General features: G+C 42.7%; 1 protein-coding gene across 2 annotated transcripts; it reads left to right on the top strand.

Annotated features, from left to right (window-relative positions):
• The first annotated feature begins 42,431 nt into the window (after positions 1-42,431).
• On the top strand, positions 42,432-253,043 carry MAML3 (mastermind like transcriptional coactivator 3). 2 transcript variants are annotated; one of them, XM_056490527.1, is made up of 5 exons: positions 42,432-43,821; positions 176,025-177,482; positions 242,765-243,004; positions 245,660-245,744; positions 249,084-253,043. In XM_056490527.1, exons 1-5 carry the CDS (start codon positions 43,402-43,404, stop codon positions 250,055-250,057), a joined length of 3,177 nt encoding a protein of 1,058 aa, XP_056346502.1. In that variant the 5' UTR covers positions 42,432-43,401; the 3' UTR covers positions 250,058-253,043. The 2 variants fall into 2 exon arrangements, with proteins under 2 accessions (XP_056346502.1, XP_056346501.1); XM_056490526.1 differs by having other exon boundaries at positions 245,657-245,744.
• The last annotated feature ends 7,678 nt before the right edge of the window (positions 253,044-260,721 follow it).

The following is a 260,721-nucleotide window of genomic DNA, read 5'->3' as shown; positions in this document are numbered from 1 at the left end:
GGATGTGAGTGATTTTATTTATATTAAATGGCAGCATCAACACCAATTGGGTAATTTGAAAAGGTGAAGGTATATAAGTGAGTGTCTGACATTCTGTGGTAGAAGACAGGAGGAAGGAAATCAAGTTCAAAGAAAACCCCACTTTGGTCAACTTGTTTTGCTTCTTAAAGAATGCTGAACATTGATTCAATAGTTTGAACATACAAATTAAAAATTCCTTTAAGAATATCTTTAAGAATATATTTTGTTTGTACATCTGGAATACAATGTTTTCTTGCAATTAATTTGAAGATATAAAATGGCCTTGATTGGAAGCAGAATAGTGAATAGTGGAATCAGGTTTTCAAGGTGTTGCATGTTCAGAATCGACCTATCCTTTATTTTTTAAATTTTGAATTCAGATAAAGACTGTAAATTAAGGGTGTTGATAAATATTTCTTTTCCTTAAATGTAATTCAGAACCTCTCTAAAGTCTCACTAAAAAATCAAATCCTAGTTTTGTGAAGCACTGACCAACTATTGAATCGTAATTCTTTGAATTTACAGTTTGCCTTTCACACTTTTGGCTGTTATCTTGGACTTCTGAGACAGCTTCTATCTGCAAAGAAAATGCATATAACTTTGCAGGACAGAGGATATAAGATGCAGAGGTTCCTGCCCTCCAGCATGTCAACATTCCCACCTAATTTGCTGTCATATCCAAGCTTACTGATTGTGCACTTGGACCCCTCATCTGGATCAATAAGGATATTAAACTGGGCTGGGCCCCACAGTGAGTCCTGGGGACACCACTGCTAGACTATCAAATGGATGTGGTACCATCCACCCCTCAAATGACACCAGGCCTTGGAATTGGTGCAGCTGGCAGAAATTATAAATGTTATGCTACTTGTTAGTAGCATAACACTTGTTATGTTACTTGTTAGTTTCTTTTTTCTGATCTTTCAATTGCTTTTTTTTTATTTAGGCTTTTCTGTTGGTGTCAGTGAAGTTATTGAGAGCTGCTTTCAGATATCTTTGAAAACCAAGCACATCTTGCATTTTCATTTTTTGTTTCATACAGATCAGAACCAGCTCCAAATTTACCTTATTGGTCTTGGGGTTCTCCTGCCCAAAGCTAGGGATTGGACTGGATGACCTTGATAGGTCCCTTTCAACTCAGCATATTCTATGATTCTTGATACTCTGTAAAAGACTTACTGGGTTCATTCCAGATTCTTGAGTATCAGAGGGGTTCTGGATCAGTTTTTCTTTCTTTCATTCCAGGATGCAGCAGCATGCTTCAAAGCTCTCATGATGATAAAGCTGGAAAACATTCTCATCTTTTGTCTTCATTGTGTCTTTTATTGTTGCCAGACATGTTGTGTACAGTAGAAAATTAGTTTGGAAGGTCAGTTTCTAAAACCTTATGCAATTATATTAATCTGTTACCTCTGTGAGGGACAGAAAGGGTTAGGTGGCTGGGTAAGGGACAGGTTGTACTTAGGTGGTCATGCAGAAGGAAGAAGGAAACTTGCAGAGAGAAGAAAGGAAAGAGCCAGTTCTGTGTGGAGCTGCCTGAGAGAAATCATGAGAAGTTTTTAAGATAATAAGGGACTGATGATGGTGTCAGTTGTGTCTGTCTCAACCGTGACAGTTATCCATAATCAAAACCATTAACAGAAGTGTTGCAGAGCAAAGGCTGTATTTTAATAAGAGTCAAACAATCTTCATATTTAAACATGCACATGTTTTCTAACTTTAAAGATGCTGTAGAATTATCTGTAGCTTGGTAGTTTCTATGAGTGCTATGGTAAGAAACATTTTCTTTAGTGATATCCTGATTTTTTTACTACTGAAAAAAACATCTTTGGACAGGAGATACCAAGTTAAAGTACAAATATCCATTTCTTTCAGTCACCATGTTCCTCCTTTTAAAAGGAACAGCAGCCGACAGGAAGAAAAAAGCTTAAAAGAAATCTATGTAATGGAATTAACTGTCAGAGCACAAGGAGTTTAGTTATTTCCACAAGTGAATTATTTTCACTGGAGAAATGGACATTAATGTAAAAGTTAATTTGGTTATAAAATAACAGTTCATCTTTCTGAGGGCTTCATTACCAAGTTGAGCAGAGGTTGTGGAATGCTGAGCAGCTGTCTGGCTGCCTTTAAAGTAGGTGTCAGGAGTTTGTGGGGGAAGTATGGGGACAGCATCTTCTACAGCTGTCCCTGAGCCTTTTATTTGACTTTATAGCAGTAACATCAGTTCATGTAGCCAAGTGCTGGCCTGGTTTTGATGAGTGTTGATAACAAGCCCATCAGCAGATCACTGTCTGGTTATGATGGCTATGGAAGCAGTAGATAAATGCCCAAGAGCGTCTTCAGGCTTGGTACTGAAGAGAAGCGCCAGGAGTTTGTAGTTGGCCTGTGTCAAGGGCACAATTGCAGAAGGGTGTGGATCCTTGGATTTAAAACACTGTAGCTAAACCTCCCTGGTAGTAGGTTTACATTTTTATTACTCAAAGTATTGTGTAACTGTTTTCTAATTAAAGGGATTTAATAGTGACCTGAAAAGGAAGTTGGCTCTGAGTTGAGTATGGATTTATGGAGTCTTTTAGTGAAACCACAGCATGTGCTATGACTCCTATTTATACCAACAGTGTAACAGTGCTTATAGCAGCATGATTGAGGCAGACTTCAATACCACTCCTTTATTTAGGGTTCAGCCTTGCACTCACAAACTGAGCTGCAACATCAAAACATTCAACAGCCCTCTTCACCTGCTTCATTTGTTTCCTATTACACTGCTAATTTCTTATTTCCAGTCCACAGCTGCAGTGCTTTTTGGAAACAATTTTCAGTAACTATTTCAAAGAGAGAAGAGTTTAGTCAGTTGAGAGACATTTTTGCTGCCTTCAACACTTGGCAAACCCTCACTGATCCTTGTCCCAGAGGTGTAACCCTCTAGATGTGCCTGCTGTTGCTCTGGTACGTTCTGTATCAATAACAGAAAAGTTTGGGGATTTTTTTAAAGTCAGAAAAACACTCAAGTAAAAGAAAGTTCCTGTTGCTTTCAAAGAACACTGGGCAGAGCACTGTTGGTGGGTAAGATCCTTGCTGCAATGCACTTGTAGTGGCTGATCTTCCATCAGGTTGCACTGTGCAGCCCTAATGTGTTCTGCTTTTGTTATACAGTGGTTTGATCAAGAGTCTGACTTGAACACAAGTTTTGCAAATGTGGATGTGGATGATGTAAGGAATGCAGTGTATTAACTGAAGGATTCTGAACTGTAGGGGTAGAAGAAGAGATTACAGGTGACCTTGCCCCTGATAAGTCACAGCTGTACTAATGACCAAGGAGGAGGAACAGCCTTGCCCTATTAGCTGTGACTAATAAAGATAAGTGTGATAAAAGGGGTGGGTTGGCTGGTTAGGACCTTGGAGGTAGAGGACCTGGAGGAGGTGGAGTAGCCCTGAGGAAGAAGGAAGGCTCCAGAGAGACACACAGAAGAATGAAACAAGGGAGGGAGTTGCTGCTGTAAAAGATCTGCTGCGAGGTCAGTCTGGGTCTGATGGAGTCAGAGCCTGCAGTCGTAGCTGAGCTGGGTGTCAGCTGTGTTCAGAGTCTGCAAACCAATACTTGCAGTCAGTCCAGCAGGGAATAGCCAGCAGTCAGACTCTGCAGCTGGGCCCTACAGTAGGAGCTTGCTGTAGTCAGAGTCTGGATGGCTGAGCTGTAAAGAATAAAAAAACCAGGACCCTTTTCACATTGTTGAATGAGGGCCTATGTCTTGGCTCAGTTCTACCTCTGAGAGGCCTGCTGCAACACTGAACTAAGAAAACTATGTTTTGGATTCTTAGGAAATGCATTCTTCTGCTTTTAGTCGATGCGTTTAAAAACAAACTCAAAATTACTCCTTTTGATCTTTATTTTTTCCCAAGTAAGACAAAAAGCTCTGTGTAAAGAGAGGTATTTGGAATTATTTTTCTTACATAAAACTTTCTAAAATGCATCCACCATATCAATTTCCCACTTGATATAAACCACAGCATTTTAAAACTATGTGCCTTGTTAGTCCATTTCTCTTTCAATGAACTTTGGCAGAAGGAGCTGTGGCATGTGTTTAGTGCAGGCTAATAAAGCATTAATCACACCAGTGAGTTCACAGGATGTTCAGTGCTGGGCTGGCACTGTGGAACAGTAACCTACTTGCAGAACAGCAGTTTCCTAAGGTGGTAACAGAAGTGTACTAAATGTGTTATTCACAGATTGCATCTGTAAGCTGAGGTATGTTTATGCTTGTTAGTAAGCGTCATAAGTGTTTATTTTCTTCCTCTGCTTCCTTTCTTACTCACCCTTTGCTAGTTTAATGTATTTACAAGCTGTGGTGTGGCTGAGATTTTCCAAATTTTGAGATCGATTTCAAGATGCTCATGCTGTGCAGATGCCCATCATTATTTGCAAATGCTGCATCTAAAATTCCCACCTAAGAGCCATCCATAACTGCCCACTTGTACTCAAATCCTGATTTACTACATGTGATTTTTATGAATGCATACATATTGTTCTTTTTTGCATGAGTAATTTTTTTAAAGTTTGGATCTGCTCTCTCAAAATGAGTGACTTGTTCATAACATCTGGTAGGTATGTCTTAAAATAGACCCACTTTGCCTCACACTTGTACTTTCTACCCTCTCAGATTTCCTGTTGTGTGTCTTTCTAGATTTGGAGAACATCTGTCTTCTAAGTTAAAAAAATAAAAAGAGAATAAAAAAAAAATCTACTGCTTCAGACAGCTTCACATACTTCCTAAAGTTTAATTCTGTTATGATTCCTGTGTAAACCAGACAGTGACTGGGCAACGGGTGAGCCTATCTATATTTCACTAGTGTGTGCTCTTCCATTTCCCATTCCTTTCTCTTTCATCTGATACATCATCATTCTAACTAGGTGCTTCAGCATATGTGCAGCAGAACAGGACTCTTCCCAGGACTTTGGAATGATGTATCTGCTCTTCTCTTTGAATGAAAGCCCTTTCTGCTTCAGTCCATTGATCTATGATTCTAGAGATGGCAGTAATTCAGGAACAGGCTTCAAGTAATTCCTGCATCTCTGATAATATTTCACAGTGCTCATTAAAGGCACTAGGAAACTGTTGGTTGGCTCACCAGAGAGTATCAGTGTAGAAAATTATGAGAGACTTTCCTTTCATTACTCTAAACTTGTACTAAACATTTCCTGCATATATCTGATGTGTAGCATTGGGAAGTATTCCCCCCATCCCAGAGTGTGTGTCCTTCTGCTTTTAGCAATGTATTTGACCACTAGCATCCTTCTGAAGTGAGTATGACCCAGCACACAGGAACTTTTCCTTCTTGGGCATCCCTAGGCCCCTCCAGGTCTGTAACCAGCTGACCTGTTTGCTGCTTCTGTTCCATAGTGCAGATAAATGGAAAACATTTCAGATTTTGAAAGTGTAGCCATTAAAATTGTCATTGTCAAATGGATGAGGGAGGCTTAATCCAAAGAGAGCCTGTTGGTTAACCAACAATTAAATGCATATAATACTAATAGATTTTACTTTGCAAGAGGATTGCAGAAATGGGTGGATCTCAATGCAGATATACAAACTTTCTGCACAGCAGTTTAAGTGCTGAGATCTCCAGTCTGAGTACTTCAGCAATGTGGTTTAAGTACAGATTTCAGTGCTGGCCTCAGAATTAGGGCTGGTTCAGGAGTATAGTAAGTGCCTTGTGCTGCAGCAGCAAGGCAGGCATTGGTACACAGCCCAACAGGGTGTCTTCTGCATCTCTTCTCAGAACCTTACCAGGAGGAAAAATAGGGGAGACACATAAAGCATTTTTGCTATTTCAAATCTCTTTAACAAAATCAGATGTGCTCTCTTCATGGTCTGAATCCTGCCTGCTCTGGGCTTGATGAACTTCACTGGATATTCTTACTGGGCTGCCTGCTGTTGCTGCAGGCTTTGAAGGAGAGGGTCATGTGGGAGCTGCATTGTGTTTCTGGGTCCTCTGTGTGTACCAAGAGAGGATTTTGGCTTTTTCATAGCCCTGTAATGTGCAACTGATGAAGAGGATTTGGTACCAGGCAGAATTCCAAGCCTGGAATAATTGATGATTTATTTACTGAAACAGATATGGCATTTGTCATTTTCTCTACTGAACAGTGACCAAAGCACATGAACAAGCTGCTGCTCTTCACTTGGAGCATTCTGCAGAATAAGGTGTGTCAAAGACTGATGAAGTCTGTGCACATACCTGGTTTTTTAAAGCCCTATACTTTAATAAATATTATTGTTGCTTGCATTCAGATACTGCATTTGAAGATCTCAAGTTTCCTGTTGTCACACATCTGGTTTCTAGAGGAATCTGCAGTGGAATGCAGTCACGTAACACATTTGCTCAGTCATTTGTTTTTTGCTTATTTTTGGATGTTGTCTATTTGAGCTGCAGCTATGCTGGCTTTTCTTTAGTACAAGTCTCCTGGAGGGTTATTGCTGATGGCATCTGTGGCTAAAGCTGGTCTGGAGAGATGAATTATTTAATGGGACTAATGCATTTAATGGACTTGGTGATCAATAGTACTTATAACAATACAATAGCAGGGAAGTCTCAGCTGAGAGCGAGAGATGCTTCCATATGTGATAAAAACAATTTCTGGAGAAAGAAGTGGTCTTTGGACATATCTCTTTTTTTTTTTTTTTTTTTTTTTTTTTTTTTTTTTTTTTTTCCCCCTAAAGATATGTTATTTCCAAGTGACTTTAGTAGAATGGTGCATAGGTCTTAGTTTTACTGTGAGTCTTACTTTTGGTTAGGTCTCACATTGTAACCTAAGACAAGGGAAAAGAGAAACATAATTAAGTTTGATTTCCAAACCAAGTAAACTATTCAAGAAGGAAAGAATGAAGCTGTGACAGAAATGCCAAACTCCAAGATTCAAAAATGCTGCTCTGTAAGTGGTTCAACCTGAAAGAATAATATTTGGGTTGTTTTAACCTTTGTGCTCTTCATTGGCGTTAATGCTACTAACACCTCTTTGGGCCAGTAACAGTACACATTCTACATGAATGTTTGCTAACAAAAAAACTTAACAGAAAAGTGGCTCTCAGAAGTTGCAAGTCTAATGATGGTATTACCTGGTGTGGGCCAAAAAATGGAGCAAGTGAAGGAGCAGCAAGAAGCTTTCCTGTGTCTGTGCCTCAGCAGAAGTTTCTGTAAACATGGGGAGGAACTGAAAGCCCTTCACTCACCCACCTCTGTGCTGTGGGTCACAGCTTCTTTGGCTTTGGTCATAAATATAAGGCAAGATCCTACTACCTGGGGAGAGGGATGAGTGGGAAATATGGCCTTTTTTTTTTTTTTTTTTTTTTTTTTTTTTTTTTTTTTTTTTTTTTTTTTAGGAAAACTACACTGAACAACATGAAGTGATACTTCATGGGGCAAAGTTAAGATTGCTTCATAATTATCATGGGTTTTGTCCTTTGGGGATGAAATGCAGTAACTTTAAAGGTGATCTGGGACAGTTTGAGACAAAGTGCAGATGTCTGTACCTACAAGAAATTAATGGGTGAAGAGCTTTCCTAAGTTCCATGGATTCACTGTAAAAGAAAAATAAAGGGCTTGTTAGTTCTCCTCATCTAGTGTGTGAAGAGCCAGATCCTAAGATACATGTGTGGTTTTTCCTTTGACAAACTCTGAGCAAAATTGTGATTAGGAAGCAAACAAAAAAACCCATCTAAGCATCCTCTCAGATGTGACTCTTTACACTACTTCTCTCATTAGTCAGACCAAACTGTGAGAGGATGTATTTGCCATACAAAGGGGAAAGGAGTCATCTTTTTTCCTTTATAGTATCTTTCACAGGAGGTCCCCTTCATCTGTGACTTTCCCAATAGACCTCAGTCCCTCTCCTTGTATTAGTTCCCAGTGGAGCAGTAGTTCCACACTCCAGCACTGTGAATCAACAGCCAGGCTTTGATGATGAGTCTGGCATTCATTAATGCTAATTATTGATGCTGTGTGTGCTGTATGCTTTGCCTGTGTATGGACCTCAGACCTCTTCAGCTATTTTGTTTGATTATCTGAGAGTTTTCTAAAATATATTGCTTTGTAAGAAAATGATCCTCTCTAATGAAAGTAGGAAAGATATTTTCAAGGCATTTTGTAATGTCCCTAAGTAAGTGCCTGGAAGTGGGCACCTTGCCATTTAGATTGAAGGTGGTTTTGAAAGGATGCTGCATAAAGTGTTAAATTTAATAATTATTCCCCTCTCCAGATCCATAGCAAGCATGGCATGAAATGTGAGGGGTTTTAGGGCGATATCTTTCAGTTAACATTCAAAATAATCATTATTTGGGGTAAGTTTCAAAGATGGACCCGTGGGTATCAGCTAAAGGATGTAGTACCAGACTTGTCTCCTCCAGAAGGGATTTTCTTGGTGTATTCTGAACTGGAGCTGGAGTGCATCAATATCAGTGTCGTGGGTTTGGGTTTTTTCTATTTTTTTTTTTTTTTTTTTTTTTTTTTTTTTTTTTTTTTAAAGGAAGAATTTCCTTCAATTTGTTTGAAGAAGTCTGACTGAGAGACTTTACATTTTTTTTAATTGAAGTTGCTGTGGCAGTTGTTGGTTGGGTCAGCAGAGTGCAGGGTCAGCTTCCAATTACCAGTAACTAATGGAGAAGTACATTTTACTAAATCATTGCCTTGATACAGTGGCATTGATTTTAAATTATGGATGGGGCAATGAGTGTTCTCATACACTCACAAAGCAGCTCACCAGGGTGAGCTAGGCTGACATGGTGCTTGTGGCATACTAGGAATGCATCTATCATCTATTGGGTAGTTAATTTGCATTTCATTCTGCTAAATATGCCTAACATCTATGTGCAGTTCTTGTAAGCTTTTGGCTCTTTTTAGCTTGTTTGGGTTTTTTACAGAATGGGTTTCTGAGCAGACTAAAAAGTGGAATTGAGCAAATCTATGAAGGTTCCTGTTCTGGTGGGAATGTTTGCTTGATTCTTGGAGTGCCAGAGTAACAAAACTCAGCAATGAATTCTTACACACAGAGCAAGGAAATAAAACCTCAGCATTTCTAGTTCTGCTTTTTGTTGTTCACCCCTAACTTTAGCAGTTTTATACTGTGAATCTAATATCCACAGTACATATTCCTATGTCAACTCAGTTTTGTGTGATGAGGCTCAATTAAGTGATGCAGTTGTCATCTGTGCATACAGATTTTAAAAGTCTGGCCTTTGGATCTACAAATAAATATTAGGAATCCAAGGGTTTTGGTGGCTCAATAAACCAATATATAAGCAACATTTGTAATGCTGAATTTTCCTGTACCATAGTTGCCTTCACAGTAAAACTTATGTCAGGATTTAATATGGAGTGCAGTAATTTGTGAAATACTTGCTTACAGCAGCCCTGTAAAAATGCTTTTTCTTAGCTTTCTAAGCTCTGAGGTGTTTTTGATTTCTGAAAAAAATATATCTTAATATTTTGCCAGAAATGCCACCTAGAAATATAACAATTTCCTACAGAAATGAAAAAGTTTGCCAGGAGAATTTACCTAAGTGTAGTCCTCTGTAACAAATATGACTTGAGCTTTACTGGCAGCTCCTCAGGCTCTGCCCTGCAGTGTTTTTTCAAAGAAACTGTGAACCCCTTTAATTTTATTATTGTTTATATTTATGTTGTACCTGATACTTAACCACAGATGGAGAGTTCACTGTGCCTGATGCTGTACAAATACAGAACAAAAGGATCACTTCTCCAGAGGGGCTGCAATTAAGAAAAACTAAGAAGAGCTGGAAACATGAAGGGACAGTGGGATATTGTTGACTATATGCCAGGCAGTATTTCCAGCACACTCCCAGTCTGATTGTTGTCAGAGTTTTCTTTAGACCATCAAAGGAAAACTGTGGAGAAAGTTGTAACACATCAACAATACTGCCCAATTACCTATCTTTAGGGAGTCACCAGTTTGGAAATATAACAATTAAACATTCAAGCTTGCATAGCAGTGTGATCAGAGTGGAGCATCTCAGTAAGGCAGAAGAAGGTGAGGGAGGAAGAACTGAGATGTCTGAGCAATCAAAATGAGTTGAGTTTGTAGCAGAGAAGCAGCTGCTATTTGAAAACTACAAGGAGAGATGGCCCAGCCAAAAAACAAAACAAGCCAAGAAATTATCTTTGCAGTGGTATTTTGAATGAAATAAGGCAGGTAAGACTGCATCAGCCAAGGAGAAGGATGTTGTGGTAATCAAGATGAGAATCAGAGTTTCAGCTCTGTGAATGGGTAAGAAAAGTCATAGCTTAGATTTGTTATCCAGTAAGAACATAAAAGACACACAGGTCATCTGCTTGTGCTGAACAGATTAACTTCTAATGGAAAGTAGAGGTTGTCTGCCTCGAGCAGGTGTTTATTGAAACAGTTGTCAAACTGTTATTTCAGAGGAAGTGGGAGGAAGGGTGAAAAGACAGAAGAAAGAGGTAAAGAATAAACTGTAAGAAGGTTTTTAGCACTGCTTTCATATGTCAGCATACCACAGCCAGATGGCATGGCATATATCTGATCATAAGGTGCAAGTTGGTCTTTTTCTTCATTTTGTCAGTGTTTCTCAAATCAGGAGCCTTGGTGACATTGAAGGAGTGTTATGCATCCACCCTTAGAGATGATGATTCTCATGAACTAACCTGAACCATCAGGTCCTGCAGGACTTAATGGATACACCTCTGCCTCAAACTCCAGCTTAAATTATTAACCAAGACCTGATTTATGGGTTTTTACCAGCCCTGTGTTCTGCTGACAGTAACCACTTTCCTAATGAAGTTTGATTCTCCTTCCTTACTTCATAGCAATGTTTGGGTTCTTTTAAGTGTTATTTACTGAAAATGCTATTGGCTGGAGCAACAAGTACATCATTTTCTCCCAGTTCATGTACAAGTAAACCAGTTTATTTGTTAGGAGGACAGACAGAATCTGGCAAACAAGTGATCACAGAATTTGCTGCTCTCTGGCATATCTAAGGGTGGTAATTTGGCCTTTTCTTCTGACATTCAATCCATGGAATAAAGCTTTAATGTAAATTGATTTATGTGATTAAAAAGATGCATAATTCTGTCTCAGTATTACAGTTCACAGACAAAAAGCATTGAGTCATTATTATATTGTTACCAGGAATATTTCTTGTATGGTCCTCAAACAATCTTTTCTATGTAATATTTATGAGTTCATGTGAATGATAGCTTGTAGCACAGAGAACTTCCTTGGAATATTTCCCTATGAAATCCTGTGGAGAATGTGAGGGAAGGATTGCTCCAAACAAGTGAATGTTTTGACAGCTGCTCCTTTTACTTGGTTAGGTGATGCAAATAAGTCCTGAATTCACAAAAGCTGCAGTTGATGTTGTGATATTTTAGATATAAGAGAACAGTGCTGAGGCCTGGGAACCCATTAGGTGGAGTGACTTTGCTACTTAAGGTAAAAAAAACCACAAAGCCCAACAGGTTTATTACAAGGGGAAGCAAGATTTATGTTTCTGAATAAATGTGTGGCTCCTTCTGTTCCTGAAGAGCAGTAGGTGGTGTAAGAAAAGGGAGGAATACAAAGAGCTCAGAAATCATGTAACCTGTCATGCAAGGTTGTAGATGACATGATATTTCTCTTCTGCTAACACTGTCTTAAGATTTCACAATCCAAGGAGTCAGACAAGGTCTTCTGCAATAATCAGAGAAATGAAAATTCTTTTCCTGTCAATTGTGTTGCAATGGAAGAATGTGTTCTTGTGAATTATCTTTGAGGATCCCTAGAAACCTTTGCTTAGGTTGCTTTTGGAAGAAAGAGAATCTAATATTCATGAGGTGAAATAGTGTTTGGATGGCTAATATAATGATTACTGCTTGAGTGGCACTTTGACTTCACCCATAGGTTCAGTGCCACTTGAGAGACTTGAATGACATTTAACTCTTATTTTCTTGGGGCCATTTTATTCCTATTTCAATAAAAATATCAATAGGAATTGCCATTATAATTGAATGTACTTGAATTACAGCTTCCCTTTTGTGAAATTACTGCAGCCAGCATCTACATCAAGAACAAGAATTTGCAATTTGTTGTTCATTGCCAGAGATTTGTTGGGTTTTTTTTAACTTCAAGTTCAAAACTTTCCTAACTGTATTTTGTAAATATGTGTTTATTACCAGTAAAATACTTGGTGTATATTATTATACACACAACCTGGATGTCTGCATTTGTTATACCCCTGTTCTTTGGGTGTCATGGCTGGAAAGATGTTTTACATGTTTTGTTTACAAGTGCATGTTCAAGTCCTTAAGAGCTAGTACATACAAGAAATTAAAATGTCAGTGTGCTTTTTTGTTGAAATGGTGCCTAGGTTTGTAAGTGGCCCTGCATTCAGGGAGATATTTTCTTTTAGTCTGTGCTAGTCTAAGAAGCATTCCTCTTTCTCTGCTTCCACAGTAAAAGACTAGAAAATCAGAAGAGAGAAATTAAAACTGTATCACTGATAAAAATGTCTAGGATAAGTTTGGGCAAGGTCTGGTGTTCTTCTCCCTTTTACTCAATGGGGAATATCTCTTCTCCTATGATCTCTCTGGCTCATCTGTGTAGACTGTTTGCCCTGCTCTGAGAACTGTTTGTTATTTGATATTTGAACAATACCAGTTCTAGTTGGGGTTAATTTATCCCATTGGCCATCTCTGTTCTCATTTGGTGTTCAGTTGCTCTTTCTGTTCCAGTACTTAGCAAATACTCACTTGCACTTGTTTAAAAACACTTTCAGTTTTCTATTGAAGATTTAAAATTTGGACTGGCAAAGTTTGAATGCAATTGTTTTCAGCATCTCATTTCCTTGGCAATTGAAAGCAGACTTTGTTTCAAAAGAGAGGTGTCTACTATAATAATTGGGGTTACAGCACAATCCTGTAAATCAGACTACCTCAAAAAGATGTAGCCACTACTGTGTGACTGTCAGGATTTTTAGATTTAAGGAATCTAACAGAATATTTGAGGTAATTATATTGAAACTGATCCTATTATGGCATGGAGTTACAAAGAACAGGAGGAGAATGTTTATTTTGTCAGAAGATTGCTTTAGTAGGTTATGGTGATTTCTGGTTTTTGTTGAACTACATAAATTAGATCTGCATCACTGGGAAGCATCCAGAAGCTTCTCAAGTATAACTGTTGACTTTTAAAAAATATAAATCTACCTTCTTGTAGATGACCTATAAGTGCAGAGATTTGTTTTAAAGTTTCTATTTGAGTGTCTTCTGTGGAGAAGAGCTGTTGAAACTACAGGATTTTGTTGATGCAGAAGAAATAGGAGAAATGGGTTAAGGCTGGGGCTAGACAAGTTATTAGTTTGAGCAGAGTATCTTGGTTTGACAGCATTTTTGTGCTCACTTGCCTGAAGAGAAAACTGCTGTAGAGGGTACAAGGCAAAGCATGCAAGTGAACTATATTTGTTTTATAGAAAATGTAAGTCCTGTAGCTCTTCTTCTGCCTCTTCCTCCTCCAGAAACAAACACAGGTGCCTTTTGCTCCAGATTTGTGTTTTAATTAATGTTTCAGTATTCCACAGCTTTGGTTCTAACTGTGGATCAGGATACTGGAGGGCATGACAGCTAAAAGCAAAGATGTGAGTCCATTCTGATCACTGTGTGCTAGGAACTGAAATACTTTGCCTTGTTTTCCCAGAATACAACTCCCTCTCTTTCCTTGGAAATAGAGACAGGTAGGGTACATAATCTGATACCCACTTAGTGGTTAAACAAGCAATTTTTTTTCAAACAGATGTTGCCTACAGGAATGGTTTAAAATGGAATATGCATTACTTGAGTTTAATTTATTTTTATGCTTAACATTTACTTTAAAATGTTTTGATCAGACTGAAGTTATTTATGCTTATGTAAGTAACAAAAGAAAACTTGCACATTCACAAAGGAAGTGTGAACACTTGGTGGCTTTCAAATTTGCTTTTGTTGTTTTATTTGCTTGCCTTTGACTTTCACATTAACAGCATGCTTCTAAAATGCTTATTTGCAGATGTCACTTTAAATATTATTTTTCAAGAGTTTATTTTTCTTAGAAAACAGATGTCTGTAATTATCTTCTTTGACCTTGAGACTTATCAAAGTCAAATAGGTAATCATCCAATCAGACAGGGTATCATTATCAGAAGAAAAGTAATTATAATCTGAATATGTTTGAACATGATTATTGCAAGCTTGAAACAGTTACACTTCTGATTGGGGCAGAACTAAAGACATTATCACTTCATAATTCACATGATGTAACTTCACTTACCCTTGTCATTTTGGAATATGAAGAGCTAAATTTACTGAACAGTGCAGTTCTTAAAACTTGAAAAAAGTATCTAATACCCTCTCTAAAACCAGAAGGATTCTCAAAATCTTTATACTGGCATTAAGAAAAACTGTATTTAAACAGCACAAGAAATAAAACACAATTGAGAGGAGTCTCTGAAAGGGCTGAGGCATACAGCATGTGTTTCTGTATGAAAATTCTTGGAAGCAAGTTGTCAGTTGGAGAATGGAGAATAGATGGGGATAAGGAGAATTCTTAAATACGTGGTTTGCCCATGGTAGAAGTTTTGATTGTTAGGATGTGGTGCTTTCACCTGGTAAGACAGGTAGAACTTGAGCTCAGAAGTCACACTTGTCTCCTAGCCAGAGAAAGAGTCATTTTAAAAGAAAATTCCTGAAGAGATGGTTCTTCAGGCCTACACAAACTCCAGCAGGTACAATGTGACCATGATCATTTGCTGACTATTCCTGCTCTGCAGTAAATAATCATGATGGTTGACTTTGCCAAGTGTGAGCCAGCAGAGCTAGAACCAGCTGGCACCAAAATTCTCACTGGGGGTAGTCTGGATTCTGTTTAGAGTGTTTCAGCACTGTGCTTTGTGTTCAAATTGGGTGGAGCAGAGTGATCTGAGAATTTCTGCTTAGCTTTTGGATGTCAAATTGTTTTACTGGTCCCAAAATGCATGTGTGGAGTATGGACTGGCTCATCAAGCAGTTTCAAAGAGGGCACAAGCTTCCCAGATCCCTGGGGAAGTCTGTCAGAATAACCTACCTGCACTGCTGGCCATTTCTTGGATCTTGCACAGAGATGGGGAAAATTACCAGCATTAGATTCTCTGTGGACCATTTGAAAACCAAATAAATTTAAAAGATGAGGAGATGGATTCTTTCACAGCAGGATATGTCCTGTGGTGATATGGATGGGTTTGGGTTTTTTTGCTTGGGACATTTTTCAGAGCTTCACAGAGACTTGTAACACCTAGAGATGTCTTGGTGCTTACCAATACACCTCTGAAAAGGAATCAATATTCTCACACATTAAGAATCACCTGGAGGCTAACAATCTTAATTAAAGCAGAAGAAATGGAAGTTGTTCTGTAAAGAGAGAAACCACTTCTGGAATAACCAGTGAGGCAAGAATTTCCTTAGAGGAAGAGGGAGTAGGGTGGCTGGAAATTCTACTGAACTATCTAACTCCCCCCCAAAACTCACTGTCCTGCAGATTTTTAAAGGGCTCCATTCCCATGAATGGGAGGTTTATCTGTATGTACCCATATTTCACAATTCTTGTACAGGCTGGGTGAAAAAGGAAACCATTTCAGGAGTCATTTGCATGGTTTAACATTTTACAGCACTGAAGGAGTTTGTGCATTTTTCAACTCAGCTGTGTCTCAGAGTCCCTGTGATGCTGAACACCACTATTAGAACTTACTGTCTGACACAGAACACAAATGATGTTGCTGGCTTGCTACAGGAGAGATCTAAACTCTCCATGGAGAAATGACTTGCCCTATCTGAAATTTACACAGTGATTAAACATGCACAACCTCTCCACTGGTATCTGTAAGAAAGGCAGATCAGCTCCTGCCTATAACCTATCTCTGAAGGGAACTTTGAATTCAAGTGTTCTTCCTGTTAATAGGGAAAAAATTAGTATTTTGATGTTGCTGCAGATTTAAATCCAGGCATAAACAAAACTATGCTGCTGGTGTGTGTAGACAGTGTTGCAGGTGGTTTGTTGCCTTTCCATGCTGGAGAGCAGGCAAGTGACTCTTCAGCAAAAAATGTGACTGCTGACAAAGAAAGCAAAATTATCTTTTTCCCTCTCTTGTCAGAAGTAGAAATATCCCTGTCTCTGGAAGAGGGAACACAGAGACCAGAATTAGCCTATTGCAGTTAAAAGCTTCCATGATACTAGAATGTATGATTTACAATTTTAGTTTCTAGTAATGAATTAGAACAAAATGTTCATATTCTATTCCTGCTGTTTCATATCAGGGATGAGCTAGAAATATCCTTTCCTGATTTTCTAAAAGAAATTTGGGAAAGAAGGGGCAAAAAAAATCTAATGTGGATAAGCTGGAAATCAATTTGGGTTTGTCATGAAAATGCTGAGATAATAAGACAATTTTTGGTTTATTTTTCTGAATTGGCAGTAATTTTGAATTTGTTTTACTAATGCCATCACTTCACAACTGCAACCTTGTATAAGTTTGGAGAGTGAGTGTTGTCAGGATTTATCCCATCTTTTATTTTAATGATGGTCTGTAAAATTCTTGGGTGAAAAGGTCTCCCCAGATATTTCACTCTTCACAAATAAGTGATGCCCATGTAAACAATTTTTTAATGAAGAATTTCTTGTGCACTGTCCATTTTCCAGCCATTTAGCTCCTTGATCAACACAAATTCAAAACCAGATGGAATGTCCTGCTTTAAAAACATATTTATAAGTTCTTTACATCATCTTTACGGAGTCTTTTGAGCTAACAAAAATTCTATTTTACCATTTTGTTACTCTTGATTGAGTAAAGCAATGCTGTGAATATGAAAACAACTCTAATTTTCAATTATTTAACTTTTCTCTTATTTAGAGCTTTTTCTGATTCTTCAAGACTGAATATTTAGATTAAGGAAGAAAGCATTCAGGTTGTGAATGAGGGAAAATTGTTTTACTGACAGTTTTGGGTTTTTTCTATTTTATTAACAAGCTCAATACTTGCTTCTACATTTCAGGTATTTTAAATTTCCTTCATGTGCAATTTTCCCTTCCCTCTTACTTCTTATTTATCAAGTTAAGTCACATGAATATTTTTGCAGAAATACCTTAACAACCTAGTCCAGCCTGTTGCTTTTGTTACTGTTCTGCCTCACTATATGCCCATAAATTAATTTAGCTTCATCTTGTTGGAGAAATCAGTCTTTTTTTCCTTTAATTTCCCTGTCTTAGTGATGGGTTACAGCTGCTTAACACAAAAAAGTATTTTTCTTTGGTCTGAAATATTCACTGTTTGTGTAATCTCCCCTGTCCTTCCTGCCCCCAGAGTTACTGTGGCCACAATTCCTTTCTGAGGAGGGAATCCTCCTGAGCACACCAGGAACATAACTTTGGAGATGTACTAGAAATGGCTCTATAATTAAAAGTGATTCCTGTTTGGAAAATATGAAACTGTAGGCTGAACTTCCTCACATGGTCCATTCTGTAAATCACTTACATTCCATGTTATGAGAATGAAATAAATTATTTGCCCTCTTTTTAACATCAGCAGTTTGGAGCCCTGAGCTGTGACAGCACACTGGTATTTATAGACAGCCAAGTGTATTCATGGAGCTCAGTTAATTGAATAATAAAACCAGTACATATCTCCTAGTTCAAAAGCATCCATTCTTGGGATGCAGTGGCATCTGCCTCAGGGTGCCAAACCATGCAGCAGAAGGGCTTGAAGTGTCTGGAGCAGTGCTGTTCTCTAGCTTAGAATAATGTGGTGTCTTTAACTCGAGCTAAAATACAAACTGAAATATAGATTCAGTATCCTATAGAATTATTTCATCACCAAGAGAATAATATTCCGTGCTCCAAATTTTCAGCAGCTAAAAGCAGCAGAAATTTTGTGAGCTAACTTCTCTGGAGATTACCTGCAGATTGGCTTCCAGGGAAGCTGCACATATGCATGATTATATGTTGCTGTAAGATGAAACAGAATTTGTCTTGCAGTTTTTGTAATACATTTCTTATATAAACAACTGGTGTTCTCCAAGAAAATTACTTTTTAGTTCTTATTTATCAAACATTTGATTCCTTTCAAGAAGCAAATTCCTTATGAACTACCTAACCTAATCTTTAACTGTCTTTCAAAATTTGGCCCTTTTCCCTTTCATTCATCTATTCCCTCTTCTGTTTTCAATTTCTTTCTCCAGATTTAATCCATGGTACTTGTGCATTAAACACAGTCTGCTGGCTGAGCTTAAATTGGAAGTGCACTTACATTTGTGTTGGGCAGATTCTGAATGCAGTGATGCTCCCAACAGAGCAGCTCCAAAGTAAAAGTGCCCTGAAATACAAGGGAGCCATCACATTCTTAGTGCCAAATCTGAATGTATTGAAAAGGAACTGTAGTTCTCATCTGGTTTTGCACAGGCATTATGGAATTGTGCATCCTAAAAACTTCCTTGTCTCATCTAATATATCTAATATGTCATGGAGTGGGTGGCAGGCATTATAGCAGTTTTATTTATGTTGGATGTCTTTAGCTTCTCAGAAGGGAAAAAGCAGATTTTGCATCTTTTTAAAATCAATGTTCTATCCAAAGTTATTGACATTTGTAATTTGCTAAAATTAATCAGAATTTCCTACATCTGCATGGATTTTTCTGAGAGATAAACCCCGACTTTTCACATTTTCCACTAGTTATAGTACTGACTTGACACTGTGCATGTCTATTTCTGCTATTGCAGAATTCTCACTCTGTCTTAACCCCAGTATTTTTCCTAAGGAATCTGAACTTGCTTAATTAGGTAATTTATCTAATCCTGCTTCCAAAATTCATCTGTTCTATATCACAGCTAATCCTGAAACTTGGCATGAAACTATGCACAATTTATTTTGCATTATCATGCTGTATTCTTCAGAAAGTCTGACAGCAAAGTTAATGGACACGTTTTCAAAGCACAAAAGGCTGTTAGAGATTATTTGATCTCTACCTTTGGCTCAAGGGAGTTCCTAACCTACAAACAGCTGAAGCTGGATGGACTATTCAGTAGATCCTCTGTACCAAAAATTTGAACGGAAACTATTTATAGGTTGCTATAAAAAGTGTTTCTTGTACCATCATTGAAGTTATAGCAAGTAGATGGGGTTAGTCTTGAATTATGATGTGTTGGTCTATTGGAACAATGGCTTCTGTCAGTTCCTTAGGTGTCCTGCAGCTTCCATCAGTTCTGTTTGCCTTCATTGGATCTGAATGTTTGTAGCATCATAAACATGGAGAGCATTTGTAGAAGAGGAATTAGTCGAATCAAGGTTATGTGTGTATCTTGGCTGAAAACCCAGAATCTCACTTAAAATGCTTTTAAGTGTGCTTGTCATTACATTCCTGTGCTTCTAGTCATCTTCATCTTTCTCTAATTGGACCAAATACCTTCTCTTGTGAACAAGTTTGAGACAACAGGGTTTGAACCACTGTTTCATACTCTGATATCAATAGCCCTTTTGCATGGTATTTGCTGGCAGCTTTTCAATTTAATGCAGATCAAGAGCCTGTTTCAATGAGGCTCTTCTTGTTCTAATGTGTAGCTGACAAAGTCCATTGCTTTGGAAAAATTTTTGCCTTTGAGAATGGTTAATATTTAGTAAATATTAGCATTAATAAATCCATCATCCCATTGTTCAAAACAGAAGTATTTTTCAAATAAAATATAAAGGTCTAAGACTACTAAATTTATTGTTTAAATATTTTTAAAAGTCTTATTTTGTTCATAGTGTTTCTATAGACACTAATTTATGAGAATAATGTATGTATTTGTCTAGACCCTGTCCAAACATGACTAATTTGTAAAAACATTATTGTGACTACAAAGTCAAGTGTTTAAAATTGTGGGTTGTCACAATTAACACCTTATATTTAACACAATTTGAATATCACTGTATTCTGTTGGTTTGTTTTGGTTTTTTTCCCTAATGCTCTGTCTCAGTGCCTAGCAAGGATGGTGTTATATGGAAAGAAGTCTGTGCAACAAAACAGAAGTCCATAATCTGAAAAGTACAGATTACAGTGACAGTTGCTCAGACTTTGCCCAGTTTTTAATGCCATCTCCTTTATTTAGACATTTTATAAAATTTTGATTCTTCCCTTTTCTTCTGTCACTTCTTGGTCCTCCTACATCAGATTAGCTCTCCCAGGTGTTTGAGTGTCTCACAGCTAAACTCAACTCCCCCATGGTTTGCAGGTCAACTTCATTTACTGTGGTACCTCAATGAATCATTTCCTCCTTTATCATCTTTATCTTCCCTCCTTGATTCATATTCTACACTCCTTGTTTGTCTGCTTCCTTCCTTCCCTGTTCCAGTTTTCAGATTGACTCTATCCCCAAATCAGGTCTTTTTTTCAGAACTGCAGTGGTTCTTGCCTTAATCTTGACCCTTCTGTAGCTGATTCAATAAACTGCATTACCTGACTGAGAACTGGCTCTTGACTCTCACAAATTTTCCCACCAAAGGGTCTTGAAAAAGGTTGAAACATTTCCCCAAGTACAGATGGCAGTGACACTCTTTCACCTGAAATCTTAGAGTAGCAGAAAGCCAAGATTAAAAATAATGTATAGTACTATTGAGCAGCCCCACTAAAAATATATTTGATAATCTCTCTCAATTTCTGCTTATCATTGTGATTTTTTTTTTTTTTTTTAATAGCCAAAAGAGCCACATGATACATCTTGCAGAGAAGGCTTTTGGTAAGCACAAGTGAGGATAAACTTGTCTCACTTTCCTTGACATCCTGGGTGCTATAAGCATTTGATTGCTGGCCACATCTTTGACAAAATTTTCCCTGGATTTTAAATATATCAATATAAAGCTAAGTGAAACAACTCCTATGTTGAGCTATAGTTACTAAAGTACTATAAATATGCTTTTAAATGTACTTTGTTATACTTGTCTCCATAGAATCATTTTGGTTGGAAAAGACCTCTAAGATCATAAAGTCCAACCATTAACCCAGCACTGCCAAGTTTGCCACTAAGCCATGTCCCTGAGGGCCATATCTAGAGTTTTAATAAATGACAAGTAATCAGTTTAAAAGCAGTGTAGAAAAAAAAGAGCAGTGGAACATAGCAGGCATTTTGATGTATTGTCTTTCTAAGAATATATTTTTTTTTAAGAGGAGTTGATTGCAACTTTTATCTGAAGCTAGGAGGGAATTAGGCATTTTACACTTCTACAAATAATGCCAAATGTAAGAGGTCTCTAGAGAGCTGGAGAACTTAAAAAGTACTGTGTAAGTAGTGACTTAATCATCTCAGCAGCTGGTATGTGAGGAGGAAATTACTTTTCAAATTACTTCTCCAAGATTGTGTTCTTAAATATTTAAATATAGGTGCACACATGAGGAACAAGGTGTATGTAAATAATCCCAGTCACTTTAGTAAGTGATACATTTATACAGGTGCTCAGGAAAAATGTATGTCAGATCTGGACATGAAAATACTGTTTTATTGAGCAAACAGCAGGAGTGAGGATTGAGTTTCTGCTGAGGATCATGGAGAACTTGCAATGTTTTTTGACAGGTCTTGCACTGATGTGTGCTACAGCTGTATTTCCATCCCTAGCACTGTCACTATTGCTTTCCTCATGCAGAGTTTCTGTCCTGAATGCTGCCCCTACACTGTCATAGCCACAGTGCTGGTACCACAGGGAAATTGGGTTCTGGAAATGTCTAGTGGTTTCTTGGAGAGATGTCTGCCACACTGACAGGAGAACAGGACACTTGCAAGAAGAAGCAGGGTTTATTTGGGGTATCATGGCAGAAGTCTGCAAAAAAAAAAAAGTTTGAAATAATATTATCAGAATTTTTTTTGAACAAGGCTGCTAAAGATAGCTTTAACTTGAGATCAACGTGTTTAGTGGATCTGCAGTTATCTGGATTATACAGTATGCCCTATTCACCTGAATTGTTTTTCTTTAAATATAAACTTTATTAGCAACAAAGAATATTTTACAGTTCTAGTGAATCTAGTCCCATTGTTGCATTTTGGAAGGCAAGTAGTAATGAGATACTGCAGCTCTGCCTTTGGTTTGATGTGTCTTCTAAACAGTCACAATTAGTGTTGGCTTTATGTGTCCACTAATTGTTTTGGGGAAATAGATTTTATTCAGTAGATGTTTTAACATGCTTAAGTGAAAGATCACTGTTCCTGAATTAGAAATGTCTTCTGATACAATTTGCACAATAAAAGGAACTTGTAGTAGTGTGGCATTTAATGATTAGGGTCTTTAATCTAGAGGTTTTTCTCAACTGCTGTGCTCTATCACACCACGAGAGCTCTGGTCTGTTCCTCTTTGGGAAGAGGTGACTCCAGTCACCAGGAGAGAACCCAGTGTACTGTGAACTCCTAGAGAAGAAAGAAAAACAAATTGCAGCATTTAAAGCAGTGCAAGTGTGAAAGAAATGAGGGTGTCTGCAGATATTTTACATTTGTATATCACCTCCTTTCCGGCACCCACAAGGTTGCAATAATGCATTACAGAATTGCAGATTCATAAATTGTGTATTGCTACCTCAACTTCATTGACAGGGGGCTGACATACAGAAATACCTGTGGTTTTTCAATTTATTCTGTGGACTTAAATGGAAATATCATTCCCTTTTTTGAATCCTAATTGTGTTCCAAGTAAAAAAAAGTATTTTTCTTCTCATAAAACAATTAAAATATAAAGTTTTTTGTAATCCCAGTAAGAGTTCTGATCTTTTTATATCAGTCTGAAAATATGTTTAATTTGTTCTCTAGTGACAAATGTATCACAGCCTCTCCAGGCAATATGTTTTAAGCACAGGGAGACATTACCACTAGAAAAGTTTGCTTTAAATGTATTTAAATCTATTGCTTCTTGTCTGCAATGGGCAGGCAGAACAAATTGCTCCTTTGCTTTGAAAAGGGTGGCCCTACTCCTCCTCAGTCTTCCCATCTGGAGATAAAACAGTTGCAGTTCTTTTGACCTTTCATTGTAGGCTGTTTTCTAACCCTCTCATCACTCTCTCTGCTCCCTGCTGCTCTTTCCAGTTAACACCACCCTTGACACGTGCCCAAGGTGCTGCACTCCAGCCTGGTGATGAAAACAGCACAGGGATCACTTCACTTGTCTCACAGAGCACTTTCCTGTTGCACACCAAATATGTTTGCCTTTTTCTCCCTCCAAGAGTGACTCTGCTGATTCACATTGCTTGTCCTGAGTTGGTGACCTGTTTTTCTGTGGAAAGGCTCTCGCCACTCTGGTCTGAGCCTGGTCTCAGTGTTCAACCTTGCAGTTGTCACATTTGGTTTCCAGTTTTAGAATCAGGCTGTCTTCATCCTTTCTGTGCCAGATAGATATAACAGGAGCATAAAGCACAGAGCCCACCCAAGCCATCATTACTACAGCCATCACCATGAGTTATCTACTTCTATACATTCTTCAAGTGTAAGTTTATTCTTGCCTACACCACTTGATCATTCTGGGGTGCTTGTCACCATCCAAAGGTGGTGAAATATTTGGTCTAGTTGAACTGTACTCAAGTGTTTTCATAGCAGAATGTTCTGTGCTGTAGATACCTGTACAAAGAGCAGCCTGATGACGATGAAGGACTGGACACTGTGTGGTTCAATATGAATGAAGCAAATGCCACTTCATTGCTCTCTTCTAACCCTAATATACAACTTTTCTCCCCCTGCACATGATCATGCAACTTATCATTGGTAGAAGACTCTTGCACGAGGCAAATGTGGGCTTTTCTACTGTTCACAGGCTTCAGAGTTCCTTGGTATTCCCCTATTACCTTTAGCTCTTGTATTGCCCCTTGTTTTCTTGTTAGGCCACAGCTGCTCTTCTTATCTCTTTTTCAAGGGCAAAGCTACGGGCCTGACTCAGGCTCATAAAAGCATTCATATCCCTTTCCTGGCTTGTTCATTTTTCCCTAAAAACAATCCCATGCAGCCCTGTCCCTCGTTACTTTGGAAGCCAAGGCATTTTCATCTCCTTCTGTGCGTTGAGTGCCGTCAGTGAAGAGATCATGTGTGACAGAGAAAAAAAAAAAAAATTATCTGCAGCATCTGCCAGGTGCTAAACAGCTGTTGTATATTACTTTATTTCCACATTCTATGCGAAGTTTTACTGACAGGTAAGCTAATACTCTTGCTGCATCCGCGTCAGGGACGTTGCTGCACCATTCCCCCTGGGAATTGTCTCGGGCGCGGTGCCGCCGCCCGCCCCCAGGTGGCGCTGCTGCTGCGGAGCGGGAGCGACCCGGGAGACAGCGGGATCGAGGGGCGGGAGCGACCCCGGGAGAGAGCGGGATCGAGGGGTGGGATCGGCCCCGGGAGACAGCGGGATCGAGGGGGCGGGATCGGCTCCGGAGACCCCGGGATCGAGGGGGCGGGAGCGACCCCGGGAGACCCCGGGATCGAGGGGGCGGGAGCGGCCCCGGGAGACCCCGGGATCGAGGGGCGGGATCGGCCCCGGGAGAGAGCGGGATCGAGGGGCGGGAGCGACACCGGAGAGAGCGGGGCGAGGGGCGGGAGCGGCTCCGGGGAGACACCGGGAGACAGCGGGAGCGACCCGGGAGAGAGCGGGATCGAGAGGCGGTGGCTCCCCGCACGGTCTGCGCTGCCGCAGGTTCGCGCCCCGCTCCGGGAGGATCCGCTCCGCCGCTTGGCTGCGGCTCCCGGCGCTGCTCTCCAGGTCCGGTTTCCCTGGAGCCGCGTTCGGCGCCGTGCCGCTGGTTAAAGGGCAGCTCGGGTTGGGCAGGGACAGCTTTTGCTAGCGGGAGCCTTTTCCAGGGACAGCCTTTTCCCTGCGCTCCCGCTCCGTGCTTGGAGCGATGTGCGCGCCCGTCCCGCAGAATTGATGCTTCGCTTAGTGCAGGTGCTCAAATAATCGGCAAGGCTAGGGTCAGCAAGGAGGTCAGAAATAAGGCGGATGAGCCAGGCTTGTGATGTTCGTGGTGTGGCTTCAGGGTCTCCGTTAGTTTCCGAACAGTCTTGTTAGTCAGACCGTCAGTTCTGGGAAGAGGCAGCGGTGGGATGCGGTGGGAGGTGGATAAGTACAGTGACTCCTCCTGGTGCTGCATGACCGTGCTATGTGCTTTTCAGGATACTTCACTTTGTGCTAGCTCTGGTCTGGAGAGTGTGGAGCACATCTTCCACACTGGCTTCATTTGAAGTTAATCCAGCTTCGAACTGCTCTGCGGATTGGACCAGCCAGGATGAAACTATCAGGACAAGTCTCTGCAAAAGCACACTCCTCATACAAACTGAAATGGTTGTGCCAAGGCACTCTGTGCATACTTTTTGTCATCCAGTCCTACAATGGTTACTTGCTTTTAGTACTGTGAATATAATTAATTTATTCCATGAAGTTTAGCAGGACTGCTGGCCCAAGCCTTGCTAATCACCTGTGATCAACTGGGACAGAACAAGGGTTTTCCAAGGACAGCATGGGCCTTTGAGGATTTTGGAATGCAGATAGCTGCATCTCTTTCCAAACCTGAGATCAGGACCACAGTGTGGTTATTTTAAGTGAAAAGAGTAAGATTTTTAGAGGACTCTGTGTAAAATGTGCTACTTTTTTTTTCTTTATTCCTGCAGCAACAGTTAAAAAATGCAGGAAGTAAGAAAGGTGCAAGCCTGCCTTTGAAAGTTCACAGAATCTCAGATCCATCCCTCTTGCTCATGCTGAGCAACATTATAACTACCTACAGAATCTGGCTCAATTAAACAGTATCTGTGTAATTTCCATTCAAAATTTGGAAATTTCAGTGTGAGTACCCAGGTTGAACACATCTGAACCCTGCTGTAAGTACAAACACAATGAATGTTCAGTTTTAATGTTCTCATCATAATGTAGATATATAAATAAATATGAATATATAAATATTATATATTATATATAAATTATATATTTTATTATATTTATTTAATATATATTTATAATATAAATATTATATATAAATAAAAGTAAGTTAAAACATGGGATCTGTTTTGATTTCTGAAGAGCTCTTGCATTCTGTGCTGGGGTGAAGGGATAAGTTCTTCTATAACATTTGCTTTTAACAGGGGTTGCTTACAGTTGGTGTTGGATTTTTGTATTTGAAACTGGAACTGGGCAGTGGAATTAGCACTGAATCACAGAAAGCAGAGATGGAAAAGCTCAGTTATATCATCTAGCCTTTCTCCTTCCTGGTGTAGGATTATTGTGTACCAAACACTTCAGTGCTTTTTCCAGTGTAGTTTTACAAGTCTTCAGGGATGTGCCATGCCTCTTCCTTTAGGCAAATACTCCACAGATTTCTGTACTTTACCATTAGGAATCTTTTCCTGCAATTTGACCTTAATTTCTCCTTTCTTAAGTACATTCCTTTTGCTGAAGATTTATTACCTTGGAACACTCCAAGTAATTCCAGTCACTCTTTAGTATTGACATCTCTAACATGCTTGTTCTTTCCTAATGCTTTGTCCTTTAATCAGAACAGCTCTCCATGACTAGCCTGTGTCTTTACAGTCTTACAGCACTTCTACTTTGCTCTGTAGGCTAGTAGGAATTTTTGCACTATTTATTGCACTTCCACTTAAGTTCATTTTCTTGAGAGTAACTTTTATAAGAGTGACTTTTTCATGGTTAACATGCCTGAAATTGCAGGTTTTTTCTGAAGGAAAATTATAAAAATGCTGTAGTTATCATTATGGTCATTATTTCTCAAAAATTCACAGATAGAAATAAAAGATTGTGTCTGATTACCAAGCAGTGCCACAGGTTGCCCAGAAAGGTTGTGGGGTCTCCACTTCTGGTGATATTTAAAACTCAGCACACCCCTGAGCTGGTGGCTTGGAGCAGACAGTCTCTAGAATTATCTCCTAACCTCAATGATTCTATGATTTAGTTTGAAAAGGAATATCTGGCACTAACAGTGGTAATTACACGACAGCATCTTCTGAGTTTGCACACTCTATTTTTGGTGCTTTGTAACTAGCAACATGAGGTGTATGAAACCCTAAACATCTTTGTTCACCTGCTAAGTCTATTCATATTTAGAAGCCCAAGAAATTTCCTGTAGTGAATCCTATGGCTAAGTCACTGGGAATCACAAATTGTTTAAAATGTGGAAGTCAGATGAGCTTGCTTCTCCCAACAGGTCAAGATTTGGATTTTGAAGTCCATCCTTGAAGGTGGACAAGTAGAAATTTTCATTCATCTTCATGCTAATAAGGAATTAAGCTTCAGAGATAATTGGAAAGGCAGAACAAAGAATTAGCCAGTCCAGGTGTGTATCTGTGCCTACACACCCTCCCCTATAATTTCACCATTTTGCTTTTGTCCCTGAGTCTCACACACCTCAGGACAATTAGGTTTATCATGAACTGTGATGACTGCCAGCTAGGCTTTTGCTTTTTAGAAAATAAGAATCCTGCAGTGCTGTTGAGGGTCAGAGGAGCCTGCACATAGCATTCAGAAAGGGCCTCAATCCCCATTTGTTTCTCATGGGATGCACAGAGCTATGGGATGTGCAGTGCCCAGGAGTGGGGCACTCAGAGCAGCAGCCAGATCTAGGGAAAAAGACTTTATTCCCTTTAAACAGATGGATTTAGGGGAAGAGAGGCTGAAATACCCAATTGTTGGAACCCAGAAGCCTGGGAGATTTGAACTCTGTGTGCTTTCTGACACTGACCCCCAGGAGAGCACTGCTTTTGACTTGAGGCCTTGGAGAAGGCTTCCAAATGTGAGTGATAAAGTCACAAGTGTGCAGTGGAAAAGAGGTTCATGGTGTCACATGGTGAAAGGTTTGGAATTTGGGGGTTTTTGCAATATAGCAATAGGTATGGAACAAGATGGAGGTTCTTGAGATGTCTTCTTCATGATTTCAGGTGTAGTTTTTGGTTGGATAGTTAGTGCTGCACTTTGGGTCACAGAGGTTTGGTTATTGTATCAAAAGTATAAATAATAAGTTAACTGTTTGTCTTTAAAAAGGCTTGGAACTAGCTAAATCTACCTCCATTTTGCTCACTTTAAGCTGGTAGCTGGAAGTGCTGCAGAACTCTCTGTACTTTAGACAAGATTTAATAAACAACCAAGTCCAAATGAGAAATCCATCTCCTTCGTGTTTTAATCCTGACTCAGAGTGAAGGCAGTAAAAAATGAAGACAAACCACTAATAAAGTGATGCTAACCCATTACACCCAGTCCTTTCAGTATCTCTGAAGGCTAAGTTGGAATTTTGCTGTTCCTTAACTTCTACTACCATAGCATGGGAACATCCATGTAGCAAATCCTGGGGTCTCTTCCCAAATCCTGGGCTCAGCTCTGGGGCAGGGAGGGGCTGCTTGCCCTGCTCTCAGCAGCTGGTTGTAATTACACACTGCAGCTTCAGAGGAAAAAAAAGCAGGCTGTGGGGAGTGTGCAATGCTTGGCTGCAGCTCTGCTGCTGTTCAGGGCACAGTGGAGATGGAGAGAGTAACAAACTCTGGCACAGAGTGAAAGGGAGGGTGAAAGCCCAATTATCCCCCACTTAAACTAGCTGCCTTGTGGAATCACCTATTTCTGAAAGTCCCTTGATAGGTGTAGATCCTAAATCACACGAAGGAAAGACCATATTCAGATGCCAGGAACTCTTGCCACAAAGGATTAAAACTTCAGGAACAACAACAACAACAAAAAATCCTCTAAAACTATCTGGGAAAATATTTGTTATTTTACTACTCTCTACCAAAAAAAAAAAAAAAAAAAAAATTAGGCTAATTTATCTCTTTTGGAAGGAAAAATTGCTTTGAGCTAGCATATTGCAATGACTATTTTTGGTCTTACCATTTAAAATTGTAGAGTTATAAATAGAGCAGTGCAAAATGCTGCTATTTTGGTTCTCACTGGGGTTCACACAAACACTTTGCTTTCTATCATTGGATTCAACCCTCCACTCAGAGCTGATTCTTCTTTGAATACAGAGGATTCCTTGTTTTTTGATTTTTAAACAGCCAAATCAATTTGTATTTGAGATTTCTTTTGCTGACACTTGACCTTAAGCAATCTATTGTTTTTCTATCACCTCGAGATTGCCAAAAGAATGGGAAAAAATTTTAGTGAAGGTGGCTCACAGTGCTGGTTTTGCAATAAAACCCAGAATGAGACAATTTTTGTCAGGCAGTGGGCATTGTAACAAAAGATCTGGTTATAAGAATCAGGAAAAGAACATTTGTAGTGGAAGTGGCCGGTGAATCCTAAATAGCAACAGAATATATTGCTATGAAATGTGTGTACCTAGAGGGTGAAAATATTATCCCACTCATGGTAGAGAAGCAGCAGCTTACTCAGAGCTGTTCTCAGATGTGAGAGCCAGTCATCAACTCCCTCATCTCTGGTGGCATCCTTCTTAATTTTGGTCCCTCCAGGCAACTGTGATTTATGTTTTTAACAGGTGAAGCAGCCAAAGTGCATGGAGAAAAGGTGGGAAGGTTATATTTAGGGGTACAGCAGACTTGCATATGTTTGGGATTTTTTCTGTTGCTCTGTTTCTCAGATGTGAAAAACTTATTAGGTGAGTTATCTTCACAAAGTGTTGACTAATTATGGGCTAATAATCACATCAGCAGTTCTTTCAAGCAATGTCTGTGCTGGGTGTGGATCCTACACATTGCTGGGCAAGGAGAGCTAAGCTTGAGTCTGGGAGGTAGCTCAAGGTTGTCATGGCTGCTTTGCTGCCAGAGTGCAGTGGAGGACATTAAACCTGGGATGCTTTGGACAGGATTCTCAGGTGAACTTTCCTGCTTGAAAGCCTCAAAGGTCTCTTTTTGAGAAACATGTAGTCATGGGTTGAGCATTTAGAGGTCTGTGATGGGCAGGTGGGTTTAACCAAACTAGTGCCTAATTATGTCATTGCTTCTTTCTTTTTCTCACTTCATACCACAAGTGTGTAAGAAAGAGTATTATGTACCTCCAATGGACCAAAATCTGCTTTAATTTACCCAGTTTAAAGATACATATTTATAATATGTACATAATATACATAATTTTGCATATGTTAAAAAAGTAACTTCACAGCTGTCAGTGGAATTACTCCAGAGAATCTCCACCCCAAAGCCCATTGTGTCCCCAGATGTTTCTTACGGTTTTCCTAGATCCTGGCTCCTGCTCACCCAAACCAAGAACTTGTTGCTATTCCTCTTACTAGGCATTATGTTTCTGTGGAAATCAGGCTGTAGAGGGAAAAGGCTGATGCCAACATGAAGGCAAGATTTGGTCAAGACCTAGGAAAACTCTTGCACTTTATGTACCATCAGGTTACCTGCACAGATGGGTGGGAAATAGGGATCTGTAGCTCATAAACCTGTGTTTACTTAGGTGAATAAACAGCCCTGTTGTTGGAGACAGAGCTGCACCTTCACATCAGAGCCACACAGCTTATTTTATGGCAGGACCATAACAGTGACTTAGTACTTATCTCAGGCATGCAGTGTTACAGCCAGTTTGACCCAGAGACATCACCTTTGATGGGGCTTTTGCCTTTAAAAAAATATTATATTTAATAACATTTCCCAGGCAGTTAAACATTCAAATGTACATTTATTAACTGATACATTGCTCAGAAAAACACCTGGTGCTACAAAACCTCTTTGTGACAGAAAAGCTTAAAAAGCAGATGGATTATTTTCCTAGCTTAAAATTAAAATGCTCATGGACTGAGCATAGAACACATTCTTAAGAGCAGCTTTTAAACCTGTACAAATAGGGAGTCAATGGCAGCAGTCACAGTTTTTTAAATAGAGGAACAGTTTGGATGCTGTCAGAGGTTTATAAGGCTTGGAGATGAGTTATTGTTTCTTTGCATTAGGCATTAATGAAATAATGTGAAGGTACAGGAGAAATTCTGCACTTAATGGTGGGAGAAGGTAATACTGATGAAATGGTCTGAACTTATTTTATGCAATACTTCATTTATTAACAATGTCTATTAAAGACATCTGCTGGAAGTCTGTAACACTGATTTAATAGGGAGAAAAATTAACAAAGCTCTTTAGCAGTTCTGTCTTCAGTGTAATATTATGAACTTTTAAAAGAGGGTTTATGTGTGCTACATTATTAACTGAAGCTCAGATTGAAATCAGGCCCACAAAACTTGCTGTTCTTCAGATCATGCTAGGGTTTAAACACAAATATTTATAATTACACAAGAGAGTGAATATACTTTCACTTTCTTTAGGATTTTTAAAGGCAATCAGGTCAGGCAGAGACTTATTTCTAAACACCTCTCACAGTATGTGACCTCTCTAGCAGTGTTAAAGTGCAACAAAAAAATTACCAGCTTCCTCCACTAAGTCATGACTAGAGAAAGAAAATCACCTCCAAAGTGACTGAATTACAACTTGTAATAAAACACCCAGTACTTTATACTGGCTTTGTCAGGGCTGAAAGATCTCTTTAGTTATGAGACAGACTGGGGGCAGATGAAGGTGGGAATGGAATTGCAAAGATCATGGTCTGGAAGAGGCTTCCTTACAGGAATTAAATACTGAGCTTAAATTAATCCCATTGTTGCCTAACTATAGCTGACATTATGGAGTTCTTTTTTTTTTTCCCCAACATAAATTATAAAGATTAAAGTAATAAAGCACTTTATATTTTTATCACTTATATTTGGAGAGGCCTGTAGCCTTGATGGTTCTTTAGGCAGTTCTGCCAGTGATAAAAGGAATAACTCAGCCCTGTCAGAGAATTTGGCTGTTTCATCACTGACATGAGAGGCCAGCCTGACTCCATGGTGATTGCTGTCTGAATGACTTACCTGGTTTCTTCATGTACATTTTGACTGAAGAATGATAACTCAGGCAATGGGTTATTTGGCATCAGCCTCCAAGACAATATGTTTTCTTTTTCTAAATCCTACAGCACCTTTCAGCCACCCATTTTTAAATAAGATTATGGTGGGTTAGGCTCTAATGTGCCTTCTGTATTTAGTCAAAGGATGGTTATATTAGGTTTACTGCCATTCTTCTTTGTTTCCTTTTACTTTTTTTGTAAATTTATATTTCCTGAAGTGGTACTGAGAAAATGAGGGGTGAACTGAGAGACTGTCTTTATTTTACAGCATAGGAATGTGACAGGGCATTTCCTTCCTGGTGGCAGTGGCACTGTCCCTTCCCAAGAGAAGATCACATAGTCCAAGAATCCAGAGGGGGAAAAATGCACTAACACCAGCCTGACTCTGAAGTCTTGGACACACCCAAGAGGAAGGAAAACAGTGAGTAAAATTTTTCTACAACTGAAAAATTGTTAGAGATTGGGCAAGGAGAAAGGTTGTTGTTCTGTAAATTTGGTAAACAGCAGGTAGAATTATGCTGTGAAACTGATAGGTTTCCACATTTGGTCTTTTTTTTACAGTTCTATCCAAGTTTTTGGATGAAAGCAGCAGTAGTTTCCTTGCTCTGGATTTTCTGGAGTTTTATTTGGAGGATTCTCCACATAACAGGATGACTGAGGAGTGCTAAATACAATCTGAAGAGCTGCAGAGGTGATGGGTGCTTTGGACATCCCTTTCTGAGTGTCTTTTTAATAAAGCAAACCAGTTAAATCATACAGAAATAGTTGCAACTTATATTTTTGTTAAGCCAATCAATCTCTTGTGTTTCTTTTTTTTTTTTTTTTCATTTTTTTTTTCATTTTGGCTCTTAATTTTTAGACAAAGCAGTGACTGAAAAGTAAAGGTGAGTTTTACAGTATTTACACCATAGTAATACACAGGACTCCAAGTTAGAATTCATATTCTTTTAAGGCAGATGTTGTTTAAACAAATGTAAGGATGCAGTTCCTTCTTGAATGTGTCCATGAGAACCACCTGCATCTGGCTTGTGTCTTGATTTGTGTCACCAGATAAAGACACCACCTTTTGTCATTTAAACCTTGAAATGACAGTGCATCATCATGTGGTTACTTTCAGAGAATTCCAGCTATACAAAGTTTAGTATCTGTCAAAGGAAAAAAATTATGCATAAGGAGAAAAGCTAATTACAAAGAATTTGTATGTACAGAGTCAAGACTGTCCACTGCCCTTACTGAGATATTCAGTGAATGTCACCTGGGTTCATTTGGTATGAGAGGTTCTTGTTAGTCACAAAGCAACTGAGAACAGGATTATAACAGAAGAAGGGTTGCCATTCTTACTTTCATCCTTTCCTAATTTTTCTCTTTCGTGTGTGTTCTCAGGTTTTCATTTATATTTTTTATTGTCCAAGTTGAGCTCCCTCATGAGAAAGGAGGACTTGCAGTCTTCCTCACTGTCATGGGAACAGACTGATGACTTTTTGATCCAAGCAGCACCCTGGAATTCATGGCAACAGGTGGGGCAGGGCTGTTGGCCTTGGCAAACTGCAGGGTGTGTTTGAGACCCAGAACTGCCTGCTGTACTCTGGGCAGTCCTGAGAGCTCTTCTGGTGCAGAAGTAGAGTTCAGCAGCAGTCCATGGCTGTGCAATCTTCCCACTCACAGGCATTTCCATGCCTGCTCCACTGATGCCCTGGTGGCTGCTCCATTGTGCTTACAGCTCATCCTGCCTTCTGTTCCACTCTTCATTCTCTGCACTCAAGGGTTGCATGAAGGTCTAAGCCTTTAGATCTGAATTTGCTGTTTTGTGATTCTGGCATTCAGATGTATTGGGGTTTGATTTTTCAACCTGGCAAAACCTCACTTTTATTTTCTGATTCGTTTTCCTTCTTTCTCTACAGTAAAATCTGCCAGTCATGGGAAGTCATGTGAACAGTTCTGTGGAGGCTAACCCAAGATTGCTGAACTCATTTTCATGCATGGCTAAATGCAGAATTGAACCTCATGCTCCAGAAGTGAAAGGTTATTGATTTTAGATAATTTTAAAATGATGCTATAGGAGTTGATGCAGCTACTGTCAGTCTACTCTAATCCTGTTTTTTGTTGACTCTGCCCTTGAGAAGGCACAGCTTTCTGTCAGTGATTTAGAGGAGAGATTGGTTTTCAGTGCTGTGCTGAATCAGCACAGCAAAGAATCAGTGCATTAGCAAGGGCTGTGAGGGAATTTTAAATATTGGTAGAGTACCAAAATTCTACTGTTACTATGTCTTAGAGGTGAAATTCCAGTGTAATTACTGTACCAGGCAATGTGGGAGAGGTGACAGCTCTCTGAGTCATAAGAGAGAAAAATGGAGAAGCCTTGTATCCAGTTTTTGACTTGTTAGTGTCATTGCTATAAAATTATGATGTGCAAAATATAGACCTATAGAGCTATAATGCATTCTGCTGGACTCTTCCTTTATTAAAAAATTATTTGGACATCTGAGTAATAATTAACTCTGCCAATTCAGTCTCTCTTATCATTTCTTATGGAATGATACTCTGTAATCTTGAGGTCCTTTCTTGGTTTTTTTTTTCCTATCTGCACAAAGTTAGATGCTTTCATAAATGCAATATGCAACTTGTCTAGTTTTAGTGGATCATGAGGTGCCCTTATGCACATAAAGCTCCCTAATGTGATTTTCCACCCAATGATGGGACACTGACAGAATTTGTAGTAGTATGCCATTAAATACCAAGGAAACCTCACCAAAGAGAATTCTTTTTTTTTTTTTCTTCTCAGCTAGCAATGTGCATAGCTGCACTTGGGACAAGACTGGTAGAATGGGGTTAAGGGAGTAGCTGCTGCATATTCCACCTTGAGATGATATGTGACACAGAGCTTGCCTTGGTGTCAAAGTATTGCTGAAAAACTGGATGAGTTAAGAAAAAAACAAATCTATACATATAAATGTTGATGCTATACCCTGGAAAATTAAAAATGTTATTATTTATTTCTTGTTTTGTGGAGTATTGTTTATGGACTATGTACTTCTGCAAAGATAGTGCTTTAGTGGTTTTGGTAGTAGTGCTGGATTTCTCTAGAATGTGTCCCACGTGGGTACATTGATGAGCTCAAAGGCCCAACAATGTAAATATTGTGTCTGTATCACCTGATTCAATCAGAATGCCTTGATGAGCTAAATACTAAACATGCTTAAAAAGCAAACAAGTCACCTTGAAATATCTGTTGCATGAAAATCACTCTATGTTACATTAATACAACAGAAATACTTGTTATGAGCAGGTGGAAGAGGGGCTGGAAATAAGGATGCAAACACCTTATCTGGGCATGTTTACCACATCAAATCAACTGTAATTATAACAGCAATTTGAAAGCCATGTCCCCAGCAGTTTAAGAAGTTTGGAGTCCTAATAAATAAGGGAGATGCCAGGATAGGTAGCAGAGTGAAAAATCACAGGTACTGTCATTTGCCACTTCTCTGTTCTGTGGCTCATAAATGCTCTGCAAAGAAAGGTCTGACAACCACATGCTAATAAATGCTAATTATTACCAGTGTCTATTTCAGGCAAACTCAAGAATCAGAACAGATACAAATGAACCCTCAATTATGTCTGGTTATATCCAGGAAAACCAGAAGTCCTTTTGCAGTTGTTTATCTATTTACCAGCCACATCTGCCCTATATATATGTATAATTTCCACAGTTATAATTGTGCATTCATTTTAATGAATATATACACACATGCATAAGCACATATATACATGTGTCTCTTTCTGAACATTAAGGTTGCTCTTTAAGAATATCCAAACACCCTTGGATTCCATATCTTTGGGGAGAAATGGAGGTCAAAATGCCCACTACTGCTGTGTTCATTTCAACATTAGAAAGTTTACCAAGAACAGACAAAGGATTCCACACAAGACAATTAAATCCATAAAGGCAAGATGAAGACTGCAGAAGGACACCCAACAGGCAGCAGAGTGCCAATGCATACTCTTATTTGAAAAAACACATGATATAGTGGGAAGGTAAGAAGGGGTTTGCAGAACTGAGAGGTCTGGAGAGCATGAAGGATACTGGCAGATAGAAGATCTTAATTCAAAACAAACCAGAGTTACTAGTTCTTCATGCAGCCTATGTACCACCTGTGGTGATACTCCTCAAATGACTTTCTGAATCAAGGAGTTTGTAAAGAGGCAAGGAGAGACTGGGAAAAACTTTGGGAGAGATGCTGTGGAGCCCAGTAACTAGATAAATCACATAACCTGACTTGAAAATGTTTGGAGGCTGGGAGGCAGTATGTCCTCACACTGTTCTGTTTTTTCCTGAGGGTCCACTCCTGTGGCTACTGTGGGACATGGACCATTGTGCTGGACCTGTGGTCTTAACCAGTAAGTTCACATATGTGTAACCTTCTCAAGGTCCACCTAAGTCACAATTAAATTAATGAAGTTATTAACAGCTTAAATATATTTATGGCTTTCAGGCTCCCTAAGTGAATGTAATGTTGTGAGAATTTAGGACCAGAAGGAACTTTAAGAACCTAATCCACCACTTTGTTCCATGGCAAAATAATTGCATTGGTGTCCTTAGTGACAAATTTGTCTAACCAGTTCCTAAAGCTTTCAGTGATGGAGACTCAATGGCCTCATGAGTAATCTATGTAAGTCTCACTATTTGTACTATGGGAAGGATTTTTTCCCTGTATAACTGGAACCTAATCAGCTGTTGTTTGCTGCAAACCCTTAGCTGAAAGCCTGAGCTAAGATTAGAGGTGTTCTAGGCTTCTGAAGAATGTTGTCCACTAACTCCCATGACTCTGGAAATAGCCTGAACACAGGCTTGGTTTTTAATTTTGCTAATAGTTGCTAGGGTTTTTTTTAAATTTTGGTTAATATGCCAAAGCATGGTCAGGATTATTTCTATATCCTATTACAGTTTTTCTTGTTATTCTAGTGTCTTATCTCTTTAGCATTTTCTGGCTTCAGGAAGACTTTCCCTGAGAGTACTTAATAAACACAGCATGTTTTGACTTAGCTGCAGCAAAACCTATTTGAAAGGTGTGTCTACAGAAAAAGTGGAACAAAAAGATTTCTTTTAAAATATTACTGAAAACCAGCATGTAGTATTTTCTTTCCTGCAAGGTCTAATTGTGGTGTTTCCTGTAATTCACTGAACTATGTTTGAGCTTTCTTACATGATGCTACTCAGTTCAAGCAAACTCTGCTTCCTGCAGCTGATCATTAATTGCATTCCCCATTCTCCAGGTACATGATTTGAGAATAGGGTTCTACCTGGCAGAAATGCTAAGCACCTGCAGATTCAGCTGAAGTTGTTGTGGGCTGCTCTGATGTGTGTAAACCTTCATTAAAAATCAGCCCAATTGGGGCATTCCAGCAAAACCTCTTAAGTTTAATTTCCTTGTTCTCAGTCTCCACTCTCCAGTGTAAGAGCATTGTCTTCTCATTTGCCATCAATTGTGAAAATCAGTTCATTGGTACAAGTGAAACATTCTGGAGGAAAAAAAGTGTTAAATGTGCTCCTCAGTGGTGAACTCTGATGGTTCTGTGTACAGAATGAAACAAACATCCTGTGAAAAAAGTGTGTAACAATGTGTTTGTAGACTTCATGGTGCTGTGGATTGTGCAAAGGAGCCAACAATAGATTGCACAAGTGCTTTGATTTTGGTGGTTTTCAACTCATTGCAAGGCTACAACCTCAGTGATGTACTTTCAGCACAGGTTTGTAAATATATGTGACACAAGGGTTTATTTGTGGGTTGTAAAGTCTAGCAGTGTTGCCAGTCAGCACATTGGCCCAGGGAGGAAAAGATTGTATTTCTTTTTCTTGAAGACAGAACTTACAAAACATTACCACTATGGAAAATTACCCTTTATTTCTAGTTCCCTGTAATTTAAGAATTTATAAAAATGTTCCTATTTGAATGTTGAACTTGATTGATTTTGCCAAGGATTGCAGAACAATTTTCAGTTTCTCAGATGAAGGAGGATGAATGATAGTTTTCAGTAGCTTCAGTCTATCTTCTGGCTCAAGAAATTCAAAGTGATCATGTTCACACTGGAACTCTTATAAATGGCTAGTATCTATGCAGGAATTGCCTTGGAGGAAAGAAAACAAAATCCCCTGACTGCTTCCTCATTACCAAAGCTGGGCATTTGATTTCAGTGGTGGGGAATTTTTTGTTTGTTGCCCTGTGTATCTCAATCCATTTGCCTGTCCTGTTATAATAACTGATGAATTGGGGCTTTCAGTGTTGGTCACAATTTGAAAGACTTTATAAAAGTTCTGGTTTGGATTCCCCATGTTCTACAACTTGACATGCACAAGCTGGAAAATGTGTTTTGAGGGTGTTTTGGTTTTGTTTGTATTTACACAGAGTGATCACTTCCTGCAGTGCCTTAAATCTCTGCCTTTTGCAATTTCAACTTGCTTTCTGATTTTCTTTGTTGCTTTCCCTTCCTCTCTTTATTGTTTTGTTCTCATGTTCCTCTGAAGCTTTGATGACGTTTTCTTTAACTATTTAGGGCAACTTTTTTTGCTCTAGACTCTGTTCATCTCTTGAAGAATCCCTAAAGTTCTGGGTGTTCTGACAGCTGTAGCTTGTGGCCACCCCAACTATCATGAGAATTTTTGCCATGCTGCAGCTGAATTTCACAGATACATTCATTCTTAGAGGTTTTGGGGTTTTTAGTTTTCAGTGAACCCTCAATATAGGGCTTTGCTTGAACTATTCTCCAAATGACATAATTATTCTTTTTTTTTTTTGGCTACAGATGTGTTAGGCTACATGCACTTCAGTAGCTTGTGATAGTAGTGGAAGCACATCTGATTTGCAGTTAGCTAGTGCTGTGTCCAAGAGAACCTTCAGCAGAAATCCTCTGAAACCCTTTCCAATGTGTAAGAAAGCTGCTCCTTGCAGATCCAGGAAGCTCAAAGTTATTCAGTGTGTGGTTGCCTCTAGGTTTGCCTTCCAGCAGATAGCTGTTTCACCGTGTCATCCACTGATTTAGACATAAATAATTTATTTATAGTGGGAGTTTTCAGAAAGGTTTCTGCCCAGGTGACCACTCTGAAGCTAAATCTCTTGCCCAGGATGGTTTGAAGCTTGCTGTCACAAAGATGGGAGTTCCCAACCTGACTGGAAGTGCCAGCAACTAAACTGTGGTTTCTAATAGAGTGGAATTCCCATTTGTCTCTCCTTACAGTGGTATTTTTCATGTTGCCCATTGACTGAATAACTCTCTAGCTCAGTTGACCAAAGGAGAGTTGTGTGTTGCTCTTCCAAGGCATATTTTATGTATTTTTTTATGGAGCCCCTCCCACTAATATGACTGGCTAGATCATCTGTAAGGCTGTGCTTGTTCTGAAACCACTATTGATTAAATGCTGAGATGAATTTTTTTTTAGAAGCTGTCATTGGAACATGCTTAGACTGCACTTGCTGTCAGCTTAACAGTCATGTTTCTGTGTCTTCCTCTAAATTCCTCTCCCAGCTGGGCTCTTTCATATCTTAGCATTAAAATAGTTCCTTCCTAATTAGACAGATCTCTGTCATGATAATCATCTTGAGAACGTACGCTGTATTTTCATCCTGGGTATCTTTTCACAGATCAGGCCTGTGCTTTATAATTTTTCAAAATCCTAACTCACTGAATAGATCTCTCACCAAGCAATCATCTCCTGTAACTGGTAATTAGTGTCCTGTCAGCTGATATTGGTATGGCATTACTGCTCATCTGCTGCCATCAGCAAGTTCAGCTTAGATCATTTAGAATTCTGATGGATTTTATTCTCTTCAAATTCCAGTTGTGGGGATAGTATTCCAAAGCTGTGCAAACAGGGGGAAAAAGGTTATGGAGCAAATGAACACATTTGTGCATGCAAAGTGAATTTTTACAGAAACAGTGTTTGTTATGGTCATAAAAGTAAGAGCACACATGACCATGAGTGAGTCTGTGCTTGTGTCTGACTACAGAACAGAGTTATTTGGTCTAGGTTGTGAAGAACATTGCTTTAATGACAATAATCAGTAGTTAGAACAAAATTGAGATCTCTCTTGCATTTCTCAGGCAATAATAGGGATTTGTTTCCTCTTTTTCTTTTTTCAGACTCAGAGGCTTAGCAGAAGTGTTGTCCTTCTCAAAAATTGGATTTAAATAGTTCGTTAAATAGCTCATTTTACTTTAGCTTTTTAGAAGCTGGTAATTGTTTATGTAAATGTCCTTAAAATAAACTATGCAAAAATGAACTGTGAAATCTTATCTCTATTATGCTATTTTACAATGGCCTCTCAATACTTGGCTTTAAAAGAAAAACCTCCCATCAGAAGAAAATGTTTAGTTAGCTCTTAGGTGCTGGATGATAGCTGTAAAATAACATAGAACAACTTCAATTTTTTAAATGAAATGATGATTCTGTTCATTGTTTTTAGGTATAAAAGGGAGTGCCTTATAAAAGATTGTGCTGTAGAATAATGCAAGAATCACCATTGTGCTGTTATAATGAGTGAGGAAATGGATATATATTTGCTCAGCTTTGCTTTAACCTCAACCAATGAAAAAAATATTTTTTTAATCAGAATTCAAATAGTTTTTGAATGTATTCAGATGGAGGGATTTTGTTGGGGGAGTTTTGTATTTTGTTTCTTTCTACTTTTCCTTGGTTGGTTGGGATTTTATCACCACAGAACTGGTGATTTATTTGTTTGCAAAACTTCTAACAGTTAACAGTGGTTACTCCAAAACTTCTTTTACTCAAATCATCACCCTTGGGCTGTGCAGCCTGGCAGAACCAAGGTGTACATAGCTGAAAATTCTTACATTTTTAATAGGCTGCAAATTTAATTCTATAGCAGTACAGCTTACACTTAAAAATTTCCACATTTACAGCTGCCAAAGTGATATACTGGAAGTTGTGTTTGTGTGACTTCATAGAGATTGAAAAACGCTATTAATTGTAGTCGTAGGAAAAGAAAACAGCTTTTGTAAAACGCGCCGAAAAAGCAGTCTGTAAGATCACTGTTTTTACATGTATTTCTAAGAAACGCTCCGGTTTTTGGATTCTAGCGCTGCTCGGCTGTGTGGAGCCGGGCTGCAGCACACGAGCTGCGGGCTGCAGGGGGCACTGCGGAGGAACCCAAAAAATACCGGCTGAGTTAAATGTTCCTCACAGCCCTCTCCTCCCTGGCCTCATCACATTTTCCATTTCAAATTATTATTAATATTATTATAAATTCTAATTAATATTTATTAATAAATATTAATAAATTGGTAATAATTTAAAACCTCAAATCCCTCCCGCCTCTTCTCTTTTCCTCCGCTTTCTATTCTAACATTGGATTTTAGCCATTCAATTCAGTACTTACTGGAGAGATTACAACACATCCCCCGTCCCCAAATTAAGAGAGGCACGAATCTCTGTAATTGACTCAGGATTGCAATTTCCCCGCGTTCTTACGCTGCTTCTGAGCAGAGCTGTAATTTCCCCCTGCCTGTTCTGTGATAACGTAGTAATCGATGGTCGTGAAGAACTCTAAGTACCTTCGCTGTGGTTCTCCAACTGATACTACAGAAAGTTTTGTTGTTGTTTTTTTTTTTTTTTTTTTCCTGGGGGGATGAACTGTTTGTTAATCCCAACGTAGGGAAGGTACTAATTGCTGTTTTGATTTGTCAGCTACTATGTTGCATGTCTACAGAGTCACGAATTGTGGCAATAGGCATGAAATCAACCCCAAAGTTCGTACTGCTGAGCGCTTAAAAAAAACCAAAGACTGCTCTTTGCCACTGTATCTTAGAAATAGTATCCTTTGCTAATCTGCAGTGGCAAAAAATGAAGATGGTTTAAATCAGATTACATTACTAATGCATGAGATGCCAATTTTCTTTATATCGGCTGCATGTTAGAGAACACGGGTGTCTCTCTGAGATAATTCTGTTCTATATAGATGTATTTAAAAAATTACATCTGGAAGTGCATTTCTCACAGGGCTAGGCAGAAAATAACAATCAACCACAATTACGGGTGCAATAGCTTTGCCTGCAAAACGCTTCAAAACCAGATTCCCGCGCCGTTATTCTTGACCCATTAATCACCCGCGCTCTACACGGAGGAAAATGTTACTGCCCAGCGTGTCATGTTTCTGGCGCTGTTCAAAATAGAAAGTTCAGCCCCGTGCCGGGGAGGAGGCGCAGGGCTCGGCGCTGCGCTCCCATTCATTATGCAACAGTTGACAGCGGAGGGGGAAGGCGGCACACGCCGCTCGCCCGGGGCTACGGCGGCCGTGCCCGTGTGCCGGGGGCGGGCAGCGAGCCCGGGGCCGGCAGAGAGCCCCGGGGCCGGCAGAGAGCCCCGGGGCCGGCAGGTGTCGGCCCTGCCCGCCCCGCCGGGAAGCGCCATGCCCGCTCCGTGTCCGCGGCGGTGTCCGTGCCGGGTTTTGCACCTTGTCCCCGGGCCTGCCTCTCGGGCCGGAGCCGCCGCCGCCGCCGCGGTGTTTACCGAGCGCTCCTGTCCTGGTATCACTCCGCTGGCATGGAGGAGGAGGAGGTGCAGGAGGAGAGCATTTGATCATTGTGATGGTGGCAGGAGCAGCGGCAGCCAGCGCGGCACGGCAAAGCGCTAGGCTGTATCAGCTCGGCGTTTGGCAGACACTTCAGAGCGATACTTTTTGTTTTTTTTCTTCTTCTTTTGTATTTTTTTTTTTTTTTCTTTTTGCTCCAGCTCGGTCCGGATTGTTCATGTGTTTACTTCCCCCAGCCCGAGGATTTGCTATTTAGGTTCCTGTTGAAATGCAACTGAGCAGCCAAAGTACTTTGCGAACACGGTGCGGCATAAACACCAAAACTTTTTTCCAGAAGGAAAATACAATAAGCAAGCGGCTTTGCCTGTCTTTTGATGCCGCGGAGTGCGAGTGAGTGTGCCGTGTGTGCCCAGCGTGTGCCTGTGCTCGGATGTGTGTGCGCGAACGTGCGTGTGAGCGGCTGTGTGTGGATGCGTGTGCATGTGGAGGGGCGCGTGTTTCTCCTTATCCATGGGGAGAGAAGGCTTTTGGCAAAATCTCCGGAAATCTCATGGAATCTGTTTTGAAATAATGGATTATAAAAAAGAAAGAGGAGGAAAGGAGCTGGTCTGATATCTCCTGGAGTTTGCGAACCCGAATCGCCGCTGCTTAGTTTGTTGTGCTTTGTGTGTGTGTGTGTGTTTGTTGGTTGTGTTGCTGGCGATAACCTTTTAGCACCTTCTCTATTTCCCTCCCCCCTTCCCTCTCTCTTTTTAATGTTTTGGAGCTTCTCGAGAGGGATTGGCTGGGGGAAAAGAGAAACATTTGCTTGGGATCGCTGTTTCCCTGATACATGATGGTGCCCCCTTCCCCCCCCTCCCCGTTTCTCTAAAAAAGTATCCCATCAGGACCCCAGAGGAGACTGTGTGTGCGAAGTGTAGGGCAAAAAGTTCTTCCAAAATAGTGTGCGCGGGGCCGAGGATGGGGGATTTCGCAGCCCCCGCTGCCGCCGCGAACGGCAGCAGTATTTGCATCAACAATAACGTGAGCAGCAGCCTCGGCGGGGCCGGGATCGGGGCGAGCGGCGCTCCCCACGGCCCCGCCGCCGGTAACAATGCCGCCAGCGGCGGCGTTCCCAAGCACAGCACGGTGGTGGAGCGGCTGCGGCAGCGCATCGAGGGCTGCCGGCGGCACCATGTCAGCTGCGAGAGCAGGTACCAGCAAGCCCAGGCGGAGCAGCTGGAGCTGGAGCGCAGGGACACGGTGAGCCTCTACCAGCGGACCCTGGAGCAGAGGGCCAAGAAAACGGGCACGGGCGGCAGCAAGCAGCAGCACCAGAGCAAGCAGCAGCAAGATGCCGAGCCCGCCGCGGCGGAGCAGAGGAACCACACGCTGATCATGGTAAGGGGTGCGGGCCGGGGGGCGGAGGGAGGGGGGGCTGTCCGGGATGAGTGCGGGTCGCTTGTCAAGGGACAGCGGGGCTCGGCTCAACTTTGGCGCTGGCCGGGACGCTTCGCAACTTCTGGGGCGGAGGGAGCTTTTTTCTCCCCCCGCTCCCTTCGGAAGGGTAGAAGCGCTCTGGGCTAAGGGGGAAGGAGCGGTGCCAGGCGCGCTGCCGAGCCGGGGGAGGGTTCTGTGTGTGTGCGTGCGTGTTTCGCCACGGCTCCTCCGTGCGGGGGCCGGCCGCCTTTAAATCCCGCCGCGGAGGAAGGTGGAAGGTGACTGCTGGAGCAAAAGTTGGGCGGGTTTCCCGCTCGGGCTGCCCCGGCGTGCAGCAGCCCGGCTCCCCACGCGAGCTGAACCGCTTCCCAAAGTTTCCTTGGGATTTAAGGAGCTTAGCGAGGAGCGGAGGGGGGAAGGGGCGGGGGCTGGGGCGGTAGGAGCGTAGCGGCGAGTAGGAAGCGGAGTTTCCCACTGCCGGGCTGCACCCACGATGAATAACAAGAGGAGGCGCGGGGGGAGCCGGGCCCTGCGCTCCGGCAGAGCCTTATTTATAGCGATTCTGCTGGGGGGTGGCGGTGCTCGTCCCGGCCGGCGGGGACACGCGTGTGTGTCCTGACGTGTCCCCAGCCGGGGCGGGCACGGGGCAGCCGGCTCCTCGCCGTCTGCCGGGCGCACAATGGGCGGCGGGGACCGGCGGGGAGGAGGAGGAGGAGGAGGAGGAGGGGAGGTGCGATGGCAGCGTGTGGTTTACAAGCCTCGCACGTCCCTCCCTCTCGCCTTCCCCCGCTGCGCGGGTCCGGCGGGGCGGCAGCTGCCGGGGGAGGGCTGTGTGACAAAGCGGCGGGGTGGCCGCGCTTCCTCCCGCCCCTCCCGGACGGGTGCGGGAGAGGAGGGAGCCCTGTGCTTCCGCCGAGCCTGCCCGGTGCCGGTTCGGCGCGGTTCGGCTCGGTTCGGTGCGGGCGGGAGCCCTGCGGAGCGGCGGGGGTGGCGGGATGTGTGCGTGTGCGCCTCGCCGACAGGAAGCACAACGACCTCACTGACATCTTGCTGCTTTCCTGGTGTCACCAGCGAGGCAGAGCCGTGTTTCTCTTCCTCCTGGCGCCTTTCCGCAGGACCGAGGCTTTTAAACACTTGCCCTCCTCCCGGGGCACAGCAGAGTCACTCCCCGAACCCCATGAGCAGGGACTCTCTTCTCGTCAGCCCAGCTGTCCTCAAATCCCTCTTCACATCTCACAAGATGCAAAATCCAGTTTCCACAAGGCACAGGAAAGGGGCTGGAGGCTTGGGAGACATTCCCAGGATGACTTCTCTCCAGGGCAGCTTGGACCTGGGCTAGTGGTGGGTTATCCTTTCCCCTTATTCCCCTTATTTAATGCTGAAGCATTAAAGCCAGGATTTTTAGATAAGCAGGTAATTGGTCTTCCCTTGAAGATGCGGGGCAGAAAGCCGAAGCTATAATGTGAAAGTTGTAGGAACAAAATAACAAAAGGAGGAAGTGCAGTTTCAGCTCTCGCTGTTGCTGGATTCTTTCTGGTTGGGACGTTTGAAGAGCTAAGAGTCACCTAATTAAGGGGTAGTCTGCTATGAAATTCACCATAACTCAATTCCTGTGCTATGATCTTCATGTTATTTAAATATACTCAATGTGCCCTATGCTTTCAATCTTAAAAAGCATAAATTCTACTGCCTTACTACAAAAAAAGATCAATTTCCATTTTTTAAAAATAAAATACACAAATGTTGCCAAAAAATCTAGACACGTCACCTGCTTTTTTTCACTTGTAAAGTGTTAATCGTGATTTTTGACTAATGTCTAAGGACATTGAGGAGCATCTATGGAAACATGAAAGCAATACTTGAAACCAAGAAATTACTCTTTTTAAGCAGTTGAAAAGTATTTTCTCTGAGACATTAATGCTTTTTGCAAGCATTAACCAAATGCAAGCTCCCAAACTTCTTAATTTCTGGCAATTGTAACAGTGTGGTAAGTTAAGTACATTTAGGGGCTTTCTCCCTTATTTATTCTCTGGTAAACTCCAGTGGAGAGTTTTACAGTGGAGCAGTCATAGATCTGCTACTGCTTTTACTCTTCACACAAAAATCATTATTAAATTTTCCCCTTATGTTATTAAACTGCATCATTTGGATAAGAAGCTGTTGGGATTAAATGGCAGCAAACACAATGAGGAAGCAAGAAATGCTTTTTGCAATTTTTTTCTTTTTAAATCGGAGCAAATTAAAGAAAAATATAATCTCTCTCTATGTGTGTGTGTATGTGTCCTCCAAACTGAGAGATGCTGAGAAAGGAGATGTACTTGATCCAGCAAACCCTCCCAGAAGCTGGTACTGATGTATGCTGAGTGCCCTTCAGCAAGCTGGGTAAAAAACCCAAAAGCATCTTCAGAAGACAAGTATTTAAAGGCATGCTCTCTGATTTTCTTCACTGGATGGAGTACAAGGGGTGCAGTTTGTGCAGTGATTCTTGTTGCCACCCCCACAGTTTGCACCCTCCCTCCCTGAGTTCGTGGAAGGCACTGTGCAGATTCCACTGTTCAGGACTCTGAGTCTACTGACAAGAGGTTGTCAATGGAAGCCTTTTGTTAAAATGGGTGTGGGAGCACGGGCTTGGCTGGATTTCATGAGCTGCTGATCTACCCTGAATTTGAGTCTTGTTATAGAGAAAGTTTTCACTTGCTGAAGTTTGAAATACCTGGATTTACTACTTCAACCTCCTCTGTTGAGTAGAACAGTGGGTTACACAACTAGATTGCTCACAGACAGGCATGGATTGGGGTGTGCACAGTAATTAAAGTAGTTTATAAATGTCTGTGGGGACCTTTCCCCCTCATCCCAGTTCAACCTAGCAAAAACCAAAGTTGTTTTCTGTGATTTTGAGTTGGACTATTAAAATGCTGTGCCAGCCTGGCTTTCAGAGGAAGTATTGGGAAAATTTGCAATTCATCCAAAACTCTGCTGCTCATCTTTGGATTGGTTCCAGGAAATATCAACACATTATATCAGTTCTTTGGTTCTTTGTGAGCTAATCTGCTTTCTTGTTTCCTTCTTTCAGAGCAAGAGTCTTCTTGGCTCTGCATCCATGTTATTGTGTGGGGTTCAGAGGTTGTAGCTGTGTGTATACACATACATTATATATAATAAATAATGTATATTTCATATATAATAGCTAAATACATAATGATAACTGCAAATTGTATTACCTCTGTTTCTTATCTCCATGGCTCTTCTTACTGTGCATTTTTTGCCCATGACATGTGCAATTATCACATTGGTCTTCTAATGCACACTTATTTGCATCTGAGCTCTCCTGTGAACTATAAAGAGGCTGGAGCTACTTTTTCCTATTTTAAGGCTCTTCATGGGTTGTTTTGTTTTGTTTTGTTTTGTTTTGTTTTTTAATTTAGCATTATTGTGTCTTACTCTCTGTTTCTAGCCCTAAACCCAGTTCTTAGGAAATTGTGTTTTAAGCACATAAACCCAAAATGTTAGTTAGATCAGAGAAATTAACGACAGAAGTCAAATAACCTATTAGATCATCTTTTCTGTTCCCCTGCAAAAGCATCCTATGCCAGTTCAGAATTAGTTTAGAGTCAGAGAAAACACAGCTGGAAACACAGAGTGCTCTTTACCCGTTCTGGGCTAACTCACTGCCTTCCAGAAGGGCATGATCACACTGCACTTCTACCTGAGGGAAGGAAAATGGGCAGGCCAGTCCTTTCAGCTTTCCCTGTGTGGACAGAATAATATGTCCAGAATTATAGAAATCTGGTTATATGTCCCTATTGGTAGGTATTCCACCCCAGAAAAGTGGTTCCTCCCCCACTTGAGTCTCTTCTTTTTGTTAGAAAAGGTATCCAGAGCGAAAAGTGGAACATCTTCATTTGTCTTAGTGATTCATGGTTAATGCCAGTGATGGAATGAGTGCCACAGAATGTTGTCAGGCTTGTGAGGAGTTTGTTAAAGCTTTTACCTGCTGTATTTAATACGTACTTGTGCATACATTCACAAAACTGAGCACACTTCTTGTGTTCTTTCTTGTGTAATATTGCTGTTCAACTTACTTTACAGGTGCTTAGGAGTTCATCACTCACACTATAGGAAAAGTCTATTTCTCTGGCATTGCAAAGATGAAAAAGAAGTTAACTTTTTAGATGTTTTGGGGTTTTTTTCCACAAAAAGGTCAAATACTTGCAGCCCTTACTCATGCCTGATGACTAAGTAGGATTAAGCATCTCTTTGGTTAATAAGCTATGTCTGATCTTGCACAGGGGTAAAGTCAGTAGTAAATACACAACAGGGGTGATGCTAGAATTAAATCCCAGTGCTACTTCTCTTTCGTAAGCATCGTAGAAGGAGTCATTGTGTAACCCTTTTTATTTTCCTTTTTCTATAAGGGTGGATCTCCGTGTCTTTCTCACTCCACAGGCCTCTCCCATTTGTTTTCTCCTTTTCATACCAACTTGATGCGCCTGTGTGATTACCGTCCTTTAGGACAAGGAGTTTTTGTGCTGACCTCCTTTTGCAGCTAGTCAGCACAATAGGTTTCAGTTTAGCAAACTGAAAGGAATGAAGAGACTCTTCACTTCAAGCACTGCTAGCCTCTGATGACCTTTAATGCTCTGATGGAAAGTGTGTCCCTTTCAAAGGCGGTGGCTTGGGCTATTACACGGCGTAGCCGGAGCAGGGCAGGCTGTATTTTGACACAGGGAATCCACTCACAGCGAAATCTCAGCTTCAGACTGACCGAACAGAATGTGTTCAAAGTCCCGTAGGGAAGTTCTAGGCATTGTTAAGTTCAGGGAGAATCGCTTTGTCCGGAACACATCAAAAACTTGTTCTGCTAACGCAGCGCCGAAACTTTTAAGGTGTGATTGTGTCAGGACAACTGGTTGCGTTTAGGTTAACCTCGATTTACAGTAACTTGACCTGAAGCTTAAGGCTTCACAAACGGCTTCAGCTGGCGTAACCCGAGCTGCCAGAGCTGAGGAAATCTCCTTTTTGCGGCTCCTGTCGGGGCTGTGCTCGCTGCCTTTGCTGCCTGTGCAGCCCCACGGCTTCACCCAGCAGGTAGGGAGGGCAGGCACACTCCTTCCTTTTCTTCTGGCTCAGCTCCTAGCTGGATCCCATCCACCGTTTGTTTGACTGTCCCTCCCGTGGGTAGCAGAGTCTTACAACATCTTAATCCTCTTGTGAAATTCAACCCTTATCCCAGGATAAACATCTGGGACCTCTGAGTTCAAGCATGCTTACCTGGTAGCACACATTGAGCTGAGTTACAGCTGGTGTCAGGGCACAGCTCTGCTCCTGAGCACAGACACTGGAACAGGGCTGGCTGGATGCAGCCAGGAGTCGGGGTTCACTTTTGGTTAAGCACTTGCATGTACCAGGCACTTGGTTGCATGTTACTCCAGTGTGTATAATTCATGGGAGAGATGTGCCTGGATTAGCAGAGGTTTGAGAACAGGCCTGGCAGCCAGTGACTGCTGACTGGAATCCTTCGAGTGTGTTGTGTGAGTCGGAAAGTGAGGTGCAATCTCTGACTGGAGTTCTGAACCTGTAATCAGTTTTGCAGTCTGGGATCTCACAGGCTGTTCAGATAAGCAGCATTCTTGTACATTCAGTGGGAATCTGGGAGCCTTAATTTGAAATATATATTTTCCTTGTTTGTCAAAGCTGGTGAATCACAAAATCATGTAACTTTGATTGTTCTTTTGCTTCCCTCTTACTTATTTTAGTTTCCTGATGTTTGTAGCTCAAAAGTCACTACAGACTTCTCCTGTTTGCTTTCTGAATGCTTGAAACTCAGTTTCATAGGGCTTAAGAGAAAATGTATTTTAAAACTTGCAGTAGTTAATAAGATTGCAGCTGCTGAAATTCCGTGCTCACAGGAAGAGCTGCCTTCTTTCAAGACTTCCCTCTTTCAGGCTGATTTTGTTTGCCTCCACACACCACTAAAATTGGTGAGGGGACAAGAATCCTTCAGTGCAGTTGGCTGAGAGGAGTGTGTTCACCCATAGGAACTCTGCATTTTCTATAAGTTTGTGAAAGTGCTAAAGCCAGTGCTGCAGTGCTGTTGGTAGCACAGAAGATCTATCACTGTTTGCTTGTTGTCAGTTCTTCACAACCACAGCACACACAAGGTTGGAAAGAGGTTTGAATTTATGACTTTCAGAATAACTAAGGGAATAAACAGGAAGATCAACAGGTCAAGCCTTTTTTTTTTTTTTTTTTTTAATGACTTTCTGTAGGGCTTTCATACAGGGCTCTGTAGTGTCCTGTAAGTTCTCAGCTCTCACCGACTGAAGCTTGGTGGAGTTGTGCTTTCACTGATGGAGGGTGGGGCTGTGCCTCTTCTCCTGTCTTCACTTTTCTGTCTCCTCCCTACCTTACTTTTACTCTGTGCCATGCAGTAACACTCCGAGTTTCACAGAACAATCCAACTTCATTTTCCTCTGCTTTTCAGATTCAGATGAACGATTGTTCAAGTGCTGCTGTGAAGTTTTTCTGCATCGTCTTTATGATGCTTGTGGAAATCCTGGGCCAATTCAGAAAGTCCTGGGGTATTGTGTACCTTGGAAAAGAGCAGAGAATTGCTTTTTAACCTTGCTCTGACCCTGGGCAGCACCACAACCAAGAAGCCAGCATGCCTATGTATGTGTGCTTGTATAAAGCAGTACCTGTACTTACACACTGGTTTTTAAACTGTACTCCAAGGCAAAGTGGAAAGACTTATGACCAGTTTAGATGGTGAAAGGGGATATAACAGTCCAACAAGTCTAAGAATCACTGATACATACCCACTTTCTATATTTTCATCCTCTTTCTCTTTCCTTTTGCTCATATCTAATCTTCTGTGATGTTTTGGCACTTCTGCATTGTGTTTCATCTGAAGGAGGAAGGGAGGTGGCTATGGCAAATGAGATTGTAGAAGAATTCTGGAAAGTATAGGAGTTTTTTAATCATTTAAGATATTTATTTACATTAAGGTGGATAGATCAGCACTTTGCCAAAAAAGAAATTGTTGCGTTCCTTACTCCTTCTGTTTATGCAGAATATGCTATTTCAGACTCTGTAGCATCTGCAAAAATTACTTTAAATCTGACTGCCTTACCTTGTGCTGGCTGCCTTTGGACTGCTAAACAGATTGTTCCATTTTTGCTGTGATCTGTGCTGCTGTTCCTTTTTGTCTTCAGAGCTGGTGGCTGTTCTGATTTCTCTGGGTTGCATTCCATTGCATAACTGAGGCAGCAGAGAGAAAACTGCTATTGACATTAAATAACAAAGTTTTAACAATGTTTTCAGTAAGCAGGTTGCTACTCACTACAGATACCTTTAGTTGTTGTCATAGCAGGTAATGTCACTTTGAAGGCTTTGGTGGACTCATGCAGAAGGCTGTAGATTTCTGAAACTGAAAGGGGGTCCCATTGTTTAAAATTGGCTGAAGTTCTGGTATGCAATCCAGGGCTGGATGTGAAGCAGTGGTTCAAAGCAATCTTCTATTCTTCTAGTTCTTCTATTATTGCATGTTTCTGGGCTGAGCTTGCAGTCTTTGCCTTCCAGTAAAAGTGGAGATATGATGCTGAGGTTGCAGTGCCCCCCTTTTGTTTCCCCCCTAATTTATGCCAGGTAGTTTGTACACAGAAAGCTTTAAAGGCTGGATTGCTGCAATTTTGAAAATTTACCTGAGAGAATTTGACTTTACATTTTTTTCACCCCATAGGATTTTGCTGAGGCTCATTTTTTCTAAATAATTTTAATACGTATTCTACATCACGCAAAATAACAGCAAAAAACTCCCTCTTATTTTCTTTCCTCCATTTCACTTACAACAAAACAAAACCACTTTATGGTCACAGTAAGGTTTACTGCCCTTCTCAGTAACACTTTTGCCGTGGAAAATGTCAGCAGTGGGTGGGGAGGATGAAGAATTGTGAATGTAGAACAGAGAAACCAAAATTAATTTTGACTAGTAGCATTGCAAATTTCACCTACTACTGTGGTAAAGTGTCTGTTTATCTACAGCCATACAGGGGTTCTGGGAAGTTAGGCATGGAGTGCATTCTTTTCCACTTAATGGTGTCTTCAGGTGGTGCTGCCTTGGGGTTAATTAGATGAAGCAGCTGAAGCAAATGAACATTTTGCTGCCATAAAACGGGGTGGTCGCAGGGCTGCAGTCCTGCACCTGTGTCTGCCTGTGGTACTAGTGTGGGAGGAAAATGAGCAGCCTGGGAAGAGAGCAGTGGGGATTTTTTACGTGTAAGGTGAAGGTACCAGAGGAAAGGGGAGGCAGAAGGTCCCAAGTAGTTTGCTTTAAACTTCAATAGTTCTTTTAATCAAGTTGATCAACAATTCAAAGGGTGGTCAGGCATGGGATCATGCTGCTCAGGGAAGTGCTGGAGTCATATCCCTTGATATATTCCTACAGAAATGTAAATTTAGCACTTAGGACATGATTTAGTGATGGGCTTGGCCGTGCTGGGTTGATGGTTGGACTGATGGCCTTAAAGGTCCTTTCCAACCTGCCAGGGGAAAGCCTGGGCGTTGTGGTGCCTTGCTGGAGCTAATTCGGGAGTGAAACACACAGTTTATGGACCATTAGGCAGAACATTATTGGAAGTGTCCTCAGGAATACTGCTATAGTCCCTCTAAGGGTGAGGTGATGGCCCAAAGTGTGAAGGATGATGAGGAGAACATCTTTTCAATCCAACCTAGCCCAAAAAAGACATCAGCTGGCCACAGCATGGGCTTGTATCAGGTAGGTGCTAACTGTGCTTTCTGTGAGGAAAGGAAAAGGGAGGGGGCTGTGTTCATTTCTTTTTTGCTTGCTTCTGAAAACTGATAAACTTGGTCTCTTGATAAAAGAAGGGAAAACACAGTTTTGCTTGATCTTTGCAGTGTGATGATTGCATTTTTTTTTGGCTGCCTAATGTGTTGTGCTCATTTTAATTCCATGTAGAACAATATCTAGGTTAAGTAATTATGAAAGGCCCAGATAAAAAGTTAGCACCCTTGTGATGTCTTGACTTGCATATGGCACTTGAGGTGACATTGGAGCAAGGGGCTGTGTCCATGACAGACACTCACATGTAATTTTATTTTCCTTCTATCTGTACCCAAGTCGGGGCAATATGATAATAATTGTATAAGTCAGCAATGAAAAAGTTCAGGGTTTTTTTTTTTTTTTTTTTGTTTATTTGTTTGTTCTGCTTTCTCAGATGTTTTGTTTCAGAATTAGCTCATTTGCTAGAATCCAGCCTGTTAGCACAATAGGTAGATAAGTATATTACCAATATTGGTGTTTCTGGTGCAGTGTGCTCCCTATATTAAGTTTCACTAGTGGTTCCAACACTTTTTTCTGATTTGAAAATTATTTGCTTCCCAAATCTGTGACTTATCTCTTGTGGGTAGTGAATGCATGGTGAACATGGGTCATAAAGACAAGTAAAGGGTTTATTGGGAGCAGGTTTGGACTGGCTACCTTGTCCCTAAATTTAATGACAGGAGCAAATTGTGCTGCTTGTCTCAAACAACAGCAGAATATGTAACAAATTTTGACCAATGCACTTCACCTCACGGGATTTCTTCCACTTTTGCAATATGATTTTTTTTTTTTTTTTGGAAGAGAATTTTCTAAGCTCTTAGTCTATAAAGTTAGACATTTGTAAATGTAGAATGATAATTGATAACTGAGGCCAGTAAGTGAAAACAATGATTGAGTCATATACACCAGGCTCTGTAAGGAATGGAGCACAAACAGACTCATAAAATATTTCATCATTTTCAGAGATACTTTCTGTTTACAAATACACAGTTCTTACATGATTCAAGATTTGGTATTTAAAATGTGGATGAGATTTTCCTATTGTAAGGGAAGAAACAAAATGCTTGCAGTTGTATAAAACTTTTATTAATGTGGTATCAGGCACATTTTTAAAAATTAGACATATTGTTGTCAATTTTCTAATACACTTTTTTTGCAAGAGTTAACTTTGTAGAACATATTTCTTGCCTTTTGAGCTTGATTTGATTGGTTGGGGATTTTGTGAGGTGGGTTTTTTTTTTTTCTATTCTTGGATGATTTTTGTTGGCTGGTTTAGTAGCCAGAGTTTTGGTTTAACAGGGGCATGCTCATGGTCAGCTGCAAATACCAGGTGAATTAGTTGCTTTGGTGTTTTTTTTTTTTGTTTTTTTGTTTTTTTTTTCTTTGCTTTTCCAGGTCTTTCATCCATCAGAGCATTACAATGTGTTGTGCCAACTGATTTTCTGCACTGCTGTAAACTGGGTGGTGACCTTTGTTTTGTTCAGATTTTAGGAATTTGTTCCAATTTTAGGAATTCCAGTGACACAGCTAATGAATACATATATACCAATCATTCAGCAAATGTAAGCCTCTGGACAGCAGGCTTGCTTTCCTTAGTTACCTGTTGCATATTCCCTGGAATCACCAGCAGTTCATGTGAAAACCATTGCCTGGTAACTTCTTACACACATATGTCCATTACTAATGTGTATTTTAAATCCTTTATGTCCCAATCCTATTTTCACTTTTCTAAAGTTGATTAAGTAAGTGGTGTGGGGTTTTTTTCCCTCCTGATGGATTAGCTTTGTTTTGCTAAAACAAGCTGCATTTCAATGCTTTTTCTCCCCTTTCTGTCAAAATGCAACACCAAACAGCCAGGATTTTTGGAATATTTACAGTTCCATCAGCCACAGTTGTGGTCATGTCCTCTTCTTGTCCAAGCAAGCCTATCTGTGTCTCAGTGTGTGAAGTTGGTGCTTCAGATATTTGGGGTGATTTGCATATCCTTAAACAGGTCAGCTTGAAAATTAGTGCTGCTTTTCATCAGGCCTATATGGACCATTACTGTCTCAGGCAAGAGTTGGGTTTTCTCACAAGAATTGAGAACTCTTCCCAGTGTTTTCTAATATGATTTATATGATCTAAAAGTCTGCCTTTTGCAGGCATAGATTGTTTGGGGAGTTGACAGAACAAAGTTTTATATGCCACATTTCATGTTTCAGTCATAGTATTGAGATGTCAGCATTCCTCAATTAGCAATCATTCATAATATTGATATTTCAAAGGGTCTTTGTGTCACAGAATTGCCTTCTTTGGTCTGGAGGGTGGCAGAAGGATATAAGTGTTTTCAGCACAATGTTTTATCTGTCCAAGGAGTATCTGAGCTCAGTTTGGATAAGTTGGCTGGCTTTGAGGAAAAGACAAGGATATGGACACTTATTGCTGGGAGGGCATTGGAAAATCCAATCCTAGTATGTAGGCTGTACCATGAGAGAGACCCTATCCTTTCCTCTGGGATGTAGAACTGGATGGAAGGTCTCACATTATTTTGGTAGTATTAACTAATAGTGTGCTTATTTTCCTCTCTCATTATTGACATCTGTGTTTTTGTGTTGCTTTTGTTGTTCTGTAAATATCAATATGATTCGATCTCTTATTCTTTGTTATGTTGTAAAGAGATTGTTTGGATAATGAGATATAAAAGGTGTCCCTTAACTTCAATTTAGCTCATCTTTGAGACATAAAACATGTAAGAAAAGACACAAATTGAAAGATGTCTGTGGTGAGAGAAGTAAAATCTTACTGGTAATATTTAGAACAAATTTTGGGGGTATATCTTGGAAAGCTACTACTGTCAGGCAGAACCCATAAAGAGCTACCTTAATTCCTGTAAGAAACTGAGTTTTGGCAAACTGTGGAAAAAAATTTATTCCAGAGATCCCCAACTTATTGCTTGCATTTGAGCCATTTGTATGGATGATTTTATTAATAACTTTTTTTTTCTGTCACACATCAGTACTTCCTGGCCCTCCTTTCCAATACTCCCTATATATGTTTTATTTCTAAACCTGTAGAATTAAGAAAACCAGCACTATCATTTCACATAGTTAAGAAAAACAATTTATGTGTAGGAAATTTCTGGAAGTCCTCTGCATCTCTGCCATAAAAAATCCCCTCCCTCCCTGGAATCTAAGAATCCACAAACTGTAAACTATTAAAAACTAATACAGATCTTAAGAGCCACATGTCAAGTGCAAGATATTTTTGCAAGTTTAAGAGATATTAGATTCAAATTATTGTTGAGATGTGTTGGCTGGCTCATGATTGAAAGGTTAAAAGATGAGATTTTTTTTCTCTTTTTTTCCCCTCTTTTTTTCTTTTTTTCTCAGGTTTTTTGGGCCTTTTTACCTTGTATCTTTCTTCTTGTTTCTTCCCCCACCCCTTCCCCCCCTCTTTTTCCTCCCCTTTTTTCCTGTTTATTTCCTTTTCCCTTTCTGAATTTTTACTGCGTGTTATTTGGTATAACTGATGTAAAAGCACATAAATACTGTATTTCTAATTCCTCACTGTAAGCTTGTACTACATTTCCTATATGTGTGGATGTTTAAGTGCAGTCACTGTATGATTGGTTTTGTTCAGCATAAGTGCTGGTTCATTTTTTTATAAGAAAAGATACTTTCACAAGTTGTCTGTAATAATAAATATGTTCTGTTGCTCTATCACCCTTTGCAGCAGAAGATGTTGCATTAGTTTTTTTTAAGTGTCAGGCAGAGCCACACAGCAAAGCCTTTGCAGTTCAGTCTCATGCTGAAATTGCTCATAGGACAGTGTAATTAATACAGAGAGAACCTTGCAGTGAGTAATGGATTTATTTATAGCAAATGTGTGTTTTGACAACTGGGACCATACTTTTAATTTCCGTTTGTAAGGTGGAAGTTTGAAGAATTGGAATGTTCTGACACTTTAAGAAAATTATGTGATTGGGAAAAGGCTTCATTTCCTCCAAAATAATTTTTCTGCAAAGGCCTTTCATCCTGGCACAGCTAAGTTAGTTTAATTCCTGCAAGGGAAGTGTGTGTGGGTAAAAGCTCACAACAGAACTCTCTCTGTTTCTGCAATAGGGTTTTACTGGCTGCCTCAATTCAGTACCCCCCCCATTACTGCATACAGATTTATCTCAATAATGGCTCAGGAGATGAAGTTTCAGAACTAGGTCATATTTAAAACTTGTTTAGTGTTGGCTTTATTCTTTCTGGCTAAAGCTTCTGTCAGGTGTAGACCACTGCTCTTAAGAAAACTGGATTGTAATCTGGTCCTCTCATTGAGCTGGATGTGTGGGAATGGAGAAGTGGCAATATCTTTCCCAGTGGTGGTATGTGAAACTATTTTCATTTTGTGTGATGTTAGGAGAAATATATTCTGACCTATATAGTAACAAAGGCTGCAGGTTTCCCTCAGCACAGCCAAAAAAATGCATGCAACTTTAGTTTTAATAGAGAATAACCAGTGGCTTGGGTGGGCTAATTCTACACAGCCAGGAGATGGCCAAAAATAAAATTCATTTTCATTTCAGTGCCTATTCTCAAGGTGATGCCAGCTCTGTGTTTTTGGAGTAGTTTCACCTGTCTGTGTTAGTCCAGGAAATGAGGAAGCACTGGGAAAAGGGCTTTAATCTGCCCCCTTATGCCACCAGCAGCACAGGGTGAAAAGGAATAAGGCTGTACTGTGACTTGTACCCTGCTGTCCTGCTGGATCCATCTGAGTGCCTCAGTTTGCTGGTCAGGCTGGAGAAAATAGTGTGGAGAGGCAGAATCTCCTGGTCCCTGATCAGGATGTGCTGAGCTCTAGGCTGATCCCTTCACTTGTGGGGTTTCAGGGCTTTGGGTTTGTTTTATTTTTGGTTTTTTGTTTTTTTTTTTGGGGGGGGATAAAAAGATGATTTCTTCCTTATTTAATATTAAAAGCACTTATTAGTTTAATACATTCATATGAGCACATACATTAGGTAATTTAAAGAATTAAGGAAAACAATTATAAATGCTGAAATAAAGTCTACTCTTAAAATACAAGTTAAGGGAAGCATTTAAGTTACTTAACAGTATGCAGAGACCATTCCTACCATCAAAAAAACAAATCCTTGGCATTGCTCCTGTGTGCAGGGGGAAACCCTTGGTAATAAGCTTTGAGCTCACACGCTATCCTGGACATAAAAATAGCCAGCTGTCCTCCTGTGCAGGGCTGCAAGGAGGCTTAGGAGGCAGGAGATGCACTCTTGTTCACTGTGTGATGTGCTGGCCAGCGATGGCAAAGCACCTGCACCCTTCTGGGGCTGAAACCCAGCTGCTGGTCAATGGTTTTGAGGCAGAGGAGAAAATATTTTAAAGGAGATACTGTAAAAAAAAAAAAAAAAAGTGTGTCCCTTTCATGCTCCACCTCTCATATTCTGGTTTTTATTTTTTCATTTGATGCTTTTCTGCAGTGCTTTCCTCCAATGCACTTTGTTCGGTCTCTCGTGCTCACTTTGTGCAGTGGGGAAAAGATTTGACAAGAGCTTTAAAACCAACATAGTATTTCTGCCTTAGTTTTTCCTATTTTTGGCATGGACTGATGTATGAGAAACAGTCACAGATTCACTGTAGCTTTGAGCACTTTTATATGGATGTATTCCTGACTGCCCTGCTTGTTCAGCTTGTGCCCCAGAAACTTGACAGAGGCAGCAAGGGAAGAATTCACTAAGAAAGAACCCCAAGGTGGATTATCCTGGTAAAAGTAGCAGTTCTGGGTGTTTTTCTCAAGAACTGCTACCATACTTAGTAAAACAGATTAGTCTGGGGAAAGGAAAAATCTGCTGCTTTTTTTTTTTTCTGCAAGCAGGAGTGATGCTGCTCTTTGCAAGCTGAAGGAGGATGCAGGGAGCCTAAAACTGAGCCATCTCTGATCACTACAGAGCAGTCTGAAGAGTTTGTTTCAAATTTCCCATAGCATGGTTCCTGTCACAGTGAGAAAACACTGACAGCAGTGTCTTACCCTTCCCATGCACTTAATCTGGATTTTCATGTAACTCACCTACCTCAATGGCATTAGAATAGTAAGACAAGAAATTTTGAAACAAGATGTAGATATTTAGAATATCATATCCTAATGCTCCTTTTCCTCAGGTCCATAAAGAGCTTTTCCTCTCCCAGGTTTTGAGATGGTTATAGAATCATAGAATGAGTTGGAAGGGATCTTAAGATCATTTACTTCCAGCCCACTTTTGTCACTGAGAGGGAAAATTTCCACCAGACCAAGTTGCTCAAAGACCCATCCAACATTATGCTGTTGTCCTCTGGTTACTTGCAGTCTGTGTTCCAAAAAGACAATTCAAAATTAACCAGGTTAAACTGATGGATGAGGGTAGTTTTGTTGTTTTGCTTTTTTTTTTTTCATATGTCAGCTGCAGTTATTCTTTCATGAGTCGTTTGTCATAGGTGTTATTTCCATTTCTCTGCTCAGGCTCTTGTTTGGAGTGTGATTTGATTTTTTTTTTTCTTTTTTTTAATACACACACTCTCCACCTGAAACACTGAATTTTACCTAGTTCTTAATTCAGATTTGTGAGCTCTATTAGTAAAGTTAGAATTAATTTTCAAAATACAAACTGGATGTGAAAATAGGACAGTTTATTCCTAAACTTTCTGGCACCTGTTAAAATAATCCAACCATTTTTAAAAAAAGCAAATGAGCACCATATTTAAACTGAAATTTTGAAGGTAACTGAACCAGGAAAAGGTTAACATATAGGAAGTGTTCTGGGGCAAGGGGGTCTTAAAAATTCTAAGCAAGGCAATAGAAGCCTTCTGTGCTAATACTGACATGGTTTATTCATCAGTTTACTAGATTCAATTAGTTTGTTTAAGGCTGAAAGCTGAGTGTTAAGACAGCTGGAGGAGATTTCTGCTTCCCATAAGGTGAAAGCCAAGGTATCTACTAGTCTTTCAATATTTGTAAATACAGCAAAAAACCCAATTTGACAAACTTTAATTCTTACATAAGAGGTGCACTGAAAGTATTTTTAAAAGTTAATGAGAACAGTATTTTGCTATATTCATGCAGAGTGGTTTGTGTGTTCATGCAAAGGACATAAGGAGTTGTCAAGGAACACACTTTAACAATTACCAACCAGTAAGAATTGACCCTTCCTTAGAAAAATTATACAAATCCAACCATGCTCCCAAATGGATTTATTCATGTGATTTCCTGCTTGATAATTTAAATTCTGTTTAGGTTCAGCAATCTTTGATTTATATCAGCCATTCTGCCTTCAAGTGAAGTGGGAATGTGCTGGGACTGAAGCCCTTTGCCATTGAGCACTACACTTATTCCATCCTCCAGTTTTAAGTTGCTTACATGGTTTCACTGTTACCTATCTGCCCTTCCTTTGCTGTGCTCATCAGTTCAAACATGTTCCTTTGTGTGTGTGCTTTTAAAAATTATATCAGAATAAGGAAGGGGTTGAGTAATTTAACAGTGTAATTGAGATGATAATGCAGAACAAATCTAATTTCTACAGATGTTCATGACCAGTAAATATTTTGTATCTTAATGAAAGGTGTTTATATACAGTAAATTTCTTTTCTGTTTTTACCATTTTCAGTTCTGTTTGGTTTTAACTGGGCTAAAATTCAGTGAGATCTTGATGAGTTTTGGGTTTTTTTTCCTGTTTCTTAACTAAGGACTCTGTCTCTCTTCCTTTAACTTGAAATTACAGAGAAAATGGTAGTTTTTCCACCCCAGTCTCCAGATCAGATGGGCTTTATCTGTGCTCAGCTGCCAGGTGATGAAAGTGTCTTCAGAGCAAGCAAATCTCACAAATGCACTCTTCTACTCACTAGGGTAAATTGATTGTTTTTATTTACTTAAGTTAGTTATGGTTTATGATATAACAGGGTTTTTTGACTCATCAACTGGCATTTTGGAATAATTTCCCATTTTGAGTGTGAAAAACAATGAGGAAGGACAGTGTGTTCAAGTAAAACAGAAGTTTTAGTGAAATTCAGTAGTGAACTAGGGTCCATTGGTGTAGGTGCAAAGTAGAAGTACAAAGTTGCTGTGGTGGAGGGTTTTGAAGAGCACACCACCACCTCCTCTCCCTGTTGGAAACTAGTGAGCAGACATTGTGACAAAAGATCTATTTGTGTTTAGATTGAGGAGCAATACACCACATTTCACACCATGACATTTAATTAGGAGATGGGCTTGAGGGTTGTGGAATGCTGATATCATCTCCAGCCTCTCAATGTCTAGTTTCAATGTCTAGATTGTTAAATGTCTTGTTTTCCTGTTCTTCAGGGGCAAGAAATGTAGTAGTGGTTGTGAGTTTAAGTGTCCAAGCTGTGTTGTTCTGTCAGCCTGGCTGGCTGGATTGAGTTTTATTTAGCATTATTTAGTGTATAGATTGCAATAAAATCAGTGCAGACTGGGACATGGATCCATCCCCAGTGAGTTTTGTGTTGGATTTGCTGGAGACCTGACATGTTTTCTTTTCTGATTGTATAGATCTTGCCACAGATAAGAAAGCACAGGGGAGGGTAGGAGGTTTTTACCTCTCCTGGTAATTCATGAGAACAGGAAGGCTGTGACTAAGTTTGGGAAGTACCTGGCACACCTGGGATACACCATTGATCAGAGGGAATGGGCAGCATGGTCATCACTGTGGGTTTGGTCATAAGTTCCCTCCATCATGGAGATGGGCAAAGTCCAAAGACAAATTTTGAGGTTGTCATTATTACATGTGACTGACATGAGCAGTCAGTTTAAAGACTCTGTGTATGTGTGTGTATATATATATGTGTGTATATATAATGGCATGTAGTTTTGACAAAAGTGCTACTGTAAGTATGTGTTTACCTATTGAAAGTATAATTGATACTGTTCAATTCAGCAATTCATAGAGATATAGCAAATTCAGTAAATGTAGAAAATTACAGCCCTTGTGTCTTGGGAATAATTCAAGTGTGGTTTGTCAGCTGTAACCTGGTGGACCATGTTGGAAAGTGCTTAGCTGGAGATGAAGAAAATATGATGATGTTCAAGCAATTTGTAGATGTGCATGTAGGGGAGAATTCTCTTCTCTTCTGCTCTTTGGAGTTAGATATTGAGTGCAAGGTAATAAAATATGTTTACATACTTTTCTTCCCCCACAGATTCTGTGATTATGAAAACATTAGCAAATCTTGACTGTGACCAACCTTTCCTTTCTGACCATGAAAAAGATAAAATTCTGATAGACTAAAAATAGATCTTTTGAAAATTGGACTGTGGGAAAAATGGGAAAGAAAAAATTATGTAGAAACATTTGTGGCTTGATCTGCTTTTCCCAGTTATATTTGTGTTAGAATGTAGGCAGGTACACCTAGATCACTTCTTTGCAGACACACTTGGCACTGAAGTTCTGTATATAATTAAGTCTTAAAAAATTAGTTATCTGGTTATATTGTAGGAATAAAAACGGATACCTAATGAAGTGGCACAAGAGTAGAAATTATCTGCCATGCACCACAGTTGTTAATCAATAAATACCTGCAGAGTTTATTTCTGTATTTAATGATATCTGGAATGCTTGGCCCAAATCTGATTGGTGTTCACAACAGCTGAAATCTTTCAACCATTCTGTAAAATTCAGACCAGGCCCTAAGTTATGCTGAAATAAATATTCTGTACTCTAATTATTTTTCCTTAATTAGTATAACTGATAAACAGGACTGAAGTCACTACCCTCACCTTTCCTTGTGGTTAAAAATTATTGCAGTATATTCTAAAAAACCCTTTTTCAGCAGCTGGAAACCTCAGTTAAATGTAACATTTTTTTGTAGGTACTGGCAGGCAAATAGTCTGAGGACTGCAAGGACCTGGAACAGACAGTGTGGAGAAGTACAGTGTGTTCCAGACAGAGATTAGATTCAGTGCACACACCTGTAGGTGGGTGTGGGGTTTAATATAATAAATGTTAATGAGAAATATGAAAACTCATGAAAAGGGCAGGGTGAGGAGGAAAGGTGGTGGAAGTGGCAGTGATGTCAATAGTGTCCCACTGTTCATTATTAAGTATGGTCCTGGTTTTACCAGCTGTGGCTCACTAAAACTCCAGTGCACTTTCCAGATGAGTTTGGAGTTCCTGAAAGGGTTCTCTTGGTTTCTCAGTAGCTAGTTGCTTGTTGTGCAAGTCCTCACCTCCCCTAAAAGCTGGGTTTTTTCAGGGGAAGTGCCTGTGGCAGCTGTAATTTAACACCTCTCATTACTCATTAGCAAAGGCATCCAGGCTCACGTTGTAGATGTTTTCCTTTAGTCAGGCTTCACTTAGGAGAAGTGGTTGATTGTGATTTGTGGCTTTCTTTGCAACTAATACTAGTTTACTTGTTGACATATAGGAATTTTCATTCATTGTATATTTTCTGTTTTCATCTGGAAAAATCTCTTAATTTCTTTATCATAGAAAGGTAAATGTGCTGCACATATCCTTTAGGATTAGTCTGTATGTGCTGTAGGGAGATGGGGGCTGATACTGAGGGAGGAATGCTGTGGCTTGTTTGTGGCAGAGTTTGCCTTTCAGGAAGGGGAAGATCTGGTAGGGGATTTCTTGTGTTTATTCCTGAGGAAAGACTGAATGCTGATTCAAAGTTACATGGGTTGGATGCTTACCAGACTATGTACAAATAATAGTTCTACAAAACAGGAGTTGGGTGAATACAAGAAGTAGTGAAGGGGGTTTCACTCCTGAGCCTGTATCTATCAGCCAGCTACAAGTGGAGCTGTATTGCAGCAGTTCTCATTGAAATAGCTGAATTTTTTTGGCTCCAGTACTGTGAAAAGCATTTGCTTGTTGTGAAGGAAACTAGGAAAGTATTGGTGAGATTAGTTCCATTCTTCATATCTGGCAAGTCTTCACTGTCCTTAGACTTTAGATGAGAGCTTGAAACTCAAGAAACCTGAAAGAAAAGAGTTTAAACACAGGAAAAAATGTCCTAAGCAATAGGTCTTGGACAGCACAAGTTAGGCATGTCTTTTGGGTGGTTGCAAAGCCTAGCAGACAGGTGTTGTTATAAGTGCAGGATTCTGAGTCTGTATGGAAATTAAATGTGAATAAATTAAGGCTGAGAGGTTGGATAGATAAATACCAGAACAAAAAATGCAGTTAGATACTGACATGCACAGTGACAATGAAGCTGGAGGTGTCTGACATGTCCAGCTGAACAAGTGACTTCTTGTTTGTGTGGCTGGCTCATAAATATAGAAGCAGTGACTGAATGCAAGTACTTTATGTGTAGGGATATCTGTATCTGGTGTGTCTGTCTGAAAACACCTCAGCTGACAGAGCAGGTATCAGGTATTAAACCTTTCCTCTCCAGCACACTGCCAGCTGCAGCACTGGCCTGCAGAAGGCACCTCTGCTTTTGGAGGAGATGATAGATGTGAAGCATGTGGTACATAGGTACATTCCTCTCTGGTCACTGGTGTTTGAGGCTTCCTCTCACTTTCAGGTGTGATTTGTCATTTCTGAATGTCATTTCTGTTTGTGGTTCTGTTTACCTGTCTGGGGATTTTTATTCCTGCTGCCTATTACATTTTGGCTTCTAGTAGTCTTTATTTATCTATAAATAGCTCTAAATATAATATAAAATATACATATATAAAAATTCAGATAGAGGAGACTATATCTCTGATTTTCTGACCTATATCAGTAGGATTTTGCCCTACTGAATGCTGAAGGCTCTTTGGTCATAGTGGTTTCCATGTAGGTTCAAGGTCTTGATAGCTCTTATCCAGAGCAGCAAGAGTATTAACAGACCAAGTGCCTCAGAAGAGCAGAGTTCTGATATGCAGCACTTGGATTTGTAATTTCACATTTTTGCACTGGGTTTCTGCTGTCAGGTCACCAGACTTTCTTCTCCAGCTGGCCTGTTGCCAGGAAGCCATGGTGTAAAGCCTTCAGAGATCCTGTGCTTGCCCAAGATCCCAGCCAGAGCAGTGTGTCCCTCTGTCCTGTCCCCATGACCCCGTGCTAAGGAGTGACATCCTTGCAGCAGCTGTGGATGTGAGGGAGGCTTGGGCAGGGCAAGATCCATCACCATGTAGAAGCCCAGTGTCTGCATGGTGGGTCTGTGCAGTACAGGGATGCTGGTGAAGGAGCATCCCAGCTGCTGTTCCTCTGGTGGCTGAACTGCACCAGGGACACAGAACACCAAAACTGGCTGGGTTAGTGCAAAGGTAGATCTGTGACATTCATTTCTCTGGCCTATGTACAATTTTTCACTCCTCTAGTTGTATGCAGTGCCAGCAAAGATCCCGTGTGGTGCTGGTCTGTGGCTATTCCCTGTGGCTGCTTTGTGCCTGTCCCCAGGCACAGGGCCCTGGGCTTGGAGAGGCACTTGGGGCACATTTCACCTCATACTACCCAGAATTTGCTAGACAAGATGCCTTCTGACCACATCAAGGTCAGTGAAATGTGCTGCTGTGGCCTTTGGGGCCCTGGGGTCATTCCTGAAGTCACCCCAAGCAGGGAGAACACTTGCACAGTTATGAATGAAGCAGTCTATTAAAGAGTTATTAATTTTAATTTTTCCTATTTCCTGACTTGGTAGAGTCTCAACACTCAGACCAGAGCCTGCCTTTCATGGCAAATTTGTAATAATTAGAAAGATTCTTGCAAAATAAAAGCCTGAGCTTGGAGAAAAGAGAAGAACCTAATACTCATATTTAGCTAAACTATTATTCTGGTTTACAGGATTATGCCTTCAGTTCTTTTTAGTGGCTATGGATACTTATTCATTTTCTGACTGTTTCATCAACAGTGGCAGGTGTGCTCAGACTTATTCAGCATCTTCCTTCTGGACAGTGTGTGTGTCTGTCATGTGTTCTGCATAGGGACATTTATCTCAGATTAGCATTGATGAATACAGCCTGCACTCTTCCATAAAAGCAAGAATTGGTTTGCAGACTCAATCTATTGGTTATGCATCCCCTCTATGAATTAGTGGTGGTTTAGCAAGATTAAAAACAGGAAGAGGCACCTCAACTCTAATTCCTTTCCAGAGGCTGGGTGTTGCACACAGAGGAACTCCAAAAGATGTAGCCTGTACAAGACATAAAATATGTTATTTGAATTGATCTTTCCCATGGAAAGGGAAGGGAAAGGAATTAAGTGCATAAACATGAGGGGGCAGGAACCAAATCTTCTCTGAAGAAGTTCTGAAGTAAATCATGTTTGACACTCTAAGATACCATAAAAAAAGAAGGTGGAAGTTAGTGCAGTGGTTTTGATAGCACTGACATGCAGGTGCAGTAGAAGAGGAATACTCACACTGCAGCAGTAAGACACCAAAGAAACGAAGGCAAGGCATCTCTCTGAGACACCCTACCTCTGCATTCCTAAAATAGGGAGCCAGTTTGAGGGCATTGCCCATCTCTGCCATGGAGGAGAGGCCAAGGCTCCCTTTGGGGGGCTGCCCGTGATGAATCCTCGCAGGGAGGCGAGCCCCGGCGCTGGAGGCAGCGCCGCTCGGTGCTGTAGGTGGCACCCTTCCCTTTGCGATGTGCTGAACCCGTGCCAGAAGGCAGCCAGGGCTGGGGCACACCACCAACACCTGCTGGTGTGCCTGCCTCAGCCCCTGGGAACTGTCCTGCTCTGGAAACGCCGGTGGGAGCAGGGCTGTGCCCGCCTGTCACCAGCGCCGTGGATCGTGCCCGGTCATCCCGCTGCCCCTGCCAGCGCATCCCTGGGCTGTGCCCGCCCTCGGCAGCCAGCCCAGCTCCACAGAAACTTAAAGATACTCTTGCCTTTGGTGGTGGTAACACTGCGCTTGGCTGGCGTGTTCAAAGGTGGTCATTAAATCACAGCCTTTAGCTCTTTAGAGTAATTCTGCCCTGAGCGCTGAAGGTTGTTTCAGATGCGTGCTTGAGCTGCAGCAGGACTGAGGGTCCTCAGCCCTGCTTGTGTTCCTGTAGGTACAGACCAGAACAAGACTGACTTTTTGTTTACCTTGTGGTTTGGGAGCTGAGAGTCGGGGCTCTGGGGCCGAGCTACAGTGGGGTTACTGTGTCAGCTGAGCCAGGGCAACCCGGATGGCAAATGCCAGTGATGTGCTCTGAATGAAGCTTTCATTTCCTGGTGCCAACGCTGTGGCCAGAAGCATTCGACTAAAAATATGTCCCTAAAATGGGCAGTCATCTGACATTTTATTTGCTGTTGTGGTTTGGACATGGGTGGATGAAACATTTTAATAAATTACTGTGTCTTTTTGTCTGTTCCTGATTTTTCACGTTTTACTAATTCAAGAGGTATTTATAACATGCCTAATAAATTGATTTGCATGAAGGTGCTTGGAGGAGAAGGAAGGATTGGGACAAAGGAGTATCAAGCAAAAAGCAAAGCTTTGCATTTATTATGGATGTGACCTAATCTTCCAGCACCAAATTCTGTGCCAGAAGGTGTTGTATTTGTATCTGCTGCAGGATGAGAGTCCAGGCACTCACTGTCCAACATTTGCCATATTTCAAAATAAGTGCTGCTGGTCTGTGTCATGGCTGGATTCCCTCTGCCCTCTCAGTTGCCTGCAGGGCAGAGAAGTCATGGTCTGGTTTTACAGGTGCCAATTTTTACCCTGATCTCCATCCTAATTATGGTTGGCCATAACAAAGGAATAACATTTTGGCATTTTTTCTGCCAGAGATGGAGGGAATGAAGCAATCCTTTAGAGACAGTGATCAGAAAGGGTAAAATTAGGAAGCTTTGCCTGCAGTTCTGCTTTAAAAATGAAAAAATGAAGAATTAGTCTGTTATAGAGAGTGGAGAGGAGGAGCTGCTGCTCTGCTGTCTCAGACAGAAGGTTCCCTCTCCCTTTAGTGACATGGTCATCTGAAGAGCTGTGCTGCTTGCTGAAGCTGCTGCTGCTCACAATGCAGCATGGTGCTTGCTCATTTTGATAGGAAGGAGTTTCCCAGGAAGGGGAGGGGAAAAGAGGGCAGCTAATATCCTCTCTTCACCTCCAATGCAAAACCAAAAGGATCCTAAGTGATGCTCTACGAGTAGAAGAGACATTTTCATGTATCACTCTTAGTGGTTGGTACATTCCCCTGCTTCTGATTAGTCCTTCAGCATTGCAAAGAGCCAGTTTGCTCACACTGCTGCATTTTTCTATCAGGCACAGACTTGCTTTTCACTCTTTCTCTCTCTTCCAAACCCACTTAAGGTTTCTTTTAGGGTTTGTTTTCCCTTCTTCTTTTATATTTTTATTTTTTTAATTTTTTTTTTTTTTTGCGAAGCAGCCACGAGAGAGGAATAAAATAATTTTGAAGAGCATTATATGGTGAGAATTTTGACAATGAGTGGAAGATTGTAATTACTCTCTTCCATTAGACTCAGTGGCTTTGGACAGATAAGCTGTATTGAAACGTGTGACCAGGGCATGGGATCATGGATTGTCTTTCACTGTTGTCATGGAGACAGTGATGCAGGTGGCCTATAACTGCCTGGCTGTCAGATCTTATACATCAAACTGGTGCTAAGTGAAAATATGTTAGAGGCATGGGGGGAAAAATTGCCAGCAGTGTTTATAGGATCAGGTGGAAAAGAAACAGCCTGAAAGGCAGCTTTTTGTGAGAGCTGTGGATGGCTCAGGGATGCTGCCTTAGATTGTTTGTGCCTTCATATGAGCAAAATCTGTTTTAAATGGGGGGGGGATATGTACAAATAGACATCATTATTATGTCTGTGCTGCTTTCTCAAAGTCAAAATGATGGTGGTGTTAGGCTGAGATGGAAAAGAAATGGGAAGAATGGCAAATACTCCTAGGTGAGAGCTGGAGCAGGCCCTAGAACCCAATAATAGCAGGGGAAAAGACGATAGTTCACTACTGTACCTCAGAGTTGCTAGGAGAAAACTGTCCAGATTTAAGGATGTAAAGAAAAAATTTAATTGTGAAATAGCTCCTCAAAGTCATCTCATAGAAAGTGTTTTGTTAGATTTGCTATGAAGTAATTTCTTTTCCAGAGCTGTTCTCTCTCATGGGTTTGAGGCCCACATTCTGTGACATTTCAGATAGATTCTGACTCTCATCCCCTCCCCTTTCCTGATGGTACCTTTCAAGCTGCTGAGATTTACAGTAGCTCCTGACACTAAAATTAATCTGTGTCATTTTGGCAGGTCCCCTTTGCCTTGTACCTGCTATTGAACTCCCTTCCCTCTGTAATGGAAGCAAACTCCTTGCAAAGAGAATAGTGAAAGTGATGGTGAAAAAATTAACTTCTATTCTTGTCAAATGTGAAGCATTTGTTTCCTGCAGTACTTTATGGGAATTTAGTTGGGCTTTGTAGTTTACTTTGATCTGAAGTGGAAATGCTACTTTGTCTGCTCCTGGGAGAGCCTATGGGAAACTTGCTTACCTCTTGCAAGTTTTAATTGCACCTTTGTAATTGTTAATTACATGCAATTGTGAATTGAAGAACACCAGCCAAACAATGTAAATGTTTTATCAGTTGAAGGATATAATCAATCTACCATTTTACATAGAAAATAAATAAAATATTTTTTTTTACTTCCTGTCTTAGTTCTAACCTGATATACAGCTTCTTTGCACTCCAAAAACCAGAATTGCATGTTTTGTTCTGATGTATTTCTGGGGTTGTAGATGACGTAAATGTTTTTATTGCTAGTAGAAGGAACTTTTATTTTCATCAAAATTCCCTCTGGAACATATAACTAGAGTCAAATGCTTACTTATGTATCTGTCAAGGATACTATTGGTGTAGGGAGTTATTGAATATTTATAATGAATTGGAAAAATCAACACCTTTATACAATGTGTATGGTAAAGATGCATTGTATAAAGGGAAATTTTCATCTGGGTGAGAGGGGAGGAGTTTGTGGATTCATTCTATTTTTTTGTCTCTGGGTTTTTTTGCTATTTTATACCAAGGTTAGGTGTTTATCCCTGTTCTAAACATTTCAGTGTTTTAGACAAAAAGTGAAGGATGGAGTGGAAAAGATCTAATGTTTGGTCCTGGCCAAGCACTCAGTTCTTCCTTCTCCTAAATGACCAGTTGGTTTGCAAGAGTTTTGGGAGATTTGCTGTGTTTTCATTCTGTTGATGGAAGGCATTAGGTAAGTTAGATACTATGCACAAATGCAAGTTGAGAGTGAAGAAGCTCAATACAGTAGTGAGAGAGTAGCATCAGATGGTTAGAACACATGAAAAGAAATTGAGCACTGAGGTTTTCATTTCAAGGTCTGCTGCTGGTGAACAGTGCAGCACAGAGAAGGAAATCAGCCTTTCCTATGCCTTAGACTGGAGAGGAAACAACAGTTAATATTAATTATTAGTGTTACCAGAACTTTGAGACTCTTGCCTCAGAAGTGTCATGAAATTGCATCTTTACCACTGACTGCTAAAGTATGTTAAGGATGAAAGCATGCAGTGATGCTCTATACCAAATAATGAATGTCAGGAATGGTGCTCAAGTAACTCAATAGGCATCCCAGTAATCCATGAGAATTGCCTTCAGGGGGTGTTTGCTGACAGAAAATAATCTTAGCTGAGATTTTGGTTTCATCTGTGGTTGCCTTTAAAAGTACTGTGGTGTCTTTAGCTTTCATTCAGACCCCAAATACATTAGACTAGCTTACATAAAGATTTGCATCTTGACTACAGCTTTGAGATCATCAAGAGCAAGAAAAGGCCCAGATGTGTATATACAAGGGTTTTCTAGCTTAAGATGAAAAAACCATGTTTAAGATGATGCCTTAATTCATGTGTTTGAGGTGCTTCATTGTTTTTTTAATCATAGGTTGCTGGCACCAAATTAGCATTTTGTAATAGTTTTAGCATTAGTATTCAGGACAAGTCTGGGTAGGAAGGGGCTGGGGTTTGTTTTTTTTTTTTTTTCTTCCCAGTGTTTTTTGTTGTTGTTCTTTTCCTCTCAAAGCTGGGACATAGAGGAGGTTTGATGTGTATGTTTACAGTAGCCATACACAGTTTTAAAGAGCAAAAACAGGTACAGAAATATAGCTGCTCTAACCATTTCCTGACTAGCAAACCGGTCTGACTGGTGAACTAGGCTCTTGTTTCTGGTGTTGTGAATTGCCAAATGCAGTTTGGATGTTAATTTGGAAGTAACCAGGGAGGCTGGAGGTGGGAAGTGTTATTACCTCATTATCCAGTGCTCAGGGTTAGCTGTAAGGTTTAGACCATCTGTACACACACACAGAGGAGGAGGGAAATGGACAATACAGATTACACATTTCAAGCCAGGATGGATTCTGATTAAGTTTGCAGCTCATCACAGCAGGACAGAGCTCTCTGGTTCTGTCTCATCTGTACAGCTCAGAATAGTTGCTCAGCTATTGCTTGCTATAAACCATGTGTTTTAACAGGTATTTTTACTGGGTTGCTGACATCATGCTTACTGTTTTTTTTCTGTAAGCCATGTTTTCATATCCCAGTTTCGCTGAAAAATTGGGACTTCTGACTTTTGAACAGTTTAATCATACTCTAAGTGAAAAAAAAAAAAACTAAATAAGAATAATATTATTCCATCTTCAGGTGTTTTTTTTTTTTTTGTTTTTTTTTTGTTTTTTTTTTTAATACAATGCTATACCTAAATAATTAATAAGAAGCCACTTTAATCCTGGCACAAACAGGCTGCAGTGGCATCGTGGCTGTTGCAGCTGCCACAGTGCACGTTGTTTTACATTATTAGCAGAAATAATGTGGCAGAAGCCATATGGTGGCATACCACAAGCTTTGTACTATGCCGTTCGCTGTGCTGACGCCCAGCAAATATATTTGTGTAATATCTTGCTCACTGCCAGCCCTTTGAATTGGAGCAGGCTATTTGCTGGGTGGGTTGGAAGGTGCTGCATCCCGAGGTGTTTCCCGTTTCTCTGCCGTGCCCAGCAGCCCCTCCTGCAGAAGAGGGAGCAGCAAGGGGCGAGCAGCGCTGGGCGCCTCCGAGCATCCAGCGCTACGGAGCGGGCGGGGAATTTCCTGCTGTAACAACAAAGCCAACAATCGTCAGGATGCTTGTCTGCCATAGGAGTGTCTCTGTTTGGGTGTGAGCTGCGTTTCCTGCCTCCCTGCGAATCGAGAATCATTTATTTTGGATCTCTGAGGGTTTCTTTTTCCCTCTCTGCTCAGAGGTTCCCCTCCTTTCCTCCCTCCCCCTCCTTCCTGTCCCCCCCTTCCCAACATATCTCTCGGTGGGCAGGCTTTATGTAATGAACTCCTATGTCTAAGAACAATGGCATCTGCAGGAGTCACTTGCACAGCTTCAGTGCTGCTGGCAAGGATGTCTCTAACAAATAAATGCAGCAATGCACTTCTCTCAATTGGCTGAGTGGAAGGAAGGGCTCTGAAGCTGTGCAAAGGGAGAGAATGAAGTGGCACATCCGTCCCCTCTGCATGTCCTTAGTTTGGGAGCTGCTTGGGATGGAGACACAGCCTTTTGTCTCCCTGGGAATGTCCCTTGCATGCCAGCTAGTACTGGAAAAGAGCACAGACCAGGGTATGTTTGGAGGTGAGGCTGCACAAAAGCCACTCTGGGCACTCCTGAGCTGCAGATGGGGGCGAAGAGCAGAGATTTAATTCCCCGGGGTGCATTTGTAGCTCTCAGGTTTCCTATGTGCAGCCTTGGAGCAGACACAATTTCCTGCATTAAACTCGGAGCAGAGCGTGCCTGCCGTATCCATTTGCAGCTGCTTAGCATGAGCCTCAGCACTGGGACACGTGCCACTTAAACCAAGTGCCTGTGTCTAGTGCCAAGAGCCTTAAATCCTCTCGTGGTTAGTGTGCTCTCCTGTGCACTTAGCCCAGCCTGGTTTAGCTTCTTCACAAAGAGAGAAGGCACTGCAGGCATTGCTAGGGCTGTAGTGGCATAGGAAAGAGCCCTCTGGATCTCTGGCACAAAACTGTAAGGAAAGGCTGGGTTTGTGAATAGTGAACCTTCCACACATTGCAGGTGGGCAGAGCTTCCTACTTTAAAAATTGCTTCTGGTCCAGCTAGAGTTTGCTTTTTATTTAATCTTTTTTTTTTCTAATATTGCTGCTCTTTAGCAGCCTAGCAGTCTCTCTCTCCTGTGTCAGCCTTTGTCTCCTTTGTTCTGCCAGTGATGCCAACACTGACACACTCAGTTTGAGTGCAGCTGTGGCACAAAACAAAGGGAGCAGAGCTTGTGCTTTTACATGAGCATCATTCAGCTGATCAACACGTGCCCTGGACCAGACAGAGAAAAGCCAAAACTTTTAACGTGTTATCAAGAAGCTGTGGTGATTAATCCTGACTTTAAGATGGGTAAAAGTTGCAGTGAAGGTGGATTAGTTATACAGGACTGACAGACACTCTGTCTCAGAGTTTGAACTGTTTTTGAAAGCACATCCTAAAGCTTGAGCTGTATCAGCCACGGCTGTCATGCCAGCTTGATGGGTACTCCACATGCCTTTAGATTACCATGTGCTAGTGAGAACAACTCCTCCTTCCTGTCTGCCTGGGAATGCCCTTGCACAGTAGAGACAATAATAAATACACTGAAGAAAGCATGCCTGCCCTCAGGGGCCAGGGTAAAGAGCACCAGCAGCAGAGGGGTTTTTGGTTCCTTCTAGCTGCAATGGAAGAATCACAGCATCAATTAGATTAGCAAAGACCTCTGAGATTGAGTCCAACCTATGACCTAACACCACCTTGTCAACCTGACCACGGTGCTATATCCAGTCCTTCCTTAGACACCTCCAGGGACAGTGAGTCCACCACCTCCCTGGGCAGTGCATTCCCTTTCTGTGAATAAATTCTTTCTAACATCCAACCTAAACCTCCCCTGGTACAGCTCAAGACTGTCATCTCAACCTGGGATGACCTCTCATCCTGTTGCTAAAGAAAAGATAGGTGCAAAAGCCACTGCCCAAGTAGCAGAGGAGGAGGTGATGATGACAGTGATGATTTATGAAGCTTTGTTCAACTATTTCTGATGGAGGTCAGCACATGTAAAGGGATGTCTGCTCCTATGGGTTAGTGTTGTAAGTGGTTGAATCTATTGAACCTTTCTGCAGTTTCCCTGGTGCTGGTGCTCTTAACTTTCCTGTACACTAGAGTATCAAGAGCTTAGCCAAAGGCCACAGCTGTCTTTTGTCAGGTGCTGTACTAAAAATCAGTGGTGTTCCAGGTATGAGAACAGATCCCAAATGGACAGCCGGCAGAAAGCTAAGTGGCTGTGACTGGATATTAACTAACATGATAGCAATGGTCTCTCAATACATTCTCCATCCCAACACTGGAGGAGTTTGGGCAATTATGTGAGTTTATGGTGAGCATGAAGAAATTTGTTTGATTTAACTAGTAGGGAGGGGTCAGTGTCTGCCATGGGCTGATCAGAGGTGAAAGTCTGAATGTGATTTGGAAGAGATGAAGAGGAACAATGAAGAACCTTGAATGTGAGGAGAAGTAGCTCCCTGGAGAAGTGAACTAATCTGTGAGGCAGTGAAATAATTAGTCCAGAAGCTAACACAACCTCTTTGCAGTGCACTAAGGATGGGTGTAGTGATGGTGCCTGTTTGAGGCAGGAGAAAAGAATGCTGGACTCAGTTGTCTCTCCCCACTTCTAAAGTGTTGGATACTTTTTCCATCCAAATAGCTTCTTTTAAGTGCTGAAGTGCACTTCTGGGAACTTCTGGAAGCAAACCCTCAGGCATGCAGGTTTGAAAACTACTGAGTGAAATATAGTAGTGTATCAGTGCTGGAATTGTTCTTCTGGAATAAAAGCAAGTTGGAGGAGCATATATGGTTGATTTGTAAGTTCTTATGGACTTCTGTTTGCTAGGAAAAAGTAATTTTCCCGAGTACCTTTTGGAAAGGAATGTAGATAATGAGAAGCAGGAGCATTTTCTGATGAGTTGTACATTTGGGAGAAACAGAAGCTTTAAAAGGTGTACTTGGTGCTATTACTATTTCACAGATTTGGTAGCCAAGTACTGTATGAGCTGGCAAAAAATTGCCTTTTTCATCTTTTCCCATGGCTTGACTTTACATCCTTAATTTCCTTTTATTAGAGTTTGCAGTGTACAGTGGAGTACTTCTTTGCTTATGGGATTTGGAGTTATTAAGGCATCTCTCACTCATTTATTAGCATTCGTTAACTATTGAGATAGAAGAAATATTTCCCCTACTCTATGTAATAAGTACTGCTTGAACTGAACATGTTGGCAGTGAGGGAGCAGAACCTGCCCAGGTAGGTTTGGTTGGGATAACTTTTAATGCAAATTAGTCACCATGAGCAATCCATTCCTCTAGTCCTTCCTGGAAATGAGCTGGAGGGCTTTGGAGCCTTGGGTGGTCTTGATTCCCCCATGCACTGTCAGTTTGCTGACCCTGACCATTGTCTGTGGTTTCAGTTTTAATTTGGGGTCCTAATGTTTCTTCCTCATCATCAGATGATAGTGCAAATGTTACATCTTGCTTTGTCAGAAAAATAGCCCTGTGTACTGTCTTCCAACTTCTTCATTGGTTTCAAAAAGTCAGTGTTATGAGGTGGTGTTTCTGCAAATGGTCCAAATTCTACATCCTGCAATTCCTCCTATTATATTCTCTCATCCACATCCCAAAGTTCCACCTGAAGCCCCCTAGTATGCTCACACTTAGTAAAAAACCAGCATTTTCTCCCAATGCCTGCTTTCCCTCTTCTCATTTAACTGGTCCTGCAATCTTTTCACCACATCCTGCTGACATCCAGTCATTTTTCCCCTCTGCTCATTTGTTGATATACCAGTCCTTTTGGGCAGCAGTAAAAGCTACTCCCAAAACTGCACATAGAATTGCTTTACCTTTCCTCTTTGGTACCTTTTGTTCTCTTAACACCACATTTATGCATTTTAACCACTACCTCAGGATTATACCAGTTTTCATTTGCCTATTCTGTGCCCAGGGGAATTGGGAAGGTGTTATATTCTCTCAACTTTTCCAAAATCAGGGAGCAGTCAAGCACTGACATTTCTAGGGCAGTCTTGGCTTGCAGCTGCCTGTTAACAACCAATAGATCACTTTCTATAATTTTCCTGCCCAGAGCTAAGGGGTAGAGTGATGGCATCCCAAACACACTCTCAAGCAAAGCATCCTACCTGTGGCACCAAAAATATGATGTCACACCCTTAAGGGGAAGGGAGCACACAGGATTCATAAATGCTCATGGTCAAAAGGAAGAACAAAAGCCCAGAGGACACACAAAAACCCACAAAGTTCTATTAGTAAATGACACTCTTGGCATGGAAATTGATGAGTTAATCCCTGTTCTACTATATGAGCATACAGCAGATATAAAGATAGGTTTTGGATGAAGGGGTAAGAATAAAAAGAGGAAGAGAAAGGAAGAAAGAGGGCAAAAGAGATCTCCAGTCCTGATTCCAAAGGCAAACACCCAAACTTCTTTTAGGTTCTAAGATCAGTGAGTGCTGTCTGCCTCTGGAAATCTGGCTGATGGCTTGTTGTCAAGATATAAATTATAGCCAGGTTACTTCTGCCTGCTGTAGCAATTAAAGATTGCTGTTAATTAAACTGACTGTCCATTAGGAGAAATTTATATACTTTCAGCTGCTTTGGATGATATATGCACATGCATGCACAAGAGAGCTCTGCCTCTGATGTAACACTAAATCTCAGCCTCAAAATAGAAGTTTTTTTGTCCTCTGTGGGTTAAGAAAAATGTAGCTATTTGCTGTAGTTCTGCCTGTGCTTTCTTTATTGAGAACCTCTGGATGATTGTATGCATTATTAATCTTAGAGCTGTTTTTTTCATACTGTTTGGCTCATTGTATTTGCTTGGGGGTGTGGGGCAGGCAGAAAAGAAGAGGTGTACTGTGCATCCTATTTCAAAGTGGTCCAGGATTCCAGTGTAGTTTGTATTGCTTTTTGTAGTTTAACATTTCAAATAATTACTGCCACTCAAAGGTCCTAGTCCATCACAGTTGGGAGGACCCAATGTGCAGCCTCAACCCAATCAGTCAACCTATTGTTGTCTCTTGTTGATTCTCTCTGGTGCTCAGATAGCATAATCCTCTAAGAATTCAGTATGAAAGGCTATTGGGCATGTGAAGATGGTGGTATTGATCACAAAAAAATGAGTTGGAGAAGGTCTAAAATGCTTTGTGCTGGGGTGATGTTATGACACTGTATTCCTCTATGCTTTATGCTCAGAGATGGGTTCTGTAACTTTAAGCCCAGAGGAAGGGGGGAAGCTGGAGAAATACTTTTGGAGCTCTCTGTTCACACACAGATATTCCTCCACTCTCTCTCCTGGCTCTTTGGCAGCAGAGAGAGGGAGAGTTAAATTATTTGCTTTTTTGTTCGTTGAGGCAAGAAGTTTTTCCCAGGACTGTGGCTGCTTCTTGTGGAGCTGTTCAGCTCTGCTCTGGTCCAAATACCAGCACATCACCAGGAGCCCCAGGCTGCAGCCTGGCAGGGAGGCCCTGGGATGCCACATCCCAGCTCTGGACCTTGGGAGAAGCCAAGCAGGACTCTAAAATCCACCAGCCTTCTCTGCAGCAAGAAGGTTCAAATATTAACAGTGTTTTGGTTGGCTTTTTCCCCCTGTACCCTGTGTGCACTCTACTTGTTAAACAAACAGTTTTTTTTCCACTTTCCTCTGAGAAATTCTTTTTTTATTGGTAGGGAAGTACTGAAACTTGCCTTCTTTATAGGAGATGTTCATTTCAGGATGTTTCCTCCTAACTAGTCTCAAACAGGGACATCCTTCTAGAAAATTATATGTGGAGAGTGCTTCATACCTGCTGATACATGAAATCTGTGTGGATACTGTGTGTTCTTAAGGAAGTAGCATCTCTGTGTGGGATGGGAGCATGTGCATCCTTCAGTTTGTATGATGGGGACACCAAAATGAGGAGCAGCAGCAGGTTTGAGTCAAAGCTCTGTATAAACATGACAGAGGCTTCCACAAATATGTATTAATTCAGCTGCTCTGCTGATGGGAAGCTGAGCTCTCCATGGCCAAGATCCTGGCTGGACCAGTTGCTAAAAGCAGGTTAACAGAATAAACTTGAGGTGGGGCATTTAGGAAATCATCTCTCCTTGGTGCCAACATTAAGGAGCCACCCTCAGTCTTTAGCTGCTGTCCTTGCTCTGCCCCTTGAAGGAGCAGTAACAGCCAGTGAATTCATTCCAGGTGATTCCAGCAGACCATTCTTCCCCAGCTGTCATTCAACTTGTCTGAAGAAATTCCCTTTGTGGAACTTCTTTTCCACCTAACATATTCAATGCCTGGATCAATGTTCCACTTTTAAAAGTTCAGAAAAAATGCCTACTTAGTAAATGCTGATCTTGAGATTGTCAGAACCAGATTGATAAGCATAATAACTAAAGGCGGTTATGTTTTGTAGCAGGAAAAAACCATAAATAATATAGAATTACAGGACAACATGAGGTCAGTCAAGCCAGCATGAACTGAAGCAGAAGGATAGCTCTCTCTGTGTGCCATGGTGGTGTTCAGATGCAGGATGCAGTCAGGATTGTGTGGTCAGAGTGGTGGGAGTTTTTGTTCTGGAGACCCTGTTTCAAACCCTTCTTTGCTATCTGGCTTAGCATTTTTGTTCTTGGTGATAAATAGAAGGTTTTCAAATCACCATTGTGTTGTGACTCAGTGCAGGGAAGGGAGAAGACTTATTTCCCATACAAATTTCTTTTGGCTTGGAGACAAAAGAGAATAGAGCAGGTTTTTTGGCTCAGGTTAGCAGAAGGAGAGCCAGTAACTGATCAGCTTATTAATACAGAGGATTTCAAATGCACAGTCAGCCTAAAAAAGCCCATTTAGAAACAATTAAAAAGAAGCAAAAGAAAGGGCAAATTACTTTTCTGTTGGCCTTCAATTAACCACAGTTCCAAACTCTGGCTACTTTTTAAAAGCTGCTTTAGCTTATTTTTTTAAGCATCCTTTTTTTTTCCCCAACAAGAGAGGTTGTGATGGCAGGGGAAAATAAGCTCTGTGTGAGCTTTACATGCAGGTGCTTTTCTTAACTTGAAGTGGCAATCGAGGTGTCACAGCAAATCCTAGTCTCCCATCACTTTTCTGGTGGCTAGTTAAGGAGAAAAGGACAGCAGTGTGTTTTGTTTAGCTTTGTTTTGACTTGGTCTCTGATTTTCCTTGGTTAGCATGGAGCAAAATGCTTCTCAGATATGCTAAGGATAGTTCATAGCCTCAGATTGCAGCTCATCAGTGACAAACAACCTAGCACACTCCTAAGTAGGAGGTGGCATTTGTTCCACACTTGCTGGCTATTTGTATCCCACTCCGTTTGGGGAATGGGTGGACAGTCTGAGCTGCCCACAGAATTTTAAAAAATTTGTTCTTTGATTGAAAAAAACGTGGAAATGCATCTTGTCAGTAAGTAAAACTGATGGTTCTGTACCCCTGATTCTTTCTGGCTGCAGATATCAGAAGAAATACTATTTTCAGTGGCAGAGGCCATGCTGAATTAGATCTAGCTGAAGTGGTTCTTCCCTCTCCGAGGTCTCTGCTGCACCTCCTGTGGTGATGAGATGTCACAGAGCAGGCTGACAAATGCAGGCACCACAGACTTTTCTGTCAGTGAGGAAGAGTGATCCCTGAGCTCCAAATACTATTAAGTAAATGGATTGTTTAAAGAGCCAATACACCTCTAAAACTGGTGGTAAATTTTTGTTGTGATACTTAGCAAATAGGCAGGCTCCAGCCTTCAGTGAGGGGAATCCATTAAGTATTGATGAACTTTGATGTGTTATTGTCTTAGCTGTGCTGTTTAGGAAGCAAAGCAGCAAATGAGGAGCTGTAGGTGCTGTTTTCATCTTACCTCCACAGAGCAGCAGTTCTCTGGAATTCCAGCCTCCCCAGTCAGTCAGTCAATGGCACACCACCAATATGTATTGTGGCCATTCCCTAGCTGGGAATCCTGGTTTTATCCATGCTCCTCCTCCAATCCAGCATCTTCAACCTGCTCAAGTACACAAGTATAAACACCCAGCCTCGTGGGACCCTTCCCCCTGTAGGTGCTAAAAGAATAGAAATACTGGTGGGCTGGGAGCTCACATGGAGTCCTGTGCCCAGTTTTTGGGTCCCTAGTACCAGAGAAATAGGACTCCTGAAGGGCTGTGAAGGTAATTGTAGGGCTGGAGAACTCCTCTTCTGAGGAAAGGGTGAAGGAACTAGGGCAGTTTAACCTGGAGAAGACTGAGAGGGAATCTTATCAATGCCTATAAATATCTGAAGAGGAAGGAGCAGGATCTTCTTGGTGGTGCTGAGCAATAGGCTGAAACTGGAAGAGAAAGTTCCACCTGAACATGGGGAAGAAGTTCTTTACTGGGCATGTGACCAAGCACTGTAACAGGCTGCCAGAGTGGTTACAGAGTCTCCTTCCCAAGAGATGTTCAAAATTAATTTGGACACAATCCCGAGTTAATGAATCTTTGGGGACCCTGTTCGAGCAGGGAGATTGGACTAGACCTCCAGTGGTCTTCTCCTGCCTTGCCATTCTGTGTGAAGCTCTAAAGAATAGTCACACTGAAGTATACCAAGTCTGCCTGCTGTGCAGCTTTGGAGTGTAAATGGATTTTAGAGTAGGAAATGCAACCCAGGATGATGGAATAACAGGAGATGGATCAGAAACAGAATGTGTACCATTGGTATCCAGCAGGTCTTTCATGCCTGACCTCCTGGAAAACTCCTCTGTGGCCTCTTTCAGCTGAGCTTGGATGTCTTTGCCATCCCTGGTTGTTCCCTGAGTGCCCCTTGGACACAGGGTGGGGGCAGTGGGTCCTGCACCCCCAGGACATGGCAGAGCATCCTTGGACACGAGGAGTGGCTTGACTTTGCTGTGTGTCACCATGGCTGGTGCTGTGCCCTGGCTCCTGGTGGCACGGCTGAAATGCAAATGACAGCAGTAATTGGTGAGAGAGAAACCCGGCTGGGAGTGAAGTGCTTAAGTGACAATTACTGCTCTGCATCCCCCAGCATCCCCAGCAGCAGTGGCCTTTGGTCTCTGCTTTAGAGGAGATGTAGCACGTTAATTGGAATGCTTCTCTCTTAACATGTCTCACTTAGTTTCTTGTCTGATGCTGCTTTAGTGGGGAGGAGGGGGAAGGCTTCTCTTTGAGGTGGCTGTTTATTGTTAAATCCTATTGAAATGTGTGTTGTTTGTCAGGTCTCCTAAGATTGACTAGCTGCCTTTTTTTTTTTTTTTTTTTAAGGTAGAGACTGCAAGGAGAGGAGTAATACAAGCTAGATGTGGAGCTGGAAATCGAATTTAATATTCCTGATAAGCTTACAAATTAAAAATGTGTATTTCACACTGACCAGCTTAGGGGATGATGTACTCCTTCACATCTGAAGAAAAACACTGGTGTAGCAATAACTTAAATGAATAGATAATATATACGTTTATTATATTTAATAGTGATTTTTCATAATTTACATAATTTATCCTTAATTTTAAAATTATTTTTTACAGCTTGAAATTCAACACTAGCTGTACTTTGGAGGACTCTGAGCTTCCTCACTGTGTCTCCAGCCTGACTTGCAGTATTAATAGGTGAAAGTAGCTAATTCAATAATGTTTGTAAGTGACAACCAAAACTTCCTTCTTTTAGACTTTAAAGACTGAGAAGAAGAGAGCCCAAAGAGTCAGATGCTGATGCTGTGTCAGAACAGACTGGCCTGGCATGTCTGAGGCACAGTGTGGGCAATGGATGTTGTAATGCTGACAAATAACAAACCCCAGAGAAAACACAGGTTGCTTTCACCCATGGAAAGGTGATGCTTTACAGAAAAGATTCCAGGAGCTCCCTTGCCAGGAGTGTTTCAGCTTGAAGGCCTATAAAGGAGAGAAATGGCAGGGATAAAAATTCCAGGCTAGATCATAAAGCTGCAGCAGTAAGTAGTGTGCTGTCAGTCTCTGGATCAAAGCAGTGATAGCAAGTGCAGCAGCTCAAGGAGAGTTTAAAGAGCTGGGAAAATCAGCCAGAAGGGCAGTAATGGCTCCATCTGCCCACTAATGTAAACAGGCTGTAAATGACAGAGGACATAGTTTGTAGGAGTGGGTAAGGACAAACGATGTTTTGAAGTGGAGTTGGTTTTAGTTTTCTAAAATATTCAAGAGGAAGGCTGTTTCCTTTCTAGGAGTAAAAGTGTCTGGCCCCTTTCAGCAGCTGGTTTTATGCCTTCCAGTAGTTAGCCTCATAAAAGAATGTGGTTGCACTGTGCTGTGAAGTGCTCTCTCATCTCATCTTTTAAGTTACTAGACTGGGCAGGTCACTGTTTGGTGGGAGACACTAATATGACTAATTGGAGAGGGAAAAGTGATAATTTTCCTGAAAAGCATGACTTCTACAAAGCATGAGACTGAGGTACCTACAGCTTAAATGCCTTGATTCCATGCTCAGGTATTGTTAGCTGCATCATGAAGAATAAAGGGAAATGATAGCTTATATGAAATATATGCTTTTAAGAAAGGTACAGGATGGAGCAGAATAGAACTGCTCTTGCATGCTCCTGATCTAGGGCTGGTCTGCAGCTTGAAAACTTCAACATTGCTTATACACTAGTATAAGTAGTCTAGTGGTCTGACACATAAGTTGAGGTAACTTACATCAGGCTGAGAGATTGCCCTGAGCTACCTGCTAATTTCTGCTGTATAGGTGGCAGAGCTCTCCTGGTAGCTTTTGAATCTATGGTTTGCACCCTGAGTGTTAGGGATACTGAATCTGGTGTCTGCCAACCTAAAAATGGGGTGGATGTTACCAGCCAGGGTTGGCTCTAAGACACACAGCTGTCCATGGGGCAAATGATTTGGTCAGCTGTCCCAAATAAGCTAAAATGTGCTTGTGAGTGAGTGTGGGCTGGTTTGATGGTTGAACTTGATTGTCTAAAAGGTTTTTTCCAACCTTCATGGTTCCATGATTCTGTATTGCTGCTTGGAAACTCTTCCAAGGAGGACCATGACGTTAGCAGCAGAGCTAGCTCTAATTTCTGCCACACCATGGGAGCTTTCAAGCTGAGCCTCCCTTCCCTGTTTCTCTTTCAGTACACAAATACTGAGGCAAGAGCTGCAATTTCACCTTGTGTATTTTGGGTTAAGTGTTTACGCAAGAATCTGAAAAATGTTATTAGCAGTTATCCCATGACACTTTTCCTAGGAGAAGGGTGTTACATTAATGTCTAACCCAGCTGCAAGAGTTATATTTTGCTCACTTAAGTTCTTGCTGTGTTGTCAATCTGCAACATTTGTCCTTTTGTGCTCTGTGTTTCTGTGTGTTGATAAACAGCTGCTGCATATCCTCCTCCCATTCATGGATGAGTTGCTTCAGTCAATGAGTCTGTGGGATTTCCAAAACTCCCTGGGATTCTTTTAGATAACAGATGCTGTCTACAATGAAGTTACTAATGTTAATGTGATACCTAGCATCAAAAGTGCTTTTTTCAGGAAAGAGGAGTGAAAGAATCATCAGGTTGTCCTTAGAAAAGGAGACTGAGGAAACTAATTAAAAAGAGCCTGAAACAAGGTGGAGAACTCCTTTGACTTAATACAGGAGAGACTGATTTTGCTCCTACTCTTTGGCTGTACTGAACAACTCTATTTTAGCCCATTTTGAGGATCTGTTCCTGAAAAAAAAATAAAGAACCTAGTTGTTTACTGCATGACTGCAAGGTATCTCTGAATCCATCAGCTTGGTGCTACTGAATGTGATTAGATGTTGATACAAAAAGAAGAGTCAAACAGAATGATGACACTTATTTTTATAGTAATGGGAGGAAAGGATTATAAGGAGAGGAAAAATGCTTAAATGAGAAGAGACAAATATCAATGCAGAGCAATGGTTGGTATAGAGAAAATAAGCTCACTATGAGTCATGTAAGTAGTGAAGTGTATGCTTTTGTAGGAAAGCTGGAGACCAAGATGAATGAAAGGATGTTAAAAGGACAAATATATTAAAAAAAAAAAAAGTAATTTTCTTCCAGAATTCTATTAGAAATCCACTAGAGAGGTAATGAGCCTGAATAGCTCTGGAGGCTCAAGGGACAATTAAGAAGAGAAAATTAGAATATAAAAGACTTTTTACACTGGAATATCTGGTGAGCTTAACATTACCTTTTGGTAAAGAGTTGGCAGAAGTAGAGATACTTTTATACTTAATAAGCCCTCATTGAATCTCATGATTTAGTAGGCAGTGATACAAATATGAGACTTGGACTCTGCTTGTAACTTTGCCCCTGACTGTGCTTCATTTTCCTGGTCTTCAAAATGGAGACAAAGATAGTGGCTTTGTTGTTAAAGCAGTTTGAGATTGACTGACATGTATATGTAAATATAGAGAATATTAATATTATAATATTTGAACTACAGTAATCAATTAAGTCAGCAGTTAATTTCTGTAGTATTAGCTGAATTATCTCCTAGGAAAAAACAACCCCAAAATAAATGTGACTTAATTTATCATTACAGCTATAATAAGAATCTGGAAGATTGCCAGTGCTCTTTTTATTGAGGTGGGAGAGATGATAAGGGTGATCCAGGGAATTATAAACTCATGACCCTCATTTAAGTGCCTAAGAAAATTGTTGAGAAAGTCATTATGGATGTCATTATAAAGTACCTGAGGTGCAGATCAGTGTAACTTTCTCTAAGTGTAAACTTCCTCTAACATAGTAGAATTCTTTCAAAAAGTTAAGGTAGTGCACAATGGGAGAAATGTTATGTATACTGTAACTTATTTTCACTCCTAAAAGGCTTTTGTTGAAGTTTTTCAGAGGAGGCTGTTAGGCAAAGCTGGTAATCTAGAGGTGAGTCGTATAGTCACTCTGCAGGTTTAATAACTATCCTAAATAGGAAGCAAAGAAATTGCAAATTTGTATCTGGGGAAAAGACTGGCTTGTTGTAGATGGAAAATGTTAAGAGGAGAACATTTTGGGGTCATGGTGCTGTATGGAATGATGACAGTGCTAATGGTCTGGGAGAAAGCTAAGCAGCTTAATTACCAACCCTTAAAAGAGATACAGCATTGGTTTTGTCAATCAAGTGTTCATAGATGAACTGGGAAACCTTCCAAGAGGAGTTTTCCAAGTGCTGAGTCCAGCTGAACCTTTGGGGTGAGGAAACCTCCCCTGGAGAGTAAGGACTTCAGTGGTGCCCCAAGATAGCACAAACCCAGGCATACAATAAATATTTGACAATATGTTCAAGTGTTTGTGGCACAGTCATGTGAAAGCTTCTTCAAGGGGCTCAGTGGTGAAATAGTCAGCTTTGCACAAAGAGGGCAGCTGGGGTTATGTGCAGCTCTGATCCATGCTGGGAACACAGCTGGGTTCTGGGAACAGAGCAAGTTGGCTAATGCAGGCCTGGCCTTGCTGGGTGGGACAGAACCAGTTAAATCAGTGTTTTCTGGGATGGTTTTTGTATTTAACCTTCTGATTTTTGGTACTGGGCAGATCCCAAGAGAGCAGAGAGTGATCCCCCTTGTATCTTGCCTTTAAACCTTCCAGTTCCTGATAACCAGTGGCCAAGGAACTTCTTCAACCCAAGACTTTCATGTTTAGAAACCATTCTAAGGACAGCAAAAAGAATCTACAGTCTATTAACTTGTTTTAATCCCTGATTGAGCTCACTCCTGGTTTTGATCTGCACCCACAATTGCCCAGTTCTCTGCAGTTTCATAGCAAGCAGCTTTTTCCTGTTGATCTCAAACCTTTTCCAAAAAAGCTCAGAGATAGTTTGCTGCAAAACCTGGAAAGAGAAGGAATGCTTTTCTGTGTGTGACTTTTACTACCCACAATTTCAGCTTCTGGTGCCCACTTCCTCACTGCTTTGTCAATTGTTAGGCCATCTCAGGAGATTATCCTTGTTTGTTGTATTAAAACTCCCTAAACCACTGGAAATACATGTAGCTTTCCTGCTGCCCACCCCTTTGTATCCTTTTAACATATTGAAATGGCTCATTGGCAGACATGTGCAGAGGAATCTTTGTGGCTGGGAGGAGTTAGAGACAGTAGGTGGAAAGAGAATATGGGAGCTCCTGTTTTTGTTACCTGTGAGTTAAGGGGTTTTGTGTCCTAAGCATGACTTGACATCTCCTAAATACCCATCCATACTTCTGTTATACATTCTCAGGTTCAAAAGAGTGGTTCCAAAAACCAGAGGATTTTTGCAGCTTGTGAGTAGTTCTCAAGAAAACATGCAAGATGCTGAAAACCTGTAGTCAGATTTTATCTGCTTGGAAGTGAACATGCATTATTTTCCTTTAATTGTGGGGTTCCCCATGATACCTGCATGCCTCTCTGGGTACACTTTTTTCTTTAATGAAGAAGTGGAGATGTGTGGGCTAATGCACAGCTGAACCCACGTCTCCAGATGTGAAAAGCTAATGCCTTCAGAATCTGTTTTCATGCACAATCTTGAATTTAGAGGAGACAGACTGGGGGAACACAGCAGGAATTCTTCATGTTCTGTGGCTTCCTGGTCTCTTCCTTGTGCTCATGCAGCAAACCTCATTGAACAGCTACTTACAGGCTATTTTTATTTTTTTCTATGGGAGCAGTCACTTCAGTTGAGCCCTTTGTTGCCATGGCTTCTGCTGTAACTTTACTACCCTTAGATTTTTTTAGAGCGGCCCTTCAAAGCCAAAATTCCCTTTTTCCAGAAAGGCACGTGGCAGTAAACTAGGGGAAGGTTGGTGTGGGAAATGTAAATCTGATTGAAGGAGTGATTATTTAAGCAAACTTCAGCCCCGTTCCAGAAGAGCCTTTTATGCTCAGGATATGTTTATTAAGGTGGGAAGGGCTCATGCTGCCACCCCTGGGACTGCAGAATGAAGGTTTCTGTGTAGGTGAAATGGCAAATACATGCCCTGTTGTTAGGGCAGGGATGAAATGTGATCTGCCAGAATTTGGTGAGTGATTCCACCAAGCCAGGAGCATTATGGTGTTAAACCCCTTCCTGCTGAGGCTTTGCCTGCCCAGGGTGGGGATGTGCACCAAGGCAGAGCTGCAGAAATTTGTGTAGATGTGTCTTTATCCACCTCAGCCCAAACCTGCTTACATTATAGCAGAGAGCAGTCATTGCCCCAAGTCCTCTTCCCTGCCCTTCCCTCTGTGTCCCTGCTCACCTCCTGGTTTTCATTGCCATTCCTACAGTGAGAATTTTGTTATGTGTGAGTTTGAACATGTGTATTTTCTTTTCATAGTGGACAGGGAAAATGTTATATTGCACTGAAAAGAAATTACTTGGGGAAAAGAAGTTTTCAGAAGAGATGTTTATTTCAGCATCACTTCTTAAAAACCTGATAGCTGTCTTTCCTATTTAAAGTTTTTTCATTATCTGGTTTTACATCAGGCACAATTAAAAAAAATAAAAGGCATGGGGCACCTTTCTATTCTTAATTGAACAATTCTTTTGAAGTCTGTAAGATATTTAATGAGTGGTTTGGGGATTTTGTTATTTTGCTTTTGATTAATTTGATTTTTTTTCTTTTAAACACAATCCTGTCAGTAGGTTATCTTGACACAACTGTGAAGATAGTTCTAATACTTATGGGCTTTTTAAATTTTTGCAGTTCTGATAAATTAGTAAACTCCAGATATGCAAGATGATCTTAAAGACCTCTTCTGACCTAAATGATTCTATGATTATAGAAAAAGTGAAGCCACAGCATGAGAAATAAATAAGACAAAAACAGAAGGTAAGATGAAAACCATGGTCTTTAGAGGGGAAATAGTTGACACGAAAACTTGTGAACTGAATTTTGAAAAAGAAATAGTCATAATAAATAGTAAAATAACAATTAGTCTCTGTTTTGGAGGCAGCACCTGCCCGAAGTTGCTTGCCAATTAGTGTTTTGTAGCAAGTGTCACTACATTGTAGCTGGATGTCTCTGTGAAGTGTCTGCAGTCACAAAATTTGTGAATAAACAATTTCACTGTGTCAAACAGCCAGAAATCTTTCTTCTCTAATGTGTTTCATTTATAAAGCTTATAAATGCTAATTGTAAGAATAGCAAGTGTGAAACAGGGAAAAAAGCAATCAGGATGGGCTTTAAAAAAGGAAAAACTCCCTACCTTGAGGTACAACTATGTTGGAGTTTTGCCTGAATAAAGTCAGAAAGACAAGATGCTTTGTTTTTCAAGTTGCTTAGTTCTGCTCTTATTCTTCAGCTTCATAATACATATTCTGCTTTAGCTGAGAAAGAAACCAACTGTGATTTTTGCAGCACTAGGCTAAATTAATCCTGATCAGTCCAAGTGGAATTATACTGAGGAAGAGTTTGGCCCAGGCTTTCTGAATATACTGAGAGAGCAATTACAATCTAACCTGCAAGAAAGGCATGGAAAAATCTGAAAGAGCACACTGTCACCAACAGCATTTCTAAGGCAGTTTAAGTTGTCTTCCCATTATTTTATGCTGATTACAGTTGTGTTTATTACATATGTTCCCTACTTCTTTCCTGTAGATTAACTATGGAGGGATAAATGTATTTGCACACAAATACATTCACAACAGAAAACTTTGTCATCCTTTTTTAAAGAAAAATCTATGTATTGCTTATAACTACAGGTATAAACCGTTTTATCAGATCTTAAACATTTGTAAATTGAAAGAAAAAATATTTGAAATGCTAGATTTGTTTTCAGCAGATGAAGAACTAAGATAATAAAAATATACTGTGTGTGTTAATCTCTTCTCTGCATGCCCTATATAAAAATGTAGAAAGTTCAGCTAATGTCTCCTGTTTTCTGTAAGAGACTCAGTATTTCTTACCTTCTCTCTACTGGCTTTTGTATGTTTGGACATGCCACTGAGATTTTTGGTGCACCAGGTGGTATCATCAATGGGATCTGGAGAATGAATAGAAATGTGTCTTCCTGGAGGGTGTTTTAAACATCTAGATCAAGCTGAAAGTCACTGGTACCAGTGTAAGTCCATATCTGCAGGGGCCTGAGAGAAGCTCCAGAGTCTCTCTAGCTTGACTGAGAGGAAAAACCATTTCACTAAGAGCTGCTGGGTTTGATTCATTTGCACTTGCTCTGATTTCTAACTCTATTAGCTCTGTGGAAGCTATGACAGTTCTAGAATGAGCTCTATGCCATAAAACACTGATTATTGGCAATGCATAGGTTCAGTTTGGCCTGGACAATGAGTGCTGAGGTCTGACACCCCAGGACAGTGTTGTGGGTGTCAGCTGCTGCTCTTGCACGATGGTCCCAGCCCCCAAACTCAGCAGCAGCTGCATCCTCTTAGCAGGTTAAACTGCACTCACAAGTTCTTCAGCCAAAAAAACCCACACACATGCAAAAACAACAACAAAAAAAACCAAAACCACCAAACCCCAAAGTAAACCTGAACTGCTACAGTAAAATATTAGAGTAGCTAAATCTTTTTTAGGTACTGCTTCAAATGAAAAAAAAAACAAAAAAATAATCTGAGTCCATTAGCTATACATGACAAAAATTACATCTGTTAATAAGAATTTAGCCAATTGATAGTTCCAGGGACCACTCAGAAGTGTGACCTATGCTGGCATCCTTTTAGCTAAGCTGCACCAAACGTGTTCAGGATGTTCTTATTCCACAGGGGGATACTCTGCAGTTCTTCAGGAACAACAGTTGTGCTTTAGTTTCACATCCTACCTTAATCTGAATTATTGTTCAAGTCCAGGCAAGAACCATCCTTGGAGGAAACAGACCCTGTTAAAGCAGACAGAAAACAACTGTGTGCTGTGTGTGATTAAATGTTAATTTCAACATAAATCCACCCACACAGTGCTCCTGCTGTTACCCAGAGTTCATAACTTATCATTAGAAAGTGGAAACGCTGCTATCCCAGCCCTGCTTGATGAGGGACACAGCTTCATGTCTCAGCCTGATCCCAGCCCTACCCAAGCTCCTTCATGACCACAGCCAAGCCTTGGCAGCAAGAAGCAGCACTCCAGCACCCAGATTTGAGATGTAGCAGCTCCCAGGACAAGCTGTGACACTCTTTCTGCAGCTGTGCCCCTTCCTTGGCAAGCCCCATCACTGATGTGGAGGGTGCAGTGCTTGCCTCTGTGCCCAAAACTCTCCTCTCACTACCTGGGGTGGTGTCAGAGCAAGCTGCAGCACTGCTCTGGACTTGTTCTATCCAGTTTATGCAGCCAGCCTGTTCCTAGAGATGCATTCCTGTGGCTGCCTGAAGCTTCATGGGAGGAAAAAACCTTCTTGGGCTCCCCCCATGCCTCCCAGGCTGTTTTGCAGGCAAAGGTCAGATCATCATTTCTTCTGCTCTCTGTTCCCCAGTTTCACACTGTCTCTTGTAAAAAAAAAATGCAGGAAAAAACTCCAACACCTTTTATTTAAATGTGTGTTTATAAGGGAAGCTGTGGAATGAGAAAGGGCAGAATTAATCTTCCTAATTTTAAAAAATGTTTTGTCTCCCTAATAAAGGTAACCAAGGTTTCCCTTTCTATGTAACCAAACCAAATAATCAGAATAAGAGGTGAGCAGAAGATTTTACAACTCCACCTATAACTTTATTTAAAAATGCAGTTGGAGTTCCATGCTGTGGCAAACTTTGTCAGCTTAGGTTGCTGACAAAAGCAAAAGGTGTATTTATAGCACATGCTCCAAGGTAAGCAGGTGACAGCTCCATTAACTAGCAGCACAAATGGCCTGGACATGACTGACCAGCAAGGGATCATGTTCTCCACTAGCCCTGGTGGGGGTGACCAGATCAGTCAGTGTGGGTGGGGCAGGGCTGGGGCAAGATGGTTTTATCCTCAATTCCTCCTTGCTTTCAGGCAGCCAGGTCATGATGATAAAGCACCCCTCATTCCCTCATGTTAAGATGATTCTTCTGGTCTGCACTGCTGTGGAACTGCTTACACTGCACTCATGGTGGGCTGTGAAAATTTATGCCTGCAGAAAAATCCAGATAGTGACTCAGCAGGCCTTAGTCAGTGCAGATGATTGGAAAGATTATGTGTCCTGTTCACAGCTCCATGTTAATAGATGGCTCCAGAGGTATCTGTATCCCAGAATTGGGCTGCTGGGTGTTTCAAGGCCACCACAGGCAGGTAGCTGGAAATACTTGCTCAGGGAGATTGTGAATGAAGGTCAGTCAGTGTTGATGCAGGAATACAGTTAAAGTGGTGACAGCTGTGTGCTCTGGTAAGAAAGCTGCTGAGAATTTTAAGTGTGGAAATGATACACAGATGCTCAATGCTGTGGCTTGATGCTGTTCTGAAGCCTGCAGAATTCAGGTGCTGTTCCTGGGCATGCTGCTGCTGGTGGCTCATTTTCTCTGCAGAAGTACCTCATTGAGGGGCCAAACCCTGTTCCCTTGCTCACTGACCTGGTGGAACTGGGACAAGGAGAGGTGGAGGGAAAGCCCTGGGAGTCTCTGCCCTGTAGGAAGGAAATTTGGAAGTATGGGTGTCAGATGTGAGGTAGCTCTGTTGGCCATTGAATTTCCTAGGCATGGAAGGGTTGGGACACTGTTATGGAGTCTGCAAAGGCTCTGCTCTGAGCTGTGCTGAGCATCCATGTGCTTCCTTGCCCAGCTGTCCTGGGCTGGGCTTTGGTCACTGCCAGGCACTAGAGGGATGTGTCAAGACATGATCTTCTGGGGATTGTGCTGGTAGTGTGCATGTTCCCAAATATCTGATCCCTTTCCAAATCATCTGTGGGAGCTCTGGTACCCCAAGAGGGGTTATTTGTTAATTAACTGTAAATGCTTTCCTATTCAGAAACACTCCCACATAATCTTAGCAAAATCTGCTTCAGAAACCTTCCTCTTGGTGCCTTTAATGCTTTGGCTGGAATAGTGTAAATCTGGGAATGTAAAAGGCCTTCTCTTTCTGGGGATCATCATCTTGCTGTCTTGGATGACTCTGCCACAATAGACAGCCCCCTCCTTGATTTAGTGGAGGAGACACCAATAAGTTGTGTTGCCCTCGTCTCTCAGTGAGATTTCAGTCCACATTTGGCTTAACAGCTTTTCCAAAATGCCTGCACACCTGAGTAACAGAAAGCAGGGTCCTGAAAAGCAGATTGGTGCCCTGGTATTCAGAAACAGGGACTAGAAATCAGCTCCCTGCTGCAAGGGGAGATGTGTCCTGCCAGCACATGGTCAAGATGTCAAATGTCATTACCTTGGGTTCCCCTTTCAGTATCCATCACATTCCTGCAGTCATGGCTTTGCAGAGACCCTGTGGTTGGCAGAGCAGCCCCATGCACCCCTCAGCTGTACCTTTGCCCTTTTGCAGCATGAGCTCCATCCTTCTCAGTGCAGCCACAATGTAAAACCAGGTCAAGCAGTTCTGTCCTAAGGCTGAGGCACATTAGTCCTGGATGCAACTCAAGCACGGTGAGTAAAAGTTTCCCCAGGAATTAAATTTGCTCCTTAATAAGCAGGTGTTTATGAGCTGATAAAAATGATCTCAAAGGCCAAGAATCAGCCTCACAAGTGGAGAGAGCAGAAACGACCAGTGGCTGTTTCTCCTGCTGTTGCAAGTCAGAAATCAATCTGAGGGTTTAGTGAGAAGAGGGTTAAAACACTTGTAATTCAGTGCCTGCCACTTGGGAAGAATAATAGAGCCTGCATTTCTGTGCTGGTATGGGGCAAGTGCTGCAGAAACAGGAATTTTATTATATAACTATGCCTCCTACGTAAAGCTTGGGGTGGGGGGGGGAAATCCAGCAGGGCTGTGCATCATTAAAATGACAAAACACAGAACATGCTGCCACAATCAGAGTCCTGTGTGTGCTCAGGACTATGATATGCACATATTCCCTGTGGCCTTGCTGCATCCATGGATTTCAGATCACTTGGTGCACAGCTGGGAGGGAGGAGGCTGCCTGAGCAAAGGGTGCTGTGCTTTCTGCCATGGAAATGGAACAGGAGAGTGTGGGAGGGGTATTGCTGTTTGTTATTGTTTCACAAAAGATTTAATTAAATGATTGAAAGGAAAGGGAGGGAAAATGCAGCTCCTACCTCAGGAAATGCTGAGCTGTGCACACCCCCTCTTAAATCAGGGGAAGCACTGCAGGTCCATGATCCTGGATCATGTTGGTTGTTTTGTGGTGGCCCCTTTGCCTTCTGTGAATGCTGCTCACAGACACTGGTGGAAGCTGCACTCAGCTATTGTCAGCATGAGGAGGTCCACCCACACTAAGGGACCAGGAATGACACTTGGAGACTTGGGGGAAACAAAGAGGTCCTGGTTATTTTAATACTGGAGTAAAAAGGACCCTTTATCTCAAAGCACTGGATAAGCAACAAATCATATTAATGTCTCTTAGGATGAATTGAGCAGCACTTTTCCTGTTGTACAAGTGAAAACTCTGACATTGAATGATTGTAATTCTCTCCCAGAAATGGCAGGTCCATGGATTTTCTCTGAGCACATGCCTAGTGGTCTGTCTGATGAGATTTATAAGTGTTTCCTGTTGTCTGCTTCTTCTTTAAGACCCAATCCACAAACTTAAGAGGAAGTGAGAAGATATTTCTGGTTTTCTGTCTGTCAGCCAGCTACCAATGCAGCCATAAAGAGCATTCTTCTATCTGATTTTTCAATTCTCTGTATGCCAAAATTTAAAGTATTATTTCTGTTCTGAAAAGCTGATAGTTAAAGAGTTTAATTCAGAAAAGTATTTAAACCATCTGTATTTAAATAGCATTTAAACACTTCTTTGGATTGTATCCTAATAAGCATGCTTGAATGGGGCTGAAATAGAAAAACTGAAGGCAAGGTGTGTATTATGTTAGTGAAACACCTGGAGATACCTGGAGAGCATTTTGCTGCTTCCATTTCAGTTCTGGTTTGTTTTGATTCCATTTTTGTTTGGAATTATAAAACAAATGTGAAAAAGTGGGTTGGAGGGAGTCATGCAGACATAGCCCCAGTGGCATAGAAGAGGAAGGGAAAGCAAAAGGGTGATGTAGATGATATAGCCAGGGTTATTCTACAGGGAAATGGCAGAGGTGTCAATGAAAATCAGCTTTTTTTTTTTTTTTTTTTAACTTACAAAACAAAGATATAACAATTTTAGTTCCCATGTGGTTGGAACTGGGAATGAAATGCTGGGCCATTAATATTGGGTTCTTCTAGGTGTTTAGTTGGCTGCTGGTACCCTGTGGGGGATAATCATGTCTGACTCCTACCAGCCAGCTCAGAAACAATGGGTTAAATTCTGACCCTTATCAGCCCAAGCAAATTTAATGGGTTTGAACTACCCTAATGAGGAATGCAAAGGTTTAGATGTTGCTTAGTTACTGGGCCTGCAGAGATTTTAGACAGCATGACATAACTTCTATATCCTCCAGGTATATTTTTATCCCCACAGTCATGATAACATATGTCATGCTGCCACTCTGCCACTGTAGATGAAACATTGCAGTTGGTGGTCTGTGTGCTGTGCCACACTGTGCTTCTGTGCAGCCTCCCTCTTTTTCCAGAGAATCATGGAATGGTTTGGTCTGACAGGAACCTTTAAAAATCGAGTTCCAACTTTCCTTCTGTGGGCAGGGACACCTCTCACTAAACCAGGTTGCTCAAAGCTCCATCCAACCTGGCCTTGAACACTTCTGGGGATGGGGCATCCACAGCTGCTCTGTAACCTCTTTCAGTGTAGAAACCCAGCTTTTGTTTTGCCATCTTTAAGGATCTCTTCCTTCTTCTGAGTGTGTGAAGCCTCACAGGTGATCACATCAGAGCATCATGCAATGTGCAAGGTTTCCAGCCTGCAGTACAGCTGCTCCCAAGGTGAAACCATAGCTGAGTCCCTCTGTTCCAGGAGATCTTTTCATTGCACATCCAGCAAGTGATAATTATTCATTTCAGTGACACAGCCACTATCAGCATTACTATATCAGTGGAGCAGCACTGCTGGGTCTCCTTGGCCTGAGCACAGCCAGGTAGTTCTAGCACTGCAAAGTCCTTGGTGGTGGCTGCAATGCAAGAGGCAGAGAAAAACAAACTTCACAGTGGACCCGCTCTGTGCTGAGCTGACAATAGCAGAGGCTGGAATCGATTGAAAATCATTGAGAGAGAACAGAAAGGCTGACTTAGTTTTAACCCCATTCTTCAAGTGCTCTCTCTGCCTGTCTTAGCATGCAAGATCCCAACAGCCCCACCGAGGTCAGGGAGCAGGAGTGAATGCAGCAGTTTTGTCTGCCTTATCTACAGAGAGCATTTCATGCCTGGCTGGCTTGGATGCACCATGAGCGAGTTACTTGATTATAAACTGAACATTTTAGAGGCAGAGGTGTTTTATAAATCTCCCTGTGAGTCTGCAGCTAACTTAAAGAAGAGGTCAGCAAAATTCAGTTTGCACAGCCTGTCCAAGTATAAGCTGCTTTTATAAAATCTGTCTCTACACAAGGCAGGCACAGGAGCCCTGTTCCATGTTCACAGCATTTGCTGAACCTTTCTAACATAGTGTTAAATATTGAAATTAGCCTGCAGTTGTTGTTAAAGAACTAGCATGGCTGGTATGATGTAAGTGGCTCGATAAAGCCAAGGAAATCCTGTGCAGAGGTGAAGTTCTGGTGCTGCTGAAGAAAGTGGCAGGCCTTGTGCTGACTGCAGTGAAAGGCAATTTTCCAGTCTGCAGTGGTTAGCAAGCTGAGAGTCAGGCCTGGGCTTGTCATTGTTCCCCATTTCCTGTCACCTTCCCTGTGAGGAGACAGATGCAGCTTTATTTGTCTTGCAGTTACTGTGAGCTGAGATGAGCAAGAGAGGGCTGGGGGTACATGAGAATAACTTTTAAATAGTCTGTGCAGTTAGAATATAACATGCAAAATACCCATGGCATGACTTAGACATTAAAATCACAACTTGTGATGTATCACTAGCTATTAGAAACTAGGTAACTGTGCACAACAAGCATCTCAAGTTACTCTTTGCTAAAGCTTGTAATGCAGAATACATGAATTCTCTCCAAAGACCCTTGCAGATGGAAAGCTAGAGGAAAACAGTCATGAAGGTGTAGCTGAATAAGCCCCAAGCTGCAGAGTGTTTGCCATCAAACTTCACACAGTTCTAGCCAAATATACCTGTACTGCAAACAGGCCATGTCCTGCTATTTGTCTGACACTGCTGTGCTTGTCCACAGGACACAGCATTCCTGGGGTCTGCCAGGGCCTCCCAAGCATTTGCTTTCCTTTTGGCAATTAATGAATTTGAGTGGCTATTTTTCCAAGTGATGGACTTTTCCAACAGTGAGCTTGTTCCCATCCCCTGGATTATGAAACTAAAGAAAAATTTAATCCACAAATATTAAGAGGTTTGGGAGGCTGGCTGGTTCTGTGCTTTGTAAGGCACCCTCTGCTCTGAGAGGGTGTCCCACTATTTCCAGCAGTCATAGAGTTCAGAGATCTTCACTCTGTGTGGGGCAAGGTGACTCAGAACTTATCTTCACACCCAGGACTGCCTGCTTTTTGTTAGTCTTTTGCTTGTATGAGAAGAGTGAAGGAGCCCATTTCTATTCCTTCTGCAATTTTCTGATGGCCAGAATGCAGCCAAACTCCTAAAGGATGATTGAGGGGATAGGGCAGATAAAAATTCCTGCAGACAGGATTATGACACACGATTCAAAGAAATCCACTGGGCTGAAAAAGGAGATTTGAGTTCAGTTTTCATAGACCAGAGATGCCAGTAAAGTTGAAAAGCAGATTCTGTTTTGCATTATCACCACCCACTTTTTCCAAAGATGTTCTACTTTTCCAAGCAGCCTCCCTATTGCTGTAGCTATAAATAAGTATATAACTGTATGCATGTGAGAGATTCAAGTTCAAGCTTATATTTAAGCTGAAAGGTTGTATGTTACAGAGCTATATTAAAGATGGTAAAAGCCTCATTGTTCTGTTTGATCTCAGTGTAGCATGTATGTTCCATGGGTATGTGTGCACAGAGTATTAACATAGGTAGACATGCATAGCACAAAAAAAAGCCAGTCCTGATTCTCTACTCTATTTCTGTAGTTGGTGTAATTAACTTTCATGATGTAAAGGGAGTAATTCTGTTATAAGGCAACAAGCCAAATAGGCAAAACCCTGTCTGTTTGCACACAAAGACTAAAATTTAGCTAAGTATGTTATGTGGCAGAATGTGCAATTGCTAAGTTTGGCCATTTCAGGTTCACTTTAAGAATCTCATTTTCTAGACCTTGCCAAAGGATTTCTGATGCTGGTTTCCTCTTGGTGTTTGGAAAGCAAATAATATTTTATCCTCCCAGCAAGCTTCACAGTGCTTTTTTTATAAAGCAAGAAGTTTTGTTTTGATCATTGGTTACAATGGCTGTGCTTTTGAGGACTTGGAAATGTTGGTCAAATTTATATAGAGCATGGTAGCTGGGAAATGCATGGATAGTATGGATCACTTGCCAAAAAGAGCTGGAGTTTGGGATGCCCATCCTTTGCTTAGAGGAGGTTCTTTGCAACTTTCTAGGGATGTTCCTGAATTCCTGATGGAGAAGCAGGTTCATGGTGTAAGCCCACAGAAGGCTGTAGCACCTGTAGTTCATTTTGCTGGATAAAGATCTCAACACAGATATTTTGGAGTGGAGTTTCCTCCTTGCTCAGGTTCCCTGCAGATTATTAAGGAAATAGCAGGTAACAAGTGTTAGTTTGTACCTCCATGGGAAAGCTGTAAGTTAATGAGCCTTTACCTCATATTTGCTATGATCTTGCAATGCACTATTACTTACTGTGGCTGGTCTAAGTCCTGCTCATTTTTTGTGCTTGTAAACTTGGCTACTTGTCTGTGAACTCACAGACACTAGTGAAATCCACAGCCTGCCTTATTCTGTTAATCTTATTATTTTTTTAAATTTATTTTTATTTCTTACTTTGACTGATTTGACATCTGTTGCTAATCAAAGGTATATGGTTTTTAGGTTCTTGCAGGAATCTTTTAGTGAGATTTTATGGCTGGGTCAGCCATTTTCAATGAGAATTATTATTTTTCTTAGATACACACTAAATCTAGGGGGAAGAGTTTTATTATTTTTGTTTTGTCTAATGTTGGAGGTAGAAAATACTTTTTTTACTAGGCATGAATAATTGCTGGTCCACTATTGCTTAAGTGAAGCAGTCACATTTTGTGGGGAGCACTGGTGTTTCTGGAGCCTGAACAGCAAAGAGAGCAGTCTTAGTCCCTGTGTATTTGCACAACACTGGATTTCCAAGGGCATTTCTTTTTGTTAGTGCTGTTTGCTTGTTCTTTTCAAATGATCAAGAATGAAGGTATTAGTGAATGAAATCCAGCACAGAATTCACCACCAGCCACTCAACAATGTGAGGCAGAGGAGCAGGGGAGAGAGGGTTCCTCCCAGGCAGGCTGGGAAGGATCAGCTGAAGGGTGACAGGCTTTTAGTATTCTGCCTGAGTGTCAAGTCTGGAAATGGGATTACAGAGCAGTGACAACTGTGATGGCTGCTATTATGTGGACACCTGTTCACCCAGTGCTGGACACAGGCTAGTGTCCACATAGGATGTTGAACAGTCACCAGATGGTGATGGCTTTGGGTTGTTGTGCATTTTTTCTAGGTTTGATCCAGCAATTCAGACAAGATGCTCTTAGCTAGCAAAACAGTACTAGAAAGGACATGTAGCTCTAAAAGGATTTCAAATTAAAAGGCTTGCTAATGAACCACAAAATCACTGTGTGGAATGTATTTAGATTATTGTCACTGAGGTTTAGCTATATGTGCCAAGGTCTAAAGTAGCCACTAAATAAATGGTTCCATCGTGCAGTCATTAATGTCACTGTGTTACTGCTGCTTTTGTTGGTGTGTTTTACAAGTTGCTTTTTTCAAGTCTAATGATAATTAGTTTTCTTGCCTAAAGCCTGTGTTAATTTCACTGGGCAAAATTGAGACCCTGATGTGGACCCACCCAGGCAGGGTGGGTGGAGATGAGTTTGAGTGTGAAAAGGGGAGTCTGCTGGCTTTTTTCTTCCAGCTGATGAGCTGTAGTGTCCAGGGAAGTCCCAGGGTCCAAAAATGGGGAGAATGAAGAGGGGAAGAAGCCCCTCAAGTGGCCTGGGCTTAACAGAGCTCCTTCCAAGTCCCTGGACCATGGTCTTGGCTGGCAGAAACTGCTCTGGCTTCATCACCATTGCACATTGTTATCCTCAGAGGTGGAAATCAGCATAAGCTCACTCTGGCCCTGAGAATGTTTCAGGTCACTGTGAAATCCACAATGCTTTTTAAATAGTGAGAAGGTGGTTTATAATACCCAAAACATACTCCCACTGATGTCTGCTCATAAATCTCTGCTGCTTAGGAATGATGCTCCTGTTATATCTCTCCGTAATTTAAATTGCCCCATTTGGTGCTCAGTACACAATAATTCTCTTAATTTTGGCCATTTATTGCCTTCTCAGTCCCATTTCAGAATTTCTTTTGGATTTCTCATGATTTTATCCTAAATTTGCTCCTGCAATATCTCTGTTCCTTGGTGTTGTGTGATTAGCTCATTAAGGTGAATATCTGTTGTGTTTCACTTTCAAACTGTCCTAAGGATTTGCTATACAGGGGAACTTCTTATATTTGTGCATTCAAATATTTTGCACCTCTTCTATTTTATGCACCTTCCCCCATAATTGTTGTATTCTTCATTTGGATTTCTTTGCATGTAGATGACATCTTAAAATTTACATTACATCATTAGCTCATTGCAGAAGGACATGCCAAACTTAAGAAGAAAATATTGAGCTGTTGGAATATCACTTAGAAAATCCACACTGCAGTTATCATTTATCTCATTGTTTTATCCCAGTATTACAGAAAGAGTTAACAGCTGTACTTGCATGGCTAAAGAGAATTACTAGCCTGGCTGCTAATTATCTTCTCTGGTGGGTCAGAATTTCCAAGAATCAGTTTATTACAATGAGAACTCTCTCATCTCTCTCCTCAATCTCTCTCTCTTTTTTTTTTTTTTTTCCCCTAGGAAAGTATTTCAGAGAGTGTGCAAAACCTTCTTTACTGTTTGAAGAGGAATAGTTTTTGAATTTTAGGTGCAAAAATAGTTTGTGAATTTCTCCTTGGGGATTTATTAATGGGAGATTTTGCCTGTATCGCTAAAATGGATATATGAATGTTTTCTGGATAGTTGTTCCTTTTCTTTCCATTATATTTCTGTTGGAAAGTGGAGTCCAGCCCATTGATACTTGTGGTAGTTTTCAGCTAGTGATATATACAAGGTGTTTGAGCCCTTCTCTAGTTCTTGTCTGTGTGGATTTCTTGTTTATCTCCACTCAGTAGTAAATGGCAGAGAGGAAGTTTTCCTCTTTGGTGACTATGATACTGTTTGGTGGTGTGGTGATTAATGTTCAGGTCATTTTTTGTAGTGTAGAGTGTGGCTGCTCCTGCTTTCTTTCCCATCGATCGGTTGCTTTAGATTTTTCCAGTTTCAATTACTCCTCAGTAATTTTAGGCTTAGACCAGTGAAATAAGTAATTGTAAATGCTGTTTGGGTGCCCTAGTCAATTCTTCCCTTTCCAAACATAAAAGGCTGACAATTGAATTGTTGCAGTGGTCACTGGAGTCACATTTTGAGCTTGCAGGAAGACACCATGCTCACCCCCTTGTAAGACTTTTGGCTGTCATTTGCAGGTGTTTTGCTCCATGTGGAGTTGATTTGAGGGGTATTCCTTTAATCCTCTGTCCTACTGCTGTGGGTGTCAGAACCCCAGGGTCAGCTGGAGTACCTGCATCTCTGGCCAGACCTGCCTGCTTGGTTTCTCACCAGGGTGGGACCAGCTCAGGTAGGCAGAACTGTCTGTCAGGTAGCAGAGGATGTCACACTTGTCTAGCACCCTGATTTATTGTTTTGGTTCCCCTGAAGTACTTGGGCTGTTTCACATCCTGACTTTTATTATCTGAGGAATATTATCAGTGACAGATAATTTCTCTGTCACAGAGACAGATTTCAATTCATGCTTTCCTGAGTTTGAGACTGGATTATTTGATTCTATCTGCTTCCACCCTTTAACTTTTGTAAGCAAAATCTAAAAGCTGCAGGAAGGCTGCTGCCAAAAATCAGCTTTTCAGAACAGAAGTCTTTAGTGTTCTGTGTTCAGTGGTGTGTCAGTTGTAAACTCTTCATGCTGATTTATAAAGCTTTGCATGGCCTTCCACTGCCTGATGAAACTGTCTTGATAACCACCCACCAGTTCTGCCTTCCTGACTGCCTGTGGGACTGGATTTCATCCTGCCACTCACAAAGCATTGCACATTATTCTTCTGCCTTGTGAAATTCTCTTTCCATGATAAGAGCTATCATTCCACTGAAGTTTTGTAAAAGAAGCCTGGGTTTTGGTGGAACTACCTGACACCAGCAGCAAGATTCTCAGCATTCTGCTATCACTGATGCAAGCAACATAAAGCAGCAGCTTTACCAGATGGGTCATGATTGTTTAAAAATGCATTTTTATTGTAATTTTGTAAGACTTTTTTTAAAGAGACAATTAGTGATGCAGTCAGAAAAATTTTAAGACCAGGAGTTGACTACTTGAGCTTTTCATTGTCATGCTGCTATTTATATATTGTTGTGTGATTGAGCAGTTATGTCAGCTGCCTCAGTTCTCATCTGCAGGAGGAAAGGGAGCATTTATCCTACATTCACTGCCCTAGACATGCTGTGTGCTGTGAGAATTGGTCAAACACTAAAATGTTTTGGGCTGAGCAGGCTCTGGTGACTCCTCTGGGAAAGAAAGGTGTGACCCCATTGAAATGTCCTAAGTTACTCTGGTAAAATGAGGCAGAGTAATTCTCCCAGAAGAAGAGAATCCACTAGGAAAGCAGAGAGGCAATGGTTTAGTGCCAGGTCATGTTTACTGAGGAGACCTCTGAGACAGTGAAAGGGGTGTTGGCAAGGTCACATCGTGGTGCTTTGCTTTCTGTCTGTCTGTCAGCAAAACACCACTGTTCTATTATTGCCTTAATTTCTGTTCTCTCAACCAGCATTTTAATACAGCCAAAGCTGAATTGCATGCATGTGTGCTTTGGTTGTTGTTTTATTCTGTTTATTCTGAGCTATTCCTCCATGGCTGCTCAGGTAGCTGAGTGTTGAGGGAGAGATCCAGACAATTTCCAAAATGTTTTTCTCCTTTAGGCTTTTTCTCAATTTTTTTTTCCCTTTTGCTTCAATATTTTGGAAGGAGCAAGTTTGTTTATGAAAATTTTGTCTATACAGAAAAGCTCATCCCTCTAAGTGTCATTAGTTTTTATTAACAAAACACAAACTAGACAAAAAGAAGGTTTGGGGTTTTTTTTCCTTCTGAAGAATTATGAATTGTTTTCCTTAAGGTAGATTCCCTATTTTCCCTTACCAAATGAGAATCTTTAACTCCACAGAGAAGAGTATTGATTTGTCTCTTACAAAAGTGAAATTGCTGAAGCATATAGAAAATGTGATGTTTGTTAAAAAAATGCTTAATTATTCCTTTCTCCCTGCTTATTCCAGTAACTTGAGGTACAAATGAAAAGATGGGCTGTTAGCAGGCACTGTTCTCCCTCAGATCATGCCAGTTCAGAGGTGGGCATGCAGCTCAGTCCCTCAAGTGAGAGCTTCTAAACTGTGTATGTGCAATGTGTGATTGTGGGACTTGGAGTTACCTGTGAAAAGTAGAAGGTGTCCCTGCTCATGGCAGGGAGTTGGAGTGATGCCTAAAATTTTTTAGCTTTTTCATCTTTTTGTAGGTTTATAATATGTAGTTGTATAGTTTCCAGCACTTTCTTACCCTTTCTCACACTTGATGACAGTGGCTAACCCTTTCTCACATAGAAATCACATTCTTGAAATTCTATTTACTCTTATTTTCAATAAAAGAATTTCTAATAGGAACAGCTTATTTTGCACCAGCACTTGGGAGGCATAACAAGAAATAGGGGAAAAAACCTCCTGGAGAGACTCCAAGGGGCAGGCCCAAGGGTGGGTCACCATTCTCCTATTGGATGTAATTGCTAGATACACTAATTAATTAAACTTATAGAAATTTTGGTAATCTGGTACCATGGCTGTGCATATTTATATTTTGTGCACCTGAAAGCTTTAATTAAAGAGCTGCTCTTTGTTATCACCTCTAATATTGCTTGGAAAGTTTCTTTCAGTTCTAGGCAACAGGAGCAAGACGATCTTTAAGTTTCATTTCAACCCAAACTCTTCCATAATTCTGTATATTCAGTACCATTCTTCCTGCAAGCACAGGACAGGCTGCCTTGAGAGATGCTGGTCTCTCTTGGCTTCCAGCTCTTCCTAAGCTCAGCAATAACCAGGAGATGATGCCTTCAGAGCAGAACCAAGTCCCTGCCCTCTGCTGTTGGCTGACATGAGGTGGGCACTGGGTCTGTGACAAAAATGTTACTTTCAACTCCTTGATGCTGCAAAGAGGTGAGAGAAGAGGAAACAAGACCTCAGAGTTTACTCACAGGTGAAGGATGCCAGTGACACTGAGCTCAAAGCCCTGGTGTCACAGGTCTTTTCATTTTATTCTCCACTTAAAGTGCAATGTGCAGACACATGAAAATGGGATGTTAGAAGCCAAAATATGTTACTGGGTCTGGGCTTCCATTTCAGTGTACTGAACTGATATTGTAACAGATTTCACATTCATGAGATATAACAATGACCATGAACGTCATTTAAAGTTTTCATTTTTCTTTTTTTTTTTTTTAATTTTTTTCCTTTTTTTTTTTTTTTTTTTTTTTTAAATTTTCTTTACACCAGACTGTTTCTCATAAATACCAGTGGGCTACTCTCAATAGCCAACTTTTTTCCACCTCTTCTCAGTCCCTGTCATCTGTAGATTTTTTGTTGGCAAGGTGAAGTCCTTCTGTGGAGGAAGTAATAGGAGAACTAAGCCTACAACCCATGCTGTGGACCTGTTCCTTCAAAAATATAGGTTCCTCTCTAACAATTATGTTAAAACATATATGTTTGGGATATATTGAATCTAGGGAAGTACTGTTTCCTCTCCTTTATTACATATCCATTGTATTGTTGAATATAAGGAAAATGTAATAGAATTGTCACACAAAAGAGGTGAAAAGGATAAAACAACACCCTTGGTTGCTTTTAAGCTCCTCATTCTCAGTAGAAAGAGGGTCCCTGGTTAGGGGGGTGGAACTGATCTGTTCAGAGCTGTTCAGCTGCTGCATTTCAGTGGGTCTGATTTGCAAGATTATGTGCTCAAATTTGGAAAAACCAACAGTGATACACTCCACATGTAGAGGGACTTACTTTTAGTTTTAAAATTAAAATTTTAGATTTACAGAAATGCAAAGCAATTGGGAGGAAGGATAGGGTCAGTGACATTGGCTCTACAGTTACTTCATTTGGGGATGGGTGGAGAAGAGGGAGGCATACCTTATATATTAGCAAATTATGCTTTCCCTGCTGGGTGCTCAGAGCTCTCCTTTAACAGTGGCAGAAAGGAAAATATCTGATGCCAGTTGCATGGCAGGGTTGCAGGCTGTATGTTCCCTGTGGAATGATCTGCATGAAATCTCTTATGCTGCTCTGAACAGCAGCTTGAAATAATCAGTAATCTCTCAGCACAAGCCTCCTGTGTTTCATAAAGGAGCTAGGATCTGCAAAATATGTATTTTTTTCTGTCTTAACACCTTCCTCTGCTATTACTTTCCCTGCTCTGTAAGAAACTGTTATTCAGAAGTAGCTGAGATACAAGCTCATGCTTCTGGAGGTGAATAGTGGTGCAGACAGTGTCTTAGTGTCTTACTGCAGTTGCTTAAGTCTTGGGTTTTTTGCTAATAGATAGCAGGAGAAAAAGTAGATGAAGGTAAACTCATTTGTCCTTTCTATATAACCTTGTCTCTGGCTTTCCTCCTTCCCCATCCTTTTCCTTTTAACACATGGCATTGTTTCAGGCACAGCATCCATGCTTTACAGCTGGCATTAAACACAGGCTTTACTGAGACTGTCTGTTGCTGCTGTTTGTAGTCTCTAATTAAGCTCCTGTATTAAAAATGCAACATGCTGAGCTCCCAAGCTGCTTTCAGGGGGATGCAGGGCAGCAGCACCTGTTGCTGCCATGCCTGGAGGAGGCAGCCCTGGTGCAGGGCAGGGGCAGAGAGCATCCTCTGAGCCATCCCTCCCTCTCACAGGCACACACGCCGCCAGAGAGTTTTGCTGTCTGCTGCTCCTGCTTTCTGTTGCTAAGTGAACAGCTCCAGCTCACACACAGAGCAGAGCCAATAGCATCCTGACCTCTGGAGGCTGCTAAAAGCTGAAGAAAGGGAATCTAACGGTGCCATCTTTTCTTTGCTCTCTTCTCACCCCCCCTCTCACAGGGAAGTGGGGAGGGCAGAGGGAGGATACAGGATGGGGGAGATAATTCACAATAGCCGCTCGTGTTCTGGTGATGCACACAGCAATACCTGGGGAAAGAAATGGAATATTATGCTCCTTTGTATTTATACATACACAGAGGCAAGCATGTTTTTCCTTGTGCTGTGAGCTCCAAGCTGTGATTAGGAAATGAATTAATACTATGGAGTTATTTTGCTGTGCTCTTTGCAGCTGTTCGTCTTCTACTAATCATTGCACTGGAATGTATTGTAAGGCTCATCTTTCCCTCAGCCAGAGAAACACTGAGCATTGCTTCAGCCTTCCTGTCACTAGTCATGACACATTTATCACCTTATAGCTATTGTTTCCCTGCTCTCCTTCGGGGGGGTTTGGGAAGAGGGAGCTGCTCAGCACACTGCAGACACTTGTGTGATGGCTGTGGCTCCAGTAAGCACACAGCCACACGGTGAGTAGCTATAGGAGCTGGCCATTTTATAATCATATTTTCTTAAAAAGCAATTTGTTTGGGCTCCCCTCTCACAAATGCAGCATAGGGTTTTTGTGATTCAAGTGGTAAGATAAAGCATATATGTGGTAGCTTAGTGTTCAGCGGGAGCCTAGTGTAGTTTGATTTTGTAATATGAAGTTTTTCCTCTTTAAAGATGTTTACATCTTGAGCACCGTTTTTTAGGAAAAGCAAAGAAATGAGTGAATTTTATCTGTAAACCCTCAGTGCCAGTGACAAAAAAATACTTGTGTTTGCCCTATGTCTGGATTGAATCTGCTGCTGTTATGTGAGGAATATAGCACACACCTTGCCTCTAAGCAGCAGTGTGGATGATTGCAGTTAGTTCTGGATCTGGAAGGGAAAGACAACCTTCTTTCTAAGTGTAAATGAGAGCAGCATGCCCAACATTACTGTTTGCATGTCACAACCACCAAGATTTCCCAGCTGCAAAATGTTGGGTAGATAAAAGGTATCTATGGTGAGACAGGGGTTGGTGGGATGAAATGCCCCTCAGAACTGGTGGTTGGACCTAATGGGCAGGGTAAATTTGTGAAACTCGAATACTCCACTAAAGAAATTAGATTTTTTAGAAAAATTGTACCCATAAATGACAATTGATCCACTTGAGCCACATCATGATTGTTAACAGTTTATTTATGCCTCTGAGCAGCAGCAGTGAAGGACTTCCTGTGATAATCTAAAAACATCTGCACAGATGTCTGTCTTCTCCAGCTGCCACCAAAGGATGCTGAGCAGTGAAGTCCCCAGTATGTTAGGTCGTGCAGTGTAACCCACACATTGCAGGGAATGCAATAAATCACATGGATTGAAGCAAAAGGAGAGCTGTGCTCTCCCTGTGGTGCTGGAGTGGCTCTGCTGCAGCATTCCCTCCTGCAGTGAAGAACTGAGGGCAGGGTGGTGTTTGGGGAAGATCCAGCAAGAATTTGGGGGCAAAGATTTTCCTGTCAGCTAGGGAAGAGCAGGCTGAAATGGGAATGAATCTGAGCAGTGCCATAGTTTAATGCAGGGTCAGCAGAGCTTCAGTGAGTGTTCCTTGAAACAGAAGATGGCTCTGCTTTTGTAGCCAGGTACCATGTAAGCCACTCATGTCACTTGCTGTGACATGTCACATCTGCCACCCTGCCACCAAGCACAGACACAGCACCAGTCCTTTCACCCAGCTGTATGTGGCAATCGTGCTCAGTGCTTTGCAGAGCTAATCCTGTGCTTGTCTCCTTAGCCTGGCTGACGACTGTGAAAGAGTGAGAGAACTGGGAAGAGCTTGCCACAGTCAATAATTTTGCATTGTACAATGAAATATAATGTTGCAGTTGTCACTTTTAATTAACAGATGACATGTTGTCAATCTGCAATCAATTGAATTTAATTTTCAGTTTTGAGCTCCTTTTGCATTATTACCAGATTAACTGTCCTTACATTAAAAAAAAAAAAAAATGCATAAAAGCATGGAATTGTGCTTGACAAAAAAAATTGTTCTGATCCATAGGTTTCAAGACAACTAAACAGTTCAGGGTGAAGAGTCATTTGTGTGTCTACTCTCAGAATCATCTTTCTTCCTTCATGCACAGTCTTAGCAGATTGTGGAGGGTGTAACAGGTACCTGAGCCTGCAGCTGAGCTCAACTAGTCTGTTTGCAGCCCTGCTCCTGCTCCTGCCTGTTCCTTGCTGTCCCTGCCTGGATGGTGCTGCATGAACTGCTGCAGGGAAGGCACCTGATACCTGCCACCTTCTGCAGATTTTTTAAAAATTCGCTGCACACAAACCCATTTGTCTGTCTCGGTGTTCCCTGTGTGCTTATTGCCATGGTATCTAAGCACTTCTTAATGTGTTCCATCCGAAATTTGCCGTGTGTTTCAGGCTTAACAAAGCTCCAGTAAGAGGAAGGCCTGGACTGAGGAAGAAATGACACTTTGGAAGTGCAGCTAAAGAAGAAAAATATGTTCAAATTATCCTAGTTGTTACATTATTCCTTCCTTCTCCACGGAGGATTTATACAAATGAAATTTTGGTATGCAAACTAAGGCTGACTTTTGTCAGTTCAATTTATCCTCTGAACCTGGAGATTATTGATTGCTCTGTCACTTCCCATAACTGCACCATTCACTAATCTCCTCTGCCTTTCCCCTCTTTTTCTGCCCCCACACAGCTCACTCAGGCTTTGTCTGTGTTAGGCAATCTTGCAGTGTAAATAAATTGATGCATCAGTAGCTGCACCATTATAGACTTCTCTTACAAGCACCCTTCTGGCACAACAGGAAACTCAAACTGTTTATTTCTTTTGGCAATTAAATCCAATTAGGACTATTAGTGTGCCCATTTAAGGGTTTTTCACTGGTGTAACTGGATCTGTTCACGTGCCAGTAGAGTTTTTCCTCTCTGTGTTGCACACAGTGGTAGAGATGTGGCTGCTCAGATGGTTTGGCTGGTCAGCTCAGGTTGCTGGCAGGTGGCAGTGCCCTCACAGTGTTCTGGGGACAGCTCAGGGGTGCTCGTGGCTGTGGCACAGTTCTGGGTGTGGTGATCCTCCAATGCCCCCCTTGGCCAGCTGTGGGTGCAGTTAGCCCTTGGCTTTATGCTGGGATATGAAGGACTTTGGGCTGTGACCCCACTGAGGTCTGGGTGTACCTCTGTGTGTGTTCACACAGAAAACACACTCTGTACCAAAAACCTTTTGGGGAAGAACAAATATTGACTCTCCCTTGCTTTGCACGTTACACAGGTGGTTGTTTCTGACCTGCCAGGTTGGAAGTTAAGCCACTTTCTATAGAAGAATATACTTGAGGTGAAAGTGGAGAAACAAACTTAGTTTTGCCTTCCTGATGTTCAGTACCAAGTTGTACAAAGGAGATCTTATAATTCTGTAACTGCTGCTCCTGATTGCCTGGATTTATGTAATTTCTCTTGTCTGGAAAACTCCAAATGCTTTAAAAACTATCCTTTTTTAGGATAGGAGCTGGTTGGGGGGAGTTAATTCAAAGATACAAAATAAGTGTATGTATTAGAATGTAATGTAAAATCATCCGTGGCTCTTAAAATATTTAACAGCATAAAGTGGATCATTCCTCCCTGATTTTGCACAACTGTGTAGAATTCATATAGTGTCATACACTGGCTATTAATCATACAGATAGAACTGTCATCTTTGTGGGCTTGGCTGGAATTGCTAAGGTGCCCTCTGCAGAAGATACTGTGGCTAATGTTCTCATTACCAACTAATTGGCTAAAGAGAATTCTCTCACATTGCATTTAGTCTGATGGATATTTTCTATCACCTGATGGGTGGAATGGACAGCCAAACCAATTATCACAGCAAAGAGTGCTATATACCTGAAAATTTCAGGCAGAGACAAAAGACCCTTGTAAGATTATGTCTAGCCAATGCCAGCTGAGATTTTGTTAAACTATTAAATGGGTTTGGGTTCTTTGGTAAAAGCACAATTCAGAATAGCTTGAAGCTTCTGTAAACCAGGCAGCCCCTGTGCTGATTTTGGGTTGTGGTGTGAGTGCTTTGACCTTAATTGAGTGTGCAAGGCTAAAAACAAATGGAGGCATCCTGAGGTGTTAACAGGCAGTGTTCTGGAGACTTTATACCTGACAGAGCCTTGTGATTCAGAACTGCTGGGCTATGTGCTATTTACATAGTAACCCTTAGACACAGGCATTATCCAAATTCTTTTTGTGCTTGTTTTCCTTTCATGTAGCTTTAACAAATTTGAAGGAATGTTTGTGCAGTAATTGAGATGGAAATTTGCTTGGTTCTTTTCTTTGTAGTTAACGCTTGAATTTTTGAGATCTTTGTTTGAAATGCAAAGATAATTTTCTGGAGTGAGGGAGAGCAGGTGTACAGTTCTCTTTGTCTGTGAATCCTTCTGTTAGTGGCTGGACTGATAAAGAAAAGGAGAGATATGCCATGCAGTTTTGTTGAGTTTTGATGAAGAAGGCTGAATAGAACATGAGAAGGGATCAGAACCAATGACAGGACAGAGGATGGCAGGGAGGCCAGAGATCCTGTGTGGGCTGGGACTAGAAGCCATGTGGGGTTAGTTACTCTCTTCTCCTTATCCCACCCTCTCCAGCCCCAGCCCTGCTCCCCCAGCCCTTCACTCCTTGGGTGTCTCCATGCAGAGCTGCCTTCCTCTTCCTCCAGCACAGCAGCAAGGTGCCCCTGTCAGCCCCTTCTTAGTGCTCAGGTGTCTCCTGGAGGCAGAGCTCTGCCTCCCTGATACTGCCCCCTCCATGGATTCTGGAAAAAAATGCTCTTAGAGAGTTGGCTAGGAATCTCACTTTCAGAAATGCATTCCTTTTTTTTTTTTTTTTTTTTTTTTTTTTTTTTTTTTTTTTTTTAAAAGTCAGATCATTTGCAGCAGAATCATTTTAAATAAGCTTTCCTTGCTTCATTAAAACCATAATGAGAACCAGAAGAAAAGAAATTTCTCAAATAAGGGCAGGTGACACGGGAGAATGTAGATTCCTTTTCATATAGAAAATGAAAAGTGTGTGCATGCTGTGTTCCTTTTTTGTCCTTTAGTGCATATTCTGCCTCCTTACTGGAGGGAACTGCACAGGTGGAGAGTTTGGGCTCTATTCCTGGGAGGCTGTAATTCAAATGGATGGAGGGAGAAGGGCAGAGGAAAAGGAGAGGGATTCCATGAGAAAATCCTGTAAGTGTGTGCATGCAAGTGCATGGATTGCAACTTCCCCAAGTGGTTTGTTATTGAAGGAGTGTAAGCCAATGCTCTTAAAGAGCACTCCAAGAGGCATGAGTGGAGCTGAGGGAAAATGCATTGGAGCATTGAATCACCTTTAAACCTCATCATGTGCCTTAGCTCTGCATGGCTGGTCCACAGATTATATCTTTGGGCTGCTGCAGTAGTGAAGCAAGAGAAGCACTGGGCATTGCTGATCTACATCTAATTTGAAAAAGTCAAGTTTGAAGTTAAGGATTCCTTTCATCCTTGCTTCCTGTTGTCTGAGGATGATGGAAGCTGGAAGTGTTCTGGTTTTTGGGTAGCTGTAGCTCTGTAGAGAGTCTGCACCCTCCCACACACTGAGAAAAGCCAGAGATCATGTAACTCAACATGACACAAGGGCTTGTTTGTGTCCCTGAATGTGTCCTCCTGCATCGGTATGCAGATTAACCAGAGCCAGTCTAGGAAACATCATGAATGTGCATGCAAAGTGTTAATGCTTTCTTGTTTAATGAATGCTCCAAATAAAGTGGACCAAAGGCTTAAGTGCAGTTAGTATCTCCAAGAACAACAAAGTACTGGTGTATTGTGGTGACAAACCACTTAAAAATGCAGCAAGCCTCATCTCTTAATTCCTTGAGCACTTCACTCCCTTGCATAGATGGGCTTTGTTTCATGCTTCAAAGTTCACTTCAGTTCATTCTTGAATATAATGCAGCTCCTCATAGGCTCCTCAATAATAAATACACCAGAATAAAACCTTAATGATAAAATAGACACTATTCCGATCAGAATTAGACCAAAGCATTTGCTGCCAAGCTCAAGTGGGGGAAATTTGGTGTTAAACTTTATTGATTCTATTAGCATATTAATGAAAAGGCTTCCCAGGCATTCCCTAAAGGTAAAGAAATGAGCTGTCTCTTAAAAACTATATTTTATTGAGAGATGCAACCCAAGATGCAATAACTGCACCCCTGGGAAAGGAAAAGGACAGTTTGGGCCAAAGCTAAAATTACAGTCAGCAAAGAAGCATACATTTGCTTTTTTCACCTGCTAATAATGTGTGATTTTCCACATGATGGCCATAATCAGCTTGAAGTGGGGTTTTATTTGGCATGAACATCTGCTTCTCATTGTTCTGGGTGAGCCATCCCAACATGTTTTTCTTAAAAAGTAGGATTGTGTTTTAAAAATTTGGTTGTAAGTCTCTGTCCACCCTGCCTGGATTCTAGCATATGCAGCCCTTGATTGTAGATGGAGTTATGTGAAAAATTATTCAAGATTTCTTGGCTTAAGTCTTCTGGGAGATCTCAAAGTGAGAACTGCCCAAATGTTAGGATGATGTTGTTCCCTTCAGATACAGCAACTGAGGCTGAGTTACTTTTCACTGCACAATCTCTTTTTGCCCTGATGCCAACATATTTTTCACTTTGTGTCTGCCATGTAATTGTTACCTATATGTGCTTTCTGTCAGTGTCAATTAAAAAATCATAATTAGTGAAACAGGTAATGATGTCCTCTTTGAGACTTCTGGGCTCTGATTCAGTCCTATGAACTCTGCCATTAATTTCACCATGTCTACATTGCAGCGGATGTAGTTTTCATTTTAAAATAAGTATGTTGATGACTTGTTTTTTTATATAGTCACATAAACTGAATGTCTGTAGGACAATGTGGTTCTGTGCTCTTAGCACCTCTGCCATATCCTGAATGTTTCTGGAACAATGTGACCCATCCCAGCCCATCCTAGGGATGCACAGCTGGCATCTTCAGTAATATCAGAATGAGAAAATATCCTCCTTGATTATTTAGTCAAATCAAGGGAAAAAAAGATTCTACAGATGTGGATATGCAGAGAGCTAGAACATACTAGCACTGAAAATTACTTAAATAATTACCTCTCTCACAATATTTGTGTAATAATTAGATTACCCACCCTTCACAGTTGCAGTCAGACTTGATGTCTTCTTCTTCAGCACAAATTCACAACAGCATTCTTAACTACAAGACAAGTTCTTTGTGCTTTTGGTTTCATTTCTCTTCCTATTTAATATGAATCTGCACAGCTGTCAGTAGTGGAGGTCCCACTTTTGGGCATTTGCTCCTGCTGCCTTCTCATGTCAGCAGCAAATATCCTACTGTCACAGAATAAACAGACTTGTAGGGCTCATCTAGCAGAAAATAAATTCAGACTCCTGCCCTACTTGTACCTACAATGGTGTTATGATGTGTTAAAGTGGTTGTATGCTGGCACCTGAATACTGTGAAAACAGACCTATATCTGGGTCCTAGGCTCTGTATTGGGAAACTGAATTAAAGATTGGTATCACCTTCCCAAAATAACCCCCTGATGACAAGTTGTCTTCCCCAGAGAGTGGCCATCTGAATTACAAAGAGTGTGGGTGATGGGATATGTAAATAAAAACCTGTGTAAACACAGGGTGTTCTTATTTTGCTTTCTCTTTTATGATTTTAATAGTACCATGTTTTGAACTGTAGGCAAGGCCAGATTGGATGGGTGCAAGGGAAGATATCCCTGCCCCTAGCAGGGGAATTGGAATGAGATGATTCCTTCAGATCCAAACCATTCTGTGACTCTATGTGTTTCCTTGTAGGCAAGAGAATGCATAGCTGCAGAAGACTATAACCAAAAAAGCAAAGTATTAGTGTGCCCTCAAATCCAGGGAAAGGGTGATGAGGTAGCTGGACTTGCAAAGATTTTTTCAGTCATAAGACACCAAGTGAAATGTGCTGCTATGAGTTGAAAAAAGGATGTTTTATTGGTTTGAAAGACAAGGAAGGTGGGAACATCCCTTGGAATGGAAAATGCTCCATGTCCTTCCTGGATTGAGGATCTGAGAACTGGACACAGGATTTGGGGTGCACCTCAGCAGTGCTGAGTACAGGGGGACAATCCCTGCCCTGGTCCTGCTGGCTGATCCCAGCTCTCCAGGCCAGGATGCCACTGGCCTTCTTGGCCACCTGGGCACAGCTGGCTCATGTTCAGCTGCTGCTGGCCAGCACTCCCAGGTCCTTTTCTGCTGGGCAGTTTTCCAGCCCCTCTGCCCAGCCTGTGTTGCTGCAGCCCCAGAGCAGGACCTGGCCCTTGTCCCATGGATCCAGCGTGTGCAGATCCCTCTGCAGAGCCTTCCTGCCCTCCTGCAGATCAACATTCCCTCCCAGCTTGGTGATGTCTGCAAAATGACTGAGGGTGCACTTGATCCCTTTGTCTAGAGAATTTATAAAGATGTTAAACTGGCCCAAAAACTGAGCCCTGGGGAACCCCCACTAGTTGGATTTATCTCCACCACTCCTTGGGTTTGGCACCCAGCTGTTTTTAACCCAAAGAATGCACTGTGAACAGCCCATTTCTCCAGGAGAATGCTGTGGGAAAGAGTGTCCAAGGCTTAATGAAGTCTGAGTAAACATCCACAGCCTCTCCTTCACCCACCTCATGCCTCCATTTCCTTTGTCTAAAGACAAATTCTGTGGTTAGACAGCAAAGAGGAAAGTGGAGCAGACAGCTTTAGGAGCTGTAAGAAAAGGGGGGAAGGAGTAAGGAATAACACAGCCTTATCAAGCAAGTTAAACAAGCCTTTTTAATGTCACTTCTTCCTCTGAGCACCCACAGACTAAACAGAATAGGGCAGGAAAAAGCTCCCTAAAAGAGGAGATAGAAGGGAAAAGGATGCTTTGTGCAACTTCTGCTGTTCAAAGGAAATAGAAGTTCTGAGTTAAAAATCAAATCTACTGCAAAAGAGGTATTTAGATTAATTTATCTCTAATTTGCAGTAAAAGTAAATTGGTGGTTTGCTTATTGCAGTTTGTGAGGAACATGTACAACTGCTGGGCTAATGTAAAAATGGCATTTCAGTAATAATTATGGATATCTTGCTTCAGCCTCATTTAGAAACATGTTATTGAAGTGATAGATGTAGTGCTTATAAATAGTTTAGGTTTGCTAATGTAATAATGAGCAGCTCTCTCTGGGTTTTTTTCCTTTCCTACATTTTTGCTTCTGAAGCCTTTTTTTTTTTTTTTTTTTTTTTTTTAATAACTCATTTCCCTTCCCTGCTGCTGACCAAGAGCATTCCCAGGGGCATGCTTGGGCACACTTTTATGGCCTTGTGCCCTGGGAGCTCTGTCCCTGTTGCTTGTCAGGAGTCCTGGGCAAACAGCACTGAGTTGTAAAAGTGGGGAGGGCAGGGGGTGGAACTGCAGCTGGCTGAGGGGCTCCTTGCTGGTAGTGAACCTGCAGGGGAAATGAAGATTGGCAGAGAGAGAGAAAGGGCTGGGGGAGGCAATGCAATGTGTCATGGATTAGTAAAATGAGTGTAGCAAATCTTGGTAGTGAGAGATGGAAGCCAGTGGTGATAAATGGCACAAGAGATGAGGAATAAAAAGGTATCACATGGTGTACACTAAAGTGCTAATGAAGCCCAGGGAAGGAGGAGGAGTAGGAGTGAGGAGCTGGGTACAGCCCTGCTGTACTCCTCTGCAAAATATCTGCAGACAGATGTGCAAGTTCTGCCACTCAGCTCTCCCCAGATATTTTGGAAACTCCAAGTTCTTTGCACGTGCAAAGTAAAGGTAAATGAATACTGAAGGAGTGTGAGACCAGCTGAAAAGAAGGCATTATACAGGCTGGGGGGCTGCTAGAAAAGACTGCTTTGGGAGATGTGCCCAGCATTAGATAAAGGGCTGCCTGGACCTGTAATAGCTGAAGATTTTGTTAGTGATTCCCTGGTGGTTTAAGGGTAGCTGGTGTCTCTTTTGACATGCTTTATGATCTTCTAACATCTGCCAGGCCATGACTATGAGCCATGTATCCATGATCTGTGGTACTGATACTGCAAAATATTCTTTAAAAATTCTGGGGACTTCTGCTCAAAAAAGAGTTTCTTTGCTCTCAGCAAATTCTGATGGAGGAGTGTTGCCACTTAGTGGTCTTTTATCTTACAATATCTTCTCCCCCCTTGCACCTTTCATTTGTGCTCTTGTGCATAGGCAGGGTGGCTGTGAATTGTTATGTGCTCTTTATTTTATCTGAACAAATGGGAACAGTGTCCAAACAATGAACTGAAGGACAGAATGGAGCTGAACAAGCTCATAATATCTGGAAAGGAGCACTGGTCTTTGTAGTGAAATGGTTTGAGGTGCAATCTTGGTGGGGCAATGGCTTCCTGCATTATATCTGCAAGGATGAAAAATCTTCTTCAGAAGCAGGGACAAAGCACATGCAGCACAACACCAATGCTTTTCCATTTTTTCAAGTTGAAATAATTTGTTAGTGTGACTTTTGCTCTTCCTTGTCATTGGTGGGGAATGTTTCCAAGTATGTGTCTTAGATTCTTTGCTTTGAACTGCAAAACTGGAAACCTCTTGGTGCTGCCAACATCAAGCATCAGCTTAGAGGTCTCTTAGTGAAATATTGAACATGGACCAACACAGAGAATGAGGCAGCCTTGGGCAGTCAGTAAAAGCAGTGTTTCATGTGTAGTGGATCCTGTGATCTATGATAAAAGTTGTTCTAAAACATATTTTCTTCTTAATTGCAAAATTGCAAAGAAAAACTTAGAGCCAATAGAATTTGTTTTCTGTGATGCCTTTTTTTTTTTATGGGTTTCACCTACAGGCTTATTTCTTAGTAACTCTGTGTGGACACACCAGGATCAGGCATCTGGTGCATCTTTTTGCTTTCACAGGAGAAAATGGAAATGAAAATTTCCACTGAAAGTCTGATTGAAGCCAAATTGCCTTCAGAGGGCAGGGACAAAGAGGAGGCTGGGGAAGAGAGGTCACTACAGGTTTTCTTAATGGGTAGATGACTCATTTATGTGAGGTAGAACAAATAAAGTTGGGACACAGGTCAGCATTTGAAATCCAAGTGCAGAGGCACTTACCTGAGTATGGTAAATGTGGAAAGCAGGACTTGGTTTCCTCAAGATGTGAAGAACACTCCCCTCTCCTTGCTTCAGAGTGAGCCAATTGTTTTCCCAATGCATCAATTCCCCAGACCAGAGCTGTCAAAAAGAGGGTATAGGTGGGAAAGTAGGGTAGAGCAGAGCATTTGAAATAGGAGGAAACTTTAAAATGTAAGCTAGGGAGGCAGATGCTTGCCCATAAGGACATTGGGATGGTGCAGGGTGGGAAGCCCCCTTAGTGTGGGACTAGCCATGACACCTTTGTACCACCTGGTGAAGGATATTTACATGCACACAGTGGGTCCATGACAAGGTGGGATTTAGGGGTTGTTTTGGAGTTTTTGGTCTTTTTTTTTAGTTCTTTTTAAACACACAAGAAGGATACTACTTATGTGATGGCCACCACATCCCTCCTGCCTGGGTTATGTGCCAGGCCCTCTGTAAAATAATGAGAGACTTTTTATGTATCCTGTTTTAGTTTTCCTCTCATTGGGTGAGCAGAGCTGATTATTCAATTTCAGTGTCCACTAAAGCAATCCCCAAAAGCAGTTAAAATAAAACTCATTACCTTGTGTATGTGATATGGTATGTTTAGAATCCTGAGAATGTGCTGCAATAAAACTTCTGCTAGCTTTCCCTCTCCATGGCAGCAGATAACAACATTTCCACTGTGTCTAGGAAACTGAAAAGATGAATCCCCACAGACTGGGGACGATTGTTTCTTTGTCTGCTGAGTAGTAGTTATTTATTTGTGAGAGGAACCCAGAAGTCACCTCCAAAGGTGAAATCTGTATTTCTTGAAGATGAAAATAAGCATTCTGTGACTGATAAATGGCTGAGTTTTCTTCACACATGGATTTATATTTTCCCCGACCTTTTATTTTACCACATGCTTCTTCTGAACAACATGGAAATACCTTTAACTCCTTTTGTTCCTCATCCCAGGTGCTAGCAACCAGAGGTGTTTGGAAGGGGCAGAAGAGATAAGGGATGGCCTGGCTTGGTTTGGTTGGAATTTGGTTTATTTTTGCACTGCAGTTGTTTCTTTGTGGGTCATTCATTTTCCCAGTGCATGATAATCTTCTTTGTTTTGTTACCACGTGGGTAAGGCTGCTGCACTTTGACATCACTTGCCTCCTAGAAATGTTAGCTTTTGTTGTCACACTTGGGGAGTTTGTGACAGCTGTTTCAAAGAGAATTCTGCTGAATAAATTGACAGCCACATAAAGTATCTGTAGTGAAGCACCTGGGATTGGGTTTTTTTTTTTAATTATTTAATTGAGCACATTGAAAGACATACCTTTCTGGTGCTGTTGGTTTTCTGTTAGAAATCCAGTCTTGCTCAGTAGAATCCATTAAAAATACAGAGTAGCTGAACCCCCTTTCTTTCCTAACTACCTCTAAAGGAAACCAAGTGCCAGCCTCACTACCAGAGACAATGTCCTGGCTATGGGGCAGACAAGAAAGAGAAAAATGCTTAATAGAGTCCCATCCCCAAGGCCATTTTATAGAAATTATTCCTCTGTTGTAGACCTCCATCTTCATGGAATAGAAGTTTTATGCATGCAGAAGGACAATGCTTGGGTTAGGGTGGCTCTCAGACCAAAACTGGAGTAACCTGAAGTCTGCTCTTGGCACCATGGATCAGAAATACCAGATAACTCATTTGCATATCCTTTTTGAGCTGTGACACCTCACAGTACCTGCAGTAGCACAGCAAACATCTTGCTGAGTGTCTTGTACTAATCTCAGAATTCCATGGGGGTGGATTGTATCCATGAAGTTGTACCTGAATGAAAGCTATGCAGCTACCAGACATGAGCAGCAAAGTGTTCTTGTTGCTTTTTTTTTTTTTTTTTTTTTTTTTTTTTTTTTTTTGTCGAAATAAGCCTCCAAAACAACTTGGCACCTTACTAGATCTTCCAGTTGTGGGCTTTGCTAACAAGTGATGAGAAGAAGATGATCAGGGTCCAGCTGGGCAGCTAACACAGGTGTCAGCACCTCCCTCTCCCAGTGCAGAGTGGCTATCAGCCTCTGTACATTGGCCAGGGCTGAAATGCTGCTGGGTGTTGTCAGCTGCTCACTGTGTATCTCAAGTGGGGAAAAGCCTCTTGATGGAAGTGTTTAGCACCCACTTTTACAGATTTCTGTCCTCTTCCAACCTGCAGCCTGTGCAGGGAAAGGGTGACTGGCAATAAGCATGCAAGATCCAGTCTCAGTCTAGCAGAACTTTAGGAGTTTTTGAGATAAAGGATACTGTGTGTGATTGTTACAAATTATTTGTTTGAGTTCTGCACAAAGGCAGCTAAACCAACAGAGCGACCAGGAGGTGATCCAGGCTGGCTTGCAGGTTTTCAGAGCACTCTTTTCCCTGCTATCCAGCATCTCTTAAAAAGTATTCTTTAGCTTGTGGTTAAGAACATAATCTTCCAAATGTGAAAGGAATCTAAATTGGCACAGAGCAACTTGTCAGAATCAGCACCCAGTCTGCAGCAGGAGCTTGGGAGGGATGTGAGCCGCCTTTGTTCTTTGCAGTGGGGGTGTTAACACTGAAGTTTATGATAATGTACTTGCCAGCATTGTTAATTATTCTGCTGGAAGGAAGGAGTTGGAGAGTCTGCACAATTTGCTGTCAGTAAGGGGCTTGTTTTGGCATTCCAGTTTGGCATCTCAGGGGGTGTCTAGGAGAGCCCTGTTTTCTTGGGGAGGGTTGTGGGGCTGTGGGAAGGGCTCTTTTCACTCCCTGATTCGTGTCTTCATTCCTCCTTGATACAAATAGGATTCTTCTGGAAACTCGGATGAGCAAGCTCTCAATGTTTATGGTCTCAATTTTTTTTTTTTTCCCCACTTGATCCTCATAACTGTGGAGCTCATTAACCTGAATGGCTCAATTAGCCAAATGCTAACATGCTGCCAGCACTGCTGCTACTGTCACTGATGCCACTTCAAAAATGTTGTGTTTCATGCATATGCTTTAAGTGTGCCACTTCTGCTTTTCTCTGGGGGGAAAGATCAAGCATGTGCACTAAAATGATAGATATCCCTGCAGTAGTAACTGAGATAATACTGAGCAGTACCTGCCATCATATAACTTGTTCCACAGCTTGAGCAGCAATCTGTTTCTGAGTTACCTGGAGTAAGAAACTTTGGCTGTAGAGTCAGAAGGTTACTACAATTAGCAGAAAGAAATACGTGTGCTTCTCTTTGTCATGGTGCTAATCAATTTTAGTTTTATTTAAACATTTTAAAGCACATTTTGAAATGGTTGTATAGAGGTCAGACTTGCTGGTTTCAGTCACTTTCTGGCTGTCGTGTGTTGCCATTTAGACCCTCAGCTGAGATGTTACATATTTAAATCACAGTGCCCTTGCTCAGGACAGGGTGGTCACGTTGGTTCAGGGCAGTGATGAAGGAAATCCTGATTTTGGGCACAGTGCAAGACAGGCTGATTGTGAGCATTGCATTGATGTGGGGTCTGATCAAAACAGTGCTTTTATCCAGTTTCACAACATGATTTTAATGATGGAGGTCTTGGCAATTATTATTGTTGGGTAGCTGCCTGAAGAATTAATTTCTTTAGTTTATCCAGTGAAGCTGTAAAATGAGCATAATCAGACAAACTGGCTTCCAGAGACATGGTGTTTCATTTGGGTGTTTGATGTGATTTCTCCATACCTGACCAACAAGACAGAATGCATACAGTTTGTTTGGATTAGCTTTTCCTTTCTTTTTCTTAAAAGAGTAAATAAATCTACCCCCTTTTTGTACCTCAAGGCTATTCTCTGTTACCAGCCTCTTTCCCAAGTGTTCCAGATCTCTGTCAATGCAAGCTTTTGTTTTAGAAAGTAAAATAAAAAAGGGGAAGAATGTTTATATTCCTTGGGTTATGAAAATAAGAATCCAAATGTTAGTTGGTACACTGACTGATTCTTCCAAATATTGTGTGAGCCTTCCCAAGTAGTTGAAGTCATAAAACACCATCCTGTGTAAAATGAAGCTCTTGAGGGCAGAGGAAGATGGTTGCCACAAAAGTTGTTGTCTGTTTGCATCCATCTGTGTCTAGAAATGGGGGTGCTGGGTGAGTCTCTGCCATTGCCTACCTCTGCTCTGCTGAAGCTTTGCCAGCTCTTTTGAAGCCTGACTCTGCTCCCACTGTTTCCTGTAGGGAAAGACAAAACTTGAAGGCATTTGATGTAGCCAACAAGCTTGCTCTCGTTTTTTTCAGGTGAACAAAGTCTGAGAGCCTTGCCCAAGAGGTGCACTCTCAGGGAGTTTAAGGAGTGATGAGGTTTGTGTGTGTGAAACCCCCTGCAGTGTGTGCTGTAGCTGACCAGGAGCAGCCAGCCAGACCAGTGTTAGTGGTACCAACCACAAAACAAAGATCTGTGTCCCTGTGAGCTGGAGCTGAGTGAGGGAAGAGCAGAGCTGCCTCAATTTTCAAGTCTGCAACAGCAGTTGCAAGAAATATTTTTACTTTTAACTTGCCTGGCTCTCTCTTGACCTTACTCTCTTGGTGTGCATTCTTGCTAATCATTTAGTTAGCAAGGGGATTGGGGAAACAACAGCACAGAGTTCAGGTTTTCCATTCATCCCTCTCTCCAGCCATGCCACTCTGCAGAGCAGTGCATGTGGAGCAGCCTTCTGGCATTTTTTACTGGGGCTGCTGCCATTTGAGTTTATCTCCACTCCACAAACCAGTTCTGGTATTCCTGCACTGCAACACCTTCTGTTAAACAAAGAATAAAAAGCACTTGTATGATGTGTCAAACACAACACAGATGTCAGCCTTCCTCATCTGCTTCTGTTACAGGGGATCTCTTATTTGAGCTCTTTATAACACATATAAAGGGCAGAAGCAGTGAGAAGGGCTTCCATGTGCTCAGCAGCGACTCAAACCTTTGTGCAGGCTGGTGCATTTGCAGAGGCAAATCTGGATGGAGTGAAACTTCATTTCTGACTTGACTTGGTCCTGTGTTTTGTGTTCCAGTCCCAAGCAACCTGTTTTGTGGGACAGGTTGGAATGTTCTTGACAACTCTGCTGTAGCTGATAGAGGGTATGAGTCTCATTTGTTTGTTCCACGTTGGTAAGTTTAAAGAAATGAGATGGGGATTTCTTGTTATGTACTTGTCTTGAGGTTTGCTGGTTTGGGGTCCAGAGGACCCACTGATCTCTGAAACACCCATTGTTCATGTGCCCAGAGAAGGGGGGACAAAGATGCAGTGCTCAGGTGCAGCACCCTCCTGCACAGGGTGCAGCTCCCATTATCTGCTGGAACTGCTGTGAAAAGGCACCAGCTGCTGACTGGGACACAAGGAGCCACTCAGGGCAGGTAGTCCTCTCTTCCCCTGGGCCAACTCAGGCATTAGCCAAAATCTTGAAGAAGGTTGTGATGTTTTACACTGATTCCTGCCCCACACCCAGTTCCCTTTGTGATGTGCTGACTCTGAAATGATCCCATCCCTTGGGGGTTGCCATTCCTTGGGGGAATGCCCTCAGCATCAGGCACAGCTCAGGTTTTGCAGTGAACAGAGCTGGATCCCCATCTGGGTCAGTCAAACAGCTCATTTCTGTGTGTTTTCCTGTGCATCTCCCCTCACTCACACCTCACCTTTCCTTGTGCTATATCTGACCTCACCACAGCAGAATTATTTATCTAACCAGTTTAGGGGTAGGGAAGATACAGTGCTCTATATTTTCTGGGAAAAGAGACATGTCTACAGCTGAGTTCTGAACATACTGCATAGAAGTAAAATAAAGGAAGGTAAATGCTCACCTCTCCCCACAAACTTTAGATTATAAACTGAGCTAAAAAAGTGAGTTGATTCCTTGCCTGGTGGCCAGCTCTGATTTGTTGTAAGGCTGTGCACAGAAACATTGCAGCTAAGAGCGTGCCAGGCTTTGTTTGCTGGTTGGTTGGATATTTATGTCAGGTTGCCAGGCAAATTCATATACTGCTATGCTGCAGGCAAGGTCTTGGGGGTGGGGGAGATGAGTAAACATCTCAGAAAGATCTAAAGGTGTAGGAAGAGGTTTGGAGGAAAAGAATGAGGAGCTGGGTTTGCAAGTTGTACAACTTGCATCTATTTTTGTCCTCTGTTGCTGAAGCAGAGGTATCCAGAGCTGAGCTGTTCTGCAGTGCTGCCAGCTTCACATCTGTGCTGCTTTGTGCCCTTGTGCCTGGAGCAGGCAGCATCTCATGGAAAACTTCACAAACCAGGTCCCTGAGATGTGATTTGAGTCTGTGTCACTGCCTGGACAAGTGCATGTTTATGGACTCCTGCGTGCTCCAAACTTGTAATAGTTTCAGTTGAAGTCTTTCTGCCAGAGCAAACCACAAAAAAGTAATTAAACAGGCAATAAATCTCTCTGTGCTCCATGGAACAGTTCCCTTTCTCACCCTGAACTGCCTCCTTCTCAGCCTGTGTGTCACTCCTCAGGTTCAGACCTGCAGTTTATGATACAGGGTGATTTTTTAATCACCATTTGAGTGCCTGGGAAAAGCTGGTGAGTCCCTCTGTGTCTGCAAGTGTGTGCTGTGATTTACTGGAAGGCAAAGTGTGCAAGCCAAAGCAGTGATGTTCTGAAAGAAAAGTTAAATCAGGAAACAGAAGTAAAGGCCCATATCAATCTTTTATATATTTAGTTACCAAACAACATCTCATTTGTCAGCAATACATGTAACAACCACAAAACAGAGCTGCCCATTGCTTTTATGCCAGGGCATTCTGTTCTTGTATTCACACTCAGAAATAGCTGAAATGATTATAAATATTTTTGAGCAAATAGCAGCTTTTTTTTTTTTTTTTTTCTAGCAAGTATAATTGCTAAATAAACTGGGGGGTTGCAAAGTGCTGAGGTTTGCTGGACAAGCTGCATGTGTTTTTGAGACAACCAGCATATTGGAGATTGTCAGCAAACTAGTATCAAAGACATTTGTGACTCACAGCAATGGAGAGTTTTGAAAGGGAAATCATGTTAGGTAATCACAGCCTTTGCACATCAGTGAAAGCATGTTTTTCAGATATTGCTTGAGTCCTTTCTCAGGTTTGGTTGAAAAGCAGTTTGGTTTGATTTTCTTTTGATTGGGAAATTAGAAATTTGTATTTTCAATTTATCATTATCTCCCTTTTGAAAAAAGGAAAGGAGTTTATTTGGGAGGTGGGTTGCAAGGGATTCATGTTCTCTAAGTATGTGAAAAACCTTCTTCAGATTTTGTTTAAAGTTGTGAAATGCAAGAAAGTTGAATCCTTATAGCTACTGAAGAGGTCCTAGGGCAGGTACATGGAGTTAGTTTGCTTTCAGCAGAAATAAAGCAGTTTCTTGTGTGGAAAGACTAGAGGAACAGGAATTCTTATAGAAACAAATTCTGGAAATAGCCAGCTCAGGAGAGAGGTAGCTCCCAGTTTATTTATGAAAGCTCATAATGAAATGGAAGATAACAAGTTAGCATGATGTACAATCTGGAGGGATGAACCTGTACTTGAGATTTGGCAATGCCACTCCTAAAAATATTTATTGCTGCAATTTAAGTAAAGAGTACAAAGAGAAATAATGTTTTATTTCTGTCACTTGGCCTTCACTATTACATAGAAACAAGTAATTTAAATAGTAAAGGTTCCAGTGACTGTCTTGCACATTAATATTCACCTTAGTGCACACCCAGACAGTATTTAAGTGTTCTTCCTTGGCCTTGAGTGGAAGGCTGGGTACATGCAGCCCCTGTGCTGTCACTGTATTTCTCTTGACCTGCCCCTCCAAGCAGGATCTGCAGTGTACCCTTGGGTATCTTGGGATGATGTCACTGCTTATGTTCACTGACAAACCAGGTAGGTTAGAAGCAGGATTGTTCTGTATCTGGACAAGATGATTTCTGTCATCTTCAGTCTGAATATATGAAAATTTACAGATGTATTCCTGGAACAGTAACTGGATTGTGGTTACTCAAACAACTGTTATGTGCCTTTCTTCATGGGAAAGACAATATCCATAACAGGCACTATGAACAGCACCTCCTGCTAAGACTCCTGTACTTGAAGGTTTCATAGAGATGTGAATGATGCCTTTTGTACCCAGACCTAATTAGAGAGCTGGGCAATCATCAGTTGTAGAAAGTTTAACAAGTGAAGATCCAGACTCTCCCCATGGGCTGGGGCACCCTGGATGCACAGGCTGGGGAATGAGAGGCTGGAGAGCAGCGCTGTGCAGAGGGACCTGGGGCTCCTGCTCCATGGAAAGGTGAATGTGAGTCAGCAGTGCCCTGGCAGCCAGGAGGGAACCCTGTCCTGGGGACATCAGGGACAGCATGGCCAGCTGGGCAAGGGAGGGACTGTCCCCTCTGCTCTGAGCTGGGGCAGCCTCACCTCCAGGGCTGGGGCAGGCTGGGCTGCCACAGTGTAAAACAGACGTGAAGCCATTAGAGAGTGTCCAAAGGACAAAGGGTTGGATTCTTGGGTGTCCTATGCAGGACCAGGACTTGGACTCCCTGACCCTCACAGGCCCCTTCCAACCCAGTATATTCTGTAATTCTGTGATAGAAATTCCATCTATGTAGAGGCAGATCTGCATGTCAAGAGGGCAAAACTTGTCTTTAAAGGTTTTTTTTTCTTTTCCTTTCTTCTTTTATTTTAATTTCCTTCCTGTTGAAGATAGTGGTAAAAATCTTCATTGGAAACAGTGTCTCCTTTATTTTAAGCTGCTGACGAAATAAAATTATATTTATCTTGTGGGCATTGATAAAATTGTACCTATGAGTTGCTTTTAATAACTTTATACTTTCTGACTCTTTCTTTTCTTTGTTCTTCCTCATTACCAAGGACTAAACAAAATATTTTACTTCACTGACAGAGCTTGTGATCCTGCAGTATTTCTTTCACAAGGAGACTTGCTTTGTAGCTATTAGGCATAGGGCTGTGTTAATCAGTCACAAATAGATTTGCTCCATGTGAGCCCAGAACAGAAAGCAGTCAGTGTGGGTCAAGCTCCAAGAAGTGGAGAAATCAGAAGCTGTGCCATTTCCCAATGCAGATGAAAGCATTTGTCAGAGGCCAAGGTGAGGCATTCTCTGATGGTGCAGTGCCAGGGATCCCCATGGGAGGAGATGGGGTTGGGGCAGGCAGCAGGGAGGGCAGCTGGAGTGCCTCTGCAGCTGGAATGGGGCTGTCCCTTCCCTCTGGCACCCAGCTGAGCTGGACACTCAGCACAGAACCTGCCAAGGTGCTTGGTGAGCAGAAACTGCCAGCAGGGCTGGGGTTTAAACCATCCTGTCTGAGGCTGAAAGGCTGAGAGTGAGCTTCTGGTGTATAACCTCCAATTTGACAACACTGTGTGTGGCTGAACATGAAGCAATTGTGTAGCCTTGGATCCCATAGCTCTAAGTGCAGAGTTTGGGGTTGCTTCCTACAATTACCTTACAATTACAATAATTTTTTTACTTACTGTCATTTTTGAAATTCTTTCCAGGAAAATACATTAGAAACACAAGTGCTGACTAGTTAAGTTTTAAGATATTAAGCTATGTGTTTCCACGTGGTTTCCCAGCAGTACTCCAGTAACAAAACTCCTCTGATTTCCAAGCTTCTGCCTCAGTTTTACATGCTGGAATCAGTGGATCCTTCACACTCCCACCTCCCAGATAGGCAAAGGTTTTATTAAAAACTCCAGCTACCTCCTTGGCTGCTTTGAGTCTGTTCTTCTTGTCCCAGTTCTGCTTAATATGTTGTCATTATTACAAATCTAAACAAGGGTTCTCCTTGGTGTGGCTGTGGGCTCCTGCATCTGGCTTAGAGCTTTTAGTGCCTGTCCTCTCTCACAGCTGTGAGCCTCACAATCATAAAGAACCAAACTCTCACAAGAAAGGGAAAATTCAGCAAGGAAGTGGCTCTGTAACTACAGAAAACAGGACGAGGTGAACCATTGTTTATTTTGGGGGAGAAGAAAAAAAAAATCTTTTCTGGATACTCTTTTTTACTTGCAGTAAAACATATTTTGTCAGGCTTCATCCCTTATTTCCACTTCCATAGGCAAAGAAATTCCTAGGAGTCTCTCTGAATGAAACACTGCATCATCTGAAGTCACTGGTCTTGGACAGGAATGTCTGATAATGAAAATTTGTGTTGGAGCAAATTTCTTCTTAATTTAGGTGAAGGATAGATACTTCAGGTTTGAAGGAGTTTATCTAGTAAAACATTCCAAAATAAATAACACAGCAGTCACTCTTCATTTTGGATGCCCTGTCTTAGTCCCTTCTAGCACAGCCCTCCAAGAGACAGACAAGAGGATGTTCCCAGCACAGTACTGAAGGGACTGCCAGGCAGCTGTATGAAGTTACTTTAAAATCCATTGCAGAAACAACTGTATATTTAAAAAAAGAAAAAACAAAAAAAAACCCTGGGTCTCATATAATTTTACAGCTCAGGTAACAGGAGGTGCAGCTTTATGTTCAGAGATCAAAGCAGGACAAGTGGAATCCATCCACTTGTGTAAAGCCACCTTTTAGGCAGGTGTATCTGGAGAGTTGTTTAAAAGGTTCTGGTTAAGCCTGGAATTCAAATTGTTCTTTGCAGATATTTTAAGCAATGGATGAAGGTTAGGTGTGAATTCTCAGCCCCTCTTCTCATTAAGGCAGACAGATTTACTGCATTTTTAATTTGTGTCCATCCCAGAAGGTAAAATTTTACTGGATTTTCAATTTGTCTTCACCTCAAGGCTCATGTGATGTCTCTTCCCTTCTCATCCCTTCTGGTGTCAGAGGTGTTGAGGAAATATTACAGATCAGAGTGGTTTGGGTTGGAAGGGATCGTGGTGATCACCTTGTTCCAACCCCCCTGCCAAGGGCAGGGAGAGACTCCTTTGAGCAGGTGGCTCAAAGCCCCATCCAGCCTGGACTTGAATGTTTCCAGGGGTGGATGGGGCATCCACAGCTGCTCTGGGCAACCTGATCAGTGCCTCACCACCCTCACAGTAAAGAATTTCTTCCCAATATGCCACCATGGACTAAAGCTCAAAGGGAACTTTAGTGTTGGAGTAGCTTGCCATTAACAAATGCTGTGTTGCTCCTTGGCATATCTGACATAGGGTGGGAAAAATTCTGGCAAGATGGAAAAGTCATTTTTGAGGTGAGCTGTTAGGTGTTAATTCCTCAAGTAAAGTTCTATGATAAAACATGGACAGAAAAACTGGCTGCCAGTGGGTTGCTGATTTTGTTACCAGCTCTGAGAGAGGCAACGGGTTATTGTTCTTTTTGGATTGACCAGCTTGGACTTTTCAGGCAGCAGATGAGGTGGGTAATGTTTGGAAGTGGGAACTTGGGAAGGAGAGCAGCAGGGAATGATCCCATGGGCATTACCTAGCACTGGGCAGGTATGTCTGTGTATGGGACAGCCCTGCCTGTACTTGCTGCCTCCAGTTGAGGTTTAAGGTATGTTTAATGGGGACCTCCTGCCACCCAGAGAAAGAGAAGCTATAGACCTGTCTGCTTTGCCTTGGTTATTGTTGGTAATTGAATTTACTTGGAGCAGCTCTGCATCTCTGTTGCAAAGTGCAGCAACAGCTTCTGTTTCAATCCCATGGTGCCAGCATTCGTGTCTCAGTCTTCACTGTTCCCTTGTGAGTACAAGGTGTTCTTTGTCTGCACTGGCTTTTTTGTCTTGCAGGTCTACTATTTTAATTCACTTTCTAATTTCTTTCTCTCCCTCTCTTCTGTGGTCTCGCTCCATCTCTGTTAGGTGATGCATATGTGCAGAAGGAGCTGTTCCTAATGAGCTTCTAGGCAGGCAGAAGGCAAAATAGATCACTTTTAAAATTGAAAGAGAAGGGTGTGTGTGGGAGTTTACACTGAGGGACACTGTATTTTTAATAGATTCTTATTTAATTAAGGGCAGTTCTGGAGGGATGAGGGATGATGGTGTCTTTAGTAACACGTTAGAGAACAGCAGTTGTTTGGATATTTTTTTTCCTCCCAAAGCATTCTGTGATTTTTCTTTCTGAGAGCTGCCTTTGTGCTTTTACTTTATGTGCTATGGTTAATAAACAAAAGAGCACAACCATAAACCCATTGTGAAATACCTGTGCTGTCTGAAGTGCAGTGAAATGAGCTCTTTTTGACATACATGTGAAGTCTGATGTCTCTCTGATTAATAATGGGGAGAAAGTTCCAGGTTTACACTGACATTGATTGGATCACATAGACCCCCTTTAGTAAAGAACAAGTATTTTTAATTAAAAATTCAGAAATAGAAAAGAAGTATCATCTGGAATTAAGAATTGTCACTCTAATTGATGCAACCAAATTACTAGTTCGACATGGGTCTTTTAGTACAAGCCTTAATTTAAGAAAGAAAGAAATTGATCCAACAGTGCTTGCATCTTTGGGTGCCTTGCATAGGCTTAGTGGCAGAGGCAAGGCTGTCATGAAAGTCTTGGCTCACAAGCACTTGGCTGGCTCCTCATCCTTCCCCACACAGAGTTCCATACTTCCCAGCTGATCACTGACCTAGGGGCCACATCCTCTCCTCATCTCCCTAGCCTGTCTTTCCTAGAAAACCTCAAACCTCAGCTCCAGTGGTCATAGGAGCTATCCCACCATGTCTGTGTGATGCCAGTGATTTCATACCCACACAGGTGTGTGCACATCTCCAGCTCCTCGTGTTTGTTCCTGGTAACTCATGGGTTTGTGCACAGGCATCTGAGCCAGGGCCAGGGCAAAGCCAACCTGATGGCTGGTTTGAATGTAAACCAGCAGGATAAATGAACTCCACACAATTAACTTGTGAGAGATTTCAGGTTAGAATTACAATTTAATAGAAAGATTACAATAAATGCAATGATACACAGAAAACTGGCTTAAACCCACAAAGTCAGAGTACAGCCTGGCACTCTGGTGGTCACAGTCTGGTTAAGCAGTGGTTGCAGTCCTGGTGAAGTGGGGGTTCCAGTCTTGTCAGAAACAGTGGTCCTGTGGAAGTTCTGCTCCTCCTCTCCATCCATGGAATGGTGATGGTGTCCCAAGTCCCCAGTTATTTAAGGTCATGTGGGAATGCTCAGTCCCTTCCCTCAGGTGGGGAATTTCTCAATGAATTGAATTCTGTGAGCCATAGGATATTTTTGGGAACCCCTGATGGTCTCAGTCCTCACAGCTGGTCCTTGTGCAGGAGCCTGTAGCCATTGTGGTCCATTAGCAGGCATGACACTCTCAGGATGTGTGGAACTGTGCTGGTGGCTTCCCTGGAGTGTGTTATCATGGTTGAGTCGTTTGTAAAGACAAAATGATGACACACTTCCCCAGCTCACAGGGTTTGCCTCTTTATTTCATTTAGTACCCAGTTTGTAGCCTGAGGTGTCAGGTGTGCCCTGGGCAGCTGCAAATGACCCATCGTTAACAGCTTGTCAGAAATGGCAGTGGGGGAGTAGAAGACACAGTTTGCTTACACCCCACATTAACACTCTCCTGTAAACCAGGACACTGCAGCATCTGGAATCCTTTCCCATTTTTCCAGCCATCCATTACAGGGTTTGGCATCTGGACTGGCAAGATTGGCAGGATAGATGCCCTGACAAATTTAGTTTAAAGCCCCTTCTCCAGTATGGCAAGATGACCCAAGATGGTTTTTTCCTTCTTTGTCAGATGGGCCAGGAACATCCCTGGTCCAGGCTCCTGGAAGGCAGCACACTTCTGTTTTACAGAGCTCTGGACCTCTTAATCACTCCTACTATCACCCACTGCCTTTTCTTGGTTAAACTAGTTGTTAATCTCTGCATTTGTGGAGCAGGCTGGGCTGCTCTGCTTAGCTCTGGCTGTTCTGTCAGTGTGTGGTGTTGCCTCCTTTGCCTGCAGAGCTATGAAGTGCTACTGAGTGAGCATCTCCAGCTGGGTGGGAATGTCTGCCTGTGAAGGAAGTCCTTTCCTTTTGTTAGATCCTTTCCTCTTCCTTTTGTTGTTGTGGGCTTTGTTTCCCCCCTCGACTTCCAAGCTCCTCGCTGGGTTGGCTCCCAAGGGCTGCCAGGTCCTGATGGAACTGTGTTTGTCTAAAGATAAGTGGTTTAACAGAAAAAGGTGAGGGAGCTCTCAGAAAAGGGGTAGATTGTGGATGTGATGGTGTCAGACTGCTGGTACCTTCCTGAGCCCAGCCATGCTGGGATGCAGTTTTCCAGCACTGAGTGATGAAGTTTGGGGTTGAGAGTTTCTGTGTCACCAGTTTGGAAGCTAGGCACAGTGCTTAAGTCTACTTCTTTTTATCTGCCCATGTCCTCACTGCTAGCTGGGATTGTGCTATCTACACTATCTTCTTTTCTCTTGTTAAAAATAATGAGAGAATCTCCCTGCTCTCTGTTGCTGTTGTGTTAAATATCAGTGTAAACCACGAGAGCATTTGAGAGCAGCAGAAAGCACTGTCTGGTCCTTTCCCACCACAAAGACACAAAACAGGCTGGTTACTTGTGATGTTGCCTCAGAACAGGATGGTTAAGCAGATGCAGGTCATGTAAAATATATGGGAGCTCCTTGTAATCACTTTAGGAGTCAGGAGTTTGTTTATTTTTGAAGCAATGCTATTAGCTACAGGTCCCATTGTATCCTGGCAGTTTAGCTGTGTCAAAGATGTGATTAAGCCTCAGCTGTGGGACTCCAGTAAAACTGGCAGACCGTATTAAAAATATAATTTGTGACTGTACAGCAGCCATTTCCAGCTTCTTTTCTATGCAAGGCTTTGCTGCAGATTTGGTTTTCATTCCTCACTCCTGTTCATTGAAGGGGACACATGGGATTATAAATCAGTAGTTAAAATTCATATTAGGTGGAATTTAGAAATTAAGAAGTTTGACTTCTTAATGAATAACTTTGACTCTTTGCATTAACATTTGAGTTATGGTTGATGGCAAAGCTGAGCTGGGACCAGATGTGTTCTGATTTCATATGAGTTTTGGTTTCTCAGGCCTTTGGCATGTATAGAATTTGCCCTCCATATAAACCCCATGCATGAAAAGCTGTCCTTAAGACTTGGCCTCCACTGAATTTATATGTTATTCAAGGGAAGGTTTTTCAGAATCACATGAGGCAGGAAGGGCCTTCTTCCCTCTTTCTCTTTTTATCTTTTCAGTGGAAATGAGGTCCTAACTGGTGTATATTCCCAGATCTCTCAAAAGAATCCTAGTCCTGTCTGGGACCAAAATGTTCTAATATTTAAATAGCTTCTATTTTTTACTATTTTTGCAAAAAAAATATTTCTATGGATTCTAGCTGGTTTAACTACACCAGTCCTGATCCACTAAGCATGGCAAACACTAGATTAATGAAATCAGTCCATTCAGGTAACTTTTCCAGAACAAGTAATATTTTCTGTTTAACCATATATATATCTCTTTAAGACTTCCAGTTTTATTCTTGCTGCATTATCAAGAAGCTTTGTGATTTGCATTCTTGACCATGAAGAATTGTGGGATTTTTATTTAGCAGATTGAGAGATGTCATAAAGAAAAAATGTGAGCAGGCATTACTTAGCCCCTTCAGTCCCACAAGTGCTAAATTATGGTTTTAATTTCATTATTGAAATTACAGGACCTTCTAAAGATCTGGCTGCATCCCAAAATGGCCTATTGAAAAATGCCTTTAATGTTGCAGCCATGCCAAGCAGCCTCCTGCAGACAAAGGTCCTGAGGTATCAGTAACTGCTTGTTTGCAAGGACAGCTTAGTGTCTGTCAGTGACAGCTCCTTTGGGAATGCAGGCAGGGATGTGTGTGCCCTGCTCTCTCTCAGCTGCCCTGGCTGCAGTGGGGAAGATGAAGCACCATCAGATTTGGGACTTGGGCAGCACTTCAGAGGAGCTGAGCCTAGAACTGGCTTGGATCCTGGCTGGTTCCATCTGGAAAATGCCACATGCAGATGATGCCTGATGAGCTGGCAGTTTTGACCAGCCACAAAGATCCATGCAGCTCAGGAATACCCCAGTGTGTGCTGTAGCTACTGTGGGGCTCCTGAGTCTCAGAGCAGCTGTAGACCAGCCTGAGCAGGTCCTTTGTGCTTCAGGAATGCTGGTCTGATCTAAAACATGCTTCAAAAAACACTCCTGGCAATGCAAGAAGAGAAACAGCTTCTCAGTTTCTAGTTTTGATTGCTTTGGTGTTTGTTTTTTGGGAATGAGAGGCTATGTATTCTTGGCTGGGTGTACATCACTGCAGGTGACATAGTGCTACATTGGAGATTACTCTTAGCAAAGGCTATAAATTTTAAATGGAGGAAGTTTTCATCTTCAGCTCAAAAGTGCTGCTCAGTAATGCCAAAAGTGCAGGCAAGCTCACAAGTGTGCACACAAACACTCCTCCTGCTTGCAAAAGCCTAAGAGAAGGCATTTTGAATAATTTTGCTTAATTCTTTCTAAAAAGAGTTATTTAGGCAGTGTCATATGAGAACACACAAGCTTAATGCACTGGTGTCAGACAGTGTGCAGTTCACAGCAGCACAGGTTTGATATGAGCATTGCATTTATGTTTGCTAGAAAAAGGATGCCTTGGATAATTTTCAAGTGCCACAGCCACTTGATCTTCTCACTCACAAAGTGTGGTAGCAAGGCTTAGCTGTGCTGCATTGTATGTGTGTGCATGAGCCTACACACAGGGTTTGGTGGCTGCTCATGAACATTCCAGAGTCAGATTTGATGCCAGCATAACCAGTCTCCACAAAAGCCCCAAACCAATACAAGATTCTGGTTCAACTTTGAATAATGAACTTCCTTTAGTTTGTTTCCTTTATGCTCCAAAAAGTTTCTAGATGTGAGTACTGGCAGAATCTGAAGAAGAAAAGCAATCTCATTTTCAGAAATATTGAAGCCATCTCACTGCTACTTTCTAATTTGTTTTTCAAATTAATAATTCCCATGGTGACCAGGAGAAAGAAAGAGGCAGGAAGGGATTGTGTGCTGGTGGTGAAGTGCTGCTCAAAGCTGCTGTGTATCACCTGTGTTTTCAAAACTATCAATTGTGATTTTCAGATCCCTCAGACCATGTGAGTTACATCTGACAGATTCTGCCACCTGCATCCTGTGATGTCTGGGAGTGAGGGCAGTCTGGCAGTAGCTTTTGGAAAAATGTTTATTCTCAGCAGTAAGATAGAGCTGTCAGAGGAACCCAGAGATATTCATGGAAACAAATAATGATTCAATATGCAAAACTAGTTTTCTAATCCCAGGGAAACATAGGAGAGGCACTTTTTGAGAACTGCATTTCAGCATCTAGGTGAATGAGGGAAGGGAGTGACCTGGTGAACTTGAAAATTCTGGAGGATTTAAAATGACAGGAATTATGTCTGAAATGTTTGCTCAAAATACCAATTTATCAAAGATAATTTTTGTGGCATATCAGGCCCTGACATATGCATCTCTATGCTATATACCTAATACTGTGGAGAAAATGCTGATGTTTCTCATATTGTATATTAGCTGGGTATGTGGAGTAGTGAGGAGAATGAGTAGACTGAATCTGTTACAGGAAAAAATTAGTTTATTGCATTTTTTTTGAGAGCTGAATTGTTTAATGGAATGCAATAGCAGGTTACTAGTAATTGGCTCAAAGGAGCCCTGAGATGGAGCAGGCAGTACAAACAAGAATAATTTAATGCATGGCATTAGCAAGTTGCATTAAAGGAGCTGCCTCTCTGGTGTGTCTCAGAATTTTGTGGCCAACAGGCTCACTGGGAAATCATTCCTCAGTGGTTTAATGTCTTCTCATAAGGATAGGATTGGTTTCCCTGATTTTGCCTTTTAATATATTTTAATTGAGCACAGAGTTGTTTGTTTGGTTGTTTTTTGGTTTTTGTTTCCCTTCCATGTGTGTGACAGCATATGCTGGAGTGAGTGCATTCTGTGTTAGTAAAAAGCACCTGACTAACATCCTTCAAGCTGGCAACAAGCTCACACTTGTTTTGGGAGTGCCTGTGAGCCCTAACCACATATCAGGATCCACTGTAACAACTGAAGGCACACCTGTGCAGCCCAAATATAGCAGGAAAAAAGAGGATACCTTTGTGCCTTCATTATTCACAACTGAAATAATTGATTGAAGTAAGAGTGCTTGTTTCTCTGTTCTCACCTTCCTGTGCTGTGCTATCCTGCTGTATTCCATGGCTAAGAGATCCCAGAGCTGTGTAGGTTCTTCCCTTAAAATTTGTATTGTGGAATAAGGATCAAGTAGTTGCAGCTCTTGAGATCATCCAGCCCATGCACTGCTGAAAGTTGTGCCAGCTGCTTCAGGCTTTGGGGGTTGTATTCAAGGGGGTTTGAGTATCCCCAGTTTCTCTGGGGAGCCTGCACCAGTGTTCAGCTCCACTCACCCTTTTGCTGGGATGTAATTGCAGTTTCCTCTGTTGAAATTAAGGTCTTGCCCTTCTATCTACCACTGTGTGATCCACTGAGTGACTGGCTACACCCTCCCATTCCTTGAGGGCAGCAAGAAAACCTCCCTTGTGCTGTGATTCCTAAGGCAAGCCCAGTTTGCTGTCGTTTTTGCAGGCAGCAGTGGGGAGGAGGGATGTGGCTGTTTGAGTTGTACGTACCCTGTGCTGAACCTGATGCTGCACAAGGTCATTTTTTGATTTTCCCCAGCAGCCTTGCTTTAGGTCTTGAACTTGTTGGCCTCAGGCAGCACTTACTGGAAGGCTGGAACATTTGGAGATTGGAGCAGCTTTTTCCCTTCTGGAAGAAGGAGATCCCCTCTGGGTTATCTTGAGCCCTAGAACAGAGCTTTTTAAAACTGGCAGTTGTGGAGGATTCCTGTGCCACTTTCTGCAGGAAGAAGGGAGGGAAAGAAGGGATTAACAGTCATTGCTGGCATATTTTGCTTTTTCACTAATGAATAATTACTACCTAAGCAGGGCTCTTAGTACAAGCTCCTTTCTTAAGAGTTTAATGACTCCTCACTGTGCATTGTGGTGAGGATTCTTCTTTTCATTCTATGCACAATGAGCAAATTTTAGCTAAAAATCTCAGTAGTTCTTGCATTCTGCCTGTTGAAACTCTCCCCTGCTGTTCAAGCAGGTTTGGAATACTCTGCCTTATGTCCCAGGCTGCTGTTCACTGATGAGGTAGCCCCAGAATAGATGAGGAGGAATTTTGGCACCCAGTTTGCAAAAACAACTCAGTGGTACAGATCTGCACTATATTAATTTGATGGTTTATTATTATTTGAAAAGGAAGACGTTTTCTGCAGTTAATTTTCTGCTTTCAGGGAAAGGATTCCTAGGGAATACAGAGTTATCTGTAGAACTAGCTGCTACAAATTCTTCTCAGATGGCTCTGTTTGGTAATTTCTTCAAAATTTATTTTTCTTGTGGTGATTAAATACATTGTACTTGTAAAGACATTTTGGAGTATGTTCCTTCTTGCTAACAGATCCCTGCAGTCAGTCAGTGTTGCTGTGGGACTGTCTGCTCTACAGCAGAAGGAAGGCTGATTCCCAAGGGATGAAAATTTTGTTTCAAGTGCCCAGAATTCCAGTTCTGAGAGCAAAGAACCATCCAGGACATGAGGTCTGGTCTAACATACTGCTTTCATTGCCAATTAGAGAGCTGATTTTCTCTGAGCATTACTTTTGGTTTAGCCCCTTCAAGGGAGGTTTTGTATACATGTGTAGTCCCCTAAAATTAGGGGTATAATTTTAGTTATTCCTAACATGGCATTATATCTCTGTGCAATTAATCCTTTTTCTGTATAGGAATAGGGAATAAATAACCACACTAGAACAAGGCTTTAGTTATTTAGAAATCAAAATGCAAACCCCAAACCTTCAACCCTGTCCTAATCCTTAAAAGGAGGAGTTGTGGTTTAAGATTCCTGAGACAAACTAAGAAATGTTTGCCCCAGTCTTACACTCTTCTGAAACCTGTGGCAAAATTTTTACTTTCCCTGGTTGTAAAAGTTGGGAAGAGATCAATGTCTTGAGCTGATGATAATGATGAGGAGGCCATGGATCATGGAAGTCATGTCAGGAGAGAGGTGCCCTGTTCCACAGAGCTCTGGCAGCCAGTATGTACAGAGGTAACACACTTAGTTTCCTGGGACAGATCACTCTTGAAGCACTGTGGGGTCCCTCCATGAACCCTACAGATGGCCACAGCATCTCCAAGTTGTATTGTTTTATGGGAAAGAACACACTCCTCAGCAAATATTTATTGCATAGTTTTAAAGCAGGGTGGCAAAGAACAAGCTGGTTTGCCTGTTGCCTTTGAGGATTTTTCTGCTGGCAGCCTCCTGCCTGTGGGCAGCCTGTGTGTCAGGGTGGCAGCCCTGGAGCTGCAGAGTGCTAAGTGCATTTGATCAGAATCATTAGCAGCCCCAAGTAATTGATTATCATCCATAGCTGAGTGTTCAGGGGAAGCACACAGCCAATGGCAGTCACTTAATCTGTCATGCCTGCATGTTCTTGTCCTCCTGAGATCTATCAGCTGTGCAGCCTCTGACCCCATCAGCAAAATCACTGATGGCTGCCTCCTCTTCTGTGTACCCATTATGTCACCTGTGTTAACCAGGCTGCAGGGAACATGGAAGAGGGATTTACAGCAGCAATGGCAGTTTGTAGGTCTTATTTTAGCCTTCCTTTTCATGCATATCTAAGCCTAGATTTTTGTGGGAAGGGAGGGAGGGGTGTCTTTAAATGTACACTGTTCAATTATTTTTCTGGTGTTAGTATTAATTGCAAGACTCAAAATAGGTTGATTAGGATAAGACCTCACAGGGATGTTTATAATTCAGATTTTGGAGATGTGACTAATGAATAACAACCACAGCTAATCAGTTCTCAAAACTGATGGTAATGAGCAGAAAAGGGGGAGGAAGCCAACCTAGATCTCTGCTAATGTACTGTAGTGGAAGATGGCAAGGTCTCTTAACATGTGTTTGATTCGGATGGAATTCTTGATTTTTCACAGGAAAAGCCATTTTTTTTTAAAGCAGAGCTTGAAGATAAATTTAAATAACCAGTAGTCAATTACAGCCTTTAAAGCTGGGGTTGTATTTAATTGTTTGAACTGTACAGAGACTTGAGGACTCTTATGGCATCTTTGGGCTTTTTATTTATAAGTTGAGTTTTTCTGCATTCATAACTGCTGCAGAAATGACAGCACTGAACACTGGAGTCTTTTATTCACAGAACTGGCACAGAAGGGGTACTGACAGTGTGTTTTTTCTCTGTGTTTCCAAGATTTTTGACCTTGGTCAAGGTCATTTCTTAAAGCTGAGATGATGTAGTAAGTCTCTTGCTATAATCTGGTCAGTCCTCTGCCTCTGTGCAAGTGTTTAACTATGTTGTGAATTTGCTGTCCCTAATAAGAACGAACTTGAAATATATCAGAAGCTCTTGAACTGGAACTTTAGTCAGGAATGATCCTGATCCACACAGGAATTGGTGTAGGGTTAGTCTTGGAAAATGCCTTTCAAATCACAGGCAGACATCATCTTGTCAAATCTCCGTTTCTGCTGTGCATCACATCCTTGTAAGGAAAGATTTTCCTACCAGCTCTTCAGGTCATACATTTTAGTTTGGGGATTTTTTGACACTGAAGGACACATTTATTGTCACAGAGCATTCTCTGCAGCTGAGACTTACAGCAGTGAGACTGCTTGTGGAAAGAGGGCAAGAGCAAAAATGTCCTTGGCTGGTGAGGCACTTGTACACAGCTCAGTGCACTCAGAGAGGCTCTGCAGAATCCTGCTGCCTTTAAGAAAAAAAACAAAAAACAATGACCAAACACAGTTTCAGGAACTCAATTCTGTCATTTGACACAGAGCTGAGCTTCTGATTTGACATTTATCTTTAAACAATACCATAGAACCCAGCTCAGTGTGACCACGAGGATGAGATCCTTCTTTTGGCAGTGACCAGTGTGGTTTCTAAATAAAGCCAATGGTAGAAATTGGTTGTGTTTAATGCTTCAGGTACTGGGGCAAAGAGTACACTAAGGTCAAGGTTATCCCAGTTGCTTATGTCCAGCATGAGGCTTTGGGGAAGTGAGACAGGTATCTCTACACATCTGTGCCCTTTACTTTCACTTTGTCATTCACAAGATCTGACTCAGGAGCAGTTCAGCTGAAAACTTTCCTGTTTTGGGGGACAGGGAGTTCAAACTGGGGAGCACTCTGGTGCAGTCCATTGTGCAGCTCCATGAACATTACTGCTGGCATGGCACAAGGAGGGGGAGAGGCAGGGAATCTGAGAAACGTCCCTAGTACATTGATACATGGGTGTTCATGCTTGCCTCAGTTTGAGAGAGTACTGGGTGTTATCTTCTTTTAGCAACATATGGGAGAAAGTTCCCTGAGAGAAAGAAACAAAAGGAAAAGTCCCAAACCATGCTCAAGAAGGAGCAGTCAGTTTACAAAATTTTCTATCAGCAATGACATTTTCTGCTTCAGAAGCATTTTAATGAATAATTCTGTTTTCTGCAGAAAGTTGAGCCCTTGGCTGATCAAACAACACTAAGCAACTTTCTGTGTCTCTTAAGCATTTCATATGCACAAGTATACATTTATCATCAGTATCTAATAGAGATGTAGAATATTCTCAACTCATGAGAAGATTTGCAAAATCCCACAGCTTTTTATGGCGCCCTGCATTTAAGAGTTGCAGCTCCTTTGGATGACAGCAGCCACTGCAACATCTCTGTTTTCACCCAGTGCTCATGACATGATGTGGCCATTCACTCCTTCAGGAGGGTTCAGGACACCTGATGAAATTTGTATCAGTGTTACTGGATTTCTGGGTAACTTTTCCACAGTTGTGTCAGTCTTCTGCATTATTACACTCCACTAGGGTTCAGAGGCTATAGCATCAACTCACTGATTGGCATTAGTGCCAATTGCAGAGGGACTGCACATTCCTAACTCTTCCACAGTCTCAGCTTTTGGCTTTGCAGCAGCATGGTGATGTGAAGACAGCTTTAGCACTGCTAGGTTCCTCACTGGCTGAAGCTTTTCATGAGAAAAAGGCTCATCAGTCAAAAGGCTTTTGTGGGTGTACATCACTTAAGTCCACATCAGTTCCTGGGCTGGTGCTTGCTAGGAATACATGAGTGTTACAGTCCAGTTTTTTAAATTTTTATTAGAAATGCCTATACCTGAATTATGGTGCAAATGAGACTATATGCCAAAGTCAATAGTATGGGTTTTATTTAATAGTAACTAGAGAGAGAAGAAAGAAGAGAAAGAAAAAGAAAAGAGGTGAGGGGACAGAAAGAGTGGCAGAGACAGAATAAAGAAAATATCACCATTCCATGGATCCCACCAATGTCCCAGTGATCCTCTCCTGCTGGTGTGCTTGCTGGTGAGGGTCTCCCCAGAAGCTCAGGATGGGTTAATGCACACTCAGGTACCTCCCCTGGGCTGGGGCAGTTTGACACAGGCTCCTGCACAGCCTCTGCCTCTGCTCCATCCCTTTGCATCGTGCAAAGCCTCTGGGGAGTGTTTGGGGGGTCTTTGATGGATTCTGGCACCTCCTCAGCTCCTCAGGGAATGTCCCAGGGATGTGGCCATGGGGTTTCACAGCTGGGCTGGTCTGTGTGAGGGAGGATGGGTGTTCACTGCCTCTGGCCAGAGGTTACACAGGAACCCAAAACCTCCCCCTCCCACCCCTGGGGGTTTGTCTGTGCAAACCTGGCCTCTGTGGGCTGTGGCTCCTGCACCCCAAACCAGCCAGGGATGATTCTCTGCTGTGTTTGGCTCTCTTGTGGGGGCATTCCTTTCCCTCAGCTTTGTTTGTTTCTCCCCAAACCTGAGATGATCAAACAATAGTGTCACCTTTATCTTATCTAGGTGGCTCAACTCACAGGGCAAAGTTCCAGCCAGGAATCTTCAAGGAGGGGTGGGCTTCTGTGGTTGTGGCTGCTTTACACAGCTTTTGCTAAAATGGGCAAAACTCCTTCAGAACAATGTTTAAGGCATTAAGCATTTCAGTCCCTGGCAGTGTGTGATCTTCATTACTGGAACATGAACATCACATCCTAGGAGCTGTAGAGACAGGGATGTGTAAGCTGGGAATGGGGGGAAGAAGGAGCAATCTTTCTTGTTTTGCTTCAGCCGCAGGCTCTAAGGCAGGGAAGGCTCTTCTTCATTCTTTCAACCCCTCCTTTAATTTATTTGCAGCCAGCCCTGGCAGAATAATCCTGCTGAACAGTTAAAAATCATATATTTTATGTTGCAGCTGTGATCCTCACAAGAACAGAGGTGTGAGGGACAGAACAAACTCATGCAGGAAGCACAGGGTTTTCATTTCATTTTCAGGGAGCAGTGCAGCCAGCATTCCACTGGATGCAGGAGGCAAAGGGAGGAGAGATGGAGATGCAGGGCATCAGTCATTTTTCTGCTCAGCCAGCTGCAGGCAGCTGGTGCTGGCAGGGCTGAAATCCCAGGGCCCTGGCATTCAAAGAATCACATAATGGTTTGGATCAGCAGGGACCTCAAAACCATCTCTTCCCAGCACTCCTGTCATGGGCAGGAACTCTTCCCACTATCCCAGGTTGCTCAAAGCCCCATCCAGCCTGGCCTTGAACATTTCCAGGGATGGAGCATCACAACTTCTCTGGGCAAACTGCTTCAGTACCTCACCACCTTCACAGCAAATAATTTCTTCCTAACTTCTAATCTAAACTCACAATCTTTCAATTTAAAATATTTGTGTGAAAATTGCCTTGCCATTTAGGGACTAAGAACATAAAAAATTAAGTCATTAGTGGTTGTAGCCCCATCAGGCTCATTCTCAGCCTTGAGTCTGTGATATAAACCAGAGAACAAAGCATCTTAGTACAGACAGAAAAGATATGATTGACTTGGTCTGAAGTAGTTACACTTAAAACTGTAGGGAATTAAAGCAATGCAGAGTTTTGCACAGAGCATCTTGGCATATAACTCAAATTAATATAAGTAATGAACCCTTGCAGTCACCACCTTCTTTTAAACCAGGAGTCGATGGAACAAGAAAGAGAAGGGCATTTTTAACATGCTTTTCACATGCCTGCAGTTAAACACTGAAATTTCTATCTTTGCACCCAGGTAAGAGACTGGATGTTTATGGGATACATGTAAATGAGCAGTAAATGATGACATTAAAGACAGTGTATGTCCCTGCAAATAGCTCTCAGCTGAAGTCTAGTTACAAATTAGAGCTGGAATTAAGGCAGTTCACTGGAAACAGCATGTTTTCCCTAGTCTGAACAGTCCCGGGGGAGTTTTTCTGAAGTTCAGTGTCTGATACTACGCTCTCGAAATGGAGGCAGCACAATCCTGTCTTTTTCTTTATTTTATTTTTTTATCTCTCCTTTTCCAAGCCCGCAGTGAAAGCAGGTCGAATTTGGCCAAGGGAGCTGGCTGAGGATGTTGGCAGGGTGTGGAGTGGCTTCCTGAAGGGGGAGGTGGCAGCAGGACAGGCAGCAGGGACACCGGGAGGGTTGAGCCCAGCCAGAAGGGTGGCCATGGAATGACACTGGGATCACACTGAGCCCTGCTGCCAGAGCCAGGGTGCACCTGCAGACGTGCCAGCCAGAGAGTCCTTCTGGTTTGAGGAAATGCTCCATGAGCTGAGCCTTTAAAATAGCCCTTGGCTGGTGCTTGCACTAGCTCTGCTGGCAGGTCCTTGTGTGAGGGCACAGAGCTGCTCAGAGGGAATCTGTCCCACACTGTATTTAGGCAGCACCTTTGCTGCCTGTGTTTGCTTTTCCTTGCCACTAGCAACAGAGAGACTTTGCTTGTTTTGTGCTTAAATCCTCTTTATACTCTTTATTCTCTGAAGGAGATGGATTAAAAAATAATCTTTGGATGGTAGTTAACCACTGGAGCAGATTTTTATTTTGACTAATTCTGCTTAGGTAGCAAAATATGTCCTTGGATGACAAGACTAGAGAATCTCTAAGCTGAATAGGTGGATTTTTATTTTTAAGTGAAAACAATTCAGATTCTGAAAGGATGTAGGGTTTTGGAATCTGACTGCACCTGGGTTACAGCTGATATTAATGTGCATAACTGGGAGCAGAGGAAAGTCACAGTATCTGAAGCAGTAATTTCAGATTTGTGCTCTGGCTCTGAAAGAGTTTTATCTGTACATAAACAGGAAGGCACACAAAGCTGAAGAACCTTTCAGAAATATTTTTGTTCTACAGCAAGAGCAAGAAAGAATTTCAGTCATTAGGACATATTTTGCTGGAAACAACAAATTCACTTATGTAAATTGGGCTCACATTTTAAAGTTTCTTGTGAATTCCAAAAGCACACTGGAGACAGAGATGTGAGAACACAGCCTCTTGTTTTCCTTTGATAGTGGTTCCTTTTTTTTTTTTTTTTTTTTTTTTTTAATTTCCAGCAGAAGAGCAGATGAATACAGGATGTTCTAAGAAATGTTGGTGGTTTGACTGATACTGTCCCATTACATGTCTTTGGAATAAGCTTGCTCTTCCTAAATAGGATATATCAGTAGAAGAAGAATGGCTGAGAAAAAATCTTGGACTTTTATTGCTGTGCACAAAGGCAATTCTATATGAACACAAACAAATGCATTGAAATACTTGTTAAATATTCCTTACACTGAGAAGCAAGACTGCCGTGGAAGACAACTGTGGGAAGATTTATTTATCAGCTTTTTAGTGGGACACACAATGAAAAACCTGCTTATTTCACTTGTCCATCAAAATATGACTTGCCTTGAGTGAATGAGTAAAATTTTGCAACTCTGCATTAGGACAGGAGCAGTGATGCTGGGGCAGCCTTGGGAATTGCATTACTTTAATGTAACTCCTGCTGGGGGAGGTGTCTTGTTTATGCTTTGTTTATTGCTCTAAGCTGGTGTGAGTAGAAAAGACACCCGCCAGACAGTGATTTACACAGCACTGCTGATGTTAATCCCATTACTCTGCCAGATATTTTTCATCTCTTTGCTTCCCACCCCTTGAACTGAAACTTCCTTTGCCGGGAGTCGAGCAGAGCCTGGTGTGATGAGCAGGTGTGGCTGGCAGTGCAGATGTGCTGCCCAGCTCCGTGCAGGCACCCAGGATAAATGGAAAGGAGGAGGGGATGGCTGCTCTGTGTGTGTAAATGCAGGGGAGGGAGGAGGGAGGGAGAGAAAAAGAGAGGGAGTGTAATTTTCTGGCATGTAAATCCTGCAGAGCAGTGAGCAATATGGACTGCTCTCACTCCCAGTGCAAGGGGAAGAAAAGCACAGTGGCTGCAGTCACATAGGATAGAATATTGTCACAGCAGAAGAATGGTTCTTGTCATCCCCTGTGCCCAGAGAATAGAAGCCTCTGACCCACAACACGGGTTTCAAGGAGAATTTGGTATGTGCTGGTTGGCAGCACCACCTCTCCTTCCCAGACAGCCTGTACAAATCCTTGTACATTACTCCTGAAATCCCTCAGTGTGCTGTGTTCTGGGTAGTTTGGGTACTCCTGAAGATGCAAAATTCATTTGTCCCCCATGCAAAGGGACAGGAGAGGAGTTTCCCTCCCTTGTTCATGCTCAGGCAGTGACCAGAGAGCCCAAGTCTGCCAGCCTGCTTTCTGTCCACTGGGAGGGTAAACTGGCTTCTTGCCTCAGAGATGTGAACTTAGACTTCCATCCTTCTGGAGTCCTGTATGAAATGCAGGGAATGTTTTGGTTGACTGTAAAACCTGAGCTAGAGGGGCAGGCTTGCAAAGTGCTCAGCTGGGCAGGAGCAGCCTTGGCTGATGGGGAAGGGTCACTGAGTTCTCAGAATGGGACTGTCCTGCATCTGTTACTGTGGTCAGCTCAGACCTGGAAGTGCTGAAGTGGGGCTCAGAGGGGAGCTGGGCAGCTCTGTCAGCGAGTAACTGGGCAAAAGATAGAAAGAATTTGTGATGGGAAGCCATCTGTAGCATTGAAAGCAAACAAACAAGCAAGTTTCAGTGTTTTGGATTTCTTTGTGTGAGGAGAAATTCCCTAGGCCAAGCAGCTCCATTTATACCTTCTTGTTGTAATTGCACCACAAGACTGGTTTATGCAATTTGGAAAACAAAAACAAGACAGAAAGCCTGGGGGCATGGGGTGGGGGGCGGTGCAGGGCTGTCCTTTACTCCTCTGGAAAGAGTAGTCAATTCTAAACTTTTTTTTTTTCATTTGCAACAATACATAGGGGCTGTGCAGTGACTGCCTGAATGTTAAATTATAGCACTTGTTTTACTCTTTGTGCCTGTGTCTTGTATGACGCAGTTTGTACCAGCAACATCTGAATGTTTTGGCTTACTCTGAAAGACTAGGGGAGTTAAGGGTCTTTCAGGAAATAAAAGAAAATCCTGAAAATAGCCTTCTGTGATTTCTGAATTGTATTCTTAGCGGTATTAGCATATAGCTGGAGTTAATTCATTTACATTAGTGAAAAGTTCAAGTGAGAGCAGAATTAGGCCTCTTTGAAAACCAAGTCAGAGTCATATCTGATGCAACTCCATCTTGGCTTTGGGCTGGAAGCCTGTCACATTGCTGGTGAGCCTGGAGGAGTGGATGTGTCACATTCATCCAAACAGAAGCTGTGTGGCACACCAAAGAGGGCTGTCCTCAGGGCTGGTCTGGGGCCCCTGGCTGTCCAGCCATTCCAGTAGTGGGCAGAGCCTGGCACAGGGTTTGCCCTGCCAAGTTTATTCTGTGCAGTGGCTTGAGGCAGAGATTTGTCCCTCCTGTCCCCCATTCACCATCCACAGAGCCCATGCTGAGCTGGTCTCTCCTGCTTTCAGAGCTGCCTGGTTCCCCAGGCTCTATTGCTTCTTGTCTCTAGCTATATAGGCATAGCTTTAGGTGTTTGTGGGTTTGTGTTTTGGGGATAATGAGGGGATGTCAACAGCACATAATTGCCATGGGTTTCAGAAGGAGCTGGGTGCCCAGCATGCATAAGCACTTTGGAAGTCCCAAGAGATGCTGCAGTGAGGCTTTGTCATGGTCTGACACTGGCCAAGTGCCAGGCACCCACAAAAGCATCCCCCATGGAGTTAATGCATTACAGGGGACAGAGGTGGGGAGGAGGTGCTCCAAGCATTGGAGCAGAAGTTCCTCTCTGAGCTGTACTGAGAGCTGTGGTGAAACAAACCGTCCCCCTGTAATGCATGCAGTCCTTCTCCATGCTTGCAATGACATATATCTTTTATAAAATGAGGCAGCAAGTATTTCAGTGGGGTGTATTCATGAAAGATTTACTTACCCCTTTACTTTTTTTTTTTTTTTTTTAATTTCTTTGTATTAACACATTCTCCTATCCTGTTATTTTGTTTCTTTGCTATTTCTTTGCCCTTCTGTGTAGAGCAGGTGTTTTCACTCAGCTGCCAACAGCAGTGCTGAAGAATTTTCCAGGGCAGTTGGTGTTAAGATAACATCCATCAGCAGGCATGAAGAAACCACAGTTCTTTATGTGCATTAGCTTGCACTTGTCTATACTGAATTTCAGCTGATCAGAGAATATTTCCTCAACATCTATGGAAATTATATAGTTATTGACTGAGGGAGAGGGAGAGGATGGAAATTAAATGGTCACAACATTCACTGAATGTTTGCTAGCTGAGAGGAAGGGCTTCTTTGAAATGAAACCAGTTTCTCACAATCTCATTTCTCTGTGCTGTTCTCTCTCTCCTTATCAAACAACAGGTTTAAGAAAGGTATGCAAGAAATTTCCTTTTGCTTTGCAAGAAATTTCCTAGTTGTCTTCATTTTGTGAAGACAGGGTAGTGTGAAGTTGGTAATAAAGCTTCCAGGGTTAGGAGGCTACCCTTCTGCTCCCTATGCTTATGGGTGGATGCCTCACCATGACAAGATTTTGGGAAAATCTTTTCCTCCTTGAAAGAAAACCTGTTAATAATAACAAGTAAGTTCTTGGTTCCAATGCAGAACAGCTATTGTTACCTCCTGCAGACTTGTGCTTGCCTGATGTTAGGAGGGGCAGTGCTCTGTCACCTGAGGTACAACTGGCCAGTGCTGGAGCTTCCATCTGGGGCAAAGGATTCTGAATCACATTAAAGAGAAAGTGAACTATAACCCACATTGGGTTCAGCTGCCTGCAGTTGAGAACACACATTTGGAAAGACTTAACCCGATTTTTACAAATAGAACATCACTACCCAGAAAGTTCAATTTTCAGTTGTTCAAGCCAAAATTCGTATCTGTTTCCCATCCCAAGTATCAGGAGCTTCACTGCTGTCACCACTGTTTCTTCCCTATGTCATGGTATATTTATTGTCAGGAAGATCTAGGGCACATGAAAGTTCATTTTCTAAGCAGATTTATACACAGTCTTGTTGAAACTTCATTGATATGGTGGAGTGATGCAAGTACATATGTATTTAGGATATGTGTCTGTAAACTTTCTGGGCAGCCTGTGGCAAATGCAAACAGAATGTTTCAAATGTGTTTCTGTCTTTAAAGACCAAACACACCATCCACAGTTCCCATTGCCATCCAAGCCCCAAACCCTGCATGCTGAAGCAGTCAGGGGGAACCAGTTTTGAGCACCACCTCCAGCTGAAGATCTGGCATATGAGTTGTAATTTATGTGAATGACTTTTTAACAAAGCTGATTGTTCTTTAAAGAAAATTTCTCTTATTTCATGCCTTCTGTTCATGTGTTTGGTATGACACCAAAAGGTGATAAAGCACGTTTTTAAGAGCATCTTTCTTGAATGTGAGTTTTTGTTCCTCCTCATGCTTCTCCCTGAGCACCCATCTGCTCTGGGCTTGTAAATGGCACATGTCCCTTTGCAGGCAAGCTCAGCCTTGGAAAAGTGCCCGTGACTGCTGCTGAGATCAGGGCACATGTGCAGAAAGGAATGCTGATCTTGGCCTCTGTCCATGGAGAAGACCTCCTTGTCAGAGACCCATGGATTTCATCTGTGGTGTCAACTCTGAGCTTCCAAGGCTTTGGGGAGAACTTAAGCATGGTTAATGTCTTTGTGCTAGTTTGCCAGAGCACCTGCTGCTGCACTATCTCACTATGGTATGTACTGGGCTGAGTGAGTTTTGGAAAGCAGAAGAGTGATGAGAATGGTGCAGTGTAACACTCATTACTTACCTGGTCTGCTTTTCCTTTATCCCTACTGATTTAACAGTTGTCATCGAATCACTAAGGTTTGAAAAGATCTCTAAGATTATTGACTTTAATTGTTAACACAGCACTGCTGGGTTCATTGCTAAACTGTGTCCCCAGGTGCAACCCACCCTCTTTCATAATGTGCTGCTGTGTAGTCTTGTCATATTATAAAGTTTATAAATTTATATATAAATATATTGATATATATAAATTTATATATAAATTATATATAACATTTTCATATTTATAAAATGCTCTTTGAGCATTTATATGTCCTGGGACTTTTTTACATGTCATTAAAGTAGTTTTCTGCTTGTGAAATTACACCTGCCCATGGCCTGTTGAGAATGGGTGTTCAAAGTGCAGTGTCTCTTCACCAGGGAAAGATGGAGTGTGTTCACTGCTAGATTTATTTAAGGAGAAATCACTCAGGTGTTATAGCTGGAATACCCAAATTGTGGGCTGAGTTTCTCCTCCTGGGGTCCTGTTGCAACTTTGATATACAGACTTTGCTAAAGGTTTTGAAGGCAGAAAGCCTGCCAGGAAGAATAATAGCAGAAAGTGGGGGAGATCAGGATATCAAAGGCAGTGGTACTGCCAGAGGAAAGTCTGCAGTGATGAGGCTCCTATGGAGCTTTTCCTTCTCTTCCCAGGGTTCAAGAGCTCTCTCCCCCCAGCAGAAATTTAAATGGGAAGCAGTGGGCATTAACACTTTGTGCTCGTCATGAGTGGCCCACCAGAGCCCAGGGAAAGAGGGAAGAGAGAGAGAGAGCTGTAATTTAATTCTTTTCTTGCTGGTATCAGTGAACTTGGCTCACCATGGGTCCCTCTCCTGCTCTTGTAGAATACATCTGAGCTCGGTGCAGCAATAAATGTGATTAATTTATGGTCTGTGTTGAAGAGCACAGAGTGGTGCTGTCTTGCTCTTGGGCTTGCTCAGATACACACTCCATGTATCACTTACCTACCATGCAGTGTGGTTATGAGGATTAATTAGTTAATGTTTGTACAGCACTTTGGAAATGTAATGCACTATTAGGCTTTAGTCTCTGCTTGATGCATGAGTAGAACACCCATTAATCTAATAGAAGTTGCATGCATTCCTCAAGCAGGGAATACATAAATGCTAAATAGAATTTAAATTATTATTGTATTTCACAATATTCCTTGATCATGGTTTTGTAATTTAGCTCGACTTTTTTTTAATATATAGCTTGCAGAAAATAAAAAAAAAACCCAGTTCTTAATTTTCAATCTTGCTTTCAAGAACTCCTTCAGCCTGAAATAAGCAATCATCCTTTGCTCCTCCTGTTTCATTGTTTTCTTCCCCTCATTCTATCTCGTGCCTGGTCTGACCAGAGGCAGGTTTCTGTGTTCTGCAGTTGGCAGAGGTATCTTGCTAGCTAAGGAAGCAGACTCCCAACACCTCACACAAATAGTATTTGATTACTGCTAATTACAGTGCTGTCACTTAGACAGGGGGAACGAACGTCAGCTGGCTTTGTCAAACAGCAATGAAATAACCTGCTGTCTGTCTACTGACTTAATGGCTTTAATTGCCAGTGCATAATCAAGATCTGGTGAATTTGTTTGAACATATCAGCAGGCACCAAATATTTCAATTAAGATCAAGTTGTATAACTAGTGTTGCTTTAGCTAGGGCAGAACTCTGGTAAATTCAGGTTTTTGAGGCTCAGGAAAGGGTACTTGGCAAGAGCCAGCAAGCAGACAGACAGATGGGTTGTTTCTTCTTTTTTTTCAGACTTTGAGTTACCTTCCCCTCTGCTGGACACTTGTAGGTGGTTCCTTTTTATTTTCTTTCAGTCTGGTTTCTTTCTCAGGGTGATGTCTCCCAGCAGAGCTCACTGTAGGGTTTCTGCCCAGAGGCCAGGGTTGTGGTGGGCCATTGAGACAACTGCTTTGGAGTAGAGTCTGTCCCAAACTCTTGAAGGAGGCTTGCTGCAGCACTGAGAATGGTAGTTTAATAGTCCCTGAAGAAAATCATAGAATCTTACAATATCCTGAATTGGAAGGGACCCATAAAAATCGAGTCTAACTCCCAGCCTTGGACAGGACAACCAAAAGAATGGTGTGCCTGAGAGCATTGTCTGAAAAGAAAAAAAGTAGAAAAGCTGTGGCCTGGCCCATTTCTTCCATAGAAATATTGATAGAGCTTTTTTCCTCCTTTTGGCACTCATCTCTTGCCAGAACAGTCTTTTTCAAGAAATCAATCCCTTTCCTATAGCCAGTGGATGATACAGGAGTTTGAAATAAATGCTTGAATTATGTTCAACTTTCAGAGATGGTTTTGTCCCAAACTGTCAGAAGTCACTTTATTTTTGTCAAAGCCTCAATCAAAGGTTTTTGTTCTGTCTTTGAAGGATCCTTCCTTCAGGGATTCACGCCCATTCAACCAGATCATTAGCGGCTTCTTAAGCACAGAAGAGCAGGTCCTTGTGATAAAATCTGCAAGGCCACGAGCTGGACTTGCCTTTGCTCTTTCATTAAAGGCTGAAACAGGAACCTTCCACTCCTCTGAATGGGCTTTGAGCGCTGGATGCTCAGACTACCCTTACCTGTCCTGTTCGTATTTAATCATGACATTTGAAAAGACCCACCTGGTCCAAGTTATGCCTCTTTACCTCATCAGTTTTCACTTTGCTACACAGTTGAATTTCCTGGTTTATTTGTGCTGTTCCTACGGCTTGTTGCCTGTAGGTATTAGCTTGGATTGGTGGGTGGGTTTTCTTGGCACGTAGAATACTCACGTAAATGATCTTAGTTTTGGTGGTTAAAATTGATGCCTTGACGCCAGGAGAAACGACCTCTGCTTGTCTAAATGTTGTTATCTTATCGATGATACTCTTTTACTTTCATCCACATACCGCTCAGTGCAGCTTTGTTTGACCCAAAGACTTAGCTGTGACCTGTCTTCTCCCTGCCTTCATAAGCCATGTAATTTTAGGGATCGTGCTCAGCAGGCATGCACTCAAAAGCTGGCATGCAGAAAATCACAAGTTCTTTCTGTTTGTTCTGAAGGACCTTTAGAAAGTTGTACCCACCCCCTGCTTAATTCTGGCAAGGCTGGAGTCACTCTTGCGTGTGTTTAGTGGGAGCTGTCAGAGCTCCACAACTGTCTAGATCAGACCTGGAGCCTGGGAGCTAAAAACAACCCCAAAATGCAGAGATGATGTATGACAGACAGATTTACATTTGCAGGAAGGCAGAAAATTAAGCCAGAGTTTCCTTCCTACTTTTTTTTTTTTTTTTTTTTTTTTTTTCACATTGAGGAGGAGAAACCTAGACCACAAAATGCTGCTGCCAGTTTTGCTGCTTTAGGATATGAGTGTGTATGTGCTTCATAAGTTTACAGTACTCTAATGGGTTCTATATATGGATATTTAAAAAGTGATATTGCAGTAATAATAGGGTAGGGCAGGGATGCTGAGCAAGGTCAGTGGGCTTGCACACTGATGAAGTCAAAGAGTAGGAGGAATGAGGAGGGCTTGTGAGAGTACATACTTTGTGCTTGCTATCTCTGAGTCTAAATTTAGCTGAATTCAGGGAACTTGAATCACAAAGAAACCTGAATTAAAAAAAATTAATTCAGATAGTCTTTAAATTTATTTCTTCTTTTTTCTTTTTCTTTTTATTTTTGTTTCCCAGATACTCAATTTCATTGTCTAGCTTAAATAACTGAAATATCAGTCACACAGTTGCACTGTTCTTAATGATATCACACAGAACTAAATTATATAATGTGATAATGGGTTTTCCATCCCTACCAATGCAGAAGATGCTGGGATAGCAGCTGCATTGCACATTCCACTATGATGGACAAGGAACAGTCAGTGATCCCTCTTTTGGAAGTGGAACATAACAAGAGAAAACAGAGGTTTCACACTTTGTTCTTTTCCTAGTGTGCTTTCCATTTTCTGTGTTTACTAATACAGTGCCCATAGGTAGCCCAGTAAGAACTCCCAAGTTATGAAGTTCATTTTCTGCTAGACAAATAGCTACCCTTTGGAGGATGTTGTTTCTGTTCATTTTCTGTTTTTCTGTTGGTTTTCCATTTCACTGGTTGACTGTAAGCATCAGTTTTCTTAAAAGTACAGGCCAGAAGCTTGGAAAGGTAAAGCAGCACAGTAAAGCTGCTGCTTCTGCTTTTGCTACCCAAGACCCTCTTGTTATCTTTTTTTTTTGTCCACCCTTTGTGCATTTTGTAGCTCTGAGCAAACTTTGTTAATATTATTATTGGCAGTTGTATCTTCATTAGTTTCTATCTTGCCTATAAACACCACCAACATTCCTGCCTTGTTTATTTCTGTTCAAGAGCTGTGAGCTTTGGTAATTTTTCAAGTTGTCATCTCACACTTCCAAAATCACCAGATTTCTTTCACTTGTGAAAGTGCAGTCTTTGAAGTGTCTTTTACTTCCTGCAAAGAGGTTACATCCAGCTTTTTAAAGAACTTGAAAGCCCTGTTTCCTTCTAATTATTCTTCCCAGTAAGAATTAGTCTGCTCTGGTGCAAGGTGTGTGTCTTTGGGAGCTCTGCTAGGTGGTGGTGGAGTTAGCTCTGCTCTCAGTCTGTGTCCTCTTTAATCTTAATGAGGTGCAGAGATTGTGGATAGCAGATGTGTGAAATCCTGAAGGTTTTTACATTGCCTGTTAAATTCAGTCAGAAATAGTACTGCTGAAATGCTCCTGCCATAAAGAATTGTTGGGGGTGCTCGTGCCTGGGTGGTGAGAGAGGTGGCAGAGAGCTTGCAACAAGTGAGGTGGAACAGAGCAGGGACAGGCACTACCAAGGTCAGATTCTTCAGTGCTCACTCCACTATTTTGATTGTTTTTGTAATTCTCATTTTATCTTTGCTGATGAAATTTCTTGTTGGATGCCCTTCCATGGAAAACTTCGTAATTTTCCTACATAGTTAATATTCAGATATAAAAAAAAACCAACCTATTACAGTCTAAATGATGAATAGATGCTAATTTATACATATATACATATACTCAGAATGCCTAATTAATGATCTTCTGTGTCAGTCACGGATATGCAAATGATTATATTTTGTGAGTCTTATCGTAATTGTGTTGCCCTGCTGGCTTCAGTTTGGGGGAATGTTTTTACTGCAGTTTAGGAAGGGATGAGAAAGAGACTGAGAAACAAAGGAGTAAAGAACACAACTGCTGTGCTGATGAGTCAAAACCAGGTAGATCCTGGTTGTTTTTGCGGGTGCCAGAGGCATTTCTGGAGCAGGAACTAAGTTAGGATCTGAGTAGAACTCACCTATCCCTATCCTCTGCAAAGTAATCACTGCACCTTACTGGACTGATGCCTGAAGTAATGGTGGGAGGTCTTCATGATCCCAGCATTTCTCATTTTTCTTTCTCTTTGCCATTGATAATTATTAATGCTCCTCTGATATATATGTGCACAGAAGTTGCTCCAAATCTGCAATTCCTGGGACTGGGACAAAGGAAAATGAACAGTGTTAATCATTGTTATGTCTGTGTTTTTGATATCATGGACTGAAAACAGCTGTGAGGGTGGAAAAATCTAATCTTGAAAAATTTTGTACAGTAAATGGCCTTGGAAAAAATATATTTTTTAAAAAATGAATGAACACAAGCTTGTTTCTAACCCTCCAGCACTTGTATCAGGGTGCTGAGTGTCTGCTGGGGGCAGCTGTTTTGTCAGGCCCCAGGTACTTTTTAAAGGTCCCCCTTTGTCCCCCTAATTCCATGGCTGAATTAGTTTGTGTTGTTTCACTGAAGCTGTGTCTGTGAGCAGGAGGTGGTGGCTGTGCCACAGCCCAGGAAGACAGGCTGAGTGCTGCTTTGAGGAACTCAGATCTTGCCTCCAGTAAGGAGAGTTCATGGCTCTGCTCTCAGGACAGCCCTTAAATGAGATTTGCCAGGAGTTTGCAGCAGAGTGAGTATGAAATCGTGGCTCTGAGTTGATCCTGTGTCTGGGATGCCAGACCTTGCTTGGGGAAGCTGTTGGTTCTCCACACACAGCCTCAGAGGATGGGGAGGGGTGTGACCTGTACTGCTGTGCTCTTTCCTCCCTCACCCAAGTTCTGACACAGGGATCCAGCACTTCAGGATGACTGGGTTAGCTCTGTCCTTGCTGCTGCAGGATTGCAAAGCTGGAGTCTGTGCCTCCTGACATTTCTACTTCTGCTTCTCCTCTTTGCCTGCTTGCTTTGGCTTTGTGGTCACTTTTAGCCGTGTCAGCACACTGAAAATTGCTGACAGTAAACACCAAAGGCATGCATGCATGCTACTGGGAAAAAGAAACAACCACAAGGAAAACAGCCTTGGGTAAACAGTGGATTTGCTCACTGCTAAATGTTCACAGCTTCCACACACAGCCTGGAGCCTCTTACTGAATACGGGGCTTGGAATTTTGTTTTTAAAGGACATTGATACAGGCTGTGACACTGCTCACTTTTCTGTGTGACTTTTGGTATATGCAGTAGGAGAGAGGCTCATCCTGCATGGTACTGTACAGAACAGCAGAAATATTAATACTTCCAGGAAAAACAGCAGCCACAGGCATGGGGGATCCTGGGTTTTGTGCCAGGAAATTTGGCTGTCTATTCGCCAGACAGCCTGGGGTGTCCCAGGGACACACAGGTTTGATGCTCTGTGCCCTGATCACTGCCATGCCCATTCAGGAAGGTGAATGATGTAGTGTGCAGATCAGCACTTAATGCTGTGCCTGAATTTTGCACAGATTAAATGCTGGGAAGGGGAGGGCAGAAGAAGGTACATCCTCAGGCTCACCCTGGGCAGTGTAGACTAGGGAAACCTGATTCTCTTGTAAGAAGAGCACACCCCAATATTTGGTAGTGTGTCCAGGGTGTATCCCTACGTTCCTGCAGCTCTCCTGTGGTTTCAGCATGGCCAGCTGTCAGGGATGGAGCTGAGGAGCTGGATTCTGCTCCTGCCAGGCTTGCTCCAGAGAACTGGCCACACCACCCAGAGCCCAGCTGTGAGCTGCAGCTGGCTGAGTGCAGGGAGCAGCAGGCTGGACTCAGTCAAAAATGGATTTTTGCTGGGAGTGCATTGCTATTTTTATAGTTTCCCCAGCTGCTTTGGAGCCATTACAGCTGTCCAAAGCAGTCACAGAGCACACCTTCTTGGAAACATTCATCCTGCCTGGTGCTGTCAAACCTCAGAGCTCTTTCCACCCCTTCAGAGGCTCTCACCAGTAGCCACTTACCCACCCACAAAAAGTTCCAGCAACATGGATACTGTCATGGAGGGTTATCCCAGAGCTTCCTTCCTCTCTCAAGCTGGACCAGAAACATAACACAGGCTAGAGTCCCATTTCTCCAGAGTTAAGAGACAGTTTCTTTGAGGAAATTGTTAATTATTCTGTCATCAGATGATGCAGTTAGGGTTTGGGGCTGATCTATATTAATGAAAGGAATGAGAGAGAGGTGTTTTACAAACAAACTGTGTGCCTGCTGGTAGCTAAACCCAGGTACTGATAGGTGAAAAAAGCAATAGGAGTCACCATAAATTCTGTAGGAATTCCACTAATTGGCACAGACTGTTGCTCACCCAAGACAGTGCTAAATTCCTGGACTTGGAGAAAAAGAACAGGGACACAAAGGAAAAGAAGGGAGACGGGAAATGCACATTAGAAAGGATTACCAATTTTTAAAGATTCAGTTACTTGAAGGCATACATTACATATTTATTACCTGTTTAAAATATATTTCACTATTTGATTTGAAATGGTCAGACCCTCTGAAGGGTCTGACTGGTTTCCTTCTTTGAGATATGACTCCAGGAAATGTACAAAGAACACAATACAGTTTAAAGCAACAAGAATTTCCTCCTTCCCATCCCCTTTTAATAAAATGCACCATAGTTATACATTTACAGTTTAAGCTGAACATTCCTCAGAACAAAAAAGCTTTTTCCAGGAACCTAGAACCTAGGTTTACAAAATGGAGATAGTTGCCTATTAATCAATATTGTGGAAGAAAAGTATAATAAATTGCTGTACATCCAATGTCTGTAATCTGTTTAGATAAAAGCCCTGAACATTCTTATAATTCACACTTTCAAGGGAACTAAATGGAAGGATTGACAGAGACAACATTTGCCAGGAAAAAAAAGATAAGGAAAAGAAAAAATCCTGAGTGCTCCTCAACCATGGTATCATCTCATCAGAAGATGCACAGGGTGATGCTGAGGTAAAGGAAATTGGGAAGATGTCATTTCCTGCTTCATTTCCTGCAGGGAGAATCTGGAAGTAGGTTTCATCATTACAAATCTAAACCCCCACAGGTAAACTAAATGTTTTGTGGGTTCTGGTGCTGCCCCAAATGAAGTCAGTGGCAGAGCCAAAGTGTTTCTCTTGCAGTGATGTTGAGGACTGGGCATGGCCAGCCTGTGCCATGAGGACTGGAACTGGCCTGCAAGGTGTTTTTCCTTGGTGCCCATGTCAGCAGGGCAAACCAATTCCCATTTTCAGTATGTTTCTGGTGTCTTGAGCACTGCCAGCAGAGTGAAAGGATTGGCACTTTCAAAAAGGATTGCAGCTGGTCAGGGCACCAGGCTTTGTTCTGCCAGCTAAATGGAACAACTGCCTTCTTTGGCATGGACACAGATTTATAGATCCTGCAGTGTAGATCTAAGGTCATCCAGTAGTGTACACTTTCTCTTTGCTCCATGGCATATTTAGATAATCAGAGGAATGGTTATTAGTGGTAACAATAAAGCAAATAAATCAGTAAATCAGAGTAATGCAATTCCAGTAACTGGCAAGGGTAACTTAGGGATCAAAACTCAGATGTCCACCTAAAACTCAGATTTCAAAGTAATTTTTTAGAGGCCATGCTGTTCATAGACAATACTGATGTCCACAGGAAACCTCACCCATCTGTGGGACAGGTATCCAATCCAGCTCCACAGTGGCCCACAGAACTCCAGCTTATACTGCTTTAGACATGCTGTGAGAGTCTCATATAGCAAAGAAACTCTACTTTATCATTTCCTTAATGACCTGGGGAAGGTGGTAGTCAAAACATTTATTCTATGAAGCTACATTACATCAACCATTTCAATCCCTTCTTCTCCAAAGGCTTTGGTCTCTGTGGAAGAGCTTTTCTCTTCACATTCCACAGAAAGACAGGACAGCCAGTCTCCTTTTTTCTAGAGAAATATTCTGTAAATCCTTACTAGTTTATTATTTTTATCCATAGCAATCAGATTGTTATGTAATTCCTAACTGCAGCAAGAACTGTGTAAAGACTAATGCCTAGATCTCACTGACAGAAAGGATTTTAACATCTTCTATTGTGTTTAAAGAAACATAAGCACATCAGAGTTGTTCTAGGCAAAATACTCATTCTGCTTTCCCAGATGATGCCCCTTTGTTCTGGCACACTGTCAATAAAGAAAACCAGAATTACAAAGGTCATGGCTTTGTTTTTACATTGTCTTAGAATAGATAAGCAAAGAACTGGAATCTCAAAATATGGCCCATAATTAATAAATTCATCTCAACAAATTCTTTTCTTCATAGTGAGAAGCATTGCTTGAGCCAAGGGTCCCACATCACAGGGAGGTTTATTTGTTCAACTTTCAGATAGCAGCTCCTCTCAGGCAAGTTTCTAGAAACTGAGTGAGGAAAAAAAAAAGTGAGGAAGCTTTTCATCCTTTCTGAAGGAAATGAGCACCCTTCTCACAGGAGGGCAGCCATGGTGCTCTTCTAGCCAAGAAACACAGCACACAGCCAAAATACCACCTCCTGATCCTGAATTATTTAACCTATGCCCAGCCTTTGGGGTTGTTTGTTATTGTAGCAGTAATTTTCTAGTAAGTTGCTGGAATGTCTTTGAGAATGTCTTTGGCTCTGGCTAAATTAAAAATGTTTTCCATTATTATTATTCCCAACTAGAGTCTCTCTCTTTTGGGATTTTGCAAACAGCACCTGTACACATTTTCTGCTCATCAGGTGAGCAGTCTCAGTAGAATCCTTACACCATGTGAGAGTCCCATGGGAAGGGAAAACAGTTTACCTAGATAGATGAATTTATATTGTTACATTATAAAAGCTTTTGCAGGAAGAATACTTTCTAGCAGGTGTCAAGCTTCTGCACTCTGTAATCTATCATCAAATCTCAAAGACATCTGGCCAATTATTTTATTTTCCTTTTAAAAACCAAGGAGGGGAAATAAAAGCAAATTTAACATTTACATTACTATTTGTGGAAGTGAAAATAATGCTTTTTTCCAGCAGGTTATGTCCTATTTACTTTTTAGTGTAATGTGTTGATGAATTAAATATTTTCTAGAAAACTTTTCTGCTACCATTAAAAAATGAGGATTTTTCCACTTTATGACAGCTTTAACCAGTGTTTAAATAATTATTTAAAAAAGGTGGGCAGATGCTGTTCACTTTGAATTATTTTGTTTCTTTGGGGAATCTTTTCCTAAGTGCAGACTGAATTTCAAATTATTTTGTCTGACCAGACAGGTCAGCATACCTTGGCCCTGCTTTACTTCCCCCAGCATCAGATTGATGCAAAACACCAAAACCTTTTCCTGCAGTAGAATGGTAAAGCAGCAATGCAGATTTTGAAGAACTCTAATGGGAACTCAGTCCTGCATGGCATTTGGGAGCTTTCTGAAGGGTGCCAATGTAATTTAGGCTGTAGTCCTTACCCTCAGCAGCATGTAGGATCATGCAGGTTGTGCATCCCTCCACACAGTTTGGGGGAGGTCAAGCTTTTTATGCTGCTTAAACTAAAACTCTTTCCCACCACTCCTGTGATTGAAGGAAAGACTCCTAAAGAAAAAACAAACACAGACCACCCAGCCCCCATTTTCCCCAAACCTTCCTTGTTTTCTATTTTTTAGACATTTTTCTCTGCAGCCTTAAGATCCTTAGCTGTTCACCACCACACCACACAAAACCACTCCCTGCAGCAAAGCATCCTGGCCTCTTCAAGATGCATCCCAATCCCATCATAAGGACAAAAGACTTCTTAGAGCCTGGCAATTCTTGTAAGCAAATAGCAGCTAGCTCTTAAGGCAGGGAGGCTAAATTATGTGCACCTTTTCATTGCTTTTGGATGTAAAACTTGCCAAACTCACCAGTTCTATGTTTCTATTGCAACCCTCTAGCAGCTACCCACTCATAAGCAGCAAATATGGATCCACATTAAAAATCTGGGCAGATAATTTGTGGAGTAATAAAAAAAAAAAAAGAATTGCAAGTTACAGGAAGGGGGGAAAAAGTAAAAAGGAAAGGGGGGGAAAAAAATTAACAGCAACCAGCGACAACTTCCTCGTGACATTGATTAATTTCAGCTGGTGAGAAGTTCCACGCTGGGAACACACAGATACTATTGCTGGTTTTGTCAGAGAATCCTTCTCAAGTTTCACCTAACCCATTTAAACTCCTGCTGCTGTTGCAAAAGCATCATAAAAATAGCAGCAAAACTGTGCTTTCTGAAGCAAGCAGTGCAGAGAAATATCCTTCACAAAAGCAAAGTTTGCAGCACGCTGTAATTAAGCTCCCATCCTGACAGCAGGAGCATGGAGTTTCATTCTAAATATAGCAGAAGACTCTCCAATGTGCAGCCCCATTTCTAATGCAAGATTTACAAAATTAGGCACTATATGCCAGCCTCCTCCTAGGAATTCTATAAGAAATATTTGGGGTTCCAGTGCAGGGATTTAATGCAGTCTTTGGTGTCAATAATTTTGGTTGGTTTATTCCTTGCCTACCCAGAGCTCAGAGCAGGGCATCCCCCACTCACTGGCAGGAAGAGCAGCCTCTGCCAGGCCTGTGGCTCAAGCAGGAGGCAGCACACCCACAACACAAAGACAAATCCTCCAAACCCCACCAAATGTGAACTGAGTTTGGAAATCATCTTCTTCATCAGGTCCCTTCCTTGAGTCCCAAGATATCTCCTTAGTGGCTCACCAGCAACACATGGGAGCACAATGGGTGGCAGATCCTCTAGCTGCAGTGCTAGAGTTAAGAGAATGAAAATATCCTCCAGCACACCTTGTGCTATTTGCCAGCCTGGCCAGCCTTTGATGGTATAGCTCCCTGTGCACCTCTAAGCTGAGGAATTGAAGATTATCCACTTACCAGCACAGTGGGCTGTCAGGAGGTGGGAAAGCTTGTGGAGGAGTTCAAGGATAAGCAGGATGCAAAGGGAGACAGAAAAAGCCTGATCCTGTGTTGCAGTGGGCTGACACACATGTGTAGGTGATTGTGAGACTGCAAAGCCCTTCTCTGACTGGAGAAAATACTCACATTCCTTGTGGGATGCTGTGGCTAGACCTTCCCACAGGACTGCATCTGCAACTTCCTCTTACTGCTGAATGCAAGCAGGTGGGAAATCTACCTTTCTGGTCAATCAGAGCTTCCCCAGAACAGTGGAAGGACAAAACTGGCAGGATTCTTGGCAGTTTTGCTGCTGCCCATAGGGTACTGATTATCCTTAATGAGTCTTATTGATTTCACAGTGCAGCTTCTTGGGAGCAGCAGAAGCCTGTCTGCAGGCTCAGAAACACAAGCACATCAATGGTCATATTTGGGGAGTTATCTGTGCAATCACATGGGCTGGGGTTGTTGTTCTTGTGGTGTTTTGTTCAAATTAAAGGCTGGATCCTGCAGAAGTTGATGATTTTAAGGCACATCCTTCCCCAGTCTCATCAGGAAATCATTCCACTTACCACTGGTGAGTAGATGAGTGGGTTTCTCAAGTCATACATAAGCTGTATTCTCAGCTTGAGGAAAGTGGAGGAGTTGTATATATTATGACAAGAGCCTCTTGGGGATCTCTGGCTGTGATGCTTTCAAGACAGCCTGGCTTTTGTTTTGGTACTGGTTAGGTTCTGGCTGCTGCACTGCTCCACCCAGGAAAATGGTGCTCTTTGCCCTGTCTTCTTAGTAACAAACTTTGTTCTAAGGTGTGGAAATTAAATCTCTAAATTCCAAGCCCTAACTGAAGAGCTGTGTGTAGAAGGATTCCCCCTTTACCTAGACATTGTGGCTCCAGCTCATCCTCCTCCCTGCCCCAGTTCTGGCCAGGAATACCAGCAAAAACAAGTGCTGTTTGTTTGTTTGTGTTGCTGTAAAACTGAAAATAAGAAAGTTACTGTGCTTTTTTTTTTTTTTTTTTTTTTTTTTTTTTTTTTTTTTAAATGAGCAAAACAAATGTTTCCCCACACTTCTACCCTCTTGGTTTAAAGCTCCTCATTTCTGTCAAAACACCCATCAGGCAGTCACTCTCTAACTAGCTGTGCTCAGGCTGCCTGTGGCATCCTGTTGCTTGCCCTGAGTTTGGAGTCCACAGGGGGTTTGCAGCTCCAAGACTAATTCTAGAGCAGGAAAGGTGAGATTTTGGGATTAACTCCATCCTGTCCCCAAAAGCTGTTTTCTTAAGTTGTAAGAAAATAAATAAAGAAGCAGTCTCCACTGCAGATAGCCCTTTTCAAAACTAGGCAATGCTGTGGCCACAAAAAGTGCTTGGAAAACTTTCCATATCATTTGCAAAGCCACTCTCACAGTGAGGCCATCTTACAGAGTCTGTTTAAAATGAAGGAAAAAAATATAAAATATAAAATGAAAACATTCCCTTGCTACCTTCTCTCCTTATCTTTCACTTAAAAGTGGAGGAAGTAGAACACTTTAAAGCAGCTTTGTTTCTATGGATTAAATGAAGTGAAGTGCATCTTCTTTCTCCCTTGACTTTCTGCCCTCAGCCAGGTAAAGAGCAGGTCCATTGAAATATTGACTATCATTAGTCCAAGATTTGGATTTTTTTCATCTGTCAATGAAGCACAAATCTTTTTTTGGTTACCATCAGCCCTCTCTCATAGCTGCTCCTGTGTAACACTTCCCCTTTGATATGACAATGACTTTGTACAGAGAAAAGGACCTTTACCAGGGGAAGAATTGTCTCAAGAATCGATGAAGGATGAAACAAAATTGGCAGCATATAATTTAAAATTTAAAAAAAAAAGGGTGGGGGCAGGGAGAGAGCACAGCTTGGCATGTGGATGGAGAGGGAAGGAGCTCTGTGGAGGCAGGAGAGCATCACTACCAGCTTTAAAGCCCTCCTAGCAATGTGCAGCTGCTCCCCAGCTTGCCCAGTGCCTTCCTCCTGCTGGCTGCAGTGAACCCTGCTGCCTTCCTAGTGATGCTGAACCGAAATCAGATTTTGCTTTTAGTTGTTCAATCAAATTTTCCTTCCTTGAGCTCAGAAGGCACACTTGGGACTTTATAGTAATTGCCTCCCCACGCTGAACTGCTGATACCTTTATTGGATTGGCATAGGGTTTCAGAGGACTGTGTTTAACATGCAGTGAGCTGCAGCAATGCAAACAGCTCCAGTGTTTAAACAAGCATCCATTAGTCCAGGAAACAAGACAGTGCCAGCCCATTTGGTGCTCTTTAGAGCTGGCAGCTTAAGGGGAAGGGTGCAGCAGGGTTTGCAGGGAGGGGGGGCAGGATGGGGGAGTCACAATTGCAGTGTCAGGAAAACAAGCAAAACATCTCTGTAGGTTTGTGAGAAATGAGCTGGGGACATGTGCAAAGCTCATTAATATCTCATTATGTTCGAATTGCAGTCTCCCAGAAGATTGGCATTAATGTGTGATGTGCTGGAGGAAGGGGCTGCAGGAGAGCAGCAGGGATATTTTAAGAAAGCTTTTTTTTTTTTTTCTTTTTTTTTTTTTTTTTTTTTTTTTCTTTTTTTTTCTTTTTTTTCTTTTTTTTTTTTTTCCTTTGCATTGAAGAAACAGAAAAAAAACAGTGTGTGCCAGCAAACCATGATGTTTTGTGCATCAGCCCAGTACAGTGCACTTCATCAAACAAGAACACTGCTCAGCTGGGCTTATCACAGTACCCACTAGCATCTTTCAATATTTCCAATAAACCTTTATTTTAGTCAGTTTTAAAGTTTGGCTTGGTGTGAAACTTCCAACATTCAGCATCTCAGCCCAGGATTAATTTCCTCCCCCCAGCTGGAAGGACTGGGAAGTCCAGGAAATACTTAGACTTTTTATTCCCTCCCATAAGTTTGTAGGTAGAATAATGTCCAAAATACTTTTTCTCATGCTCCTATACTGAAATAGCTTTTGTTTTATCCTTAGCTGGAGCACTGCAGTCATTAGCTTATCAGCTGATAAGCTGCAGTCATTAGCTTATCAACTGACATCAGTGCCTGTACTTGCTTCTGCAGGACCACATTGCATTTTTCTGATGAGATCTTGGCTGCCATGTTACTGGGAAAAGACCCATTAGTTTTTAGGGCCAGTTACTCCTTGGCTCTCTGTACCTGAACATAGAAATTCTCTCAAAAAATAAAAGGCAGCTCCCAACAATGGCTTATCCAAAGAAGAACCATCAGGGGCTTTATGTGGTGGGAGCACCCTGCTGTGCTCCAGTTGCTGAGCTGTCTGATTTATCTCTAAACATTCATTGGGAAGACTGGAGTCACGAGAGGGACAGGGAATGTGCTTCTTTTGTACTCTGTAGCACTGGGCTTTCATAAAAAAGTGTTCTACTAGCATGTCCCAAGAAAAGCCTGTGGGTTTTGCTTTCCTGCAGACATCTGCTCATTCTGTGATTGCATACAAAACCCATTTTAATAGGTGGTGTATTGGAGGAGACCTTTCTAGCCAAACTGTAGGAAAATCATTCTTCTTCAAATCCTTTTATGCTACAAGAGCAAAACAAGAGTTAAATTAGCCCTGACTCTTACAAAATGCTTGCAAGCCCATAGATCTTGATCTCTAGATCTCTGAACTGCATATTATGTTTGAACTTTATTGCCCAGGCTATTTGTTATGTGTTTATCCTTCCTAGTAAACTTTCTTTTGCCTTTATGAAACAATATTGGAGCCCTCCAGTGGCCAAACTAATCATTCTGAGGAATGGAGTTCAAGTTCTGCCAATGAGGTTGATTTTTTTTTTCCTTCCCTATTAAAAAATTAATTTGGTGATCTTTTTATATTCAGAATTTATGTGGAGTTAATTTGAGTCACAGCATCATATGTGAAAAGTGAGGAAAGCTAGGAAAAAGAAAAAATAGTCTCTTTGCCTTTCTAGGATCTCCACATATATATTTTCAAAAATTTAATGAGTCTATTGTTTAATTAAATTCTATTAGATTTCATTTTCGGAGAGGATCCCATTACACATACAAGGCAGAGAAAATGCATTTTGAGTATCATGACAATTCACATTTCCTTAAGTGACTTTTATCAGTTCTGTGACTTTTTATCTATGATGTGACTGGTCTGTTCTCAACAAAACCTAATTTTTCAACAGGACCATCATCATTTGTATCAGCAGCCTCAGCACATTGAAGATTTTGGCCTCAAGGCTCTCTTGTCTATGGCTCCTACTGGTATCTTTCACTTTCCATGTGAAATAGGAACTCTCTATAATATGAAAAAATAGCTTTTAATTATATTATATGCACTGGATATTAGTGAGAGGAGTTCTCTTTGCAAAGGATGTTGAGATCCTAACAGCTAAAATTGCTTACTTATGCCTCCTCATGTTTTGTGTGGTAGTTATCACAGTTCTTCCTTCTTCCAAATTGTAAAAACAGTCTTTCAAAATCCAGGATCAGATAGGCAGGGTTTGGTTGTTGGAGCTGCAAGTTTTGGATGTTGGTGGGGGGTGAACAGGGGAAGAGGAGAAAGTATGGTCCATTGGTTCTCTTCTGATCAGATGGCCACAATCTGACATTCAGTCCATGTTCAAAAAGCGCTAAAGCAAGGGATTAAGGTTGTTATTTTGTACCAATTCCTCTTTATTTAGGGGCTACTGGAAATGAGTTTCTACCACATTGCATTGTATAGCTGCTGGTTTGTAAAAATCATATATTATCATCAAAATGCTTCATAACAAGAGCATTGAAGTCTCGTAGAGAGAGGGTTCTGTTTGTTTTGTTTCAGCAAAGATCTAAGTAGCATTTCTTCTGCAGACCCTGTGGGTGTGGAACAGCTGTGCTGGGTCATGTCTAAGGGACATTTAGCCCAGTGTCCTCTCAGTGAGCAAGCAGAGTGTAAGAAGCAGGGCAGGCACACAGTCAGCCTTCCCTGGCACATCTTCCAGCTATCCCAGTCTGAGAACCTCTTGCTGAGCCCATCTGTACATGGCTTGCTTTGGCAGCCCCCTGCAAGTGTGGAGAAGGTTTATTCTTGTTCCCCAAGAGTGGGGTGAAACGAGGAAAGCCAAGACAACAGCTTGTTTGCACTGCATTTGGGGGACATGCTGTGGAATTCCTGGGCAGCCCTGGGCTCTGTCTCCTTTCACGTTTTTCATGTGAGCTTGAAAATTGCTGGAGGAGAGGAATGCCCTGCACCAATTCACCTTTAGAGGAAGCTGCTAATGAGGTCAGGTTTTCTCATGGCTTTACTCAAGACCCTAAACACCAGCAGAACTGGGAAGAAAGCAGTCAGAAATTTGGGGAGATGCTGTTTGCAGAATATGAGCCTGCCCCATAGCTGTCCCAGCCACAGAGCTTGAGGCTGCAGAAGGCTCACACTATGAGCTGTGAGATCTGAACTGGGACAGGACAGGGAAAAAGATGCTCCTTTTACCTGGGCCCACTTAGTATTCTCTGTTTGGCAACATTTCCATGCCCTGTACAGAGAAAACTTAGTTTAGTGGGTTATGCTGCTGTAGAGAGACATTGGGAACACTCAATGGGAAAAATATCTGCTTTAGTTCCAGGCATTGCAGTCCTTTCTCATTAGCAGGGAGAGGAGAAGGCTGCCACTACTTTACTGATGAGTCGGGAAAATCCTCTGTGTTTACAGTGCTGAAAGTTTCTAATATGATTATTGCATGTCTGAATTTGGAGTTTGGCAATATCAGAAAGCTTTTAGGTTTTGGGAAAAAAAGAAAGGAAATAATAATAACTTATGTCCCAGATTTGCAGGGGACTCAGAAATCACAGTCCCCCACAAATCCTACAGCCATCAGGACCCACACTATTCAAGGTTGTTCTTGGCCTCATAGCATCCACCTGGCTTTGAAAAAAAAGTCAGTCTCAGGCAGCTGTGCCTTTTAAACTGGGCCCTTACTGTAATTCTGAAATATGCTAATTGCCAGGCTTTTATTTTCATTTGTCTGTTTTGAAAAGCTGGGAAGAAAGGAGGAAAAATAAAGGAGTTTTGTAAATAGCCCTAGGAAAAAAACTCAACCTGCTGCCCATGTAATTTCCTTTAAAAACAAATTTTGTACTATGGGAAACTTTATCACACAGCAGATTTGCACACAATGCTACATGCCCAAAATCTGTGTGACTTTATATGATTTCATTAGCATGTTTTCTCGTTGTTACTGTTGTTACTAAGGTTTCTGCAACTGTCATTAAAGAAGAAGGAAGTGCTTGCTTACCCCAAAGCTCCCTGTGTGTCTAATTAAAAATACCTTTTTCCCCCCTCTCTCTGTAGACTTTGCTTAGACCATCATGGTTGTAACACTACTTACTGTTTATCTGGGATTTAAACTGAAGCTCCTCCTGCTAGCTCTCCCCTTCTCCTTGCCTCTAAATAACCCAGAAGTGATAGAACATGTAAAGTTAGCTACTAAGCAAAAACTTGGAGCTGCACGACCTTCTTTCCCTTGGCAGAGCAAGAAAGTAATACTCTTTCCAAGAGTAAATGTAATATCATCATTATGGGCCAAACTATGAAGATTTCAGGCTTATTTTCTTAGAGTTCAGTGGAACAAAACTGAAGCCTCTGGAAAAGAAACTGGGGAAAAGAACCAACCCACGATGACAGAAATCTTTATGAAACACAGATGTCAACAGCAGTAGCATGTAATTAGTGCCCTAATTGTGACTGGGCAAATAGCAGTGGCTTGGGGAGGGTCCAGATGGAGGCATCTGACTGTGGATGTGTCTTTTTCTTCTAGTTACCCAGGCTCCCTTTAAGGTCAGTGAGAAGAAAAAGACCCTTTCTAGGGCATGATTTATCTCATCCCATCTCAGCCTGGTGTAGGGGTATGAACTACATGCTTAAGACTGCAATGACCTGAGATGTTTTTGCCTGCAAGAGTTCCCAGACTCCATGTTTTCCCCTTGTTTTTCCTGAATGAGAATAAAAGAAGACATAAAAGCACATTGATCTGAGAAGATATGAGATATTTTGTATTCCCATTAGCTAGCAACAGGATTTGGGAGATTTGGGTCCAATTCTAACTCTGCCACTGATTTAATATGCAGTTTTAGGCAGCTCCATGTTCTGTTTTCTGAAGTGAAATTTAGAGGTTTAATGTATGTGTGCATCTGAATGACAGCATTTAAGTGATAAATTTTGGGAGGGAGGGTTTGGCACACAATTAAGTTTCTTTTTCTTTTTAGATTCATCTCACCTATGTTTTTCTCTGAGACCAAAATCCACACAATTCTGATAGGAGAACAAGAGTACTGTGTCTTCAAACTAACAAATTAAAAGCACTCAGTACTAGGTGGCTTATCATTCCTACAATAAGAAAAAAAGGAGGGAAGGAGAAGTCCTTTGAAAAGAAAAATAAGATTAGTGGAAGTCCATTGTATGAATCCACACTGGCTTATGATAATGTTTCAGACATTCAAGGGGGTCAGGAAAGAACTGTAGTGTTCTCTGTGACTTGGTCTTTACCTACAACTACTTTATTGTCTTGCACCTATTTATTTTATTTGTCTTGCACTGTTAAGGGCACAAACTTTCAGTGGTGAATGGGACTTGAAGTCTAAATTTAATTTTAATTAGGTGCTAATATATGCTTAATCTGCATAGACTGCTGAGATTAAAACCCATGTGAGTACCATGGGCAGTGACTACAAGTTCATGTGTGCACTTGTGAGGAAAAAGCAGAGAAATTTTTTTGACAGCCAAAGGAAAAATATAAAAAAAAACAAACCCTGTGTTGTGTACACTGGGAATGTACAGACATCTACAGCATTATGAGATGCAATTCCTTCCCTTGGAGGGCTGTTTCCAAAATGCACAAACAGATGAAAGTGCCTGATTGCAATGTGGTGCATGGCCACAACTACCTGGGAATGTGACCTGTTGGGCAGGACACTGCCCACCCTCTCCTGGCAATCTTTTTGTCTGTGCAGAGAGATCTCAAAGCCTTACACACCTCTGGGATTGGGGAATCTTCCTGCAGCTGCTGCCATGAGATCAGCACTGTGTATGTGTATTCAGAGTAGGATGGGAGAGAGAAGAGGTTTATCCAGGGATGAAGCCAGCTGCTGTGGATGAAATAAAGAAGGTAAGACCTGAGCAAAGGTCTTGGTCTGATGCTGTCCCTCACTGCATAAACCATTCTTTGTATTTTTGGTTGCTTGGTGTACTCAGGGTGAACCATGTGCTAAATATTGTGCTGAATCAGGGCCTTCATTTACTTAAAATCTATTTCTTTACACTTCATCAATAGACTTAAATAGTACATTTGCAGTTCATGCCAGACAGCAGGTCCAGCCTTGGGAGTCTGTGACTCTGGCAATTGCTGGGAGCTGGGAGCCCAGACGTGCTTTTCCATTAGTTGTGCTGTGAGCCTTTGTGGGACCTGAGGCCAGCTTGAGGTGAAGGTGCTGAGGCCACAAAGAGCTAAAGTTTGTATGGTTTACTTGGCCATGTTTAGGGCAAATCTGTTGTTCAGTGCTGTCTGGCCTTTAGCCCATGGCAAATAGCTCCCAAACTGTGCTCAGAATAGTTCAGAACGTGTCTGGGGCATCCTGTACAGTCCTTTGACTCCTTGAGTCTTCACACATCTTTAGTGATCCTGCTGCTTTTATTTATCTATTTATTTATTTATTTATTTATTATTTTTCCCCCTTCCTGCTACTGGCTATAACTTTTACTGAAGCCAAAAAAATGAGGAGTTGTTCCATCAGACATAGTGTGTATCTCTGAAGAAATTTGGATGCAGAAGGAATGACCTTATCAATACACCTCTAATTCCTAGTGAACTTAATGGGATTCAGCCTGGGCGTGTTGGATGGAGCCCTAAACAACCTGGTCTAGGATATTATCCCTGCCCATGGCAGGGGTGTTGGAACAGGATGCTCTTTAAGGTTCCTTCCAACCCAGATCTTTCTGTAATTCTGTGACCCAAGGGCTTCAGCACCTCTCAGGATTGAGCCATGGGTTTTGCCCAGGAATCTTTCAAAACTGCTGCTGCCTGTGTTCTTTTAAAGAGATATGCAAAGTCAGGATGAATAACCAGCTCCTTCACTGCTCCTCTTTCCTAGACATGGATCAAGCTGATTGTGCTGATCAGGGAATTGTTTGACTGAAGGAAAAAGCTGTCTTTGGTATCTTTTCTATTTTGGGGTTTTCAGTTATTTGATTTTATTATTTGTTTTTAAATGATCAGTAGCTTAACACAGATTTATTTCCAAACTCATCTGTCCCATGTTGGATTTTTTTCCTTTCCCCAAAAGACATGTCCCATTCCTCTGCAAACAATTAAATGTAGAAAAATTATGAGAATTAATTACCATGCAAAGCATTTATTTCCCTGTCCTTCCCCCATGTTTGGGTCTCCTTTGCAATGCTTACTGTATCATTAATTGTTCAATCTGTACTCTAGATAATCCACACTCCTTTAAAGGTATTTGTCCCTGCAGAGAAATCTTCAGCTGACCTATGTCCTTGGCCAAGCTGCCCTTTCAGGCACAGATGGGGAAGAGGAGGCTAAATTCCCCATTTTGTTTGCAGCACAGCATGACTGATTCACAAAGATTTTTCTTTTAAAGTGTTCATTGTGGAAATCTGTTTATTTGATATTTAAATTATTTTCAAGTGGAAGTTTCATTTATGATGTTTTCCCAAGAGGGTAACTAAAATGTGTGGGCTTGAGCAGGTACAGTATATGGACTATGTGGCTCTCATTTCCTTCCTTCTCCAATTGTATGAAACACTTTGCTTTAAAAAGCATGAGCTTGAACTTGGTCATGTGGAAGAATCCCTGAAATTACTTAGCCCAGGCTGATGAGAGGAACTGGAAGGTGCTGCTTCATGCATCTATGGGAAAAGTAGCAGTGTTGCCATGAGGTGATGTGTGTTGAGAATTAACTAGGACACTGGGCCATTTCTGAGTTCTGTCAGCTTGCTCTCTGTCTTCTAGAGATCATGCACTAGACAGGCTTTGGTAGTAAAAGAGATCCAGGAGAAACTCAGTTTATGGAATCTATGGTGTCATTAGGGGACTGCTGCCATGCCTTCACTCTGTCTTCTGGCTCTTTCTTTGGAGTTTCTCCAAGAATATTCTGGACTAATATATTATGTATGTAGATTGTGCCATGGCAGTATTTTGCAAGCAGCTGGGAGGTGATTTGCTTGCCCTAAGCAGAGAAAGGGCTTTTCCCTTCCTTTGGTTAGATAAGGTTTTAGTCTGTCAGTTCTGAAGTCAGGAGCAGGGCTCACATCCTCCTGGTGCCTTCCTGAGAAGGAAAGCAGAGGCTGTGTCACAGAGCTGCTCCTGCTTTGCAGAGGACAGGAGTGCTTTCATGTCCCACATACCCCTTTGCCAGGCAGGCAGGATGCCCCCAGCACACTTCACTAGCCTGCTAGGACTTGTGCTCATCCAAGGATGAGCTGGGACAAGATTTTTCCCAGAAAACCATTCCTAGTGTCACAAACACAGTTTAAAGTAGTACTGAGAACTGAGTAGCTGTGGTGATGTGAAACAGCACTGGGTGAGTTGTTTTGCTGCTTTTTAGTTTAAAACACAAGAGGTTCCTGCATGCCTTTTCTACTCTGATTTGGAGTTCTTTGCAAGGCACAGCTTTAATAATCTCCAGTATCTGCTTTTTATCATTACCCTCTCTTCTGTCCAGACACAAAGCAGATTGGAAAGGGTGAAGACTTATCAGGACAACACCCAGTCAAGTCAGTTGGAGGCTGCCTGACTAAATGTCATAACACACCCTGAAAATGCAGCTCATGCCATCTGCAAGGACAATTTCAGAGAGAGCAGAGAGCTGCTGGGTGTGAGAGGCAGGAATAGGCACTCCCTAGACTCCTCACAAGTGGAGCAGTTATGGCACTGCCAAAGCAATGAGGTTACTGGGAGGTATTTTGTTGTTCTGGTGACTGATGGCAAAAAAGGGTGATGGTTTATTCCTTACTGATCTTAGATGCTGTCATGTCAAATCCACTTGCTTAGTGTCGCTTCACAGCCACCTCTGGGACACTTCCTAAATTGTTGGTAGGATTTGAGTGCAACACAAGAGGTTAAGCAGCAAACTTGACTCAGCCTTTAGGGTGCAGGCTGGAGACTGATGGATTGGGATGGTGTTTGGCAGAGCTCATGGTAAATACTCCCTGTTGGGGTAAGAAGTATCAAGGTCTTTCTATAGAAGCTTTAGGAGAATAAAGGGGGGACAGACTCAGGAACAGACACACTAGTGGAAGGGAGATAGAAAGCCTGGAGGAAGGCCCAAGATTTGAATTAATTTTGTGTAAAAGAACTGAAGGTCATGATGACTGGTGGGCCAGACTTAATATGAAGAACTGAAGAGATCAATTTTTAACAGAAAGAGTCACAGAAGAGCATGTGGAGAAGGTAATAACCTTTGTTTTTTGTGAACATGCATATCCTCTGAGGAAGATGGACTTTGGGCTTTGGCTAGTTTCTCAGCTTTCCCACAGGGAGCAAAGATATCTCCAGAGCAGGGCACATTCCAGCAGAGCTGGAGAGCCAAGTGGACCTCTCAGAATTCTCAGGCTTCCACAAACAAACCTCTCAGAACTGTTGCCCTTGTCTTGTATTGATTGAAGTGGCTGGAGCTGCCCTGGGGAGAGGAAAGTCAGTGGCTACATGAAAACATCTGTAAAAGTGACATCAGCCCCCTTATCTGGGGGCTCACAGAGGAGAAGTGTTAAATAAACCCTGTGCATCACACCCAGCTTCTACTGGCATAGAGAGAAGGCAGCCTCTGGCTTCCCCAGCTCCCTCTGGGTCTTGTGCTGTGTTTTAAGGAGCAGTGAGGGGGTATGGTGCCAGCACAGCCCCATCACTCCCCATTGCAGCTGGAGCAGCCGCCCGCCGAAGGCAGCTCCGGGAGGAGGATGGGCAGCCAGGCTCGGCTGTTGCTATAACAACACCACCTCTGCCTGCTTCCTTTTGGAGAACGGATTGCTGCTGGGGAGATGAGGCACAGCAGCTCCTCCTGGCAGATGGAAGCCCTGCTGACAGCCTCCCCACTCTCTTGTTTGTCTGTGGGGTCTGGCACGGCGTGTCCCAGAGCTGTGCCGTGGATTTTGGGATGGGATGGACGAGCCCATTCGGGTCCGTGTGTGTTCGCGTGCACAGACCCTGTCCCCTGCCTCTCCTCCCACTCAAAGTCATTTAAAAAGTCAACCTGCCAAAATCTGACCTTTTCTCACTCTGCAACCAGAGTTTTTCCAAAGGCATGGAGAGAATCGAGCGTCCTGCTTCACCCTCTTGTCCTCCTTCACTCTCAGATGTAGAAAACTGCAGTGAAATGAAGATTCATCAGCCAAATACTTGGTGTGAATAAAGCTAAAGGGTTACGAAGATGGAAGGAGGTTCTTTTATTTCAACATTTTCCTTTGATTTTGATATTTTCCTTTTATTTTTATTTTATGTGTCAACAATCTTCTGCTCCTAGACAGAAATCTCTCAGCTCCTGCTAATATCTTCAGTGCATGCTGTAAAACATGCACAAACTGTATGCTAAGGAGGAGAGGGAGGGTAATTTAGAAGATAGTATTTACTTCAGGGATTGTGTTTATAGAGGAAAGGGTAAGTGCTGGGGCTTTAATCTGAGGCACTGGAATCCTGCTGATGGTAAACTGTTTGCCAGTGTATGCTCAGTGTTGGATATCCAAACCATTCAAGAGTTAATATGGTGATTGGGAATAAAATCAAGGTGTGGAAAGGAAAGTTTTCATTGAAAACTTTTCATAAGAATATTTCAGTGTTGTACCTAAAAAAAAGGAGATGCATCTATTGCTATGGCTCCCAACTCCCCCAAAATGCTGGAGTCAAAGGTTGTACCCAGCATATTGCCTTCAAACAAACCTTTCATGCTACATTTCTGTCTACCTACAGTTTTTCAATGAGCAAACAAACAAAATAAAAATTTTAGTGCCTGTTACTCCCCAAATCTTAAAGTTGCTGAAGGAAATCTATGTGGAAGTACAAACATAGAATAGGTTTAATTTAATTTCTTTTTGCAACAGGGCACAACTTCTGTATGTTTTATATTTGATAGAAAATAGTTTCCATGTCAAGCTTCTTTTTGTTGTAGTGCATAATAAACATGATTATGAATATTTATATACTGGGCCTGCTTTTACTTTCTCTTAAGTCACTGTATATTTGTACAGGGGGACATACAAGTTCCAGCACACTTTAGGAACTGGTATTTTTAGGGCTGGATATTTGACACTAGATAGTTTTGATTCTTTTGGTAAATATTCATATACAAATATATTCATATATTCAGGATAAAATAGTAATTTTTAAAAACCTGAAAGTATGGAACCATGTAAAAGTGTATCACTCTTATCAATATTTTTGTGAAGTATTCATTCAAACTTGCAAAATATATGGAGTCAGTTCACTTGTATTCCTCAGGAGATAATCACTCTCACTATTCTCTGCCTTCATCAAGACAAACTTTTTTACCATCTTTTCCTTATAGGAACTTTACTTCATGATGAGAAGCCTGCTACCAAGTCCTGTTATTACTTTAGCCCAATATTTGGTCAATATGAACTTGGGGTAAAGGGCCATGACACATTTTGAACATTTCTTCAATTCCTAGTTTTGCCTGTGCGTGCCCACTGAGCCTGGTCTTGAGTCATTTGCTGTTTGGGGAATGTCTTTGTGATGTGGCAGTAGTGACTTGGTAGTGAGATGGCTTAGGACTTGAAATGGGTGATTTCAGCTGTAAATTGTGTGAGTGGCCCATCAGGGGCAATATTTAAATATGCTATTTTAACCCATTATACCAACTGCCCTCCTGCACTTGTGGCCAGCTTGTGCTCTTTCTCTTCTTGCCCTGGAGCTGTACTTGTGAAGTAGTGCCATTACCACATCTGCACTATCCTATCCTGTCTCCAGGGTTAAATAAAGATCAGTGGAACCAACCCAGCTGTAGGACTCTGCAGCACAGCAGATACACCACTCAAAAAGCAGCAGGGAGCTGTAATGCCACACTCCAGTGTTCAGCTTAACACAGGTTTTTGGGGGAGGGAGGCAGCAGAGGTGAGAGCCATACCAGAAATCCCCTGTGGGATCTGATTTTGATCCTTCACACTAGTCCTGGACTTCTTTTCCACGTACTGCTCACTGGCACAGATTGAGGGAATTGCCACCTCTGGGCAAGCAGCTCTTGCTAGCAGAGCTGTGCTGCTGTGGCACAGAGGAGAAGGGATGCTCTGCTGCAGGGCTCTGTGCTCTGCAGCCTGTGATTGCTAAACTTGACTCTGCCAGGCTCTAATCTAGAGACAGTGGCACAGTGTGCGTTCCCACCATCTGGGAGGGGAGTGGGAACTCAGTGACAGGGCCCAAAACATGCTCACAGCTTTCTTGGTCCCCACATTGCTGCAGGCTAGCTCCCCATCACAGCCTGCAACACAGGGAGAGGAACTTCTTGGTGCAAACCACTGTTTGTGCTGCTCCCTCATCTCCACAGACTGTGGAGGGGAGAGGCTCAGGGTATGGACAGCTGCTGCAGAGCTGCATGGGCAGAAATTCACAGAATGCACCAGGCGGAAAGGGACCTTAAAAATAATCTAATTCCAACCCCCTTGCCATGAGCAAGGATACCTTCCACTTAACCAGGTTGCTCAGAGCCTCATCCAGCCTGGCCTTGAACACTTCCAGGGATGGGACATTCACAGCTTCTCTGGGCAACCTCTTCCTGTGCCTCACCATTCTCCCAGGGAAGCATTTCTTCCTAATATCTAATCTAAACTCACCCTCTGTCAGTTTGAAGCCATTGCCCCTTGTCCTATCACTTGTAGAAAGTCCTTCTCCAGCTCTCTTGTAGGTCCTTTGGGTACTGGAAGGTGCCATAAAGGTCTGCCCAGAGCAGATGAACATCCCCAACTCTCCAAATTCAGGGTTTTAAGACCAGACACCAGAGGAGGAGACCAGCCATGTGGCACAGGCTGTGGTTACAGAGCAGCTGGTCTATGTGGCACCACAGAGCCCACAGGAGGAGGAATTTCCACCTGTAGGAGGCTGGGCACACACTGGATTTGTGCAAGGTGGACCAGGCAGCAAAGTCTGGGCCACTCATGCCAACAGTGACCCACTGGGGACTCTTATTCACACGTTAATTATTTTCCCACATTAAAAAGCTCTAGTGCAAATCAAGTAATGATGGTCTGCTTAGACTCCTAGCCTTGCCTTTCTGCTTGGCTCTGTGCAGAAGAGCAGCCTCAGCAGCAGCTTGGCATCCCATGCACGCTCAGCTGTGGCTGCAGCACTGCCTGTGCTGGCCAGGCACACAGTCCCTCTGACAGAGGCTGGCCTGGGGCAGGAGAAGGACACAGCCTTCCCAGAACCACTCCCTCCAAAACCTACAGATCTGCTTGCCTGTCTTACACACGGGATGAAAGGGGAACCAGCCCTCTGGGGTGGGAGAAATAAATGGGGTCTGGATTGTGAGAAGAAAGAAGGTTGAGGACCTCTAGGTTAGGGAAGGGGTGGGAGCTGCATATCTGGGACTTTCCTAGCAGTAAGAATACTTTCAAAGCTGATAAAATCTTTCAGTATTTTGTCTTCTATTGTTCTAGTATCAAGGATGCAAGTGTGTCCTGAAGGCGTTTGCTAGAGCTGTGACCTCTTTGCTTCCTCCCCTCCCCACTATTGTTTTTTGCCTTAGCTGAAGAGAGATGCTTTTTTTAGCCTTGTACATAAGTAAAGGGCTCAGCTTGGGTGTGAGTGGGGAGGATTGTTGATTGCTACAGTTCTTTGCTGTGCTCCAATAACCTGACTTAAAGCTGATGCTAATACACTATTGTTTTATAAAATTCTTATCTTCCAATTTATTAGTTTTTCTGTAAACTTGTCTTGCTGTTATTTCTGTTAGCTATTTATGTTTTATGTTAGCTCCTAGAACATAGCTGATTTCCTTTTTTTCCATTATTTGATTGAGTTAATGTTATGCAAAGTGCCTTCTATTTCCTAGGATGGATACATATATATTTTTTCTCCCTTAAAAGTGATTCTCAATACGTTAGACAAGAACATAATCAAATGAAACTATGTTAATTTTATTTTTGGTCAGCAACACATTTCAATATAAGTAGTCAATCAATTATATTGTAGTTATTTTTTAAGAAGCTTCTAGAAACTTCCAATAAAAAAAAAATTCAAAAAATTCAGAGTGAGTAGTAAATTTTAGTGATTCCCTTTTTTTTTTTTTTTTTTTTTTTTTTGTTCCAGTTTAAAATTCCTCACTGTATTAGGCACACTGTTTAAATCTCTCCCCTGTATTAGGCACTAAAATGTTAAATTAGTCAACTTGCTCCCTAAAATTCTTGGAAGTTAGCACAGACTCAGCTTGAAATCCACAGATGTATTTTACAGTTCTGCTTTCCTAGTCAAGGGAAGGTTTGGTTTGGGATGGGGGGAGGTGTTTGTTTTGGGGGGGTTTTTAGACTGTGTTTTCAAATTGATCAAGACATAAGAATGAAACCAGAGAAACTTCCTAATCAGTTTTAAAACTTATTGTCACTGGCTTGATGAGTAGTATCTCATCACAGTGCCTATGAGCACTTTTTTTCCATCTGCTAATGGTTAATTTTTTTCTTTCCTCTTGTTTTCTTTAAGCTTCAAGAGACAGTCAAAAGGAAGTTGGAAGGAGCACGCTCACCTCTCAATGGAGAGCAGCAGAACGGAGTTTGTGATGGGAAGTTTTCTCCAACCAGTAAGCGGACACGGAAGGATGTGCCAGGCATTGAGGCAATCAACAGCTTGCCCATTAACTTGCCTTTGCCTGCTGTTTCTCCCCTTCACCAGCTTGACATGAAAGCTCCCCTGCCCCTGCAGAACAGTGGAACTCACAGGAGTGGTCTGGAAGACTTGGGTGAGAATGGTGGGCTCTCTGAGATAAAGCTCCCTGTTAATGGCTGCAACGAGCTGGATGAGAGTTTTAACATCCTGCAGAACAAGGAGCTAAAGCAAGAGCCTCTGGATGACTCCAACTGCATAGACACCTCTGAAACATCCCTTTCAAATCAGAACAAGCTCTTCTCAGACATTAACCTGAACGACCAGGAGTGGCAGGAGCTCATAGATGAGCTGGCAAACACCGTCCCAGAGGATGATATCCAGGATTTGTTCAACGAAGACTTTGAAGAGAAGAAGGAGCCCGAGTTTCCCAGGCCTGCCACAGAGACCCAGGAGAGTTCCAGCGTGAAAAGCGACCCCTCCCATTCTCCATTCGCTCACGTCCCCTTGGGCTCCCCCCAGGTCAGACCATCCTCCTCTGGCCCTCCGTTCTCCAACATCTCCACAGGCTCCAGCATTGCCTCTGCATCCAGCGCCCCAGCAGCCCCCGTCCCTGCTGGCTCCCCACAGAACTGTGTCGTGCAGTCCCCTCAGACTCCCAGCCAGGCACACACGCCGGGACAGACGCGCTCCGGGAACGGCTTCCTGATGAACCCGGCAGGATCGGTGACCCTGCCCGGTGCTGAGCTGTCCCCGGCCGAGCAGCTCAAGCAGATGGCAGCCCAGCAGCAGCAGAGAGCCAAGCTCATGCAGCAGAAGCAGCAGCAGCAGCACCCAAATCAGCCCTCAAGCTGGTCACCGGTGGGACCTCCGTCTAGTCCCTACGGGGGACCCTTCAGTGCAGACAAACCAAATAGCCCAATGATGTACTCCCAAGCCTTTAACAACCAAAACCCAGTAGTGCCTCCTATGGCAAACAACCCCCAGAAGACCACAATTAATAACTACCTCCCTCAAAACCACATGAACATGATCAGTCAGCAGCCAAATAACTTGGTCACGAACTCCTTGAGCAAGCAGCCCAACATGCTTTCCTACGGCAACACCAAACCTCTGACCCACTTCAACACGGAGCTGAGCCAGAGGATGACCCCGCCGATGGCAAACCCTGGCAAGGGCAGCATGCTGCCCTACCTGCAGCAGCAGCAGTCCCAGCAGGCGCAGGTGCCGGCTCAGATGGCTCACCTGAGCGAGGAGCAGAAGCGCGTGCTCATCATGAAGCAGAAGGGAATGATCAGCCAGCCCGTGGCGTATGCAGCGCTGCCCAGCCTCGCCCAGGTAAGTGGGAGTGCACAGCAGTGCAACAGCAAGAGGCCAACACAAAGGCTCAGCACCTCTTTGTCCAGGCTCTGCTCTCCTCCCTTCTCCTGGAAAGTATGGAGTGTCACTGCAGGTGCTTCTCGGATTTTTCAGGTGGTATTGGAGCCTGATTATTTTAAGAAACGACTGAAATGATGTTGCATTATACTTTGGACCTGTTGTTAATTCACTGCTCTTGCCCTGTGCCTCTTCTGCTGAATGTTTAGGGCCACTCTGGGAACTTTTGGGTCAGAAGTCACTCTTGGAGAGTATGTTTCCCTTTTTTCCCAAATGCAAGACTTGGTGGTTGTGGATCCCAAACCACTGCATGGCTTAGTTCCCCACAGTGTAACAAAGAGATGGAGCAGTTCTACCCTTCTTGGGGTAGAGTTCAAGCCAGCTTTAAACTCTCAGATTTTTGGCATTTTGGCTCTGGGAGCAAAGGGAGAACATTTTGGGTGCCAAGAGCCTTTGGTTTTGACTGGAAAAAGTAAGAACAACTTTCTTTTGTTGTTTTGAAAAGGAATGATTTTAGTGGTGCTTGGAGCACGATGATGAGATGATGACTTTCAAGCAGTCTTTAGCAATTGCAAGTGTTTTGTCTTTCAGCAAGAGGTTGAAGCCATGCTGGTTCCTGAGCCTTGGCATCACTGTTTTATGTGTATTCCATGCTAAGCTCTGGTGCAGCAGTTGCCAGGTTTGGGGAACACTTTGTAGTGAGTTAATGACCAGTTTGCATAGTGGTTTCATCAATGCCCTATCACCTCCTGGGTCAGCAGGGTGTTGTTAGTTGTGCAGCCCCTGCAAAGACCTGCCCACTGGTGTCATGGAAAGGTTCAAGAACAAATTTTCTAAATGTTGGTTTGAGAGTTTAGAAATGGATTAAAGTTAATAATCAATCCCCAAAGTAGGTGGTGCCTTCACAGAAGTTATGTGCCACCAAAATATGTCAAGAAGTCTGATATATACTAATAGTGTATAACACACTAATAGAATTGTTGGTTGATCATTTTAGCATAACAGCTTTTCACCAAATTAGCTATTTCCACACCACCTACAAGGAATACTTCATTCTGAGCATGGTTTAACTGTGACTCACACTGTAATGTATGTAGGAATACAGCAAATTTTGTCATTCCTTCAGCTTATGGAGTTTGGGGATCAACCAGTAAGGAGAAGTAGGATCTTTACCAAGTCAGAGCACACCACATATCACTTAAAATTAATTGCAAAACAAAAAGAAATATTCATCTGCCTCCTGGTTTTGGTTCAGGATGTATGGTGACAGCTCAAAGGTTTGTATTTTTATATTAATTCTGCTTGCCTATTTTATTAGACATAGGTGATCTAAAGCCTCTTCTTTTTTGTGAAGGCTTATCTAGAGAAATACTGCAATAATGACATGGATCTCAGACTGTAATTGTAGCTACAGATTTGTCAGTTTGTGACTGAGAGGCAGAGGATGCTTGGTCAAGCTGCCTAATGCTTTATTTTTCTTTTGCTTTTGTTAAATCTGTTGAACTCAAAGACCCATCAAACAGCTGAGAGGATGAACTGCCTGTGTGAAAGAGTTAATGCCATCTCCTCCTTTTCATAAGTTGAGAAATTCATGTTAATGTCTCTGCGATTCCACAATGTGAATGGGTAGCCAAGGTTTCATGTATCTAATCTCACTCAGTTCCTCTTTTTTTTTTTAAGTGTAGGAAAAATTAGATATTTGGATAGAACTAGACATTCTTCCATAAACAAGTCCAGATATTAAGCCATTTCTGTGACATACAAATAAGATACTTAAGGCAGAGCCATACTTTGTTATATATTATGTGCAATTCACATTCCTTGATCCAGGATGAGGGACTTCTTGCTTTTGTGTAGGCATCAAAAGGTCCCTTTGCTACTTGTGGAACCCACTTGCCTACACTGAAGGGATTTATTTTGGTGAGAAAGGTTGAAATAATTAGTTTGTAACTGTAATGTATTTTTTGTCTTCTTTCTTTCTCTCCTGCTTCCCTGAAAAGCATTTTCCTGTGAAAAATTAGAAAGCATTATTGTGAGATGTGCTTGATGGAACTTACTGTTTTTGCAAAAGTGATAAAAATGTTGATATTGTTAAGTTAAACACAGACTGATGCAGCTTATCTGATTCTATGACTTACTACATGCTGATAGTCACAGATGAAAAATAAGAGTATTTCACTCTTCAGTTTGAAATACATTTCTACTTGCATTATAGTTTTGGGGTTTGATAGAGATTTGTAAAAGTGTATGCTTGTGTTAGATAATCACCATGTTTTACCAAATTATATTTAAGGAGAAAAAGATTCTACCTATTGCATCTAATAGTTAGCAGTGACCATATACTTCTGTCAAGTTACTCTTACAAGGGCATGTTTGAGAACCAAAAGCTGATTTAGAGATCATCTGATATGTACTTAGGTGCCTTGTCTTATTTTCTTTGTACTGCTGTAAAATTTAGGTATGGCTTAGTTCTGTGCATGTGTGCAGGCACTAATTAAAACCCATTTGTGCCTGAGGTACTTCTTGTAATAAGTAGCATTCTTATATGAACTCATTGCTTCAGTTGAGTGTATTTTAGTGAGACACAGCATTTTTTCAGTCCAGCTGGGGCCTTGCACGTGCTTTGGGGGAGGTCAGCTGCCCATGACTGTCCCATTGATGTGTCAGGGCTCTGGGCTGGTGTCCTGGGCATGCTGAGCATCACTCCCCACTCTTGTGAAAAGTACCCTTCTGCTCAATATGTGTGTGAGTGGTTGGGCAGGCAGAGTGCTAAATTAGCAGCCTAGCTAGCAGAGCTGGTATCCAACAGAAGTGAGATTTCTCTGAAGCATCTCTGCACTGTGGGCATTGAGACTGTTCCTGTCAGATGTGTTAGTCCTTTGCTTTCTGTGGAGATTCAGGACTGGTGCTGGCATGCAGCTGTAGCCCTCAACACACTGTTGCTGGGTGACCCATGTGCCTGAGCTAGTAAGTCCTATATCTTATTTTACACCTTGCTTCTCTTCACAGGAGCACAGGTCAGGGTGTTTTTACACAAAGCAGATACTGGTTTGGATTTTTGAGTTGGGGATTTTTCCAGAGGTAATTTTGATGGGATTTTCCATAGGCAGATCCTGACCCATCTGTATCCAGCAAAACTCATGTGAGTCCTGACTCATCTACCTTGTCAAGGTACTACTAAATTACCTCATGCCTGACTGTTCTCCACTTGGTCAGACTGACACTTAGAATTCCCTGCTCTCTACCTTGCTCCTTGTACCCTGATCTGCCCTAAACCCAGTTGTTAGTTTGTGTTGCTCTTTTTTTGTCTTGCTTTTTCAGGGTGGTTCTTCCATTCTTGTTCAGCTGTGGCTCATAGGCTAATCAGCAAGTAGATTTTCCCAGGGCTGGTAACTTGTTTGGTGTTTGAGGGGTAGAGGTCCTCTTCTCTTCTGGTTCTCATGTTATAATAAAAGAAATCAATTCCACACCAAAAAGCAGCAGTTGCTTTGTTTAGACTTTTTATATGATTTTAGAAATAAAAAGAAGAAAGTCTGAGCCCACATCTTTCTCAAAAATTACACTGTTGTTTAAGCTAAAATGTTCCATTAAGTTTTTGAGATATATATAAGGTTTTATGGGAGGCATGTTTTTTCTCTTTTTCCTCAAACAAAAAAGTAATTTCAAACCAAGGAAAAGTAAAAACGTTTTCTTTGGGAAATTTAGGAATAAATAATTGTGCTTTTTCTTGATTCCAGCTGTTCAATACGAATGCATAATGGTAAGAGAAAAAAGCAGCCCAAAGGAATTAGACTTGAATGACTGAGGCAAAATTTGATGTTTGGAGCCAAGTGTGTGAGGGAAAGCAATGAGAGAAAACAAAACAGAATTCTCTGTGGGTGTAAGAAAAGTAAAACTATACTGCAGCTATTTGCCTGTATGGGACTGTGAGAATGCTGCAATTATTTCCTAGCTAAACCACCAGTTATATTGCTTAAAATTTTAGGGATGTGACTGAAGGAGAGAAATTACACCATCCTGCAAGCATAGCTTCATATCTAATTATCTGCCCTTTGTTTTAATCTTGTACATTAAAGATGCACTCTCTGCTCAGTCTGGTTTTGCATGCCAAAGATAAAGGGAGACTTGTGTCCTGAGAACATTTCCAAAATAATCATCATTGTCCTTTAGAAGTGAAGGGGTGTGTTTATCTCTGAAATTGTATAAGAGATTTTGCACTTTGTTGAATTGGATAGAATTTTGCTAAGGTCTCCATGGCATAACCCTAAAAACCAATTTTGTTGGCTTTTCCTCATTTTGTGACTTGTGGGTGTGTACTTATTAATGTAATACAAACGTTGCTCTTTTCATTTGGCAGTGCTTTTTCTTCATTATCAAGTTTTTTCCCCAGCCTAAACCTTGCAAAATCAAAGTATAAGAGCATTGTTCCCATGCCCCAACTAAACCAGTCATCCTGTTTTAAGGAGATGGGAGCAGGCTGCCCAGGCAAGTGGTGGATTCACCATCCCTGGAGGTATTTGAAAGACATGCACTTGTGGCCCTAAGGTCTGTGGTTTAGTGGACTTAACAGTGTTGGGTTAAAGGCTGAGCTCAGTGATCTCAGAGGTCTTTTCCAGCCTAAATAATCCTATGATTCTATTAAATTCTTGGGTGAAACCTGCTCTCCTGAAACCACACTGAGCAGTTTTCACTGTTAAATCCTCCAAGTCATTGCTGGTAGAGAGCTGAAACCACTTGTTCCATTGTTTTGCTGGAGAGTGTGTCAGAACAACTGGTCTTTTCCTCTTTAAAAACACAATTGTAGTTATAACTCTTTGATTCATAGAAACAACTCCATTTGTTTAAGATTTATAAAAATACATTGCTGTGTGATTTTCTTCTTGTCAAGTTTCTTGAAGACTTATACTGTGTAGTATTCATATCTGTATAGAAAATGTCCTACTTTATTTTTAGAAGCAGATAATTTGTATTACTGACTGCACAAAGTGTGTATTAAATGTTCCTTATTTTACTTCTTTTTTTTTTTTTACAGTTTTCCTTCCTACATGATCTAGATTGCTATGTAAAGAGCAGGTTGTCCTGTTATTTAGCAAGGTCCAATAATTCAGTGATTCAATGTGTGCCAATCAACTCTTCTTCAGTTTTATTCATTACAACTGCAGCTGTGAAGCACTGTGGTTTTGAAATGTCTACAGCCAGCAGCAGCACATTTTTACATAGAGTGCTACCCTTTCCTGGTGGGTTTTTTGTGCCATTTTTAAACCAACTTCTTGTTGTCACCAGGTCTCTGTAATTCTCTGTGTTTACTGCAAACCAATAAACTGTCCTGTTTTCATGTATACAGTGAGTTCAGGTCATGAGTTAGATTTTGTTATTTTCCATTTTTATTTTGAGAGAAGTCTTACTCCAAAGACAAAGAGTAAGGCTCCTGTCCTTGAGAGCATTTTGTCTATTTTGCCTTTAGTACCTCACTGCTGGCTGCCAGGTTTGGCTTACTCTGATTCCTTTTTCTCCAGTCTGGGATCTTGCAATACCCAGCCATGATGCAGATTGACTCACAGCTTCCACCTAGATAATATCTGAGTTTTTAAATTTTGTAAGTCTCCATGTGTGTCTTTAGCTTTACCTTTCCCTGGAGTGTAGACATTCAGAATTCTTCTTACCCCCCTGTATTTATTCATTTCCCTTCTGCAATTCCTAGGTTTGCCAATTTGCTTCTCAGCCTCTCAAAAACATTAATCAGACCTTAATTTTACAGGAATGTTTAAATTAATAAACATAGAAGTTTGAATGCCTAGAAGAAAAGTCAACTCATGCTTCACAGCACTGCTGGTTGGAAATATTCAGAAATTCTAAAATTGCTTTAAAATCAGCAGCAGGTCCTGGCCAGATTTAACAGTACAGATCCAGGGCCAGGAAGATCTCTCTCTACTTTTATCTCTTTTTCAGAGGGACAGGGAAGATCTCCTCTCCCTTCTCTGCCCAATCTTCCAAGTCTGGTGAAAACCAATGAGATCCACTTTCCCTTGCTGGTAGTGGGAGTCTTAAAACTTATTTTGGAAGAGAATAGTCTTTGTTGGAAAGGCCACCCATTTTCTCTGTCACTGTTTTGGATCAGAACAACCATTTAAAGGGGGGTAGGTGGTGGTGTCCTTATAATTCTTAAATATCTGAGTGTAAGTGCATAAATCAATGAATGATTAGCCTTCATCAGGCATATAACAATGAACTTTAGATTATTGAGATCTGGGGCCCTTACTGCTCTCTGTACTCTGATTACAAGAGGTGAAACAAACTGTCTCCTTTCAGACTGCATTTCTACCCTCAGCAGCATTTCTAAGCCTCAGTGGCATTTCATGTGTCTCTGCCAACACCAGATTTAAAATTGCCTTTTGACTATTCTGTTCTGCAGGAAACAAACTGTTAGCAAATCCCTTTGCTAGGAAAGCCTTTTCTGGGTAGTCTGGGAGTTTATTTTTCAATTTAAACATAGTGTCATTGTCTTTCCCACCCTTTGTAAAGAGAACAAGAGACTGTATTAAAAAATTAACTCTTTCCATCTCCCTCCAAAGTAGGGGCATGTACAAGCTGAGATTTAATTCCAAGCAAACTTGATTTTTTTTCAGTAGTATTTCTAGAAGAGTTTAATTGTAAATATAGAAATATTCTTGCAACAGGAATTATTCTTGCACGAGCAGTATCCTCCCCTGTGCTCTCTTTACTGTGTGAAGGATGGAATGTCTCAGCTGCTTAACCCAGTTAAGCAGGTTTCATGCAGTTTCTGCTCCACAGTGATCACCCAGCCTGCTCTGCCAGGAACCTCCTTTTCCTTCCCTGCATTCTCCCTCTGCTCTGATTTCTCTGTTAAGGAGCTTGCAGCAAAGAAAACTTATCAAATAATCAATCTATAAGGGTAAAGGTTATAGGGTATCCTCTAATTAAAAATACTACTTTGAACTGGATTGTGATTATCTTAAAAAAAATCAGAAATGCCACAACTGGAGTGTCCATGATTATCTGTGATGCTCCATAAGGTGCAAGAAATGGCAGAAGAGGAAGAAAGACACAGAGAAAGTCTGGGAGAATAAGCACTGCCAGAAGGAGAAAATCCCCTGCTCTCTTGTAGTTCCTGTGTTCTTTAAACATCCTCCCTTCACCCCCCACCCCAAATCCCCCCCAAGAACATTTTGATGGCACTGAAAGAGGCTGTTTGTTTGTCCCAGGAGCAGGAATACATCCCAGCTCTTTTTCTTGAGGAGAACATCAATAAAGTACTGACTAATATTCCAGCTAGGAACTTAGGACCGAGTAAGGTTCATGATTCTAGCTCAGGAGTGTTCTGAACATCACTGTGTTTTGTGGAGTTACATGTGGGATCCAACAGCCCTTTAAAACTTGTGTTTACATACTCCTCTGTGGCTAGTATAGCTTTCTGGCTTTTTGGGCACATTACCAGGAGTTTTTGTGTCCCTTCCCAATATGACTTACAGCCTCAGCAGAGGGCTTGGCCACCTGATCCCAGAGCAGTGATACCAGGACCAGTGTCAGCATCCATCCACAGCTCTGAGCTCAACATCTGCCTACCCTGTGCTGTGTGAAGGAGTGCTCCTTGCTGATCAGTCTATGTTCCCTGGACAGCCAGGATGCTCCAGCTCAGCAGCAAGGTGTACCTCTCCCTTCTGACTTCCTATTTTGTCTTTCATTTTATCTATGTGGATCCTATATCTGTTGGTTTCCAAAACATTTCTAAATATTCAAGCCTGGTGCTACCTAGAAGCATTTATGTTTTTGGCATGTGTGTTCCCACCAGAAAGATCTCCTAAATGGTGCAACATGTGTGTGTCCACAGCAGGAACACTTAATACCTCTTGAAAGACTGTCCCAGTAAGTGGTTAAATGCAGATTTGTAGTCCTGCACTCAGGAGGTTCTGCCAAATCCCAGCTGATGCATCTAATTTGCTAAAGAATGTGGCTTCTGCTCTCTCAGCAAAGATTTCATTCCTCATGGGCAATGGGAATCTTGCCCTCTTTATGTTAATGTTCACCAGCTTTGTGCTGTCTGAGACAGCCAAATGTGTTAATAAGGAGAGGAACCAATCTCTCGGTCCCTGTGTTCTTTGTTCTCTTCTTGCATTCTGGAGTCCTCCTCCCTTCTTCATGTGTGAGAGGAACATTTGGAGTGCATTATCCTGCTAGCATATCTTACACATTGGGACAAATCCACCCATTCTGTGGCAGCACATCTTCCAAACAGGTGCTTCCTCATTTACACCTGGTGGGAGCTTGTTGGCAGCTCCTCCTCTGCAGAAGGAGAGGAGCTGCCTGGAGAGCATCATGTATCTCAAAGGAAAGCAAGCCCAAGTTCAGCAGCACTGTCACAAAATCGTGTTTCCTCTGTCTCCTATTCACTCCTGTTTCCCACCTGGGCAATATTAAAGCTGGTTACCCACTCCAGAAGATTTGTCTTTGGCTTCTCATGCTAGCACCCTTCTGTAGAATCTGTTCTGTCGGGTCTCTCACCTCTGGTTAAAATCTCCTGGTTTGAAAACCAGGTAAACCTATAAGATGCCTTTTGTTTGCTTATGCTCTTTGGAGAAACTGGACAAAAGTCTTTAAAAAACAGAAAGAAAAATAATTTGTGTCTACCTAGAGAGAGTGTAAGGTCTGTCCTGAGATGATACCTCCTTTTGTGACATGAACTTCCTTGAAGAGTAAACATCCTCAAAAGAATCTGAATTTTAAATTCATTTTTGTACATGGTCTTGTCTGGAGAAAACAAGATTCCTGAGACTGCCCAATATGCACTTTCCAGGGAGTTATTTTTCCACTCTGAATCCAGCAGGTTGGGAAGGATTTTATTGATTGATTGATTGATTGATTGATTGATTGATTGATGGGTTGTTTTTTTGTTTGTTTGTTTGTTTTAATCTGTCCTATATAATTTTCTGCCTTTTTTCTCTCTTCCACTACTCCATGAGTCATTTTTCTTTCTCTCCATCTAAGCTTCCTGCTCAAGTTTACCTCCTCTTTCTCCTCATCCAGCTTTTATCTCTCTGCTTTCCCTCCTTACCTATTTAATAACACAGGACCTTTTTTTGGTATTGTCACAGTTCACAGGAAATTACTGCAGACACCATGGCTTTCTGTGGTCTGTATACCTCTGGCAGATGGAAATAGTATGGAATATTTGTTGTCATTTTAAATGGTTTTTTAACCAGTTGTGGGACAGGTGAAGAACTGGGGAATCTTAGCTGTAATCTCACTAATGTAGTAGCACCATCTATGAGATAAATTTGTCCTCTCTACCTGCAGCCTGACCACTAGTCCATCTCAACCAGAATTTCAGTGTTCCAAACTATGGAACTGCTTCACTGGATCAAGACTATTTGTAGTGTGCCCTTATCACAGATGGCTAAAGCAACACTAAATATGTAGGAATTTTCTATTGTTAAGTGGCCAGGGACTTGCACAATTAGAGGATTTGTCTATGGCAGGAGAATGCAGTAAATTAGGGTTACAAACCTTTGCAGTCTTACAGATAGAAAAGCAATTTTAGGTGATTTTTTCAGGAGAGTTACTTTTAAACCCTTCATATCATTCAAAACTGGTCCCATCACTAGAAGACAGCTTCACTGTTCCCACAGACACGTGCATAGAACAGAAATATTTAAAGCCTTTTGAGACATCTGTGGAATAGTTACTATGTGCATCACAAACTATACAATGCACATGGATTTATAGTAAAATTTAGTATTTTATATTCACATTATTCATCTGACTACATGGGGGCTGCTAGTCGAGGATCAAGGAGGATTATTTCTGTGTTTCCCCAGGAGCCTGCTCACATTCCCCAGGTAAAAGACAACACAATCTGTCTGTACCAAAAATCTTGTGTGTCTGAAGCAAGTGAAGCTTTGGGTGTTAGTGGGAGATCTCATTTCTCACTGTGACACAAGAGAAGACACCAGCTGTGCCACTCTAGAAATTTCCCTTTGCACTTACCCATTCCTGCACCTGGTTTGCAAACAGCACAGGGATTATATCCCCAGTCCTTCCCAAGGTGCAGATAGGAGTGAAAACTGCTAGCAAAGTAATAAAGACCAACAGAACCCTTACTGCACCCTATTATCCACTCACCTGTCTGGAGCATCCTGCTTGCCTGCTCTGCTTCCCAGCTACTGGGTCAAAAACCCCAAAACATTAATGTCAGTAAATAGGCTGGTTTATTCATGCTCCTGAGCAGCACATCCCTCTGCAAAAAGCATGGACTTGTGGAAAATCCTCATGGGTAAGTCTGAAATGTATGTACTGGAGAGGACACTGAATGACAGACCATTTGTTTTTTAAGGTGGTCTTTAATCACTCTTAGATTTCTCAAAGAGAAGAACGTGGGTTATTGTGATTGATTTTCAGTTAATTGAGAATACGTGGTCTCTCTTTCTCTGTCCTCCATTTTTCTTATCTATTCCACCACTTTTAATTTCCTATTAATAGACTGTGCTTTTCCTTTTCAACAGAGGAGAGATTTCTCACCTACACAACCTTAGTCAATGGGAGCACTTACATAAGGACTGCACAGTCTGCCCCTGTGCATCTTAATGAAATTGGAGACATGATGGGGGCTTTTTCCCTTGTTCCTTGGGATTGCATCCTTCTTTCTCAAAGACATTTTTGGCCTCACAAAATTAGATCACCACCATGCAAAAAACAACCCACTGTGATCACAGCTTCATTGCACAATGCCTGTGCTTTCTTGAATGCTGTTCCCATCTCTTCAAGATTAAGTAAGATCCAGTGGGTTGAACCTTTGATCTGCATAATAAAAGGCGAGGAGGTAGTTTGTAAACCCTTCCTTTCCATCTTTATTCTTTGCAATTTGGGACTTGAAGGCCTGAAATAATTTTTGCTTGCTCAGAGGAAACTTTATATAATATATGTGGAGATGCTATTATGATAATTAGTGTTGTTAGGAAAAATCGATGTGTGTAAGCCATCCAACAGCAAGCAATGATCTCCTCACAATCAGCAATTTATCATGCCTTGCCAATGCAGGAGGGCTAGGACTATTTTATTCAGATAAATTTCTCATTCATTTAGTCAGTAAATCATGGTGCACTTCATGATAGTAATTTTTAATGTGACTGCATTTTTGTTAAGTTTTAATCACGCCTAATGGATTTTATCTGCCAATGAGGTCAACCTGAAGTCTCTTCCTCTGTCATTTGTATCTTAGCATCCCATCATGGGGAACATCACAGCCACACCTGGATCCCCCAGACACCAAGGAGATAGGGAAATACAAGAGGCACAGGAAGATGTGCTGTTAAGACCAATTTTTAAAATTTGAGGCTTGGGTGAGGATTTACTCTCGATGGAACAACAGATTATACTTGATGTATCTTTGCATCTGAGTGTAGCTGAATTTGTTTGAAAACTTCTTGCATGAGGTCTCCAATGATACTTTTGTGCTGACCAGCTTGAGTCAGGCCTGCAGGAACACCTTTAAGCCACTGGATATCCTGGGAGGGATGTAGCTCGTGCTGCTCTTTTGCCTGCATTCCATGGTGAAGTTTTTCATTGGAAAAGCAGTGGAAGATGAGGCATAGAAGTGAGGCAGGGAACCTTTGTGGTTTTCAGTGAGAGACAGGCTCTTTTCTTCAGAGTCTGAGCTCTGCTGTGACTTGCTCATTCTGAAGCTGGTAGAAAAAGCTCTGTCGACTTCCTCTACAACAGAAATATTCCCTGGATCTCCCTTGCATCTGCAATAGGATTCTCCAGGTCTTGCTTTTGTTTCTGAGTGGCTGTGGATTGTTTTCATTTGTTTTTTATATGTGTGGTTTGACTTGACATCTTTTCCCTCTGAAGCAAGCTATGGATGTCTTTTCTCTTTCCTGCTGATTTCCTTGTTGTGGTAATCCTTTTTCCCCTACATCCCTTGCACAAGTCTGTGTTACATAGTCAGGTCTGGGCTTATTAAACCCCTGGGGCAGAGACCTGCAGGTGTTCTGTGCTCCTTCTAGCACATGGTTCCTGCATGGACATAGTTTTCTCTGCTCCCTTTCCCTGGATGCAGCCTTCAGGTGAGATCAGTATATCCTTCAGAGAGGTGTTTGAGTTCCTTCAGGATGAAAAGTACTACAGAAGTATAAAACCCTCATAATGTCCAGAAGGCTGGCCATTTCATTTCTCCTTCCAGATCCCCTGATTTCTTTCTTGTGTTGTTCCTCTGAGAGAGTGACAGTCTGGAGACTTTCTCTTACTTCAGTGCTAGAGAGAGAGAATTAATTGTCCATGAATTTTGCAGGAGTTTTTTCCTCCTGTATCAAAAGATTGGGATACCTTGTGTGCACAGAGGCTGTGACTCACCACCCTGTGATGGCTTCCATGTGGAGCCTGACCTGCTCTTTCTAGGTCAGACTCTCTCTGGTTACACTGAGCAAGTCAGGAATATTCATTGAATAATGAACTTATGCAGAAGCATTTTAGAGAGAAAAGAAAAAGAGGTCATTAGTTTGGTAAATGGAAATTGAATAAGCCTCCTCTGATGTTTTGTTTGGGCAGTTGGGGATTTTTTTTGTTAGTGTTGAAGAGAAGAGCAACCTGAAAACATTTTGTCTTAGCAGGTTTTTAGTATTTCTGTCTGTGTCTTTCTCTGTTTCACTAATGCAACTTTGCCTACAGCCTCATGCATTAGCAATGCAAAGCAGATTTTGAAAGCCAAGGGAATCCAGGCTCTTCCAGATGAACACTGATTTTAAGAAAGACAAAAATCTAGAAAAAATAAAGGTTGTTCAAGTGACATATGGTGTGACAGTGACCCTACTGTAAGGACAGATGTACAGAGCTAATAGTAATCCTATACCAGAGCCAGATAACATTCTGAGGTTAGGAAATCAAAGCCCCATGCTTTGGCTTAGCAGAGTGTTAGCATGTGGAGCCTGCCCTAGCTCTGGAAACAGGGCAATTCAGTTCTTAGTCGTGTTGCATTTGGGGCTTTCAGCTTTGGTAGCAGCAAGATCCTACCTCATCCTGTGCAGGAAAATCAGACCCATGCAGTTTGACCAGGGAACAGAGGGTATTTAGTAAAGATTCAGTGTTTGGATGGATTTATGGAGAAGGTGGATACTCCTTCTGATAATTAGTTCTGAGAAGTTCATGTCTATTACTGCAGAAACAGCTTGAGAGCTGTGGGGTTTTTAAATTGGACAATAAATGCTGAAGTTCAGAGCAGAGTCCTGGAGCAGAGGCAGCAGCAGTTGGTACCCAAGGGATGGTTTGGAGCCTTTTTCACATGAGAACCCCAGGAAGTTACCTACAGCAAACTAAGCCTCAGGTTTGTACCAGAGCTGCCTCTGCACAGGAGTTTGATATCCTGTAATGCCAGAAGTGAGTCCCAAGGTTTGGAGTGCAGACATGGTTTTGTTTGCCAGTGGCTTGGCATTTGCATAAATGCTGTGCCTTGTTAAAAACAAATTCATGATCAGTAGTGAAAACCAGGAATGATTTGTGTTCTCTGACAAACTACCTCTACCTCATTTGAGCCCACCTCTCTGCCATACTGCTTGTGACTCCCCTCTCTTTCTTCTGTTTTTAAAATACATTTAACAATGAGATCTTCCTTATTTATATTTTCTGAGAATACAGGAAGTAGGTCATGTCTTCCAATATATGATATTAGCAGCAATCCTTGGAAAAGAGGAATTAATAGGTCAGGACCATAATTTTTTGTGCAGTTTTGGATGCCTTAGAAGCATTCAGTTAGGTTTGATTTTTAAAATGGCAAAATGATCCCAGTACCAACAAAAAAGCTGTTCATCACTGACTTTTGACTGTACTCATTCAATTTCTTTTTTATGTTTACTTTTGCTTTCCCACAAAGGAAGCATTTGGGTTCAGGAGAAAAACACAAATCTAAAATGTCTAAAGGCAACACATGATTAAAAAGAAAAAAAGAGTTTTCAGGCTTATTTTGGAAGGAGATGTCCTGGCTCAGTTGCAGAAAGTAGACAAGGATTTAAGGAATTTGTTGATGTTGTTCTTCAAATCTTATGTACCTGTTTTGTATCATTATTGATTGGGAATAGGGACCTGTCATATTTTTTTCCCTATTTGCTATCAAATATTTTCTGTCATAGTACAATATCCAAGTACAAAATTAAGATTATGAAAAACTTGTATTTCAGTCTCTCCAAGGTTGAACTGCTTTATCTACTTAAAAGGTTCATGTCATATTTTTATAATACAATCTTTTTGAAGGATTTTTGGGCTTATTCATTACTTTAGAAACAAGCTTGGGTGTTTATTGTTATTTGAATTTTGCTTTCAAATGGTGGTGTAATTTTAAAAAAATTTAGTTGGCCTCTGTGCATATGTGTCTCTGCTTTTCTGTCACATCACCTGCTTCTTGTTTCCCTCCTGCAAGCAGAGTTGTATCCTCTTGCTTAGAATAATGCATGAAGGGGAAAAAGAAGAAAGTAACTTAAATAGTTAAATCAGGAAATAGTCCACTAATCCCCTCTTGTTTTTGATGGTGTCCCTGGAAGCCAGAGCACAGTTAGCCATTCCTGCACACCCAGGCAAACAGCCACTGAGAGCAGTGAATATTTAAAATCCAGCCTGTTAATAGACTATCCATGCTGGGTTTTGTTGCAGATGATGGATCACTAATAGTTTAAAACTCAGAGACTGGGAGCTTCTTTTGTAAATTGAAGGGGATTATTTCATGCTGTTGAGCATCCCTGTCAGGATAGAAAAGTCTATTAGGAGAGGTGGGGTTGTGCATCCAGGGCTTGCTTGCAATATATACCTTCAGTAAAAACTAAAAACATACAGATGTAGCAAAAATCAAACCAAGCAGCCAAAATTTCAATTCTGTGCTGCTACTCTTAGATCAAGCACCTGAAAAGGAAACACTGCATAATATTCATTTGGCAAATGTGGCCTGATCAGGTTTTTGACTTGTGAATATGGTTTGGCTCAGCAACTGATAAAGTTGCTTATAATACAGAGGGCTTGCTCAGTAATGGTATTGTAAAAATTCTTTTAATTATTACACATAATCACTCCTGAACTTCACAGTAATTCTGTTTTGGAGTACTAAAAATTAAGTCAGTAGAATCACAAGAACTGAGCCAGTCTGTTCTTGTTCCATGCTCTTGACAGCAGGTGCAGTATTTGGGTTCACACAACTGTGCTCTTCACATGCAAAGGGAAGTTTCCAAAAAGGTGGTGATGCTCCTGAATCCCACAGCAATTGAGTTAGGTCATTGAGTCTCTAATTTTAATTTCTTCTTTAATTTTTTTCTCTCTGCATCTTTATTATTTTGATTTGACTAGACAAGAATGCCCAAGCATCTTTGATTTGAAACACTGACAGGTAAATATCAACCCTGCTACCCTTCCATCCTGACAAGCTGGAAGTCTGGCAAATAGCAAAGAGTTTATAAGGGGTGCAGACACAGAACTACTTGTAGGTTTTCTGATCTGTGAGCTTGAATAAGGTATAGCAATAATTACAATTTCATATGAAAATGTACTAAAATACAGAGCTTCCCATTACCTTGCTTTGAGCCACACCTTCCCAAAATCCAGCACCCACAAATGAAGTACCAACAGCTTCAGCTTGACACTTTTAAATACAGTAAAAAGCTATTGAGAAGACTTCCAGGACAGCACACATTTTTTGGGACAGGTAGATCCATTGTTCCTGTGTAAGAAGGAGAGGCTGCTCTGTGCAGCATGGACAGGAGTGTGGAGCAGCCATGGGAATTAGAGTGAATTTCCCCCCATCACTGCAGAGAGTGATCACTTTAGAGTTCCACCTTGTTAAATGGCTGGCTGAAATCGTGCATGATTAATGGACAAAATGAAAATTAGATTATGTGTCTCTGCTCTTCCTGTGACCTCTACTTTCTCCTGTATCAACTGAAAGCAGCTGGGGGTGGGGAGGAGGGAAAGAATTAAAATCCTGTATAAAAATCCAGAAGGGAAAGGGAAGAGGAAAGGTGCAGAGCCCCAGTGTAAATTGCATGCTGTCCCAAGAATCATGGCTTCTGAGCTATGAATCCTACAGTAGAAAACCTTCAGGAATTAAAGTGTGGACCAAATGCCAAACTTTCAGGCTGCCTGTCAGCAGGCACCACAAATGCCAATCACCCACGTGGACCTGCATCCTCTGGGGAATTTGGTTGACACAGGCTATTGGAGAAGATGCTTTCCCCTTTCTGGAAGAAAGTGTTAGTGTGTTGCCCGTTTTTGGACTCCTGTTTGGGCCATAAATGTGGAGATCTGAGTCCTAAAGGCAGAGGGAAATCTCTGCTTGCCTGCAGGCATGAGGCTCTCTGGCAGTTCTGACATCCTTCAGTGCTGCCTGGTGATCAGAGCACGGATCTCTGCATCACTCAGGGCACCTGCATGTGTGGAGGCACCAGGAGCCTGTTCTCTTTTCATGCCTCTGTCTGTAATATCAGAAAGCAAAGGTTTTCTGTTCCACTTACAGACTGCTTTGACAGAACAAAATGTGTCTTGCTGTGCCCTCTACAACTTCATTCTTTGAAGGGAAAATGCACATATGAATCCTGTAGTCACTTAAAACAGCTAAAAATCAATGTGTTGCATGATTTTCTACCCCACTAACCTCAACAGGTAGCTTAACACAGGGTGAGCAGAGCAGGAGTACAGTATCACACTGCATGAAATTGTTTATTCTGCCCTTTTTCCATGTGCAGTGGAAAAATTGCAAGGGGATTTCATTTGAAGAGACCAAAACTCACATGTGCCTCTTGACTATTTCTCTGTTGATGAGTGAGAGCCATGCTTTCAGAAGACAATCCATATTCTCTAGCTTACATTTTAACATGGAGTTTTTATTTGGTGTCTTCTTTGGGAGGTCTCAGATCCTGCAACTGTCTTAATTTTGTGTTTTAGAAAAGGGAAAAGGAAAGGAGGGGAAAGGGGAAAAGGGAAAGAAGGAAAGCTTGAGCCTGGCACCTGCAAAACTGGGCAAAGGAGAAAAAGACAAGACATGATACTAAGAAGAAATAGTGAGGTCTGATCTCTCCTCTCTGGTGACCAGTGGCAGGAGCTGGGGGAATGGCCTGAAGCTGAGACAGGGAGGTTGGGTATCAGAAGAAAGTTCTTCACCCCAGGGGTGGTTGAGCCTGGAGCAGATTCCCCAGGGCAGTGTCACAGCTCCAAGGCTGACAGAGCTCAAGGAGTGTTTGGGCTGTGCTCTCAGGCACAGGGTGTGAGTCCCAGGATGTCCTGTCCAGAGACAGGACTTGGACTTTATGATCCTTGTGGGTCCCTTCCAACTCAGGATCGTCTATGATTTTGGGGATTTGCTTCCTGATTTTTAAACATTCAGGGTCAGCTGCTCTGTGATGGTCTTTTAATCTCCCTTGCATAAAAGTGACAAAAATGCTATAAGAAACTTCAGTGTTTCCTTTGGGAGTCACTAAGTAGGTCATGGGTATTGCTGCTGTGGAGGTACCTAAAGTTTCCTTTAAATTGTTCTGAAAATCAGAGGCTTAAAGGAAGAGAAGCTGGTTCTGGGCAGAAGCTCTATTTCAGGATTGGTGTGTTTTTCCATCCTTTAATCAACTTGTCCAGATTCCATTCTTTTGTTGCCACTTGAGCTATCAGAGTTGGGCAGTAAAAAAGGGAGGTGGGTAACAATAACAAGGACTCATGAAGCTCCTTGTGCTGAACATTTCACAGTTCTCAACAGGTTGGTTTGGCCACTTTCTGCCTAAAATCTGCTGCTGCTCCACTGCCCTCCAGCAGGAGATCCCATCTCCATGGCATCATGCTGCAGGGGCATGAGGAGCCCAGGACACAGTGCACTCTCATGCTTTGTCCCATTCATGCCTTTTTTTTTCTGACTTCCATATCAGAATTCCCTGTGCCTGTCCTGCCATCTCCTAGTGGTTTCTTTTGTAAAGGGGAGCCCTCTGAGAGTGTGTCATCTCTGCTGGGGCTGTCTGTTGCTACAGGGAGAGACATAACTGAAGTGACCCACCTCTGAAAATCAGTGGGAGACCAAGCTCTGTAGCTTTTATCTGGAGCTGCTCATCAAGGTGAGAAATCTCTCTGTCTCCTGTTTCTGCCTCAGTTCTACAGTGAGCTTGTGATTCCTCGTTCAGTTTGCTCCCTGTAAAAATCATCCTCTTGTGTGAAGGGAAAGGCAGAGCCTTGGAGAATAAACATGTTTCATGAGATTTTTGAAGCCCCTTTGTAGAGACTATAGTTTTCTCATGAAGCCAGTTGACTCAAATGCCTCAAACAGCAAGTTAAGGACCGTGCTCTTCACAGAGGTGTGGCTGGTTGTGATACATGTCCAAGAGTTGAACACATGTATAATTGAACATACATTTCTGCTCAGGTATTTTGACCAGTCAGCTAATAGCTGCAAATCAGATATTCTGCCCTCTTCTATCAGTTCATCTGCCACTCTCTCTTGCTTAGTGACATATATGCTGCTTTTTATGCATATAACTCTTTTTAATGCTGAGGATCATTATGAGTGTTGTTTGAGAGGTGTCCTTGCTGCATCCTTTTAGGATATTGTCTCTGAGGAGAAGGAGTTACTGTTTTGTGCAGCATGGCTGTCCAGAAATGCCTGCAAATCAAATGCCTTCATTTGCTGTTTATGCAGGGAGGGAGAAGGAGGGGGGCTGCACACCTTAAAAAATCCTCTCACCCAGTATTTCACTTTAAAGAACAAAGTCTTTTTAGGTTTGCAGGAGTGCAGAAAAGCATTCAGTCATATCATCCACTTTGAATAATTTGCTATGAACCCACATTGTTAGTTAGATATCTGCCTGCAAAGTCTATTTTTAAAAAATTTGTTTTGGTTTAGTGCTCTCCCTGCCTAAGCAGGGAGTGGGTGTCAGGAAACCCTAAGTTTGTTTCCAGCCTCTAACACAGCTGTCCACATAACATGCAGTGAGTCACTTAACTTCTCTTTTTCTTCATCTCTTACTGGTTGAACAGTTTCCCAATGTATCTTTTCTTTCATGTTGCCCATCTGTTCAGTTCTGCGTTGGGATTTGTTTTTTGTTTTGGTTTGGTTTGGTTTTTGTTTTTGGCCCAGGATTTCCATTATTCCTCCAGCAAGGCATGCAGTCAGGGCATAAGGCATAGCAAGTGGTGATTGTGTGTTCAGCAGAGAGCAAAGGTGAGTGGAGAAAAGCAGGGCTTTATTTACACAACAGTCCCAGCCTGTGCTCACAGCCACACATGCTCTGGAATATGGGTACTCCATGTGCTGCTTCCCAGCCTCCTGGGAGAGCTTGCCTGCTCAAGTTGTGCAGTCTGGATCTGCTGTGGATTCAGTGTCATTTTTGTACCAGCTGATAGCAAAAAGGCTGAATAAATTTGCTCTGTGTTAGACGTGGCCCTCTGCAGAGGACTGTACATGTTAAGAAAGCTCTCCATGATGTAATTAACTGTGCAGGGTAATTAGTTGTGTTTATTTAAAGGAGCCCCAGAAAGCTATTTGCAGGTCTGTGTCCAGTGGACCAACAAAAAAATAAAGAAGAGATAAAACCCCATGTGTGGTGGTTATTAGTCCCTTCATCATAAAAGGGACACCTTGTAAGAAATTGGTACCAGCATCATGCAGGGGCATTGTTTCTCCTTGCTGGTGACCAGGGTGACTTGTGGTGGCTTGGATAGGATGCTAATTTTTATTTGCTAAGTGCATGATGCTTGTAAAAACAGAAGTGGCCTTGTTACCACTTGACATGACACTAGTTTTGGCTGTTTATTTATTTAATTTTTGCTGACACACCACTGCAGTCTTTTAAAGCTCCAGCTGGGCTCAGATTCATTAGAGAGCTTCCAAAATGATAGTGATACAGCATCCAGACTGATTTCTTTATGCTCCCTGCTCCAAGGAAGAGGGAGGGAGTCAGTGTTGCCTGGTGGATGATCTCCACTTGCTTGTCAGATTTACTTTCTGTGGTGAAATAGTGGCTTTTGGAACAGCAAATGAGGTACTTAATTTATCTTGGTTGACTTAGAGGAGGGATAGGGAAGGGAACTCTGTCTGCAGCCTTTGAGAGATGGAAAGGAAACAGCTCCAGCAGGTTGTGTGCTGGTGGCCCCAGCTCCCAGCAGTGATGTTTCTCAGGGAAGAGCTGTGCCAGTGGCTAGGCTCAAACACATTTTGCATAGATCTGAGGCCCTCTGAACTCAAAAGTCTTTAAAAGAGTGTCACCTACAGCATTTGCTTCTGAAACCTGTGGCACTTAATATATTGGAGTTTTTTCCTACCAGATTTCTAAACCATCTTATATAGGCTATTAGTGAATTATTTCCCTGTTCTGTAATTGGCTTATAAATTTTACAGAGGGGTTATTAGCTATAAAGGGTTCTGACAAATGACCTGTGTGAAGGAGGAAAACTTAGTTAAACTTTTCTTCCCTGCCTCCACCCCTAGATTTAGCAGCTGTGATAAGTCTGTGCAGGCTTTCTGTCTTTGTAGAGATGGGGACCTGTGAGGAGATCAGTGAGGGATCCTAAGCTCCAAGGAAAGGGCATCTCCCAAGAGGGGGAGAAAACCTCCTGGAGTTCCCCACTGAGACTGCAGGAAATATTGGTGATGAGCTGCCTGAGTCAGCTGAAGTAGGGACTGTAGGTAATTGTAGGGGCCCTGATCTGAGCTTCTGCCCTGAGAATGTTCCCATTTCCAACCCTAAATCCAACACAAGTTGGAACAGTTTTTGGTGAAAACAAAACTGCATCTACCAAATTCTGTCAGGTCAGGGAAGAGGATGTTGCTGCCTGTAAAAAAGGGACAGTTTTCAAAAAGTGCTAGGAAACCTCTGGCAGTGGCAAGTGAATAAAATCCATTCAATATCTGCAAGGCTCCTTGGTCTGAGCTTCTGCAGAAGCTCACTTCCAGATCTCTGCTCTCCAAGGTGTCCTTTGTAATTTCTGTGTATAAACCAAGCAATTAGTTAAATAAGTAAACCCCATCTTCTAGTACCCTCAAGTCACATTTTGTATCAAGGCTGTTCCTTAGATATCTTTTACTTCTAAGTGCTCTCACTTCTACATACCATGTGATACAAATATCACTGCTAGGAACCTGAAAGCTGCAGCTTTTTGTGGCCAAACTGTGATATTATTCTCTGAATTCACATGACTAATTTCTCTGCTTGTGGCTGGCATCCTGCTCTGTTCCACCATCAGCTGCCCTGGGATGCTGCATGTGTAATGCACCTGTAATCATTCCACCTGAAAGTGTGGGGGAAGGTAGCCAACCAAACATGTGAGTAAGACTTTTGCAAGCATATTTTGAGTCATTTGTCAGGAGTTTCTTGTTTCCATGGGAATTAGTGAGTGAGAGAAGACATAAGTGAATCTTATTCCTTGCTTTAGCCTCAAGTCTGGCTGCATCAACCTGCAGGCCCTATAATTCAGCCCCACGGGGGGCTGAGAGAGCTCATTTTCCTTTTTAATTATTTTTACAGTGAGTAGATGGTGACCCATCATGGGAGGAGAGTAATTGTGTGTCTACTTGTTAGAATAGCCCAGAACTGCAATCCAGACTTCCTTGGGCAGCTGTAAATATGCCAGGCCTGACTTTGTGGTGAGCTACAAATGCTCTCAGACTTTTGAGAAGCCCAGGGAGTCAATTCCACACTCTAAGGAAGAACAATTCATCCCTTTTCTCATCCTCCTGTACACACATACACCATCCCCTTGTCTCTTTTTAGGTCATTTATAATCAGCAGTCATGGAGCACTGGCCTCATTAGTGATATAGCCATTCCTTCAGCGCTTCAGAAATAATCATTTAGGAAAAAATGCATGGCTTTCTTCCCTTGAGAGCCTGTGAGTGATGAATTTATTTCAATCTGGCTGTCTTGCTCAGACTTATCTCCATATTTATTTCAACAAATAATGTACTATGGGAACGACAAAACAGAGACAGACGGGACAGTCTGGGCAGGGAAGGGTTAACCAGGGAGCTGGCATTGGAAAGCTGGGGCTCAGGGGGAGGCATCTTTATTCAGAATCATTTTTTAATGTACATACTTTCTGAGTGTTTGTGTTTGTGGAGTTCAGAAGCCCTGGGATTTGGGCACTGATTTATTCATAGCACACCATTCAGAGAGCAGACATGGTCCCCTGAGTGGAGCCAGCCAAGCTTTCTCCTGTAGGGACCATCCCCTTTGTAAGAGTGGACAGGTGATTAACTTCCCATGCCAGCTAATGACTGGGGTCTCTCCCCAGCCAGCACTGCTTGTTGTGGCTGGCTGGAGGGCTGCTGTCCTGGATCCATGTCCTGTAAACCAGACTGACAGAGGCATTTAAACTTGTGATTTTTGTTATGCCAGTGGCCATTCCAGTAGCTGGAAGCTGAAACTCCAAGCTCAGTGGTCAGGGACTGAGAGGCAGAGCTCTCCTTCAGAATCCTGGGCAGTCCAGCTGTGCCATCACCTCCCAGTGTGCACATCAGAATTAAGCACAGCCTTTTCCTCCAAGCTACCACAGTCACAGTAGGTTTATTTGAATAACATTAAATGCTCTGTATTCCTTGAAATTATGCTTTCTAAGGATTGGCTTTCCAAGTGGGTAAGCTCTTCCTGTTGGACCACTTGGCACCCTTGCTGCTGGGCAAATAAATCTGAGTGTGTGGCATCACTTTATGCTATGTGGTTGCAAGCACAGGTCAGCACAACCTGTTTGGTTTTATGTGTACTTACAAAAAGGAAAGTTGAGCCTGTCCTCTGCCAAAATATAGCCCCTCTCCTTCCCTCTTTCCCTCTCATGCAAGCTCACATGTGAAGTGGTTTTTCCACTAGGGCTTGTGCCTGCATTTCATCCTGGGATGGCTTTTCTGAAGCATCTGGAACTTGTGATTTTTATGTGCAGCTGTAAAGTACGTGTCATTTACCTTGCTCTACGTTTTCAGAAGCAGTTCCTATCCAGATTTACTTACAGGTAGCCTTTGTGAACACAACACCCAGCATCTGAGAGCAGGGTTCCAAGCAGTGATGCACATAGCAGCCTTCTTGTATCTTTTGTGTATCTTTTGTGTACAAATATTCTCAATGCCTCTTCCAGGTTTTGTTTTCCTTGGTAAGCATGGCATTCATTTACCAAAAACTCTTCCCTGCTGACTTGTTAATTAATAGATATTCCCAAAGTTTTATTTTGTCCTCTTTCCCTTTTGTACTGAACTTTTAAAGGCTCAATATTAGTGACTAATATTTTTAAGCCAGTTCAAATGTTGCTTGTGTCAGCCTTCAAACTTAGAAACAAGTATCCCCCTCCAGTCTTTTCTATTAAGGCAAAACGATTGTTTAGTTATTTTCAGCTGGTTTCTTTATGCTTTGCTTTCTAATCACCTTGGCAGCAGGACTGTAACCAGGTAATGGGGGAACAGCTAGCAGCCACTTGCTGTCTTCTCCTACAAGGAAAATCAGTGCATGCATCTGCCCTGCCTTAGAGATAAGCATAAGAAAGTGGGGAGGGAGGTGTTTGTAACCAGGAAGGCTCAGAAAGGTGGCATCTCCCTGAGAACAGGCAGAGCTCTCAGGGGAAGAATTGAGCACTTTATTCTTTCCAGCTGCTGGTTGGGAATGCTTTCAGCTTTTGCAAAGTCATACCTTGCCTGCCTTAAAAGAATTTACCCTTAGGAGGGTAAAAAGAAAGCATAGATCCATATCTTTGAAACACTGCAGCTGGTCACCTTTGTTTTACTGGGGGAGAAAATGACTTGAAAAGAATTTCACAACAGGCAACAGTTGGGGGAGAAGGGTTGGATTCTGAAAGACAGCAGGTAGCTTTCACTTTGCTGTACAGGCCTCAAGGATACCTCTGCTTTCTGACAGAGAAACTCCTGAAAGTCTCAAAGACATTTTTTCATCTTTACTGAAAAGCTGGAAGTTTTTTGCATTTACAGAACAGATGTCCTTTGTTACAAATTTTTCATTTCTTATTGAAATAGATATGAGGAAGAATTCATGCCACACAAACTCAGGGGGAAGTAGCATTTTAAATGCAATGATTAAAAACCTTGCCTTCTGCCATTGCTTCATTTTCTACTTGTGACTTCTGTGATGTCACCCATTTTCTCTTCTCCAGTTGTCATAGCTTTTGCTAGAGAGGAGAGGAGAAACTCACCTTGGGTGTCCATAACCAGTGTGAAAGGTAAGGGGAAAAGAAAATAGAGGAGAGGGGATATGATATCTCTTTTAATCTTTCCAGATCAGAATGAGCTCAGGATCACTCCTGGGCTCACACCTGATACACTTTCTTGATGCTCATTAAGTTGAGCTTGTGGTAACTTCCTATAAAACATTAAGGCTTCAGATCCAAGAGCAGGCTAAGGTGTGTGCTGGCCATCACCCCCAGATGAATGATCAGAAGTGACAGGTCAATACATCCAACAAAACCGTGGCTGAGACCAAGTCCATCCTTCAGGCAGTGTGGAAGGAGGTCCCTCTGTGCAGCTGAGGTTGCTGGATCCTACACCTGGTGTGTGAGCCAACTACACCACAGTTTATACCAAAAGCTTGTGAGCTTCTGGAACTGTGTGGTTGCTAGTGATATTAATTTACGACAAATCCTTCCTGTAAGCTCTTTGTAGAGTTTCACACTGTGAGCTTCTTTCTCTATTAATCTTTTCTTTTGTGAGGCTGAGTTTTGCACTGGTGGGGAAAGGCAGCCTGATGTCCATGGAAAATTAAATCCTTTATTTATCCATAGACTAAGCACCAGCTGTTCCAGCAGTGGAACCACTGCAAGATTGAATTCAGCTCAGTCAGCCCTCTCCTTCCCCTTGGTTTGCCTTCTCCAATTGCCTGTTGTGTAGTGAAATTGGTAAAATGGATGTATCATCCATTCTAAATTAGACTGACACCACTCAGCTGCCTTTCAATACCTTTGCAGGTTTTGTCAAGTACAGTGAGACTGAGCCCCTTGCTTCAAACCTGTCACTCAAGAGCTGTGCTTTAGCTTTGAGATTCACAAGCCATCAACCATCAAACCATGGTGTATGCTAACCTAGCAGAGCTCAGGGGTGTAGGGATTTCTGCATCTATCTGTGGAAACATCCTGCAAAACCCTGACCACCACCCTGCCCATTACAGAAACACTGCACAGAGCTCAGGTGCTGCTGCTGCTGCTTTCATGCAGGACAGGTAGGTTGTCCTAGAGACACCACCCTTCCAGCAACCTCATCCATTTTCATCCCCATATTATTGGTTTGTCAACAGCTACTGAGGCCAGATTTAAAGCTGGAGCAGAAAAACCAAGCTCACACTATTTATCCTGATGTTTCAGCCTCAGGTGGGTTTGCTTTAGGCTGTGAACACAAGCCAGCCTCCTGTAGTGCTTCCTTTTCTTTTCATCTGTTTGTGTATCATGTAAGTGAACCTAGATTAATTGTATTTTTCTTCCCCTCTGGACTTAACTGTCTTGAATTGCTGTAACACCTGCAGGATATGATTCAGTCAAGGATTCAGATGGATTAATATCTTCCTTTAGCCCATGGCCAAATGCAAGAAACCTCATCCCAAAGCATCCTAGCTCTCTTTAGTTTGGCTTTTGCAATGGTGGTTTTAGACCCCATCAGATTTCCACAGCTTTGGCTTGTGGATGATATGAGCCATCCTCCTTACCCTCCTTCCTTGTATGCTTAGTTTTGCTGGTATTTTGGGAGTGAGCAGTTCATCACACTGAGCAAACTCTGCCCAAACCCACACAGAGTGATTGCATTATTGGGAAAGTGATGCTTTTACACCAGAAATCCTGGAACAAAAGCAGTGCCCCCAGTCACCAAGCTAGCACTGAGCAACCCAGCTCTGCTTCTAGTCTGTGCCCTGCTCTTAACCCCACAGCCATTTTTTAATCCCCTCCTAACAGTTTGGCTCTGGAAGGAGCCCCAGTTCACCAGAGCCACCAAAACAGGGGATTTTGCACAAGTTTGTCCAGCAGGATTGTGGCTGGATGTGGGATCAGAAGTCACCAGTTGTGATGGCTGCTGGTGAATCTTCTGCTGTAAGAGGTCTGCACTAACATCAAGCCAAGCCACCATTCCCCTAACAAAGCTTGCTGTCAAATCTTTGCAGCCTTTGGCTGATATTTGACACAACTTTACTAAAAAGTTTGCAGGTTTCCTGGCAGATTTACCAGAACCAGGATTTAACTCTTCTTAGCTGGTATGGTGCTGAATGCCATACTTTGGCTTATCTACTCTAGGTATGGAAATAAGATGTGCCTTATGTAACCTGGGGGCTTGCAGCCATCCCTGATTGCAAGGTTCTTTTTGTTACATGTAGAAAAGTTGAGGTGAGATTCATTTTCTTGACTTTATTTCATTTTTCTAAAAATCTGTTGGAGATGGTGGGAGATAAGTCCTTGGTTTTAATTCTTCTGAGCCTAAACTTAGATTTATGTATATGAGAGTAGCCTCTAACAAAGCTGTGTGACCAGCAGGAAGAGATGATATAAGCAGCAATGGCAGAAACACTGTAAAAATTCTCGTGTAAAGCACAGGGATGCAGGTCTGGAATAATTTCTACTGCTGGCACATCTCACTCCCCTACACATGCAAAAATGGGGAGTGAGGAGCTTTGGGTTAGGACAAGTTTTGCAGCCCTGCATCAAAATGGCAGTGCTTTATTAGGGCTTTTCTTCCAGAGTTCCTTCTTTCCTGTCTGACACCAGGCAGGAGTGAGAGATGTGGTGTTTTCCTGGTGCTTTGCCTTGGTGCCATTCTCCTGCTCTCCCCTCTCCATCCTCCCCCTTCCCCTATTCCCCTGCACTGCTCTTACTCCCCACTGCCCACACTGAACATGTACAGATTTTATGGTTCACTGGAGAATAAGTGGCTGTCATTTCACAGATGGGCCAGGATGTAATTAGCCACAATGCATGGAAGTAATGGAACAGATGTCTCTTTGTAAACCGAGTTTGCTGCTGCACGCTGTGCGTGTGTGACCTGCCGAGTGCTGCCGGCGATTCCTCCCAGCCCGCTCGCCCTCCCCTGCTCTGCTGCCAAGGGCTGCCTCACATCAAGGGTTGGTGTGTTTGCAGGTTGGCTTGGCTCCCTTGCTCAGGCAGGCTCTCCTGTTGTAAGGCCACTGATTATGTGATGGATTGTTAGCAAGCAGAACCTGCATTTATGGATGGAGCCATTCAAAACAGAAAAGGTGATACCCCTCTTATGAGATAATTGGCAGTTTCAAGTTGCTCTTATTACCAATGATAATACACCAGTAAAATCATAAATTACTGTTATGATGCCCAGCCTCCTCCTTTCTTTTTTTCTCCTTTCTTTAACTGAAACTAAAATAGCTGTTCTCCCTGAGCCCTCAAATTAGTATTTATATTTTACATAAGAGATAGCCTGTTGGATTGGTTACAGCGTGATAATGCACACAAGCTGACAACAAACACAGCCACTCTCAGAAAGGTGCCCATCTGACTCAGATAGGAGCTGCAATCCAACCACCAGTACAAACTTAAAAAGGGGCAAACCAGAACCTGCTCGTTTTGTGACACATACAGGAAGGAGATTTAGGGAAAACACACGATTGTGTTCTCGATCACTGTTTGTGTGTCGGAACGCTCACATTCACGTCGTGTAGGCAGTCCTGTCTCTGAGTGTGTGTGCCTGCATGCAGTTATGCTTTGTGTTCACACACATTTCCTGAAGAGACACTTTGTTTCCCCAGGGCAGTTTTGATGAGAAGTTTCCCATTAGTTCCCCTGGCTTTCACCCAGCAAGCTTAACTTGTGATTGCACATCATCTGAGTGGTGAGATGCATTCAATGATGATGGCAAAAAGCAGGTTTTTTGTGTAGGTAGGACTAAGGTTTTACCTCGAGCTAAAATGATAAAGAGGCAAAGTAGCACGGTGATGTGTGTAAATACTCTGGATGAGTGGAAATAGAGAACAGCATCATAACCCAAAATAATCCTCTGCTCTTTTGTGGATAACACACTGGCCTGCTGCCATCTTCAGCCCATGGAGTGGTTGATTAAAGATTTCACAGGGCACAAAAATTTGGGACTGGGCTGCATCTTCATGGGTACATCTCAGAACGGCCATAGTGAAACACAAAGTAGAAATAATAACCAGTTGGTGCACTGGAGCTTTTCCAGTAGTCTTTCAGGTCATCTGGGTATTTGCACAGGATTGACACTGCTGGAGAAGTCTTCTGAATCTTATCAGACCACCAGCAAATTTTACAAACACTGTAGTGCAGATTTCTTTGAGTCAAAGACCATATTATGAGACACAAGGAGTAGCCTTTAGTGCAAGACTGTGCATTTCCACAGGGAAAAAAAAATCTAATTATGCTATGGAGTTGAGAGTGTAACTTTTAGTTTCCTCTCACAGTTTAAGCAGTGGGTATTTTATGAGACAAGAAATAGAGTTTTGACACAGTTTTGCTGTGCTGCTATTCCTGGCCAGGGCTCATTTCTGCCTAGCAGTTAGTGAAGACAGCAAGGCACAAGGGTGTAGCCCAGGCCCATGACCTCACTAAACCCAGTGACCCAAAGCTCCTGTCCCCAAGGAGAACTTCCCTGGGCTACCTGCTTCCAGCTCCTTTGTGATTGTTGTTTTTTGGGTTTTTTTTCTTCCTTATGACAATCATCTCACCATTGATGGAAAGTACTCTTAGCTCACATTATTGGGAGAGAAAAAAAAACGGTCATTGGTTGTGATTTTTCAAACTTGTTTAATAAAAAAGGTCCTGTGGGTTCCTTGAGTTTCAGTCAACATTGTGCTCTGAATGGTTGGTCTGTGATGAAGTTGATACTTGCATGGTATTTGTGGTTTCATCTGGTCCCTGCCTTTCAAGAGGTGGAACTTGAGGTTTGTTATGTCTTTGCAATACAGTAAAATTGCAAAGCAGGTACAATGGATTGGTGGAGTGTTTCCTTTGCCTTGTCTCAGAAGAACCAAGCCTATTGCTGCAAATGCAGGATGGTCTTGTGTTAGGGAAGGAGTTTCTCTTTGGGTCTAAATGTAGACAGTTTCTGGCAGTTTAAACTCAAAGTTTGTCAGGCCCTCATCAGTGACAATTGCACAACACTTGGGAAGAGTCTGTGCAGCAAGTGCTTATGACAATGAACTATCCCTACTGAACTCTTTTTACAATAGTATATCATTTATTTGACAAGAATGACTTTATTTTAACTGCATAAACAATAGCTTTCATGTTCCCAAAAATGTCTCTCTCCAGCTCTCTTGTAGGCTCTGCCTTAGCTACTGGAAGGTGCTATAAGGTACTGGAAGGTTTCATGTGGGATTTAAGTGCAAGTTACTTGATTTTAAAAAAAATGCACATCTATCTTTGCAGTTACCTATGACAGTTCACACAGCATTCCAAGATTTTAGTTTTTCTGTATACTCTGATGATGTATTATTTATGGATGGGGTAAACTGAGGCAGGGAGCCATTAAGTACCCAGTTCTGACCCCAGCACATACCAGTGAGGGTCATAAATGGGATTCTGTGGTTCTGAATGGTAGGATGTGCATTAAGTGTGGAGAATCAGGACTTGTCACTGACATTTAATGTTGGGTTGTGTTAGCAGAAGGAGCTTGCCTGCAATGCCTGTGCTTCCAGTGTGTGTGTAACTGGAACCTCTGGCAGGGACCCTGCAGCTTGTTAGTGCTGGGTCCCTGGCACTGTGGTTTTGGGGGTTGCTGCTGCAAACCAGCACAGGTACTGAGAGCAAAACCACTTATCCTTCACAAGAGCAGTGCAACCTCACTGTGATGTGAGGGTGACCCTGGAGGAAACACAATGGAGTGCTCTTAGGCTCAGGCTCAAGTGTTACTGGAGTCTAGCACCACTTGGGTTCCTGTGCAGATTTGACATGTTTCCTAGGTCCCTAGGTCCAAGGGCAACTTTATGTCCCTTTGAAAAACATGGCCTGACCCTTTAGGGCAGCATAATGGCCTGGTTAAGGTGGGATTAATGTGAATCTGAACTCCAGAGGCTTTGTGGCAAAGCAAAGGTCCTGTTTGCTGTACTGTGATGCAGGGAAAGGCTCTGGGTGCCAGGAGACAGCCAAGTGTCCAGGAGGACATGGAAAAAACCTGTGTCACAGGGCAGGTGAAAGCTGGGCCCAGGATAATGGCTCATCAGGACAATCATTCAAGAACATGTATTCCTTTCTCTCTCTTTACATCTGACTGGTTATTTATTGCTCCTCTTTACTGCAGCGTGCTTGTAGGGCTTCATAGCTTTTGAAGGTATAAGAATAGGGCTTTTTTTCCTCTTTTTTTTTTTTTATTTCTCTTGCCTTGAAGTAATCATCTATATTTAGGTCAGTGACATGATGAAAGATGTTTATGTGTTTTTATCTAAAGCTGGAAATTGCCTTTCCGGATATCAGTGAATGGAGAAAAGCTAATGGAGCCTTGTTGTGCTTTCACTGTTTGTGCAGTGGTCTTGTTTTAGCACTGAGGCACACGAAGCATCCCTTCCCCACCGCATGGCCCTCGGCTCTCAGCTCTCTCTGCATCCTCTGCTGCCTCCCCTGCACGGAGGGGACTCAGAGAAGGGCAAGGGGAAGGTCACACAAAGTTTTTTTTTTTCCTGTCTCCAGCTACCTGGAGCAGGCACTGCCAGCTCTGGCCTATTAAGTAGAAAATGTGGCACTGATAAATCCTGTCCGCTAAGGAACTGAGCCTTTTTAATATGCAAGTGCTCAGTCAAAGAAAGTAAACAGACATCTCCTTCTGCTGGGAATTACCAGACAAATGTCTCCCTCCCCTTACCCTCCTTCCTTCCTCCTCCTTTCCATTTAAGTGTAGGAAATTCTGCTTGCTTTATTTGATAAAGAGGAGGAGGGGAAAGGACATGTACTGAATCATGGTTAAGCTGCTGTCTTCTACCTCAAGACCTTTCAGTGTAGATGTGCTTCATTAGTTTGATAAGCAGACACCAAAAAGGGGGAGGAGTGTGGGGTTTGCATGGGGGGATCTGCCTAGGGGCTGCCCGGAGGTTTAAGAAGATGAACTGCTAATGATGTTGAAGGTGTACCTTTTTGGGACCTCGGCTCCTGGAGGAAAAATGGGCCCTTTTCACTAATTGTGTTGTGCTCAGTAGTGTGATGGAAAGGATCTCACAGGGGAGCGAAACACAATGAATATCGGCTGGGCTCTTCCCCTGAGCAGCCCCCTCTCCACTCCTCCCCCATGCCTGCCCTCCTTCCTTCAGCGGGGGATCTGGCACCAAGAAATCCTAAATACTGGGAGATAACACGAAGAAAAGAGATTATTCGGTCATTTATTTGGACAGTCTGGTGCAAGCCTTGTGAACCGAGCATAGATTTTTAACAAATGTTGTCAAATTGGCAGTGCAAATGTTTTGATGAATAGCTACCAGCAAGACTGTGAACCTTGGATGTGGCCCCGCCTGTGTGCAAACACAGGATCTGAGGACTTTCAAATGCTGTTCTCTCTAATCCTGTGCCAGCCCCTTTCCTCTCTGACAGATCCATGTCTCAGCAGTGGATAGCTGTATTTCCCCTGGGCAGGCTGGGCAGGTTTTCACCTCAGGTGCTATTGAGTGTTTCCAGGTGTACTTATTTTCCTTTCAGCAGCTGGGTGCTGATCCAGTTGGGAAGGTAAAGAGCAATTCCCAGGTGCACTTATGGAACACCACAGCATCTCCTGCAGTGATGTCAGCCCTGCTCAGCAATCTCTGGTGTTGCACTGTATTCTCTGTGACTTTTGGGGTGAGAGGCTGATTCCAGATTCCTGCCAAAAGCCACTCCAGTGAACCCCAGGTTAACTGGGCTCCTCCTCCCCTGGACAAAGGAGGCAGAGGCTTGGCACTTTTTCTTTCTCAAATACCAGTGGGCACAACAAGCCCAAAACCATGCAGATTGATGGGTCTCTAGGTTCAAAACAGACTTTTTTAACCTAGGCATAGCATCTCTTAAAATTGTATATTCCTGCCACAATCAGTGGCTGGCTAGGCAGTGACAAACAGGTGGGATCACTTGAAAAGCTGTTTAGTAGGGGAGGCATGGGTGGAACTTCAGGAGGCACTGGGTATCCAGGGAACTGCCCCAAATTGAGATTTCCCCACTGGCAAGGAAAAGGACTGTGATAATGTAGTGTCTCTGGAGCAGCACAGGAGTGGGTAGTAGGTTTAAAGCAGAAGAACATTTTGGGTTTGTTTTGTTTGTTGCTCTGCACAACATCAACTTAGTATGCAGAATTCCCTGCTGCACACTGCTGCAGAGACTGTAAAAGGAATTGTTTAAATGCACCGAGGAGAGCTTTGCAGTTAGGAACAAGGGTGTTAGATCTATACAGGTACCAGCACAGGATGCTCTTAATCCTAATTGCTGGATGCTGGGAGGGATCCCAGGGACCAGCTCACTGTGCATCCGTCCTTGTTCCCTTTAGGCCTTTCCTAAGAATTTGTGGCTGGCTACTGTCAGAGATGGGACACTGGGCTAACAAAACCTCTGAGTGTGAGAACATTGTACTGACAGGACAAGGATGGAATGATGCCTGAATTGGGATGTGGTGGGATAACCCAGGCAGCCCAGGCTGCAGAGCAGGGCTTTATGGCACTGCTGCTGGTCATAAGTGGTTCCATACATGACTTCCTCAGCATCCCTTTGATGGGGTTGGTAAAAGGAGGAGTGCTGGCAGATGGTGCAATAAATGGTGATGTTATATGTGTTGTAAACTACTTCACAGGGAGAGGTGAACATTCCCAGGAATTGGTGTGGCAAGGCTGAGAGACAGACTGTTTGAAGTTATGACCAACTGAGTCTCTTCCTTTATTTTCAGGGGTGGCTTTACATAGTGGGTGGCACAGACAACCCCAACCAAAGCTTATTTAAGAGTTTTTGCCCACTTTCCATCCTTCTGCCTCCTGCCTGTCCCCTGACACTCAGGGAGGGACCAACAGGGGCAGCTTGGTGCTGCTCCCACCCAACCTCCCATTCTGTAGTGCTACTGTTCCCCCTCTCACTCAGCATGTTGTATTTGCACTGCTGACCAAAATCCCGGCTCTGTCAGCTCCCAGCAGCAGAGGTGGCATGGGGAGGAAGCTGGATCACCCCCACTCATGGGCAGGGTGCAAGGCAGTCTATTCTCAAAGAGAAAATGTGCATCACATGGGTGATGGGGAAGGGACTGTGCCCTGGTCCCTGTAATTACACCCATCTGTTACTGCCCTGTCTCTGCCGCTGCTGAAACGCACAAAGAATCTCAAGTCTGATTTAAGCCCCTGGAGGAGACAATGGCTACATTTGTACCAGCCAAGCTGGCCTCCAGCCCCACTTTCACTGCCCAGTGCTGCATGCTGGGCTGGGGAGGGCTGCAGTGGTCCAAGCTCCCCTGCCTGTCATTATTAACTCACCACCTTTTTGGGGCTTCTGCTGCTGCTGTCAGACTGCTGCAGGAAGGACAATGTCAGAGCACTTCCTCCTTTCCCTGTCACTGTGATTGGTTTGGGAGTTCAGTGCTTTCCACATTAGTGGGACTGATAAACTGGTTTGCACTGCAGTTGCTCTTGTTTCTGTGCCCTCTTGTCATTGCTGTTGACTCATCAGGCTGAAGTGTCTGAGCTTAATTGAAGCAGTAACAATGCAATCAACATTTCTCTCTATTTTTATCTGCATCTCCCCCTCCCCTCTGGTTTTTCTGCTGCTTGACATGCTATTTCTGGGGCTGAGAGCTTGGCAGCCTTGCCAAGGGTTGCACTGGAAGGGAATGGAGCCACAAAGAGAGTAAACCCCCCAAAAGTAACAGAGTTTTTTCTTTTTCTGAGTGTTGCTGGACTCCCTGCACTGCATTCATCCTTACTGTGCCTTGTCAGCTCCCCCTGTCATCCTTTCTGCAGCTGAAGAAGGCCTGGGCAGAGGGAGGTAATTCTATAGCAGGGCTGCACTGATGCACCTAATTAGCATAAAATTAGCATAACCCTCTTTGTTTAACAGCTACTCAGCTCTCCTCCTTTATCCAAGTGATGTGGCCAGAGGCAGGGGGAAGTGATTGGTCTTGGTGCAATCTTTATAAGAGATTGGGGGTGAAGATGCTGCCAGCTTGGTCTTTGAGCACCAAAGCATTTTCCCCTGCCTTGAGGAGGAGAGCAGAGCATTCCTGCCAGCTATAGCCTACAGCAAGGAGATCATTTTCCTGGGGCATGGGAGCTGGAAGTGCCCAGGTCTCTGTAAACATGCCCATTTAGAGGAAAAGTAGTGATGGGAGGCAGGAAGGAGTAAGAAAATGTGACCATTTTGTAATAAATGAAGTAGCATCTCTTGAATGCAGTTTCTCTGGACAGAGTAGCAAAAAAAACCATATAGCTTAAAGGTTTTGTATTTAAAAGGATGCCAGCTGCTTTAAAATGTTTCTTCTTCTGAAATCAGGGTTAATAGTGATGATGATAAAACTTAAAGTGTCAAGAGGAAAAAATGTGAGGGAAACCAGTGTTTTTATTTTTTCCCCTATCAAATGTCTTGGTGCACTGAGCAGCACATGGGTGTCATTGGTGTCCAAGCTTTTTCCATCCCCAAAAATGCATATTTAGCTCTTTTGTGAAGTGATGGCAGGCAGAGAATAATCTGAAAGTATGAAAACATCAATAGAAAAAAGCAGAAGTGAGAGCAGGCATCTGGGTAGGTAAATTTGTTGAAAGTACTGTAGCTTACATCTGCAAAATGCCTGGATTTCAGGTCCTTTGCCATGAGACATGTGTCTCCTTTGTGTGAACCATACCACCCTGCATCCTCTTTCTGCACCTTCTTAGCATTGTTATTAGACTGCTCATCTCTATTTTGTAATCCTATTCACTTCTTCTAATACAGAATTAACATACTCTTCTCCTCCTCCATACCACCCTGCAGTACAAAGACTGCTGCTTTGTATCAAACCCAGAATTGTTTTTAAGGCAATAAACATATATCTAGACCTCTCTAGACCACTGGTGCTGTAATCTCTGCTGGCATCCTCTATAATTTGATGTCCTTGTGTTAGACTTTGCCTCCCAAATATATATACAAAGCCCAAATCGTGTTATCAAGAGAACAAATGCTTTCAAATCTGTTCAAAGGGTGTGCACAAACCAGCTACTAAAGCAAAAAAGGCAGGAGGCAGCTGACTTGGTTAAATACTTGTTAGTACCTCTTGCTGTTGGCAGTGCCTGGAGTTGCAATTAGCTCTGTGTTTCTATGCCTTCTGCCTGTGCAAGTGCCTTTTTGGGCCCATTTGGGCTGATTTGTGTGTAGCTGCATGGCTGCTGGCATGTTTCCCGTGTGCCTGCCTTGCTGCATGGGGTCTGTGAAACACCAAATCTGCCTCCCTGTGCTCCTGAGTGCAGTATTGCATGTCCCTGGCTGCCTGAGCACATCCCTCCCCGTGCCCAGGCGTGTCAGCACGCCTGGATGGAATGGGATGCAGGATGCTTTGTGTGTGGCAGCGTTTTAAGATGACTGTGCTCGTGTTGAGATGAAAACTCCATGGTTTCCCTCTGTCAGCCTCACTGACACTTGCACAGGGGAGGGAAAGCTGCTGCCTTCGTGGCTTCAGTGAAGTGAAATAAAATGCAGCTTCAAGTCGGTGGGAGTGGGGATCGCTTTGCAGATGTCAGCTCCTTAAAAATGGCCTCACTTAAAATATATATGGAGTGAAGTAAATGGATTTTTCTCTCAAAGGAGGGGCTTGTACCCTTGCATGGTGTTGGATTTCCTCCCCCCACCAAAATCCAGGCAGAATGCTGTGCTCTGAAGGGAAGGTCTTTAAAAACAAAACAAAAGGCAGCTGTCAATTTAATCCAAGCTCCCTGATAAAATTCCAGCAGAGTTCCTTTTCTCAGAGATGAAATAAGAGCCCTGGCAGGCCCTCTTGACTGGCCACATAAATCATTTGTGGTAATTGATCTGAGAAAGACGAGTGCCTCTTAGGTGCAGGGAGGGGGGAAGGCACCCACAGCCATGCCCAGCACCCCAGGTACCCCAGATTTTGGGGAGCCCTGCCCCGGGCTGGGGGCCAGCTACCTGCAGCAGGGGTGGGTGCTGCAAACCCGAGGGGACTGTGTGCTGCAGAGGATGAATAATAGGGTTTCCTGTTGCCTTCCCTTTGTTGTTGGTCCTGCTTTTAATTGCCCTAGAGGGATTAGAAGTCAGACGGTGGGGGAGGATTTGGGGAAGGAGGGGCTGAGAAGGAGAGGGGGAGGGAAGGATGAAGGCGCAGGGAAGGTGGAGAAAATGAGATGGAGGTGAGAGGAAGAAGGAAGAGATTGATTTAAGTGACTAGCATTTAGTGCAGTGGGGCACAATTTCTATTAGCTAATATCTCCTTGGGTTGGTGCATGACTCTGCATGCTCCTTTTTGCTCCAATTAGGAGTAGAATGGCAATAAAAAAGCAGAGTGCCAGGCTCTGGTGTCAGCTTTTTTGGCTGCAGCAGTGCAGGGGGACAGCTGCTCCAGGAAGCTGCAAAGCTGTGATTGCACTTTCCCTAGGAACTCGTAAAGATGGGGATAATAAAGTAACAGGGATCTGAAGCAGTGCTGCAGGAGTGGCCACTATCCACAAACTCCACAAAGAGGGCTTTGCTCAATTCCATCCTTCCCTTTCAGGGTAGAAGCAGCAGGGTGTAGTTGTTATCATATTTAGTATAAATCTGCAACTGCTGCTTCAAAATGAGCTTTTCTTAAGCGTTTGTCAAACCCAGGTGGCCTGAGTAGTTTTGGTGGCATAGCTGTGACTAAGGATAAAATTGTAATTTATATATATAATAGAGTCAGTGCATATGAACAAGGGAGCTAAAGGTGATGGGCATGAGGACCAGAGTGGGAGCCTGGAGGTCTGGCTCGTGTTCCTGTTCTGCCACACTGGATCAGATTTCTGTCCCCTGAGCCCACCACCCCTTGGAACCTCCCTGGAGCAGCCTCTGGCTTATGGGAGGGATAGGTGAGCTGGGCAGCAGAGTTGCATGGTGGCACAAGACACACTGCTGTGGGAGCAGCAACATGCTGGCTTTCAGCATCTCAAAAGTGTGCTGCTGGCTCTCTGTGTGAGCCCTGCCTGCTGCCTTGCAGGTGACTACTGCTGTTCAACAATTCAGCTTTGAAATACAACCTGTACCAGTTGGCACCCACTTGTTCTGCTGATCTCCATAGGGGAAGCCCACTGTGCAGCACCAGAGCTGACATGGTCTCTTTTCCTTGCCACAAAGCTGCTCTGCCAGTGTGTCACACATCTCATTCCCTTCCTTTTTTTGTGGGCATGGAGCCCAGCTGCTGAGCACATGCTGCATTCTCCCTCTGAGCAGGGTCCTAAGAGAAAGACTGAGGAACAAAGGAGTGCAGCCAGCATGGCTGGCTGGCAGCTGGAGTCAGCCTCCCAGACAAGTTGCTTGTGCTGTTTGCAGCACAGTCTCTGGGCTGAGAAGAGGGGACACATGTGTGCTCACTCTGCTGCTGCTCACTCCTAGGTTCCACAATCGCTGAGCTCAGGGAATGGTGCTCAGAGTCAGTAGCATCCTCCCCTTTTTGGGTTGCCACTTCCATGCTCTTCAGGCACTTATCTCCCTCTTTAAAAACACACAGGCACCTGCAACAGAGAGAAAAAGATGGTTTGTGGGCTTGTCTGTGGGTGGGAATGAGTTAAGGTGTGCAAAGGGATGGCACATGTTCTTACACCCGTGTGTGCCACCTGACAGGGTCTGCATTAAACCAGACTGTGGTAAATCCCTCTGTCAGCCTCCCTGCTTCTGAGGGCCCTGGAAACATGTGTGAGTTAACATGCAGCAGTGAAGGAAGTGCTGTACCCAGCTGTCATCCATCCCTGATCCCAAAGTAGCTGCCCTTGGAGCAAGAGCCACTTAATCATTTTTGAATCAGCTCCTGAACAGCCACAGCTCACAGCCCAGCACATTAAGGTGAGCTGGCACAGACTGCAGCTTGCCTTAATGGACTGCAGCCGTGCAGGAGAGGCTTTTCCAGCAGTGAAGCTCTCCCTGCCACACAGGCAGCCCCCTGTGGAAGTGCAGTGGGATGGACACAGCCCCAGGCTCATCTGTCAGTGCTGGAGAGCTGACTGACAGCTGGAAGGTGAGGGAGCTTGCCTGCTGCAGGGGAGTGCAGGGATTTTAGCCTGCTTCCCTCACAGGGCCAAGCTCAGGGAGCCCTCCTGGCACAGTCCCCTCTGCCATCACCAGCTGATGTGCCAACAGCACCAGTTAGTGATGAGCTTATCCTCCTATCAGAAAGGAAGCAATTGATTTCCCTTTTAGGAAAACTGGGACACAAAGAGGTAAAGAGCCAAGAGTGAAGTAGTTTGGGATAAAGACCTCTGTGTTAGCAGTGGAATCCTACTATATCTCTACTACACACTTCTTGCTTTCTCAAACCCTCTGGTTCATTCTAATCAATTCTGCATGAAAAGTATACACTGTCCTGCAGGTACAACATTCATTCTCTCAATTGCTTGCATTTTTCCTTTTCTGTTCTTACCACTTTTTAAAAACATATTAAACTACATTTCCTGCTGCTTAAATATCAACCAGAATCAAAAAGCACGTTGCCTTTGAGGTGAAGTTATCAGAAGTCATGAAATGATGTTGACATATCAGCACCCATGTTCTATTTCACGGTGGGTCACAGCTCAAAGTTGGTGTGCTCCAGGTACCTCCCAGAGAGATAAATAAGTACTCCTTTGTGAATAAAGCTCTGGAAAACCTCCACTGAAAGTGTAGAAGAGTCTGCATCTCTTTTATGGCTAAATGTGTGGTCATTCCTGTTAACTGATTGATTGTGACCCCTTGAAGTGCTTTTGTTTCATTACTTGCTGGGTTTTAAAATAATCTTCATATCTTCCTGTAGAGTTTACTAGGGCTCTAGTTTGCACATGGCTGCACTGGAGCTGGCTTGAGGAACACATTCCTACTTAGCCAGCTGAAATGTCTACCTCCCTGCCCTCTCATCAGGTGGAACATTCAGAGATGCTCTCTGAACCTGAGCCCTACAGGCTCCTGAGGGCTGGTAGGATCCCAGGGGTACTTGGACACCTTGTGTTGATATTTATAGCAGCTGTCAACATGCAATATAGTGATATAAAGGTAAGCAAGTGTATGCTCCCAGGCCAAAGCTGGAAGCTTCCCACAGAGAATAGGATAGGATTTTTTACAGTTATCTCCTTTTGGATCTACAAGCTGTGCAGGTGAGTCCCTGTTGCAGTGGGAACTCTCCCTTATTTTTCCTGAGCCACACAGAAGGTGGAACTGAGGGGTAACATTACTACAGACAACCTTGTATGTGCTTGGGGTCGGAGAGAAACATTGTACTGGCATTAACACAAACCCCAGTCCTGTTTTTAACCTCTGCTGTGTGAAATGCATAATCCAGGGTTATCTTTTACTTAAGTGTAAGCAATCACTAAGCTAAGTTTCCAGCTGTGAATACAGCTTACCCTGTGACTGCAGCACTTGGATGCTGACAGATGTGTTGCCAGCTGACACTTGGAAAGCCAGATTGATTGGCTCAAATGGAAATTCAGAGATTTATTTGAGGGTTGTATAGGATCTTCAGAGCATCTCCTGCATTCAGGCTGTCAGTTCTGCCTTAAAAGCACGTCTTAAAGGTGGCTGTACATGTTCTGCTTAGATGCAACATGGCAGAATTACAGTTTGTTCTAATTTTTTACAGATACAGTAAAATAAAGTCTAAGGTTTAATTCAGTTCATTGCATAAGGTTATCTGTGAGCTACAGATCTGCAAACTGCTTGGTTAGTTCAGGGTGATATGCTGGCATATTTAGCCCCTCCTCTGAGGCTGTGCAAGGTATGAGAGCAAAGAGCCTCAGAATCTAAATGGTATTTTATCATGATATATTTCATTCTGTTTTCACTGTAATGTCTTTTTAATGACAGTACAGAAATCTCTGCAAGGTGTGCTTTCCACCTGTATCTCCATACCCAGGTCTCATACATCTGTACTCAGGAGGTACATCCGCTTTGTTCTTCCTAACTTGGATCAAGCAGATTTTACTTGAGCACATCTCTGGCTGTGTTATGCCTTATACCTGAATAATCATGAATTGAATTCCCAATTAGCTCGCCTTTTGCAACTAAAATCCTGTTGATTTCAACAGTATAGCCTTGTTTGAAATACACAGTGAAACTGCTCTCCCAGTGCATCCCAGGGGAACCTTGTAATCTTATTAGATGCACCTGCTGCCATTTCATTTTAACCTCTAAGTTTTTCCCTGAAGCATAATGAATTCAATATTCCTCTGCCACAGAAAACCTTCCCAAATGTGCTTTGCCATCACTTTGAGGAGGAGCATGCCTGCCTCTGAGGAGCTGCCAGCAGCACCTCCATCCTCCACTGCCCAGCCTGGAGCAGCTGGGAATCACCTCCAACTTCTGAAGGTGCCAGCAGCCCCTCCCAGGTCCCATGGGTGCTCCCATGACCATTCCTGGTGTGTGCCCCAGCCCCAGAGAGGAGCTGTGTGGTCCTCTCAGTCTGCAGAAACTTGACTCTAAATCTTTTCATGTGGCTGTTAAATCAGTAATAAAGTAGGATATAAAGTGTTTTTGAAGCTTCTGGGATGTGAGGCCTCTTCACTGCTGGCTTCACAGCTGTTACTTCTAATCAGCTGGGCAGGCACCATAGAAATGTCAATTTTAATAAACACTCTTTCATTTCAAGTTAGCTTTAGGTTTTACTAGTGGAGAGGAGGGACTGCTGACCTTGTAATCTCTCATGTCAGAGCTGCTCACAGAATACATGCTGCTTCCTCCTTTGCTGCCCTCCCATGTCCTGAAAATTGAGGGGTTTTAGGGGGTGACATTAGGTACCTGACAGTGACCAGCCTGAGCCCAAGGACCTGGCACCCCAACCTAGCACCCCATCCTGGACTGTGAGTGGAAGCCAAAGCCTCAGGAGGAATGTGGGGGCATGAGAGGGCTATGGGGCTTTGCCCAGGAGACTCTCTGAGCTTTCAGTGGTCTTCATCTCTGGGACTGCAAGAACCACCCACCATGTCTCTGTGTTTAATTAGAGGTGTATAATTAGCAGTGGCTCCATTAGGACCTCACGCTGCTCTGAGCTTGGATTGTGTCAAACTTGGTAAGTGCTGTGGAGCAGCCACCTAAAAATCTGGGAATAAATAAATGGCAGTGCCAGCATCTTGGCTTGAATCCCTGCTGGGAGCCTGACATTGTGGGCTGAGACCTCGGGTTTTGCCTCCAGGGCTCAGGTTCTTCTTTGCACCTCCTGATCTGTGCCTGATGAGCTCTCAATGAAGAAGACCTGCCCTTGGCACCACTCTCTTGCCATAAGGCTTTGACTGCCCACCTCTACAAGCCAAAACCACATGGGCATCCTGTAACATTTTTATTGCTCTTTGTTGTTATCCAAGAGTTTGGGGAGAGCAGCTTCTTGCAGGTGCCATTTTTTTATCAAAGCTGTGTGGGTTAAGGGAAGAAAAAGAAAAGGAAGAGCACTGATTTGTACATTTTTCAGTCACTGCTGTGGAATTACAGGCATGGGAATGAATCCATTCCCAGGAAGCCACTGGCAGAATTTGTTAAAGGGTACGAGATGAAGTGTTCTCAGCAAGTGGAAGTAAATCATGCTGGGAGAGACAGGGAGAAGGGGAAGGTCCCCATGAGCCCCATTGCAGATGCTGCCTTCTCAGCCCAGCAGCATTCCAGGGCAGACACTGATGTGGTTTGGCTCCCAGGACTCCCACCACCACTCTCAGACCCAGGAAAAGCACTGCCCTCTCACAGTGCTGTCAGAAGCTGTTGCACAAGAGGCTCTGCATGTCCATGTTCCGCTTGTGCATGTGCAGCTCAGCACGGGGGAAAAGCAGGCAGGGTTTCGTGCTGATCCTGGGGAATTTGGCTTCTTTTAAATTCAGGATCTCTGCTCATACTCATTTTCTTCCCCCCAGCAATCCCTCTTTGTCAGGACCTCAATATTTTCTGGAAACATGTAATATGTCTGGCCATTTCTGTCTGTTGAGGAGAATCAACGTGTGGGTTGTAATATGTATTAATTCCCTGGAGAAGCATTGAACTGTTTCCTCTGCCCAGGTGGAAAAGGATAAACACAGCCACTGACATGCTGTTTAGTCTGAAAATAGCCCACTGAATGCATAATGAAGAGCCTCCTGAGGTGTTACTCTGCATGTTAAAATGGTGTTCAGCAGCCTGTGCTGTCACACAACATAATTAGACAATAAATGTGCATCTAATCAGCCTCTCAATAGCTGACTGTCACCGTCTGGCCATTAGTATTACCTGTCTGTTCAATGGCAGCCACATCTTCGGGAAACAAGAACTTTGTCGCTCCCAAAATGTGTCTTATATGTGAGAGAGACAAACGAGCAGCTCTGTGTCTTGGCTTTGTGCTCAGTGAGCATTTCATGCTGAACAGCCCCTTGGGTTTAGCTGGTGAGGACAAAGGAAAATGAACATTTTTCTTCCATGGGAGGATTTCTGAATGATCAGGGGAAAGAGCACCCCATGTCCTTTGTAAGCCTAATGAAGGCAGAGCAGCTGAGGGTCCTTCAGTGAACGATGCTGCATCTTCTGGTGCGCGCAGTCCCTGCCTGCACTGAAATAAAAATTGTCAACCTTGATCCTTTAAAATGCAAGCCAGGATTTCAGCAAAATGGCTCAGGTTGGAGTCAATTGACAAGTGGCTTCTGCTGTTTAATTCACACCCTGGTAACAACACTTGCATGAATGATATATAGACAACCACTTTTGTCTCTAAATGTTTGACAGCAATTAGGGCTTCACTCCAGGGCAGAACATCATACTAACACTGGAGTGCTGGAGGAGGAGGTTAGGGTAAAGAAATTAGCCATCTGTCTGGTGGAGACTGTATCCTCCAGGAGGCAGTTGGATGTCAAGAACAGGAAAAATGTTTCCATTCTCATTGTCCCGCACTTCAGTTGTACACAAAGGCATGAAAGGCACATAGAAGCCCCATTCACTCCCAGTTATGCAGAGGTCTGCCACCAGCCACCCCAACAAACACTCCCTGGCAGCTGAGAGCTGCTCCCCTCCCTGCTGTTTGCACAGCAACCTGCCAATTTTGGCTGTCCCATCCCGGAGAGCTGGGAGGCAGGGACATAGGTGTTCAGCAGGGGAAAGCAGAGCCTGACTGCAAATGAGGAGGCAAAGTGTTCTTACAGCCCTTCACTGCAGGCAGCAGGATGGATCCAGGGCAGGCTTGGGCTCTGCAGCACATTTCTGTGCCGTGAGCCTGGGTACAGCACTGCAGGAGAGGAGCAGGCAGATCTCATCAGCCTGGGTGGCTCTTTATCAGCTCACCCAGCGTGGCCATGCCCCACATGGCTCAGAGCAGCGCATCCATCACGCTGGGGCTCGGATCCTTGATTTAAGGAGCTCCTCATTGCCGAGGACAGTCCCTGCGAGATTAGGCTGGTGGAGGGTTTAGGGAGCATGTGTTGACATTTGCTCGTGTTAGTCACACTGAGCTACACAGCCAGAGAAAACTGCCAGGTCTCTGCTGCCTGCTCTGAAGGACTGCCTCTATAATTTCTGCTGTTAGTTTTTTGTTTTATTTGCTCTTTTATTATCATTTTTTATTTAAAGAAACCAATCAGCTACAGCATTTTCCTATCAAGAATCTGGTTCTGATAAACACAATGCCCTTGCACAAGTCCCCTGGCTTGATGATTATAAAATTCAAATATAGGACAATTTTTCTTGCTTAATTTTTAAATGTGCCTGTGTGTCTGTAGAGAAAAGCACTTGTGAGAGAGGAAGGGGCAGCAGAACATTTTCATTGTCTATATTTATCAGCTTCAAAGGGTAACTTGATTCCAAACTCCTGTCATGGTAAAAAAAATACAACTCACCAGTAAAGCTGCTCTGTCAGTCTTTCTAATTGTACTTAATTGAAAGCAAACCAGTGGGAGACTCCAAGCCAGAACTATAGTTTAATAGGAAAAGGAAAATAAATGCAAAAAACCCCACTGGTTTAACCTGACAGAGTCAGAATACAAGCTGACACCCTGTTGGCCGGGGTGATGGTAGCAGGTGATTAAATGCTGGCTGCAATCCTCCTGGAGTGACAGATGTGGCTCTGTTGAAGCAGTGATCCTGTAGAAGGTCTGGTCTTCCTCTGGAGGTCCAGTGGTGGTTATGGAGCTCTTGTCCTCTGGGAATTCAGTGGATAAAGCTGCTTGTGGTGTTCCAAATCTCAGATTATATCCAGGTAGCAATGCTTGGTTCCTACCCCTGCATGGAGCATCTCACATTGGTTTGGTGTGATTTTGAGAATCAGGAAGTGAGGCTTGATGGCCCATTAACAGAAAATATCCCCCAGAGATACCAGGGATGAGTCATGGAAGAGGTAAAGAACATTGCCCCTCCTGGAAATTAACTCTCTGAAGCTTCCAAATCTCAAGTGAGACTTGAAACAATGGCAGAACTAAGAACTCCTCTGTTTCCTTCTTGGACATTCTCCAAGTCTACCTTTCAAGGCTTGGGTATCAAGCTGTTACCTTACCCCAGTCTCATGTCTGACAATTTCCTGCTCCTGCACTGAGCTATAGGCTGTAAGTGCTAACTTGTGGTCAGCTGGGCTGAGTTTGAACAAATCCCTTTGGCTTCCTCATAGGAGCACATGGCTAGTGGCAAACCAAGTTTTCTTTATTAGCAGTAGGGACAGTCCCTGTGATTATATATATTTTAAATCAGTGGTGCCCATGCACACCTGCCTGCCCAGCAGATGATACCTCCAGTAGATTTTTCAGGACATCCCAGCAGATGGCCTTCTCAGATGTCCTTTCTCAGCAAATGCTTTTCTTTTTCATGGAGTCCCTCTCTGAACTTTCTCAGCTTTTGCTCTTATTCCCACCTAATTGGTGTGGAGTCCTTCCCAAACCATTTGTTAGCTGGCTAGAGGAGGTGGTCAGGCCTGCAGTGCTAATAGGGCACATTTTGTCTTTTAGCAGATCCATGATCACTGATGGATGGCTTGTCAGGACTGCTTGTTTCATTCTTGATAGCCTTTAATTAAACAAAATAATTACATTTACATAGTAAACATTATATTAACCAGATCAACTTATAGGACTCATAAATTGTTACTTTTGCTGTTTTTGGGAACCAAGATCCTGAAACCAGGCACGGAGATCCCACCTTGTATGAAAGTCATAAATTTAGTATTTCACAGATTTAGTATTTCAGAGGAAAGTTTGGTACAGACACCTTCTTCTTACCCAGTTGTTAGGATTTAATTACATATTCCAGGAGCAGACAGTACCTAAAATAAGTAGAGGACTGATGTGAAATTCTCTGACCTCCTACAGTCCTTCATACTTCTTGATAGAGAGGAGAAGAGAAAGCAAAAGATTAAGTGGACAATAATGACAGTAGAATCCTTGGGGAAAAAGTGTGGGGAAAAAAGTAAAGGAGAGGAAGAGAAATTTTATTACTTGTTTCCTTTTGTAGTATAGATTTGGTTTGGATGTTTCAGCTGCTCTTGCTGCTGCTGCCACCAGTATTTATTATTCACTATTTTAGCACAGTTAAGGAAAAATAGTTAAAATAAACTCAAGAGCATGACACTGGGTAACAAACGGTTTTGAATCCTGTCCTCCAGCACAAAGTTTCAGATTCATATTTCCAAGGCTATATAGATGGAAGATCCCACTGTGGATGAAAATAAAATCTAACTGGTGGGTATGTGGATCTGTAAATAGATGCTGGTGGGTTTTTTTCCTAACCAATCTGGCTGCTGAAATTTTCAGTAGCCTGGACCTGACCACAAGTGCAGTTCTGTCTTCTGACACAGGTACTTATTGAGAGGCTTACCACTGTACCCAGTGATTAAGGATGTTTACAAACAGGAGTTATGAGTGAGATTATTGCTTCAGATGAGCCCAGTACTGCAACAGGGCTTTGAGCTGTCCTGCCACTCCTGGCACCCCAAATTCTGAAGTGGCCTCATCTGTGAAACCCCATTTGCTACAGAGAAAGATGTTGGGTGTTGGTATAGAAGATGTAAAAATGCTAAGCATCAGAAACCTACTTAAGCAGTTTACAGAGTGTTGAAAATGATGTGGGTAGAGATTCTCTGAGAGGCATTTTTGGTGAAAGTAAAGACTTTCTCGTGACTGCAATAATTTGGTGTTACTGGCTCATTTACCATCTTCACTCTGCTTGTGATCTCTGTGACTTGTGTCAGTTTGGCACAGCCTGGTTTTTGGCAGCAGAGCAGGTGGTGGGGGCACAGAGATAGCTTCTAAGGGATCACAAAAATCTGAAATTGTTGACTTTCATTGGGGCTGGTTTGTACAATGCAAGTTCCATTTGGGTCAGTAGAAAGGATGCTGGTGTGAAGGAGAGGGCCATGTCTGTGCCTGCATGTAAAGTCCCTGAAAACAGATGTCTCTGTTGAATAACAGAATATGTTGAGGCTGAGAATCCTGGAGGGCTTTACATGCTGCTGCAAACTAATATGGCAAAGTAAAAGAGAGCAAGGATGGGCCATGCCCTAAAACAAGGAGTTTTTGAGAATGGATGGGGAGCAGTCAGCATAAAGAAGCATCATGTAGAAGATTTGAACAGAAGTTACTGTGGCTTTGCTGCCCCAGAAGGTAAAAATTTGTTCTTTCCCCTTCCCTCAGCCAGCTGTCCCTTCTCTTTCTTTGCATCAAAAGTGGACACAGCAGTAAAATTCCTCACAAGTGTTATTTCTTCATGAAGTGTTACTGCTTCCTGCCACATCTCCTGTGATGTGAAGTCTGGGATATGCTTCATGAAGTGAGGTAATCGTGTGAACCTCACAAGCAGAGATGTATGCAATTAAAGCTAAAGCTATGCAATGTGTGCCATGGTCTGGAGGAGAGGCAGATCATTTAACAATGAGAAAAATAAGAAAAAGAAATAAATGCTTCCTTCCAGGCCTTGGTGAAGTCCATCCCTGCTTTCCCAAATGAATCCTCTTAAGTTTCCACCGAGCATGTGTGTGGTTGAGGGAAACACTTGTAATTTATTTTTTTGCAGGAGGGTGGTTCCCTGTGCCTTTGGAAAGAGGCCTTTGCTGAAAACCAAACAACAACAAAAACTTTCCCTCCAGGAAGCCAAAACCTGGTGTTTGAAAGTGTACAAGCACATCCATTGTTTTTGGCATGGTCTCTCTGCAAGCATCCAAGGACAAATTTTGCTCTGAAGGCAATGAGACATGTGGAAGAAGCAGTAACACTCTGCACGTGTGTCACAACACACTGAAAATATTATCCCCACTGTATAATATGTTCAGGATCTCATAGTGGATTCTGGACAAGCAAAGGGCTGCTGCATCTTGTATTCCTTTGCTTGTAGTGCTCCAGATAACCACTTAAACTTTGGGGGGAAAAGTCCTAAGAAATGGGTATTAAGCAAGAAGCAAAACCTATTTTCCAATTCTAAACACAACTAAATGTCATCATAACATTTTGTTACACTGGCAACCCTAGAAATAAATTTAATCAACTTCTACATGATTTTGCCTTAAGTTTCTGCTTTCCCAGACTCCTTCAGGGAAAAGGGTGTCTCTTCTGTTTATCCTTTTTGGAATCTGGCCGTGTATAAACCAAGTGGTAATGTTGTTACACTGTGGGATTTTATCTGTTGGTTTTTGCCCCAAGACCTGGATTCCTGGAGTCAGATGATTGAATGTCTCACTACAGCACTTGTATTTTTTTAAGCAAGTTTCTGTAATCCATGGATGTAAAGTTTTACATCTGGAGCAGAACCAGCTGCAGGTGTTCTTTCTGTCCTTAACTCTTAGGTGGAGAAAGGCAAGACAGGCTTCTGATTTTCAAATATGAGAGAGCTGCAGCACTCCAGAAAGCAGGAGCATCCTGTCATTCTGTGAATTTCTTGCAGAAGCAGTGATTGCCAGGGAACCACATTTTCCAGTGGCATTTACAGCTTGATGTTGATTTTTTGGCACAAGTCATTAGAAGCCTGACCACTTTCTTACCCCTTCAGTGCTGTGAGTAGGGCATTTCATTCCTAGGCTGTGGAAGCTTGCAGATCACTTTCTTACCTATCCTCTCACCTTCCCCTTGGTGTGTGTTTGCCAAGCCTCAGCAGCACTTTGGAGCTGAGTGAAACTCAGAGGCATCTGATATCTGAGTAGGCACCTCTGGTTAAAGTTAAGCTCCCAGATCTCTCTCAGTGCCAAGTGGCAGCTTCAGGGAGTGGATCCAGGGAGGATGGTCAAGTAGCAGCTTGCTGCACATGCAGGGATGTGATTTCACTGCCAGTGCAGCCTCTACCCACAGGCATGTCACCCCTCCTTGGGCTGGCACCCAGCAGGCTTGTGGCATGTTGGTGGCTCTGACAGAAACCAGCCTGGAAAGCTTCTGATGGAGCTCATCAGGAGGAGGCTTGTAGGGAGGACAGCATTCCCCTTTTGTGAATTGGCAAGGCAATTTTACTCCAGAGAGCCTCTGTGGAGGCTCCTTTCTCAGCAGCCATGGGAATGAAAGACCACAGGTAAAGCTACTGGGAAAAAACATCCATATTTTTCCTTTGTACCAACTTTGACTTTCTTCTTTCAGATGTGAAAGAAACAGCTGGCAGAGGAGGCCTTCCCTTCCTGCAAATGAGATTTCAATACCCAAAGACATTGAAAGTGTCCCTCTCTATCTTATACTCTGACACAGTGGAAGGCTTCAACTTAACCCTGGTAGTTATGCCATAATTGCCTGAACTGAGCCAGGGGGAAGCTGTGGAGAAGTGACACATGTATCCCTTTTTTTTTTAAATGTCACTCATCCAATTGGCTTTTAACAAGAGCACTCTCCAGGCCTCACTAGAAGGACCTGTCTGCTAACGGGCATATATCACCAACTTCTTGATCACCTCCTCTTCCCAGGCTTTTTATTGTTTGTTAAGGAGCATTGATGTGCTGCAAGATTCTCCTGTGTGTTGGACAAAAAAAGTCCTCGTGGGAGCTGAGAGACAGGCTGGCTGATCTTCTCCATCACTGCTTTCTGTGATTCCGTGTTTGTACGTGACACTTCTCTAAACAGTGCCCTTGGAGAGCACTGCTGGCAATACAGGTCTGAAACGCTGGGATTATCCAGGGAGAGCCTTTCTAGCTAAAAGCAAATCACATAATAGAAAGTGTAGACAGGTGTAGACAGCTTAACCAAAGCAGTGGTTTTGCAGTCTAAGCATCTGGTGCATACTCAGGGGATTGTGGCTTGACTCCCATTGTCTGCCACTCGGGTCATGACTTGGCACAGCAACTTTTTGGGAGCATGGTGCATTGCTCTGCAGAGCTGTCACCATGCTGAAGAGCCACCCCAGGAGATCTCTCTGGCACAGGCTCTGGCAGCTGGACCCCAGAGCCTTGGTGCAGAAGGGCTCCACACCTTCCTCTGTCCTCCTCCTGCCTGCTTCTTAACCCATGTTTTCAGTGACATTGCTCAAAGGAAGAGAGAATCACATAGAATAAAGAAATTTATTTTCTTTCTTTGGTCTTGAGGAATTTTTTTTTGTTTTTTCAGTTGATTTGTTTAGGGGCATGCAGACAAGAAATACAATTCTGGGCTTTAATTTGTAGAAAATGTTTGATCTAAGAATGTAACTAAAGCATGCTGGCACTGTAGCTCCCTGGATCCTGTTGCCTTGCTGGGGTTAGGGCAGTTTCTTGGAATCAGAGAGCTGTGGCTGTTCTGTAGGAGATGCTAAGGCATCAGGCACTGTAGTGATTTGTCCAAATTCTGCATTGTGAATATAACAGGCTGCCAAACACCAGTCTTACAACATCTTCTCCTGTGCGGGGTTAATAAAAACATATCCTGCACACTTCCTAAAGCTGCATACATCCACCTGCCCCCTTTCCACCAGTTAATGACCTGTCTGGAGGCAAAGAAATTTATCTATTCTTGGCAGACAGTCAGCTGTAGGCAAGGTGGCACCCCAGGCTTTTTGCCTGAAAGAAAACAGGTTTATCTAAATAAGATTCTGAATAAGTTCCTTTTCCCCCCTGTATCAACAGCATACAGGACCCTAAGGCCAATGTACTTCCTTACATTGCTATTGACAGAATACTCTGGATCCCAAGGATCAAAGAGGGACAACTTGTTTACATTTACTCCTTTTTGATCCTGCTTCATAAACACACAGAGCTGTCCTGTCACAAAGAGAGGTGTGCTCTGGTTGACTGGAATTACTTGGATGCTACAGAGCAATCCCAAAGCTGAGATGAAATGCAAACAGTCAGCCATCACTTGAGAAAAATTATAAGATAGTGTAAGAAAGCACTTATTAACAGAAAACAGGAGCTGGTTTTGCATCCTGCCCTTTCATTATCTTGGCAGGGAAAGGTTCTGTGTCGCATTCATGCATTAACTGTGGGGAAGGGAAGGGCCTGATCCTTCTCCAAGACTCAGGCAGTGTAGGTGAGGTTGTGGCCAAGGTGCCCAGTGCTGGAGAGGTTGCCCAGGGGCCATGAAAGCATTGGTCCTAATGCCATCTAAAACCATCAGGGACAAGGATTTGACAGGATTCTCTCTGTTCACTTGCCCTGGAATTGGTACCTTCTTTATAGAAAAGAAAGCCTATGTTGGATGTGTGTTCTCTTTTATGATTTCTCTCTCTTGAAATGGATCTGACAACTCTCAAAATTTCTGAAAGCTTCAGAGGAGGAGGAGGAGGAGGAGATCTCTGTGTGCTTGTTCAGCACTAGTCCCCAGTTGTCTCTCCTGACTTCTCCCCCTCCCATCTACTCTTGAGCATGGGATTGGGAACAGGGTGTATCAATTCAGCCTTACCCCAGCAAGAGAAGAGCCTCCTGTGTTGCTATTTTGGGCTCCATGGGTGCATCCTGCCTGCCGTGTACCCAGCACAGTGAAGTGTTTTATTCAGCCTCCCTGCTCATTTGAAAGGAGGCTGTTGAGCACTCTGACCACCACTGAAGCCCCACTTTTACAGCTGGCTGTGAATTTCCAGCTGTGCAGTGATATCTTTAGCTCTGACTCCAGAGATTTCCTGTGGAGCTGTGAGATGCAAGAGCACTGGAGCTAAATATACTTTCCTGGGCTGACATGCACCCAGACAAACAGGGGCAGTGTCAACACCAGCCTTTTCAGTGCTGAACAGGTCGAGCCATTCTGGAGGAGGTGAGGCCTAGTTCAATTAATTAGGCAATTAAGTTTGTTTTGGTATTTAACCAATCTTTGGACCTCTCTGTGCTAATCTTGTTTGTACACCCCTAGAAAACGCAGTGTGATCATTAAGGAGGAAGGTTTTCACCCTCCAGGCAGACTTTGGCTGCAGAACAATGTTGTGGGTTTTCAATTGCACAAGGCCACAGCATTTAAGAAAGATGAGAAAGTCAATTTTGAAGCAGTCCAAGATTAGTGAGGGATAATAACAGTAAAAAAAAACCTGCAAATTAGACACACAATACTGGCTTGTTTCACATACAATCACCAAACTGCCACATTGGTGCCACACCATTTAGATCACAAGGAAATATTTTGAAGGAATGAAATACAGCTAATTAGTTCTTCATGTTGTGCACCTTGATTTTGCCATTATAAATCTTCAGTCATTTTCTCTGCAAACAGCTGTGTCCATGCCCAGCACCTGCTGAAGATGCAGCAGCTTTCCTCCTCTGTGTATGCATTTGGTTTTTGATCTGTGTGAGTGTGGAGCTGTTTGGTTTTCCAAAGGAAGGTGACAACTGTGGCTGTCACAGCACTTCCAGTCACCATGGAGAGCACAGGACAGAGGCTCACAGTGTGCAGTGAGGAGGAGCAGCAGGAAGACAGGGCCACTCCACGAGCTTCCTGGACCACTTCCCCAGCAGCTTTTGAAGGCTTGTGGCTCTGCCTTGGCTTGCATCTCTGCTGATTTTAGTGGCTAGCCTAAGGAGCTGGAGTTTGCTGCAGGATTGTTTCTGAAATGCCAGGGAGAGGAAGAATGAGGTTTAGTAATGCTTGGGGTTTTTTCCTGAGCATTGTCACCATGCCTTTTTCAGGCAATGGTGTGTTTATATCTCTTAGAAGAGAAATGTCTCATTGTAAGCAGTGAAAACATGCACTACTACCTCAGCTCAGAGTAACAGATTAATTTGGAAGGAAGCCAGCAAAGAAAACATGCCACTTACAGTTAAATAAAAATAATACTTCTAGTTGATGAGTATGGAGCAACAATGCACATCACTAATGTGTTGTGCTTGTTAAGGAGCTGATGTTTTTGCAGTGACAAACTGAACACTGAAGTCTGATGACTCTGTTACAATTTGGAGATGTCTGACAAAGTTATACACGTGTCACCATGCTAAGAATCCCAATCCTTTTTATACAACCTACTAGGGTGCCCAGGTATTCTAACTGCAGGACAGGGAAGTGCAGTTCAGCTGCCAGAGATGTCCAGTGGATATCAACTTGGCATTTTTCTAAAAGCTGCATTTCATTCACAGCCAAATGGCTAAGGACTTTCTCTCTTTGTGCCTATCTGTGGCAGTAGATCCTTAGCAGCATCTTCAGCTCCTTGATTCCCTGAACTTGTTGGTAGCTTTTGGTGAAAGATGACCAGCACCAGGATGGATGGTGATTCTGATGGACACCACAGCTGCCAGTCTGTGTGCCAGAGATATCTCAGTCTTACATGAGTGTTTTCATACATAATATCTAGAAAATCAGGTGTGGAGTAATTAGGTTGAAATCCAGTGAAAATTCAACAAAATGTTTGCATCCAAAGGATACACCTCAACATTTTCAGGAGGTACCATGGACATGCCTGAGCGCTTTGATTTTTGAACACTAAGAAGCAGATGAGAATCTTCAGAGAGTCACAAAAATTGTGACACTCCTATGTAAGTAATGATGACTGCATATTTTATTTGAAACATAATGAACTCAGCTTACCAGCTAGAATATGACACAGGAATCTCACCTCCTGATGTTAGGGGGAATATTTGGTTACTAAGTTTTCTAATGAAGCAACAGTGCTGCTGAAAAGTGACCCAGACCTGTTAAACCTGTCTGAATTAAGAACTGTGATTCATTTAGGTGTTTCCTACTAGGTACCCAGTCTATTGCAGTGCTGTAGGTAGTTTTGGAGAAAAAAAATTCAGATGCTCATGACAGAGCTACAACCTAAAGGGAGGTGGAGCTAAACAAAAGAAGGATTCATTAGAGAACAAAAGAAACACTAGAGACTTTGAACCTGGGAGTCTCCCACACATGAACTAGGTGTACTGCCAATATGCTACAGATGTGTGTTACTTGGACACATAAGGTAATGATATGTCTACAAAGGGCTGAATGCATCTGTTTGATATTTTGTAGAGAATTATATTTAAGCAGGTGGGAAGGTGTAAACTCCCCAGTCCCTCCACATATCAGATATAAGGCATTAAGAGGTCCAAAGCTATCTTCTGCAGTTTTTGTAGACTCACAGCTGACAGCCACACCATGTGCTGGTAAATTGGAGCCCTGCTCTACCCTTGGGAAGTGCAGCCTGTGGTTTCACAGAGCCACTGTTGGTTTTGCTGTACTACAGGAGTTTGCCCAACAACTTGCTTTGTGCTTCACTCCAGAAAATAAAGCAACATCAGCATCCAGGACCGACCTCTCGTGATCAGGATTGGGAGTTCCTGGCTTTACTGCAGCTTTTCTTATTCATTCTGAGGAGAGCACAGCTGGGAGATGTGGATAAGATGTAGCTTTTGCTGGTGACTCCTACAACAGTCAGCTGGACCCTTAGGATGGGGCCAAGGAGGTCTCAAGGGAAGCAAGAAAGGGGATGGGATTCTTGCAGCTTCAGAAAGATCAGTCAGAATTAAAGTGCATTACACTTATTCATCCACAAAGACGCAACCAAAATATGCCATTAGCACCAAGTTCTTCAGAATTAGATTTATTTAGCTCTAGGTGCATCTGTATAGTTTTTCTCGTGCTATTCCATTTTTGGCTATTGCACATTGGTTTCTCATTGAGCATTTGAATAGAAAAGGTATTGAAATTGCTTTGGAAGATCTTTAATTGTAGGTTGTTCCCTTGTCCACTATACATTATGAAAAAAATGTAGTAAGGAAATGTGAATGCTAAGCTAGAGGAGGTCACTGACAATCTATGCACCTGTCAATGTCATTAGCTCCTTTGGATTTTGCACTGTAGGGGCCTAAAGGAAGTGTTCCCTAAAAATAGCCATCTGACTTACAAAAATGAGTCAGCCAAACCTTCCTTCAGCTGAGCTGCAGCTGTCTGAGCATTCTGAGCAGTGGTAATAGAAAGCTGCATTATGGATGTTTTTTCCTTTTCTCAGGAGACTCAACTTTACAAAGGATAAAGAATGATGGATGGGAGATCTGCCCTGTTTTCAGTTAAATAACTTCTAATATCACCTAAGAGGGAGCAGAGAGGTTCTGTCATTCCATCACCATTTTAGATTTTTGCAGAGCACAGCCTTGGTTTGGTGACTGGGATTTAAGTCACCAGTGCTCTGCTGCTTACTGGTTTTTTGTTTTGTTTTGTTTTGTTTTTCAGCTATGGACACAGCTTTGCATTGGGACCCTGTCAGTGATGGCAGGGTGTATTAATGAAGGGCATCATTTTTTGCAAACAGTGTTTTTTTTAATTAATAACTCCAGCAGGACTTTTCTGAGATTTGCATTTTTCTATTCCACATCCTTTTTAAGTTACTGAGATAATGAAATTACAAGGATGAAAGTGGGGGCAGGGGGAAGGCAACTCAAAGTCTGGAAAATAATTGCTGCATTTTTTTCTAAAGAAAGACTGTAGTCTTCATTCCCGTTAGTGATAGCTCAAACAAGGCACCAGAGTTGAGTGGCAACTGCACCAATTAGCAATGCTGCTGTTAGTTTGTGAATTGCATGTGAAATGTAGAATTTGTCCAGAAGTGCAAATGCAAATTGCTCAACAAAAATGTGCCTTCTGTGTCAAGTCTTTTCACTTGTTCTGACACACTGATGTCTCCCCAGATTTGTCTGATCGGCAGATCCCTCTCTCAGTTGACAGCTACCAGAGCTCATAAAGTAATGAAAATATTTCTTATTGCCATTAACTGTGTCTCATCAAGGAGGACTCCAAGCCAACACCAGCTACTTGCTATACAACACAGTTCTGACTTTTATTTATAGGGTATTGGACTTCACATTTCCAGACTTAAATGCTAAAAGCCCAGTAAATGCCTAAGACTTTACCTGCACAGAAGTTCAAAGAGCTGGTTATCTGCCAGGACAGTAATTTGGTCACTTTGCATGTGTTCAGCATCCCCTGTTATTGTACATGGTGATAACCTTTGTACTGCACTGGAGGGGGCTGAGTTACAATTGCCATGGGAACTGTAACTTAACATTTCCTGGCTCTTTCAGCACACCATAGCTCATCCTTATATTATGTTCTTTTAAGAGAAGAAGTAGTGAAGCAAGGGCACAGTGAAATAATGGTGCTTTCACAGCTACAGAATATAAAATAGTGTATTTAGCTGTATGCAGATTGAAGTTGGATTTGTTACACTATTTGTTGCACCTCTAAGCCACAGTCCCAGTGTAGGAGTCTCATTGTTCTGGGCTCTCTGCAGATGCAGGATGTAAATATGTTTCCTTCCCCACAAATACTTCTAACCTAAGAGTCAGATAAGAGATAATGCAGGGAGACAAACACACCAGGGAGTACAAGGAAGCAGGAGACTTCTGGATATCATGGAGACAGAAGCTTCTACAAATATAACTATACTGGGGGCACAGTTCAGGGTCAGATTTGTGTGATTGGGAGACTCTCCTCCCAGGAATGAGATCCAGCAGGGAGGAAAGCGTGAAGGCACTCCTAGCTAAAATGTAACATGTGGAAAAGAGTGGGTTGTGATGGGGTGACAGAAAGTCTCAGCAGTGAAAGAGAGATGATGTGTGAGGTGGCACATGCTGCAGCTGAATTTGAGCGCAAGGGAAGGTGTGGAAATCCAGAGTAAAGGGAATCCAAGAGAGGGCCACAAGGAGAGAGATGGCACAGGCAGGATGACAGGCAAGAAAAGGAGCAGGACAGCAGAACTTGGCAGTCTACAAGCAGGATAAGATTCCAAGAGCCTGGCTGTGGGACTGCACAGAGCATGGGGGCACAGATAACAGCCAGGGAATGGACTGAGTGACAGCTGCCCACAGGGACTGAAGGAACAGGAAGGAGAGCAAGCCTAGGGAGTGAGATGGGAGTCTACTTTGAGCTTGAGCTGACAGATATCCACAAGGTAATCCCAGAGGCAGGGCATGACTTGAGTCAGAACACTGGGAAGTGGCCAGGGACAGAGGCAGGTTGGTAAGTCACTGGTGCACAGAAGGTTCCTGAATGTGTACAGAGGGAGAACTCACTCTGAGACACCAGGGAGAAGGAAAGGAGACAAGGCAGGAGGACACAGAGCCACAGAACAGCAGCAGGTGGGAGGGTGAGCAGTGATGAACCATTCTGAGTAACCCTGAGCAAGCAAAGGAAGGTGTTGGAGTGAGGTAGAAGCACTGGGAAAGGAGATCTGGATTTCCAGAAGGGACTGACAGGCTATGACAGAGAGCCTGGCATAGTGCAGAGCTGCAGCCAGTCAAAGAAAATTAGAGACTCTGTGATTCTGGTTCTGTGACAGGAGAGTTGTGAAAGCCTGTTTGAAAAAGAAACTGTTGGAGATGGGGCCTAAATTCAGTCTAAATCATGTAAATCATCAGCAGCAGACTCAATAACCCTAGAGTGACAGTGAGAAGAGATAGTGAGAGCTGGAGAGACAAGGGTTGTTTGGAATTATTTTTTTATTTTTATTAAAGCTTGAAGATAAAGCATGCTTGTGCTGCAATGAGGAAGAGCAAGAGGAGAGTGAGATATAGAAAAGGAGTAGGCAGACAGGGGCAAGAGACATGAGAAGAGAGGATCCAGTGATGTTGCCAGGACAAGAATAAGGGCTGGGGACCACTGATGAAGCTACCTCCTCTGTGGCAGGAGCAGAGAGCTGGGCAGGATGGGAAGTGGGATAGAGGGAGATCATGTCTTACTTTAAGTTTCTCATGGGAGAGATCAACACAATCCTCTGCAAAAACCTGTCCCAGTGAAGGCAGGGCTTCAGAAGTGAGTCCAAGGCTGCAAAAAGGCAGCTGGGGTTGCACTGGGAGTGCTAGTTAAGCTGGCAAAGATAAGTAGGCATTAGGAAGGTGGCAGCATAGAAGGAGGCAGAAAAAAGCATTCATGTTGTGGAGGGAGAAAAAAAAAAAAAAAAGAGGAAATTTAAAGCTTAAGAGGCATCAAGGCCATCTAGAAAGCCTCAGATAGCACTAATAAGGACTTGCTCAGCAAAGCACGCTATGCCTTAGAGACCTGGAAGTCTAGGGATAAAGCAAATTCTTCTTAAACCTGAGCTGAGTTAGGCCTTGCAAAGGAAATTAATTCAATTGTGAGGTTTTCCTTAGTTGTATAAACAGAGGGAGCCATACAGTATTGGAGTATATGTAGAGGTTATGGATCTTAAGGACAAGCTAGGCATAGCCCAAATCAGAATGCCACATCTCAGTTTTAAGTAGGGCTAAGATGACTGTGTCAAAGTAAAGGCCAGGTGGCTAATGGAAACACAAGGACAACATCCAAGAGGGGAAAAAAAACCAAAAGGGTTTCAAGTGCTGGAACTAGGTGGTCTGGGTTGCTTTGGATTCAAGGATGTTTAAAGAACTGGCTAATGAAACCTGGTTGTGCCATCCCAACCAGCTCAGTTTATCAGTAGCTAGTTATGTCAAAGCACAGCAAAGATTCTGCTGCTTTGCCAGGCAGCTGGACCACTTCCCTTGGGCCTGCCAGCTACCCTATGGAAATATTGGGCTCTCCATTTGAGATGAAGTCCCACCTCCAGAGGGGCACATGCACAAGCACATGCAAACAAGGCAAGGGAGCTATTCTAGCCCTTTGGAGTCACTGTCAGGCAGAGGAAGATCATGGAATTCATGCATGAACAGGTACAGATGAGCATTCTTCACAAGCACCAATGCTTTTATCAGTCCCACGGACAATCTGCTGAAGCCCAGCAGGGATCTGAGTGATTGTGTATCCCAGGCACACTGTCCCTCTGTGTCCTGCATGGGCACAGAGCAGAGGGAAGTCCTCACTTCACCCTGCCCTGCTGGTGAGTGATCTCGCTCTCCTGAGGGCACATTGTGAATCAGGGAGAGGAGAGCAGTGTGAAAGAGGCAGCTGAGAGGGAAATACCCAGGAAGACAGAGCAGCTTTACTGCCAGCACCAGGGACATGGGGACACACTCCCTGACCCCTCCCCACATTGCTACTGGGCCAGAGACCAGTACAGGGTCAGGGACAGAGCAGGAGAGGTCCCTGGAGTTGTGCTCTCTACTCTGTGAGAGCCTTTGCCATACATTTTTCTGTGTACTTTTTTTTTTTTTTGCCTTGGCAGAAGCAACACCATGGGGGTGATTGCAGCTTCTTCCCAATTTCTGAGGTAAGGTGCCTTCTGCATATGGGAAGGAGAGCATATGGCCCACTGTGTTTATTTCTCAGCCAGGATTCTTTCAGGCTTGGTGAATTACACACTGCTTGCTGAGGAGCAACACAAGTGCCAAGCTGGAATTTCTAAAAATGAAAGATTTAATTTATCGCAGCACAGAAAAAAGGGATCTGAAAAACACCTTTAAGTGTGAAAAAATACCTTTTGTTTATGCTCAAACAAAACAACCAGGAGGAAGTTTAACAAAATTCCAGCTAGAGTAAAAAAAAAAATAATAAAAATCTCTGCAGTCATCCACAGGAGACTTCAGGCAGCTTCTGCTAGGAGTGAGCTAGAGCCAGGCTCTTCAAAATACCTCAACAACCAGTGAGCTCCATGGGGTCCAAGGTGATAATGTGGTACAGGCTCAGGCCATTAGAAGGAAAGGGGCTGCCTGATAATGGGGAGTGTTAACTTCTAGAGAGCTCCATTAGAGCATCTTTTTCTTACAATTTTGCTTTTTCCAAGCCCCATATTTTTCCCTGTGTGGGCTTAGAAGCTTTTCTTTCTCTTAGAGCATTTATTTTTATTGTGTCATTTTCCCTCTGTTCCCCCTTTTCATTGGCCCTGTGTGAGTGTTTGTTTAAACCATTTGCCTGCTTTCATCTTCCATTTTTCTTCTCTCCCTCTTTCTAGGGGCTCTCTAGCTGTGATTATCCTTACACTTCACATTAGCTTTCCTCCCTCCTGCTCCAGGATGGGCTTGAAGGAGGCTTTGATTAAAGCTAAAACCTGCAGCAGGAGAATTTCTATCACCAGCTTCAGGGTCCAGTGGCTTCCATGAGCTCAGCTCTCACTTCATTTTTCCCCAGGACCTGTTTGTAAAGTCCCAGGAAACCTACCAAGACAGAGGCGAGCTGGCACTGAAATGGCAATTCCCAGCTCCTCTTGTGGGGCTGATTTGTATCCTTGGAAGCCCTCAGCTGTGGGAGAAAGCAGCAGGGATGTGGCATGGAAAAGCTTAGGAGTGGGCCAGGTTTTCAGCTCCTTTCTCCTGCCTTTGGCCCCCTGAAGGTTCCCTCTTGCTTTCTGAGTGGTAGGGCACAGTGTGGAATGCCATGATGGCACAGCTTCATGCAGCAGTCTTAGAGGGGAGTAATTACAGCCCTCACAATATGCCTAAAATACAAGGTTGGGCATTTTTGTTTTGTCAAATCCTTGCTTTCCTTCCCTCCCTGCCACCAGCCTTGCCTGGGGCCCAGTGCTTATTTCTCCCTTTGTTTTTTTGGTTTTTTTTTGTTTTGTTTTGTTTTTTTGTTTTTGTTTTGTTTTTTTTTCCTTTAAGGTATGGATGTAAAAGAGGGTCTTTTTGTTTGAATTTGGGGTGATCCGCTTTATTTCTTTTTTCTCCTAAAAATAATAAGACCAATTAAAATTGCAATTAAAAGGAAAATAGTTATCTGAGATAAATGAATACTTCTCAGTGCACAAACACAACCATTATATCTTTACACTCCATACCATGGTCTTTCACCATGCTGGTGAAACTGAGAATAAACAAAACTGAAAGCAGGAGTGATTTCCCCTGCAAAGGGTTCTTTCTTGAGGGAAGGGAGAAATCACCAGATCTATTCTTTGTAAAAGAGGAAACAAGCCTGGTTTATTAGGCTGGTTGATGTTCAGCAGCATTCTGTTGAAATGCTGCATTTCTGAATCCGGTCATTCCTGAATTCCTTCAGTTGTGCTCAGGGTTTGTGGAGTTAAACCCCTGAGCTGGAGCAGAATTGTGTGTGTGGGGAGCTGCCAGCAAAGCCCCGTGTCCTCACAGGCTTTGAGAAGAACTTCTGCCAGCCTTTAGCTCTTAAACAGTATTAGAAAAACAGTTGCTCTTTTTAGAGCCTTTTGTTCCCTACTTCATCAACAGAAATGAAGACATTGGAAAATTCCTAGAAGAAAACAAAAATACACCAAAGTCTGACAGATCCTGTTTGTTCTGTGGGCAGAATAAACTGCATGGAAAACACAGGGAGGAGAGATGCAGGCGGGGAGAGGTGAAAGGAAAACAAATTGGCTGCATGCAGAGGTCTGGTGTCAAACATCAGAGGGATCTTGTTTGCTCAGATGCTGTATGAAAGACCATGGCAACCGAGGGCCTGGGGGGAGAGGAGAGGTTTGCAGCCCCTCCCTGAGGCTGGATGACAGAAGAAATAGGTGAAGCAATCTGCTCTGCTGAGCCTGCTGCTGGAGCTGGAGTTGTGAACCAGCATATTCCATCCCTTCGTCCTATACAATGGTTTTTCTCAGGCAAAAAACACCCCCAGAAGTCTGAAATTAATGGATTTGTAATTCTCTTCGTCTGTCAGATGGTACCATTCTGAGAAAGGTGGTTTTGCTGTGGGCAGTCTAATTTAGAGAGGGGATTAAGATCCTTGTGAGACACAATAAGTCTCAACATTACAAGGAATTCAATAGAAATATTTCTGAGGGAGTGTAGGAATGCACTTTCAGGCTGCTCTGAAAACACTGGGCAGAGAAGGTGTTTTACTGTGACCTAGTGTATGGAAATGGGGTAACATTTTTGATCCCAGTAATAGTTTGGAGAGGCCTCTTTTTAACACACAGACATGCAGGCTGTGTGTCCCCAGCAGCAGCTCAGGGCTGTGCAGAGGTGAGGGCAGACAGAGCTGCTCTACCTTGTACATCACACCCATTGCACTGCACTAGGGCTGTGTTCATCCAGAAGGCATTCATCCTTGAAGACATCAAACTGTGGAGATCTGCCATTTCTGATGGGGACTGGAATCACAGGGTAAAAATGTGCTGCTTCTTTCTGATTTCAATCTGTCTTCAGCTTCCAGTCATTGTATCTGGTTTTGCCTTCTTTGCTGGATAAAAGAGCTCTTTAAGGAATTTCTTCGCTCATGAAGGTATTTTTATCCACCATGGTCAAAGCATCTCTCCGTTCTTTTTGTGGTAAGCTAAATGGATTGAGCTCTTTAAGTCACTTGCTGGCAGGCATTTTCTGCCACAAATCATTTTTTTGTCTACTTTTTCTGCTCCAACTCTAAAATGTAGATGCCTGATTGTATACATTTTTCTAGTGTCATTCTTCTGATGCAGTGTGCAGGATAAGCTACCTCCTGGCTTCTATTTGCTTTTTATTTTCAATATCCATTTGCCCACACAACACAGAACAGCACAGAAAATTATGTCTGTCTGTCCATTTTATACATTCACAACCCTGCTCTCCTGTGTGTCTCAGCTTTTTGGGCAATGCTTTGCTCCCAGATGTGGAATACCCATCCTCTGTTGGTTTCTGCCTGGAGCAGCCCCCTTTTCCCTGAGGTGCCACTTTGGCTCCCTGGCCTTCAGTGGGAGCAGAGCTGGCTCCTGTGCACAGAGGGATAATGGGTGTCCCTGCCTGGTTCTTGGGGCTTCACTGGTGGTCGTTCTGCTTGTTCTGAAAGGAAATTGTGTGATGGCTTTTAGCTGCAGTCGGGGATTGAATGACATGCAGAAGGAATAAATTACTGCATGATAAGGAAGAGCCTCATAAGGTTTGAGACAAAGAGGAAAATCTCATTTCCCCTCCCCTTTGTTATCCTTTTACTGTGCACAACTGTACATATCACACATGTTACTCTGAGCTCCTGCAGAGTATTCCATCACTCCAGTAGAGGCCTGGAAATACTCTGGGAGGACACAGGATTTATCTTCCTTCGTGATTATCCACAGGGGGCAACTCCTGTGGAGGCACTAAGTAGGCAGTCAGATCCCTGCACAGGTTCATCTTACCTGGTGCCCTGCAGCTCTACAAACCTGTCCAGGTATGTCATGCTGACCATTTGGAAACAGCTTTGTGAACAGGCAGCTCTTTGGCTCCTTCAATACCTGCTTTTGTCCCAGGGGCCAAGCTCTTAATTCTGTCCCGGGCTGCCTTAAAAATGGGCAGCTGAGGCTGCAGGGGCAGGGCCAGCCTGTGTTTGAACTCGCTCTGTGTCACAGCTGAGAGGCCTTGGCACCATCCTCCCTTTATGTAACCAGCTCTTGGCTTCACCTGTCCCTGCTGAGGACCCTGCAGCAGAGCTGCAGCACCACTGCTCCCAACTGGAATGACTCTGCTCGAGCCCCTGTTAGCAGGAGAGAGCTGTTTGCAGCCTGAGAGCAGCACACAGTGGCTTTGGGTGGTGTTAGACAGAGCCAGAGTGAAAAAGGAGAAATCACATTGCACTATTTTCCCAGGTGTCAGGTGTCATCTCCCCACGCTCCCCTTGGAGGATAACAGCAGCAGTGCCCTGCAGACTAAAGCTCTGGGGAAAGAGCTCTGCTCCCAGGTGCTAGGGAGCATTTTCCTGCCTGCAGAGACTTTTAGCCTGGGCTGTGCTCTTATTTTCAGGACACGCAACCCAGGGCTGCTCCCAGTGATCTCAGAAGGGCCTTTCATTATCAGTTGGGAAGAGGTTTTGCCAAGAATAAAAAAGGAAAGGAGAAGAAATGTTCTGGGCAGGAGAATGGTCTAGATGAAGAAGGTCTGGCTTTAACAGAAACAGGAAGTTTTCATGATGTACCTCGAAATCACTAAACACACAACACTGGAAGTGACACCTGTGTGCTAATCTTTGCATTTCCTTCAGCTGCTGTGGCTACAGTGCACGGGGCTCCCATCAGCTGGTGGGGCTCCTTTCAAAGCTTTCTTCCTTTTAAACTCCAGAATGAATTTATAACATAATCCATCAGAGAATGGAGTGCTTTCTCCGTGGGGTGAGCATTAGGAGCCAGGACAGGAGTTCTGCAGGAAGATTTTATTTTTAAAGGCTGCAGCCCCAAAGGCAGCTGTGCACTGAAGCTCACAGAGGAAGCTCCAAGGGATGTCACTTCACAGCCTGCCCTTCAGCTCCTGGGGTTTTCCCCCTCCTTTTTCTTTGCCTTGTAGTGGCTGCAGCAAAGACTCTGTTATTTTGGCAGCATGGCCCTGCTTTTGTCTATAAATGGAAGCAGTTGGCCCATATCCCAGTATAACACAGGATAGTCCTGTGCATCAGTTATGCAATTGGTAGCTTGATGACTTCATCAGAAGCCGGGGGAGGGCCTGGGGGTGGTAGGAAAAAGCCTTTGCCACCAGCTCTGCTGGAGACAGCCAATAAATGTGTGTGTCCCCCCAAAGCACAGAAAGCAGGAGCTCAGCGACAGGGGTGGGTGAAGGGTTTGGTGCAGGAGGGATCCTTAGTGATTCCCTGAGCACAGCTTGGAGGAGACCCAGCCACTGCTGCAGCCCTGGCCCTTGGGATGCTGCAGGGACCGTGCTTGACGAGGCTGTAACGTGCAGAGTGCAGTGGGTGATGGGATGGGGGCAGAAGTGGAAAGGGGAACAGGGAGAGAACTTTCAAACCTGTTAAAAGGGGAAAGAACCTAAGTATCAGAGAGCTGCCTTTCAGCAGAGAGCCCTTCAGGGACTATCTGTGAAAAGCAGAGATGTGGACAAATTCTATTTTGTTATTTCCTCGGGGTCCTTGAAAACCTGACCTTCATGCAGAAAGGCTGATGCTGGTTTCCCAAGCTACACTCCAGCACTGAACTTAACCCTTTCCCTGTGTGGGTTGAGGTGGATGCTGCACCATGACCTTTCTGTACCAAGATCACAGTGACTGGCATAACTCAAACACCGGGTGAGGCAGGTGAACCTGAGCATCATCCTGGCAGGCTTTACACAAAGGATGCTGAAGTGATGATGATGATGATACAGGACCTTTCCATCAAGCACGTGGTTTTCATTAAGTACCTCTCGTCTCTATTCATTAGTTGAAGAGGTTCTATAGGTATCTTAACACCCGAAGCAGGGACTGGGCAGGCAGTCTCTAGTTTTCAAATAGCATCAAGGACGGCTCCCCTAGGGAGCGCTGGCGGCGAGTCCCGTTCGCCGTGGCCGCGGGGCAGCCTCGGGCTGGGCGGTGGCGGCTCGGGAGACCTCAGCCGAGTCCCGGGAATGCTCCCCGGAATTCCCGGGGATGCTCCGCGGCGACGCCGGGAAGAGCAGGCTCCGCTCGTCTCCTTTCGGCTCCGCTCGGTCCCGCTCGGCTCCGCTCGGTCCCGCTCGGGCAGGGCCGCGGGTCAGCAGCGCCACCTGCCGGCAGCGACAGCGCCGGGACGGCTCCGCTGATCCCGATCCCGTCCCTCTGCCGGGACGCGGATTGGAATTTCCCTTCCCACCTTTCGCTGGTGCTTTTCCCAGCGCTAAAAGGCAGCAAATGGGGTTTAGAACATGAAGAGAGAGTGGGGTGTATGCAGGGAAGGCGCTTGCCCCGATTCCTTCCAGCTGCACACGTTGGTCTGCAGGATGGAAATCTTGAATAAACACATAATGGAGTTAAATCCTGAGGTTCTGGAGAGGAATTAGTGCTGGCAGCTCCCACTGTTGGTTGTGTGCACCTAACACCTTGGCTCCTCAATCTAGGGGGCTGTGTTAAATCACTATTACAGAGAGAGGGAAACGAAAAGGAAGAGAAAATATACTTGCCTCCTTGAGAAAGGAGAAAAAGTATAGAAAAACATGACTCTGAGGAACAAAAAGAACTTGGCTCACAACTTCATTATTTCACTATTAATTAATTAAGTATAAAGTGCTCCTGCTTTACTTATGGGGCTTTGAATTCCAGGAGAAAAGAGGAAAATATTCCCTGTGGGAGCAGTCCATGAACTGATCTTTCTCCAGGCTTCACCCACAGACTGTGCCTCCTCAGCTCGGCGAGCTGGGATTCCCCTGCCTGTGGAGCACACAGTAACTAGGCATTCCCTCTGTCTGCACAGGAGCACCAGGTGGGATTGTCACGACCCACGGGGCCCATGCAGCCCTCTGTCCCGGCAGGCTCCGGCAGCATCGTCACGGGCAGCGGCTCCGGGGGACACTTCCTGGGGAGCCAGCCCCAGGCAGCCATCATGAAGCAGATGCTGATGGAGCAGAGAGCACAGCTCCAGGTGATGGAGCAGCAGAAGCAGCAGTTTCTTCGGGAGCACAGGCAGCAGCAGCAGCAGATCCTAGCGGAGCAGGTACGGTATCCATCTGTTTCCAACATGTGCTGGGATGGGGTGAGCGCTGCAGACAGTGCAGCACCAGCCCTTCCTTCTAGATTTGGGAATTCTCTCTTGTAACGGTTTTGAAAGCAAAACCAGTGAGATACTGCAAGTCAGAAATACAATTTAATAGGAAAAGAGAGAAAAATAAAATACATGCAATAGTACAAAAGAAAAACCACTGACAGAGTCAGAATACAACCTGACCCACCATCAGTCAAGGTGTTGGTACAGTCCCATTAAATGGTGGCTGCAGTCCCCCTGGAGTGACAGATATGGTTCAGTTGAAGCAGTGGTCCTGTAGAAGGGTGCAGTTTTCCTCCAGTGATGATGTGGAAAGGTCCAGTTTTCCTCTGAAATCCAGTGGGAAAAGGCTACTTTGGTGTTCCAAATCTCAGTTTTTATCTAGGTAGGAAATGTTTGGCTCCTCCCCCTGGGTGGAGCATCTCCCAATGGGGTGATGTAATTTTATCAGTCATGCAGTGGGACTCAATGGCCCATTAACAGGAGATATCTCCGTGGAGGAAGGATGAGTACTGGGAAAGACAAAGAACATTGCCCCACCTGGTTTTAACAGATGGCCCATTAGCAGAGGATATCTCCCACAGAGACAAGAATCACTGCCCCACCTGGCTTCAGCAGATGGTGATAGAACACATACTTTTGGGCACATCTTTACATTGTAACCTAGGACATCTCTCTTCAGGGTATTTCAGCAAGGGCTGTCAAAGAAGAGATTGGCTGGGTAGCCACGTTGGATTTTAGGCGCTGGAAAAATTAGCTCAACCTGGCATCTAATGGTGCATTTACCCCAGCAGAAGCACTCAGCTGCAGTTACAGCCACAGGTCCTCTCCTCTAGCTCTAGTTGCGGTCTTGCACATCTGTGCACAGCTGCACAGGGATCTGGGACAAAGAATGGACATGGGTTAAAAGAAGACTTGCAAAAAAAAAAAAAAAGAAAAACATTACTATTTACCCAGACCAATTCCTTAATCTGGTTTATTGAGTGCCAATAGGAGCAATTAGGTCATACAAGGGAGAGACAGCAACAAGGGGAGAACCAGGGACTGTAGTGGGAGAACAGTAAAACCACCTCTGGTAGTGGCAGTGTGGAAGAGCTGCTTTGGAGCCATCACCTGGCTTCCTGAGCTCCTGGGCTTTGCAATATGGATGTTAAACTATGAATTCTGAACAGTGGTGTGTGCTTAATTCAACTGTAGTTTTAAAGCAGCCCAAGAGAAAGCCAGTGGAAGGTCACACTGTTGAGCTCCTAAAAGATCATACTCAAATTTAAAGTTGCAGCCCCTTAATGTTACTTAGATAATACTCTGGTAGGTTAGCAGTTGCTTTAAGTTTTGTTTTTGCTAAGGAAAAACAGCTTAAAATAATCTCCTTGAATTTGTGTTAGAACACATATGTGCCATGTAATCACAGAAATACAGATTGCCTCCCCCACTTTCTCTTGTTGCTCCTGAGAAACAGAAAAATTTACTCTCAGTGAATGGGAGCGATGCTCCTAGAAATATTTAGGATAAAGATGCCTGAACAGATTCAAGTATGAACAAGTGCATGAGAGTGAGGATGCAGTAATGCATCCCATGGATTGGGCCAATTCACATGCATAAAGTCAAGAGCCAGTCAGTGACTTGGATACTGAAGGCAAGCCCAAAAGTGTTAAAAGGCCACCAAGCAAAGGCTGTCACGTGTGCTGACATACTTTTTAGAGATGAAAAGTGGTAAAGTCACAGTCCTCAGGCTCCTAACTTTGGGGTAGTTGTGCCTAACAAGAGTCCCTCTTTCTTTTTAATAGTGTATAACACTTACTTACAAATGCAGGGATTAGTACTTCCTTCTTTCCTCTCTCTACCATTCTCATGCCTTTGTTACACAGCATTGTTTTTGGACTCAGCATTTGTACAGCTGCTCCAAGACATGCCCTTTCAGTAAGTGCTTAGCTGAGTATACCTTAGAATCTGAAAGCTCTAGTTTTATAATCAGCCCTTGATTCTGTTTTAAAATATTCACAAGTGTTCATAGAAAACAACCACAGAGGAGCAATGTGGTCTGGGAGCATTTTGCAGTCACCACTCCCCAGAAATCATTCACTGAAGCACAAGAGGAAACGTGCCTCAGTAATCCATTTCTGTTTTGGCTCAGGAATGTTCCAAAAGCTGCAGTGCTTGGGTCAGGATGCAGTGATCTTTGCAGTGTTGTAAGTGCAGACATGGAGCAAAGCCTTGCACCAGGAACACAAACCTCTGGACCTTGGCAGGACTGAGGGAAGGAAAGTGTGTGTGTGCCTACAGTTGCCCTTAGATCTAGGTGAGCCAAGTTAGCTCACATCCCTCCCTCTCCTTTCTGCCTGAAGACAGTGAAGCTCTTGCTGTAGAGGTCAGGATGAAATGGCTGTAAGTAAGGAGTGATGATGTTGGCATGTTCCTTTTTGAGCCAAAAAGAGTCTGAGTGCTGAGTAGCCCAAATGTTCTGAGGAGGACCCTCCAGATGACTTGGCCTGTCTCTCCAGAACACCTCACCAGATAAGAACCACTGCAAGTTCTGCAGCTTTGCCACCAGCCCATTGATTAATTAATCATCTCTTCTGCTTTCTTTCTGTCCTTCATCTCCAGCAGATGCAGCAGCAGTCACATTTGCCTCGGCAGCATCTGCATCAACAGCGAAGCCCATACCCTGTGCAACAGGTCAATCAATTCCAAGGTAAAAGTCAAATTGTTTTTCCTGGTTTGGAGTCAATGCGCTCAAGATAACAAATTTGTGAAAGCTTGTGCAGTTTGTGACTTACTAGGGTTTAAGCAGTGTGCCAGAAGAAGAATACAGGCTGTTGTGCACACCACATATTTTACCAAAGGGTAAAATGCCCAAGTTTGCCTATTCAGATAAGTTTATATTTTCCTTTCTGCTCCCTTCAGTGAAAACTTCTTGCTTTTTCCTTTTTTTTTCCTTTTTTTTTTTTCCTTTTTTTTTTACATTTGTTTTGCCTCTGACATTCAGATGTCATGGATTCATTCATGGATTTTTCTTGTTGGCCTCTACTGTTTTGAAGATTTTTTTCCTGCTAGCATTTCTGACTGTATCTTGTCATTCCCCATTTTATCTAATTTGATGAGCAGAGAATTTCAGAGAGGTCATTGCTTACCTAGAGAAGGGACTGATAAATGTCAGGTGTGGGAAACACAGAGAAATATCTGAGATGTAAATAGAGATCTCAAAAAAAGCACAACTATTATTTTGATGTGCTCTGAGGTAACTGAAGAAGGTAAGAGCACTCATTTTGGCTTAGGAAAATGAGTTTGTTTTTTTTCTGAGCTTTTTAGGTGCAAAGCATCATCTGAATGTCTTCACTAACTTCTATAAAGACATGAAAAGAACACACACTTGAGCTGTATATTCATGATAATGTCATGTAGGTGCAACAGAAAACGAAGGAGGCAATTCTGGACATTTCACATTGCCAGGTTCCCAGGACATGAAGAGGCAGCCACATCTTCTACTGGCATATATCAGGGTGGCTTCTTCTAATCACCTTCTCATTTTTATCTTTGGCACCATAAGTTCTGTATGAAATTACTTCTACAATAATTCATTTCCAAAATCAAGGATTGTGTGTGCATAGCCATCCACTGAGATGCACACATACAATCTCTCTGCATTCATGCTTCTTTGAAACACTGCCTTTGTATGTATTATTTAAAAGAAACAGAAAAGAGAGTTTAGGCTAATCTGACAGAGCAAGGAATTCATTTTCATAAATGAACTAATTTAAATAGTTCACCATTTTTTCCTTTTTAGTCACATGAATGTAATCCAGTGCAGTAGGTTATGTGTAAATGAGACCAGAAGGTGGCCTAAAACCTTGAAATCTGTTGCATCTCTCTTTTAACTATTCCTTGTCTGATCTCCTGTCACTTATGCCAAGTACAGTAGTTAACAAAAGTAGTATGTGAACCACTTGCTGTTAGTGATTCCTTTGGAGCTTTTCAACAGCCATTTTCAATTAAAAATAGCTAAAGATGCAGTCAGATTTTAACATTATCTGTATCTTAAGCACTTGCTGGAGTTGTGGTAAAACGACTGTTTCTAATCATGGAAGGAGCTGATCTAAGTTAAGATAAAATCAAGGGAACCCCAGTGCCAATCATTAAGAAAGCAGTTTGATGGCATGAATAAAGTAAAAGCTGCCACTACATGTGGCCTGTTCCAGAGGGATCCAGATGGTCTCACTTCATGCTACAAAATGTTTCATTTAGCTGTGTGCTGGAGCTAAAAGCACCCACCAGAATCTTGTGGTGCTGCAGAAAATGGAGCTGTAGCCATCCTCTGCTCTATGTTATAGAATGACATGTATAGAAATGTTTCTTCCTTTCTCCAGACCCCTTTCTCATGGAAACCAAGCCAACATCAATAACAGGGAACAGTGCTCTCCACTCCCCAAGGATGTTCAGGGATATTGTCTGCACTGAGGGACAAGAAATAGGGGCTGATTTGGGAACATTCAGATTCTGTTGAACAGTTGTAAACTCTTAAGCAATGATTTTATACTTACACCTGGCATTTAATAACATTTGAGCCTGGAGCAATTGTGTGCCTCATACATTCCAAGCTTCACCTGCCAAGTGTTGTATTTAGTCAGTGGCTCAAACCTGAAGAATCTGGCTATTTAGTTAGTGACTCAAATCTGACTGTTGTGCTTGGTAGTGAAAAATCCACAATGAACCATAATCTGAGCTCCAGGTAATTGTCTTTGTTTAAAGATAGTAAATATAGAAGCATATCAGCTCCCCAGAAATCAATAACTCCCCCCTACGCCTGAAAGTAAGACACAAGCATGGTTATCTGTCACAGTGTGGAATTTAACAAGGCCAGGATTTTCTGGTTTCCCATCACTGGCCTAAGGTGAAGTAAAATGTGCTTATAGTATTGATTCACTAATACACTCTCCTTGCTTTCAATGTCCACAAAAACCCAATTTTTCTTCTTTCCATAGAATTAATCAGTAGCTATGCTATAGAAAATCCATTCATTTATGCCTCCCGAGCTATTAAAAAAATTGATTGGCCTTCTGAGACTGACATTTCCATTTTCAAGGCTTACTTTTGAAAGACAATGGAGATATCTAAAGGAGAGCTTCAAATAGTGAGCTGAAGTTCAGCTGCTTTGCTGCTAATGAAGAAGACTGGTGGAAGTTTTCCCATTTGCTAGCTAGAAGCTTGTGGAATTTGATGTGGGGGTTCTTTCTGATCCCCAGTGTTCTGTGGCACCTAACTCATGGAGCTCTTTAGGCTCCTACTTCATCAGGTAATCTTAATAAGCAAAGCAGCTAATAGTTATAAATGTTATTTATTACAAAGCACATTTTTTTACAAAGCACATCAGTCTCAACAGTACACAGACAAGCAATAGCAAAAGAAGCAGCAATAAGCAAAAGGCTAGAAGCAAGTGGCTAAAAGCCACAATGGCTAAAAGCAACAACCCTCTGAATACATACTATTATACAGGATTTTTCCAACAAGCTAAGATGCAAACTCTCTTTAACCTATTAACCACTACTCTTTAACCTATTAGAACTGTAGTTTCTTAGCACACCTGGTTACGTATAACACTATGCATAGAATCTATCTTGTTCTATCTAAAAAATGTAAGCAATATTCTTACTATAACTCTATTATGTCTAAGTCCTGTTCACAACTGTGGGCCTGGAGCCTCTATTGAAGATATCAGTATGTTTGCAACTTTCAGTAGAACACAAGCTACTACTGTGGTATTTGAGGCTTTTGCTTACGAAAAACATCAGAACTCATTCTAAGACTTATTCAATCCCTGCACTCTGATTTCTCTCTGAAGAATTCAGAGACCCCTAACTCACTGACTCCAACAGAAGCTGGATTAGGTGGAGCTGAAGAAGGTAAGTGCTGCTGAGGATGCTCCTACAGGTTCACTCTAATGCAGAAGCGTGTTAATTACTCTTATGCAGAAGTGTGTTAATTAAGATTTACAGGGTTGTGGGCTTTCTCTTACCTTCCTCCCTTTCTGGTGCAGGTTCACCCCAGGAGATAGTGGCCGTGAGGAACCAAGTAGCGCTGCAGAGCATGCGGACATCCCGAATGATGGCCCAGAACGCCAGCATGATGGCCATGGCTCCATCCCAAACCCCGAGCACGCTGCCCAGCACTGCGGGCCAGTCGGACATGGGCATGGCTCCTTACAGCAACGCCTCCTCCAGCCAGCCAGGGATGTACAGCATGAGCACGGGGATGAGCCAAGTGCTGCAGCACCCAAACCAAAGCGGCATGAGCGTGGCACACGGCGCAGGCCAGGCAGCCAGGCAGCCTGCCTCCGGACAAGCGGTGGGCATGGTTGGCAACTTCGGCCAGAGCATGCTGGTCAACTCCGCTGTTCCCCAGCAGCAGCAGCAGATGAAAGGAGCTGTGGGGCAGGCCTTGCCCAGGCCGCAGGCGCCGCGGCTGCAGAGCCTGATGGGGACTGTCCCGCCAGGAGCGCAGGGCTGGCAGCAGCGGGGCCTGCAGGCCGTGCCTGGCAGGACTAGTGGCGAAATGGCGCCCTTCAACAACGGCAGCGCCTACGCCCTGCCGGCCGGGCCGCCGCGGCTGGCCAAGCACTTCCCTCAGGGCCTCGGCCAGCCGGCCGTGGACACGGGGGGCACAGGGAGAGCCCTGAACCCAGCAATGGGCAGACAGCTGCTGCAGCCACTGCCTGGGCAGCAGGCCAGGCCCATGGTGGTGCCGGCACTGAGCCAGGGGGTGCCGGCCATGCCGGGCTTCAGCCAGCCCCCAGCACAGCAAATGGCAGCTGGAACCTTCCCTCAGAGCGGCCAGGGCCAGGCCTACGAGAGGAGTGCCACTCAGGACTTGTCTTACAGCTACAGCAATGGAGGGGCAGCGGGGTCCTTCTCCAGCTTAGAAGGCACAGACCTCGTGGACTCCATTATTAAGAGCGGACCAGGGGATGAGTGGATTCAAGAACTGGATGAGTTGTTTGGAAACCCCCAGTGAATGGGATTGTGTAGTCTGGAGCTTTGGTTACGTTTTGTTACGTTTGAAGGAGCAAAGAGGGAGTTGGATGTTCTCCCCATCCCTGGATTGTTGGGTTTTGTTTGTCTTGGTTTGGTTTGGGATAATCTTGTTTTCTCTCATTTCTAGTTGTGCAAACCGAGCTGATCTGTAGCCAACTTTAGAAGATTCAGGGGATGATGAAAACATCAGCGTCCCAAAAACTGTCACCAAGCAATCCACTCTGTGTGTGTGTCAGGCAGAATGGGGAAACTGGAAAAGCCAGCTGATGCATCTGGCTGGGAAAATTCCTCCTCTCCCCACTTAAAACGAGGTTTCATTGCACAGTGGTGTGGGGTGGTCCCAATATCTTATGACTGTGCACACTGCAGCTGCCAGGGAAGCAGATGGAAGAGCTGGGAGCAAAGCCTACAGATATCCAGGGTGACTGCACAGGCCCTGGTCAGAAATGGGCTTAGCCCCGGGGGCAAGCAGGTCTGGGAGAGCCATGGCCAGGCTGATGGGGCTGGCTGTGTGGGGTGTCCTGAGGGAATGCACAACACTCACATGACAAACCTAAACAATCACAGGGAGGTCACTGTTTTCACTGCAGAGTGATAAACCCCACTACAAGCACATAATAACATATGGAGAACATAAATTTGGCAGTGCTGCGAGGGCAGATTGATTATGTGACTGCTGCTGGAGACAGCCTAGTGGTGGGTAAGCTTAATGAACTGCTTAGTCCCTTTGGGACTTGAAGCAGTGCTTCCCAAGCCAGAGCACTTGGCATGGCCCAGCTGCCTGGGGTGTTGAAGGGCTGAGAGGTATCAAGAGGCATCACCAGAGTTCCTCAGCTGGTCCCTCCCTCTCCTTCCTCCTCAGGATGTTCTCAGTTCATTCCCTTCCCCTCCTGTTCCTTCAGTGTAAAGCAAGCTCAGCTGGCTGCACTCTTTTTCAGGCAAGCCACAAAGGACCAGGCAGGGGAGGAGAAAACAGGCATGAGAAAACATACAGTGAGGGTTTGGCACACGGGAAGACTTTCTCCTCTCTGGAAAAGTGCAGGTTTGGCAGGTAGTATTACCCCAGGGTGTCTGGGCTCTCCATGTGATATGTTCAGTTCTAAAGATGTTTGGTTTAATCTCTGGTTTGCTAGAATAAAATTCACTGCAGTATTTGAAGAATGGGAGTCAGTGGAGGACTACTGTAAAGAACATTAATGAGTGGATAAAATAATTGATATTACAAACATGGGGTCTGCCCAAATAAAGATTTAGATAATAGGGATCTATCACTGTATCCAGTGCTGAGCAGCCCTGTGATGGAGTTGTGACAGATCTCACACAACACTGAAGTCACCAGCCATTCTGAGTGTGTACAGCAAGGTTCCCAAACTGCAGTTGGAGGCTGTTTCCTGGAACCTATTACCTCTTTAGTGTTTTCAGCTGAGAGCTGTTCATCAGGTTATATAGTTGTGCATATAAGAAATGTTAACATGACCCACAGCCCAGAGCTTTAGCACCCTCTGGCCCAGCACTGGCCTCTGTGAGCCATGTGCTCTGCAGCAGTGTAGTGCCAGTCCCAATTCCTGATCACCTCCTTTTGTGCTGCTCTCCCTGGGCCCAGCAATGCCAGGTGCTGAGCCCCTGAATTCATGGAGGCTGAGGGCCTTGGCACTTGGCAGTTCCATGTCCTGCCTTTCCCTGTGGAGCACAGACATGCATCACATTAAAGATGGGGAGCAAACGAGCCTGGAACCATCTCAGTGCCCCACAGAGGCTCCCTTTTGAGCAATTTCCCTTGCTGGGTTGCCTAGTGGGGGGAGTTACCATTTCTAAATGCTGCAATGCAGCAGGACAAGCTGCATTTTTAATGTGCTCAAGGTGAGCACATCAATCCAGCCTGCCCTGACTGCTACGTTTTTTTGAATGGCTTTAATCACATCTTTTTTAGCTGACCCTTTATAAAATACAGCACAAGGGCCAATTCCAGCTCCTGCTGAGGATGGTGAGCATGGTTAGCATGCCTGCTGCTTCAATAGGAGCCAGGTTGGGCCCTAATTCAGTGAAAGGGAGCACCAGCCAAAGGTTTTGGTTCATCCTCGGTCAGAATGGAAGGGATAGGCACACATTGGGAGCAGCAGCACCCTGAAGGGACCAGGGTGCTGTGGCTCTGTGTGTGTCAGTGTGAGCAGGGGGCACACAGCTGTGTGACAGAGCTGTGGCAGGGTGGGGAGGCAGGGGACAGTGCTGGGGACAGCACAGCCCCCATGACCTGGGTGGGAGCGAGCAGGGCTCACCTCTCAACACAGAGGTGGGGAAGGGGAGCTTAGGAACACATCCACCACGCAGCAGCCAGTGCCAGCCAGTGTCCACGGGGGAGAGATAGGCCTTGATGATACATGGTGGTGAAGTTGTCTTTGTAAAGCTTCCTCCAAATACTCCATACTGGGATCAAGTACTAGAGAATAGATTTTATTAAATTTGGGTTGATTTGGGGCTTTTTTTTTTTTTTTCCTTTCTTACTATGGTGCTGATGTATATGTAATGTTTAAAAAAAAGTCATTTGTAAATATGTTTTTACAATTCTACAGATATCACTGGGTCTACTATCTGTAAAATATATACATATAAATATATATATATAAATATATATATATATACTGTTTGTTTAAAATAGAGTATTTTTATTTCATTCCTTGACTCATCCTTACTGCAGTGGTATTGCACTTCAGATGACATCTAATTACTAATTTGTACTGTATCCCTGACAGCAACTTGCTCCATTTTATTCAGATTTTTCTAGTTTTCTGGTTTTACTTTGTACATTAAGCATTGCTTATTTCCTTTTAAGACCTGTACAGAGTCTGAAAACGTAGAAAAATACCTGATGTTAACAGACCGCTTTTAAAGAAAAAGAAACAAAACAAAAACAGACAAAAAAAAAAAAAAAAAAAAGAAAAAAAAGAAACCCAAATAAAAGATGGTTAAATGAGTCATATACCTGGTGTATATGGATCATGTCTTGCCCCACGTTGCGCCTCAGTGAGCAATCTTCCATGGAGGGGAGGGAATGCATGCAGGCAGGTGTGAACCAGCCCTGGATTTTCTGTGTGGCTGCACCAAGGAACCTGGTGGAGTTCCAGCTGTTAGACCTCAGCAGTAACAGGCCAGGTGTGGCCCATCCCAGGATTCCCAGCAGCCAGTGAATCCCTGTATCCCTGTGATGAGCTGCTGGATGGGATGTGCTTCTCCACCTTCTGCCACGGTGCCCCTGTCTCCAGCAAGGTGGGCTGCCAAAGCTACCTGTGCTCAGGCAGGTGCTGCAGGGAAATTGGTCCTTAATTGGGTCTGTTAGAGGTGCCAGATTCAACCTTTTGTGTTTATTCTGAGCTGGGAGCAAAAATAGGGAGTGGGGAGGAGACAAGATGGAGATGAGGTGGGAGAGAAGAAGGGAAATGCATAGCTGGACATAGAAGTTAGAGGAAATGGGAAAATTGGAGAAGGATAAAGACATGCTTAGAGTAATTCCCTATCACCTACTGCTACAGCAGTGTGAGACTTGTGTTGTCAGAAGCCTTTAGGAACATGCACATAGATCTGTTGGACATGTATGTCCTGTCCATACATTGAAAGAGGAAGAGAAGCAACACACCAAAGCACTACAAAAAAAAGGAAAAATCCTAACCTCTAACACTATGACTGACTGAAGGAACCACTGGCAGGTTGGTAGGTGGATTTTTCATATTTCAGCCCATGGAAGGAAATTTGGTGGAAGAATTTTTTATTATTTCTGTGGTTGTTAAATCTGGCCCTGATGTACTTTCTCCCTGAAGGTAGGTGGTGGAGAGCCACCCTTTCTGCAGCCTGTTCACCATCATGATCTGTCCTTTTTCCCTCAGCAAACATTGTTGGATTCAGGTCTTACATCTTTGTACTTGTTTCATATTATTGTTTCCAATGCCATTTCAGCTTTTGCTACCTGCAGGCACTAGGCTGTGTCTTTTATCTGAGCTAAATTAATAAAATCACAGGATGACTTCGGTTGGAAGGAACCTTGAAGATTATCTCATTCCAGCCCCACTGCCATGTGTCCATGTGTCCAACTTTTTAATAAGAAAGATTATTATGAATCTGATCCACCTCTCAATTGTCTTGTGGTCTGGTTATCAGCCTCAGTACACTGAAGAGAGACAATAAGCATGTTCATTATATAGATTTGTCTGAACACCACTATAAATGCACAGCATTTTTGGCCAAATCATCAGAGGCATGACAAGGTAAGTTCCTTCCTGCTGGCTCTCTCATGAGTATATTCAGCATTGCCTAAATAATCTGAATTATCAGGAGCTGCCAAAGCAGGCATGGCCTTGCATCTCTGTTGTTCTACATAGCTTAAATTGGCATAGGTGTACTTTGAGCTCACAGTGGTAAGCCATGACTTTTTCCTTCTGGCAGAAAACTGTTTTTAAAGTCAGTTTACTTTTCACTGTGACTTTATGATTCTCAGAGCTGTGGTCATTCCATGAGAATCCTGGAATGTTTGTCTAGTCTTTCTCACAACCCAGCCATCTGTGCCTTGGTGGGACACAATGCAGTGCATCCAATTGTAGCATGAGCAGAGCATCTGTGTCTCCTTTTTGTCTAGGCTGGCTCTTGACTGTACAAGTGTCCTGTTTTTGGGCACAGCTTGTCTTGAGGAGGCTTCCTGTGAGGTCTGGGATATGCCCACAGGAGGGCCCCACTTCTACAAGAAGAATGTTTGAGCATGTGTTGAACTATAAGTAGATTCCAAAATATAAAATCCAAAAGTCCTTTGTAGAAACTTAGAGCCAAGTGAAGCTTTAAACATTTTCCTGAAGTTAGCAATGTTTCATATATCCTTATACAGCAGTAGGATTGGATATACTTGGAAAATGGGGATCTTGCAGCAGCATATAGCATGGAAGTGTTACAGAATACAGAAGATACAGAAGCACTGACAAAAAAAAATGGACAATGGGTAAGATGGGCTGATGCTTGCAGTGCCAGTTGCAACTACATAAATTACTTAGTGAATTAATGGGTTTAGTTTTATGTGATTTGTTTGTGGGGTTGCAATACTATATAGGGAAAGAGAACATTTAATTGCAAATGTAGATGTGACATGGCATTCTGTCTTACTAACTTTTCCAGGAGAGTAGGGAAAGGAGCAAGTGCAAACAATTCAGGAAAAACATGCATTGGATATTGCAATGGGCTGTTGGGAAAGAGCTCTGATGTTTTATTTACATGTAGCTTATAATCTTTTTGGGGTTCAGGCAAAACATCTGAAGGAACATCAGCACACAAGCCATGGAAAATAGCACTATAGGACAATGTTCTTGCTGCTGCAGAATTGTTCACTACAAAATAGTCTGATTGTTTTGTATCTTCCTCTAGAAGACCTTGCAAGTCTTTTAATTTTATGGCAAGCATATATTGTGCTTTTTTCTTCTTATGACTGGTGATAGATGGTGGAATAGAGCCTTGGATCAGGACATAGAAGACAGTGCAGTACCTTCAGTGAAATGAAACAAGCCATGTGTTTCAGTGTTTATAGTGGAGGGTATACTGCCAGTGTTTGTCAAAGCAGAACCCAACATTCATTAATGTGTGCTTACCTGGAGCTCTGATCTCTTACCTGCTTGGTGAAGGTTCCTCAGCCTACAAAGCCAGATTGCTTGCTTCCTCTAGTGCAACTTGTGTGGCTAGAGAAAAGGTCTTAACGTGCCAAACAGAGGGAAAATGCAGATAGCAGGCAGGCAGGCATGGTGCAAGCCTTGCAAGAGCAGCTTCCCATCCTGCAGTCCTGAGATGCAGAACTGCTGCTGTTTCCAGATCTCTTTGAGTGCCATTGTAGATTATGCCCAGTGCAAAGCATGTACCCACAAGGTGAGCATCAAAACTCTTCTCTCTCCTGGCCTGCAGCACGTGCACATCCTAACCCAGGCTGACACACCCAGCCCTCGTCCCGAGGGTTTCCAGACCCACTGCTGACACTTTACACATGTTGCATTCAATTAGAATCACTTTTCACTGCCTTGGCTCTCAGCCCAGCTTCATAGCACAGCCTGGAGCTGCTAACCTGCATCCAGCTTCTTACTTTCCTTTCACAGACTGGACATAACCATGGAAGTACCTGTAGTGGGCAAAACATGTACAATATAACCAGAAAGAAAGCTAATTCTAAGAAGGACAAGATTAATGTGGTGGGGAAAGCAGTCAGAAAACAAAACAAAAAAAAAAAGTAGGATTGCTGACAGTTAACCACTCTAGTTATGTTTTCTAGTTATATTGCTTTGGGAATTTTTATAGCTGCCCATAATTTGGGAAGTTTTCTTGGGAAAGAATAATTCAAAAGAGATCCATGTATTCTTACACAGTCACTGCAGGAGGCTCTTCCTATGGGTTTACAGATAGGGCTGGATATAGGACTGCCCAAAAATATCAAAAGCATTCCTTCAAAAGGACATCTCAGGAACTGACAGGAATCCTAATTCCCCCCAGTCTGGTGATTATCCCAGAAACTGGACAGTGGGTTGGAACACTGTGGCTTGACCTGGCTCTGTCATTTTGCATTATTATGGCAGTTTGTGTTAAGGGGGAGTGTTTGTTTTGGGAAGAGGATCCTATTTATGTTGTTAATAACCTGCTTTGCATTTATATAGCAGCTTTTATCCAAGGACATGGAAGGGAGCTGTAGTGAAGTTAGCTTTCTGACCTCCCTGAGGGAAGAGTATAAAGTCACCTCCAGTTGATAGATAGCAGGGTATGGAGGTCAGTTGTATTATCCAGGACTAAGCAGTGCTTGTTAATTTTGTGGTTTTAAACTCTATGTGTGTATTACAGAGGACAGCTTTCACTGTGAGCTGGATTAAATCCTGTAAACATACCTGTGGGACATAGCTGAAACATTATTCAAGGGAAGGTTATCATAATCTTTCATTTCTTACATGTGACTGCACCTGTGTTGCTGGCTAGCAACCATGATCTTCTCTGATTGAAGTGTCTATCTATGAGCATGTGTATTATTTTATATCAAATTTGTTGACTTAAGTGGTGCTTCTTTGGATTTATAGTGCAGATGGGACTGAAGGAGAACCCCAAACAAAAAATTACTGGTTTGGAACAGAGAGAAAATTGAGAAGTTGTTTAGGAAGGAGAGGAGTGATGGACAAGAGCTAGTTGTCCTTCTCCCAGCCCACAGACTTCATGCTTCTAAAACATTAGCTGGGAAAGGGTTAATAAAGGAGAATGCAAAGGTTAGGCTGTCACAGGTTCTAGCTCTGTGAGAGCTCCTTGGTTTGCAGAGAGAAGGGAAAGCTCTGGGGCTCTGTGAAATGCCATGGGGATTTCAGTGTCACTGAGCATTCTTCTAGGAAGAACTTGTTAATTAAAAGAAGGGGGAAAGATGTCTACAGTCAATTAATTCCTGGTAATACCAACATTTTTAAAAGTGATGTAAAATTTCTCAGTCCAAGATAAAAGCAGAAAGTATTTACCTTAATTGAAAAACATCCTGCAGTCCAGAGGCCAGTCAGTTATATTGGGTAAAGTGCCACACAGTTTTGTCTGCAGAATAAATTTGAAAGAACATTAGTCTGGAAAGGAAAAGAACTATGGGTGGGAGTCAGCTTTGGCCTTATTTTGTTGCCACTAAAGTTAATACTGTTATATCTAGTGGGAGTACAGTCAAGCCAGCATTAGGTTCTCATTTTTGAAATCTCTGGTACAAGCTGTTTAAAACATTTTCCTGGCATTTAAACTTAGGCAAGGATCTGGATCCCAACTACATGGAATTAAACAGGACAAATAATCCTCAATCAAGTGCCTGTGCAGCAGAGACAGGCAGGAATTCCAGTTCATTGATGTGATGTTAATCACTTATCTCCACACTTGTTGGTATGCAGGTTTTGTGGGTCAGCATTACTGGGACTGCCAGAGGAATTTGGATTACTCTGCTGAGGCCAGCTGCCTTTATGAAGGCACAGACAGCACATCATAGATTTTCTTATGGCAAGGACCATAATATCTTTATTTGTGGACATCAGTTTTCCCACCAATATATAATTTGTGTATCTTTTCTCAGTGGTTCTGAATTAATTTCTTTTTAAGGAATTAGACAAACTTCTGTGTCTAATGAATCATGTTATCTAACAAGTTGTCTAATGCATGTTATGCCTCATTATTGTTATTCACTACAACTACAGTTACAGCAGAGGAGATTGTTTGAAATAAATATAAGTGATTTTGCACAGGGTCATTTGTTAATCACAAATTGAAGCCCTTTAGGAAAACAGTCTTGTAAATGCCTTCTTTTTTATTTTTTTTCTTTCATCTTCAGGTAGCATTTATGGTTACTGAGTCAATACTTTTACTCTGAAAACATGGGACAAAGGAGTTTTCAAAGAACATTACTCTCAAACATTTTATTGCTACCTGTATCACAGTGTGATATGTATGTATGATAGTGCACATTAATTTGCATGGCCTGGCCTAACAGCCTGTAAAAAAACAATCAATTCAACCAAAGTAATTACTTTTCATAATGTCTTTCTAGGTCCTGGAGTTACCAAAAATTAATTTTAAAGTAGCTAGCTCAGAGACATCCTTCAGATTAGATGAGTAGTAGAACTCCTGTGTCCCTGCTCTTTCCTGTATCAGTGACTGGAATTAATTCTGCTCTTTCACTGGATTCTCTTGTTTTTCCATCAGTCTATAAAACACTAATGTTTCAAACAAATCTCAACTGTTTAAAACTAGATTCATGACTGGAAACCAATTCCTGCATTGTTTCTCTTCCTTCTTTCAACCCTGGAGCATTTCTTGCCCAACTTAATCTTCAACTGACCTGATTCTTTGAATAACTCCTGGTTCTGAGACACTTAATCTTGTACCTCTGATGGCTGCTAAGTGAAGCCTGACTTCCATCACTGCTCCGGGGAGGTGCTGTTGCCCATTAGCACCTTTCTGAGCCAGGACTGGGAGCTCAGAAGAATAAACAGAAGAGCAAACAGAGCACTGAGTGCTCTGCATGTTGCTTTTAGTTCCCAAGAAAAGGTCACAGGTTGGGCTGCTCCCTTTAGGTGAACTGGTTATAACACGTGCTTGCAGTTCTGGTTTCACAACATTCATCTGAGCTCCCATGGACTAATCCCTGTTGGGTTACCTGTGCTGGAAAGCTGTGATGGTTTAAATCAGGTCAGCTGGTCAGATTCTTGCACAAGTTTCTCTTTGGGCTTGAGTCAGTAAAAGCAACTCCAGGTTATGTCATCTTTGCTGTGATTTTAACTAAGATTAACTAATACAGGTTATCCATCATAAGGAGGAAAGTGTATTTTTCACCTCCCTTCACAGTGTCAGTATCTGTAGAACTCCTTGAGTTTCCAAGATACTTTTCTGAATAATGCCTGGGTTTTTGGTTGGTTGTTTTTAATCCTTCACACTTTTAGCTTAAAAATCAAGGCAGGCAAGCTGAACTTTCTCAGAAGCTGATGATAAGCATTGCCACCAGATAGAAACATTAAGATCACAGGGTATATTGGAGCTGATCTGATGACAGAAAAACAGGATGTAAATTTCCAGTGCTTTTTATTTGTTGTGTTGTTTGTTTTTAACTGAAAGAGTCACATTCTCAAACTTTCTTTCTGCTGGGTACAAATGTTGTTTCAGTAGCTGAGGCTTTGAGAACAAATAAATGAATAATCAAGCCACATCAATGGGATGCTAGATAAGTTGGCAGTGCTGTACACATTTGGAAAAAAAGACAGAGTAATTATTTTTATCTTGCTCTAAATCTCATGCTAGTATAGCACAAATGCCTTCAAAATGTGCCTTGTTCCCTGGTGTAAACACAACTATATGACTTAAATTATTTTAAAGAAAACAATGCAGGCATTAAAAATTATACTGCAGTTTTAGACTGATGCACAGCAGAAAGAGCTTCTCAGACTTGGCCCCTTCTAATCATCAAATAGAACCATTAAGGTAGGAAAAGACCTCCAAGATCTTTGAGTACAACCCTTAACCAGCACTGCCATGGCCAGCACTGAACCATGTCCCCAAGAGCCACATGCACATGCCTTTTGAGCACTTCCAGGGATGGTGATCCCACCCTTGATTCTCAGAGGCAAGGCATAAAATAAATCCACTTACCTCTTAAAGAGATGTAATGATGAGAACATAAGCTGTAATATCTGATAATTCTGTTGCCTGATGTAAAGATTTGCTTTCTTATTTAATTTCAGACACTGAGTATGTATCTTTGTTACTAGACACTTTTTTTTTTTTACAGCACTTTCAGTCCAGTACTGGTGTATTTCACAGATTTACTCTCAATTTTGAGGTTTTCAGTTTGTAGGTCCCTAAATAAGATTCAAATCAAGACACAGCATGGCCTTGGGGTAACTTTACAGCTAGTTAGAAGCAATGATAATAGTATGGTTCCAAGAACTCAACAAACAAAAGAGAATTGAAAAGAAATTAGTTTCTCCAACAGGGAAAAGTAATCTGTCCCACTAAGCCAACTCCCTCTCAGACTGCAGAGAGTAAACAATGCTCTGGTGAGGAAAATTTTAGGACTTCTCAGAAATTAAAGTTGCAGAGCAACCAGTTTATCAGAAAACAATTCCCACACTTCAGAATCAA

Source organism: Oenanthe melanoleuca, chromosome 4 (assembly GCF_029582105.1).
Source record: "Oenanthe melanoleuca isolate GR-GAL-2019-014 chromosome 4, OMel1.0, whole genome shotgun sequence".
Taxonomy (NCBI): Eukaryota; Metazoa; Chordata; class Aves; order Passeriformes; family Muscicapidae; genus Oenanthe; species Oenanthe melanoleuca.
The sequence above is the reverse complement of the archived record's forward strand: the minus strand, read 5'-3'. Positions and strand labels throughout refer to the sequence as shown.

What these genes read in the sequence shown, in the direction of transcription:
- MAML3 (XM_056490526.1), top strand. Translation starts at nt 43,402, where the DNA reads ATGGGGGATTTCGCAGCCCCCGCTGCCGCCGCGAACGGCAGCAGTATT. An exon ending in CGCTGCCCAGCCTCGCCCAG is followed by an intron (nt 177,483 to 242,764) that starts GTAAGTGGGAGT and finishes CTGTCTGCACAG; the next exon opens with GAGCACCAGGTGGGATTGTC. An exon ending in ACAGGTCAATCAATTCCAAG is followed by an intron (nt 245,745 to 249,083) that starts GTAAAAGTCAAA and finishes TTTCTGGTGCAG; the next exon opens with GTTCACCCCAGGAGATAGTG.